This window comes from Zalophus californianus, chromosome 4 (genome assembly GCF_009762305.2).
Source record: "Zalophus californianus isolate mZalCal1 chromosome 4, mZalCal1.pri.v2, whole genome shotgun sequence".
Classification (NCBI taxonomy): domain Eukaryota; kingdom Metazoa; phylum Chordata; class Mammalia; order Carnivora; family Otariidae; genus Zalophus; species Zalophus californianus.
Window position 1 is genome coordinate 98,287,087 of NC_045598.1, and position 288,358 is coordinate 98,575,444.

The 288,358-nt window shown below is 47.7% G+C and overlaps 3 protein-coding genes across 5 annotated transcripts; 1 reads left to right on the forward strand and 2 right to left on the reverse strand.

The window, feature by feature from the left end:
* Positions 1-13,299: 13,299 nt before the first annotated feature.
* On the reverse strand, positions 13,300-58,926 carry CD58 (CD58 molecule). 3 transcript variants are annotated; one of them, XM_027598344.2, is made up of 6 exons: positions 58,761-58,925; positions 43,585-43,878; positions 35,590-35,853; positions 29,451-29,531; positions 26,754-26,790; positions 13,300-13,451 (listed from the first exon to the last, which is right to left on the reverse strand). In XM_027598344.2, exons 1-6 carry the CDS (start codon positions 58,828-58,830, stop codon positions 13,448-13,450), a joined length of 750 nt encoding a protein of 249 aa, XP_027454145.1. In that variant the 5' UTR covers positions 58,831-58,925; the 3' UTR covers positions 13,300-13,447. The 3 variants fall into 3 exon arrangements, with proteins under 3 accessions (XP_027454145.1, XP_027454139.1, XP_027454146.1); XM_027598338.2 differs by lacking the exon at positions 13,300-13,451 and adding an exon at positions 22,063-22,366 and having other exon boundaries at positions 58,761-58,922; XM_027598345.2 differs by lacking the exons at positions 13,300-13,451; positions 26,754-26,790; positions 29,451-29,531 and adding an exon at positions 22,063-22,366 and having other exon boundaries at positions 58,761-58,926.
* A 3,787-nt stretch (positions 58,927-62,713) lies between these two features.
* On the reverse strand, positions 62,714-155,419 carry IGSF3 (immunoglobulin superfamily member 3). The gene is given in 15 exon segments (XM_027626076.2): positions 62,714-65,786; positions 65,788-65,837; positions 65,840-65,983; positions 68,148-68,523; positions 68,525-68,628; positions 72,026-72,433; positions 75,889-76,299; positions 87,615-88,019; positions 91,469-91,870; positions 94,305-94,364; positions 95,787-96,176; positions 100,557-100,967; positions 103,029-103,406; positions 154,179-154,864; positions 155,286-155,419. Coding segments are annotated over 14 exon segments (3,636 nt in total). The 5' UTR covers positions 154,222-154,864; positions 155,286-155,419; the 3' UTR covers positions 62,714-65,732.
* Positions 155,420-219,074: 63,655 nt separating this feature from the next.
* On the forward strand, positions 219,075-231,869 carry CD2 (CD2 molecule). The gene is made up of 5 exons (XM_027584464.1): positions 219,075-219,207; positions 219,328-219,627; positions 223,813-224,061; positions 227,758-227,880; positions 231,094-231,869. Exons 1-5 carry the CDS (start codon positions 219,147-219,149, stop codon positions 231,402-231,404), a joined length of 1,044 nt encoding a protein of 347 aa, XP_027440265.1. The 5' UTR covers positions 219,075-219,146; the 3' UTR covers positions 231,405-231,869.
* The last annotated feature ends 56,489 nt before the right edge of the window (positions 231,870-288,358 follow it).

Sequence of the window (288,358 nt, forward strand, 5' to 3'; positions counted from 1 at the left end):
AAATAAATAAATAAAATCTTAAGAAAAAAAAAGAGAGAGAGAGAAGGAAAACAAAGCTCAAATAGCAAGCCACAGCAATCCCCCGAGGTTGATGAGCCCTGACGGCCGGTAGCCGTGTTCTCCCGCTGCCAGGCTCCGTCTGCAGTAACAGAGGAGCTGCCCCAGGCCGGCCTGCACACTGTGTCTGCTAGGCTGCCTCACGGCCCAGGAAGCCAGAAAGAGGGGCAGGCTGCAGCGGAGTAGGGACGGGGCCCTGCAGCCCCGGTTGCGGGGGCGTGGGGGGGAGGCACTGGGCCAGCAGGTGCTCCTGGGTCGGGTCCGGCTGGAGGTGCAGGTAACTGAGTTATGGGAAAGCCTGGAAGGTTAATATGAAACCAGCCGATGCTGAAAGAGAACAATTAAGAAAGTTAAGGGCCTTAATATTAGATTAATGGTTGCCGGAGGATAAAGTTCACAGCTTCCAGGAAAGCAGTCTGACTCAGAGAAATCTTTTTAGTCGGCGGCTCTTGGTCTGGTTTTGTTGATATTTTTTTTTCTTTCCGGTAATTGTGAGAAAAAGTACCATTCACTCCCAGACGCTTCATTCTCTCCTCCTCCCCCCGGGCACCATCCCCCCCCCCCGCCCCCACCGTGTTTCTCTTTCTCCGGAAATGTCTGATTGTCTTCAGGTCCTGGAGTGGTTTAGGGTCCCACCTGTTCAGCAAGCCTCACCTCATACTTGTTTCTCCTGCAAGGGCTCTCCTTCTGTGGGATCTGTGGGGCTCTGAAAGAACACTCCCCTCCATGTTGGTTCTGTTCTGGGGCTAATATTTCAGGGCACTAAGAGGTGTCACAGAGCTCAGCCCAGCAGAGAGGTTCTGAGACACTCAGGAGTTGACCCAAGCATGGGGTTGGGTGGCTGAGGAGCCTGGGGCCAACTGAGTTAGAGTCTGTGGAGGAGTCTTCTGGGAGCTGGTGTGGCCTCAATCTCTCCAGATGCCCTCAGGCCAGCCCCTGGGCACAGGGAAGAAAGTCAGGGCAAGTCATAGACCCCGACCCCGGTGTTCTTTGGTCATTTGTGTGATGTCTTTTCTCCCATCCCAGCCGGTGAGTCCCTTGGGGCAGATACTTTGTTTTACTCATCTTTCCCATCCTTACAGGGGGCTGGCCATGGTCTGTACGTGGGAGTTGAGGTTCATTTTCAAAATCTCTCCCCTTTCTGGACCCTGAAAACTGCCCAGTTTTCAAGTTGGCATTTTTGGAGGCCCGGATCATGGAAACCAGGTAGGTTCTCACAGAATCAGGTCCAGCCCTCAAACAGCCTGGCAAGCAGGGTCACAAGAGCACTGAAGTGCAGACCCAGAAGGGCCCTCAGAGACCCTCCAGTCCAGTGGTTTTCAAACTGTGCTCCGAGGCACCCTGGGGTTCCAGAGGGGAACCTTAGAGACCACGGAGAGGGAGGAGCAGAAGCCCAAGGGGAGGGGCTTCCGGCCTCCACCAGGGCAGCTCCCTCCACTTCCAGATCTATATTGTTATCGAAGAAGAGCAGAATACATCGCCCCCAGATATGCCACCTCAGCATATTACTTTAATTAAAGGCACTTAAGAAACAGTTGATGCAAGAAAGACGCCTTGACGCTTTTCGTTCCCCTGAAAGCAGGAGGTAAATCTCCCATGTGAAAGGCACCCAAAGGAAGGAAAACATCCTTAGTACCAGTGACAGGGAATTTGGAGGCAAGAAGCCCGTATAAACAAACCTTGTTGCCTCTTCCCCACTTACTACCTGCGGCCCAAACCCTTTATCTTCTCAATTCTTCACAAATGTACTGTTTCTTTGTCTAAAGGGTATCAGAGCTTCCTGCTCTGGTCGCTTCACTGGGTCCTCATTCTTCTGCGAAGGCTTTCATGCCCCTGTAAAAAGTCAGTAAAACCTGCGTGCTTTTCTCGTGTCCATCTGCCTTTGTGAGTTTGATTTTCAGCCCCAGCCAGGGACTCCAGGAGGGTCAGGGAAAACGTTCTTCCCTGCACGATTGCAGTAGCCTAACCTGTTTCCCAGCTCCCACCCATGCCAGCCCCCCGGGCCCCAGCCCCTGTCTTCTTTCCATCCAGCGTCCAGAATGAGTATTTCAAAACCTAAAGCTGGTCAGGTTGCTTTGCTGCTCAAGAGCCTATGTGGGATTTCTGTTTCACCCACTAATAATCTGAGGCCCTCCCCATGGTTGACAGATCCCCACATGTCCTCGGCCCGCTGCCCTTTCTCCTCTCCTTCCGTACCCGCCTCCAAGCCATGCTGGCCTCCTTCACCCCACTGACCATACCGGGCAGGTTCCCGCCACATTTCTGCCCCTTCTGCCTGAAACACTCTTCCCCAGATACCCACCGAGTCGCTTCCTCGTTTCCTGGCCCCCTATCAAAAACGGTACCCTGTTCCATCAGCTTCTAGCCCCTTCCCCTGCTCTATTGACTAGAATAGAAGCTCCGAGAGGGCGGGGACTCTGCTTGTTCCTGTAATATCTCCAGCACCAAGACCAGCACCTGGCAGGGACTAGGTGCTCAATTAAGTCATTGTTTCCTGAATGAGTTGGGTGCTTTTCAGTCTAAAATCACTCTGTACATTTCTTTCTTATACATGTCTATATTTTCCAAATGTTCTGCAGTAACTATGATATTTGGTCAGAAAAAGCAATACAAAAAGACAAAAGGCTTTTTTCCAGGCCCAGTCTTTGGGGAGACTGACAGCTGCCATGAAATTGTTACAGGATCGCAGGGTTCTTGTCTCATGGAGTTGAAGAATGAACCTCGCGGACACAACAGGGTGAAGTGAAGTGAAAGTTGATTAAGTGAAGGTGAGAGCAGAAAGCAAAGAAGCAGCTCTCTAGAGTGAGAGGGGTCCCGAATGGGTTGCCACCCAGGGCTTCTACTGGCAATCTTTCGTGGAGAACTGACTGGGAAGCTTGTGGCCTTGAGTTTCTGGTGCCATCTTGGTTTGAGCACGGACTATTGCCAACATCCTTAATGACTTAATTCTTTGAGGTTTGGCCATTTTCTATGATACATTGTAGCTGCCAAAGAAAAATACTCCCTAACGTCCCAGGCCAGGTGGTCTGTTTCCTTATCTCTTGTTCACTCTGGCTTAAGGCTTCTGCCTGCCAGGAATAGTCTCAGAGCCCAGCCAGGGGCCCCCATCTTTCCCTGCCTATACCTTAACCTTTTCCTTAGTCAAAATGACTTAAGCCTCCCCACCTGCCCAACCCCAGGTCTGAGTGGCACCAGGTCCGTCCTGAGCTCCTCGGAGCCATAACAATACCGGGAAGAGCCACCGGTTTCCTGATGGTAGACAAGAGGATTCAGTGGGGGCCAAGCAGCCTGTTTACCTAACAGCATCTTGGGGTCAGTGAGAGGAAAGTGGGGGGCGGGGGAGAGGAGTAAAACAGACCCATAACAACGGAGCCACGTCCCCTGCTCTCCCTGCCCGACGCACCAACACAGCTCCTGCCTAGGGTCCAGGCTTCCCAGGCCTTCCCCATAGGAGGCGTAGTGGCTGTGTGCCGTGATTTCATGGGCACAAGGTGCTTTCCTCAGTCAGGTTTTCTTTCCCTTTCTATGCAGACTGTTTCTCTGAGCTGCCTCTGCTCATCTGTGTGACTGAATCCAGAACAAAGAAGAAGCGTCTTGGTTCCAGGGCCAGTCTCTGGCCTGACAGCGCCCCTTCTCCCGTCTCTGCATCCGAGCCCCCGGCTCCCTAGGTGGGTGGGAGTCCCGGGCTCTCCCATGACTCAGGGCCCGTGTTCGGAACCACCTTGTACCCTAGAAACAGTTCAGGAAATGAAAGCCCTTTGCACTTGACTATTGGTTCCTTTTCGGATGGAATGCTTTCTGATCCTCTTTCAAAGGGCCCATCCAAAATAGGCATCTGAAAAGAGAACTGGGAAGCCACGTGGTCCCCACTGTCCTGCAGCCTCATGAGCGCGACAGCCCCAGGGGCCATCTGGTTCCTGCCTGCGCCGTCATGACCAGCCAGGTCACCCCACACCCAGGGACCAGCTGCTGTCTCCTGGGCCAAGACGCGCCCAACGTGCTCAAGAGCACGGGGCAGCCAACTTCTAGAAAGAGCCAGCCGGATGGCGAATACTGTAGTCTTTGTGAGCCACGAATAGTCTGGCCTCTGTCACCTCTTCTTTGTTGGTTTCTTGGGACCCTTTCGAAATATAAAAACCATTCTTAGCTCACAAGCTTTCCAAAAACAGGCGGTAAGGGTGGGCAAAGTACAGCCCATAGGCCAAATCCAGCCCCCTGCCTATTTTCGCAAAAATGAAGTTTTATTGAAACTCAGCCGTGCTCGTTTGTTTATGAATTGGTGTGGCTGCCCTTCGGCTACACTAGCAGAACTGAGTAGCTACAACGGAGACTATAAAGCCAGCAAAGCCTGAGATACTTACTCTGTGGCCTTTTTACAGGACACATTTGCCAAGTCCTGCCCTCCAGTAACAATGTGGATGACTCATACCTCTTTCCGTTTTTAAATGTTTCACGTGGGCTCCTTTTTAATACTGGAAACAACTTTTTGAGATTGCTATTAGGCCCATTTTACAGACAAGGACACTCAGGACATATGGCTGATAAGTGGCAGAACCAGAACCCAAACCCAGATCTCTGGCCTCTCAGCTGGGGATTTTTGACCAAATAAAGCTACTCCCAACAGGGCAATCTCTGAAGCCTGGGATTATACTTCTCATTCGGCTCCAGCGGGAAGGAGGCAGCAGGTGCCCTGGTGTCAGCGTCTGAGAGACCCGGGGCAGGGGAAGCCACCCAGCTGACCTTAACAGAAACTCTCAGGATTGTCCTGAGATCCTCCAGGGGCTTTCTGCACACAGGAAAAGACTATTTTGACAGACTGCCCGGCTGGCAGGAGAGCTGCCCTTTAAAGTCCAAGTTTTAAACGTTTAACAGGTAGTCACATCCCCGTGAAGGGCGCGGCAATCCTTCCATGGCGGGGGGGGGGGGGGGGGGGGGGGGGGGCGGGGGGGGGAAGGAGGGGGCTGGGACTGGCCTTGGGACCCGCCGCCTCGCAGGGCGGCCCTTCTGCTCCCTGCCTCCCCACCATCAGTTGTAGGAGAGAGACCCCCAGTGGACATTGGTGGTATTGCAGCCTCCCAGAGCACCTCCTGCACCCACCTCTTGCTCCCAGTTCACTTCTTGGGCTGGAGTCTAAAACGCGGGTATTGTCGTTGAGCCCCAGTACAGGCAGGTAAAGGAGAGTTGTCCTCCTCGAAATCTTCCCTGAGGGACGTTGGGACAGTATGCCTGTTTAACAATGCTGCCCTTTCCCCAACCGTGTCAGGGGCACTTCCTTTGGGCTGCCTTGATGGCCCTTCCTGCGCTTTCAGTCTTATCTGTGGGGCACATCTGCCTCCTGAAGACAGCTGGCCTTTGTGAAGCTTTGTTTTAGCTTCCTCCAGTCCGGCTTTGCTCCAGGACCTTGTTCTGCGTGTGCCATGATGTTGTTAGTTTTGCTTGTTGCTCTTGTTTGCGGGGTTTTTTTTTTTAATTTGAATTGCATACCAAAATCATAAACTGGGATTCCCAGCCTTTCTGAAAAGGTCTGACCACATTTGTTCTGAGTTCTTGGGCAGCATCCAATGGCTGAAGCTGAGGAGCTGCTTCCCCCTTTGGAGAGGCAAGCGTTCTCAGTTTGAAACAGTCCCCACCATCCCCTATTGTCCCTTACTGTCTGCCGTGCTGTTGATTACATTGCCTTTCCGGTCCCGAGAGAAGCTTCACAGCTACATCCCCCATACAGAATAATTGCCATAATATTAGCGGCTGCCACGGGACCAGACATCATGCCGCACATGGTACATGCATTCTCTCGTCCAACCCAGTGGAGTAGGTATCATTAATCCCAACTCATAATGCAGAAACGGATTCACCATCCCCAAGCACTCTCCCTGTGATCAGACAGCAAGTATTTACCCCATGCAATTAACCGCTGTGACCAGGCAGGCAGGTAGATCTGGATGTAATTCCCTGAGATAGTAGAAAAGTTGCAGAGACAGAAAATGTCTTTTATGAGCCACATACTTGAGCTGAGTTTCAGTTATGGACATACGTATTTTTCCTTGTCAGATACCAGGCTCCTCCCATTGGTTTAGAGGGCAGCAGTGGCTCAGTAAGGGCTCCAGACAATCACTAGGTTTTTCTCTTTTTCTACCCATAACGTATTCAGGAATGGCTAGCCTTGATCCTGATTATGAAGTGGCCAAGATGTCTTTGGTCTCCGGTGTGGAAGACACTGGAATACTCTCCCTTCCTTCCTCAGGACCCCAGTCTTCATCCCCTTCTGATGCCATGAGCCCAGTGCCAAGCTCCCTGCTGTGACGCGGCATCTGGGCCTAAACTCTGAGATAGCACCTCACTTTCCAGATTTTCCAGTCCCTTTTGTATGTCGAAATATCCTCCATCCCAAAACATCTTCTGCCGTGTTCCAAATTTTCACGCTCTTGCTAAGTGACTGTTAAGTTAATCTGAGAAATGCCTGGGGAGATGAGGTGCCGATAGACTCGTTCATTCTTCCAACATCCGCCTGTGAAATATCCATCCCCTCCTTTTAAAACTATCTCAGGGCTCTTAGGAGACTGAAGCCCAAATTCTGAGCACTCCAGCCATCCTCCCCACCCAGCATTCCCACGGGACTTCCAGTTTCTCCCACACCTCGGTCCGCTCCAGCTACTGGGTCTTTACAACTGATCTCGTCCTCTGCCTGGAAATCTTTTCCACCGTGTGGTGGCCAGTGACTGCTTCCTTGTGCTTCAATCTGTATTCAGTCACAGCTTCATCAAAAAGCATTCCCTGACCTCTCTGACCAGGTCACGGTCAGACTCCAGCACCATGAACCCCTCCTCAGGGGCAGAATTCTGTGCTTATTTGATGAACACATCTGTGCCCTCATCAGATGACGGATGCCATGATGCTATTCATGGCAGGACTTTGCCTGTATCCCCAGTGCCTCCATGTCCAACTTGTACTTGTTGAATTTGTTTGTGGCCGGCGGGGGCGGGGGGGGAGTAAACGGAGGTATTTCTCGTTGGAATTTTAGTTGAATCTAAAATGAGTAAATTTAGTGAGAACCTAAAAGACTTGCCCAAGGATGCAGCCGAAAGTTAGACCCCAGTTCCCAAGACACATTTCCTTTGCACTCTGTCATTCTTGCCTCTGGAGCTTCTGTGGGCCTCTTGGGGCTGTGCTGAATAATCACGCCCTGGAAATTATGATGGTTTTGGAGGCTTGCCCAGTCTGGCTCCTGACACAGATGGTGCAGTAGAATCAGCCTGTGGGAGGGTGAACTTCGCCACATACAGGGGCTGCAAGCGCCAGGACAGAGCTCTGGGGCACAGAAAGTCATCTCCCACTTGGCACCACCCAGGAGGGCCCCTGGGGCGCTAGGCGTGGTCGTAGCAGGAGCATGAGACCCAGGCTAATCCCTACAAGAAAAGGGACCATCTACTGTGCCCTTACAATGGGCAAAACGCTTTATGGACACTATTTGGTTGATTCTGATGCGAGACCTGCCGGAAACATATTATTCTCCCCATCTGCAGCTGATGAAACAGGACCAGAGACTGAGCTGGCCAAGAATCACACAGGTAGCCAGGGGAAGGATGCGTTTTTAAACCCAATGTGTCAGGTTTCTGAGCAAATTCTTACACCACGATGTAGCATGGCGTCAGACAAAGAGAAAGCTCAAGACTTCATGAAAGTACAGGATATAAGGACCCAATATAAGAAGAATAAGGAGAGAGCCAGAGGGGGCCGGAGTGAGCCCTCGTAGTGGAAGGCTTAGGAGGGGGTTCCTGGCCCTCGGAGCCGGAGAGCCCGGGATCCAAGGAGGAAGAACTGGCTGGTGCGTAGACGTGCGGAATGCAGGGTGCCTGGCCGGCTCAGTCGGCTGAGCATCTGATTTCAGCTCAGGTCATGATCTCAGGGTCCTGGGCTGGGGCTGTGTCGTCAGGCTCCCTGCTCAGCGGGCGTCTGCTTGGCCCTCTGCCTCTCCCCCCACTTGTACTTTCTCACTCTCTTTCTCTCTCAAATAAATAAATAAACTCTTTTAAGAAAAGAAGAAGAAGAAGCGCAGAATGCAGCAGGGCTCTGGCAGGGGAGTGGAAAAGGAGAGGGGCCTGGGCGGAGGAGGTCTCCAACATGCGGGTAGAGGTCAAAGCATTGTCCTGTTTCCCCAGGCCACACCCTTCCTTCCTCCCCGCTATTTTTAGCAAAAGGAATTTTTACTTCCACCTTATATGGAAACATTCATTCAACGGTCCTAGATCTGGAAGAAGAAAATGCAGTCCAGTGGACCAGTCATTTAGTCCAAAGGAAAATGCAGGGAAACGACCCTGTCCTTGATGGTATGTCTCAGATGCCTGCTTCTGAGAAAGGGGCACAGAGGGGGGAAGGGTGGCATTGTGCTTCCCACGGAGGGAAGGGGCTCGCGAAAGAGCACGGCTGACACTCAGCAGCCCAGGCCTCTCCTGGGCGACTCTGGGCACTTGATGTTCCTGACTCATTCTGCCCCCTCCAGTGGGAAAGGCAGAATGGAATGGCCTTGAATGCTTCTTGCACTTAACGGTTTGAAACTTCTCCAACTTGGACCTGGGGGTGCGAGCAGAGCGAGACAAGAAAAAGGAGTCACCGAAGAGGTGATTTAGCAGCGGTCTCATTGACGGTATGAGATTGTGTTTGAGCCTGACCTCAACCGCATGGATTTTGTACCTTGAGATTTTCTTATCATCTGCAAGAAAAATGTAGATTTGAGTCGACTGTGCATGTTGTCTCAGATAAAGGGCACAGATTTTGATGTCAGGCAAGGGTTCAAAGGGTAAACCCTCGAGGAGGCAGCTCACCCTCTCTGAGCACCTGATGCCTCATCTCTAGAAGAAGGATCACAGCACACACCTCGCAGGGTTCGAGGAGTTTCCGCAAAGAGAACACAGAGCACAGATCCTGGCAGGACTCCTGCAAATCATCCATCTTCCCATTGCGGATGGGAATGACAAAAGTGCAAGATGGAGTTAGCTGAGAATTGAAATCCATCCGGTATTTTTCCAGCACCAAACACGCACCTTCATCTTTCATGCACAGGCGCGGCTCCGAAACTCTGCAGACGGAGAACAGAAGCCTAGACGGTGGCTTCCCCTCTTAAGTGAATGAACTGAGATCTGAACCCCCATCTGCTGGATCCAACCCCAAATCGTCTTTTCCCAGATTCCCTGGTGGAGCAATCTGCCGGGAAGGGATTCAGCTTGGGGGTTGCTTCCGGAAGCCCCACTGTTTTCACAGGTCACTTTTAACCTCCCCTTATTCTCGGAACACCCTTCATTCTGGCTCGAATGGAACCAGCCTCCGCAGCGACCTGGGACAAGGGGATCTCGCAGCTGCTTCTTTGGGTCAGTCCAGGCGTTTCTAGCATTACCACCCAACGCATGACAAACGTTGCTATTTATACTGTGCCTCAGTGCTTTCCAAGGAGTTCGCTCACCCCCTGTGAGGTAGGAGGGGAGTATTTTTGCCCTGATGTTGCCGCTGGGAACAGGGGTGGGGAACTTCCTGACTCGTGGGTGGAGGGGAGGCATAGGGGCTCCGGGCCCTGGTTCGTTGCACCTGCTGCTGCACACCCCTGGGGGGCTCTCACTAGCATGACTCCTCCAGCCATTCAGCCTTTTGTCCCAGCGGTTCTTGTCACCTAGAGGCCGAGCCATGGGGAGGGCTGAGCGGCAAAGCACCTGGAAGCTCAGGAGTAACAAGGCTGTTCATTTTCTCCAGGGACTGAAACAGTAAGCTCCTTAAATATGCACTTCCTGGGGTGCCTGGGTGGCTCAGTTGGTTGGGCGACTGCCTTCGGCTCAGGTCATGATCCTGGAGTCCCGGGATCGAGTCCCACGTTGGGCTCCCTGCTCAGCGAGGAGTCTGCTTCTTCCTCTGACCCTCCCCCCTCGGGCTCTCTCTCTCTCTCTCAAATAAATAAATAAAATCTTTTAAAAAATGCATTTCTTCCAACTGGTGGTGAATTTCACTTCACTGTGATTGCAGCCAAGGATGTGGCATGACATCAGGGTGTGTGAGTCACTGCATCCACTGGGGACTTACATCCGGGGTGTGTTCTCTTGTACCCCACAGCACCCCTTGCGCCGGCCCAGGGCCCCCGATCATCTACAGAGCCGAAACCTGCCCCCCACAGGCCCCTCTGACCACACCGGTTTCTCAGGAAACCGACCGCCCAATCTAGGCTGCAGCATTTCTAACTTGTCTCCGCTTGGTCTGTAACCCCTTCTCGGGCCCAGCTTGGAGCCCTGGTCTAGGCCCAAGCCCCCTGATGGCAGCTTGGTCCACACTACTCAGGCCAATCATCTCCCAGCTAAGGGCTTGGGGCAGGCAGACCTAGGTCCCAGTCCCAGTTCTACCCCTTTATGAGCAATGCGGGCTTAACTATGTTACTACACTTCTGTGAGCCTCTGTTTTTCCATCTGTATAATGGGAATAATACTACCATCTACCTTCTAGTGAAGGGTGAGATGCAGCAGGCAATGCACTTAGCACAGTGACCGGCACGTGGCAAAGGTTGAGTGAATGATGTGTGTGTGTGTGAACATGTGTGCACGTGTGTGCGAGCACACTCATGTGAATGTGTATATCCCTCTTGAGTCTTGACTCCTTCACTGTATTCTTTCGCTGTCTACCAATTCGAGCACCACGGGGCTACATCATTTCTACCTTCTCAAGAATCCTGGTTTCCTATTTCGTCCTTCCTCGGGCTTTATGGCTTCCTAACCTCTTTTCCCACACCCATTTCCTAGCGCTTTGTGGCTTTCATTTCTCCTGCTCATTTCAAATGGTTTACAATAGCAACATATCAACATTTACAACATTTTCAGTCCTATCTAACAGGACAGGGAGTGGAAGCTGTTGGACTAGCTGCAGAATTAATTGAAGCAATGAATTATTTTTTTAAAAAAGGAAGGAAAACTTACGAAGGATGCAAATAGGCAATTCACAGAAGAGCAAGTCCAGATGATCAAAAAAAACATAAAAAGCTTTCAGACTCTAGCAATCAGGGAATGTAAATTTAAGTAGCAATGAGATACTTCTTTGCCTCTATCAGAATGACCTACATTTTAAGACTGATGATACCTCTTGCTGGTGGGAATGCGGGGAAAAAGTTACTTTAATCATCACTCTTGGATGGCACAGCAATCTTTGGAAAGCAATCTGGCAACATCTACTAAAAATGAAAATTAAAAATACATATATCTGTTCCACTTCTGGGAATCGACCCCACGGAAATAAAAGGACAGCTGACCCTGGAACAACATGGGTTTGACTGTGTGGGTCCACATATATGCAGATTTTTCCCCATAAACACAGCACAGCACTGTAAGTGTATTTTCTCTTCCTTATGATTTCCTTAGTAACATTTTCTTTTCTCTGGCTCCCTTCATTGTAAGAATACACTATATAATGCATAGGACATACAAAGTGTGTGTTAATTGACTGTTTACATTATCGGCAAGGCTTCTGGTCAACAGTAGGCTACTTAGTAAAATTCTTGGAGAGTCAAAAGTTATACAGGGATTGTGGACGGCGTGGGCGTCAGCGCCCCAACCCTTACGTTGTTCAAGGGTCAACTGTGCCAGAATGTACGACTATATGCACAAGGTTGTATAATAAATTGTTGCTTGTGGTGGAAAACAAAACCTAGAAACAAAGCAAATGTCCTTCAGAGGTGGGGACGGTGAATATATTAGGACATGTGAAGAAATATTCCGCAGCCATTAAAAAGAACAGTTGGAACTAGATCTGATGATTCATAGGGATTACCATGAGTAATTGGTGAGAAAAAGTGAAGTGCGGGAAATTGTACATAAAATTATGCCACTCCTAAGAAGAAATATGCCACCCTTCTCCACCCTCTGGCCCCATTGTGTATGTGAGCCAACACGCAGGAGCACGGAGGAAACATGGCGGAAGCCAGGCCCAGCTGTCATCCTGGTCTTGGAGGCAGATGGGAGAAGGTGAGGGAGGGCCCCATCAGAAGAAAAGGAAAAAAAAGGACTGCATCAAAATTCAAACAACATATATCACATAATCCCATTTCTCTATTAATGTAAAAGCATGTGTGTGGGTATACGTGAGAAGAAAACTTGAATTACATATACGTATCTTGAACATTTTGTTAACCCAAAACATACACGTGTACATTCCTTCACCAGTAGTTTGACATAGAGTCAAGGCCTTTGCATTGAGAATATGTCTATTTTTTTTTTTTTGGGAGTTCTGCCGTACCGTGCCTGTGTACAAAAATCACACCCTGGATGCATTGTCTACAATTTCTGACTTTGGTTTCCACAGAGCGGAGCGTGAACTTAGACACCTGAAAACAAGCTGAGTACAGGAACCTTTTAGATACCATGCTTTGCCTCCGATCCTTCGCGTTGTCTTGCCTCCATCCAATCCAACAATAACCTTATTTTAGGATCTCTCCTTTATTAAGTCTCTGCTGTCAGCTTGGTTCTGGCAGAAACAATAACTCTTTCTTTCACACCCACATTTCCCCAGTTTATGTGACATTCACTGAAGCACTCCAGCATGGAACAGGCTTGGGAGAAAACACATGTCACTGCAGGTGACATTCAGGTCAACAGGGAAGCCACAGTGCCCTGTGGCCCACGCATTCAGTGTGCCCCCCGGGAGGGAAGGGCCGCCGGCGTTTCACGGGGAGGATGCACGGGGTCACCCAGCCCGGCGAGTCAGTCACCAGGGGCGGAAGTCCACGTGCTGTCAATGGGAGAGTGGGGAGCTGCCCTGTTGGGTCATATCCAGCTCTCTATGTGACTCAGTCAGTTATTCTGTGATTGAAATATCTGGGGTTGGGGGTGAGTGTGGGGGTCAGCAGACATGGAGGAGCCCACCCCTTTCACCATACATTGGGTAGCATTTCGCTGCTATGGCAAGAAGTGTGGGGTAAGTGGCTTGACCGGGGGCGGGCCGTCCAAGGGTTTGCAATCCTGTCTTGGGCTGGGTGATGCAGCGTCGGGACAGGACTCTGGCCCAGCTTCACGTCTCCCAACTTGCTAGGTAACTTTGGACATACCATTTTAGGTCACTACACCTGTTGCCCTCTCTGCAAAATGGGGCAACACCATCTCACTCACAGTTTTCCTGAGGTTCAAATGAGATGGGTCTTCACAGAAGTACTTACCACCGCGAGAGGACCGGCCAGGTGTTTTGCAGGTGTGCGCACCTTACATAACATTTGTAGCAACAGGATGGGAGGAGGAATTCCATCTCTTCAACAAGCAGCAAGGTTTACGGCAAGAACTTGCTCTTGGGCCAGAGGGACAGGGTCTGGGTACACTTGTGGCAAGAGCTTGCTGCTCGTCTTTGGGCAAGTTGCTTCATCGCTCTGAGCATCGGCCTGTCACCTGGGAAACGGAAGACAAGAGTGGGAAAAATCACACCTCACTTGAGCAGCTATGGTGAGGATCACATAGAGCTTCTGAGTCCAAAGGCGTCTGGTACACAGGAGAGGCTCAATAGATGCTATTCTTGTGGACGTGATTCCTAGTCTACAAACTAAGACGTGAAGGAAATGGAATGTCCTCTAATGTCCATAACTCCACTTATTTCTGACTCAGCTCTCATTTCTCTTTGTTGGTGGAAAACTTAAACCCCAGCCCTTTTCGGGGAATGCTCCCACTCTGGCACTGTGGGCTGTGACTTCACGTTGTAAAGATGTGGGGGTGGAGGGTTCTTGGCCCCGATGCCCCAGCCACACAGGCTGGGGTGTCCAAAGGAATGTCGTTTGCCCTGTCTATGCGTCCTGTTGTTCTCTACTGCTTCTGGGCATATTTAGAGCACACAATTGTCTCCATGGCTTGGGGCACAGAGCCAAGAAAAAAAATGGATGCAAGACAATAGGGAAGCAGAGAGTCAATGGTGAAACAGAGAGTGGTGTGCATCTAAAGACATCTAAATAAAAAAAAAAAAATTAACACTGTGAAGGCTACACAAAACACACCTATGGGCTGACTCTTTCCCACCCTGTGGACACAGTGGGCCCTCACTCTCTTAGAGCTCTACCTCACCCCTTCTGACGCTCCCCCTGGTTCCGTTTTATTCTTCTCTTAGCCCTTAATACTGTACGTCCCTTATTTAACTGGTTTCACGTCTGTCTTCGCCACTAGAATGCAGGGCCGCGAAGGCAGACTTTTGTCTTTCTTGTTCACTGTTATATCCCAAGTGTCCAGAACAGTGCCTGGCACATAGTAGGCACTCAGTTAACATGTTGGATGATTGGATGGATGGACGGATGGATGGATGGATGGATGGACAAGTGACTTCATTGTCGAAGGAATGAATTGGTTTTCTTTCTTCTCCTATGATACTTCTGCTATCAGAAGATTCTCAGCTGGGCTGGGACTAGGGTGAGGCCAGTGAGACCCTCAGCTAGGGGGCAAAACTTAAGGGGGCACCAAAAGAACTCGGTAATCAAGATAAATAATACTTAATGCAATATACTTAAGATTCAAAATTAGCAAAAAAAAATCTGTGAAGAGCGAAATCTCAACATTTTAAATAAACACGTGATCTGAAGGGCTTTACAGTGAGCTAAAGTCAGTTGGAAAACTAAGATCATCACCTGATCAAGAGAAATTCTTTCCCTCCCCCCGCCCCGGGGAACAGCAGGGGTGATAACGTTTTTAATTCCTGTGGGTGAGGTAAACCTGGGTGCTTGGGCCAGGCTGGTGTTGGCCTCCAAAGCCTGGCCAGGGTTGCATAGTACCAAGGGACACAGCCAGCCCCTTGGGCAGCCCTCAGTAGTCGTCATCAGCCCACCTGGTCAAGAGAAATTCCTAAACATGGCAATGTTATCCATTGAAAATAAGATAAGCAAAGAAGTAGACTTTGAAATTCTTACTGAGTTTTTCATTAAAGCCGGGAAAGTACTATTCTAATAAACACTATTTTAGGGTATAAATAAAATATTTAAACTTAAAATACTGTTGAGTTCTAATACACCTACTTTTCAATTTTTCAATTTGTTGTTGTTGTTGTTACCGTAATGTTCTAGAAAAATCTTGCTCGTTAAGAAAATACATACAGATGTGTATACAGGGGCACACATTTTTTTTCTTTTGCTCCAGTCTCCAAATGATTGGCCAGGAGAGGTGTGGTTATTAAGTGGTTTCATGAGTCATTTTTTTTTTAAGATTTTATTTATTTATTTGACAGAGAGAGACACAGAGAGAGAGGGAACACAAGCAGGGGGAGTGGGAGAGGGAGAAGCAGGCTTCCCGCCGAGCAGGGAGCCGGACGTGGGGCTGGATCCCAGGACCCCGGGATCACGACCTTAGCCGAAGGCAGAGGCTTAATGACTGAGCCACCCAGGTGCCCCTCATGAGTCATTTTTAAACAGGTCTCTAACTGCTCTGGCCTGAACTGATTATTGCATCTGAAGGAGTGAAGGGGGGCAGATTTCAGGAGGCTGGTGAGTGATTGCGGTGGTCTTGATTGGGGTGCTTTTCAATGATTCCCAAATCAACACACATAAGTCTACTACTTTATTTTTGTTTTGTTTTGTTTCTTGTTTTTTTCTTTTTTCTTTCTTTTTTTTAAACAACTCTTTATTTAAATTCAATTTAGTTAACATATAGCATATTATTAGTTTCAGAGGTAGAATTCAGTGATTCATCCGTTGCATAGAACACCCAGTGCTCACTACATCACATGTCCTCCTTAAGGCCCATCACCCAGTTACCACATCCACCCACCCACCTCCGCTCCAACAACCCGCGGTTTGTTTCCTATGATTGTCTCTTATGGTTTCCCTGCCTCTCAATTTTTATCTTACTTTTATTTTTCCTTCCCTTACCCTATGTTCATCGGTTTTGTTTCTTAAATTCCACATATGAGTGAAATCATATGCTATTTGTCTTTCTCTGACTGACTTATTTGACTTAGCATAGTACCCTCTAGTTCCAACCACATCGTTGCAAATGGCAAGATATATAGATATATATATATATACATCTTCTTTATCCCTTCATCCATCGAAGGACATCTGGGCTCTTTCCATATTTGGGCTCTTGTGGGCATTGCTGTTATAAACATTGGGGTACATGTGCCCCTTCAGATCACTGTGTTTGTGTCCTTTGGGTAAATGCCTAGTAGTGCAAACACTGGGTCATAGGGCAGTTCTATTTTTAACTTTTTGAAGAACCTCCATACTGTTTTCCAGAGTGGCTGAACCAGTCTGCATCCCCACCAACAGTGCAGGAGGGTTCCCCTTTGTCTGCATCCCCGCCAACACCTATTGTTTCCTGATTGTTCATTTTAGCCACTCTGACCGGTGTGAGGTGGCATCTCATTGTGCTTTTGATTTCTATTTCCCTGAACAGAGGCCTACTACTTTAATCAATAGTTTTTTTTTGTTTTTTTTTTTTTGCATGAAAGCCTCTTGAAAAATAAATCTTGAAGAAGAAAAAAAGATTAAGAAGAGGAAGAGGGTGGAGAGAGGAAGAACTCTAACTCCCCCGGCTGCCCAGGGAACCCACACATCTGCTCACTTCACTCTCACTTCCGCCACCCCCGGCCACTTCCGCTCGGGCCACACAGGCTCTGGGCTGCTACTAGGCCTCTCACTACATGGCCCAGTGGCCAGGGCTGGGCTTCCTCTGGCTGGTGGACATGCACAGCTGACCTTTTAGTTGAGGGTAGGGGGCATAAAACTGAGGGTTTCAGAGGTCTCCCCACTCTCTGTGGAAGAGTGGCCACGTGCCTCTAACTTCTCTTAGTGTAGCTTGGTGGTGAAGAGCCCTCTGGGGCTGCATTGCCTGGGTTAGAGGCCCAATTCTTTCGCTTATAACCGGCTGACCTTGGACAGGTGCCTGTGGCTTTCCTCATGCATGAATCAGAGAGAGCAGTAGCACCTGCCTGTCCCTTGGTGAGGGCTGCTGATGGAGCCAGAGGCCTCCCGGAGGAGCACCAGGGATGCAGAGATGAGGCCGAGGGTTGGGGGGGGGTTCCAGTGCTGACTGTGGAGGGAGGTTCCACTGGCTCTGCAGGGGGACAGCCCGGAAGGAGGGGCTGGGCAGGGAATGGGAATGCAGAAGAAGATGGATGAGCAGGGCATGTGGATGCGGGGCAGAGCATGGCTGAGGGTGGCCGGGAGGAGACATACAGTGGGACGACTGGTCTCAAGAATCTTTTTTTTTTTTTTAAAGATTTTATTTATCTGAGATAAAGAGTGAGCATGAGTGAGGTGGGGGTTGGTCGTGGGCAGAGGCAGAGGGAGAAGCAGACTCCCCGCTGAACTAGGACCCTGATGCGGGGCTCGATCCCAGGACCCTGGGATCATGACCTGAGCCGAAGGCAGACGCTTAACGACTGAGCCACCCAGGCGCCCCTGTCTTGAGATTCTAAGTTGAACTCTGGTTCATGACACTTTCATAGACTCACTGGCTGGTGTTTGAGGCTAGATGATTGTTCTTGGCTCTGCCTTCCAAATAGAAGGTCGCTTTATCCTCTGGTAATTTTCAGCCCCAGGCGGAGTGGGGAAAACTGTAGTTGGGGTCCTGAGATTAGGGAAGTCACCCACATAGCCCGTCAGCCTCCAGGGCTGAGCCAGGGCTGAAGCAGCTGATGGGGAAGCCTGGCTCCAGGGGTGGGGGAGGGCTGCCTTTCCCAGGGCCAGCCCTCCTCTAATTGCTTAGTTCTTTTTGTTATAATAACGGTTTTATTGGGACATAATTCACACACAGTACAAGCCACTCATTTGAAGTGTACAATTTGATGGTTTTAGTCTAACAGTTATACAATTACTACAATATCAGAACATTGTCATCACCCCAAAAAGAAACCAGGCCCTCATTAACAGTCACTCCTTCCCCTGACCCAACATCCTCCTCCCAGCTCTGGGCCACTAGGAATCCACTTTTTAGCTCTATAGATGTGCCTATTCTGGACATTTTGTATGGATGAAATTATATAGTATGTGGTCTCTTTGGATTGGCTTCTTTCACTGAGCACATTTTCAAGGCTCACCATGTGGTAGCACATATCAGACACTCATTATTATTATTATTTTTAAGTAGGCTCCATACCCAGCAGGGAGCCCAATGTGGGGCTTGAACTCATGACCCCGAGGTCAAGACCTGAGCTGAAATCAAGAGTCAGACACTTGCTTAACCAACTGAGCCTCCCAGGCGCCCTCAGATCCTCATTACTTTCTACACTGACTACTATCCCATTGTCTGGATGTACCACGTTTTATCTTTTCTTCAGTTGACGGACAAATGGATTGTTCCATTTGGCTATTATGAGTAATGATCTATGAACATTCATATGCAAGTTTGTGTGGACATGTTTTTATTTCTCTTGGGGATATACCAAGGAGTGGAACAGCTGGATCATATGGTTATAATTCCTTCGTTCTTTGTCTATACTTCTGTTTTAGGACTTAGTACACTCATCACAAGTGCTCACAGATGTTTGCCCTATCACATTGCAAGCTTTCCTGTGGCAGACCCTGTAGAACCTAGCACCTACAAAGCACTAAGTACGTGGGAACTACTCCACTGAGCCAAATGCTGCTTGCAGACATGGCGAGATGAGGCTGGAGAGCTACCCACCAGATCCCACAGCTGGGGGAGGGGGTCCCTGGTAACCTTGACAAGCCTGACTGAAGTGGGTTCAAGAAAGGAGGAGAGGAGTCAGAAAAAAGAAATTACAGATCATTTCTTTCGAGAAACTTTTCCATTAAAGGTAGTGGAAAAATTAGACAAGAGCTAGATGGGGAAGTAAATCAAGAGTATTTTGGTTTTTTGAAGATGTGGGAAATGACAGTCTGTTTGTATGACGTAGCAGAAAGGTAAATGCTGATGAGGTGGGAGAGAGGTAGACAAAGAGTGATCTCCTAAATAGATGAGGGCAGCTGGGATCCCACACAGAAGCAGTGTCATAGATGGAATATTTTTGTCCTAAGACTCACATGTTGAGACCCTAACGCCCGTGTGACTCTATTTGAAGACAGGACCGTGAGGAGGTGACAAAGGTTACATGAGGCCCTGAGGGTAGAAACCTGCTCTGGTAGAGCCGGTGCCCTCAGAAGAGAAGAGACGCCAGGGCTCTTCCCAGCCATGAGAGGACACAGCAAGAAGGCAGCCGCCTGCAAACCAGGAAGAGAGGCCTCACCAGGAGCCAAACCAGCCAGCACCTTGATCTTGGACTTTCCAGCCTCTAGAACGGTGAGAAAATAAATTTCTGTTTTTTAAGTAACCCAGTCTAATTTCTGTTTTTTAAGCCACTGGTATTTTGTCACGGTGGCCCCGGCAGACTAAGACAAAGGGGGGAGACTGGAGGTTTCAGGAGAAGCAAGGAGGGTTCATGCACAGTGACAGGAGGGGAGGCAAAGGACATGGCTGCCAATGCAGCTGGGTGTGTAGACATGTGGCGGGAGGTTCTTCTGGATGCTTTTGTTTCAGTGACAGAGGAAGTGAGGTGAGCAGCTGAGCATGAGGACACAGGGCTGCAGGTCTAGGAAGAGATGGGAGGAGACAGTGAGCAGACCAGGGCAATGCAGTGAGGCCATCTGAGAGCCACTGGGAGCCCCCTGGAGGTCTACGGTCACTGAGATGACACTCCTCAGCCCAGGGCTGTCTTTGCCTGCAGGGGTGCTTAGCAGCTCAGGTGCAGGGAGGGAACCAGCAGAGGTGACTCTGCCCAGGGTTGGGATTGGGCCAAATGAGGAGGATGAACAGGAGGGTAAAAGAGTGAAGGTAGCAGGTTGCTCTCATGACGAACATGGAGACCCAGCATGGCTCGGGGAATGAGAAGTCGCAGTGGCTGCAGGCCAGTGGGGGGCCGTGGGGTCATTGGCTTGGAGGACCTGGTGGGGCTGCGGGGTCTGTGGAGTGGGGCGCCCAGGGGGAGACGTGTGAGACGGAGAGTGGAGCAGGGATGCTTGTAACAGGGACTGTGAGGGGCTGCAGGCATTGGTGGTAGAAGGTCAGGGGCAAGACCAGGACGGTGGCTGCTGAGGAGGGAGGGAGGCAAGATGCTTGGGGCAGACCATGCCAGGGCACTGGACCTGGGGTTTCTGAGAGCACACTCAGATTCTGAAGGGAGGAGCATTAGGAAAGAGTGATCTGGACCTAGCGCTAAAATCTTCACAGGCTGAGGAACAACAAAGATAACCAGAAAAGGGGACGTGTGGTGGGTGGTGATCTGCTGGTTTGCCCACTGGAACTGAGGAAGGAGGCGTGGGCTGGAAGCAGACAGGAGCCAGGAGGACACTGGCCCTCCCTCTTGCCCGGGGTCCAAGGAGCACAGGAGAGGAAGGAACTGGCCCTTGAGAGGGCCTCAGGAAGCAGCATCGCTTGGGGAGAGTCAGGTTCCGGTGAGAACAGAAAGGTGGAGGGAACATTCACAGCAGAGAATACGAGGAATTTTGCCGTTGATGGAGGGGTCAGAAAGGGCCTTACAGAGCATCTAGAGACAACGGTCTGGAAGGCGAAGGATGTTCTGGGAGTCCCAGCCTCCCCACAGGGCCTGGAATAAAGGGTTTCACAGGATGAGCCAGACACACATTTTGATAGGAAGCTTTGCTGCCCAGAGGTGGAAGGACCAGGGAGAAGTAGGGGTGGGTCTTCCCAGCAGTACTCAGGGCTCCCAGGCCCCCGCCTCATTCTTGCTGATACCTGGGAGGGGCCCAGAGAGAGCTGCCTCATGGGGCTTTCAGCACACTTTGTCTTGGTGTGAAAAAGCAGTATTTCCTCTTTCAGGCTGAAGACTCTCATGTGGCAGGAGCTCCAGGGGTAGTGTGGGTTCAGGAGCTAAGGGCTTGGGATGTTGGTATATATGATGGCCACCTGAGGGACAGCCAGGGCCGGTCTGCTTCCTCATTCAGGAGAGGCTTCTGTTCTGCATTTGTATAGGACTTTACAGTTTTTAAGAGTTCTCTGCTGTTTCCCTGCCCATGTGACAACTAACACCAGACACGGAGTGAGTTAAGAGACCTTCATGAGACAAGTCTCCCTGCGTGTGGATGGCGGCGATCTGGTTTAGCAAAATAAACAGACGACCCGTGTGTTCTCGCCTCCTGTCAAGAGCCACAGACTCAGGACACAGAACGTACTTTGTCCATCTCCTCCCTCACTCTACTACCGATCCTGCAATGAATTCTTTTCCCTCTAAAACAAGAGATGTGGTGATCCACGATCCACTGTTTTCGTATAAGACCCAGTGCTCCATGCAGCACATGCCCTCCTTAATACCCATCACCGGGCTAACCCATCCCCCACCCCCTCCCCTCTAAAACCCTCAGTTTGTTTCTCAGAGTCCATAGTCCCTCATGGTTCGTCTCTCCCTCCGATTTCCCCCCCTTCATTTTTCCCTTCCTTCTCCTAATGTCCTCCATGCTATTCTTTATGTTCCACAAATAAGTGAAACCATGTGATAAATGACTTTCTCGGCTTGACTTATTTCACTTAGCATAATCTCCTCCAGTCCCATCCATGTTGATGTAAAAGTTGGGTATTCATCCTTTCTGATGGCTGAGTAATATTCCATTGTACATATGGACCACATCTTCTTTACCCATTCATCTGTTGAAGGGCATCTCGGCTCTTTCCACAGTTTGGCTATTGTGGACATTGCTGCTATGAACATTGGGGTGCATATGGCCCTTCTTTTCACTATATCTGTGTCTTTGGGGTAAATACTCAGGAGTGCAATTGCTGGGTCATAGGGTAGCTCTATTTTTAAATTTTTGAGGAACCTCCACACTGTTTTCCAAAGTGGCTGTACCAACTTGCATTCCCACCAACAGTGTAAGAGGGTTCCCCTTTCTCCACATAACATAATAAAATTGAAAAAAAATAATTTTTAAAAAAACGAAAAAAAAATAAAACAAAAGAGAAGCAGAGAATAGATTTTAGGAAAAAACTTTCACCTCCTGAGGTGCGTGACTCAGGATATTTTTCTGACCTAAGATAAAAAAAAAAAAAGCCAAACCATCTACCACTTATGTATATATTTACATATTTACAAGTTTATATCTCTGATAGAAAATTTATAGTAAAAAATTGAGACGCAAAATTATCTACAGTTATCTAGTCATAGATCACAGCAGGGATAGGGTAGATACTGGTGCTGGTTTTTAGTTGATATTTCTGCCAAAAAAGAACCTTCTGGTGGAGGGCCACTTCAGATTAGAATTCCAAAATGTCCTCGAAGATGACATAAACTTGAATGGCAAATCAGATGGCTTTTTTTCCATTATTTAAATAAGTTAGTCGCTATACATTTGATTTCACCTTGTAGTACCGGTCAACTGGGACTATTAAAAAAAAAAGAGAGCTCATGTTAGTAACTTGTAAAATGCAGACCAAATTACCCTCCTAGTCTAATGTGAGTAGCCCTTTTACAATAAAGCCATCAAAGCCAAGGGCTCCGGGGAGCAGAGATGGAGGGAGACTGGTCTTGGGCCCTCCTGGGATGGTAGCTGGAGGCCCACAGGAAGTACCACCTTCAGTGTGAGGCACTCGCTAACAGCCCTGTTTCCTCAAACCAACTCAGCCTTTGAGTGGCATCGAACTCTCCAAAGAACAAAGCTGAGACCTTTAAGGACCCTTACGTAAGCTGTTGCTCTTTGTGGCAGTTATCTGCTCCTTGCCACATGAGTCTCCTGGGAATAGTTTCTGCCCCTCCCTCAGCCTCTCTTCCTGGTGAGTCATCTCCACAGTGGTGACAGGACCGGCCTGGGGTTAGCTCAGAGGAAATGAGCCCAGGCACAAAGCTGCAGAATTGCCGGGACACGCCCCTTCAAACTGAGGTCCCCGTTCTTGCCTCGTGCCTTCCCAACAGTCTGTACTTCATAGGTCAGACCAGATCTGACAGGCGCAGCCCAGACCACACCAGGGTTCCCCAAATATCTGTACCCCGTTAGTGGCCAGAGATCATAAAGAGTGAGCGCTGGAGTCACAGGGGTTAGGTAAAACGGAGCAAATTATGAGCTTTCCTTATTAAGAATCTAATAGGCGCCTGGGTGGCTCAGCCAGTTGCGTGTCTGCCTTCAGCTCAGGTCTTGGTCCCGGGGTCCCGGGATCGAGTCCCGCATCGGGCTCCCTGCAGAGGGGAGTCTGCTTCTCCCTCTCCCTCTGCCTCTCCCCTCTGCTTGTGTTCTCTCTCAAATAAATAAATAAAACCTTAAAATAAATAATCTACTAGAACGTGAAAATGGGTGCAGTAAATTTTTGAGGGGGATGAAGTGGGCGCTGCTTCTCAAACGTGTCCCAGCGGGCACAGGACTCCTTAGAGCAGCTCTGCAGGTGCAGGGCTCGGTGCCCTGCTGCTCTCCTGCCCCCCTTGCCCCCCTGGGGGCTCTCCTCACCCACGCCCACACCTGTTGCACCTCCTGCCAATGAATGGGGCCTGCCTCTCCAGCTCCCCTTCAGGCTGAGACATGGCCTACGGACTGCAGATCTTTCTTCCCACAGGAACAGGGTTCTCTGCTCCCTTTTTAACTCGGGTGAATTTGTGACCTGTTTTCTAGGCATTTACACAAAAACGGAGACTACCAGCACTCCCGGAAATTGTTGACATTGACCTATCTGGGTGAAAAGTGTGATATCATGTCCGTTTTTCTCTCAGCTGTCTGAAATCTACTGGCTGTCCTTAGATATTTTCTGATTGGGTCTAGCTCTTTCAGACACGGTCGTCACAGAAATGTGACAATTTGGCCTTTGTTCCTGGTTATGCGTGTCCCCTCCCCCACTACTCTTCCAACTCTTACCCTCTCCACCATATATATAACTCTTTTAATAACTGAGTTTAAGGAAGTCCCACTGCAGCCACAGGGGGCTCTGTAAATTTAAAAATTATTATTAAATAGGTAGTAAATACACAAAGTACAAAATCTGAAGAGTAAACAAAAATACACCAAGAAATGTGAGCTCCCATACCCAGCCCCAAGCTACCCAGGTTTCTCCTCAGGATGTCACCCTCAGATGTCACCTTTTCCTTCCTAGACTCATTATCCCAAAGCAGTGCTTTTCATGCTTTTTGGAACTGTCCTGTTCAAGAGCCTACAATGGCTCCCTATTCCCATACCGCTCCATCTTCATGGCCCTGACTTCACTCTTTTGCCACTTGCTCACCTTGATGCTAAGTAGGCCAATCTCTCCGTCAAATGAACCACGAGGGTTTAGCTCCCCTCCATGTCTTTGCCTCTGCTGCTTCTCCCGGCTGGAAGGCCTTTTCCACTCCACCCCTGCTCTGAAGATCCAGCTCCCATCCTCCCCCACCCCCCCCTTCAGAGTCTTCCTGATGACTCTGGCCTCTTCGCCTCCCCTCGGCTGGCTGCCCAGCCCTGACCAACCCCACCACACATTCTGGCCCATTACCCCGTGCCTCCGCCCTTCTAACTGTTTACATCCTCGTCCTCTCTCTCCAGTGTGCTCACAAGCTGCTCCAGGGTGGGAGCCCTAACGTAGCCCTTCTCTGAATCCCGCGCAGTGTCGGGCCTCCCTGGGAACCGGATCTCAAGCCATCGGCTAACACAGTGCCTGACCTCACTGCAGGAACCTCTGTGAAAGCGAGCCTCCGGCGAGGGCATGAGCTCTGGAAGGCTCCATCACCGCTGGCTCACGGCCCGCCCTGCATGACGTCAGCAGTCACGCCTCCGACGGCGCCCCCCCCCCCCCCCCCCCCCCCCCCCCCCGCCCCGCTCTCACCAGCTGGGTCTCAGCAGAGGCGCACCGGGAATCCCGCCCTGCCCGGGCACTCGTGCTTACTGCCGCCAATCTGTAACAGCCACCGCGCCTCTTTCTCTACCCCCTTCCCTGCTGGCACACCGGTTCCTCACCTCACCTACTGGTGCTCAGCCCCTCTCCAGCCCCCTCCGCATGGCCTCCTGCCATCGCCGGCCTCCCTGGGAACCTGGGTGTGTCCCGGCCAGCAGCTGGGGAGAAAGGGACCCTCTGAGTCCCCGGGCCCCGGGGCACGCAGGTGCTCCCTGTTGCGCAGAGGCCCGTCCTCATTCCCACTCCAACCGCTGACCCTGTGGCTTTCTTGAAAATCAGCAACTCACTCAACAAAGCCAAAGGTCTTGACCACCCGCCCTCCTCCTTAGCCTCTCCTCCCTGAGGGTCTCTAGCAGGGGGCCACCCTGGCTCTCCTCCCGGACTCATCCCACCCCGGCTCCTCCACTCTGCCTGTCACCCGAGGGCCTTGGGCGTGGCTTTCTTGGTGACCTCAGATGCTCAGAGCATCAGTTACTGTACTGATGAAGATGCTGTAGCTCCAGCCACAGCCCCTAAAGCCACTTCTGCAGTTATGCGCCGGACCTAGGACCCAAGTAATGCGGCCACCCCACACTCAGCCCGTCACAGCAGAGACCCAGCTTCCCAAGCCAGAGCCGCGCCCGACTCCTCCGTACGCCTGGCGGGGCCACCCATCTTCCAGGCACCAAGCCTCGGATTTCCTGCCACTTCTGGCTTCTTTCCTGGATAATAATAATATTCAAAACCATAATAGCACAGTAACATTTATTAAGCCCCATTCTGAGCCAGTCACTGTTCAAAGCATTTTATTTTTATTAACTTGTTTATACATGTTGCTATTCCTATACTATTATTACCTACACTATTATTTCTCTTCTCTTGTTATGCCCATTCTCCACAGAAGACAACTGAGGCACAGAGAGTTGAAGTGACTTGTCTGAGGCCCGTGAGAGATGAGCTGGCAGGGAACCCCACCCCCGCCCCCACCCCCGCCCCGGGGAGCCTGCCCTTTCAGCTGGAATGTTCGTTAATATGACCGCCACACTTCCTCCCGCACCTAGCCCTCCACGGCCGCTCTGCCACGACCACCACCATGATTCAGGCCCTCTCTGCTTGGTTGCACTGTTTCATTGTCCACCAACCAGTGTCCCCTTCTCCAGCCTCTTGTCTGTTAATTCCCCCTATGCTTTGTCTAACGCATAGCTCTGCTCAGTAATCCTCAGCGGTTTCCCAGGAAAAAAATGACACAAACCTCCTGGCCACTCTCCCTCATTATCTGCGTGGCCCAGCCTGTCAGTTCAGCCCCAGCTCCCTCTATTCACCGATATCTGCTGCCCCAAAGAGGATGACTCTTCACTCCCTACCCCGCCCTTTACAGCCCTGAGCCTTTACTCTTCCCATCACCCCCTAAAGCCCAGCTCCTGGGCCCTTGCCTCCTGACTGCCAAGGACCTGGCAGAGGGACAGGGGTCCTTCTGGAGCCTCCACAGGGCAGTTTAGTCAGCACTGCTGCTCCTAACTGTGTCTGGATCCTAGTTTTTGTTTGTGATACAGGCCCAGCTCTGACCTTGGCTCCCGAAGTGAATCCAATCCTTGGTCCAATTCTCCCGGGATGGGAGACGGAGGCTAACAGTATAACCCTCGGAGTCTGAAGACCCCGATTTGAATCCCAGCTCGACTGCCTCTTAGCAATGGGACCTGACTTCTCATAGTCGCTGTCTCTAAGCAAGTGGTAATGACACCCCTGTGCAAGGCCCATCGCGAGGCGGTGAGGAGGTGCTACACGGAAAAGTGCCAAGCCCAGCGCTGATGCTACATATTACCATTCAAGACAAGTGACAGATACACAGATGGTCCCCAAGGAAGAGGCGCTCTACATCAGGGCTGTTCTGGTTCTGCTACATGATACGTAACTTACCCACTGTACAGTCTACAGGGTACTTACTCGGTTCTCTCTGTGTTTCTGCCACATTTCAGACAACCTACAAATGAAGGAATTTTCAACTCAGTTAAAGGACTGAAAAGCAAAGCTGAAATCTGCAGTTACAGCCTGCCTGATGGGAGACCTAAATCTGGAACACTCTAAACCACACCTGTCAAGTTGGTCTTCCTGCTCTTCCAAATGCATAAGTTAAACTAACTACAAAGGGGGTCCAAAGAGGTGTTCCAAAACTGCTCATCAGATGACAGAAGAAGAAAACCAAACACTGCTAACAACAATGGCTATTTCTACAGCAGCTCATGCATAAGGCTAAAGATGTAGGGCAGGCTCGGATGGCGTGGGCCAGCACTGCCCAGGAATATATGAGCCACAGGGGTAATTTAACAATTTTAGCAGTCACCTCACAAAGGAAAAAGAACTGGGTGAAATTCATTTTCAAAATGTTTTAATTTTGAAATTAATTTTAATGTTTAATTTTGACACTTTAATAATTTTCAAAATATTTTATTTAGTAAGCCCAATGTGTCAAAAATACTATCATTTTAACATGCAATCAAAATAAACATTACTGGGCGCCTGGGTGGCTCAGTTGGTTGAGCGACTGCCTTTGGCTCAGGTCATGATCCTGGAGTCCCTGGATCGAGTCCTGCATTGGGTTCCCTGCTCGGTGGGGAGTCTGCTTCTCCCTCTGACCCTCCCCCCTCTCAGGTGCTCTCTCTCTCTCTTTCTCGCTCTCTCAAATAAATAAATAAAATATTAACAAAAAAACAAACATTACTAATGAGATATTTTGCAGCCCTTTTCAAGTACTAAGTCTTATAAATCCAGCGTGTAATTTCTATTTCAGCACATCTGTTTGGACCCCCACGTTTCAAGGGTTCAACGGCCGCAGGTGGCTCATGGCTACCATTTTGGACAGCGCCGTTTTGGACATTAAGATATGGCTTCCACACACGTACCCACCAGTGTCCTCCCATAAAAGGTATCGGCCCTTGTCCGGAGCCAGACTAGCGGTCCAGCAGCCTAGTCCGCAGGCTCAACTGAACTTACCCCGGTGTCTGTCAACTACAACTCACCGCCGCAGCTGCTTACGTTCCCCTGTCCCCCTCAGGAGGCTCCGTGCCAAATGCCTCACCCTTTCCCAAGTTACGGCTTTACGATTGTGAAGCTGGCTGAAGTAATTTTTTTCAAGACAATTTTTTTTTCAAGTTATACAGAGCTACCGGTACTGCCCATGGGAGTAACTTTCTCTCCACTGAGTGAACTTCTTTTTTTTAAAACCTAAATCAACCGACTGTTTTGGAATTATATGGGCACTCAGTACCACCTTTTTTTTGGTTCAGGTATTCTGGTGACAGACCCACAAGAACTCTGAGTGGAAAATGATTTTGGTTTCTGGGGACCAATCTGTTAGGGAGACGATTAACAATGATGCTGCTATTTGGGGATTAAAAATAATTTTTTACAAGAACATTTGGGCTCCCCCAATATTTTACTCATTGGTAATGAAGCCTCAAAACTTTCTTCAGCTGATTTTTCTATCTTATTTAGAGGAGAGTCAATGGACTTGTAATCTACTACCTAGGGATCTTTGTGGTCTTTGCAACCTATAATACGGACGCAGTATCCCTGGGACGCCATATTCTAGTGGCAATGCGCAAACAGTAGTCTAGGACAGCAAAGACGGAACTTTCTGCGATGATGGAATTCTTCTCTATCTGGTCCGTCCCATTACGGTAGCCGCTGGCTCTCTGTGGCTACCGAGCACTCCGTATGTGGATAGTTCAAATGAAGAAAGAAATTTTAAATTAAATTTAATGAATTTGATTTTATATTTAAACCACTCCACGTGGCCAGTGCCTACGGTACTGAGCAGTGTAGGTCTAGGGAACCCGAAATCTAAGTTGGTCCAAGACGTGAATGTGAAATGACATGGGTCCTACACAGCATCACGTGGCTGAAAGCTGACTCTTATGCATTCCCTGTGGCAGTGACAAATCAGTCTTGCAAAGAGCCCTCTGGAGAAAGCGGATATGGAGAGTGTCGGGGCTGCAAGAACATCTGGTCTTCACATTTACAGCCTGGATCCTGGTCTGTGTCCCCTGGGGCTTGAGGAGGGGCTTGTTGTTGCCAGGAAAGAACAGGATGGGGGACAGGTTACCTGTTCTCCAGGGCACATGGGCTGCCTTCCAAGGCTGGCCCACATCTCTAAGAAAGCAAGGATGGCTCAGGAAGGCAGTGCAGGTAATACCAGTCATTATGACCCACTCCAAGTCACCAAACCCCAACAACAGCTGCCTTTTCCCCGGGACGTCCTTTTGGGCTAGAAGACATGGAAAGTACGGCTCTGGCAGCCAAGAGCAAGAGGTCTTTTGCAAAATCTAGCTTGGAGACCAGAGATATAATATCTGCTGAAGCAGACCACAAGTAGAAGGAGGCTGGGGAACAGCCGGCTGTGTTTTCACATCTGTAAAGCCCCCTATGGCCTAAGGATTCCTTTCGCCCTCAAGATCATGCAAAATCTTGGCAAACCTGGCAGACCCAGCAACCTCGGACAACAAGGAACACAAAATGAAACAAAAGGCTTGCTTTTCTTCCAAATGCTTAAAATTTCAAACTTTGCTTTAGTCTCTAAACTATTAATTTTCTAGCCTTTGAAAACCCAATTCGAGTTTGAAAACTTATTTTTTTGAAACATACCTTTTCTAAACAGCAAAAAAAATGCCACTCCTGCTACGAGGACTACTGCTGGTATAATCACAAAATTGTGCCTTGACTGACCTGTAAAGAAAAAAAAAAAAAAAAAAGGAAGCCGGTGAGAAAGAAAGAAATAGCCAGACTGATCAAAACAGAGATCCAGGTGACTCTCCTTATTTGCAGATTCCATATCTGCAATCTACCTATTTGCTAAAATGTATGTGTCCTCCCCACATCAATGCTCACAGCACATTCATGGTCCCTGGAGGACATGTGCAGCAGGATGGTGAGAAATCTGATTGCTAGGTGCGCACATCCCCGGCTGAGGCCAAACAAGGCAACGCTCTTGTTCTTGAGTCCTCTCCTCTAATGTAAGCAAGTGTCCTGTTCCTGGTCTGTTTACTGCCACACTTTTGTCCCTTTTTGTGGGCTATTTCGTTGTCTAAAATAGCCCCGAACACAGTGCCAAAATGCTGTGTAGCGTTCCTAAGTGCGAGAAGGCTGGGATGTGCCTTTCAGAGAAAATATATGTGTTAGATATGCTTCATCTAGGCGTAAGCCATGGCGCTGTTGGCCGGGAGTCCAATGTTCATGAATCAACAATACATATATAATAAGGAGTCTTTAAATAGAAACACACACAAAGCAAGGTTATTTATTGATTTCTTGCCAAAATGTGACCAGAAGCTTGCAGGAGCCTACACCCTGCATTTCCCAGAAGCAACATTCAGTATTCACTAATTCCGCATTCACGGTGACTTTATGACACACGACTACCACAAATCAAGAGAACCGACTTTATAAATTTATAAATATTTATAAATATTTATTTATATTTATAAAAATAAATTTTATATTTATAAATATATTTATATATTTATAAATATAAATAAATATATTTATAAATAAATTTATTTATAAATACATTTATATTTATAATTTTATAAATTTATTTATATTTATAATTTTATAAATTTATAAATATAAATATATTTATTTATATTTATAAATATTTATTTATTTATATATATTTATAAACTTATTTATTTATATTTATTTATTTATATTTATAAATAAACTTGCCCGCACAAGGCTGATACATAGCAAGCCCAATGTTATTTATTAAAAGATGCAAATATTACACTAGAAGTGTCGTTCTCAGCTAGCCCACAGTACCTGTGGAAGCTGAACTTAGCAGCATGTGTCTGGTAGGGCAATTTGGCAGTAGCGTAACAAGTGCTCAGTACAAACGTCTGACATAAAGCAGCCAGACACTGTGCTAGGTGATACGCCCACAGTCTCACTGAACCATGACAACACTCAGAGAGTGCTTTAACCTCTTGGTGCCTCAGCTTCCTCAAGGGGTAACTGTAAATGGGATTGATAAATATGCCCATCTCACAGGGCAGTTGTGAGCATCAGTTAACACCCCCTTGAGAACAGCTATTAGCTACCACCATCAAGCTATTGCGGAGATACCATCGGTATCTCTACTAACATCCTTTGACCCCACAAGTCCATTTCTAAGATGTTAACCTACAGAAACCACCAGTGACGTGCCCTTCCCCTCCCTCCAAAAAAGGCACAAAGATATTTACCGCAGCTTTCCTGACAATATCAAAAAAGCTAAAACAACCCACGTGTCCTCAACGGAAAAGTAAGACATGTTTATAAGGTGGACTCCATCCAGCTACTAAAAATACAAAGGCAGAATACTTAAGCATATGGCAAATGATCAAAATGCACTGCTAAGGGAAGGATGGGGTCACCAACGGCAAACACCGAGGGTTAAAAGAAAAGGGAGAGGCTGGGGAGGGGAGAGAGAAAGTGAATGAACAAATGAGAATGAGAATGTGAACACACACCCTTTCCTCTTATTCGGAACACAGGTGGGTTAGGACAAACAGAAAGTCACCCACCTGTATGATCTGAGAAGCCCCTGGCCAGAAACTGCTAGTTAGCTCCCTGTAACGCCCCCTATCCATTCACCCCTCTTTAGCAACAGAATTCAGATTTTCAGCTGGGCATACTGTCACTCCACTCAAAGATTAATTCCTCAGCCTTTCTTGCAGCTAGGTTTGACCACGTGACTAAGTGTTGGGCACTGAGCTGAAGGAAGGGTTGTGTGGGGTTTCTCCAAAGTCTCCCTTTTCTGGATCCTCCTGCCTGAAATAGTGGGGAAGGCGGGAGGAACCGGGCTGCTGCTGGGTCTCTGACAGCTTCATCAAGCAGCAGTACACCTAGCACTGCCTACCTGGGAGATATACAGATAGACAGTTAAGGTGAAAGAAGTCATCTACATTTTTACGCCACCGATATTGAAAAAAAAAGGAAAAAAAATTTTTTTTAAATAGCTGAATCTAACAGTACTTGATCCAGTCCCTTCCAAAAACCTTTCTCCCAGGGACGATGCCAGATGCTGCCACCACTCTGGGAGGGCAGATGGTCAGGGGAGATGACAATGACAGTAATACAAATTCTTCAGTTTACTCCTTTTCTCTTCCCCTGGCTCCTGAGATGCCACCATGCTGGAGTTTTCTTCCTGCCTCCCTGGAGGTCCTTCTCAGTCTCCTCCGCGGGACGCTCATCCTCTCAACAGCCTCTAAATGCTGGAGTTCCCGAGACTCAGGCCCTGTCGTATCTGCTCACTAGGTGATCTCACCTAGTCCCACGGCTCTCAATGCCGACTATATGCTGATTCTGCCCACACTTACTTCTCCCGTGCTAACGACTCACCAGAGACATAGACTCGTAAATCAAAGCGCCTTACCTGACGTCTCCATTTGAAATCTAACGGGCATCTCAAACATGCCCCAAACCAAACTTCTTATATCCTCCACACACCTGCTTCTCTGCTTTCTAGTCTCAGTAAATGGTGACACTGTTCATCCAGTGGCTTGAGCCAGAAATCTGGGGGTCATTTGCACATTTCTTATTAGGGACCCTTCTCCCCCACTCAAACCATCAGGAATTCTTGGGGCTGTATTTTCAACATGTACCCTAACCTGAACCACTTCTCCCAATCTCTGCTGCTATCACGGTCTTCCGAGACACCATAACCTCTGGCTGAGACCCAGAGTTTCTAAATTGGGTGTATAAATCCCAGGGAGTACACGACATGACCAGTGAGGTGCAAAAAAGCAAGAAGCTCTACTTACATTTGCTACTTATATCAGTCTTTAAGTTTTTCCGATTTCCTCTATGTTTTAAAATGGTACAAGTTAGGGGCACTTGGGTGGCTCAGGCAATTAAGCATCCAACTCTTGGTTTTGGCTCAGGTCATCATCTCATGGGTCATGAGATGGAGCCCTGCACTGGGCTCTGCACTCAGTAGGGAGTCTGCTTGAGATGTCCTCTCTCCTTCTCCCTCTGCCCCTCCCCCAACTGGCACATGTCCTCTCGCTCTCTCTCTCAAATAAATAAATAAATCTTTAAAAATAAAATAAAATGGTACAAGTTATATTCATTGTGGTAGAAGCCTCTAGTGGTCCCCATACCCAATCTCCCCATTTTCCTTTGGTAATAGAACCCCTGTGTTTTAAGTAGGTGCATGGCCAGCCAGCTAAGGAGGACATTTCCCAGCCTCCCCCAGGGGCCATGGCCGTGAACTCAGTCTGGCCAAGTTGCTGGCACTGGAAGTGATGCATGCCACACTGGGTGGATCTTTAAAGGGAAGGACTGTGCTCTCTCCTCTCTCTTCCCACTTGCTTTGAGGGAAAAAGAGATATGAACCCCTGTTTGACTCCAGAGAGCACAATTTTTTTTTTAAGATTTTATTTATTTATTTGACAGAGAAAGACACAGCAAGAGCGGGAACACAAGCAGGAGGAGTGGGAGAGGGAGAAGCAGGCTTTCTGCTGAGCAGGGAGCCCGATGCAGGACCCCAGATATAGGTCTCCTATGTCAGCACGACTCTGGGATTTATTAATTTATTTTTAAAGATTTTATTTATTTATCTGACAGACAGAGCACGCACAGGTAGGTGGAGCAGCGGGCAGAGGCAGAAGGAGAAGCAGGCTCCCCGCTGAGTGGGGAGCCCGATGTGGGGCTCGATCCCAGGACCCCGGGATCACGACCTGAGATGAAGTTAAGACACTTAACCCACTGAGCCACCCAGTTGCCCCAGCGTCACTCCAGGATTTAGATGACCTAAGAACTACCTAGCAATGTTTCTCAAACTTTCAAAATCTACAATGCAATGTGAACTATTAGTTTGGGGGGGAAATGTAAAAGAAAGATGAATCACCATTATTGCATAACACAGAGAGTTTGTTTGCAAATTAACAATCTTTTATCATCAATGAGAGGGATGTGATCAAGACAATCTTTTCTCAAGGTATCTACAGGGAAGGGCATCTTATTTGGACACTCAATTCTAATGGTAAAGGTTAAATGAAAACCTATGCAAGGGCAAAATGCTGGAAAATCTCTTAAAATATTCCATATAAATCTATAGAGGATCCTCTTCAGAAATTATTTCCTTCAAACATCTGACTCTTGGGGCACAAGAAGCTTTTCAAGATTTCAACTTGCTCGTGCATTCTGCACACAATACCTTCTTTCTCTTGTTGGTTATGTGAATCACACACAGGCCAAAGCCAAAAAAAGCACACTGCTTTTGTTTCTTGTTCCCATGACAAGGCAACTATCTGCTAGCATGCAAACTGCACTTCCACACCTTGGATATGGTATACACCTTGGATGTTATGCAACACCCACTAAGTGGAATTAATAAAGAAGTGTTTGCTCCAAGCGTAACAATTGTCATTGACTTTGCAGCTGGCTTTCAAATCTTCTGGATAATTGTGTGACTTGCACGAAGGGTGCTGCCCTGAGTGGTACCTCTGTGCGTTTGGTCTTTTTTCTGCCTTTAGGGACCAAAACCATCAGTTAAGAACTGGAACTCATTTTGCACTTCATCTGGAAGTATTCGTTTGTTTTACCCAGAAGTCATACTGCTTAGTCTGAAAATGATAAAATGAACTTAAGGCCTCCATGTCATTATCTGAAAATTTTCAGGGTGACCAGGTGGCTCAGTCGGTTAAGCATCTGACTTTGATCTCAGCTCAGGTCTTGATCTCAGGGTGGTGAGTTCAAACCCCATGCTGGGCTCCACCCTGGGCATGGAACCTACTAAGAAAAGGAGAGAGGAGAGAGCAAAGAGGAAAAAGGAGAGAGGAGAAATGAAAGAAAGGGGACAGGAAAGAAAATTTTCAAAAAGGACAGTACATCGGAGACTCAGGGAGAAGGGCTCACTAACCAAATATAATTCAAGGTTTTTTATATTCATTATATTGACTAATTGCCTTTTTCTGTTTCAGTTGCTTGTTCAGAAAAAAACTGATTCACAGCATCACCCTATCGCTGCCCAAGGAGACTCAGAGTCTGTGTTTACCCTTGAGATCGGTTCACTATTTACAACTAGGACATTGTTCTGCACACTAAGGTGTTCACAATTTTCATCTCTTCTTTTATGTTCTAATGACCCACTTTCAGATTACTGATCCTTTTGTCTGTAAACTGGGAATCTAATCTAAAAAAAAAAACCCGATAATAAAAATCGCAAATTACAAAGGTACAGGATAGTTAAACAAAATAAAAGGACCACAGCCAAGACAGATTGTCAGGCTATTCATGGAATAGCCTATAGACAAATGTACCTAGTGCACGTTCTTGGAGCGCAAGTGCAGCCTTTAAGAACACAATGGTTATTAAGAACATTACAAAGTACTGTTGTGAATAGTTAGGGGCATGGGCTCCGGAGCCCGATGGCCTGACTTCAAAACCAGGCTCTGCCCCTTACTATCTGTTGACCTGAGGCAGTCAATCACACTAAACTCCCTGTGTCCAGGTTTCTCCCCATAATATAAAGATTGTAGTGACTAGTACCCAACTCATACAGTTGCGGGAAGACTGAATTACTTAACAAACGTATGAGAACGGTGCTTGACACAGAAAAGGCTAAGAAATGTTATGTGTATATCTGTAATGCAGTGTCTGTGAAAACCATACCTCATTTTACATTTCAGACTTGTGAAATGCAAGTCAGCATCTCTGGTTTGAAACTCCCGAACCACTCACGGTCTCTGGACCCCACCTATACAGAGTATCCCCGCCATGACACACTGGGCTGTTTACTCACTGTTTGGGACACAGGTTGCTAAAGCAAGCGATGATGTCTGTTTGGACAATGGGTTGCTAACAATACACTGTATTTCCTGTGAGAGATCATTTTTCTTCTTAATCAACACTTCAGACGGATCGGAGCTACTTTCACACGGTGTTGAAAAGCAATTCCATGAGTAGTTTAAAAATTCTGTGTGGTTGTAAGATTCCGGGATCCTGCAATGGACTGTAATGTCTTCAGCAGTCGAGGTGCAATTTAGTGTTGGAGATGGAAGAGGATCTGGATAAAAGAAATGTAGTATTTAGTACAGGAAAGAGTGACATTTAGGCTCATCGTCTACAAAGGTATGAAGAGCTCCCAACTTCCTTATGAGCTGGAAAAGACAAGCAGACCACCTCCTTGAGCACCCAGGGGAGAGAACTCTCTCTTCTTCTGGGTCAGATCTACCTGCTCAAGTTCAGAATATACGCAGGCACCAAATCCCTTATCCTCGATTCAGAAAGCCAAGAGTTTCCACAGGATAGCAACAAAGTCACTTAGCTCCAAATCCTCATCTGAGTTGACATGAGGATTTAACAGTTTTTATTTTTCTCACTTACCTCATTTTTATTTTTATTTCTTTATTTTTTAAGTAAGCTCTACACCCAACGTGGGGCTTGAACTCATGATCAAGAGTTGTGTGCTCGACTGACTGAGCCAGCCAGATGCTCCCTATTTTTCTCACTTACTTAAAATATTCATTATCCTCTTGTACTGAAAATATTCTCGTGCTTGAGTATAAGGTGGTTCCCCCAAAACTAAGTGGGCTGCTTCTTAACATATGTAGAGGAAATAGTTTATACTACCTTTCTGAAATCTAAAAATGTTGAATTCCAGAAGATATCTGACTTACAATGTTGGCAAAGGATGCGACAGAACCATGCCGAGAGCGGGTTCTGCTAATAGGCAGAGGAGGGGATGGCAGCTGTCACAGACCTGTCAGTCTAGAGGCCTCAGGCCCAGTCTTTCTCTCGCAAGTGCCCCCTATTGGCTACAGCAGCCTGAACCTGCAAGGACGGGTTAAGAACCACAATGCTAGTTTATCCCATTAGACATTCGTGCATTCGTTCACTCATATGCCTTTCTTGCATCTCTACTTTGCGTCAACAACTAACCATAAGACATTTGAGAAAACATGTACACATCTAGGGACTCTCCAGAAAATGGTCATGGTAGCATTTGGGTAATAAAATTTCAATGCTTTATGAACATCTACAAAAAAGCAAATTAAAGCAAAGTAACGTTCATCGAGATGCTATAATACTATGCTGCTATTTAAAACAATATTTCCTAAGGCAAAGGAATGCTTATAATCTAATTATTAATCTAAAATAATCTAAAAACTGAAAACATTCAACTCTTTCCCCCCATCTTCTCTAGACTTCTTTCGCACTCAGTTAAGTAACACACCTGGTTAGAGACCTGAGTCACCCATGACTTCCTTTTCTGCTTGGGACTTCTTCAGCTGTTAGGTTTAATCTAGTTCACATAACTTGTTACATGTTGCCTGAAAGCAAGCAATGGAAACCTGTCTCCAAATTAACTTGTAAGCAACAGACCAATAGCTTTCAAAAGAGTAAGGAGTTGCTCCTCTTGACTCAAAGTTAGCAAGCCCGGAACCCTCCTCTCTAAGCCTCCTCAGGTCCATCCTGCCTACCACACACCCACAGCAGCCCCAGGAAGCACCTCCCAGCAGCCCCGAGTTGCTCTGTGCACTTGAGAAATGGAATTGATGGTTCTAGATTCTGCCCGTACCTATGCCTGCCTCTGCAACTAAGCTGGGTGTTTCTCAGGGGCCTGAAACTGAGCTTTCTAGGTCCTTGGAGATGTTCCACAGAAGCATTTCTCAAATATCAATGGGCACGAGAAATCACCAAGGGTGTGTATTAAAAATACAGATTCCTGGGCCCCACCACCCCAGATGATTCTGATGTGGATGCTCCATGTGTTCTGTCACAGATTCTAGTTTAGTGATCTAGTTTGGCCAACGTCTAGCATTTCGTTCAACACTTTCTGAACTCAACAGAGCTGCCTCATGAGACCCCTCGGACTGTACATCTTTGGAGGGTAAGACTAGATACTCCTCACCTCTTACCCACGGCGCCTGACCCAACACAAGGCGCACAGGTGGCTCCTCAGTAAGGAGAATGTATGTTGGACAGAGGGAGGGATGGGTGGATAGATGGATAAATTCAGGGAGACGGTTTCAAATTATTCTCTCCACTGTATAAAAGGCAAACTCTTCAATCGGCTCCCCTCTGAAAAGGAAGGGTGAGGTGGCCAGGAGCCTGGACTCAGGAGCCTGACTGCCTGGGTTCACACCGCAGCGTTACCAGGAAGAGCCACGTGCCCTCGGCCAAGTTACTGAATCCCTCTGTGGCTAGGTTTCCTCTCCTGTACAATAGGGCAACAAACAGTGCCTCCCCTCCACGGTGGAGGTGAGGATGAAAGGAGGTGATATGGGTAATAACTGTCATAGGGATTAACACGCACTGCCTGGCACAGTCACTTCAGCTGCAACAGAGCACATGGCAAGAAGGCAAGGCCCCCCACAAGCGTGCGTTACACAACCAGGAGTTGGGAGGTGTGGGCTTCCGCTCTATGTAACCTTGGCCCACAGCTCTTGCGGTAGATTAAGAAATCATCCAGCCCGGGCCTCTTGTTCTACAGATGGAGAGACCCATTGCTAAATCTGTCTCGTTTTCACCTGTCAGATGGAATGTAATACTCTACAAGACTGGAAAGGTCTAGTGGAGGATGAACATGATTTGAAAGGGCCTACGTGGAAGAGCTAGTATAATTTTCCGTGTTTTTGGAGCTCATTTAACTATCCAAAAGCTCTTTCTGGGGGTCTCACTACCGCACGGTTGCCAGAGAGTCAATCTGGAAGAGCCTGTCCCGCTCACAGGAAAGTATGCAAACCTTCCTGCAGCATCTGGCTCAGAGCTTCTACAACTCAGATCTTTGTGTCTAGAATCCTCATATTCTCTCACTGCCCATGGGACTTCCCACAGCGATGTAACAAGTCTTAGTTACATCTCTACCTTAAGCAGCATGAAACTGGCAGGAAATGTACTTACTTCATCCTTAAGACAACTTAGTCAATTTACAATGAATGAATTCAGCACACTACTCTGTAAGATTGAGAACTGCTTACATAGATCTGACGATATTTGTGTATTTCTCTTACTTTAATAAAAAGTCATACCACTTCAGACCATTTAAGGATAGAGTAGTTAATTCTACTTATATGAACATCAACATCTTCAATGCAACTAACAAGAGAAAGAACTAAAAAACATCGATGGTGGAAATTTGAAGGGGATTTTGAGGGAAGAAGGAAACCAAATACCAATTTACACACAGAAGGAAGTAGATGGCCTAAAACTGAGGGGGTGCCAGGAAATCCCCCTGTCTAAAATATCCTTTCTGAAAATCTCCCATTAGGCCTGGGGTCTCCGGAAGATCACCAAGTCACTTAGGTATTAACATACCCCGAAGGAAGTAGGCCTTCCTCATTTCAAAAAAAAAAAAAGAAGTATGACCAATCATTTTGTCATTCAGGTGTGAAATCCTGAGTCATCTTATGTCTTTTTATAACCAAAATCTAAATCGCTTGACTCTTTCTTAGAAGTATCTTCTTTCTTTCCTTTCCCAACATCTACTAGCAACACCTGTCCCCCTAGAAGATCACAGTAGCTTCCAACCTGGTGTCCCCTCTGTCTAATCCACCATCACTACTGATTAATCGTCTGAAAAATAGAGTTCATCAAGTTACTTCTTTGCTCCAGTATCGGATCCAGTGGCTCCCCACCGTCACAGGCTAAAATCCAGACTCTCAAGCCAGGACTTGAGGTCCCACATTTAATGCTGCCCAGATCAGTGCCTCCTGATCAAAATTCACTTCCTCTGGACTCTGCTGCTCGGCGGGCCTTTGCTAACTAGGCTTCCTAAGGGCTGTTCAGTTGGTCTGACTCCTGAAATCAAGCACCTTGGTTGAGCGACCATGCAATTTTAAAAATCAAATTACTCTTAAACATTTCATCAAGTTTGAAAAAGATAAACGTATTCAAAAGTTTGAACTCAGTTTTACAAACTCTACAAAAGGGCTCTTAAAATGTATTCCATTGTTATCTAAATTTGAAATCAATCGTTTCAGTTGCTGGCTCTATAAACAGCCAGATCCCCAACCTGCACGTTTTAAAAAGTCTGCCTCTCCAAAGGCAACCACTGGTTCTTCTAATGGGATGCCTGCACACCTTAACAAGCCTCACTCTTCTAAATGGAGTTGATCATCTTCTGGACAAACCAGCCACCCAGTCTGAGAGCCCCCATTTCTGTCAACTGCACCTCTGACCTCCCAGTCACCTGGTTCAATTGCTTTCATTGCTATAATAAATATTTATTGAATGCCTAGTACCTACTGAAGTCCCTTGCTGGGCTCTGGGGCTACAATGATGAACAAGAGAGAAATTCCCTCTTCTTTCCAATGTCTCCAGCAGACCAGGCAGGTGAACTGGTGAATAACAGCTATTCATCCAGCTCCTCACCCCATCTTGTGCCACTGAGACTGCCTTGAATGGGACTTAGAGCTCAGACCTGAATTTCTACACTGGACTTTCTGCCTCTTCTCCATTCCCTGCAAATGATCGTACACACTTTGCTACAAGTTGGATCTTTCTAGAACACCTCTGGCATAGGGTAGGGAGGGCTAGAATGACACCCTCTTCTAGGAGAAAACAGTGAACCTGGGACCCCACAGAGGTGTGACATGGGTACAGGTTCAGCTGGGAATGCTGGTGGGTAGCACAGAAAAGGCAGCCAAAGTCAAGGGCAACACTAGGATGCCTGAGAACAGAAAGAGGTGATCATGGATGCCAGCTTTCATACAGCCTTGCGCTATCAATCTTAGCTTTAACTCAGAGAGATGGGGCCACTAGAAGGTTCTAAGCTGATGAATGACTTGCTCCAACCCCTGTTTTAAGATCACTCTGGCTGCTTCTGTTTAAAAATAAACTGTGGTCATAAAATATGTAAGTCAAACCTTTACGCTGTACACCTCAAACTTATACAGTGATACAGGTCAATTATGCCTCAATAAAACTGGAAAAAAATGAAATGTAATTAAATTTGTAAACAACACAAAATGCCTCCTGTAAGGGGCAATGGTAGAAGCTGGGTGCCCAACTAGGCGGCTGCTGCAGTCCTCCAGATGAGGATAAAGGAGCCTTGGATCAGCCCCAGAGGAAGTGGTGAGAAGTGGTCAGATGCTGTAAAACCAGCAAAATTTCCTGGTGGGATAAACACAGTGTTCGACAGAAAGAGGAAGAGAAACATGGTGTCAGGATGACATCAAGGTTTTAGCCTGAGCAACCAAAAAGAAGGCCCTGCCATTAACCAAGCTAGGGGAAAGATTTGGGGAGGAACGGGATTTAAGGGAAAGTTGATGAGCTCACTTTGGAACCTGTGATTTGAGAGGCCCATCAGATAGATATCCAAGTGAAATACAGAGGAAGCGGTCAGAAACACACATAAGGAGCTCAGTGGGGCTCCAGGTGAGAGCTCTCAATCTGTGCATTATCAGCATCAAAACAATATTTAAAACCCGAACCCAGAACGAGCTCACCCAGCTGGGTGTGAATGTACACAGAGAAGGGTGGCTCAAGCCTTCAAGTCTCCAATGCTTGCAGGTTGGCAAGATGAGGGAACCAGCCAAGGAAGCTGAGAAGGAAGAGTTAGTGAGCTAAAAGAAAACCGGAATAGGGTGGTGTCCTGGATGCCAAGAGAAGGTTGTGTTTCAGAGGAGAGAGTGATCAGCTATGTCAGATGCTGCTGAGTGGCCAAGAAAGATGTGGTGGAGAGAGCATGAATGGATCACTGCCTTCATTAATGAGGAGATCAAGAGTTCTGGTACAGTGATGGGATGAAAGCCTGTTTGGGGTGGGTTAAAAGTAAACAGGAGAAAAGGAGTTAGAAAGCAAACATGGACAACCCTTCAGGGAGATTTTCTACAAACTCAAGATGGCAAGTGGTAGCTGGAGGGGTGGAGGGGGCATCAGAGGGCTCCCGGTGCTGGCATGAATGTCTGACAGCATACTGCGTGCTGGTAGGGTCGGGCTGGCAGCCCACGGAGGACACCGCTGCTGGAACAGAGCAAGGGCACCGACTAGAGCGATGTCCCCAAGGGCAGTGGCAGGGAGGCCGGGCTCGGGGCACAGCAGAGGGCTTGGTCCTCCGTGAGCAGGGTATCCATGCTCAAGGGCAGGTAGGCAGAAAGGCTAAGGGTGACAGCCTGTGGAAATTCTCCTCCGAGTGCTTCTCTTCCTCAGTGAAACAAGAAGCGAAGCTTTCAGCTGAGGAGTGGCTTTGGAGAAGAGGGTCTTCAAGGCTTGAGGAGAGGAAGGATAATTGCTAGGACACTGGGGGACATGTTGGACTTGACTGAGGCAAGCGACCAGAAGCTTCACGTGTGGGGCTCTGTGGGGTGATGAGTTTCTCGGCAGCCACAGTGTGTGAGCGCAGAACAGGCAGCACAATGGACTGGACCTGGTTGCACAGGCCAGAGGAGTATGGCCCATTTAAAAAGGAGCAAGGATGGCGCACCTGGGTGGCTCAGGTCATGATCCTGGGGTCCTGGGATCGAGCCCTATGTCAAGCTCCAGGGAGCCTGCTTCTCCCTCTCCCTCTGCCCCTGCTTGTGCTCTCTCTCTCTCTCGCTCTTTCTCTCACATAAATAAATAAAATCGTTAAAAAGTAATTTAAAAAATGAAATTAAAAAAATTAAAAGGAGCAAGGAAACTAAGCAAGTCTTCCAATGTGTGAGCCGTGAGTGAGCATATTCGGGGCTGCCTAAGGAGGACAGGGGGCCATGCAAGGTGAAGGGGTGGCAGATTTGGCAGAGCAGGGGACATCTGGCATGACATAGTGGAGGGCTTAGAATGAGTGGTAATAGACATGTACCTCTGAAACAAATAATACATTATATGTTTAAAAAAAAAGAAGAAGCTAGTAGGAAGGGAAGAATGAAGGGGAGTAAGTCAGAGGGGGAGACGAACCATGAGAGACTATGGACTCTGAAAAACAAACTGAGGGTTCTAGAGGGGAGGGGGTGGGGGGATGGGTTAGCCTGGTGATGGGTATTAAGGAGGGCACGTACTGCATGGATCACTGGGTGTTATACGCAAACAATGAATCATGGATCACTTCATCAAAAACTAATCATGTAATGTACGGTGACTAACATAACATAATAAAATAAAATTTAAAAAAAATAAATAGAATGAATGGTAATGACAACTTCTAGGTTCTATCCATGGGGAAAGGTGGGGGAGGTGGATGGAAGACAAGACCATCACAGGTGAGATCAGGGACTCAGAAGCCAGGATATTAGAATTATATATTTAAATATTGTAATCACTAAGAATTATAACAGCAGGAACATCAGAAACAGCAAAAGTGAGCCAGGCATTCCAGTGATCCAGAAACGTTGGGATATATCCACAGGCCTATAGATGACAAGGAGAATGACCTGGAAGTATCGATGGGAAGTGTGGAGGAACCTGGACTCTATCTCCAGTTTCTGTGTAAAGTGATACAGGGGAGAAAAAAATCCACCTGCTGGGGTGCGGTGCAGGTGCAAGCAGGCACTCTAATTTCTAGAGCATCATCTCTCAGTGGAGCTCAAAGAGTTTTGAGTTCACTGCTGCCCCTATATCCCTTTCCAGAATATTCCTAGCAAGACAAGAGATGCCGCTGGCAGCAGCTCAGCCCAGCTGGGGTCGCTCCCTCCACCTCGGTCACATCCTCTCCTCACTCAGAGGATGACGAGGGGATGGACACTTGCTCCTCCTATGTGCCTGACAGCCTAAGAGATCGAATTCTCTTATTGCTCAGAAACCGTTCATTTGTGTTCATCTCTGAAAATAGTTGGAAAGTTGCCATTTTAAACAAACCCATTTATGGGATACTCACCAATCACATTCAGAGTAAACAAGATGTCACCAAAGCTCGGAGATTCAAATCTATACTCAGCTTCATCCGATGATGTCAGATTGAAGATGGTAAGGCTTCCTGACGTGGTGTCTAAATGAACTCTATCTACAAAAGGTGGGAAAACGTGGATGGAGGAGCCTGCTTCCCATTCGATGACTTTATCCTTACTTTTTGTCCACATGATCTCTGTAACGTGTTCGGAACTTGCTACATAGAAAGTTACGCTCTTGTTCACAATTCCAAACATCCTCTGGGGATCACAGCTGATGGAGTCTAGGAGGGAAAAAGAAATTGGTTAGGAAAACCAACACGACTTTATTGAAAATAGAAAACCATCCTCCAAGATGCTCTTTGGGGGCGAGAAAAGTGAAATTTAGCAGTAAAAATGATTCATTGACTAACTTTTCTCACTAAGCAGATAAACCGCTGATGGCAAACACAGCAAGCAGGACATGTTTGACCGTGCGGAGTTTACTCTCTAATGGGGGCACTGGGGCCCACATAAATGCAAGAAGCGGATTCAACTTCGATGGAGCACCAAGTCCCTGCTAGGGGCTGTGGGCATGGCTGCCAACATGACAGCCAACCAGACAGGTGTCCCTCCGGGCCGTCAAGAAGCCCCACTGTGTAGGGAAGACAAAGCAGGCCCAGGGAGCCACCTCCGTGAGGGCCTTCCCCAGGAAGTCACGCTGACGCACCACAGGAGGCATCACCCAAGGGCTGGGGGAGTGGGGGTGGAGAGGTAATTGTACTGATAGAGGAAGCGGAGCCTCCTCCCCCCAAAAAAAATAAATAAAATAAAGGAAGCCCTGAGTCGAGAAGGAGCTGGGTGTGTTTGAGGAAATAATAAAAGCAGCTCCCCATGGCTAGAGGAAGCGAGCAAGCAGGTCACAGGTGGGGGGTGAGGCTGGAGGGGCAGGTGGGGCCAGATCACAGTGTATGTGAGGGTACTTGGGGGTGTCAGGTAAGACATGCTAAGGGTTTGGGATGGATCCTAATGGCAAGGCAAAGCCACAGGACGGCTTTCAACACAAGACCGGCACGACGTCATTTAAGCGTGGACAGCGGTGGCTGGGGCCAGGCATGCAGGCAGGGAAACCAGCAACGAGAGGGTGGCAGACTGCGCAGACCAGAGCGGGGTGTGGGTGGAGGGGACAGACAAAAGGGCAGACTTAGAGAGCAGCTTGGGAGAGAAAGCACCGGGGGTTAGTGACTGGAGGTGGCGGGTGAGGGAGAGGGGGTAGTTAACGGTGTCGGTCAGGCATCCTTCTTGGCTGACTGACAGAGGCTATTAGCTGAGATCAGAAACAATGACTGGGAAGCAAGCCAGGTGGGGTGAGACGCAGACTAAGGGCACAGGACTAGGTTCAGTGGCATGGGGAGCGTGGGAGAGCTGGCTCCAATCGTCCCCCCCTCGTGAGTCAACCGTTAGCATCTCACCTGGACCCCATTCAGCCAAGCCTGGCTGATCACCTGAAACCCACGTGGTGGGAGTATTTACAGCAAAGGAACTAATGCTTCAGAGAGAGACTCCTGCCTACTCTGCACCAATCCGGTTGTTAAATATTTACTACCACCCCTAGACTGGGATAGTCTCGATACCCCAAAATGGGTTTAAATGCATCTGGTTCCAGACTTGACTTTCTTGTTAAGAGAGAAGAGCAGCTGTTAAGGGAAAGACATTAAAGATAAATTAAAACTTGATGGAAGTTTATGCCTAGCAGCAATCAGGGTAATTGAAAGAGCATGGGGGAAAATCAAAACTATTAAATAGACCAATTGTAGGCAACTGTGTTCAGTAATTTCAAATAAGAAGTAAATATGTCCCATTTGTCTATTGCGAGGATTTCTAGAACCCATCTCCCTTAATTAAGGGGGACTGCCCACAGGAATACACCAGCAGCCCTCGTTGCGGTGCTGATCACGCCCTCTCTTCTCTCACACCTGACCAGAGCACGTGGGAAGGTGGATGAGAGGGGGCAGGATTTGAGGAGTGAGGGTCTATCCACAGCCACTAGCGGAGGCTCGAAATGTCTTGTGAGTGAATGAATGAGTGAATGCATGCATGAACGGCAGTGGGTAGGGTGGTGGGGGAAGAGAAGTAGTAGGAGGTGAACCTTGGCTGCATAAAGATGGATGGCTGCCATCTTCCCAGGGAGAGGTGATGTTTCCTGGGCTTGAGAACAGGAGGACAAAAGAAGTCGGGAATGGAGCTAGTGCTGGTAAGAAGCACGGGAGGGGAAGGGAGAGACCAGTTCCAAAAAATTCAGTTTTGAGCTGGAAGAAACTGTCAAAACCATTTAGGTCGAACAACCCCCCATTTCATAGGTGAAGTGACAGGGCACCAAGAAAACTGAAGGGCAAGGTCACTGGATGCCTCCTCGGTGCCAGCAGTGTATTCACGCACCCTCTTCAACGCCTGTCACACACACTGCAGTAGTGGTGCTCACCGCATCACACAGAGTCCCTCGGCAGGCTTACGGCGGCAGAGGGACCAGAACACAGATTTCCTGACTCTGTGCAGCCCCCCGCTCCCTTCAGAGCAGCCTGGTCCTGGTACTCACTCTGGAAATACTCACTGGGCAGTCTGGAAATACTCACTGGGCAGCTCTACGATGTGGGGACTTCCCCCACCCCAGAACAAGACACAGCCCCTGCCCTCTCAGAGCTTACTTTTTGTTAGGGAAGTCAGACTTGGTCCAAATAATTGGGACCAGGGGCGCCTGAGTGGCTCAATCGGTTAAACATCCGCCCTCAGCTCAGGTCGTGATTCCCAGGGTCCTGGGATCGAGCCCCACATTGGGCTCCTTGCTCAGCCGGGAGCCTGCTTCTCCCTCTGCCTCTGCCTGCTCCCCCTGCTTATGCGCGCTATCAAATTAATTAATTAAAACAAATAATTGGACCAACACCCCACTGCAACCGCGCTCAGGGCCACCAGGTAGAACCACAGGGTATCACTATAGAGCACCCACTCGGGGAGCGGATGAGGGGTTAGAGACAGCTTGTGAAGAATGAGGAGCAGTGAGCCCCACTGTCGTTCCCTAAGACAGGGGACGTGGAGGAGAGCCAGGCTGGGGCTGGAAGATCATACTTTCAGTTTGGGACACTGTGTGGGGTCTGTAAGACTGCCAAGTGGAGATGTCCAGTAGGCTGCTGGGTACACAGGTCCGGGGCTCACAGGAGAGGATCCAGACTTGGGGATCATCACATTTGTAGTGGCTACTGTCTAGCATTCCCTTCTCACAGTGAAGTCTTTTCCATTGCACTTCCAAGACTAACCCTGAATGAAGTAAGCTGCTGATAGGATAATCGCCAATGAAAAAGAGGAACAGCAGAAAGGGGAGTGAGTTGTTTCTCAAAGGTCACAAACCGTGAATGAATGAATGAGTGAATGAATGAATTTGCACACAAACAGCAGCAAGGAAAGGAGTCAGCAGTGAGCTGGTTGCTTTGCTGCTATCGGAGTGGTCAGAGAGGATGCCAATTGCCCATGCTAGGGGGCGGAAGGGTAAGTGCCCAGATTCTCAGGCAGATGGGTCCAGGGGAACTCTCAAAAGCCTCCCACACAAGGCTCCCTCAGCTGTAAAATGTAAATCATAACGCCCACCACAAACGATTGTTTTGAGGTTTGAATAAGACTGAGAGTCTTTACACAATGGCCATTTAGGAAGTTGGCTTTCAACAGGGCTTTCCCTCTTTTTCTTGCAGTGAGTCAGGCCACATCAACACCTTGGTTGTATGTGATCCTGCTTCTGTGACCACCGAGTGTGGTGTGAGCTTGCATCATTTACAAACAAATAGAGGGAAAGAAAAAAATGAATTAGTGATTGCCTAAACAGACATTCCATGCTAGCCAGCATTTTTTTTAAATTGTTTTGAAGAATATTGAATGATCTTTTGAAGATAGGAGGGTACCTAATACCAATAGACAGAGAAATCATGTATCTAAGAACAGCTCCAACTCCAAATATTTTGTTGCAGTGTCCTTGCAAAACATTTTCATCACACCCAATTTTGATAATTCTTCTATGGTTTGAAGTCAGAATTGCAACTCACATATTTTGCAGATGAAGTGTCCTGATTTTTTGACTTAGAAAATATGGTCACCATAACTACTGAGTTAAGGAGGAGGAATTCCCACTCCCAGCCACAAATTCCTCTGCATGTTTTCAGCTGGCTCCTGGGACTGACGTGGACTGCTATTTTTAGTAAGCAAACACTTGTATAGTACTTACTATCTGTGAGGCACCATTGGAAGAGTTCTACAAATATGCACCCATTGAACCCTCTTAAAAGCCACACGAGGCAGGCGTTATTTTTGACCTTATTTTTTGCAGATGAGGAAACTGAGGCGCACAAAGATTAAGCGACTTGCTAGTGAAGTGGTAAAACTGGATTTGAACTTAGACTGGTCTGACTCCAGAATGCTCATAACCACTATTTCTTATTTGGCCTGCTATGCGGCATATGGCTATTAAAGACATGACATGATACAGGATTTCTACAGATGTGGTTTCTAGAATGTACTGGGACTACTCTAGTTGAGACTCAAGCATGCCTCTGAAAACTGCAGGTAAGGTACCAAGCTCAGTGGTCCTCAAATCACGGAATGTCAGGGCCTGAGAGGGCCTGAGAGAGCAAGAGTCTGTGGCCCTCATGCCCCTGACTTCATACATGAGGAACTGATGTTTGACTGAGCAAGAAAGTGATAAACCCAAATCCCCAAAATGTGACAACCTGAGTTTTGTGATGGTGGTGTTGCAGTTTGCAACGACTTCAGATGTGACAAAGGGACCTGGGGCAGGGCTTCATAATCAGAGGCCATGAGAAACAAAGTTGAAGAGAGGGCCTAAGAGTCTGCACTCCTCATGGGTGATGGCAGGTACCATGCGAGATGCGGAAAAGGGACAAGAGAGGCTTGAATGCGGGGACGAAGAAAAGCTGGAGCCAAAAAAAGAAAGAAAAGGGAAAGAAAACAGGAACAAAGGGAAGAAGTAACAAGGGAAACCAAACCACAGGAGACACTGCGAAGCCTGAGAGAATGGGGAGATGAAGCATGAACAGAGACCCGCAGTGCAGCCAGCAGAAGCACTGGGAGAGGGCCGGGGAGCTGAGGCGCGGGGGCACTGGCGCGCATGCGCTCCTCTGGAGCAGCGCTCCTCACCTCCCACCCGCGTGAGCGCAGGCAATTTGCAGAACTTCTGATTTTCCAGGAAATGCTGGATGTTCAAATTTTGTGTGAAAACTTCTCATTCTTAAAAGGCGGCAACTGATTCCAATCTGAGTTCAGGCCCCGCCCCCCCGCCCGGCCCGGCTAACCCCATGAGGACAAAGACAGGGTGGTGCTTGGTCTCTGCTGTATTCCCGCTGCCTGGCACAGGAAGGGCACTCGATATCAATATTTGGGTGAATTAAGTAACCTAAATACAGCTGGACTATAGTCTGAAAGGCAGGGCTTCCTGACAGAACCACAAAATTTGGCAGTTCCTCCAAACCCTGAGCTTTGCAAGGTCCTAAGCTGCTGTGGAAACTGGTTGATGAATCACCATCACTCAGCGAGGGGACGTGGAAACGTTCAACTGGCACCAAAGAATAAGTGGCCTGGGGACCCCCTGCCCGCCGGTGTGCAGGCGAAACGGTCCCCCTCCCCCAAAGCCGGCCACCAGCACCACAGCCAGACTGGAGGGGCTGCTGGATTCCCACTCCCGTGTCTCCCCCACTGCTGTTCCTTTCAAGACGCTCCCCTTTGTCTCCTGCTTCCCCTTCAGGTTTAACTAGGCGGCGCCTACTACCTGCACCAGGTAAGCCTGGACCCATGCAGGATGTCAGCGCCACATCAAAGGTAATAGGCCGTGTCAGGTCTGAGGAGATGCAATTTGTTTATAGATGTCATTTCTTAGATATGAACAATGTGATTTTAAAGTCTTTTTCTCTGTCTAAAATATCTTCTAAGGATGGCCTGCAGATCTTAGCAGTTAAGATCAAAGTTCATTTGATGAAAAAAATCCCCTAAAAGTTTCAGTACCTGAATATATAAATCTTGGTATTTCCCCCCTATGTTCAACATTCTAACGGTGTTTCAGTTAAAGACTCCTTCAAGCGTGAAGACAGCAGGATCTGGGGGCATTCTGAACCCAAGTGAGCAGATGAGTCTCTTCTCCAGACAGGGGGTTGTGACCACAACCTTTCTCCTCTGTATCATGGCACACCCTCTGTTGACATCTACCTGGAGTGTGAAAGGGGTGGCATTTTGGGAGACAAAGTCTCTCTCTACACACAGACACACATTTACAACACAGAGAAGTGGCCACTCTCCTAAAATGTCTGTTATCAGATAATCTGTCCTGTTAGGTTCACAGATATTGTCAGATTAGTCAGGCCCCATGACCCAGTTTGGGGGTAGGAAATCTGCTCACCAGGTATGTAGATAATAAGGAGGAAATGCAGTCTTTTTACTCAAGGAAGTACAATGCAGCTTGTTTCTTTAACCTAGCTCTTCATAAATCCACTCCAAATGAGCCCTAGGCCAACTCAGCCCAGAAAAAGTCAGGGCGTGGGGTCTGAGAATATGGAGAAGAACATTCCAAAGAACGGGAGCCACCAGGTTACAAAGGTTCAGAAGTTGACCGAGGTCACGCAGAAGACACAGAGCTGGTGTCTGGACACAGGCAGCCAGCTCCGGAGCCTGCACTCTTAGCCAGGAAGTGAGAGGCCTTGGTCTTCCCTTGTCCATTCCATCCTTGCCCAGACTGAGTCAGGTACTTGCGCTGCCATGATTTGCTAAAAACAGGAATCTCCTGCTCTCAGCTACGCCACCACTGCTTCCCTGTCTCTTTGACTTCAGCCTGAAATGGCAGCCACCTGAGTCTTGGCAAGTTGTAAACCCCCTGGCCCCCCAGTCCCTGAAACCCCCCAGAACTTGCCCCACAGGTGCTCTCAGTTGTCAAGCTACTCCTTGCCTCCTGGATGAGCTCATCTGGAATGGAGATATTGGAACTGACCAAATCAATTTCCTTTTGAGCTTTTCTGTCTTCTGTCAGGCTAAAACATTCCCCAAAGCATTACTCCTTGGGCTGACACTTAAAAGCCCTTTTCCTTTCCCTCTCAATCTGTACAGTGAGCCTCAGTAACCACTACCCACACACGACTCCGGAGCACATGAAATGTGGTCTGTCCGAATGGAGGTATGTTCGGACACTGAAGACGGAATGTAAAATCCCGCATTAATATTTTCTATATCAACTCCATGTTGAGATGAAAATATTGTGGCTCTATTAGGTTAAGTAAAATAGATTATCAAAATCATTCTTGCTGGTTTCATACTGTTTCTAATTGTCAGCACTCCTGCAGCCTGTCCTTTCAAGATACCCACACACCATCTTGGTCAAAAGCCCCATTTGTGAGCTCATTAGGCTCAAAAGCCACATGTTCTTGTTGGAGGATATATCTGAGATCTACAGCACGCTTTAGGGAATTGGGTCTTCACTAGAGCTATTTAAGACTGTGAGTCTTTTAAAATCTATTCTCCAACTTCTGATTCAAGGTATTTCTATACACTATTGATCATTCCATTAAGAATTTCTTTATAATCCCTACTATTTCAGGTTTTTCGGCTCATAGTTAAGAAACTAATTTATGATGACAACAGTCTTATTAGTTTCCTGTGAATCTGAGTTTATTATTTTCTGAATGTGTATATAAAATGGCATTTTTTTTTCTAGTTTTTAACTGTTACAGGGGAAAAATGTTCAAGAAACGACACAGCAGTGAGCCTGGTGGAAATTCAGACACTAATCACAACAGACATTTTGGGGAATATTATGAAAAGGAAGTGAAGTCCCCTAGGACCTGAAACGGGTCTTGAGAACAAGCCTATCAAAGTAATTTGTTTCCCTCAGATAGATACTTGGTCAAGGTCACAAAGGGTAGACCTATGAACTAGGGGTTCCTGGTTGGGGGCATAGAGCAGACGTGAACTTATTGCAGGGATTCTGAGCAAGAGGTCTCCTTAATTCCACTGGTTTCCATCGGAGCCCCAGAGTCCTTGGGCTAAGAGGTCACTGGCATAGGCGCCAGCAGCAGCTGAGAAGGAAAAGAAAGACCAAAGGGCACAAGGGCAAGAAGATTTTTAAAAAGAAAAAGGAAAAAAGGTCAAAGGAGAAGATCCTGTGTCTCTAAGTAAATGGAAGACGTTTTCTTTTGACGCTCATGGACAGACACTGAAAGCTACCTCCAAAGAAATGCTAAGATATTTCCCAGCACTTTCCTGGGAACAGTCTCAGTATTTTACACTTCCTAGTCAGACCTCAACTCGTCGGAACAAATGGAAAAGGTAGTATCATGGTTTCACTTTCAATCCTGAGACAGAAGCTTTGATTTGTGACTGCAGAGTCTAAGGGCCTGTGTGGTAGCAAAGCTCAATTAGAACTGTTGTATTAGCTCTTTTTAGCAGAGCCTGCCTTATTCTACTGCTGCTTTGTGTAGTTCCTTTTTCTTGCCAGCTATCTCCACAGCTAGATTTTCTTTCCTTCTATGCAGAAACAAAGCCATATACTACTTTAAAAAGCCTTCTGCACTTGAGAAGAAATGTAAGAGGAAATCAAAAGACAGAAAACTTCTGCAAACAAACACTCATGCCTCATGCATGCAGGCAAACTTTCTGCTTTCAAACACAGGAACCTATACCTACCCTGAAAGCCTGTTTTCATTCAAGAAACCTTTCAGTGCCCCAAAGGCAATAAAACAAATTTTTAGATTGAGTTCTCAAAAGGTGGTTCTAAGTCTCTTTAAAAATTTTTTAAAGATACCCATCAAAATTAAACCAAAAACCTAGTCACAAATGCAATGCGGGATACTTGATTAGATCCTGGTGTTTTAAAAAAAAGGCACTCTTGTGACAATTGGGGAAATCTGAACAGTGGTAGAAGTTAGGTGATATGATGAGATTACTGTTAATTTTCATAAATATAATGTTATCAGGATTATGCAAAAGTACTAGGGAGTAAAGTATGGATGTACAGAGAGAGTGTAACTATAACAAAATGTTCATAAATACGTAAATAAATCCCCATCCTGAATTCTACAGCCCAAGTAAGGTTTCCCCAACCCCCTTCTGCAGATGATGATACTGAAAGCCATCTTATATGACTGGTAACTGTGCTGTCCTATATAACTTCACATGTCTCAGCAAAATTACACTGGATAATGCATACATGTCACATATAAGAGATCACCCATGGGGGCTCCTGGCTGGCTCAGCCAGAAAAGCATGTGACTCTTGATCTTAGGATTGTGAGTTTGAGCCCCATGTTGGGTGTAGAGATTACTAAAAAAGTAAATAAACCTAAAAAAAGAGAGAGAGGTCACGATGGCTCTTCATATCGTCATAAAATTTGCTCATCTAATTTTGGGTTGGGAATGCATGGATTTTGAGTCAGATGACTTCTGTCGCGTTTTCACTTCTTTCCTGTGTGAACTTGGACAAGGTTCAACCTTTGTTGACCTTTGTTCTCTTCCTTAATAGTCTCTACCTTAAAAAACTGGTGTGACAGAGCACGGGGTGTTATGCACAAACAATGAATCATGGAACACTACATCAAAAACTAATGATGTAATGTATGGTGATTAATATAACAATAAAAAATTTAAAGATTATAAAAAAAAACTGGTGTGACAATTAAATGAAAACAAAAATCCAAAATACTAAGCATAGAACCTGGCACAGGGCATGTACTCAATTCATGACAGCTATTATTATTATAACAATGGGTCTAGTTTTCTCATAGGAATACACCACACTATTTTGACTTAGAGTATCTTTTTCCTAAATAAAAACACACAGACTCTGAATCTTGACTGCAACAACAACAACAAAAAAAAAACAACCCCAAAACAAAAACAAACAAAAAAACATGAACAGGTCTCACATAATAATGTAAGATAATAACTTAAAAAGGAGAAATGCTAGACAAACACTGTCTCATCTAATGTCCAGATTTAACACGCTGTAATGTTAAAAAAAAAAACATGAAAACAAATCAGTGAAAGGAACTTTTAAGAAGTAGTATATGGCTTTGTTTCTGCATACAAGGAAAGAAAATCTAGCTGTGGAGATAGCTGACAAGAAAAAGGAACTATACAAAGCAGCAGAATAAGGCAGGCTCTGCTAAAAAGAGCTAATACAACAGTTCTTTTTTTTTTTAAGATCTTATTTATTTATTTGAAAGAGAGAGAGAATGAGAGAGAGCACATGAGAGGGGGGAGGGTCAGAGGGAGAAGCAGACTCCCTGCGGAGCAGGGAGCCCGATGCGGGACTCGATCCCAGGACTCCGGGATCATGACCTGAGCCGGAGGCAGTCGCTTAACCAACTGAGCCACCCAGGCACCCAATACAACAGTTCTTATTGAGCTTTGCTACCTGCCTGGCACTACCTCAGCTCTGTCCATGTGGTATCTTGACGATGCACCCCAGCACCCAATCCTGCTGGCTCTACCTTCCAACCATACCCCCCTACCTCCCATTCAATCCCCCTCTCTTGCAGTCATTTCTTATCTGCATTGTTCCTATGGCCTCCCCAGCTGGTCCCCCTGCTTCTCCGTTGCCCACTCTACAGACTGTTCACAAAGCCGCCAGAATAATTCATTTACACATTCCACTCATTGTAATTTCACTCCTGTTCAAAATCCTCCAAAACATCCATTTGACTGGAGTAAAAAAGTCGCAGTCTTTAAAGGGGACCACAAAACTTTATCTCTTAAGTCCTAGCCCTGTGTTTACAACTTCATTTCCTACTACTTTCTGGTACAATGGTCTACTTGAAATCCCTTAAATGTCAGAAGCCTGGCTTAGGGTTTTTGCTGCTAGCCCCCTGCCCGGAATACTACTCCCCCAGACAGTTGCCTGGCCCACTCAAGGCTACACTCAACTGTCATCCTTTTAAAAGAGACCCTCCCCTGACTACACAGTATTGAACCCTAACCTGAAGAGTAGGGTAGCTGAATGCAACATCATACATTCAGCCCATGGAGGACTATGTTGCTATAAAAAAGGAATGAGGATGATCTCTATGAACTGATACGGAATGATGAACCAGACATATGGTTAAGAGACAAAAACAAGGTACAAAAGAGTACACAGAGTATGACACTATTGTTACCGTTGTTGCATTATCTATTTATATCTACAAAAAGAAACAAAGATAAAACAGAAACAAATAGTACCTATTATGACAGAGGGAGAGGGTGGGAATAGGGTTTCCCTGAGCATCTCTCTATATGGCTTGACTGGCACCATATTAATATTTAAAAATTAAATCAAGGGGGGAAACCCTAAAACTGAATAGAAACAAAACAAATCAATGCAAGCATATATTGAGTTGATAGCATTACCACTCAGAAGAAAAAAAATTAATCCAAGTAATTTTAAAAGAGTCTTCTGTACATATACAACAGGATATATGGAAGAATAAAAAAAGCTGTGAAGAACCTGTGAACTGTATTTAGTAAGGTTTGTGCTTGGTAGTGGTCTCGGTATAGCAATTACGAAATTATTTTGTGTTTAATGTATATTAGGAAAACATACGGATTCTATGAGGAATAGAGTTCTCACTGTGGCAAAAGGAGATACAAATAGGGAATGGAGGAAGAGAAAGATGAACCAAATTGTTAGATTAGGCTTGCGGTAACAGGATAAACTTACGACTTTGCGAACACTCTATTTCCCAGCTCTGAGAACTGACAGCCTAGAAACCATGACTCCAGTAGCCTTGAGCACACCTAGCACCCAGATATTGATTTCTAAGTCCTATCTCCCACTAAAAGGAATGAGAGAATCTAATGATTACAGGCGGAGGCAGAAAAGGTACAAATGAGTCCAAGACATCCTTCTGTGCCAGAAAGTAGGAAGTTCTCAAAAACTGATGGAAACATGGCAAAGAACACAGAAGCACGGAGGGGTTTCCATTTGCCAAAGTCTGGATCACCGAGCATCAAAATAGATGACAAAAATGCCATCTTAAGAAATACCCCTGGGTCCATACTTATACTAAAAAAATAAAATTAAAAAGGAGGTGCAAAAGTTCTTCATTACTGAAGAATGTCAATGATATATAAGGAAAAATGGGGATAGAGAACTGCCGTCTACCAATATTTTAGTGGACTTGGGAAAGAATCACCACTGGATGCCAAAACAGCTAAAACACTGGATGAAAGATTGTTGTGGAACAGGATAGTCACACAATCTCAAAGTGTCACTTGATACGTCATGTATTAATACAAAGGGGAACAGGTACCTCTGTGATGGAGAAATCTGGTGGATCACCTTAACCAAATAACCAAAGTTAAGGGCTCCAATAACGGGACAAATGGACTGCATGTGCTCTCTAATGAGATGCACAGAGAAGGGCACAACACACCTATGGAACATTCCTGAAAGTTTTAACCAGAATCTAATCATAAGGAAACAGACCATCCAAATCTAGGGACATTCTATAAAACTGGTCCAGACCTTTCAAAAATGGGTGATATCATAAAGTACCAAAAAAAAAAAAAAAAAAAAGAGTTGGCAAGTTTTAGATTAAAGGGGGATTAAAGAGGCAAGACTACCAAATGCAGTGTGTGATCCAGGATCAGCTTCTGGACTCTATCAGAAAACAGTATTATATTGATGGTGTATTTCCGGACTTTGATCATGGTTTCACAGATTCCTGGAGACATACTGTTCTTAGAAGACATATGATAAAATATTTACGGGTAAGCTATCATAAGATCTACAACTCTCAAATGTTTAGACAAAAAAAAATTAAGTGTGTGTGTAAATAGAAGTAAACCAAATGTGTTCAAAATGTTAATAACTGGGGATTCCAGGAGCAAAGTGTGTACGTGTTCATCATACTATTTTTTGCAACTATTCTAAAGATTTCCAATGTCCCAAAGTTTTAAAGAAATATTAACGATGCCCACTCCCCTTTCCTCTGCATTACTAATCTCTGTATTAGTGTTTATTTTACCACCACCCAACATCTAGATATTTACTCATTAATTCACTTTCTGTCTCTCTCCCCCGACTATAATGTAAGCTTCAAAGAGGCAGGGAAGTCTGCTTCTTGTTGTAACCCTGGTCCCTTGTACAGTGCCCAACACAGGGTGGACCCCCAGTAAAACTGTGTTCAGTGACTCATGTTCACAGTCTAGGCAGTACATGTTATCATTACCCTCCCTCACCAGTGAGGGGTGCTCTCTCTCTCTCTCTTCCAAGACAAAGATAGTGAGGCTCACAGAAGTTAGGTAACTTATGGAAATTATAATTCCATATAAGGAGCAGGGCCAGGGTGGGAAGCCAAGCACTGACTGGAGAGCTGATGCTCTTTATCACTGGTGGGCTGCTTCTCATTGGGTCAGGCTCGGCCTGAACCTGCATCTCCCCGTTTCCCACAGTCACCAGCATAGAAAAGTCTCAGGGGGTCCTGTGATGGCATCCGCCCTGTGATGGCATCCCCGCCTCCAATGACTCCCAGCTGCAATCCTTTCTCCATACTGCTGCCAGACTATTCCTCCTACACGCATGGTTCCGATTCTGTGAGGCCCCTAAAGAATTCTCCAAACTCCCATCCGGGATGTGCAGGGCTCTGTCCTGGGGCCTCCAGCTCCCACCAGCACACTTATGCTCCAGGGACACTGAATGACTCTCAACTGCCAGGTTCACCCTGTACACTGTGCTCCCGTCTTTTTCACCTCTCGGAATCTTTTCCCACGTCATGACTCGTCCATACACCATCTAGCCTTCGAGGTCAGGTTCAAAAACCCTCCCCTTCCAGGAAGTTTTTGTGTCACAAGAGATACTTGATTCACAAAAGACGTTGCTCCCTTCCCTGTGCACGCCCACAGCACTTTATGCTCAGCCTGTCTTAACGACATTTACTTCTGTGCCTCAAACTGTAGGCCCCACTAGGCGGGCCTCCATAGACACATACCCCATAGGCACTCAGTGGAAGCTGAGCGCAGAATGAGGATTGCAAGATTGATCTGTAGTATGTGCAAAGGGGCCCCCAACCGGAAACCCTCAAGGAAAGAAGAACTAGTTAAGCGTTTGTTACTATGCTCCAGGGGGTTGGCTATGACTGTGTGTGTAGGGGTTTATAAAGGTGGGGAGGTAAAAATGGAGACATACTTATTTCATGGGGCTGTTAATTTGGCTGAAGAAGTGGGAAAGGGATGAAAGCAGTTCTAGACGCACAGAGTTCTTTGACGTTTTCAAGGGAGGGGAAAGGAGCACCAGCCGCCCTGCTTCGAAATCCTGGAGCGATTCAGACATTTCTCTTGGCCGGTCCCTGTCCCAAGCCCGGTACCCTTTCCTCAGGAGCGCAACTCAAACGCGGCGCGGCGTCGGAAGCGGGGACGGGGGAACCAATCGGCTGTCGCGGCTCCTGCGCCCCACTCCGCGCGCCGCGGATAAACCGCGTTCTTTGGGTAGGCGGAACCCGCTGCCGGGAGCCGTCCTGGGAGAGCTCACTAATGAGCTCGGCGACCATACCCCGCGGGTGATGGTGGGGGCGACGAGTGGCTCAGCAGTCCCTGGAACCTCAGCAAAGGCACCCCCTTCCGGAGGGTGTGGGGTGGTGGAGAGGTGAAAGGCCTTGAGTTGGGGGTTAAGGATTCTTTGGTTTTTTTTTTTTTTTTTAAGATTTATTTGACAGAGAGAGACACAACGAGAGAGGGAACACAAGCAGGGGGAGTGGGAAGAGGGCGAAGCAAGCTTCCCGCTGAGCAGGGAGCCCGACGTGGGGCTCGATCCCAGGACCCTGGGACCATGACCTGAGCCGAAGGCAGACATGTAACGACCGAGCCACCCAGGCGCCCCGGGGTTTAAGGATTCTTAAGAGAAGAAACCACCGGAGAAGTGAGCGAGCCGGAGTCCCGTTCCTATTCCAAACGCGGATTCCGGTGCCTAAAGTCAAGGCTGCTTCCTGACTACCCACGGGAGACTTGTTAAAGTGACAACTCGGCCGGACCAGGTCCCGCTCGCTGCGTTTCTTCTCCCCCACCCAGTTGTGGCCACCTCGAGCCCCGCCCGTCCACCCAGCCCCGGAGCCCTGAAGCCACCGACACCCGCAGCGCTGCCCAGTCCCCGCCAGGGCCCGAGGAAGGCCTCCACTCACCGAACTGGAGCACCAGGCAGACCACGCCGAGGACCCCCGCGGCCCAGCCCCAGGCTCTCCCGGCGGTCATGGCGCGTCCGGCGGGCCTCTAGGGCCGGCCTGCGCAGGGGTGTACTAGTTCTCGAGCAGCTTCCCGCGGTCCTTAACCACTCCGGCGCCTGCCCCGTCCCCGGCACCGCCCTGGCGCCGCCCTGGCCCCGCCCCCCCACGCCGCCCTGGCCGGGTCCCGCCCGCCCCGCCCTCTTCCTCTCCGGGCAAGTCCCCAGAGCCGTCCGGCGGCCTCCCGTCTGCTCTGCGGAGCTCTTCCTTCAGAGTGGCTTGCGTTTTAAAAACCAGGCTTATTTTCGTTCCTCCCGCTCCTCCAGCACTTTTCCTGGACGTCTGGGACGTGACGGAGGCAACTCCGTAACTGGGGGTGTCGGGGAGGGGGGAGGGGAAACTGTGCCCCCCCCCCCCCGGGCAAAGCTTTATCCCACTCGGCTGGACCCTACGGTGACAGGAGAACTCTGCCGAAGGACTGGGAGGCTCTGAAGCCCTTCCTTCAGCGTTTTCGAGCAGCAGCAACATGCTGAACAAAAGGAAGCGGGACATTGTGGGCAACTGCTAGACGGTGCGGGGTACCTGGTGCAGCCGGTCCCGCCGGTCTTACTCAAGTTCAGACCAGATTTTCCTTAAGCCTGCCCCCCCGCCCCCAACCTTCTCTTTCCCCGGAGCTGGGACTTCTAGCCTTGGGTTTCTCCCTTCTCAGTTTCCTCTTTGTTTTCCTCTTCCTCCATCTCAGCTGTGGACTTTCCTTAGGCTAAGGAGTCAGGTCTGGTCGCCCCCTCACTGTTCGGCCTCCTACGAAACCTCCCGCCCCAGCTGCGAAAGTCACCTGGAACACTCCATGCTAGTGGTTAGTCTTTTTTTTAAAGATTTATTTATTTATTTATTTTATTCATTCGTTCGTTCGTTCATTCATTTATTTATTTGAGAGAGAGAACGAGCCGGGGGGAGGGGCAGAGGGAGAAGCAGACTCCCCGCTGAGCAGGGAGCCGGACTTGGGCCTCCATCCCAGGACCGGAGCCAAAGGCCGCGGTTTCACTGACCGCGCCACCCAGGCGCCCCCTAGTGGTTAGTCTTCTCGATGGGCTTGTCCTCCCTCAAATCTGACTCCAGACCAAGTAACTCCCAGAACCAGCTCCTCACGTGGCTTCCCTGTCTGACCCCTTTCAAAGAGAAGCACATGAATTGACCCTGCTGTGGGAGCTGTGGGAGCTGTGGGAGCTAAGGGAACTCTGAAGCTCTTCAGGTGAACAGGACACCTTGCTGTCCTTATAAACATCAACGTGTCAGTTGTGAAACTGAGTGGAAATGTGCTTTATTGTTGCTGTCATCTCCATCATCCTCAAGTGAGGATCACAAAACCACTCAAGACAGTTGAACTGTACTGTAAGAATTCATTAGTTCTTAAGTCAGGCATAAGGTCTTAAAAGGTATCTAGGGGCGCCTTGGGTGGCTCAGTCAGTTAAGCACCTGACTCTTGATCTCAGCTCAGGTCTTGATCTCAGGGTTGTGAGTTCAAGCCCTGTGTTGGGCTCTACGCTGGGTGGGGAGCGTACTTTAAAAAAAAAAAAATACCTTAAATCTTAAAAGGTATTTCTGTCAGTGAAATTTCTGGGACCAATGTCATGTACCAGGAAGCCTCTTACCTTAAAACATTCCCTACCATCTGTAGATATTGAGAACCGGAGGCAGGTGCAGTGTATAGCACAAAATGTGAGAAAATCAAGTTTCTGCTCTGTTCGGAGCTGGTGGGAACTCAGGCCAACTGAGAAAGGTCGGATGGGGTCAAACTTTTAGACACTGGAGAGCCTCTGAACGTTTTTGAACTGAGAAGTGATATAACAGCAAACATCTGCTGAGCACTTAACCAAGCCAGGCCTTGTGTTAAAGTGCATTACCCGAATTAATTTAATCTTCTTGCTCTCCCTATTTTCAAAGATGAGGAAACGGAGACTCAGAGAAGGTAATGACTTGCCAAGGACACACAGTAAGGGGCAGACCTGGGAGTCCAACTGAAGTTAAATCTAAAGTGCCACTCTTACCCTCTCATACATGAACAGGATGCAACTTTTGGATAGGCGGCCATGCTATTGATTGGATTAGCCAGCAGGCACTGTCAACCCAGCATGGCTGGGGAAAGTTCTGCCCAGTCATGTGGGGCTGGGAAGTATGCCTCAGGTCATGGTCTCCAGCCTTTGGGTGAGGAATGATTTGTTAGGTCTTCCTTGGTTAGATGCTCCTCTGACCAAGACCAACGAGCAGTGGCCAGCTTTTTCAGTAAGAGAAATGCTAGGCTTCTGTCAAGCTATTTTTTGGAAATATTTACATCATACCCAACGTGGGGCTCAAACCCCAAACCCCAAGATTAAGAGTCACACGCCCTACTGACTGAGCCAGCCAGGTACTCCCTTCTACCAAGCATTTTTACAGGAGCTTCTGTGCATGGTCCAGCAGACTTCATGAGTCAAAAGTGGCTCGGAAAGGTGGACCTGAGTTAGGCAATGGGCCAAAAAGGCTCTATTCGTATACTGAAGACTTGCCCCCAAAAGGAGAGTGGATGTATTATTCATCCTGTGGCCAGTATTGAGGTCCAGTCTTATCTGCTTGTCACTATAGATAAATCATGAGCTAGAGGTAAGAAAGGAGGGCTCATCCAACCTGCTCACGTGGCCTGAGGTTGCTACTCTTCCTAGCATGTCCCTCTCTGGTACTCTGGCTCTAGTTCTTGCCAACCTTGGAACTACCCCCAGGAAGCTTAGAAATCCCAGGATGAGCTGAGCAAAACACTGCTCCTAATCTTGCATACATGGAAATTGTCCCTGCCTCTCATAGAAATGTACATTCCCTTCCCTTATATAAACACTGGGCAAATTTGCACCAAAGGCGTAGATGGGTAATCTTCTTCCACAGTACTCCATTTCCCTTTTTAAAATGTTCCCTGGCAGAAAGAGAGCATTGGGGAGAAAAATTAGGCAAAAGTAGAACATAAGACATAACATGGAAGCATTCTGGGTACCCAGGGGATAAACAATCCCCATTTCAACTCCTGGCCCCGCCAGCAGCTGCAAGAAGTTGATAAGGATGCAGCAGATGCGGCTGCAGAACAGAGGAAAGCACAGATTAAAACCTCTGAAGGGTTTGGATTTTTAAAGAGAAAAGGAAGCGCCTCCCTCTGCTTTTTACCTGCATTTTTCTTTTGCATATTCTGTACAATGTAAAGAATTACAGATCATGTATCACTGCTGTGGTTTTAATCATTCTATCATTCTCATTTTGCAGAGGTGGCGAACTCCTCCGTACCACACCAGCATTCCAGGGACGTGGGGAACATGGACTGGCGTGCTGTGCAGGAAGGCACCCTGAGCAGGAAGACACAGCTCCTGTGCAGTTCCTGTATCCTGGAAAATGCCTGCTGACAAGTTCAGGTCGGGGACAGCACTCCATCGTTTGGCAAAGGTGGTGTGGTCTTGCTGTGGAGGCCCTCCGTAGGCAAGGGGAAGGTTATTCCCCGTTCCTGCGCTCCTTCTCCATCAGTCTCCTCCCACCCCTTCCTGTCCCATCCCCCTAAAAAGGAAAGCTGGTTAAGCTCTGCCTTCTGAACCTGCCTGTCAGGCCTCCAGGTGTGTGGTGTGTGCACAGACCTGGGGGCAGTATGGCCTTGACAGGGTAGTTGTGTACATTCACTATGATTCATCTTCAGCAGATGGCAGTAAAGCGTCTTGGGAAAGGCTTTTTTGTCTTGTTTTGTTGCCCCCATCATTTGTACAAAGGCACTCTTTAGGCTGGGGGCAGGGCGGGGTAATAAAGGCTGCAGTTCTTGACCCTTGAGCCTAGCAGGCCAACACAACGCCAGGGGCAGAACTCCATGCTCCCAGGGCACAGTTTCACGGAGGAGAGAGGCCGGTTATGAGAAAGAAGGACACTGGGCTCCAGTAACTGTAAACAGCCATATTTTCAACATAATTTACTACAGGTCTCTGAAGTGTATATAAAACATTTTAGTGCAACATTTTACAAATAGTTCTCCTTTAAAAAAAAAAAAACCAAAAAACAAAACAAAACAAACAAACCAAAAACAAATCAACAGCTCTCTACATCATGCATGGGTAGTTTTCTTACCCTACCTGTTTTTTCAACAATAAACGCAGAGAAACCATTGTTTGAAAAGAATATGAAAACCTGCTACAGAGACACCCTGGTGAAGGAGGGTGTGGTCATATCCATGTCCTGGGATGGGCCTAGCACCGCGTAGTTTTTCATGAATGCAACATTGTAGCTGTAGATAAGTCAAAAGAGTACAGCTGGTAGTTTTCCTCTCCTGGTCCATGGCCTAGAACTCCCAGAGGCTGTGTACAATGAGGTCTCCAGCCACTGGAGGGCACCATTACCACTCATCTGACACCACATTTCCATAGAAATGGCCAAACAAGGTCCTGGGGATTTTCACAGAAAGCTGAAAAGCTCACCCTTTGATGGTATTCCCCAGCCCAATAGAAAATACACCGGGGGGGGGGGGGGGGGGGGGGGCGGGGGGGGAACCAATTATTAAAACACTGGCTTCGGTTTCTTTTCTTCCTTTCACATTTCCTGCAACTGCTTCACATATTTAATTCCGTGCATTACCTACTTTTCTACAGCTGTGAACCAATGCAAAATCAAGTCTTCTTAGTCCTTACACGCCCAGTCCCGGCCAGCCCTCTGGCATCTTCCCCTTCTCACAGAGGAAAGTAAGTCATCTTCCCTCATTGACTCAGGCTACCAATTAGGGGCCAATTTTCCACAGAAAACCCCGGCGCAGGAAAGGAAGAAATGGGGCAAAGGACTGCCTTCTTCCCTCACGGCTGAGCAGGTGGACTCTGTACCTCTGAGGCGTTGATGCAGTATTCGTAATAAATGGGAATGAGCACATCAGCAACAGAGGAATGAAGGTGGTGGTACCTGCACACGGTCTCATAGGAGAGTACTGGTGCGGGGGGGAAGAAAGGGAGGCAGCTCTCCACAAGCCTGTTGGTGGTCTTGCTACCCCTCAACTGCGCAACAGCAGAGCGTCCGCTGAGCACCCACGCCGCCAGCATCCCCACGGACCCCGATACGGATTGGCACCCACCTGGCCTCCCAGGGAGTCTGTTCAGCCTCAGGACAGACAATCATCTCTCTGGTTAGGCTTAGCTCCAGAATCCCTGGTGGCTTTTTCTAAACTGGGAATTCCCTGGGGATTCAAGATGCAAGTTCAAGAGGAAAGGAGATGGCGCTCTTGACCAGCAAAATAGAGAAAGAAACGCCAGGGCATAAGCACTCCTCCCATGGAGTGAGCAAAAGGCAACACTTGTAACCCATGACGGCGTGCCAGGGGAGCCAAGCACATTGCCCCATAGTGTAAAGGAACAGGGTGACACTGGCTTTGCTGGGCTTCAGTGGGCATTCAAATGAAAAGCCACCATAACAATGAACAACCAAATCGCCTAAAACCACAAACAAGATCTAAGAAAGGGAAAGGCAAAGACCCACACAGCCATGTGATGACTTCCCGCAGAGACTAGGTCGTCTGACTGGGTCACAAAAGGGCTGTGTCCGGACCTCTCCGGGGCAGATTTTCTCATGGCAGTAAGACCCACGCGGACAGAAATGGTGAACAAGAAAGACACCGTCTCTTTGAGGAAAATCTACCTGGAGGGAAGAAGAAAAACCCAGTCTTCATACCTCCAGCGTGGCAGTTATACCTCCCCTGGTCTCCAAGGTCAGGCTCTGGAAACCACCCCTTCCCACCACTGACCTCTGCAGGAGCTTAGCTGTCAGCCCACCCCATGCCCTCCAGGTATGTGGTGTCCTGTGGGCAGCTGCTTGGGCCCCTTGTGGTCAGCTCAGCACTGTCCCCTTTTCAGGCTCCCTGGCCACTTTCCTTAAGAGTTTGGCAAAGCACCTTAAAATAGAAGCCCACCCACTCAAGTTATCAGTTAAGAGACGTCTGGTGCAGAACAGATCAAGCCAACAACTAGCCTTTTGTCCCTCCTTCCCTGATCACTGGCTCTGATCAATCTGAAAGTCAGTGGCTGCTAAAAGCAGCCCGTTGCCCACTTTAGCTGGCAAAGTGTGTGCTGTTTGGGGCTTTTGACTTATTCTCCAACAAAGCGGGTTTTTTGTTTTTGTGGGGTTTTTTTTTGGCAAGCTTGAGATGAAGCCTATTCTTTGCCTCCCTGACAGGCTGGTCAGGCACCATCTACTCCTAATGGGGTTATGCAGGATTTCTGTTGTACGTACACAGTTCTTTGAAGCAAAATTCAATGCTTTCATCTTGACTACAAAGTGGTTCCAACCACTCCAGCAGAGGGAGAAGATAAGATACAAATTGGGCCCACACTACACATAATTTTCGAGTCTCGTTAAGAAAGTAGAAAACGTTTGGGTGTGTTCTGATCCGTGGGTAGCATTTTCAAGTATGCAAAAACAGTTAAGTCTTGGAAGAGATTCCTTTGCGCCATAAAGTTCATCCCTCCTTTTGCCATCAGTGGTACCTTAAAGAGAAATTCGTCCGTCACATTACGGAATCCAAAAAGGGTAAACCAAAGGGATTTAAAAAGAGTCCATTACAAAGAATAAGAACCCCTGTCACATCTATATGAGAATACTATATAAATCAGTGAGTAGACATGGCACCTGGAGCTACTCACTACATTACCGGAAACAGAAACAAGGAGCCTAATTCTGCAGGGTAAGGACATCTGCTCCAAAACAGCTAACCAACCAGGACTGCCACTGAGAGGCAAGTCTGTCTTCTGTGACTGATCGGGGACTTTGAACACTTCTCAAGTCTGACGGTTTTCGGGCGAGAGCACTCCAGAGGTTGGGTGCCGTCTGCTGAGTGATCACAGAGCAAGAGGCAGGAAGGGAGAGTCTCAGCTCCTCTGTGCTGAGGTCCGCTGGGCTCCCTTAGTCTATGGCTCCTGGGTGGATACTGAGCACGGGGGGCTCCAGGCAAGTGGGGGGAGTAGTTGAGGTGTGGCTCTTTGATCCACAACAGGGGCACCCCGTTCTTCCATCCGGGTTCTTGCTGGAGTTCCGGCTCTTGAAGCGCACCAACAGGATGGTGATGATGAGAATGCCGAAGATGGGGAAAGGGTAGAAGAAGACAAAGTAGAAGAGCGCATCATTGGAGCAGATGATGGACTGCAGGGTGGAACCTGGAACAGAGGCAAGACCGTGAGGGCTGGGAGCCTGGACCGCCAGCCCTTGTTCCCCAAGCCCTCGCCCAGCCCAACCCAACCCAACTCCTGCCCCCCACGCTGTCTTCCCCGCTGCTGCTAAGGGAGGGGGGACCACCCCCCTAGCCTTGTTCACACAGCAGCGCCCCTTCCGATTCCCAGCTGAAGTTCATTCAGAGCAATGCTTCCATCTCCCACGGGGAGCCAGTACTGTGCTTGGAGAGCCATAGAACCAAATACAGTTTATTGACTGTGAACCCAACTGCATCTAGATGGTGGAGCAGCTGACTCCACCCTAGTCCGCGCTGCCTGCCCGGTGATACTTCACGTTGTCCCTATGCACTCAGCTCTGCTCCACACGTCCTTCTTTGGGAGGGGACCCCGTTCTCTTCCCCCGCCAGCTTCTGAGAGCAGTTTTACCAGAAATGATGCTTACTTGCTTAACACTATCAATTGAAATGCCATTACGGACCATTTACAAATGTCCACAGTGAATTCAGTGCTAGTTATTCCTGGATATGGAAGGGAATGACACCCGCTTCCCCCACGCCCCAGACCCAGCTGAGGTCTGCTCTGGCGTAGGAGACCTCAGCAGGAGACCTTCCATTTTCTCTGGAAAACAAGGCTGCTGGATGACCTCTATGTACTACGAACTTAATAAATAGGGACATCCACAATGGACAGATAAAATGTGGTCTAAACACCTTCGCTTGTACTTTTGGGTTATTCAGTAGATTGTTAGGGTGTCTGAGTATGATTTAGGCTTTTCTCTGGTTTCCTTTCTACTGCATAGCTGTTGCTCAGTATTATTAAGAAAATTCAACATGCACTTACACTTATTAGATTTCCAAAGTATATGAAATTGCTGATAGTCACCCACTTTTGACCTACAAAACTTCAATTTCATACGGTTCCATCTCCTAAACAGGAGGTAGTCAAAGAAAAAAAAGCTGACAAAACGAGAAACCTCAAATCAATTTACCCGGTAAAATGTTTTGGCTGAAATGGAAAAGAGGTTACAGTTTCCAGCAGATTTTTTATTGCTGCATTGCAGGCCAAGTTTACGGTGACAAACGCCACCTTCAGTCTGCTCTATGCCACACTTTGATAGGAGGGCAACTTAAAAGACTGCCTTGTGAGAAAAAATCATTCACGTCAGCAATTATTTCTTCCAGCCTCTGGCCATGGAGTCCCTTGATCTGATGAGAATTCTGAGCTCTAGACCTTTCTGGAGTAGCCGCTGATGGTGAGCAGGGCTCTGCAGTATCACTGGTCATCCCAGCCAATCATGCAGAATCCAGCTCAACCTCCAAGTCACCCTCCAAAATACACACGAGCCAGGAACTTGAGAAAAACAGAGCAGCGACACACTCGGGCTTCATTTTTTGTCCTCCTTCTGAGTCTGAAACGCGCTAACTGGCTAAAGGGGGACTAGGCTGGATATTCTTTTTTTTTTTTTTATAATTTTTTATTGTTATGTTAATCACCATACATTACATCATTAGTTTTTGATGTAGTGTTCCATGATTCATTGTTTGTGCATAACACCCAGTGCTCCACGCAGAATGTGCCCTCTTTAATACCCATCACCAGGCTAACCCATCCCCCCACCCCCCTCCCCTCTAGAACCCTCAGTCTGTTTTTCAGAGTCCATCGTCTCTCATGGTCCGTCTCCCCCTCCGACTTACTCCCCTTCATTCTTCCCCTCCTGCTATCTTCTTTTTTTTTTTTCTTAACATATATTGCATTATTTGTTTCAGAGGTACAGATCCGTGATTCATCAGTCTTGCACAATTCACAGTGCTCACCGTAGCACATACCCTCCCCAGTGTCTATCACCCTAGGCTGGATATTCTAAAGAGCGACACGGTTAACATCTCACAAGATACTTGGATAATGAAATCTTACTAAAATAGAATCTGGTGGAACATCGCGTTGATTAGGAAGATTACTGGATGGTATGTTCTCACTTTAACTCCTAGCCTCAACTGAGGGTCAACTAGACGAACTGGCATGGCAAAGCCGAAATGCCTATGACAGGTGGGAAAACTGCTTATTAACCCATAATCGAGCTCTGACTTTATTCTTCCAGACCGTTGGAGCCAACAGAGACATCCTTCCCCTGCAACCTGGGCAAACTCACTTGTGTCCAGAACCCGGATGCCGATGGGGGCCGACTCCTCTTCGGTCAGCCGGTACCATTCCTTCTGAGGGCTGGGCAGCCACTCCTCCACTCGGCAGGAGTAGTTCCCCGTGTCCTGGGGGCTTGCCTGCAGCACGGTGAGCCGATAAAGCAACGGGGAGAGCCTCTGGAAGCGAAGCCTGCCCTCCCAGGGGCTGCCTTCCGGGCCAAAGACGGCGTCTGGGCCCACGCTCAGCAGGGCCGTCCGCTCCGTTGGGTCCTCCCCCTCCTCCCCCTCCTCCTCGTCGTCCCCTTCCTCCTCCCGTTCGCCCAGGCCGGGGCCGTCCCTTTCCCCTCCAGCTTTAGTCCTCAGGGAGTACCAGGCCACGGCAAAGCGGGGAGTCCTGACTCGACCGAGAAACAATGCTGCAGTCCAGCTGGAAAGCTGCCTTCTCGGACACTGTGGCATTGGGGACCACCGTGTCCACCTGCAGGGCAGCATCTGGGGGAGGAGAGGGGCAAGAAAGGAAGACGAAGCTGTTTTAACTTCTTTGCTCACAACAACCTGCACGCCCATCACCAAATACACTCTAGTAACATAGTAATATACAACACACACCTAGTGAAAGGAGCAAGATGGAAGGAGAGTCTCCAGAAAGGTTGCTAGGCTATAGAACACTGGGTACCCTACCAGTCACTGTGTGCAGAAGAAAATATGTTTTATTCCGACACATGTATCTGTTTATATTTGCATCGAATATCCACAGAAGAATTCACAAGAAGCTGGTAGCATGGCTGCTTATGGGAATCTGGGGAGGAAGGGACACTTATTTTCACTGTAACCTCTTGCAGGGGCTGAAGGGTCCCCCTAAAAATTCATGTTTATCTAGGCCCTCAGAATGTGACCTTGATTGGAAATAGGGTCTTTGCAGAGGTAATGAACTCACCCTGGGACTTAGGGTGGGCCCTAATCCAATGACTGGTGTCCTGATAAGAAGACAAGGAGACACACAGAAAGGACACAGAGGCAGAGACTGAAGCAATGCAGCCACAAGCCAAGGGGACACTTGGGGCCACGAGACGTCAGAAGAGGCAAGGAAGGATTCTTCCCTAGAAGCTTCAGGGGGAGCCTGGCTCTGCTGACAACTTGCTTCTAGACTTCTAGCCTCCAGAACTGTCAGAGAATAAACTGTTGTTGTTTTAAGCTATGAAGTTTGTACTAATTTGTTATGGCAGCCCTGGGAAATTCATTCACCCCTCAGCTTCTGAGTTTAAACTGTGCATGTGGACCGTTATCTATGCCACAGTGAACCCGAGGAGGTAAGTAATCTCCAAGGACTCAAGCCCGAGACCTGAAAGGGCTCCTCGCCCTGAGCATAGAGCCCCCAGAAGGATGACACGGACAGCATCCTCCCGACGGAGACGGGAGACACAAAACAGCCAGGGAGAGGTACCCAAGCAGGTGAGTCACACATCAGACAGCACTAGGCAGCCATAATCTGTTTCTTTATTTTGCTGTGCGCCCCCTTTTTTTTTCTGGCTCACCGGGGTAGGTACTAAACAAATAATCCATTCCCTACCTCCTAAATGGCCTGTTTGGCTCTGTTTATGAAATGCTCATATAAGATGCCAACATAATGGTAACAAAAGTAAAGATACCAAATCGGATTCTGCTTGGATGAAGACCAAATAGGAGCATTTCCCAAGTACTATACTGGGCTTTCAATGAATTGGCTTAATGTTGCTCACAGGTGAACACAAAGCTGGGGGTTCTCCCATCTTTGTGGGGCTCTGCCAAGCCCCTCCACACCCCCCATGGCCCATCTAGAATCTTGGTTTGCATCACTGGCATAGAAAGCCTCGGGAACCGGCTACAGGTGGCGGGAACAGCGCCTCAGTCCAGCTCCCACGGGGGAGAACACGCTGGAGGGCAACGTGGCAGGGCGCAGAATATCCATTCACAGGCAACTCACGCTCCTTGGCTCATCAGCTGATCCCTCCAGAGAGCATGGCTAACTGTAACCCCAAAGCCATCAGAGAGAAATACTGCAGATCAAGGAGCAGTCTAGGGCACCTCTGCTCTGCAGAGTCTACCACACTGGTATCCCAAAGCTCCTGGTGGCTGGCCAACAAGATGCAATACACCCAAAACGGCAAGACGATCAGAGACCACTGGACATTTAGTTCCTCGGAAGGGCTTCTTCCCCATCTACTCTCCCTTTGTTTTCTTCTTGTCTGAATACTTACAATCTAAAGATTTATTTATTTATTTGAGAGAGAGAGAGAGAGCACAAGCAGGAGGAGCAGAGGGAGAGAAAGAATCTCCAGCAGACTCTGCGCTGAGCGTGGAGCCCGATGCAGGGCTTGATCTCACAACACTGAGCTGAAACCAAGAGTCGGTGCTTAACTGACGGCACCACCCAGGCGCCCCTGAATGCTTGCTATTTAAGCATTTGAGTTTTAATTTAGATTTCCTGGCTTCTTCCAGTGCCTCACCTGCAGTAATGACTCAATGCAAGTTTTTTGAATGAAACTAATGTCCACCTGTCCACACCCCACCCCCTTTAACATATCTCTATACTAATTTGGTTGCCCATGTCTGTTCCCTTCTAGAATAGGCCAAACCACCTCCCTGTGCAGACTTTTGCGCTCTTTCCTGTTTCAGGTATAAGCCCCAAGAAAGTCCGCTTCTGCCTCCTCTCTGTATGTTAGGCAGGAATGCCGCCGGTGCTCCCTAAATGTCTGCCCCCCACCCCGCCCCAGTCTCCCTGCAGCCCTAGTGTGGGGACGCGCACATGGGTGGGTGTTGGGGGAGAAGAGTGCTCAGCTGCCACCTCTCTACAATTTCACGTTTGGGAGAAGACACGCAGCAGTTTCTAGGCACAGTAAAAAGAAGAAAAAAAAAAACAAAAGCTCATGGGAACTATGAGTAACTCAAAGCAGAGGTGATTTCCTGTCCAGTGTAGGCAAGACACAGAGCAGTGAGATAATGCCCCTTTCCCGGAACAAAGGGCACATTCACTCCTGAAGTGTGTTCTGTGACACACGGGGCGGGCACAGCTGCGAGGCTCCACCCACGAAAAGAGCCGCTCTCGTGAGACGTGCAAACGTGATGGATGCTTCCAAGAGACCACAGATCGGAATGCGGGGATGCGCGGGAAACGGACAAGACAGAGCGCTCACACCGACGCAGGCCACCAGTTCCTTTCTGCTCCATGTCCTCTGGGGGACCACTGACTTTTTGCTGGGACTCGGATGGATGTGATGGCGGATGGATGAGGATGTGAAGTCGCAGGGGACCCAGGAATCGGCCTACCTCTGCTTTCGTTACGGGTTGAAGTGGGTAATCATAATTATACCATGGAATTATGTGCATTTAGCAACTTTAGAAATGACAACAAAGACAAGAAAGGCCACACGGAGCAGTCACTGGTACCAACAAAATTATTAGGAAATGAGATTGAATTTCATCTTTTCCTACTTAAAGCATGCTATTTCTATTTAAAGCATGTGAATCAATTCTTTTCCACTGAAAATCTACAGGCTTAATTTTTTTTAAACCACATGGCTACTGTTTCAAGATTTTTGCATATCCAACCACCTTCTGAGTCGGAATGTACTCTTAAAAAGAAACTACTCTATGTTCTGCAACAATTAATCGAAAAATGCTATTCTGGTTAAGAAATAGAATCACTTTAGGCCAAAGCCAGATGTGCCATTTTCCATTCACTAGGGGAAAAAAAATGTGAGACAATCCTGAATGTAAATGCAAAATGTAAACGCTCATAAATTTAACTGCAAACAATGTATTAATACACTCATTTTGTGCAGTGCACAAAGTATGACACTTGGAGGGGAAATACCCAGAGCAGTGAGGGCCTGGGGACATTAACCCTCACCTGGCCGCATGATGGTCACAGCCATCTGCCCGGCAGTATCCTCTGCCCGCTTATACCACACGCCGCTGGGGCTGGGCAGCCACTCCTCCACGCGGCAGCTGTAGGTCCCGCTGTCCTGCACTGCCACGTTCTGGATGAAGAGCCGGTACACGCCCGGGGAAGGGCTCTCCAAATGCAGCCGCCCCTTCAGGTTGTTTTTGGCCGCCTGTTCCCCGTAGTGGAAGGTAGCCTCGCGGCTCAGGCGGGCCACGGTCTCCCGCTCCGGGTGGTTGGGCTTCCACACAAACCACTCCACCACAAGCTGGGAGGCCGCGCTGGTGCGGTTCAGCACCACACACTCCAGCTGCACCTGCTGTGTCTCCAGGACCGACAGATTCCCCTGCGCTTGGCTGAGCCTCAGGCGGCTATCTAGAAAGGCGAGAAAAGACATATTAGCCTCGCAGAATGACAGGCCACCTGCATGCACCCTTTCCACGCACATTCTGAGTCCCCTGATCACGCGTCTGAGGGCATGGATTGCAAGCAGTTCATGGTAACAGCTGTCCCCCCATTTCTATCTCATTGGTTCAGATGCATAGGAGGGGACAAGCATGAGGTATAGATGACTCCGCATCCAAATGAGAGCAGCCCATGAGCCTATGGTTGACCAGAAGGCCTGGCTGGGAAGGGCCAGGTAGGAAAGGACAAGGTGAGACCCCCTTTCGAACCAAGAGCGAATTTTGAAAACTGACCACATGATGACTAGAATATGTTGGACTGTCCACCACAAAAAGAACTGCAGATGAGACAGTTAAATATGTTCCCGAGTTGGCCTTACGAATTGCAATTCTTACTTTCTCGGGTTCCCTCTCAAAGTGGGAACAGAACAGATCTCACCTTAGTAAAGAGAAGCCTGGTATTAATAGAACCGGTGACTTGAAAACTCAGCCAACCAGATTCTCCTCCAGAGAAAAAAGTGTCCCTAATGATGGTATGCCCTGACGACATGCGTGTAATTTCATAAAAGGTCCTGATGAGCTTATCTGGACCAGGGGGGTCAAAAACCTACAAAACTGTAAAAGCACAGAAGCACCTAGTGAAGGACACTTCCTGAGTGATACCCGAGGAGGGGGGAGGGCCATGCACAGAGCACTTTTTACATTTTTACACTTCAAAACTGTTGGAATATTTTACCATGCAATGCAGTAACTTCTGTAATTAAAAGGTCAAAAAATTAAAATAACAGAAAAAACGGGTGCCTGGGTGGCTCATTTGGTAAAGTGGCCAACTCTTGGTTTTGGCTCAGGTCATGATCTCAGGGTCATGAGACCGAGCCCCGAGTTGGGCTCCACATTCAGCGCAGTCTGCTTGAGATTCTCTCTCTCCCTCTGGCCCTCCCCTTGCTTACCCTCTCTCTCTAATAAATAAAATCTTTAAAAAAAATTTTAAGTAACCAGTCTCCCGAAAACATACATATACATATATGTGCATGTGCGTGTGCATGTGCATGTATGAAGATATTAACTCTGGTTGTCTTTGGGTTGAAAGAGTATTTTCTTCTCTTTTTGTGTATTTTCCAAAAGCTCTATAAGCATATTCTTTCTCATCAGGAAAAGAAAGAGAGGGGTGGTGTGTAGAGAAAAAGAACTGGAAGCAGGGGGAGGAAAAAAAACGAAACAAAAAAAAAAATCACTGAAAAGGAGGGATGTGTTGTTTTAATCAGTGTCCTGTGAGTTTGCTGTTTATAGTGTTAGTATTCCCACAAACAGAGATCTCACTAAATGTGTTTTGACAAACATCCGTGCAGCCCTGTGCGTTGGCCCACTTAGCTCGCTTTAAGTCTGTAGTCTCAGATGGGGAAATTCCCTTGATAAATTTAGGATCCACTGAGAATCTCTTAGTTTCTGCACAAATGAGCAAAGGCAAAGGATGAATGGTGACTAAGGGGGAACTCGAGGTGGGTGGGGGATCATGTCCGCCCAGCAGAGAAAGTGACCAAAACTGAAAATATATAGAAAGAACAGAAACTTAAAAGAACATCTGTGGGCGAAATGACAACTGTCAGTTTTCAAAAGCCCCAAGGACTGGCCTGAGGTCTCTGGAAAAACCAAGAGGGATAATGCAGATGAGAGCTTCCTTGGCAATGCACCCGCAGAACGGTTCACGTGTCACCGCGAGGTGCTGAGAAGCCTGCACTGGTGCAGTCTTAGCAATACAACGTCCCAAGGGGAAAGAGGGGGAACGGCCCCACTGCATTCACGTCCTGGCCTCTGCATCTGGTTCCATGTGCTGTGTGAACAAATGTCTACCAAGGCCTCCTGGGAGACAAGCCATGGGAACAGAACAGTGAACAATATACACACACGTGCGCGCGAGCGCGCATACGCACATTTACTTCTATATGTAATATATAGTATCTGATAATAAATGCATTTCCTTAAATGTAAATATGAATAAGCAGTTCATAATTACTCACATGTGAATAGGTAAATAAACAGAATGCCAGGTGGTGATGTATGCCATGCAGGGGATAGGGAGAGGGGTACAGGGTGACTGGGATGCTATTTTAGTTAAAATGAGCTAGGAACACCTCTTTGAGAAAGTAGGAGATCAATGAATATCTATGGTCAACATGTTCCAGGCTAAGAGAAGGTAAATGCAAAGGCCCTAGGGTGTTCGAGGGAAGCAGCCATCCGTTCCATATTCAGTCGGTACTTATTAAGGGTGCCAGACTAGTGGCTGAAAACACAAAGACACAGCTGTGTCCTCAAAGTAAAGTAGAGTGGAAAAGAAATGCAAACAAATAATTATTACACGAGGTGTTTTATAAGGAAAAGGGAACCTCTGGTGATACGGGAGAAAGCAGGGAAGGCTTCCTGGAGGTGGTGCTGAGGGAAGTCTTGAGGATGGAGTGAAGACAGGGGAGAAGCAGCAGGAGAGGGGCGTTCCAGGCAGAGAGGACAAGATAAATGAAGGCATGGAGCCAGGACCTGGGGCACAACGGGGCACCCCAGCCCATCAGGAAGGACAGGGCAGCAACAGATCGTGGCCATGCAGGAATGAGGGATGGAGAGGGAGCTAAAGGCCACATCGTGTGGGGAGCTCAAGAACTAGAGCTCTTTAACAAGGAGAAGGGGAGACTGACAGGGGCCCCCTTCATGCATGAAAAGATGTGACCCAAACTTATTCTGGGTTGTTCCAGGGGCAGAGCTAAAACCTGGAGGGGAATTACGTGGAGGAGGGTTTTTCAATGAGTAGGGCTGCCCTGTCGTGGATGGAAGGGAGTCCTGCGGAGGTAGGAAGCGCTCCCTCTCTGGAAGCGTGCTTACAGAGGTCAGGTGCCACCCCTGGTCTGTCAGGAAGCAGAATGAGGCCTGCACCCACAGGCTCTGAGACAGGACCGAGGGGTGGTCCGCTCTGCAGATGGGAAGGGCTCTCGCCCCGGGGGGCTGAAATGGATGGTAAGGAAGAAAGGGGAGCAGACGAGGGAGACCAGAAAATGCCTTCCAGGCGAGAATGCTGGGTATGGAGCTGGCACCGGCCTGAGATCCAGGGTGCAACCTGCAAACCCAGGAGGAGATGCAGGAGCCCTCAGGGACCCTGCCTTGCGGCCTCTTGCTCAGCACAGCCGCCCCTTGGGGCACTACCTGGTGAGGAAGATGCTGTCCCTAACAGCAGAGTGGAGGGTTCTTTCCTGAGTTGGCCCTACAGCACCAGGACGCGCCCGAGGCAAAGCCAGCAGTCCGCACGGCACTAGGGTGAGGGTCTGCATGCCTGCACCCACCCCCAGCATGGGCCCTGCAGAGCCCTGCCGCCCCACGCCCCTAGGCACTCTGTCGGCACTAAAGCCACTAGCCCAGGACGGCCGCGCCCTGGGTCCTTACCTGGCTGCTTCACGGTGACCTCCGTGCGCCCTGAAACCTCCTCGGCCAGCTTGTACCAGGCGTAGTTGGGGCTCAGCAACCACTCCTCCACGTGGCAGTAGTAGCTGCCACTGTCGCTGACCTCGGCTCTCTGCACCGTGAGGCTGAACAAGCCCCCGGACACGTGCCTCTCGAACTGGAGCCTGGCTCGCAGGCCCTCCTCCTCGGCGTAGGTGCCGTACTCAAAGGCCGAGCTGTGGGTGGTCTTCAGGATGAGCTTGCCGTCGGCATCCGAGGGCTTGTGGACGTACCACAGCACGGCAAAGTGCGAGTTCTGGCTAGTCTGAGACTTGACGGAGCAGCTCAGCTGGATGGGCCTGTTTTCCACTAGGGTGAGGGTCCTCTTCGACTTGCTCACCTGCAACTTGGTCACTGCAGAGGAAGGGGGTGGGGCAGTTCAGCAGCGGCGCCCCACACAGCTCCCCGGGGGACTGAACGCGACCGGGCTTCGCATGAGGGAGGCAGCACGGAGCTGGCTTCACCCCAACATCCCTCCACCTGCCTCCTCCCTGCCTCCCCTCCTATCACGCAGCCTCCAGGGGACTCCGCGAAAACTCAGATCTGCCCAATCACTTCCCTGCTTAGAAAGTTTAATGGCTCCCAACTGCTTATAGCTTATAAGGAAAAAAATAATTCCTTTTCACAGTACAAAGTCCCCCCAGGATCTGGCTCTCGCCCAACTGTCCTGGCTCATCTCCACGACTCACCCCTCCAGCTCCCCCCTCATCTCGCCCCCAGTCCCCCTGCACCTCCTCCCTGAGCTCTGGTCTCTGCTCAGCTGACCTCTCTGCCTGTCTCCTTCCACCATCTCCCCTCTGGCCCTTCTGTGCACTCGTCTTTCCACCCCCCCTTCTTCCTTCCCACCCTGGGCCGGCAGCCCCTCTCAGCGCTGGCATCAGCACCCTCTACATATCTTCCGACTCTTTTTCCTTAGTCTCTCTTCCACCCTAGTGTGTGGGCGCCCTGAGGGCAGAGATCAACCTTTTCTCTGGAAGTCTGCAAATATTTCGAGTGTGCCCCTCCCGATGCTAAGTGCCAGGGATACCCCGAAGAACACCACCATCGTGCCTAGTGGACGTTCTCATCGCGGCACCCCCCAGAGCCTGGCACAGTGCCTGGGCTTCAGAAAGTACTCGAATGTCTGCTGGGATATGTGGGGGAGAGCGTGCCAGAGAAATATGGTAGCAGGTATTGAAAGGATTGCTAGGGGTGATCTTCCTCGGGGCAGAGAGAGGGAGGAGGCTGAGAAGAAAGTCGTGAGCAATGGGACAGAACAGAGCTAACTCCAGTGTCCTTCCCCTTGCCGCCCTGCTCCAAAGCCAGAGGGAGGGCAGACTCCAGAGTGCCACCCTACCTGCTAATTAATGACTGGGCTCACCTTGAAGGTGGCAAGAAGCCAAGGTCTAAGGAAATATATCTTATGAAGGTAACCTGGGATCGTACCCACTCCATCCGTCTTATACCTGGCTCTGCTTCTTCCCTACCCACTATTGTCCCCCTACTGAAAAAGTTTTTTAAAAAAGGAAAAAGACGCAGCTCCAAGTTCCTCCTAGGGAGCTAACAGTGAAAACAACTTTTCACACCACAACTGAAATTTCTGAAAGCCCCAGACAGTCATTTGGGACACCTTGGTCACACACAGATAAACATTCTGGATGGCAGAGAGGATTCAGCAAGCCAAGGGACGGGGGGATCTGATACCCAATGCCATTACTGCAAAAGCAACTCTAAGAACAAGTAACTCAGTGGTGAATCAGGAGACACTCCTCCCAAATGACTGCTGAATTCACATTCCCACAGACCTTCCCAAGCCATCAAGAACACACCAATATGAGGGGCGCCTGGGTGGCTCAGTGGGTCGAGTGTCTGACTCTTGATTTTGGCTCAGGTCATGATCTCAGGGTCACGAGATCAAGCCCAGCAAAGGGCTCCTTGCTGGGCTTGGAGTCTGCTTAAGATTCTCTCTCTTCCTCTCCCTCTGCCCCTCTTTCCCCCACCCCCTCTTCCCCTCTCTGTAAAAAAAAAAAAAAAAGAAGAAGAACACACCAACATGAGAGAGAAATCCTACGTCCCACACCCCACCCTTCTTTTCATGTTTCTTGTGAACAAGCCCAGTCCCCTGCCTTCTCCCTTCTTCAAACACACAAAGTCCTCCAGGGCACACAGGAATCCAGGGCAGGGTTTACCAGTAAGCTTCCCAGCTCCGCAAACTAGATGCACTTAGCTTGCCAGTCGATTTTTCAGATCTGATTCCTACAATACTTGAAACAACGAGCTCCCTTTTCATTCCCTTCCAACCCAATTCACCACATGCAAATGATATCTATATCAGCACAAATGATACCACCTGAATTATCTGGTTCTTGTCCAAAAAACTGGGTTGTTCAGTGTGGAGTAGAAAGAGCTTTAAAATGTATTATTAATTGGGGCCGGATTATTTTTGCAACTGTTACTAAGGAAACCTCAATTGCTATAGTAACTGCATATGTTAAACTGAAATCCTATGACTAAGCCTCAATTCAGTCACGTGGTCTAAGAACAAGAATCCAAGGAAGAAAGATGTTTTAAAGCATTTCCATTTTTTCTTTCCTTCCCATGTCAAAATATTGTGAAGTGTTGAAAAGCTTGAAAGAGAGGCAGTTTTGAAATTTGGTGCCTGCCCGACAGGTGGGCAAGGGGTCAGCTATTCTGCGCTCAGAATTTCCTCCCCCATCTCAAGGGCAGGGAGGGCCTTGCCTGAAGCCCAGGAGAGCCGGCAGCCCCCCTGCCTAATTAGGAAGATCTCATGAGTCCTGACCAGTACTGCCCTGGGCGTTGTGAAGCCTGCTTCCACCATCCTCCTCCGTGGAGGCGGAGGTGGGCGGGGGGCAACCACGCCGACAAACGGGACACAGCCCACTTTAGGACTGGAGGAATTTTCATCTACATGATGACAACACCTCATAGCAGTGTTGTGTCGGCGAAACGCAACAGTCTATAGAAAGAGTTTAGTACAGAGCCTGGTATAACATAAACGTGTAATACGTTTTTACTATTTCCATTTCATTTTGGTCTCTGGGTTCGGTGCCACATGCAAAGCACACCATGAGACCCAGAACTGTCAAACTAAGTGACCAACTTGCTACTAAATGTGCAGCCCCTGGCCCAGGCCTGGCGTCACCTGGGAACCTGTTAAAAAGGCAGACTCCCGGACCCACCCCCCACCGACTCAGAATCTGCCTCTAACAACAAGATCCCTGGGTGATTCCTGAGCACCTTAGAGCCTGAGAACCCCTGGACGGGGCCCCTGTGAAGGAATGGTTATAGGGAGGGCAACCGCACACAGGTCATAGGAAAGCCAGGAGCAGAGGCTGGTTTAATACCCAACAAGTGAGTCAGCGGGAGGAAGGGGCAGGAAGAGAGGCTGCGGGGCAAGGCCCCACCTGCTAGCACAGGCTCAGGCTCAGGCTCAGGCTCACGCTCGTGCTGCCTCCAGGGGGCGCCTGAGGCTCCTGGAGCCAGGTTGTGCCCCGTTTGAGGGACAGGCCCTTTCTGCATCTGGAGAGTTCCCTTCCTAGGCCTCTTATTGGGTGGGATCATGGGTTTGGCATTCTGGGAGAGGCTGCTGTGTTACAGCAAAGACAGCGTATAGCAGGTGGTGAGAGGCATCTGGAGGGACTCAGCAGCAGGGGGGAGCCGTGGCTTCACCGGCCAACTTCACCCCCCATCCTGCGGACCCTGCTTTGTGTGCACCACCCCCCCAGAACTCCTTTCTTCCATCAGTAACGATTCTCTTACACCCTGCGAGAGCTCTTACAGGCTGCCTCACATTGAGGTTCATTTTTTAAAGGCCTCTTCTTTCCTACGAAATTATAAGCATCTGAAGGGCAGAGACTGTGACCCAACCATTTGCTAAACAAATTAAGAAATGGATGATTGAATAAAGAGGCGATTGATCTTTTGGAGGTATGGGAAGATAAAGGAGAGGCGTTTAATCCTGACTGCGACGGGAGGGACTGCACATTTCACAAAGTGTGTGACGTCGGAGCTCAGCCCTTGAAAAACAAGTGAGTAGGTGTTAGCCAGGCACAGGAGGGGAGCGAGAGGACACCCATGAGAGAGGGGACAGGGGAGCAAAGGTGGGAACTGCTCTGTGCACCACATTCGGGGAGAGCAAATGGTCAGTCCTGCAGATGAAGTCAGAAAGGTACGCCTCCGCCGGGCTGCAAGGGGCCTGGAGCGCGTACCAGCCGCTGACCATCCGCGGTTCTCAGAGCGCCATGTGGGGCATCAGCATCCCCTGGGGACCGGCTGAGACCACTAAATCACAAAGCTGCGGCGGGGGGGGGGGGCAGCGAGGGGCAGTTTCCCTAGCCCTCCAGCGAAGTCAGAGGCACACAGAGTTTGAGAAGCCACAGGTGTGGTGCTGAGGCGGCTGCTGGTGACGCAGGATGGAGCAGTTTCTGTGCGGGGGGGGGGGGGGGGGGGGGCGCAGAGCCAGAGGACAAGTGAGGAGACGCAGGCAGTGAAGGAGTAGAGGAGAGAGAAGGAACACTGTGCTTTATTAAAGACATGTGACAGTGATCAGAAGAGTGAGGCATAGAGGGGGGCCAGTGGCTGGACAGCAGACGTCTGTCAAGTTGAGGGAAGCAAGTCTGCCAAGAAGGGAAAGCTAGGGGGGGAGGAATGAATGGTGTGTGTGTGTGTGTGTGTGTGTGTGTGTGTGTGTGTGTGTGTGTGTTTGTGTGTGTGTGTGTGTGTCCGTCCCACCCTCAGAGATGGGAACGGCAAAGACACCTGCCAGTCAAGCAGCTACTACACCCTACAGTCCCTACATCTTAAGCCCCTGCTCTTCTCTCTCCCCATGGTCATGCCCTAGTTGAGTCCCTAGAAGCTCTGCCCAGCCTTACACTCAGCCTGCACGGGAGCTCTCCAGCCCCCGCCCGCACCAGGGAGAGCTTCCTTTTTTTTTTTTTAATAATTTTTATTGTTATGTTAATCACCATACATCATTAGTTTTTGATGTAGTGTTCCATGATTCATTGTTTGTGCATAACACCCAGCGCTCCACGCAGAATGTGCCCTCTTTAACACCCATCACCAGGCTAACCCATCCCCCCACCCCCTCCCCTCTAGAACCCTCAGTTTGTTTTTCAGAGTCCATCGTCTCTAATGGTCCGTCTCCACCTCCGACTTACTCCCCTTCATTCTTCCACCAGGGGGAGCTTCCTAAGCTGCAAACGGGAGCTTCCTAAGCTGCAAACGGGAGCTCGCTGCTCCCAGCTTAGGGCCTGCTTGTGGCTCCTCAGGACAGCAGTTTTCAGCAGGGCAGCGATGCCCCCAGGGACATCAGGGAAATCTGTGGGCAGGTCTTTCCTTGTCGCATTGATTGGAAGTGGGGGAGGGGGGTGTTCAGTGGATGAGAGCCAGCGATAGATGTAAACCCAGGTCTGGGATGGCTCCATGCAACAAACCTCTGCCTCGGGTCCTGCATGACTTTCAAATGACATTCATGTGGGGGGAAAACTCTGTCCCTGAGCTCAGAACCTACTTGCATTTTACTATCACAATACTTTTTTTTTTTAATTTTGCGTGGTTTTAATATATGCCAGGGAAATGAAGGGAGGGTTTTCCTTTGTTTTGTTTGGCATTGCTGCAAGAGGTGCTCAGGATTTCAGAAAGCGTGTAGGGGACAGAAGCACCTCCTGGGCAGACGGGCCTGACACCCAGTCGGTATTTCTAGGGACAGGGCAGCAGGTGGCCGCCCAGATAGCTGTCCCTGAGCACGGACGTGTTACAACGCATCACTGTGTTATGAACTACTTCTAAAAAAAAATCATCCTTTATTCCACAATGAGGGCACTGTAACAATTTTTAAAGATTATGTGAGTAGGAATGTTATACAGTCTAGGAATTTCATTTTAATAGTAGTAAAGGGACTATTCTAAATTGTTACAAAAAGGATTATATGATCTGAGCATGAGCAGAACTCCTGATTGCTCAGTTTAGAAAAAAATGTCTTATTTAACAAATTATAGATGCCTTTCTATGTGCTGAGCACTGCTGTAAGCACTTCATAAATACTGACTACTTGCTTCCCACCAGATCTATGAAATAAGTATCATTATCCCCAGTTTTAGAGATACTGGCCAAGGTCAGACTGCTGATAAATGGTAGAGCCCAGATTCAAACCCAGGCTGCCTGGTCTGTCCTTGCTTTTAACCATCACATATGATGACCCTCCATGCTCTGGTGTCTAAAAGGGGCTCCCCTGAACTGAGGGTTCTAGAGGGGAGGGGGGTGGGGGGATGGGTTAGCCTGGTGATGGGTATTAAAGAGGGCACGTTCTGCATGGAGCACTGGGTGTTATACGCAAACAATGAGTCATGGAACACTACATCAAAAACTAATGATGTAATGTATGGTGATTAACATAACATCATAATAAAAAAATAAATAAAAGGGGCTCCCCTGCCCTCACCAACATACCTGGGGCCAGAGCCCTCCCTGACCCCATGCTTCAGTCATATCAAAACATGCGTGCTGCTTCCTCCCTCCATGATGTTCTCCGTACACTCTGTTCCAAGCCTGAACTGTCCCACTGCCCGCGCCCACGCCAGCCGATTCCCTCCTTGGGCACATCCCCCAAGCCAGCTCTCCCACCACCCTTGTGACTCTTCCCCGAGCTTCCGCCTTCCCAGGCCGCAGGACAGCCTGCCAGGCAGGAACGGGGACACACCCCTGTCTGCAGCTGCAGCACCCAGCATGGAAACTGGCACACAGTAGGTGCTCAAATATGCTTGCAGAAGGCAGTGGGAGGGAGGAGGGAGGAGAAAGCAGCAAAAGTTTGGAAGTGGAAACAGCTAATTAGGAGTAACCCAGACATGCCCTGCCTTAACTGTCTGCAGACAGAGCAATGACCCTTCTGCGCTGACTGCAAACAGGTGCACCTGGCGTCACCATGACAACGGGGCCTGAGGAGGTGAGGGAGGACTGGGGGCTCCCCTAGGGCTCTGGCACTCCTGCTCACTGTCTCTGAGCACTCAGCAGGCAGAAGCCACATGTACTCGGCATGCGAGGAGAATGAACCCCAGGTTCTCCTAAAAGAAAGTAGGGGCCAATCCCACTTGGGATGAGGCGGGCTGTCACTCACCAGACTATGACAAGGACAGCCACCGTTCACACGTCCTGGACCCATGCAAGTCAAAAAAAAGAAAAAAAAAAAAAGAAAAAAAAAGCGCTCAGCCCTCCCAATCTGCCAGGTCAGCAGTAAGAAATTGGAGAAAACGGATTTGGCAGCACCCACAGGGTATTAAATATTCATCCCGACTACCCATCAGTAAAATCCCAGCAGAATACACCCACTGACAAGTCGGCTTTCTACACCGGAGGCTCTCCTCCTGGAAGCTTGTTTATTGCTTTGTCAATTTGAATGTGCAATATTTAATAGCCAGACCAAGAGAGGGTCATAAACATTTGGAAAATGAGTGCTGACATTTCCCTTATTGTTCCTGTATTTAGGGATATGTAATTGGAGAGTGTTTTTTGGTGCTAAAGAAAATCAGAAGGAAGCAAAGTGATGCTTGGAAATTAAGAGAGAAAAGAAATGATTAAGAGTGAAGAATCGAATATGTTGAACCGGCTTAAAGTCTTGCCTAAAGGCCCCTTGGGGGTCACCCCCTGTGATCGATGGGAGTCAGGCTAAGCTAAATCAACAAAATGGGAGTGATGGCATTCCTTGAAGATTTCCTTGGGGATGTGCAGATGGAGCAGGAAGTAGGTAAAAAGAATGGTCAATAATAGATCCACAATCGATCGTGCCATCCAGCCAGAGATTTCAATGAATCAAACACCTGTGATGTGGTCAGGTCAGCAGGGGGCCCCGGCAAGGGCTGGTCGGGGGCACAGATCACACAGAGCCCTTTGGGAGCAGGTGACATGAGCAGTGAAAGGCTGACACATGGACCAGCACGAGAGAGCCAACGGTCCCTGGGTTTCTCTATGATTCTATTGGAATAAGAATATTTGACAAAATATTCTTAAAAGGGGGTGGGGGCAGGTGGTGGGGGACGCTCCTAGGGAAAACACCAGAGCAGGGATAAGAAGCCCTGTTTTGAGGGGCAAGGAATGGAGGGAGAACAGAAAGAAGAGAAGCCAGCACTGGTTCTGAGCTCTAGTATCCCCAAGTCTTAGGAGCCATCTTGTGGCAGAAGTCTGAAGAAACGGGAGTTAGAGGAGGCATAAATTAAACTCCTACACCATCAGGAGACCGGAACCTCTACAGGTACCTCGTGACCCCAACTTGAAAAAAACAAATTTAAGCATTTGCTAATGGGTGTCAGGAAATCAAGGATGGTACACCAGAGAGAAGAGAGGTCAAATAAAAGTACCTGGTACCAAAGAGGATTCCTGAGAAGAAAAAGAAAAAAAGTACATATATATATATATATTTTTTTTTTTTCCTCGAAAACACGCAATATAATAAAATTAAGAGCTTGGGTTCTGGAGCCAGACTGTCTGGATTTGAATCTTGCTTCTGCCTCTTATTATGGATCATTGGATAATTTATTTAAGGTCTGTGTCAGTGTCCTCGTCTATAAAATGGGTAAAACCTGGTATTTTAAGAACCAAGTAAGCTATTGCGTATAAAGCTTTCAGGATGGTGACAGACACACAAGAAATGTTCCATAAAGATTAGCTGCCGTGTCGTTGTTACTGTTCTTACTACTACAACCACCCGTGCTGAGACTCCTCCATGCCAGCAAGCTCCAAAGCGAAACTTCTTCCATTAATAAGGCTGTTAACTGAATGCAGAAAGCATAATCTCCGACCGTATGGCCTTAAAGAAAGTCAAAGTCCCCCTTTCGTCATCCAACGCCACTGCTTTTTAACAAGGCACACGTGGGTTCAAATCCCAACCCTCACCCCCCACCCGCCACTTACTTGACTTGGGCAAGTCAGAACTTCTCTGAGCCTCAGTTACTTCATTGATAAAGTGGGACAGCAAGAGCCTCCTCCCAGGTTAGCGGGTGAAGACAACATGAGATCACACACGCCAAGTGTCTGACACAGTCAGCCCTCTGGTATTTTCCACTTCTACTTCCCCCCATGAAGGCGCAGCACCAACCGGGAGTGTGTGGGGGGAAAAAAGGAAAAACGAACATGAAGCTCTTTGGGAAAGACGAAGTGCTAACTGCATAAATATTTAACAGAGGAGAAATGGTAACATTAAGAGGGATGCACTCTCCCTGGTGCATCAGCCACCCCCTGGGCGGTGGCGTGAGGCCCCAGCACCCACCCAGGCTCTCTGCAGCCTCCAGAGGGCCTCCGGGGTACATTCCTGCTCACTGCGGAGCACCAGCCACGTGACCAACAGCCCCTCCCAAGGCTCCTGCACCAGTACAGCTCCTTCTCCCTCAACAGTGAAAGCACAAACCAATCCAGCGCAAGCCACAAGACCCGAGACGGTCCTCAGAGCAGATCCTCACCCCCTAGCTCTCCAGCTACATTTTCCACCCAGGAGGAATGAGATGGTGTGACAGAAAATGGAGAGAACTCTGGAAGTGGAGGAGACCAAGGCCCACCGGCAGCTGCAATCTCGGTTTTCCACTTGACAAGCTGGTTTGCCGCCATCGTGCCTCCTAAGCAATGGGAGCCTGGGTTTCTTCGCAGAGAAACCACATGGGGATACAAACATCTACCTTGTTTCACTGCTGGATGAATTTTTAAGAAAAACATAGGTGCTAGTAAGCACAAAGCCTAGCACCCAAGAGGTACTTAATACACTATATCCCTTATTCTCTCTAGTAACCCCACAAATTAATCAGAATCCAAATAACTTGGGCGCCCGGGTGGCTCAGTCGTTAAGCGTCTGCCTTCGGCTCAGGTCATGATCCCAGGGTCCTGGGATCGAGTCCCACATCGGGCTCCCTGCTCTGCGGGAAGCCTGCTTCTCCCTCTCCCCCTCCCCCTGCTTGTGTTCCTGCTCTCGCTGTCTCTCTCTCTGTCAAATAAATAAATAAAATCTTTAAAAAAAAAAAAAAGAATCCAAATAACTTGAACTTTGATGAGCTGATTCCTAAGCCTTCCCTTATGTGCTCCAGCCTTAGATTCCAGATAGGGATGGAAGCAAGCAAGTATGAGGAACTGATTCAAAAAGGCAATGTCAGGCAAGGTTCTGGGGTCAGCGCTAAGCCTACCTTCTACAGCTGCAGAACCATGTGACAGGCACCGTGGCTCACAACCCGACCTTGAGGGCCAGAGGAGACCACAAAATGTGCAATTACAATCAGAACGTCCTAGTCAGTGAGGCAGGCGAGTGTGTCCCTCGGCATTTCCACAACAAGAGGTCACACAAAATGGGGTCTCTGCTTAACCCTCCATTAACCCAAAAATCCACTTATGCAGCACAGCGTCTTCTCTGAGCTTCTCGTTGCCCAGGCTTAGGCTGTAATTGACCAAGGAACCCCTTCCCATCATTTATACAACTTGCTCGTCCCAAACACTGGTGCAGAACAGGGCTTTTATGGGGTGAGAAGAGTAAAGGTAAGGGTAAAAGTTCAGGCAACACCACTGTGACCATATGATGCGGCGGAGCAGACCAGCTGGACACAAACCACGGCTGTGAGTGGGCAGAAAAATCCTCTTTGCCAGGTGTTCGAACCATCTTGGCAAAGTGGGCAGGTCACAAACTCAGAAAAACGTCTTTGCAGAGTCACTTCTCATCCCCACCTCCCTTCACCGAGTGGGTGCCTGCGCTCTCCTGTTCGGGGGTCTGGCGGCGGCGGCAGCTAAACAGGACCTGCAGCCTAGGCTCCACCCTCCACCAGCTTCCAACCAAGCAACACCGGGCACACCACAAAAGCACATATACTTAGGAGAAGGGTCCAGTGAAGGAGCGGTTGCGGAGCGTCCTGCTCCTCTCTTGTTCCCACAGGAAAGGGCATGGGAGAAAGGCACACAAGGGTTCAAACCCTCCCTCCACCCTTTACCAGCTAGGTGACCCTGGGCTAGTCATGGAATCTTTCCTGGGCTTGTTGTGAAATTCTCATAAAACCAGGGGCCCTAAGCACCTGCCACGAGGGAGAAAACTCAGTAAGTGCCTCTCATGTTCCTTCTCACGTTCAACACTCCTTATCGGCCAGCGGGGGACAACGGTCCCTCCTCCACGCTACAGTCACAAGGATTATAGGAGATGAGTCTAAAAAGACATGACGACTAAAAGTGGTTTGTAATCCCTGATTGGATCCTGGTTCAGAAGAAAAATAAAAAAGCAGAAGAGAAACTACAAAGGACATTATAGGGACAATGGGGGAAATGCTGGTAACGTCCCGCAATGGTGGTGAGTTCCCCAGGCCCGACAGCGGTGTCCTGGTTGGACAGGAGAGGGTCCTTGTTCTTAGGAGGCACCCGCTGAAGGACTGAGAAGCAGGAGACCCGACCGCTGCCACTGATCCTCGAATGGTTCAAAAACAATGACACCGACCAACCAGAGGGAGAAAACAAATGCAGTAGTCAGCCACTGACCAGCCAGACCAGTGAATGGCAATCTTGCAGCCACATACAGATTTGAAATTTCTCCAGCCGGAGAAAGCAGGCCGGCCAAGAGCTCGATGTGCGCCCCCCTCCATCCCTGCATGCCTGGCACCCAGGGCAAGCGCCCGCGACCCAGCACCCCCCCCGCCCCACCCCCGTGCCGAGCCCCTGACCTGGCTGCAGCACCCTGATCTCCAGCAGGTTGGAGGTCCGCTCAGCCAGCCGCGTCCAGGTGTTGTTGTAATTCCTCCGCCACAGCTCGGCCACACACTGGTACTTGCCCGCCTCCGTGTCACTGGCTCGGCTGATGCTCAGACGCACGTTGTTGCTCGACTCGGCCTTCTCGATGGCCGTTCGGGTTCGGAAGCTGGAGGACCTGTCCCCCCACTGGACCCCTCCGTCCCGGGTGAAGGTCACCAGGTCATGGAACTCGAGGGTGCCTACCAGCTGGAACCGCCACGTCACCGACACGGGGACTCGGGCCGGGTAATGGGGTTTGATGATGCACTGCAGGTCAAAGGAGTCGCTGTAGGTCACGCCTGGCGTGCGGGAGATGGCTGTGACCGCAAAGCCTGTTTCTGGAGGGAGAGCAGAGAGACTCCAGCTAGGGGAGACACCTGGCTTTCTCAGGGCGGCGTGCTGTAGTGATGGGGCTACTGGTAAAGCTAGCGGAGCAGAGCCAAGGCTCTGGGTCTCTCTTGATGCCCAGGCCAGTGTTACTATAGCTCTCACATGGAAACACGAGCCCAAAAGATCACAAGACCCCAAAGACAGAGGCCAGAGGCAATTCTCCTTGAGCAGCACTAAGCAAATCCTTCCCAATGAAACCTTCATGTCGATCTGCCTCCCAACAGCCCCCTCCCAGGGACTGAGGTTTGTAGGAAGAGCCATTCCCAGAAATCTTGGGATCCCATGCTAAAATACGAGAAAAAAGCCCCCAAGCCAACTTCATTCATTGCCTGCAAGGTGGACACAGCCCCCAGCCCTGACGCCTCCTCTGTCTGGTCCGCAGCGCACTGGGGCTGGAGAAAGGGGAGGCAGATGGGAGGACGTGTCCCATGTTCCCAGGGCCGGGCAGTGGAGGCTTGCTCACCCATCCTTTTTCCACTTTCCTTGTGAAATCCAGGGGAGATGGGCAGTGAGGAAGCCACAGCAGGTGGCCTGATCTTGAGCAGGTGGGGACCTGGGGTGAGGCGGGCTTCTGCCGTCACGGTACTCCTTATGGACAGGCAGCTGACTAATCCCTGATACCAACTCCTCGGTGGGGGTTATCTGAGTTCCTTCATCTTGAAACACGACTTAATATTAATACAATGGTTCTGCTCATAAAACTGGGACTTACTGAGCGCCGTGTGCCAGGCGTGGTGCCAACTGCCGTGCTCATGCCACACTTCACCAGGTCCTCAAAATGACCTTGTAGGACGAGAAGGAGCACCATCCGTTTCTTATGGACGAGGCAGAGGCACGGAGAGGTTATAGAAATTGACCACGGTCAAGCTGCTAGTTGATGGCAGTCAGGGCTCTTATCAGGTGGCGTTACCCATGGGAAGTGGTTAAAGGCACAGACCCTTGAGCCTGATGCCCAACTGTGACACTTTCTAGCTGTGTGACAGTGAGCAAGTTACTTTACTTCTCTCTGCCTCTATTTCCCCATCCGTAAAATGGGTCCTGGTGGGGATGAAATGAGTTAATATTTGCAACATACTTGGCATGGAATAGTACCCGGCCCATGCCATATTTTGTTAAATATGTCGTTAGCTGAAGAAACAAAATACACATAAAGGAAAGTACTTTAAATTCTGTGGGTAAAAGACCAGGCACAGAATGAATCTTCTGGCTTTGTGTGGGGAGGTTAAGTCAGCAAACAGGTTGGCATAAGTTGCTGAAAACTCTGGATCTTTAATTTGGATTTCATAAGCTATCTTTATGTATCCTTAAAATAAAAAAAGTTAAGCCCCAGAGACCCATCCTTGAGCCTGAAGTGGTTGTGATGGTCCCTTGGACCCCTGCATGAAGTATACGTTGCCCCGAGGGTGGCAGAACATAGGACCTCGGGGAGAGGACACGCACCAAGGGTTCCTGGCCTCAACACCCGTAGGGGAGAGAGCTTCTCCAAGCAAGGGACTCTGTCCAGACTTGACAGAGCACACGCCATGATCATGGTGCACGGAGCAGCTGGCTTCCTCTAACTGAATGATCATAATGGCCCAGGGGTAGCTGGAGGATGTACCCACCTGTTATCTCCCCGGGGTGCCTGCTGAGAGTGAGCCATATGTTGACTGCACCAATTTGAAAACTCGTGTGGGTCAGAGGCAACCTGAACCCACAGTGCCCTCCGCTCTCCCTGCCATATCCCCTTGGGCCGCCCTGATTATGGCTTTGGCCAGAGGCGCCCCAGGGGTAGAGAACAGGGAAGCAGAACCAAGCCCCAGAATCCTGGGTCAGAGCCCCTGGTGACCCTGACTGTGGAAACCACAGACATACGGTGAGGAGGAAAAATCTCAGGGGATTAGCGGATTCTGTGAGGTGACCTCTAGAGAAGCGCTCCTGATGAATGCTAACCACTCCTTGGACGTCCCTAACCTCACAGTATGGGAAAAATGCCCGTGACCGGATAGCCAGACGCTTCCTCACAGGTGCCATCCCCACAGGTCCACACTGGTGCTGACTGAGCCGAGCGGCAAACTCAACCAGTGGATGAAGCTTCCACAGACAGAAATCTGAGCAATACGATGACTGCAAGAAGCAGGACCAATCTTGGGGATTAAGCTTTTAGAAAAAAAAAAAGTGTGGAGGGGAGGACAGAGTACTCCGTTGAGGGCAAAAGCAGCGGGGGCTGCCATCTTTACGGGGCTGTGTTTAAAAGCGCCACCAGCTCTACCTATGAGAGTGGGCAACACGGTCCCAGCGACACAAAGCCACTAAGGACAACTGATGTCACAGCTGTCCTGATAAACAGGAAGACCTAACAAGACAACAAGCAGCAGACTGGCCTTTTACAATTTAATATACTGATTATATTAGGCAGATAAATGTTGATAGAAGCCTCCTTAACTGCCCGGTGAGAAGCAAATCTAATTCTCTGGTTTTAGCAAATCTCGAGGTATCTTTTTAATTTCATGCTAATGAGGAAGTGGCTTTCCTAAGGAGGTGCCTTATGGAGGACGAGACAAAAGCATAGGCTTTGAAAAAAAAAAAATTGAGAGACTCCTGGCTTCCGTGGTCCGGATTCTGGGTGTGTCATTTAAAAGCCGTAGTCCTGGGCAAATGAGTTAAGCCATCTCACTCAGTTTCCTTGTAAAATCGGGTTTAGCTCTTGGCTAGGTGAAAATTCCTAGGGACAAATTAAGCTTAAGTGCTTAGACTCAGCCAGGAACATAGTAAATGCTAAATAAATGGTGAATGGGGGATTTTCCACCCTTGCCTGCCCTGGACCGCAGGGCAGGAGGGCCTGGGGGTAGGCGAGAGAGGATCTGCTCTGGGGGGCCAGTTTTGGCAGTGACCATTCCTCCACCTGGGGCCACCACTGCTGGGGGTGGCCTCGCTCCCCTGACCAGAATTCTTCTAACTTCATGCCTACCACGCGGACGCAGAAATAGTGAGCGCCCCGCAGCTGCCACCAGTCCCCAGGGGCCCCACCGTGCACCCCTGGCCCCGTCAACCCTACCTGCACTTCGGTAACGGCCCCTTCAATTAAATCTTTCGGAAGGTGCCATCCGTTTCCTGCCAGGACTCTGATAAAAGTCGGGGTAAGGTTCTTGACCGGGAAGCAGTCTCCGCACAGCCCTACAGAAAGACTGCCAGATGCTGGGGGCGCCTGGGTGGCTCAGTCGGTTAAGCGTCTGCCTTCGGCTCGGGTCATGATCTTGGGGTCCTGGGATCGAGCCCCGCATCGGGCTCCCTGCTCGGTGGGGAGTCTGCTTCTCTCTCTCCCTCTGTGCTCTCTCTCTCTCTCTTTCTCTCTCTCTCTCAAATAATAAATAAAATCTTAAAAAAAGAAAAGAAAGACTGCCAGACGCTTCCTTACCGAGAGCCGTGATGGAGATGGGGGTGCTGGCCCGGCGCTCCCCGACGATCTGCCACTCGCCGTCCACGGCCCGCACCCATTCGGTCACGTGGCATTCGTACTGGCCCTCGTCCTCCTTCCTGCTGTTGAAGATGCCCAGGCTGAATGAGTTGGGCTGCACCTGCTCCATCTGGACGCCCCCAAAGCTGCTGCGCTCCCAGTAGGACGCGCCAGGCTGGACGGTGCCGTCCCGGTCTAGCCACATGATATTGCTACGGCGGTTCTGCCGGTCCACGAGCTGCCAGACGACTGAGAAGCGGCCCTGTGGCCGGCCCGCCGTGCGGATGCTGCAGGAGAAGTGCAGGTTCTCACCCTCCAGGATGACGCTGGCGTTGCTGGTCACCTCCACGGAGATGCTGCTCTCTGGGAAGAGGGACAGAGAGCCACACTGCGGCTTTCTGGCCCCTCCTGCACCCTCCCCGCAGACGTAAAAAGGAGGACGGGTGCAGAGGTCATGCTATGCAGGTGCCGTTCCCCTGGAGGATAAAAGCCCTCTGACACTCGCTGCCGCAAGCCTGGCTGGTTCTGGGCACTGCTCCCCAGGATCTTAAGATTCATAACCTTGGAGGCCCTTTGCTGCGTACCAGAATAACGTGTGGGATAAGGCGGGTCTAAAGACCTGAGACTGAATCAGAACCTAAGAAACACAACACGATGACCTTACCCTTGGGGCATAAAGGCATTTATCAGAGAATCTGTTCAGCTGGGGTTCAAGGATTTTTCAGCTCAGGAGTTTCAGTAAGCTGAGTGACTCGGGAATTCTACTTCACCTCAATCTTCCCACCGTTCGGTGCTACGGCAGACAAATAAATGCTGAACGTCCATAATATGCCATTAGAGCCCTTCAGGGCAATATTAGCAAGCAGCCCAAAAATGATGGGAAGTACTTGGAAGAGAAACATGAGCTTGCTTGGGTGTGGGTAATAATGGCACAGGCATCTCGTTTCACAAAGGGGTGGGGAATAAGCACTCATCCTTTTCATTAAGCAGAGGAACATACCAAGGCCACCGGCTCTCCATCCTGCTGCCCACATTCAGCCCTGGTTCCACTGCTTCGATCTTAAAACCTCCTGCCAGTCAAACTCTGGGCTAAGGATCCACTCACTCCCTTGGCTCCTTTGCTACTCACTTAGCTCCATGACGTCACTCAATCGAATCATTTCAACTCTACGTGCCTTCTTCTATAAGATAGGGACGGTGGTATTCATGTTGTGCAGTTTTTTAAAGATTAAAAAGGAAACAAGACAATGTTTGGAGGTTTCCAAAAGGTGGTCACCGTGATCATGATTAACTTTACTACTGCCAATAACTTTTGTTTTGATAAATACCCTGGATGTTCGAATCTGCCTTAATTATGCATACATTATTTTGTGTAATTATCTATACTGAGTTTTAAAAAACCCAAAAGAATACAAAGCACCATAACTAATTCGGCTTCAATTTTCTGGGTACCACCCACATGAAACACAACAATTTAAAATCAATCAATTAAATCAAATCCCAGATTCAGAGGCATACCCAATCACGGAGGGGGGACCCGCAGACACCCATAACCATGCATTTGAATCGCTCTCTTCTCCCCTGTATTTCTCCCACAGGCAGAAACAGACAAAGATGAGCACCGAGCCCCAGCAGGTAGTTTGTGCTATGGTGAGAATGCCTGCTATCCATTCTGCGCTGGCTTGTTCCACGTGAAAAATCCGTCTGGACAGGGTGGGAAAGAGGAATTTTCTCAGGAGGGCAACCCCCAGGAGCCATACCAAGATGATTTCTGGAGGTGAGGAGTCTCCCACTTAGCCACCATCTACAGCACTAAGAGGCTAAAAGCATGGATTTGGAGGCAGGCAGACCTGCGCTCTAGGCCCAGGTTTTACTGCTTCCTACTTCTGTAATCTTGGGGTTCTTCCTTAACCACCCCCCACGCTCTCATTTCTCATGTGCAAAACGGAGGGGCTAAGAGTTCCTATTTCTTGGGGTCCCGACGGTGACAGTCCTGGAGGAGATAATTACGTCTCATTACCATCCTCGTTACGAATAATTCCTCTTTAGGTTACGGACTCATCCCCAGTATGATCATTCCATGTGAGGAACAGAAAGGGCAACTCCACATCGAGGGCTAAAAAAAAAAAAAAAATCCCTTCGATTGCCTCCGGCAGAAGAATAACGTGCAGGGTGTCCCTGCCATTCCCAGACTGTCACCCCAGTGAACTCTTCCAGAAGCCCTGGCTGGGTAATGATGGGGGCTGCTGCCTGGGGCTCTGCTGCTCAAGCCAGCCTGGAAGAACTGCAGGGGGAGACGTGGACCCCCGAGAAGAAAAACCAGGCCGGCGGACCGGGCAAAGGCAGATACAGACCCAATGTAGCACTGCCTGTTAAGACTAGATCCGCGCATCCCCGGGCCTGAGAAAAAGGCAGCCGACAACTTAAAAACTCTCTGGATTAAACGAAAACTAGGACAGATGAATGAGAATCTGACTGCATGGGCGCCAGGGAAATTTCCAACCAGGAGGCGGACAATGTAGCACAGGCTAAGCGCAGAGCAGTGGATCTGGAGTGAGGAGCAAATATTCCTAACGCCACGCACGCCCAACCGCTAACGGAACTGGCTGGGCCGCTTCTCTGCAAGGTGCTCTCGCTTCTTCACTCGTGGGATGGGTATGTTTTGGGCCTCAGGGGTGGGAGCGGAGAAAGAAGTGATCTATGCAGAAGTACTTGGGCTCTTGGAAGGAAAAGCGCCATGAAAATCCAAGGTATCATCACCATTCCCGATGTGATCATTGTACTTTGGTAGACTTACCCAAGTGGCCTTGGGGCAGGATCTGGTGGTGCTGAGGGACTTTAACTACCCAGTTATCTGCTGGAAAAGCAATATAGCAGGCCACAGATCATCAAACAAGTTCTTGGAAGGGGTGGGGGGGAAATCTCTTAAGTACAAAAGATCTAGGGGAGTAAAACAGCGTGGCTGCCCTTCACTGGATCCTTACAAAACAACGAAGAATTAGTTGCAGATTTAAAAGGAGAGAGTCCGTGGTTAGGGCAAGCACAAACCGACAGAAAACAGTCAAGAGAGTGGGCATTCAAGTCAACAATTTCAACTCTACAAATACTCAGCAAGCACCTACCCTACGCAAAGCACCATGCTAGGCATTGCAAGGAAAATTAAAAAAAAAAAAAAAAGTCTAAGAAACAAAATAATTTCGAGATAATTAGGTGGGTGTGAGAGATTTCAAAAAATAAATAAATAAGTGCAAAAGAAAGGAATCCTGTTGGTGAGAAAAGAAAAAAGTGGCAGAAGACCCCTATGTCTACTTTTTCCTTCTCGCTTGAGGAGAACTATATCAAAAATGTAAAAGTGTAAATCAAAACGTAGAGGTAACCTTTACAGGCTAAGGGAAAGAACAGTTTGAGCAGCTGAGAAAAGGTTAAAGGTTAGTTTAAAAAACTTCACTGTCTTGTTTAAAATCAGGGCATGGTACGCTTTAATTCTCTTTTTACTAAAAACAGAACTATGAGAGAACTGAGATGTTAATAACATCCTGAATCTAGGGGATGAGTAAACACAGTAGGAGCAAACTCAGGTAGTGCCCCGAGTCCCCAGCCACAACCGCTCCCCACCCAGACAAGGCCATCTTCCGTGGAGACAGGAGCCCAGCCATAGCCTCGGAAACCGGCTAAGTTTTAAAAGGAAGGCTATGCTCCAGGAAGACAGGAGGGGTCCCACCCACTGACCTTTGAAAACACAACTTCAGTAGGGAAGAGACCCTTAGGGAAATGGCAACCCTTATGCCCCAAAACCCCAGACAGCAAATCCTTTTAAATAACGTGCTTTATGATCGAACATCCTCCCATAAAAGACCAACCCTCGTAAGTGAGATTTCAAGGTAGGCATCTGCCCACTTCTTCTGGGCATTTAATTCCCACGTGGGAGCAAACAGCCATTCCTGGATTCCTTGATTTTCCTCCAAGCTGAGCTGGCGCGGCTGGCGTTTACAGAGGGCTGTTAACGCTCAGCTCTGGGATGCCCCTTCCAGCCTGCAAACACACTCCAATGCTCTGCATAACGGGGGCGGGGGGGTTTGCTAAGTGCGGGCAGGCGAGCCGGAGAAGGGAGAGAGATCAACAGGTTTCTCTGCCAGCACTGACTGAACCCTTGAGTTCCACGAGCCCTGCCCTCCCCTCTGCCCACACCGCTCATCTGTCCCCCCAACTTCTCTTCAATGACGCCAGCTACAGACCAGCCCAGGGGGAGGAGAAGGCGGCAGCACGTCTCTCTACTTACTGATGGGGAGGACCATGATGGGGATGTTCTTGGGCCGCTTGCTCTCCTTGTCGATGAACTCCCCGGTGACCGTTTTCTCTCTCTCTGTCACACGACAGTTGTATTTCCCACTGTCTTCCTGGCGGAGGTGGTAGATCTTCAGCACAAAGACACCGTCGCTCTCTTTAGCCACTTTCAGCTGGCCCCTGGCTTCCCGATGGGCGAATTCACTGTTGAGGACCGGCACGGCGTTAGGCCCCATGCTGGCAATGAGTGAGCTGTTGAAGGCCCAGGAGACCGCAAAGTAACGGTCAGGAACGTTCTGAGCCTCCAGGATGCATCTGAACTCCACCTGCTCACCCACCGTGTACAGCCGCTTCTCTGTTTCCAGCCGAACAGTGAACTCTTTGTCTAAGAAAACAAATAACAAAACGGATGCATTCTGGGTGAATGCGGGCCCCACCCCCCACCCCCCCGGCTATCCCAACTGTATCAGCAAATTCCCACTACCCGTGCCTTCTGTGTAGTGCTAACCACAGGGAAGGCACCTCCCCACTTGTCTTGGGAGAAAAATCCAACCCATGCTCAGGGGATCTGAGGACCAGAGAAACTCCTGAATGTCACAGAGCGAACTCAAAGGTAGCTAGCTAGACCCAGGCAGTCTAAGGGGCTTGCCATCCCAGTTGAGACAGAGGGGGCTCTGTTTGCAGCCTGTGATGCCCTGGATTAGACCCCCAGAGGTCAATAAGGAATATCATTCCTGACATCACTTACCCAGGTCTAGCCCTGACCTATACTCCCAGAACTCCATTTAAGCAACAGGACTACAAACATTTTCTGCAGATGTGGTAGGACCCACCCTCACTGAGACGGGAGAGACAAAGTTACACGGTGGCCTAGGCGCTGACCCCAATGCTAAGAAATACTCAAAAGTGTACCTATAATTGAGACATGTTCTCCAGCCCCATGTGCACACTGGAAATAAGACACAGGTAAGACAATCCCTAACAAAATTCCGCAGGCAAAGTGAAAACAAATGTCTCTCCACCAGTCACCACCTGTCAGATCAAATCTCGAGAAGGAAGGGGACAGCTGCTGCCTCAGTTTCCCGTTCCCCAAAGGCCAGTCCTACGAGGCAGGAGTTGAAAGGAGCGGGTTTCGCTCTGCCACCCTAGCCTAGAGGAACACACCCACAGGGAACTGTGCCTGTATTATCTGTAAGACAGTGGCTCTGCGGTAAACCCAATTACAGTCACTTGACATCAGTGGTTAAAAAAAAAAAAAAAAAAAAAGCACCCCTTCCACATAAATGGCACAGAAGACATGCAAACGGGTGCCTGAGATCTCAGAACTTTCCATTTCCTCAAAATTAGGCTGGCTACCAGAGACTCTTCCACATAAATGGCACAGAAGACATGCAAACGGGTGCTTGAGATCTCAGAACTTTCCATTTCCTCAGAATTAGGCTGGCAGCCAGAGACTCTTCTACTCTCCTGGGACAATCCCCAGTGGCTTGGTGAAGCCTTCCCATGCCCAGGTTGAAGACCCAAGACTTACAGCGAACCACCTCCTTCCTGTACAGCAATTGGTCCTTGGTGATGATACCCAATTAAACCTCTAGAAATTGATTTATGCTTTTTCCAATGCCCCCTCACTCTTCAGCACCCTGAAGTTTGGCTTCTGGCCCTTCTCCCACACTTCACTGACTTACCAAATGTCACCAATGATCCGCCCACCCCCACCTCCGCCATCACACCAAAGGCTTCTCTCAAGCAGGTTTCAGTCTGGACCCGTTCTCTGCCCTTGGGTTCCATGACGCCTTCCTTCCTGTTTCTCTCCTCTTGCTTGACTGACCACTAGGTTTCTCTCTGTTTCTCACTGAGACCTGCTGTTCTCCGGGACCCTCTGCAATGACTACCCCATGGGCTTCCCCCTGGCCCTCATCCCTCCCGGGTTCAGCACGGACAGTGCTTTATCTACCGAGCATCTCTGTAAGATTCTGCATGAAGGATGGACTCCTTGACTAAAATTGACAAAAACAGTAGAAAAGACAACCAGGGTTGCCACCACCGGGGAAGCAGAGGCTTTGAAGCAGGACTCGGCACGCTCTTGATACCTTTCCTCCCCCCTCTCTCCCTACCCCAATGCAAGGAATTGCCCAGAGCCCTGGCCTCAGGGCACCCGGGAGGTGGATTCCCGTTCCGTGGTGGTGCTCCCCGTTCTTCCATCTCTAACACCCACTGGCCTGCTTTCCAGGCACTGCCGCCAACCCGCCCTGGCCTTATAGCTCTCTCCTACCTGGTCTCGCCACGGCAGGATCAACCTGCTTCATCAACCTCCCACTGGCTTCCGTGGTGTTCCCCTTCTAGAACCCAGATCTCATTGTGTCACTCCTTGCTTTAAAATCTCTATTTCCCCCTCCCAGTGTCAGCAGCAGTGATTTTCAAACATTCCTTGGAGGGGGCAGGGGAAAGGGCAGTTTCTCCATGCAAAATCTTTTGTTGCCCAATATAGAAAACATTTGGTTGAGGCAAGCGAGGGAACGCTGTGGCCCTCAGCATGCCTTCCTCCGGGACCTCCTGGCAGGCGCCTCTAAAGGGCTCCTAAGATCCCAAGAAGGACAGCTTGCAAACACTGGGTCTATGGAGTCAAGGCCGAACTCCGTACTCCAGCACGTGGGGCCTCAGGCCTCCTTCCTCCTCTCATCACTCATTTCTGGGACTCAACCTCTACCCATGCCGACTCCTCTCTGCTAGCCAAACAGGGGACACGTTTTTGTGCCCTTATGCTTGTCCCTCTGCTGTCTCCTCAAGCTTCAGACTCGGCTCCACTTAGTAAATTTGCTGCTTTTCCTGGATTTGCCTTCACTCTCCCATCCAGGGAAAACTTCAGGTTGCAAGAACACTTCCGAGTCACTGTGTCCCAGGGCACCGTCCAGACAGCAGCATCATAAACCTCAGCACGCCCCACTTAGCCATCGGCCTTCACAGCTGCCCCTTCCCTGAACGTAGGCCCCAAGAGTTGTTCATCTGGGAATCCCCAGTGGCTCTCACCAGACCTTCACTGTGGCAGAGACTTACTGAGTGTTTACCGAAAGGAACTAAGGGAAGGGCCAAGATGGGGCTGCAACTGTCGAACCTGAAAAGCTCAGGGGCACAGAGTAAAGTCATCCACTTTTTTTTTTTTTTTTTTATATCTAGTTTTCCCCTTGCTGGCTTAGTCTGAATACATTTGCTGAGCAAATGCAGAAAGTCCTAATCCCAAATTGGTAAGATTAAAATAAAGAAGATTAACTGATGCTACCTAATTTGAAAGCATTAAGATTCAAAATTTGGTCCAGACTTCTGAAGCTGATCCTAAAGCCATCCAGAAAGGGAAAGGATAAAGATGGAATGAAGTGCCTTCCCCAGATGTCTTAGTACTGGAAGATCCAGAAGCTGCTAACTGATCTGGGCCCGACAGAGCAGATCAAGTGCTCTCTTTCCTGGAGCCGCCCCTTCTCATAAAAGCCCATCAGATGTCCAGAGAATCCCTTCTGCCCTATTACCTGTAGAGCTGTGCTGGACAATGTGGGCAGTGGGACAATCACCTGGGACGTGTACTGGAAATCCAGCTTCCCAGGCCCCCCAGCCCCACCCCAGGAGCCTGATTCAGGAATCTGTACCATTAGGTAAGTTGGAAGCACTGCTCTAGAAGGACACAAGAGGAAGCGGGAGAAGACCAGGACCCCGGACTGGATGTAGCAAAAGGGACAGTGAGGTCAAGGTCAGGTCCTGAAGAGGAGACCCCACCTGTACTGCAGCTCAGCTCCGACAAACCCCACCTCCAACTGTAGCCCCTCACCAGAGGTGAGGAACAACACAGGAAGGTTCTTGGGCCACTTACTGCACCTCGATGATGACACAACGAACAAAGCCAGGGCACTGAAGGCTCGTGGAGAGCCCGCCCCTGACCAGCCGAGGCAGCCAGCGACAGGGGTCAGCTCCGATCTGGAGCCTGGCTGCACTCGGGGGCATGGGGCAGTCGGAGATTGTGGGGGAATAATACAAGGAGTCAGGGAAGATCCCAGCCCACGGTACCACCATCTTCTCACCCCAGCTATAAACATGTCACTCAGCCTCCTCAGGGAACCCCTTTTCCAGGTCTTTCACCAGAGAAAGCCGATACTCACCAGGCTGGCTTCGACAACCCGCCCTGTGACTTCTCCCAGGGCCCCACCATAAAGCAACTGCCCTCAGCATCTGCCCCACCGCCGACTTACCTTGCAGACCTTCTGAGGGACCCTGAAGTAATATGTGATAAAGTATTTTGGAAATTATAAAACACCACATATATTAAGACATAGTGTTAATATAAAAAATAATAATTTAAGCCAAAATGTCCCTAGATCATAATTTCATACCTCTGATGGAAGGCTCATAATCTCAAATGTCTTCTACAAATGAAACAGGACTGGTCCCCGAAACAGGTAATGTCATCAAAGGGGGCAGCCACTGCAAACCCAGTTCATCAGATACAAATGGTTTATGTGAAATCTCCTAATTTTTTTAAAATGAATTTGTAATTCAAGAAAAAATATAAAATTCCACGTGGGTCCAAGAAACCATGTCTGTAAGCCAGATTCAGTCTGGCCTGCTCCTCTCCAAGACTCACTAGAAGGTCAGATCTTAGTTAGGCTCCCTCTACATTCCTAGTACTTTCAGAGGTCACCAGAGAAGAAGTCTGCACACCCTCCCGGCAACGGACAACCCTCACCACCAGGTAGAGAGTGGGGACAAGAGAGAGACTGACCCGTGGGCTGGACGTTGACCACTGTTCCCTCGGAACGCTTTCGGGTCATGGCGTACCACGAGCCGTCCGGGTCCTGGATCCACTCGGCAGCCTCACAGTAGAACTCGCCCTGGTCGGAGGGCTGCAGGTGGAAGACGGTGAGGCGGAAGGTGGTGCTCCCCAGCTTGTCCAGCCGCACCTCCCCCAGGCTCTGCCTCTGGGCGTACTCGCTGCTGGAGTGCAGCACGAAGTCTCGACTCAGGGAAATGACCTCCGCGGGCTTCTCGCCCCCTCGCTGCCGGAGCCAGGCCACAGACAGGTGGCTGTGCTGGAGCGTCTCCGTGGCCACCTCACACATGAGCTCCAGGGGGTCCTGCTCCACTTTGTGCAGAGTCTGGGGCACGGCCGTGGTCTGCAGGGTGTCGGGGATCACTGCAACACAGAAATGTCCCGGGAACCCAGTCACAAAGCCACAGAACCTCACCCTCGCGGCGGGGAGGGGGTTAGCCACCCACCCCCCACAGCCTTCAACAGTCACCGTGAGGCCACGGGTGACCCCGGATGGCACAGAAACAGAAGGATTTGCCCGCTTGGATATGGACTGCAATTTTTTGGCACTTACACTTACCTGTTTGGTATTTTAATAACACTTGGATAACAGGTAGGATGTATTTTGTTCCCCATAGTAAATGAACTCCCTGAAAATACCATGTGAAAAAGAATTCTCTTTTAGGCCAAATGAGATTTTGTTGTTCATTTTGGTACTGCTTCAAGATACTTTCACTTGGCTTCTGACCGATCTTCAAAAAGAAATCATTCCTAGAAGTTGCAGTTTTATGTGTCTGTGCACCTTGCTGACTTCCTCCCCTTTCGCGGCCCCACCCCCACGTGTCCCCCCACCCCCATCCCGCCAACTCACTTCAGCAATGCAATCCTCTAGCAAGGCTATGTTGTACAAAAAAAAAAAGAAAAATATCTTTGGTAGAGGAAAGCAACAACATCCTCAATTGTCTGGCAGGTTGAATTTTCCTACAATGCATGTGTCAGAGTGGTCGGCGCTGGAAGGAAGCCTAGGTTCGGGCATTGCCCCATGGCATCTTGGTCAGAAATGTACTCTGGAGACTAAACACCCCCCTTCTGGGACTGACGGGCTGTGATGGGGACACCCCAGTCACAGTGTTGTCTTTTCTCAATGCATGATCTCAGGCCTGGGTCTCACAGGCCTTCTGATGGGATGCAGACTGAGAGAAAGGAAAAGCAAGTTTGGCGTAGGGTGGGGAGGGGGAGATTTCAGTGTGGACAGCACTGGGCTGCTATGTTCACCCACGCGGAGAGTCAACAATATCAAGGCTGTTCTGTTTTTCTGCTCACGTCATAATTTCCAAGCATAATTGTGATAATAAAAACTGGAAATTAAGACGTGGGCAGAAAAACAGATGTGGGAAAATTAAGATGTGGGCAGAAAACAGAACAGCCTTGATATCACTGACGCTTCACGTCAGCAAGCGTGGTGGCCCACGGCTGTCCACACTGAAATCTGTCCCCTCCCCTCCTGCCAACTCCCTCCATCACTCAGGGAGCACGAGGGCCAAGGGAGAGGGCTGGTACATAATTCCTTACTCGCATAGCCAAAGGACCTAGGGCCAGGCTCCGGGTGTGAGCAAGGAAGGACCTGCAGGTGCCTTTGCTTCCTGACTCAGCAGTGCCCCAGGGGTCTCAGAGCCCCTCCACTGCCCAGCGGTTTCACTTCTCTGCTAGCTGATGTCATATGCTCCATCTTCGTCCTTTCTTCAGACAGATCATCAACCACAAATATCCCTGCCTTCTACTTTCATATCCCCTTTCACCAGCTACAGGGTTAGTTAACCTTCTCTGAATTCTTGACATCTGCACTCAATCTTTCCTAAGTTTTAGCCTCAGCCTTCTATTATTTACAAATGAACCCACAACCTTTGTTCGCTCATGCTACCGGTTAACCACTAAGATATCTGGGGAGCTTTGGATTTTTTTGTTGTTGTTGTTTGTTTTTGTTTTTTAAGTGAAATAAAGTTGCACTAAAAAAGAAGTGACTCAGTGATCTGGACTCAGTGTTTATTTCCTCCCCTCCCCCACAATCCATATGGTAGATCCTAATCTTTCCTCCCCCACCCCCCCCAGTGGTGTTTGAAGGTGAGGCCTCTGGGAGGTGATGAGGTCATGGAGGGGGAGCCCTCCTGAATGGGATTAGTGCCCTTAGAAAGGGACCTCAGTGAGTTCTCTCATTCCCTTTCTGCCATGGGAGGGCACAATGAGAAATCAAAAGTTGGCAACCCAGAAGTGGGCCCTCACCAGAACCAACTGTGCCTGCCACCTTGACCTTGGGCTTCCAGCCTCCAGAACTGTAAGAAATAAACACTTGCGGTTTCAGCCAGCCAGGCTGCAGTATTTGGGTATAACAGCCCGAGCGGACTTACTGGGGCGGGACACTGGCCATGGGAAACGTCATCTCCTTACCCACTAGGTTCATCTTGGCACTGTAACTCCCAAAGTACCGCTCATCCGTGTTGGGCGTGTGGCACTCATACTCCCCCGCATCCCGGGCCTGGAGGTCGGTGATGTGCAGCAAGGCTGAGTTCCCCTGCACTCTCTCCACATAGATCTTCCCCCCGCGGACTCGCTGGGTGTAGATGGCGTAAGGGAAGGAAGAGTCCACCGTGCTGACGATTTGGACCTCGCGCTCCGGGGCAGATGGCAGGTAAATGGACCACTGGAAATTCTGCTCAGACGGCCCCTGGTAGCCACTCACGTTGCACCAGATGGTGATGTGGGAGCCCTCCGTGCGGTACAGGGGTCCTTCCTGGACGGCGACATGTCGCTGTGCCGACACTACACCTGTGGGGGACACACGGACATGCTCGCTTACTTCTCAGACCAAAATGCAGAGTAGGCAGTGATCTTCGAAAGTGTTTGTGATTTGTATGACCTGATCATATAAATAGCTTGCTGGCCCCTTCTGAGGTGCTCTGTGATTAGTAAATATTAGTTAAAACACTCTGCGGTTAAGCTCTGTCCCTAATTTGCATGTATGGAAATCTGACCATGCAAAGCCGCGGTTCTGTTACTTATTCAACGGCTGAACCCTAGGAAATTTCATTTAGTCTCTCTGCTTGTCATTTGTGTGGCAGTTTTATATCTATCTATTAATGCCATTTATAAAGTTTTTAATAAAAGGAGCACAAAACGTTGAATCCTCGACACCCATTCCGATGAAAAGAAATAAACAGTCTGGGCCTGTAGGTCGGAGGTAAGCCTGGGGCCCTCGCTTTGGTGCTGCACCATCCGTACTGGGGCAGTGGGGTGGGCAGAGCCGAGCTCCTGCAGGCGACTGCAGCTTTAAGCTGAGTGCACACGAATGTGGAAGTACGTGCAGGGCCGAAGTATAGCCCTGCTGCCCAGATGCCCGCACACTGGCAGTGGCGGGGGGGGGGGGGGGGGGTAGGGGACTGACAGTGTAGACCCGCCCTTTGGTATGGTGGCTCTGATTCTCCACCAGTCCCCCTGCCTTCTGACCGGGCTATGCTGCTCTGGGGTCACCTCTGCTCGCCTTCTCCGTGTTCTTCTTAACACGGTCTCCCCCACAGACTCGGGAGCGAGGAAATATGGTGAGTTTCATTTCTCATTCCATGCCTACAGCCTGAGCCCTGGAGCAGGGAGAAGGGGGCACACCCCCGTGGCCTTCCTTCCCCTCAGCAGCAGCTGGGCACGCCAATGAGGCGCAAGGGGCACGTGAGTTCCAGCCACGGCTCTGCCAGCAACTGGGACTGGCTGTGTCATCTTGGACAGGTTGCTTTTCCTTTCCGGACCTTGATCCCTTCATCTGTAAAATGATTTCTAAGAAGGCTTGGGAGTGGACCAGCACATACGTCAGGGCTGGCTTTGTCACTTACTAGCTGTGATCTTGGCTAAGTTACTTAACCCTCTCAAAGCCTCAGTTTCCTCATCTGTAAGACGGGGATAATAATAATGTGTGCCTCACAGAATTATCAAAAAGACTCCGTAAGATAACATCTGCAAAGCCCCTGCCACAGGGTCTAGCCCACAATTACTCTTCAATATAGGGCTGCTAGCTAAAAACCCCTCCTGGCTGGAACATTCTACAGCTCTGGATCCACAGCTCTGGCCAGGCATCACCCCAGGACATTCCAAGGGCCTCTGGATAATGACATCATCTCTGGGCCACCCACCTCCACCCACAGCTGCAGCCCACCTCCACCGTCCATGAAAGCTTCCCCTCTCCCTCTCCAAAAAGGAATCGCAGCTGCCCCAACGTAAACCTGTCTGTCGGAGATCCAGCTGGTGAACAGCCGGGACAGCTCAAGGACTGAGATGCAGCTCTAGGGCCAGTCCGGGGCCGCAGCTTGGGGGAGGGGGGGCAGTGTTCGGGCCTCATCTACCAGATGATAGACTTCACCACAGACCCTACAAGGAAAGGCCTGTAATTCATGGAGAACCTTTTCTCCCAATCAAAATCTTACCTGGAACCCCATCCTGGCTTCATGAGCAGAAACCGGGAACTGAACAAATTAACGGTGGGAACCAAATCAACAAATCAAAGTGGTATGTGAATTTAATTGATCCATCCTGGTTGACAGTATTCATTACTACATTGAGAGTCACTGAGAAGACAGCTCATTACTTATTTTCAGTCTGTGAAAATTTGGTGTATAACGTTTTGACTATGTGTACTCTGTCTATGACAACTTAAAATATCTATATGGTGACATTCTGAATCAATTGTTTGCACTACTCTAGAAACACAGAACTCTGAAAACAATTTAACTACATTCATAACATTTAGGTCTCTTCGTATTTCCGTGTTTTGTGACACAAAAGCCACAACCGCTCGTCCCCCGCCTCCAGGAAGGCTGCTAGAGGCAAGTCAGGAGCCAGCTTCTTCAAGGCACTACCTCTCCACCTTGGATCCATACTGGAATCACCCGGGGAGCTTTACAACATAGCAGGGCCTGGCCCCCACCTGCTGTAACTGGTCTGGGGTGCAGCCTGGGCGTTAGCATTTCTAAAAATTCAAACGCATGGCAGGGTCGACAACTGCTGCTTTCATGGGTCTCTACATACTGGCAACCAGGTGTCCAAATTTTAGAGAACGTCTCCTAACTTAAAGCTCTCAGTAGCTTTAAGCTCCTTCCTTCTGCAAAGATTCTCCATGAATTTGGGTCAAGAGAGTTTCACTCTTCTCTAGTGAATGGGCGCAGTGGAGGCCCTGTCAGATCCTGGCTCTTGTGAGGCAACCAGGGGCTTAGCCAGCCTGCATTCTCCTCACAGACTTTACCAAAGCGTTTGATTGTCAGATCACACACATCACCCCCTGAAAAGTAAACAGTGTTAAGTGGCCTCAATGAGCCAGGGCATCAGGGTCAAAATGACTTGTCCAAGCCAGAAGCAGGTTATAAACAGCCCTGTCAAACAAATAAATAAATAAACACCAGACTGGACCTGAACCACACACATTCAGCCGCACCTGTTCATTCGATATCTCCTTCATTTCTTTCCTGCCCCACAAAGGGCCTTTGACCCCTGAAAACAATGCCATTCTTAGGGAATGGACCCTAACACAGAGGTAAAAATTACCTTTTTCTTCTCAGTTCAATTCCCTTTCTACATCCCACCCTCCATATTTCCTATTCCTGGCACTGCCCCTCATTTTCCGAGATAGTGCTATGTATTCAAAGAGACCCAGGTCCCCTTCCTGGCCAAGGCATCCCCTGGCCTCACGGCCCCTTCCATCTCCCTTCTCAGCCTACAACAGAAGCCTCCTCCCAGGCAGGGATTACTTTATTATTATTATTATTACTTTTTTTCAGTTTAGACATTCCTATACTTTTTGAATTACTTTGCAACAAGTACATATCACTTCTGTAATTTAAAAAGAAAAAAACAAATATACACAGGATCATATATAACTGTATAAAAAGGACTGGACACAAAAGGCAGAAAAAGAGTGGAAGACAAAAATAAGAGCAAAGAGCAAGGGCAACAAATACAAAATAGTAAGGTGTATGGTAGATACTAATCCAACCATATCAGTAATCCCTCTGAATGTCAGTCAAGGATCTAAACATGCCAATTAAAGGACAGATTTTTAGAGTGGATCAAAACATATGACCCAACTCTATCATATCTACAAGAAATCCACTCTAAATATAAAGAATGCATATAGATTAAAGGTAAATGGATGGAGAAAAATATACCATGTAAACACTAATCAAAGGAAAGCAGGAGTAGTTCAATTAATCTCAGATAGAGTAGATTTCAAAGTAAAAAAAGCTATCACTGATGATGAAAGACATTACATAATTCTCCACAAAGACATAACAATTCTTAACGTGTATGCACGTAACAACAGAGCACCGTACTAGATGAGGCAAAAACTGATAGAACTGCAAGGAGGAACAGATGAATCCACTAGCAGAGCTGGTGACTTCAATACCCTTCTATCAGAAATGGACTGCTCCATCAAGCAGAAAATCAGTAAGGACACAGTTGAACTCAACAACACCATCAATCAACTGAACATAACGGACATCTGTTGACCACTTCCTCCAACAGCAGCAGAGTACACATTCCTGTCAAGCTCGCATGGAACATTCACCAAAACAGACCACATTCTGGGCCATAACGCACACCTTAGCAAATTTAAAAGACTAGAAATCGCACAATGTCTGCTCGCAGACTACAGTGGAATTAACCTAGAAATCTATAACAGAAAAATAACTGGAAAATCCCCAAACATGTGGGTATTAAACAACACACTTCTAAAGAACACCTGGATCACAGAAGAAATCTCAAGAAATATTTAAAAATATTTTGAATTAAATGAAAATGAAAGCACAACTTACCAAAATGTGTGATATGCAGGCAAAACAGTGCTTAGAGGAAAATTCATAAAGTCAAAAGCATGTATTAGAAAAGAAGAAAGATCTCAAATCAGTAATCTAAGTTTCCACCTTAGGAAAATAGAAAAGGAAAAGCAAATTAAATCCAAAGTAAACAGAAGAAATCACAAGAATCAGAGCAGAAATCATTGAAATTGAAAATAGGAAATCAATAGAGAAAATCATCAAAATCAAAAGCCATTCTTTGAATAGATCAATAAAATCAATAAGCCCCTAGCCAGGATGACTAAGAAAAAAGAGAAAGGACGGGGCGCCTGGGTGGCTCAGTCATTAAGCGTCTGCCTTCGGCTCAGGTCGTGATCCCAGGTTCCTGGGATCGAGCCCCGCGTCGGGCTCCCTGCTCAGCGGGAAGCCTGCTTCTCCCCCTCCCACTCCCCCTGCTTGTGTTCCCTCTCTCCTGTCTCTCTCTCTGTCAAATAAATAAATAAAATCTTTAAAAAAATTTTGAATAAATAAAATTTAAAAAAAGAGAAAGGACACAAATTATCTAATATCAAAAATGAAAGAGAAGACATCACCATAGGGCCCACGAAAATTAAAAGGATAATAAAGGAATCCTATGAACAACTCTGTGCCTACAAATTTGATAACCTAGGTGAAATGGATCAATTCCTTGAAAGACACAATCTGTGAAAACTCACACAACAAATAGATGATTTCAATAGACCTACACTTATAAAAGAAATTGAGTCAATAATTCATAATCTTCCAAAGCAGAAAGCACCAGGCCCAGATGAACAAATTCTATTGAACATTTAAGGAGAAAAGTATCCCAACTCTCTACAATCTCTTTTAGAAAACAAAAGGAAATGGAACACTTCCTAACTCATTCTGTGAGTCGAGTCCAGCACAAACCTACTACTCAAACTAGACAAAGACATTATAAGAAAAAAACAGACCAATATCCCTTATGAGCACAGATGCAAAACTCCTCAACAAAGTATTAGCAAATCAAATCCAACAATTTACAGAAAGAATTATATACCAAGACTATGTAGGGTTTATCCCAGGTATGCAAGGCTTGTTCAATATTTAAAAATCAATTCATATAATATATCACTTCAATGGGCTAAAAAAGAAAAATTACATGATCATATCAAGAGAAACAGGAAAAGCGTTAGACAAAATCCAACAACTATTCATCATAGAAAGTCTCGGTAAACTAGAAACAGAGGGGAATTTTTCCAACTTGATAAAGAGTATCTACAAAAAACCTACAGCTAACATCAGACTTAATGGTCAAAAACTCAAAGCTTTCCCACTAAGACCAGGTACAATGCAAGGATCTTCCCTCTTACTACTCCTTTTCAATATCATATTTGGAAGTCCTTGCTAATGCAATAAGGCAAGAAAAGGAAAATAAAAGGTATACAGATTGGAAAGGAAAACTGTCTTTGTTCACAGATGACATGATTGTCTATATAAAAAAGCTAAGGGGATTGACTAAAAAAACAAACCAACCCTGGAACAAATGGAATTTGAAATTTTGAAAACACAAAACCATTTACATTAGTACTACCCAAAATGAAATAGTAGAGATGTAACAAAATATACAGAAGGTATATAGGGAGGAAAGCTACAAAACTCTGATGAACAAATTCAAAGAACTAAACAAATGGAGAAAAATTCAATGTTCTTGGATAAAAGGACTCAATATTGTCCAGATACCAGTTCTTCCCAACTTTATCTATAGATTGAATGCAATTCCAATCAAAATCACAGTAAGTTACTTGTATATATCAACAAACTGATTCTGAAGTTTATCAGAGAGGCAAAAGACCCAGAATAGCCAACACTATATTGAAAGAGGAGAACAAAGTTGAAGGGCTAAAGCTACCCAACTTCAAGACTTACTATAAAGTAATGAAAACAGCATGGTATCGGAGAAAGAAAGGACAAATAGATCAATGGAACAAAAAGGAGTCCCCAGAAATAGACCCCCATAAATACAGTTAACTGATCTTTGACAAAGGGGCAAAGCCAATCCAATGCAACAGAGACAGTCTCTTCAACAAATAATGCTCACATAACTGTACAATCACATGCAAAAAAAATAAATAAATAAGCAAAAACCCGAATCTAGACACAGACCTTATTCCCTTCACAGAAACTAACTCAAAATGGATCACAGACCTAAATGTAATATGCAAAACTATAAAACTCCTAGAATATAACATAGGAGGAAGCCTAGGTGAGCTTCGGTATAGTGATGCCCTGTCAGATACAACACTAAAGGTATGATCCATGAAAGAAATAATGGATAAGTTTCGTTAAAATTAAACTTCTGCTCTGTGAAAGACAAAATCAAGAGAATTAGACAAGCCACTGACTGGGAGAAAATATTTGCAAAAGACACATCTGATAAAGGACTGTTACTCAAAATATACAATGAACTTTTAAAACTCAAACATAAGAAAAAAACCTGATTAAAAAATGGGCCAAAGATCTTAAGAGACACCTCACCAAAGAAGATATCAGATGGCAAGTAAGCATATGAAAGGCTGCTCCACATTACGTCACCAGGAAAACAACAAAAAGATACCACTACACGCCTGTAAGAGCGGCCAAAATCTGGAACACTGACACCACCAACTGCTGGCGAGGATGTAGAGCAAGAACTCTCATTCATTGCTAGTGGGATGCAAAACAGTATAGCCACTCTGGAAGACAGTTGGGGGTTTCTAACAAAACTAAGCACACCCATACCATATGATCCAGCAACTGTACTCCTTGGTATTACCCAAAGGTGTTGAAAACTTTTGTTTCTACAAAAATCAGCACATAAATGTTGCCATCAGCTTTATTCATAATTGTCAAAAGTTGGAAGCAATCAAGACGGCCTTCAGTAGAGATCAACATACTGTGGTACATCCAGACCACAGAACAGTATTCAGCACTAAAAAGAAATAAGCTTTCAAACCATGAGAAGACATGAAGGAACTTTAAATACATACTATTAAGTGAAAGAAGCCAATCAAAAAAGGCTACACATTATATGCTTCCAACCATGAGACATTCCAGAAAAGGCCAAACTACGGAGACAACAGAAAGATCAGCAGTTGCAGCGGGTGGGGAGATGAATAGGCAGAGCACGGAGGATTTTCAGGGCAGTGAAAATACTCTGTACGATACTGTAATGATGAACACATTTTATTATACATTTATCCTGTGTACCACAGGAAGAGTGCACCCTAGGGTGAACTATGGACTTCAGGTGACACATGTGTCAGGTGACAAATGCGTCCACGCAGGTTCATCCCAGGTAACCAATGTACGACTATGATGAGTGGTACGGATAATGCATGAGGCTATTTCTGAGTGGAGGCAGAGATGTACAGGAAATTTCTGTATCTTCCTCTCGATTTTGTTGTAAACCTAAAGTACAGAGAGAAAATACTGGGTAATAGGATGGCAAGTGATTTTTATGTTCTTCTTTATATTTTACTCCTCCCCACCCTTGTCCTCTGCAAAGAGTATGTACGAGTCATAGAAGTAGGAAAAAAATTTAACCAAAAATAAAAATAATGTATGACTGCTGTATAAAATGTCTTCTGTATTGACTAATATGGTAGAATTAAAAAAAAAAAATACGTATTTGGTCCTTATCCCTGGTTCCTGGCCCAGAGCTGGTAAAACCCTGGGAATTTCCTAAGGGATGGCAATGTCTTTTATCATTCATAAAGAGCCCCTGTGGCCCCAAAGGAGTTATGCTAATGATTTAAGGCAGGCCTTTAGACAGTTTCAAGACATCAGCTGGCCCAGCTTAGAGGGTTGAAATTTTCAACCCCACCCCACACACACTCCAGGGAGGAGAGAGGGGCAAGAGATTGAGTTCAATCACCAATGGCCAATGATTTAATGAGCCATGCCTATGTAATAAAACCCCCATATAAAAACCCTAAATGACAGGGTTAGGAAAAGCCCCGGGTCAATGTGCAGGGAGGGTGGTATGCCTGGAGAGGACAAGGAAGTTACCCTCCATACCTTGCCCTCCGCACTGACTGGAAATGCAGAAATGCTGAAGTAGGACTTCCAAGGCTAGGCCATAAAAAGACACCAGGGCTTCTGCCTTGCTCTCTGGGACCACATACACCATGTCAGGAGGACATCAAAGCAGCCCTCTGGGCAGGTCTACCTGAGGCCTCCCGCCAACAGCAGCATGTAACTGGGCCACACTGGAAGTGGGTCCTCCAGGCCCAGCCAAGATGACTGCACCCCGTCGGGAGCCACAGCCTCAGAGCCACCAGAGGTCAGATGCTCCTGGATTCCCGAGGCATGGAAACTGTATGAGATAATGTTTGCTGTTATTTTGTGTGTTTTTTGACTTTTTGTATCATTTTAAGAATTTTATTGACAACTGCAGTAATTACTGCTTTCGCAGAGCTCACACAGCTTCTCCAATCAAAATCTTTAAGACTATGGTTTTTTTTAGAACAATTTTTGGTTTACAATAAAATCGAGACGAATTTATTGCTGTTTTCAGCCTGAAGTTTGGGGGTACTTTGTTTTGCACCAGTATCTGAACACCTGTGAGTCCTAAGATTTAATGAAAAACTGTGTTCCCTGCCCATGTTACGTGTCTTCTAGAAAAGGGGTCCATAAATTTTAAAAGATTCTGAAAGCAATTCAAGGCCCAGAAAAAGAATTAAGAATATTGCTTTAGACACAGTACATGATCATTAGGACTGGCCAGGTCCTTTTAGATTTAGTTGTGACAGTTTCCAGTCACATAAACTAACACAACAGTATCTATCACTTAACTAGTTTTTCAAGACAGTGCATGTCCAAGGACGCTCTTTTTCCTTTGTTCCCAGATGAAACTGACTAGGGGTAGTATGATTCAGGAGTTAGTGAGCAGGAGGGGTCACTGTGCCTGTGAAAACTAGCTTCTTATGCATTTTTTTTGGAATACGCCTGGGCTCAGGGAACCCACATCTCTAGGCAAAGGATCCAACTGCTATGTTCAAGATGCATGACTGAGCACGTCAAAGTGTCAAAGGACCTAGCTCACCACCCCTCCACTTCTCCTGTTCCGGTTGTGGCCTCTACGATCATCAAAGCTCCCTCCGCACCCAGCTGGTACAAATTCTACATCCAAATCCGCCATGCTGGCATATTTCTTTATCCATACAATGGGAATAATGTAACGCACCATATCTTGATCTCACAGGTAACGCCAGAGATCAAATAGTATTGTGAAAGCCACCCAATGAACATTTCAAGATTTCATTTTATTTCTGCCCACATGAAATAATCTAAAATCAGGAAAAAAAAATCTTTGTAAGCACAAGAGCGTAAAAGGAACATCGACGTTTAACTTTTGGCTAAAAATGCAAAACTGCATAGGTAGTAAAATTATGTTTAAAAAAATACTATACCTAGAAAACTGACGCCAGAAAACAACGATCCTGGCCTGACCCTCTGAGTGGTGAGAATACGGGTGACTCTCGCCTCCTCTTTTCTTTTTATTCTCCCATTATTTTAAATAGGCGTACATCATCTCATTTAATCCTCACACAATGAAAGGGAAGTTGATGTCATTAGAGCCACACGGACCAGACACGGCGATGCCCTTCGGGGTTAAGCCACTTTCTCCAGAACAAAGAACGTGACTAATACTTTTCCTAGTCTGTGGTGCATGCTGAATGTGCTAGAGGAACATCAGCGCTAAGTGAGGATAAACCACAGACTGGCTTTTCTTGCCAAGCTGGTCTCGACGACTATCGTGGGGAATCTACATGGCCTCAAGTTTAAAATGCCAAACAGACCCTCTGCGGGGTGGAGACTGGGCCAAACCAAAGCTCCCCAGAACATAAGTTCCCGAGAGAGAGCAGTCAGGGAGGCGACTCCAGGGACAGTGTCTGAAGATCCCCACTTTTTAGCCTTCAGCCAAGGGAGGACAAGAGTGGCATGAGCTAAAAGAACCTCCATGTGATCTCCTTCTGGACCAGGGGACAGACAGACAGACACAGAGCTTGGCCCTTGCCAACAACAGCCAGCACTTGCGGGATCCCGATCAGGTACCAGGCACCATTCAAGGGCTTTATGTGGATTAACGAATGTCAATGCTCACAGCAACCCCAGGAGGTATATTCTCTTAGTGTCCTCACTTTACAGAAGCAGAACACGAAGCAAAGGGTGGGGGAAGCCAGTCAATGAAGCCAGGCTGGAGACACCCGCACACCCAAAGCACCTTCACAGAGGTCCCACTAGGTCAGTGCCACTGCCCCCTAGAGGCAGCCTAACGAAGCTGCGTGCGCGCGCGCACACGAAATCTACAGAGCCAGGACAGCGGTCTGCTCTGCTTCCCAAGACCATGGGCACAAAGGCCTATATCTCGGTCCTTATTTCCATTAAAAATATCCCCTGAAACAGCTTCTGACTCCCATGAGATTCGTGCAGTGCCACAACCCAGCAGCAGATCTGAAGGGTGCAGCTAATTCCAGAATTTTCTCCCTCCTTGACCTTACACAGCACAGGCGGTGTCGTGAGACCTCAGCTGGTAATACGGAACCTCTCTGTGCCTCAGCATCCTCATCTGTAAAGTGATTTAATCTTCACCTGGTTGTTGAAGGATTAAATGAGTTCTTCCTTTAAGACTCTTAGCACGTGGCCCATCCTAAGTGCTTAACAGGCACAAAGCCACCAACTGCAGGAGGACCTGCAGTAGGAAGTGGTATTAGCTCTAGCGGTGAAACCAATATCTCCCCCACACCATGACAAGGTGTATTTTCCAAACACAGCTCAACAACATCTCCTGTCCCGGGTGCTCTTCCTCAGTGTAACCTTGCCATCGGGGGGTGGGCTTTAATCCCCCTCCCTTGGGACCTGGGCGGGCTTGTGACACTGTGGACGTCAGGGTCAGATCATAACACAAGTGATGCAGCATCTGCTCTAATACCGTGGAAGAATTCCGAGTGCCCTGAGGCTGCCGTGCTATGAGGAAGCCCAAGGCACATGGAGGGGTCCTGGGGAGGCGGCCATCATAGCACCGCTCCCAGCCTTGAATCTTCCCAGCTGAGACCCCAAACACTGGGGAACAGAGAGAAGCCATCCCTGCCACACCCGCTCCAATTCTGGACCCACAGTTTCCACGAGCATAATAAAATGGTTGTTCTAAGCAACTCAGTTTTGGAGTAATTGGTTACAGGGCAAAGATAACTGGGACATATGCTACGCTTGCAACCAAAGGTTTCTGAGTACCTATTATATGAAGAAGGGACCTTCACAAACTGAGGGAGAGATTAATAAGACATAGTTGTATGCTAAGCAGACAACCCCAAAGGAAATGCACATAACTGATCATTATTATATAACAGAAGGTGACGGCAGTGAGGTGCAAAGTGCAAAGATTAAGATCCCTCAGAAGGAGAAAGGTAGGGCGCCTGGGTGGCTCAGTCAGTTGAGCGTCTGCCTTTGGCTCAGGTCATGATCCCAGGGTCCTGGGATCGAGGCCCGCATCTGGCTCCTTGCTCGGCGGGGAGCCTGCTTCTCCCTCTGTCTCTGCTCTCTCTCTCAAACAGATAAATAAAATCTTAAAAAAAAAAAAAAAAAAGGAGAAAGGTACAAACAGGCTTCACAGAAGTAGGGGCATTTGAATTGGGTCTTGAAGGATGGGTGGGGAAGTAAGTGCCACACAAAAACATGATAGTGTCGTTCCAGGACCAGCAAGAAGGTTGCCATGGGCTCTGGTCACATGACTGGAGGGTACAGGACTGCCAGGTGGGAAAGGGCACCGAAAAGCAGATGGATACAGTCAAACCTCTCCTCTGGGACAGGGGGAGCTGAGAAAGAGGCTAGCAAAGGAAAAGTGAGGACACAGATCGGATTTGTGTTTTTGAGTCCTCATTCTGGAGGTGCGTGGAGGACAGAGCAGAGGGCGAGAACGGAAGCACGGAGACTGAATTAATAGTCAAGTGAGACAAGATGAGGGCCTGGCCTGGTTTTAAGTTCAAGGACAAAAATATCACTCATTCCTTCTCCTCTCTCTCTCTTTTTTTTTTTTTGGTTTAATTCCCCAGTGGTACCTAAAATAGAGCTTGTCTAAAGATGATGATTAGTTAATGTTAAATTATTGATGCCACTTCTAAGGAGGTGTGACTACCCGCTACAGAACCAGCAAACAAGATGGCAAACACAATGATTCACTTCACCCCAAACCGACTTTGATCTCCATGACATGTGTCCTGCTGAGTCATGACGAGGCTTCCTCGCTGTCTGCCCAGGGTAGGACTCCCAGGGAGCGAGCCCCTGGGCTGGGTCCCTGCGCCCCAGCTGCGGCCTCATTTACTCAGTCCTAAATGCTGAAGCCGCCACCTTAGAACGCTGCTGAACTATGACTTCAAAAATACTTTAAACATTCTAATATTTACTTCAATCAGAATATTTAAAACAAATGTTAATGAAAATATTATAAGCCTTCAATCTCTTCCAACTACCAGCCATCATCCTGCTTCCCCTCCTCAACTCCCCAGAGACTGGCACTGCTATGATTTAGGGATATATCACTCCAGACTTTTCTTAAAAATCCACATACATACAGATACACACACACACACACTGTGTGTGTGTGTGTGTGTGTGTGTGTGTGTATAATCATTGAAAGTATCAGTCCCCACTTTTTTACATAAACACTTTGGGGTTCCACACAGACACGTTCCTTGGTTTTGCTCCTCGATGTTTTTGAGATTAAATGTCATTCTAGTTCTCTCCTTTTATACAGCTATATGGTATCCCCTCCTGGGATTACACCGCACTTTATTTGTTCCCCTATAGATGGATATTTACATGATTTCTAAATGTTTTGCTATAACCAACATGTCCTTCTCTTTGCAGATGCCTACCACCAGAACAGCACTCCAACGGGTCCCAAGGGATAACCTGCTTCCAGCTTATGCACTCCTCGCTTGCTGACCTAAGTCCCTGGGTCTAGAGCAGAACTAACCTACTTTCCTTGAGATCTGCAGACCAGCAGCCTTGAGGAGTGAAGGACCAGACTCTCCCAGAAGATAAGGTCTGACTACATGAAAACAGCGGCCCCAGATGCCAGCAAGTCTGTTCAGGGTCACGTCCACCTCGGACGAACCGCCAGGGCATCTGCTTCTCCTGCTCGCTCGCTCCCCTCCCTTCCCCTTTAAACCCTTCCAGCCTCACCTAGATGGGGAAGATGGTCTTCGAGACGTTAGCCCACCACCTTCCCAGGCTGCCGGCTTCCTGAAGAAAGCAAGCTTTCCTTTACCATTCTTTGTCTATCAAGCATTGGTTTTTGAGCAGTGAGCAGCTGAACCTGAATTTGGCACCTGTTCTCTGTCCGGGAACAGTACATCTTGGTCCTCTCCTCGTCCAAATTTGTACAGTCCCCTAGCTTCTCTCTCCTTAACCATTTAACCCACAGGGGAGACCTGAGCACTTCCAGGATGTCCAGGGCTCTTCCACTCATGACATGCTTGCACTAGGACCAGCCCCCAAGACCGTATCTCCCTGCTCCTCTTCCTCAGTGCCCCCTCTCCTGTCACTCACCCCTCGCCATGGCCCTCCACTCCCTTTCCAGAAAAGGCAGGGCTAACGCCCCAGAGTCCCCCCTACCTTCTCATACTCACCTGGGACCCCGTCACCCCCATCTTAATGTTGGCACAGCGTGGAAGCATCTGGAAAGGCACATGGGGGTGCCCCGTAGCCTGCCCTGACCCAACCGTGCTCATGGCTAAGGTGACAGACCCTTTTCCCAATTCCACCAGGACCAAAGGCAGCATATCCAGTGGAAAATGCCTATAATTGAACAGAACTACCAGTATTTGCCTTCTATTTTCTGGAGGAGAAAAAAAATTAAAAGACGGAATCAGATTACCTGCCTGTAAATGCTCTCCCTGTAATTACCCTAGATCTACTGACCACTGTTTCCTTCCATCCAGTTTCAAAGATAACAGAAATGGACTGTCAGGCAGATTGTTTTTAATAAGAGGGCAACCTCATGGCACAGTTCCCCTGCCAAGTCTGGTGGCCTAGGAACCACAAGCTTTGCGTGAGTTCCAGTAAAAGGACCCGCGCTCAGAACCAGCAAAGGTCTGCTCCTCCTCACCAGCATGCATTTCGTAACTGTTGCAGCTGACACCCTTGAAGGGGGCACTTCTGGACCCGGGATGCCCCAGTTTCACCAAGTTCTCAGACCGGTTGAAAGCATCTGCTGGATCTCCAGTCTTTTTACTGGCCGTCACCACCATCGCCCATGTGAGGCAAGGTAACACCTCCTTGGTTCCCCCATCACACGCTGTCCTCTGGTTCATCCTCCTAGAAGCTGGCAGGCTTCCTGTCTGTGTCTCCCTTGATGTTCTCGTGGCCCCAGGAACAGGATGCTAAGCCCAGGTCCTTCCCAGAAAATGCCAGAAGGGCTCCTGCGGGTGGCATTAGGATGTCAGCTCGCTGGGGCAGCAAGGAACGCAGAAGACCTTGAGGGCCTTCTCCAGTGCACCAGGAATAAGACCATGACCTGGGTGGGAACCGGAGGCCATGGCTTCAGAAAGCTCATGAGAGGTCTGCCGTGGCCCTCGACACAATGTCCCACCCCCTCCCCGTTCTGTCTTCCAATGCCAAGGCCACAGACACATATAGACATGCATAAGAAATGGGGGCTGCCCAGCTGCCAAGGGACACACAGGTTTTGAGTGGGTGGTCTTCAGACGGGCCTCAGAGCAGTTTCCTACTCCTGGTGCAGCCCCTCCAGCTCCCCCTCAGCGAGCACTCCTTGTACAAACCACTCATGCTCTTCTCCCAGCTCCGCCCAAGACCAGAGCCTTCTCCTTGTGCTCTCTCGGCCTCATGGAGGCCACGCTGTGACTCCCAGCAGGAATCTCTAGACACTGAGGAACTCTGTTACTATCTGTGCATGCCCTGAGCTCAGTGCTTGGGGCTTGTCAGACACTTCAGTAAACGTTATCGATGGATGAGCCAATGAGCTAACGAGCGCAGCAGGCTCCAAGGGCCCACTTCTCCAAAGTTAGGAAAAGCCCAGAACACCCACCTTTGGTTCCAGAGGTGCTCAGGCACCTTCCTCTGGGAGCCAGGCTGGCTTTGCAGGACAGTAGGGGAAGCAGATGGGCTGGCAGCAGAGATGACCATCCTCCTGACCATGACCATCCCCTTACACATGTGGGCCATCCTCTTGGACGTTAGCCAGATAATCACAAGGATTTGAGCTCAGGGGCCCATTCGACCAGCTCAAGAGTGTATGTGTGTGGGGTGGAGGATGTACGACAAGTGACACTGTGGAAGTTCAAAGCAACCCAAGAGTATGGGTCATAGACCTTGGAAGTCCCAGAACTGGAAACCCACGTGACCTAGATGACTTCCTCAGGTAGGCTGCACTCCTCTCTTCAAGGATGGGCTTCCTTTACTTGGCCAAAGTTTCTGTGCTCCAACAACTCAGCTCACATATGCCTACTGTTACCTGTGCATTCACCTGCAACTCCCCACTATGGCTCTCGGTACAAGTGCCCCAGACAGTAACCTCAAAGCCTCAGTTGTGGATTTGGGGGGTCGTTTAGGATACACACTTCACCCCAACCAGATGGGCTTCTGCATCCCATTATCTGGCACACAACCACTGTCCCCTTGGTCCCTGCTGCAGACAAGGCGGCAGGGACCATGGGGGAGGGGGCCACCCCCTGCTTCAAGTGTGAGTGGCCAGGCACCCTGAAATATGTCCAGCACACTAATAAAGAGCCAACATCCACACTCAACTAAAAATTAATAGTCAAGTGCATGGACACCACCTCTGAGGATTTTCCCAAGCCCCTGTCACCTCTATCATAATAATTCATGGCCATTCCTTCTCTCTCAGCTTTGACTTTCAGTGTTGGTGGTTCAGTCTCCTGCACTGTGCCCTCCTCTGTGGGCAGCCCTGGGGTTGCGTTATTTTCCAATTTAATTTAAGGAACACACTTTGAGCATGACTGTCACCAGGTAGTAAGCAGCAGGTCCCCTGCTTGTTCTTACTGGGGGGCAGGAACACATAAAACACAACTCTGCAGCAGCCCAGAGATGAGAACTGGGGAGTTTGGAACACAGCCCTGGGATGTATGCAAGGCTGCGCTGGGGGAGAGCAGAGGGGCCTTCCAAAGGGTGGCAGCACCAGGAGCAGAACACGGCGGTGGGGATGGGGGTTCGTAGAAGCAGGGAGAGGTCCACCCAGCAAGGCTCTACGGCGGAAATGACAGCCCTTCTCCAAGGTGGGGAAATATTACACAGCCATCGAAAATCACAGAGCTAAATATTATGAACACCTAAAAATGTTGGAAGCCTCTTAGTAAGTTAAAGAAGAAAAAGGCTCTAAAGGGGTTTGCAAGTATTTTTGTCAAGAACCACTCACCCCACTACAATATGTGTGGGGAAAGTACCAGGCTAACATGCAGGAAATGCTGAAGGACAGGAGGGTAATAAGTGACTGGTTTTCTTTGTGTGAAGTGTTTTCTAAGCGTTCTGCACTCTGCACAGATTACTCTTGAAAGGAGGACAAGTGGTTACAAAGTATTTCTCAGACCACCTTCCTCTGCACCCCCCAGAAAAGGAGTCAGAGAGGGGTGAATGTTTTTGTGCAGATGAGTCCGAGGTTGTGTGAGCAGGGGAGGCGGGGGGGGGGGGGGGGAGGTGTCTAAGTGGCCTATGTGAGGTGGGGGAGGGGGAAGGGAAGGGCTGAGAGAGACTAGATGGCAAAATCGGCCAGGGCCAAGCTGGCCAGGTGACCTGGCAGGTGTGACATGTCACATGGTTAATCAGTTGCCCTCTATTTGAGCTTGGTACTTGCTCAAGGGCCTGGTTGAACAGGTTCGACCTCATCATCTTCTTTTTTTTTTTTTCAATCTATTTAGTCACTTTGCTAAAACTCCTTATTTTCCCAGGTATTAAACTTTCAATTCCATGTTGATCCGTTCCAAGTATGCATCTCTTCTCGTTTCTTCCAACCGGATGCCCCCTGCAGCACGAATGGAGACCGTGAGCCCTGGTGACAACCGTCCCTCTGGGGTACAGAGAAGGCCCCTGAGTGACAGCTGGCTGGGGGGAGTCCTGAGAAGGCGGAAGTTCAGGCATTACCATGTAGGCTGCATCTGACTTACCCAGGGCCAAGGACGCGCCCCATGGCCCACGGCTGTCCGCAATTCCCCACTGAGAGCAAGGGCGGCCGCACCAGCAAGGGCCCTGGAGAAGCCCTGAGGAACAGAGATTTCAGGACTGGGATTCTGAACATTGGCTGAATGGTCCCACAAGGCACAGGGAGGGTTCAAAAGCCTCTGCCCCCTGGAGGCAAACTCCGGCCCAGATGCTGAAGGTGCTCCCCAGACACACCCTCCCAACTAGAGGGGCGAGGAGAAGCCCTCTGGGAAAGGAGACAAAAGACACGAGGCAGTCATGAGATGCCTCATCTGACACTGATGCTTCTCCTCAGCTGCCATCCGAAAAGGGCCACGAGGACTGGGTACCTGCGAAATCCCTGGTACTGGTCAAATCTGCCCCATACTAGCGGGTTCCACTAAGTGTCCTGTCATCTGAACTTCACAATCACTTTGCAAGAGAAGTATGCTGTCCCCATTGTACAGATGGCATAAGCAAACGGAGGGTCAGAGAAATTAAGTGCCACGGTGAATGCGGAGCCAGGACCCCACGCTCCTTTTTCATCCACTCCACAACAATGGACGGTGCTTCTCCTTCACCGGGCCCCGTGTCAGGCTGATGAGCTACAAGACCCCCATCCTCGCCGTGGAGGAGGGGGAGACAGACATGTAAACAAAGGCAGAAGGGCTAGCAGCGAGGCCAAGGACACGTGGGGGGCACGGGGCAAGCGGTCCCTGCTAACCGTGGGGAGTCGGGAGCGCTTTGGAGAAGAGAGCTTCCTGGTGCCAGTTTTAATTAGGACGAGCGGACATTCCTGCTTGGTGAGGCTGGAAGGACACAACCAGGCCCTCAGCCCAGAGCAGCCTGCGTCCACAGAGCTACTGGGGGGAGCTGCAGGGCCCACGGGTGCGGGCACGCAGAGGGGTCAGACGGAGACGAAGCAGCTGCAGGGCAGATCCGGTGGGGCTCAGGCGCCATGCTAAAGAGGCTTTGCTCCAAGGGCAGTGAGGAGCCACTGAGGGGTGTACACAAGAGAACGTATATTCCGAATCATGTCTTGGGAAGGTGGTTCTGGCAGGAATGATGGGGAAGGGGTCCTAGCAGAAGATCCTTGCAATGATCCAGAAGAGCGCCACTGAGAACCCAAATAGAGCAGATCCCAGGAGGTGAAGGGAGGTTGTCTGGAAGAAGAGATGCTAAGCAAATGTGGTCAAGAGCCCAAAGGAGTGTCCAGGGAGCCGTCCAGAGTAACTCCCAGATCTGGGCGACAGGGTGGCTGTGCAAAAAACAAAGACAGAGGAGGCAGGTTTGGGAAAAAGTTGATGAGGTCATCATCGGACTGAGAGTCCATTCCCCTGCGCCCGTCCAACTCCCCAGACCACCCTGCCACTTGCAGCTAGAAATCACCTCCTCCAATAACCCTCTGCAGGACAGAGGAAGCAGAGAACAGTCACACAGCTGATGGATGGCAAACACTCAGATGGGAGGTGCCTCAAAGGCCAAAATAAGCCATCGATCAATTTGAGAAAGTTGCCAGGAGATAGTTAATTCAAGACTGCTCCCAAATACCTGGCACTCAGTCCTCCTCAAAACCTCCGTCAGCTGCAGACCCCGCAGCTCCCAAATGGGCATCATTACCACAAAGGTCCAGACACAGCAGAAGTCACCAAGAGCAGAGCCTGTTCCTGGAAGGCAGTCAAGGATTCCAGACGTGCACAACTCAATCAATGCAGGCTTGATTGAGAAAAGAGAGGAGAGAGACAACCGACGTTCAGAATAGAAAATGATCCCATTAATAAGAGCCCTGATGACATGGCTGTGAAGGTTATCACTTTGCTAGGGCTGCACATTTAAAATAGTTACATGGTAATCAAAACCAGAAAACGCGGACCATCCCCAAAGGTCTCCAACGCACCCAGTGCTGATAAGAGGAGTTATCAGTTACCGTTTGTGTATACGGCCAGATGAGACATGGATCCGTTTGTGGCGTGGGGGGGGGGGGGGGTGCGGGGCGCTGCCAGTGCCCCTCGGTACAGCAGACTGCCATCGAAAGGCAACAACCTCGCCAGGATTTAAACAGCATCTCGGAAACCACTTTCAAGATAACTGTGGAGTAACTAAGCATGCAACACACTCAATGAGGGGCCCTCAGAGGCAGGGAAGAAAGCAAACCCAGAAGGTGCAAGTAGGGACGTGAATGCTGAAGGATTCATGTTTAATCCTGCCCAGCGATCCCTTTTCAGCCATATCTTTCTGTCTCCCCAAACTCACAAGAATTGTAAAGTAAATCTATGCTCTAAGAGGGAGAAGAAAGATGGTACTCATTAACTTAGAGCTCCCCTTGCCTGGCCAGATGAACACACCATACCTGTGGAGCCAGGACCCAGTGCATGGGGTGCTTTTCAGGGGGAAAGGAGCTGCTGTTTAAACCCTTTTTACGGGGGTGCCCGGTGGCTCAGTCGGTTAAGCGTCCAGCTCTTGGTTTCGGCTCAGGTCATGATCTCAGGGTCGTGGGATCGAGCCCCGGCCCCATGTGTGTTGGGCTCTGCCCTCAGCACAGAGTCAGCTTGAGATTCTCTCTCCCTCTCCCTCTGCCCCTCCCCCTGCTCGCACCCACGTGCTCTCTCTCTAAAGTAAATAAATAAAATCTTTTTTAAAAACCCCAAAAAACCTTTTCACAAAACCTCCAGCCAAATCCAGAAAAGTAAAGGGCTGCAGCCAGGCACAAGTGAGGCAACAGATATAAAGGGGCTCTGAAAAAGTTTTAAATCCCCATGTGTGGGGATGGTGACATTAGTGTGTTTACAGAGCATTTGATTTACTTGCTAAGGCAAAATTCCAGAAGGATGAGACATGGGGACCTGAGTGGAGAGTTTCTTCACTACAGCTCTCCCTGACAGGCTTATTGTAAAGTAATGAATTTTGTGGACACTCAGAAAAAATAGCTTCTAATGCTATGGATCGATGCTGCGCCCTGCAGAGATACAGCCTTTGGTGTCGACGAGCTGTGTTCAGGTACTGCACAGAGTTCAGCTGCAATACGTCCCTTTGAAGGCCAGCTAAGAAGTCCCTCCGGGCCTGGGCACAGTGCCAAGGTCTCACGCTCAAACCATTTGGAATCTCCTGGGTTCAAGCATTCCTGTCCAGAGCTGGATCAGGTACTTTCCCACCACCTGCTCCAGGGACTCAGGGTCTCTGTGGGTCAGCATCCATCCCAGGAAGTAAAGCAGAGCTGGTTTTGTGGGAGGTTTGTGGGTTTTTTGGCACAGGGAGGACTTTAGACAATCTCTCAGTTTTCTCTCTAGGGCTGAATTCCCTACATACCAAAAAAAAAAAAAAAAAATTAAACCAAAACAAACAAAAAAGGGAAAACACCTAGACAATCCATAAAGTCCCTTTTCAGCTCCAAGTTTGCGTGATTCTGTGATACCAAAATTCAAAGCCCCTGGGCTCCCCCCACCTGTATATATTTCCCTCTGCCAGGGAAACGTACTTGTAACTGACAGAACAACAACAACAAAAATATCAGAAATCATGATCTTGGGAGTAAAAGAACACTTAGAAACGACACAAAGCAGAAATGAAGAACCAATGTGGAATGAATCTGACTTGAATTAGAAGCAACATCTAAAATGATGGGCTCAGAAAAGCCTGAACACAGCCCCAGGCTGAGGCTGACCCTGCGTTCACAGGCCAGGCCTTCTGGTGAAGGTGGGTGGGTCCATCAGGAGGGGGGGAACCAGCTGGGGAAGAGCCTCAGCGCCAGACCAGAGAGCAGGAGCCCTCAGTCAGCATTACCGCGGCCCCAGGCGGGGAGAATACTCCGTGCACTGCAACAGCGGTGGTCTCTGGGGGGACGGGGTGAGGAGCAGACTTAATTTCCACTGTCTACATCCTTTTGTATCTTCTTAAATTAGACACGTGCATCTATTCGCTTATTCAAAAGTAAATGAATAAAAATGCATGCTATGCCAAAGTAAAATCTGGAGACAATAAAAAAGACTAAGATTACTTAAAATTTCTCCTAATTAAGTGTCGTTCAGAAAGCTGAGGGGAAGGTGGGGGGAGGGCTCAAGACAGTGAAGAAAACAACTCATCAACTAGAGCCGCACGCTTCTGGCCAAACGCACGTCCCTCTGGTCCTCCCTCCCGCCCTGCCCCCACAGCAGCTTCAGGCCCAGAACAGCTCTGGCGTTCCTCCTCCATTGCCTCAATCACCCGCTGCCTCCTCTCCTGTGTGCCCAGTATCATGGGCTGCCCGCCAGACCACAGGTGCGCCCCCAGCACCACCACTGGCCTCTAACAGTGCTATGGCGCTATTGGGGAGTTCAATTGTTCTTGCCATTTCCCCACCTGAACAAAGTGTTTCCTAAAGTTGGATGCGAAGCCCCCTTCCATCCCACGTGCTCTGCTCGCCTGACTCTGGCACGCCTCCCATGGAGAGACGCGATCCCGTCCTCCCCTTGAGTCTGGGTGGGCTTCTGACTACCCTAGCGACACAAGTGACTTCGAGGTTAGGTCATGAAAGGTTTCCGCCTGCCTCTTCCAGGACACTCACTGGGAGCCCTGGGAGCCAAGGAAGCAGCCTGACCGCACTGAACCCGCCATACTCTGAGGAAGCCACGCCAGCCCCCAGCGTGCTGGCCCCCAACCCCTGCTCCACCTCCTGGGGCCCCAGCCAGCAGCCGCAGGGACACGAGGCCAGAATCATGGGCCAAACCCTTCCTGAAGTCCCCGCCTACAGGATTCCCGAGAGAGAATAAAAGGATTATTCTTGTAAGCCACTAAGATTAGGGTGGTTGGTTGAAAAGCTCTAGATAACGGATAACCCGCCTCTAAACAACAGAAGCCCCAAGGTCTAGACCCCATCTCAAATTCACTTCAGGTTCCCACTTACTGGTTTTAAGGCACAGAGCTTGGCTAAGCCCTTGAGTCAAGCCGTCAATTCCAGAAACTTGTTTATTTTTATTTATTTTTTTTAAAGATTTTATTTATTTATTTGAGAGAGAGAGAATGAGAGACAGCACAAGAGGGAAGAGGGTCAGAGGGAGAAGCAGACTCCCCGCCGAGCAGGGAGCCCGATGCGGAACTTGATCCCGGGACTCCAGGATCATGACCTGAGCCGAAGGCAGTCGCTTAACCAACTGAGCCACCCAGGCGCCCCAGAAACTTGTTTAAATAAATTCATTGTGTCTCCTCATATTTGACTATTCCTCCCAAACAATCCCCACTGATGTCTGCCTTCCTCAGCTCTCTTCCTGGCAGACAGTGGTCCTTGCTCTTCTCTGCTCCCTCGACTATGGACGGCGGTGGATGGCACACGGACCGCCCCTAAATCCCGTATACTCCCAGTCACTGTCAGCCCCTCCCGGCCCCGTCCTGCAGCTACACCTCCATCCACCTGCCACCCTCTGCACCTGGCCCGCCAGCCGCCTCCCAGCCCTCAGCCCTCTGACTCCCCACACACAGAGCAGGAAGGACTATTTTTTGTTTTCCACCCACAGTGTTCCAGAAAAGACTTGTGGCAGCTTAAGCACAAAGAATTCTCAGCCTTGAACACTGTAATGGCCACCCTCTTTTTGGGGCACTGAAGCATATATCCCCCATCGTTCCAAGAATCAAATGACCAACGCCTGGTGATGGGGTCTCTTTCTGCCTCCACACACAACATGAAGGCAAACTCCAAAGACTCCAAAGCCCTTCCCTGGAATGGCTCTTCCTCTGCCGCATACCCAGCCCACTCCAAGTCCCTCCTGAAAGCCCAGCCCATTTGTCATCTCTGCTGGGAGGCCCTCCTCGCCCTCTGGGGCAGCTACTCCCACACTCTTGTGTGGTGTGCCCCCGCTGCACCGTGGAGGGACATTTCCACACTCGTCTGCCTCGCTGGCTTCCAGGCAGCCGAAGTCAGAGCCCCACCGTAACCCAGCTCTGTGGGCCCCTCTGCGTTCAGCGGCAGGTGCCCAGGACATGCGTGGCATGAATCGATCGCTCATTCTCCTGGAACCACCTTTCCCAGGGCACCTCCACTCCAAAGAACAACCCTCCCCACGGGTGCCCCACTCCCCCTACCCCAGCTGAAGCCCCCTCAGCCTCCTCCAGCAAAGCAGGTCCCTGCCCCGCAGACAGCCCCGCCCCATAACCACCTTTCTGGTTCCTTCCACACTCAGAGGTGCTTTCAGGGGCATCTGTTCAGCTCTCCAAATCTCCACAGCCTGATTTCCATGCACTTCTGAGTTGGCCCTTGTTGCCCCCTCTCAGGCCTCAAGCACACCAGGAGGAAGCCTGCTGATGACTTTTCCCGAGCTCATAAAGGTCTGCATGCACGTGGTTCTTAGGCCTGGAAGAAACGTTGCTCTCTGGTATGGAGGATGACGTTCTTCGCATCCTAGGTCTTAAAACTAGGAAAGTATTGGCACCGCTGGATTCCCGGCTCCTAGAATGGTGCCTGGTTACCCAAGAGGAACTCAAAGTATCGGCTGAATGAATGAAAGAAGGAAAGCTCGCTAACCTGGAGGAGGTGCGGTCTGCCGGGGCTCCTCTCCACCAGGCACGGGGAGCTGAGAGAGGCTGCATGACTCAGCCAAGATCACCAGCAAGCCAGTGAGGGCAAGTGGAACCCTGTCCCTTGCCTTGCCGCACCTGGCCCTCCCTCTGCCCCACCCCAGCTTTCTCACCACCCACCCTTTCCATGTTCCAAAGACAGCGTCTCCACAAGGAGTTCTGGACAGCAGCCAGGAGTATTTTTCTTCCTGGCTTTAAAACAAACTGTGACAAATGGCTCTGCAGATCTGGGCCATGGAGCTGAGCAAATGGGACTGCGATTCACACTATTAACTTAAATTCTACTCGATGTTATTTCAAATTAGGGCATTTTAACCAGAAATTATAAAAAGCATTGTCTGGGGGAGGGGGTGCGTTTCTAAGTTGCCAATAGATTCATTTACAAACCTACTTGTTCCTGGCCACCCTCAGCCATCCCAGATTCTTACCCACTCCTTTTCCTTCCCTCCACAAAAAGTCCTGACTCAGGGATGTAAAGAATGACTCTTGGGGCCCACTAGCTACTGACTCCCCATACCTGCGGCTCATCTCCATGGATGCCAGCTCGGGTCGGGAAGCTCTGTTAGAAAGCTCTTCTTTACTTGGAACTGAAATTGGGCTCAGGGGTCCTAAACATAGGATGAGCCCAGTCTCTTACTTACCCCTTTGGTGGGTAATAACTGAGCACATTCTAGGCACCAAACACTGAAACAGGCACGAAAGCTGCAGAGAGATGCACAGCGACCATCCTGACGCTCAAGGAGCTTGCCATCTAGAAGTTTTGCAGCTTCTTCTCTGCCAGCTGGACAGCCTGAGACCTTTCATGGCTGCACGCATGACACAGATTCAGTTCTTTTCCCTATTTCTCACAAACAGGCTCCAGGTCGCCTCTGTCCCTCCAGATGTGTTGCCCAGAATGCCACACCATCCCCTGCCTGTGGTCTGACCAGCACCCTGGTTCTAGACACCAAATTTCTTTCAGTGCAGACAAGACAGCTTTGTCTGGTGGCCACATCACATGGTTGGCGCCTGCCCAACTACAACCTGCCATCCTGCCCAGTCTCCCCCTCTTGCCCTTGTACAGCTGGATTCCAAACCTTGCCTTTACCCCAGTTCCGTTCTAGCAGAAGGCAGACCATCAGCCTGCCTCGTTTTTCGTCTTCCTTACCAACCAACATACATGCTGTCTCCTCTTGTTTTAAAGTCCTTTCAGTGACTTTAAATGAGTACGACCTTCACCTTCATCAAAACTCACTAGAAGAATGCAGAAAGGTCAAGCACAGACTCCCACAACACCCTAAGGCAGCCAGAGAACTCTGAACTCGGTGCTTGGGCAAAAGACTTCCGTGCTCCTGTCCTGCCTGTAAGTGCATCATGTCACCATGCCTCTTGCTGGCACCCACAGTAGGCATTCTCAACAAATGCAATTTGATGGCAAATCCTAAGCCATTCCACACATATTAAAGATACAAATAAATTTTAAGAAAATGTGTTATTTCCAGTGGCTCCACTCTGCCAGTCCCTTCTCATCTAAACACCTCCTCTTGGTCGTCAAGGTGTCCAAATCCCAGGCCCACTCCCGCATCCATCCAATCTCCCCCTCGTCCTTCCAGAATTCGCCTCCCCCACAAGCCTGCCATTCGTCACTCACACCAAGAGGCTCTGCTTACGATGTCTCCCATCTCGCCGTGTTGGTGGGCGAACAACAGTGAGCACAAAGGAAGAGGAAGGAGGGAAGGTAGAAGGAAGAAAGGAGGAGGGAGGAACAGGAAAAGTAACAATGGTAGCACCAGCAATTCTTGGCACTGGGTCTTGCCAGGCCCCGCTCTGAATGCCTCACGTGTGGCACATGTAACCCTCACAGCAACAATGTGAGGTGGGTGCCTTTCTCACCCCTGTCTGCAGATGAATGCCGGGCCAAGAGATCAAGGCATCTGCCCAGGACCACACAGGGAGTTTGTGCTCTGAACCATTCCGCCTGCATCACTGTCCAGGAAAGGCATGGAATGAAGCACCAGCCAGCCAAGGAGCTACCTGCACAAGGACCCCAGGAGGGTGGAGGCAGCCTGGGGAGTCAGGGAGGGCGTCTCATGGAGGTCCCCTTGATCTGAGTCTTGGGAGGTAAGCAGGAGCTGGGCAGGCAGCCCAGGGACCGGTCTGGGGAGGCACTCATCCACACGTGAGGACAGGGCACAGGCAAGGCCAGAGGACAAAGTGGGAGTTCACCGGGAGGACCGCTGTGGGCCCTGGCTAGAAGGATAGTATGAACTCAGGTGTGGCTGGACAAGTAGGGACCAGGTCTGCATGGTTTGTGTTTTGGGAAAGATGGGCCCTTCATCCTGCGTACATCTAGTCACCTAGGCCTCGTTACACAAATCCCACCTCCCCCGAGCCCATCTGTCCTGCCCCGGTGCAAGCCTCAGGTGTGGAGACAGGTGTGAACCAACCACAGATAAGAGGGAGGAAACCACATCTAGGACCAGACTACACATAGGGAAGGACGAGGTCCCCTGCACCCCTCTCTCCATGCTGTTCCTACCTTCACCAGAAGGAGAAAGAAAGTACAATGTAATTGCTTCTTCTATAGCTTGTTAAGTCAAATCATTAAGGTTTCATTACTTGGCTTTTTCTGTCAATATAAGTATCTGGAAAATACATGGAAATCTATTAAATTTAAGGGGCTCCATGACCTACTGTCATCAGATGACAAAATACACATTTTCTCAGGACTTGAAGAGTGTCTTAGCTTCAGTCTGGACGCTAACGACATCATGTGACACCAGTGGCCATCTCAAGCTCAGAAGATGAAAAATAATTACACGTTTCTTAAATTTAATTTTTGAATGAGGAAGCATTGGAAACATACAGAAGAGTATACAGAATAATAAACAGCCGTGCCTATCCAGGACTGTCAAATCTTACTATTTTGTCACACTTGCTTAAAATTCTTTTTTCCAAGAAAATAAGCCTCACAGACGCTGCCCAAGTCCAAATTTCCCTGTTCCCCATCCCAAGGCCCCACCCGCCCCCAAAACACCACCACCCTGCACTCAGTATTCACCACTCCTGTGCGTTTTTATGCTTCCACTGCGTATGTATAACAATATAGAGTTTTTGCACGTTTCCAAATTGTTTAAAATGGCATCACTGTCTGCACTTTGCATCAAGTTTACTTGACCATTTTTGAGAGTTGACATTGAGAGTTGACCATCTCTGTTGACATCTGTCACTCCAGTGCATTCATTTTGACTGTTGCACATCACAGTCCTTTGTATGAATGTTTACTACCTATATATATATATATATATATATATCACAATTTATTCATTTTTCTGTTGACGAACTTTTAAGTGGTTTCCAACTCTTCACTACAATAAATATTCTTGTAATTGTTCATCTAAGGGTATCTCCAGTCATGCTACACATTGCCCAAATCACTCTGCAACACTGGGACACCAATTTATATTCCCAAGGTCAGGGTTTACGTATTCCCTCTGTTCCAGGTCCTTGTCAGCTCCCTGGCATTGTCTGGCTATTACATTTTCACCAATCTGATGGGGACAAAATGTTACCTCCTTGTTATTCTGAAGATGAATTTTAAATGCAAACTCAAATTACTAATAAATGCAGCCTGACGGACAAGAGTTTTCCACAACACGTGGGCAAATAGTAAGTGTTCCTGGGGTTTTCTGGAAAATAATACAGGAAGGGTAGGAAAGGGAATGAGGGTGCAGATAAAACAAGACTGGTGATGGGGCGCCTGGGTGGCTCAGTTGGTTAAGCGACTGCCTTCGGCTCAGGTCATGATCCTGGAGTCCCGGGATTGAGTCCCACATCCGGCTCCCTGCTCGGCGGGGAGTCTGCTTCTCCCTCCGACCCTCTTCCCTCTCGTGCTCTCTATCGCTCATTCTCTCTCTTTCAAATAAATAAATAAATAAAATTTAAAAAAAAAAAACAAGACTGGTGATGAGCTGATAACGGCTGGAACTGGGTGATGGGTGCGTGGGGGTTCGTGACCCTGTTCTCTCCACTTGGGGATATATCTGCAGTTTCCCACAATACAGAATTAAGCTAAGGAAAAGCAGTAGCAATATCCAGAGCAAAGGATGCCCACAGAGGAAGAGCAAGGGATCACGGCAGAGGGTAGCCTTCAGAGCGGGCAGAGCATAGAGCTGGAAGGGCAGCAGAGGGCAAAAGGAAGCCGGGAGAAGGCCTTTTGAACTGTGTTGTTATGATTTAAGACAGAAAAATTAGGAACAGTATTCCTGCAGTCAGCATTCCTGATGACCCTGCACAACCTGACAGAAGGCTACCAGGCTTGGAAAGGACTATGGATACAACAGTCACCATTAGAAACCATTCAAGATGTTGTTCCATCAAATTTTCCTTTGAAATACAGGCCATTTCATTTGTTTTCATACCCCCAAATGCGTTTTTAATATGTGCAAGAATTATCTAGGACAAGGAAAACTTTAGAATGACAAGAAATTGGTCCTCAGGCTTCTGTTTTTGACGTCTGGGGTGACTTCTGTAAGAATAAGCGCTCGTATTGCACACTTCTGAGTGAAAGTGTAGTCGTGATGACGAATCTTAGAATTCTGGATGCTTCCAAGCAGCTAGGGCTGGGAAGACCTGAATCCCCCTGCTTAAGGGGCAAGGGGTCCAGGTCTGGGATGTGAAAGATAAACCTCAAAGAAACAGAGAGTGGGATTTGGGACAGAGCAAAACTTGACCAGGGAGAAGGCTAAAAAAACTCCTGTCCCATGGGGAGGAAGAAGCACATTCACTCAAGTGGGTAAGAAAATGTGGAAAAGGGCGCCTGGGTGGCTCAGTCGGTTAGGCGTCTGCCTTCGGCTCAGGTCATGATCCCAGGGTCCTGGGATCGAGTCCCATGTCGGGCTCCCTGCTTGGCAGGGAGTCTGCCTCTCTGCCCTTCCCCTGGCTCATAATCTCTCTCTCATTCTCTCTCTTTCAAATAAATAAATTTTTAAAATGTGGCAAAGGAAAAGCCTCAACCAGAATCAGAGCCAGTGGTTTAGAGCTGGAGCTCCGGGGCTGTCAGGGAAGAGGTGTCCCGAGCCCAAGGGCGTGGGGGCAGCAGGCAGAGCCCCTCGGGGGGCAGAGGCTCCGCTGCACCATCATCAATCACCGCACGCTGGGCCGCGGGAGCTCGGGGTGGCAGATGTCAGCAGGGGGCCACCAGAGCCACCTGCCGACAAGCCCTTGGCAAAAACTGCTTAGCGAAGTCATTTTCAGGTTCCTCTGCATACTGCTGCCTGAAATCAACCCGCCTCTGGAACCCGCGTCCCCCCAACCTTCACCAGCAGCCTCCACTCCCCCACCCACCTCTGCCCCTAAAGCGGTTCTTCATTAGCCACAGGGATTTACCACCCAGTAACAACAGAAGCTGCCAGCACGTCTTGGTCCAAAAAGCACAGTGTGAACCACGAGCAGCACAGGGGCTGTGGGGCCTCATTCGCCGAATGCTATGTGAAAACACCGGAGCGGGGTCATGCCGTCCTGCCTGCTTGGTCACAGAAAAGGAAATGGAGGTCACCCCGTGCAAGGTCACGTGGCTAGCCACTGACAAAGGGGCTTAGAGACCTCAGGTCTCCAAATTCCCGTATCAGTGCTCTTGTCTCTCCCACAAGGCCGCCCCCTCCTAAATTCTAACCCATTCTCCTCGGGGTTAGAATCCAGCTACTTTTGCATTCACACCCCTGAATCACCGAGAAATCCCATTTGGGATGGACACTCGTCATGTCACCTTCAGGGGCCTTGACTCACTCCCCTGACAGTCCTTTGTGTCATCGACTCCTGGCTGCTCCTCAGCGGCTCCGTCCTCTTTTGTGCATTTATTACTGTCAATCTGTGGGAGCAAGCAGGAACTTTCCATGCCCCGTGCTCAGAGGCCAGCCCTTCTCAGCTGACACCACCCCGGGCCAGCCTGCCCTAGTCACACCCATCCATGCCTGGTCCTCCAGGGGCTCCAGGCACAGCGATCCTGGAGGGCAGGAGGTGGAGGTGGCTTCCCAGTGTTAGCTTGGCCTCTCTCGGGGCAGTGGCCAAGGCCAAGGCCAAGTCTCATGATGCCATGTGTGTACACAAGAAGCTTTCCCATTGACGGTGCGGCCGACCAACCAACCCCCTGCACAAAGCAGACCATTGTTCCTACTCCTCAGTGAGAAAGCTGAAGTCCAGGAAGGTCTGATGATTCACCCAAGGTTATCAAGTTAGCAGGAGTCAGGGAAAGGGCAGGAAACCAAGGTTTCCCATTCCAAGTGCAGGACTTTCTTCAGCCCAGCAGGCAGGTTCCCCAGCTGATCTCTGCCCTCCCCAAACCTGGGGCCAGATTCGGTGAGGTAGCTCGGCCGCCAGTGTGTTGCAGGGCACACTCCTGGGCTCAGGGCTCCACCCTGTGACACCATGCCTTAGAGCAGAGGACCCGTGCTTCCTTCATCCGGACCCCTGCCAAAGAACACCTGTCAGTGGTCCTCACATAGGAAATGCCATCACAAATAAAGAGAAAAGTGAACCCAACCACATGCTCCTCAAACTCCTTCTCTCATTACCAGGACCAACTGTAATCTGACGGCGCCCATGTCCATTTGGGGCTGTCAAAACATCAGGGATCTACCTGGCAAGTACTAGAAACCACAGTTACTAGGCACCTGTTAAGGACCGACTTCAAATCACAAACAGAGGCAATGGCAGAGAAGAAAGCCAGCAAAGGAGGCTGCCCTGAGTCCCCAGGGGCCATCTGGAGAAAACCTCTCTACTTTTCTAGAACCTCAACTGGCTCCAAACGTGAAGACTTTTCTAGAAGTCCTGTATTAAAAGGGCGGGCTCTCAGTAACTGGTTACTATAACCTAGCCACCACAGCGACCAGTTATTGAACCAAACACATCTATGATCCGTTGACTTTAGAGGATCTTACCCTTGAAAACATGGGTGGGTCTCAGCTACTCGGCTGAAATCTGCAAGAGGAGAAATGAAAGTTATTCTAGTGAAGAAGAAATCAAGCCTCAGACCACAGGGTAAAATCCTGTTGAGTTTCCAGTACGTGGGCCTGCCCTAGAGACTTCAAACTTGCCAACACCACAACCACAAGAACAATTTCAAAATTCAAATCTCTTTATGTGTGTCTCTGGGTGAATACATACACACATTCATACATATGTGTACATATACATATCCACGTACACATGCATACACACATATATGTTCATGCTATAAATATTTATGTTCTTTTTCTCAGGAGACCCTATCTGATACTGATTTTTGTACCTAGGATGGTTCTAGAAGAACAGAATCTTAAATATGTGTTTTCTAAAATGGTTCTGGGGTTTCTGGAATTGGCTCTCTAATCTGAATAAATTTAAAGGCAAACAACTCTTGGGCGCCTGGGTGGCTCAGCTGGTTAAGCGACTGCCTTCGGCTCAGGTCATGATCCTGGAGTCCCGGGATCAAGTCCCACATCAGGCTCCCTGCTGAGCAGGGAGTCTGCTTCTCCCTCTGGCCCTCCCCCGCCTCATGCTCTCTCCATCTCATTCTCTCTCTCAAATAAATAAATAAATAAAATATTTAAAGGCAAACAACTCTTTAAAAAGAAAAAAGAGAAAGTATAATAAGCTCAGACCGCACTACTGTGATTATGCGTCACTAATGCCACGGCAGCTACTGACCCTATGCGGTAGGTGGCCAGAAAGGCCCCAGACTAGAAGTCAACGGTGTCAGGTCCCCCTTGTACGCTGCTGGTGGGAACATGGGGTAGCAGAGTCACTCGGGAAGACAATCTGGCAGTTTCCTATAAAGTTACACATACACTCGCTATGACCCAGCAGTCCCATTCCTGGTGTTTACCCAAGACAAATGAAAGCCTATATCCACACAGAGACTTACACACGAAACAGCAGCTTTATTTATAATGGCCCCAAACTGGAAACAACCCAAATGTCCATCCATGGGACATTCTGTCCATCACAAACTGTGATATATCCATACCACGGAATACTGCTCAGCAAAAAACTAAACGAAATCCACACAACCACATGAATGAACTGGGAAAGCGTTATGTGGAGGGAGACAAGCCAAATTCCAAAGGCTTCACCCTGTAGGATTCCATGTGGCCCACGCTCCAGTCGGGGCAACGCTGTAGTAACGGAAACCAGGGCCAGGGCCGGGCGCCTGGAGGTGTGAGGAGGGAACCTTCTAGGCTGATAGGAGGGTCCTCTACTTGGTTGTGACAGTGGTTTACACAAACGTTTACGTCTGTCAGCACTCAGAGAACAGCATACTCAACGTTTAGTGCCACTGTACATTAATGATACCACAATAACGCAGATGACAACAATGCTCGGGTCCTGCTCCTTAGCAGGAAGTGGCCCGTGCAGGCCGTGACTTGGAGAAGTCCCATGAACCCTGCTGTGCCCCGACAGTCCTCAGACCTGAAACTGCAGGGATGAAGTCAGAGAACGCGAGAGAACGCACAGAGCCTGGACTGACGTGGGAGTTCAATTAACGTCTGCTTCTGCTTGCCAACTCAGTGCAAAGGAGGCACGCTCCGGATCCCTAAACCTTGCAGCCAGTCTGGGTCAGGGATGCGCCGGAGGACTCAGGGAAGTACTGAACCCCTGGGGAGAGCCAGGGATGAAGGCTGGGCCCGGCCAGACAAGGAGGGGGGCTGTAGCCCCAGTGGGGCACCGCGGGTGGAGGGAAGCTCGCGGCTGCGGCCGCTGTGGGGCTGGAGGGAGGACCAAGGCCAGCACGGAGGGGGTGGCGAGGGCCAGACTGCTGGTGACCGTCTTGTGCAAGGCCAGCCTGGCTGGGGCCTCCAGGCCTCTCATTTCCTCTACCTTAATGAGAGGTCGTGCAGCAAGAGCCTGCCCACAACTGCATCATCTCCCGTCACCGGCTTAAACACAGAGCCGAGCCAGAGCAGGACAAAGTCTCCTTTATAACCCGCTGTGGCTTGTTCCCACTGCTGTTTGAACCCTGGGGCTCTGCGACACGGAACACCAGCTTCAGCCACTTCCCGGCACTTCCCACGGGCGCCAGGACAGAGCTTTCCTCTGCCTGGCTTCTGGGTAAATGCCATCATTTATTGTTATCTTCAGGAGGAGCTAGAAACTTCTAGCAGGTGGAGTCAGAGAGAAGACGGATCTGTAAGACTTCGAGGAACTGTAAGAGGCTTGGAAGCAAATGGTGCCCGTTCCTCGGTGTGTCTCATTTTACTTCAAAAGTTCCTCCCGGCACAATACACTTGCCAGCCAAGACGGGGTTGGTTTTTGGCTCATAAAGAGCGAAGGCGAGACTTTCCTCAAGTCACCGGGGGGGAGAGCAGGAAGAGGGCAGGAAGGGGCCACTGAAGAGTATTTACAGGACACCAAAGGTGCCAGAGGCAGAAGCAAGTGAGTTGTCAGTAGAGAAAGACAGAGAAGGGCGACACCTAAGTTGGGACGACAGAGGAAGGTAGGGGAGCAAACGGTGGGTCCCGCAGGTCACAAGCTGTTGCCACCAGCAGGAAAGCCTGGTAGCCAACCAGCATGTCCCTCCTCCAGGTAACTCAGGTGTCTCCCCCTCCAGCGACAAACGACTCACTTCCCCAGGACCCTCTACCGTTCCCTTCACTCAAATGCCAACGCAGGTTCTTTCCAGAAAACCCAGCAATGCTGCATGAGATGACATCAACACTGCTCCCCAAAAGTCCTGGGAAAGGCGGCAAAATGAAGGGAAGCCTGAAGGACAGGCAAGAGAACAGCGGCCCCGACAGAAACAGGAGCTTGAGCAGATGGAGAAGGCTGGAGGTAAAAATGGCTCACATATCCTATGAAGGCAACATTTAGAGGCAGCGGTGGGGCAGGTGGCAGAAAAAAAGGTGGGGCAGATGGGCCAGCGAGACCCGGGCAGTGCCACCCCACCAACGGGGTGAGGAACCCCCTCGGAGCGGCCGAGACGTGCTCAACCTCAAAGGGCACCAAGGCCGGTCAACACTCTGAGGCCAACGTACGTGGTCAACATTCGGAGACTTCTGGAGCCAGGCGACCGTGGCCCCGCCAAGATTAAGACAAGAACAGCAAGATATCCCGAGGAATGCGACAATGTGGTCCAAAGGTCCTGCATTTATGGCTCAGCCACTGCGTACTGTGGCCTAAATCCAATCTCCAAAGGGCCACCCATGTCCAAGGCAACCTGCAGCCGGGCAGCTGACCAGGGAGGTACCCAGGCCCGGAGCGCCAACTACCGTTTCCTGAGCATGTACCAGGCCCCATGTGCCCCAGGCACATGGCCGGGGCTCTCCTCCCGTGGCCCCATTCCATTCTGACACTAACCCCCAGGAGTGGCTCCTATTGTTTTACAGATGAGGAAATAAATGGGAGCTTTGAAGAGTTGAGTAGCTTGCCCCAAATCCTACTGCTGGCTCAGTAACAAATGCTTATCCAATGTTGGCTGGGTGGACAGATGGAAGGGTGACTGGAAGGACAGATGGACAAGGGAAAGGCCAGGCTGACAGATGGCTTCAGTGTCATCCTCCCCCTGGGATGACACTTGGACCTTCTAGGCCTGTCAGAGGAAGCAGGGAGAACAACGGGTAAAGCAAGAGCGGCTGCCCTTGAACAGAATGGCACTGACAAATATTTATGACACCTCTGTGTTGTTGGAAGAGGAGGAAAAAATTACAAAAAAATATTGGGCAGAGAAATGCACCCCCTGCCCCCGGTGCCTTTAAGTTTTCAAATTGAGGAGGAGCTGGGAACTTCAAGGGCGTGGGGTTCCGAGGGGCCCATGGTGGCTCTCCCCGCTGCCTCAAGGGTTTTCCTCTGGGTATTTGTGAGCTCAAAGTTTTCAGTTAGACAAGAAACAGGACACACCAGAGATCACACCCAGAGCAGGAGAGGCGCCTCACAAAAGCCTTTCCCCTGCAACTAACTCTGCTTTGTTTAAAGCAAGATCAGATTCGGCATCTGCACTTTTACTCGCTGCCTGATGAAAAACAGATGCCAAATGCCTCCCGGCACCGCATCCCGGCCCCTGCCCTGAGGAAAATAATGTGAGTCAGCCAGGCCAAATGAGCCCGCTGCTGTAACAAAGAGTGGCCTTGTCCAGGGGCCTAGCTCCACACTCCTGAGCCTTGAAGAAAAGGCACATTTTCAGTCTTTTGAGAACAGGAAAGATAAAAAGGCACCTTGCACTTAGTCTAATCTGGAGGTCTGGACCTTCTTCCTAAGGCTCCACGTTTAGCCCCACTGATGACTGAGACACTCAAGCCGGTCAACCAGTGGGTACCAGCTGCTTGACATTTCTGGTACCTGTGGGGCGAGCAGCCTTCTCCCCACCACAGCTCCTGAGCAGGGAGCCCCTACCCTGGAAAGCTAAACGGCCTTGGGGGACAGGAGCACGAAGTAAACTCGCCCTCCAAGAACACTAAGAGCCCCAGAGGCGGAAGGACAGACAGCCAGCAAGCTGTAGCCCGTTCACCGCAGACCCCTGAGCAAACCATGTCAGAAAGTGGTGTTAAAATGGAACCTGAAGGGGCGCCTGGTGGCTCAGTCAGCTAAGCATCTGCCTTAGGCTTAGGTCGTGATCTCAGGGTCCTGCTCAGCAGGGAGCCTGACTCTCCCTCGGCCCCTCCCCCTGCCTGTGTTCTCGCACTCTCTCTGTCACATAAATAAATGAATCTTAAAAAGAATTGTAACGTGAAGGCCAAACCCTACACAAACAGCAGTCAGCAATGCCACCGTTACAAGTGCAGATCTGGCTTCCACGACTATCTCCCAGGCAAAGGTGGAGCAAGCGAAGTCTGATGCTGGGTGGAGGCCCTCCTCCCCTTGTGGCCACATCCACCGCCCCTGCCCCTTGGCCCCAAGCATGCTCGTGGCTGGGGGGGGGAGGGGGATGCAGGAATACCAGCTCTTAGCTGCCTTCACCAGGAGATGACGCCTGTTACTTCCTCACCGGTCTTATTGGCTAAGATAGTCACACGACCCCACAACCCTGCAAATCTGGAGGAGTATGTGCAGGTCTGTGTTGTCCGGGCCACATCATCTTAAGCCCTGGCCTTTCATTCTCAAGGCCTAACCCGTATTTTCAGAAGAATTCAAGGTCCCATTACTTAGATCGTCCACATTACCTCAAAAACCCAGTGACAGAGACCAGACAGCATCGTCCTAAAATCGATCCCCTCTTTCAAATTTCCATTTTATGTCATTTCCCAAGCCATCACACTCGAACACTTAGAGGCAGCTTCTAGACTTCCCCTCTTCTCCACATTCAAGCAACCCTTCTCTTGGCAATTATTTTATTCCTTTCCAATTTTCCTTTGACATCTCCCTCCATTGCCTACTGCTTTCACCTCGAATCTCACTGCCTGGAACTGAATTATTCCACTCGACTTTCCCTGTCTTCCTTCCCTTCTGACTGACCTGGTACATGGATGCCTCCCCGTGCCCCTCAGGGTCCCCTTTCCAGCGTCCCCCCTGCTCACAACCCTTTCCGCTGCATGCCTGCGGCTGGCCATGCTCTAGGATCCGCCTGTGGAATTAGTCAGGACGTAATCTCACTGTTCTCTGACAGCGCCATGCCCACTCCTGTCTCGGCAGGCCTGTTCATGCCGTCCGCCTCTCAGAATGCCCTCCCTGCTGCTCTTCCCACACAAATCCTAATCTGACCTCAGGATCCATTCCAAACACAATTGCCTCGCTCCGGCTTTGCCCACCAATGCACTGAGTTCTCTCCTTTCTGGCTTACCCCAGGGCTCAGCACTGGCTCTGAAGAGTGTGCCTTTTGATGATCAGCTGAATTGTACTGTTTTATAAGAATAAATCCTTTGAGGGAGTGTCTAATACAGGTTGCCCTCAACTATAAGTAGCAGAAAACACCAAGTCAACTGGCTGAAACAGTGAAGACAGGAAGTATGGAGGTCAACCTGCTCAGTGTTCAGTGGCTCTGGTTCCACCCTTCTGAGGGCTCAACAGCTTTACTTTCCTCATGGTGACAGAATGGCTGCCTCATATCTAAGAATCCAGTGGAAGGAGCTGTCCTCCTTCTGTGCTTCTAAGAGAAGACATTTTTCCCAGAATTGCCACAGCAGACTTCCCCTCATACCTCACTGGCCACAACTCTGTCACTCACTCATGTCTACACTATGGGCCTCCATGACTGGCTTAGACTGGTCAGCTTTTACTCAAGCCAGAAGTGGGGTCACTTTTCCTTGAGCAGTACCAGGAGAGAGACACGGCCTTTGAACCAAATCAGGGCTCTCTGCCATCTAGAAAAGAACAGCTGTTGTGGAGGCAACCAAGTGTCTGCCATAGCCTGGGACCAACGTCACACATTTGTGTTTCCCGAACTTGCCGCCCTATCCTGTGCTGGCACATAAGATGCTCAACAACGAGCCGTGGAATTGAGCTGAACTAGAAATTATCCTGTGGGTGTGAGAAAATAGTGAGCATTATACTAGAGTGGCACAATTGGACATTTGTGCAGAGAAACTGGAAAGAAGGCCAATAAATCCAAACAGATGCAAAAAAAAGTACTCAGCAGAGGAGGTTTGGGAAGCTCTGGTCCCAGCCCTCGTCTGGGCCCAACTCCCAGTTCCACAGATAGGGAGTAGGCCTCGGGCCAGAGCCCTGGGCTTCTCCCAGCAGGGTCCAGCTGGGCCCTCTCCTCAGTTCAACCCTTGCCTCCAACGGGCCAGTGATCTAGGAGATCAGCCCACACTCTGGCAGGCACAAAGGAGGCTCACAGTGAAGGCTGTCAGTGCCTAGCAAGCAACCAGCACTTCGTGGGCATCCACCAATCTGTTGACTATGAGAACACGTGAGGTCTGCGCTGTAAAAGCAAGTGCTCCCTTCCCTCTGGACTAAAGAGACAGCCCCTTTGTTTGCCCCAACGGGTCTCTCGTCCCTCATTCCTCTTGGGCCACCCCACTCAGATCTTTGTCTTCATCTCAGCTTTCCAGCACCCTCTCCCGGAGTCTCTGGGCAACGGACGGCACTCCAGGCCCCAAAGACACATGCCTCCATCTGAGGCTGGGAAAGGTGCCAAGAACTACACAGAAAATATACAGACCACAGGGCTCTGAAGTCCCACTGACGCACCATCTCTACCTGACATCACAGGTCCACGAGTTTTGGCTCTTTGAAATTTTACAGCTCCTCCTCAAGTACTGTAGTGGGTGTTTCCTTGGCTGAAGAGAACTGTGTTAATGCAGCGTACTCTAAAAGCTCACGGATTATAATATGTATTCAATACTCAATATGTATTGACAGAACAACTCTTACCTTGAACCCTATGGCACTGCTGATATTCAACTGTTGCTGACCTACAAATGTGGCAGTGTCATACACTCAATCTAATATCTCCTCCGTGCCAGGCAATGGGCTAAGGAGGGGCTTGGGACACCACGGCCAACAACACTGACAGAATTCTTGTCCTCACGGAGCTTACAGTCTAATGCATTAGATCATGGATTAAAAAGTAATATACCATCTAGCTTTTTGCCCTTGTAATTAATTATATGTGTACTTATTCATGTACTGCTTGACTTCTTTGCTAGCCTATTAGCTACACAAGGATGATGACTGTTATCTTTTCTAACACGCTGCCAAGCACGTGGCAGAACATATTAGATATTTCTAAACTTATTAATTCATGTTAAAATAGGTAAGTGCAGGTGCTGTGGCAGCACTGGGCAGGGGGTAAGATCAGGGACTTGACTGACTTGGGAGTTCTGATATTGCTAATAGGGTTGAATTAGGTCTTTGCGAAACAGGTCTTTACACCACACAGAATCTACCGGCAGCGTACATACACAGGGTTTCATAGGGACTACTTAAAATACTTAAGAGAACAAACTGTTTTCACGCACAATCCAGTTTTTCAGAAACTCCATTTACATAAACAATTGGTGTGCTAATTGCAAATCATTCTTATTTCTCTCCTAAAGCAGGATCCCCTAAGGATCTTTATTAGGCGCTCTATTAGCCTCATTTGAGTTACAGTATTTACTTAAAAGTAGTAACAGTGAAGTTCTTGAAAAATATTTGGTAATTCAAACATTTCACTAATTTAAACCAATCCTCCTCATTAGTCGACGTTTTTAGGGATTCTACCATCATATGAAGAGATAGTACCAAAGTCTGCACCTGCAGGAATATTCGCCAAATTCCTTTGCAGGAGGACACTTCTGATGGCAAGAACCTGAGCTAACCTCCGAAAGGGTTTGAAAACAGCAATCAAGAAAGGACAATTTGAAGAGCGACTGTAATCCAATTTAGTCTAATAAATGACACACACATGAAGTCACATTCCAATTCTAAGCAAAGCACATGGAAATTTTAGAAGCAGGACCCCTGATGTTTTGATTGATCTGCTATAACAGAATGACAAATGTCAGTGAACAGCACTGACCAACGGACCTCTTATCCATTCTGCAGCCTCTCTGTGAGAGCCAGGGCCGGACGCACTACACAGACATCAATGAGCTTGGACGGTATCTTCGTGCGTGTTTGGCCTCTCGTCCTCTGCACCGGCTCTGAGATTTACTAACACACTGGTAACACTCACGGAGCATCTCGAACTCTCTTGACATGGCAAATGATCAGCAGGCCCTGTCCCCACGCCAAAAGCAAACAAAAATCTGTTGCCAGCAAGGAGGACGCCCGGTCTCTCCGAAGGATGCCAAAGTCCCCCATCCTGTCTCCTTTGCAGAGCCTCGCAAATCTCTCGGATGCAGGCAGGATGATCAAGGGTTGAAGGAGATTATGCTCTGAATGTCTTAAGAGATTAGTTACTTAAAATCCTCCACATGACTTCAGTCTTCCCCTTTACAGATGACAGAGTAAAAGCCTACTTGATTAAAGCTGAATGCCTATACATTTGCAAAAGGGAAAATATGCAGAAGAAAACAAGAGTCAGATTACTGATGGGCACAGCACCAGCTTCAGGACATCGGGGGCTGCTGAATAAATTATGACAAGGAGGTACATGCAGTAATCACAGATTCACCATAAATACCACAGCCCTCAAGGCTCTCGTATTTACTTACTTTCCCCCAAAGCATAGATTGAATCTGGCCTTGTCCTCAAATGAGGCCTGGCTCTCCCCAAATTCCAAATATGGGAAATTACAGCTCTTCTGTGGCGGTGGGGGGGTGAAAGTGGAAAGACAAGTGTTTGTATTACATCATGTTTTCATTTTAAAACAAAGACCTCGTACACCAGGGTCCCTTTCTCTTCTGTGAGGGGCGTTCTCCAGTCCCTCCACTCTCCCCCAAGCCAACCCAGGCCTATGGCAGCCCTTTCCTCACCTCTGGAATACCTCCCCTTTAAGAGAAGAGGATTACACATGAGATCCCTAAGGATTCTCTTCAAATACATTCAAGCCTAGAGGCACATGAGTTCTCAATCTACTTCCTCCCTTCCGGAAGTCCACCGCAGGCGGGGAGCTGCTCAGAAGAGTTGGATTCATATGTGTGAGAAAGGAGTTACAGACGCTGTTCCTCCAGCCAGAAAGGGGCCGGGACAGCCAGCTGGGGGCCACAGCCCCTTCTGACAGAGGGACAGAGAAAGGGCTGGGCAGGGCACTCAGATGCGATCTTGCTTCTTGGTAATGAAAGACTAGAAGACAGATGGCAAAACTGTCCAGCATGCTTTCTTGGGTACTAAAACATCAGAAGACCTTAAGAAACTGTTCAGCAAATCATCTCTAACCAGCGTCCTAAAGGGTGGTTTAGATTCAGGATGAGCCTAGAATGACTCCCCCTGACAGTCTCTGATAAACTAACAGACGTGTCCATCTGGGAAGCAGAATCCCCAACAGACCAGCCAACTCCCAACCAACACAAAACCACCACAGAACAAAGCCGATGAGGAACACCAGAAAGGCCTCTGAGACGTGCTGCTTGAAGGGAGAAGGATGGCTCTGTCCAGACACTCTGAGGAGCAGCAACTACCAGCTGAAGTGACTCCCACCCGGCACAGCTTTCAACCTACCTGGAATCTGAGACCTGGGGGACTGGTGGAGAAAGGGGAAGCACCGATCGGATGAGCGCTTAGGGGTAGCAGCCCTGGGTCTGGGGACGGCACTTGGCAAGGTATGGGCCTGGAAGAGCCTGGACCCCACTGAGTGGACACAACAGCTTCTAGAACCCAGGCCCAACACTGGAGGAGGTCCTGAGCTGTCCCCACAGGCTCCCCTCCCAAGGCTCCCTGAGGGGAGCCACTCTGTAGGGAAGTAGGGATGTGTAATATAAGGTAGGAGACAAGTCATCCTTAAGGCCCCCACAGCCCCCACATAAAGGGTCCTGAGGAGAAAGCCTGGTGTGGATGCCACCTCCAGTCTGATGGGAAGTATGTGACTGCTCTACTTCTCTTTTGTTTTGGCTTCCAAGAAATTCAGAGCTAAGGACAAAATTCCCAATTCCCAGAGACAGACAATATCCGCAGCAGTTAATAAGGACATTTCACATATCCAGGACTTGGGAAATTTGTGTATTTTCAAAAGAAAAAATTTGTACTCACCAGGCCACCCACCCCAATCTCCCCCAATCAGTGGTATTCATCATGTCTTACTCCTTCAAAGGCCCTTCGTCAGGGCTGAGGGGGTATGTGTAATTCACAGAGGCTAAAGAAGAGTTGAGAACAAACCAGGAGGAAAAGATGTTAAGTAACAGTAACAGAAAAGATATACCTCAGGGACAGAAAACAGTTCCCCCACGTCAGAGTGTTTTTAATTAATCTTTCTATTTATTAAGATTAAAAATATAGATCCGGTGACTTCTTAAAATGTTTCTCACGACTTTACCTTTCAATTCTTGGTTACGTGAGCTAACCGAACGAGGAGCGGCCTGGAGCCGGCACTCGAATATTTCCTGAATGAACAGACAAAAAGTCTTCTTAGGAAAGTATCGTAAGTGGTTTCTAGCAGAACAGTGGTCTTGGGATGGGGAGGAGCAGGTCAAACCCTGATGTTGAAGAAGGTTCAACTATGATACGTGAATCCAACCACCATCCCTCCAAAATGGTAACTATTTTAAAAATCAGGTCTAAAGGTGACCGATCCAAGAAACCTGCATTTGCTCCCAGGGATTTAAAGAAAGTCATACCAGTGAACCTGAGAGGTAACCCAACACTTTGAAATGATCATCTTTTTTACAGAAATAGCTGCTTCTGCAGGGCTAGAGGAAAAAAAAGGCTCTTTTGGGTTAAGCTCTTAAATGTCTGGTAGCCGGCAACCTCAGCGGTTACTCTAGTCCAGTTCATTCTAAATGGAAGAATCATTTGGGAATTGAAAATGCAGGCAAACTTCTTTTTTTTCCCCTAGTCTATGAACAAATACGAAACTTGACTGAATTAGACCCCAAACCCAATATTTATGCTTATCCTCTTAACAAGTTTTAAACAGGCTTCATTTGAATTCAACATAATTTCGAAATTACAACTAAAACAGTCAATAAAATATGTGTGTACCTAATTTGTTAAGTTTATATGTTTGGGGAGAAAATACTCAGAATAAACAAGTCAATTATTTTCATTAAGTACATTAATATTTAAGGCTAGTGTTTTTATTATGACTCTTGCTCTTGATATGGCAAGACAAAATTATTCCATGATATAGCTATTGAATGAGGCTCACTACTCCCCAAATATTTCACAAATTACAGTTTTGACTAGCTATAAAATAACTAAATCAGTTCTGATATGGCCATAAAATTAAGCCTGAAAAAATAGTGAGGTAAATTACCCCTTTAAAATCAAGTTGTTGAACAATATGTTCTGTATGATTCTATTTATGTCAGAAAAAAAAATCTATATTGGTGTGAATATATGCACAGAAATTATAGAAAAAGATCTGGAAGAGTATATATCAAACCGTGAAGAATATGTATCAGACTCAGTAAGGGACATGGGGCAGAGAGGGAAGCTTTCACATTTTACTCTCCATCTGCCCTGTCTGGATTTTTTACAACACAACTATATTCCCCTGTTACCTCTGTCAGTGACTTAAAATCCAAAAAAACAAAGCAAACAAATACAAGCTACCATCTGAAATTGAAACCAATCTCTCATGATCTTACTTTTATACAACACTTTACTGTGAAGTACTTTGTTGTTTTAAATTATGAGTTAATTCCAATCAAGTCTTCAGTGAAATTTAAGATTGATGGGATTGATAACATCTAAGAGGTTGTGAAACTTCTCTGGAAGTCTTTAAAAAAAACAAAAGAGGAGGAGGTTGTCCCTGGACAAGGGCAGGTGTGGTCTGACCTGCAGCACTGGCTGGTTACTCAGGTCCAGGCTCCTATCGCTCTTCCTACTGAAAGTCCTTCCTAGCAAAGTCAACCAAGGTCACCCGACACAATCAACGAATGGGCAAACACCAGCTGGGTTATCCAAGTGCCCTGAGGCTCTTAAAGTAACACGTGGGGTAGAAAAGCTGGCCGCCTCAGACATTTCAAAACACCGAACAACAGCACCACTTCCCCTACACTGCAGATACAGGGCTAAGGTACCTAACAGGTAAAGCCGTGCATGTCCTTTGGGTCATGGGCAATGCAGAGTGCCACATTAATTTTGCTTTAGAGCTGAACCAGATCACTAGAGCAAGCGCGAGCAATCATACTGGTTACCACGTAGTAAAAATAGATTAATTACTACTTAATGCTGAGAGACAGAAGATTTCAAATGGATGGGGCTCCTGAGGGAAGGTAAGTTAATAAAAGGGGTCCGTGAGAAGGAGGTCAACAAACAGCCTGCCTCATGACACGTCTCTGTCACCAGCACGCCACAGGCCGGGATCCAGTGCCCTGAGGCCAAAGAGGGTATTCTCAGAAGGTCACCTGGAGAAAGGAGGCATGGACTGCACTGGAGAATGGGAAAACAAAAACACTATTAAATACACAAAAATAAGGCCAACTGAAGGCAATCCTGAACATGCTCGCATACATCAAAGAATCAGGTTTGGGGAAAGAACACACAACGGGTAGCAGATTCTCCAGCCCCTCCCCCACCACCACCGTTTTAATAAAGGGAAAGCCTAGGGACCTGAAAGTCAAGGGGAAGAAGCCACCCATTTCTTTGAGTTCACAATTTTGTTAGAATGTCTTTGCCCTGACGATGTTTTGATGGATCCACGAAAGCTCTTTCCTTGCTACAGAAACAGGTCCCCTTCACTTCCACCCTAGACCCCCCCCCCACCTCCAGGAATGCCTCCTACCCTCCCTGGCCACTTCTCCAGGGGTCCTCCAGGACACCCGCTTGCAGCTCTCTGGTATCTTCCTTCTGTCTCGGGCCCAAATACCCAGACCTCATGCCAACTGACTGCTCCTTCAGGCCCCGGCCACTGACCCTCAGGCTTTTCCACTCCTTGAGAAGCCTTCTCAAAGCAGCCCCAAGGTGCCCGGGGTAGCCTCCAGCCCCACAGTTCTGCCAGGACCTCACTCTCCTATTACTTAAGAAATGCCCACCATTGCAGCTCTACCACAAAGCCTTTCCAGACTGACCACTCACAAGCTACTCCAGTCTCATCCCTCTCCTGCTCAGAGAGTTCCCTCCCTACTCCTGCTGAGCTGAAAACAAGAACAGACTTGCCCAGACCCTCCTTCCCCCTCTGGAGAGCACATAATATCACTGTCCTCCTGTCCATGTGCAAAGTGATTTACCGTCTGCTTTACTGCTGGCCTTAGAGGATCATCGCCTAGAAGACAGGGACATTCAGCAAAGCCTGGGTCACTTGGATGACGGGGAACAGGGTACTCAGGTGAATTTAATTAAAGGGGTAATCGAGGATTAGACAGAAACTTTGCTTCAACTCTCGTTATTACAAAGCCTGTTATAAAGGTTTTTAAAATATATCTGACCACTTTCCAGCCTGAGTAGAGTTAATATAATTTAATCTTTGATTTAGGATCTTGCAGTGCCCTGAGGCTCATCATTCTCTTCTGCTACTATAATTATAGATGCGGAAGACGTACAGACTGGAAGGATGGTGGCCTGGAAGCTAATTTCTAGAATAAATCCTTGCTACCACATCTCGTGATTTTTGCCTTTCGGGAAGTGGAGTTCAAAAATAAAAACAAAATCCCACTTAATTGAAGGTTCCAGTTAAGGGAGGTTCATTGCCATGGTCTTTGTTAAGTGCCCACCACTGTGGCCCACAATTAGTCACTTAATAAAGCGTTCTTGATGAGGGAATTTGGCAACATGTGATTTTCTACAAATGCAAGCTTGATTTTGACGCAACCACTCATTTCTTTGAAAATCAGGGGGCATTCACACACAGGTGTCCTAAATTTCCTTAAATTAAAAACCAACCCTTTACGAGGAGTTAGCTGTGCTCACTTTCAAGCAGCAAAGAAACAGGTGTCCAATCATGGCAAATGAAGAGCTCCCGAAGGAACCTAAAAATATTAATCAAGGAGCCATAATGGAGGATGCACGAGGCTAGGGACCATGGGAGGTCAGCAACGGAGCCACTTTATTCAGTTTCCAGGCCAGGGCTCAGCAGAAGTGGTCTGCCTGGGCTCTTGGGGACCTGGTCTAAGCCCAAATCCCAAACTCATTACAATCTAAGCTGGTTCTTTGCGTCATCATCCCAGGTGAACTGGGCCCTAAAACCACTGACAGTCATTTCTCCAGACCCTACAGGGCCACTCTCCCACCATTATGACTGCTGTCTCCTCTGCACTATCAGGATTCTACTGGGAATAGAATGCCTCCCCACACGGAAACCCTGCCCATTTCTGAAAGCTAATGAAGTCCTCTCACACAGTGGCTTCCCAGCAACCACCGCCTACTCTGAACTTTACTTTGCACTTCACAGGGGTCCCTGAACGGAATTCAGGAGCTGTGTGAACTTGAATGGGGGAAAAAAAATTTCGCCTTTATTTTCAACTAACCTCTCTGTGAATGCGGACTGTTTCATTATGAATGCAGGCTGCCATCACGACGATGTCTCCAGGACCTGTGACTCTGTCACAACAGAAATCACACACACTTTCATATCACATCACAGTTGACACAGATACCTCAACATACCGTTTTCGTGCCTCACTATGCCATAATTACAATAATGGTTAGACCTGCTGCTAGAGCTTGTTATTTAATGCATTACTAAAGAAGCATATTGCTATAATCATAAATTTGTTTAATATTTTGATCGCTATATTTCAATATAATTGATTCCCTTTGTTAGTCGATGTATTTTTATTTGTGCATTTCAAAACGTTCTCCAAAGAAAGGGCCAAGCTTCACCAGACTGCCCAAAGGATCCAGGGCCCAAAAGAGGTTATGAACCCCTGTTTGGTGACATAAAGGGACAAGCTCTAGAGTCCAACCTGGATTCAAATCCAGGCTCTGCCAATCTCTAGGGCTTGTCCTTTGAGCAAAATGATTCAAACTCCCTGAGCCTTGAGTTTCCTTGCTTTGGTCGAGGGAGCCAATATAGAAACCATTTAGTCGTCAAAAAATTAACCGAATACCTACTTACTTTGTGCCAGGCGTGAGGCTGAGCTGTGGGGCTACAGCAGTGAACACGACAGAGAGGGTCCTTCATACAGAAGGGCTTTGCTCTGCAAAGTGCCTAGCAGTGACTGGCACATAAGCATTCTGAAAATACTACGGCCACTATTGCTAAGACCCCAACGCTGCCTGTGTAATTGTATGCGGATTTATGTTGCTCCCCACTGTAACAACTGCTGGCTCATCTGGCTCATGCCCTCCCTATCAGGGAGGGGCTGGGCCGCGCACTCGCAGAGGGGCCGCTGGTGAGATGGAAGAACACAGGATTTGAACCAAATGACCTTGGCTTCAAAACCCTGTGCTGCCACTTACTAGCTCTGTCACTCGGCCAGCAACCCGTTGCTGTTCCTCCAAAATCTGTTCTCTCCTCAGAACCCTCAGTTTTTAGCGGGACACTCAGAATTAAGGATGATATTTCTCAGCCTGCCTTGCAGCCAAGTATGTTCATACACTCAAGTTGTAGCCAACGGAAATATAAGCAGAAGAGACGCGTGCAACCTTCAGGAAATGTCTTTAAATTGCGAGGTCTTGCCCTTCGCCAATCCTTTACCTCCTTCGTGATGGCCGGGGCTAGCATAGCCATCTTGGACCATGCCATGACCTTGGGAATGGAGGCAGGCACGTGGGGCAAGACAGAAGCAGCCTGGATCCCTACCACTGTGGAGCACCATATCCAGCAGGTACAGTAGTCTACCTGAGGCAAGTTCCTTAAACTCCCTGGTCCTCGATATCTCCATCTACAGAAAGGTGATGATGGGAGTCCTCTATCCAGTGAGTATATCTGGAGGACTTAATGAGACAGGGCTCGCTTCACAGCAAAAGCCACAGCTAGAAGAGGTGGTATCGTTACTGTTGTCTTATTACGATGCAAAATGCAGAGGACTGGGGCGTCCTAACACAGCCCTGGGTGCACAGTGGTGGCTCAATAATTCACACAGTTGGAGGGCATCCTAGACAGTCTAGTACTCCTGACAAGAATTCCCTTCTCCGGCACCCCGGTCAAATGGTCCCCAGATAAGGGAAAGTGTACCACCTCTGCGACAACTGGTGGGGACGGTGTTTGTTCACCCCTAAATCACGATCTTCAGAACTCTTCCCCCGACTGCCCCAAGCTGCTTCGCTTCTGTCTTCTGCCTTTGAGCATGAGTCCTGCCTCTGCGCTCACTCTCATCAGAACATCAAAGTTCCCTCCAATCTCTTTTGGAAGAAGAACCCTCTGGCCTCTTCCCTGACTGAGAGGTAAGTGATCACTGCCTCAGTTCCATCCTATTTAAGCAAGAGGCTTCTCAAACTCTACACGTGAAATTCTCTGCCGCTGGGGGGGGCACACAAATGCTCACGAGCCAGCTACAGGTTCTAAGCGGTGCTGATCCAGAGATGTCCCAGTCTCCTACATCGTCCCTGGCTAACACTTTTAAAGCTATTTCGTCTCGTTTGCAACATCAGCACTGGCCTAGGAGGCACAACTATTCATGGCTATACGCAAAACTGAAATGCGCTCTACAGGCCTGAAGTTTATATTCCTCCTTCCCCGACTGTCCCCTTCCTGTGCTTGCAGACACAAATCCTATGCTGTCTCTCCCACAGTGCTGTCACCTTTTCACGTCACTGTCACTCATGCAGGCTGCTGCCAGGCACAGCCCCGGCCACCTCTCCCTCTCTCCTCATTCCCTCCTTTTTCATAAGCATGCCACATTCATGCCACGGTCACACCAGCCCCGGCTCTCTCTCTCTCTCTCTCTCATCTTCTGCCTCTCTGGCTCCACCCATTCTCAGCTGTGGAGACTTCACTAACCCTCGTGGCTCAACCGGGGCCGGGCTTCAGATGGCTCTGGAATTGGAACAAGGGTGGCTGTGGCCGCTGAGGGCTCCCAAGTCGGGTGGGGCACCCAGCGCTGCAAGAGGAAGAGACAAGGCACAGTGGTCACTGTGGCTTCGGGTAGGACATAGACAAGGGCAGGAGTCAGCACCCAACAGGCAGAAGAGGAGGAACCTGATCCAAATCCCAGACGCTGCTGGCAAAGGAAGGGAGCAGAAAGCACGGGTCCACCGACGTGGAGGGCGTTGCTGGCATGTGGGAGATCTACCCTGGATACACCCTCGTGTACTGTAGGGTTTTCTGACTCAAATTTGCCATTTCTGGAGGCTGGCAGCACCTGCATCAGCACCACTTTGCAGAGTACTTCGCCTCATCCTACTTTGTACAAACAAAATTTGATTCTAGGTGTGTGACCCACATGAGCATAAAACCTCGGGGTTCTTTGCTCTTTGAAATTCCCATTACACAATAATTTACATTACACAGCAAGAATGCTGACACATGAATCAGCCCACACCAGACTGCAAGCAGGAAATAAGACCCCCAACCTGGGTTTTGTTCCCTCCCCAGATACCCCCAGCTCTCCAAGGTTACCAGCGGAGTAGCAAGAGCCCCTCCCTGCCCTGCTGACAGTCACCAGGTGATGGGAGCAGATAAGATTGGGGGGGGTGCAAAAAAACAGGCACACCGCACTTCTAAACCTTCCCACCCTCACTCATGTCCGGCGGGCTGCCAGGACCCCCCTGCACCGTCGCCTTGATGCCCCTTTCCTCCCTGTTTATAAGGGGGGCTGGGAGTGGAGGGAGGAGAACAGAGTCAGGGCCCAAGCTCCATTCCACAGGGTGGCCCAGAGGGCGAACAGCAGGGGGACCTGCAGGTGGCCTCCCATTTCTAGAGCAGCCAGAAGAAACAAAAGGCACAATGTCCCCATTCCCTTGTTTTGCCATCGGTGGCTCCTTCTCCTGCCCTGGGCCCCACCCTTCCACCCAGCCCTCTAGCCGGCCTTAGCCATACCACCCTCCTCCGACTCCCCAGGGCCTTCCTTGTTTGTCCTCTTGAATCCACATGAATCACTAATTACTGATTTAAACCCAGACACTAAGTGAATGACAAATACAGTATGAACAAATATCAACGCGATATTCAGGACTGGCACACGGAGAGCTATCTGCCTTCTTAACTCTGCCTGAACAGACGGGAGACATGGGGACACCGTATCCTCACCCACACCTGGGCACAACACTGACTAACCTGCCCCAGGACCCGGTGTCTACGTGTGTGCTGGGGCGGGGAGGGCTGGCACTAATGAACTCACACACTGGTTCTTTCACTTGGAATTACCTGGGAGAGCAGAAAGACCGATGCCTGGGTCACCCTCCCAGAGAATCTGGTTTAATTGGTCTGGCTGGGGTTGCTGCCTGGAGATCGGGACTTTTAGAAGCTTCCCCCAGTGATTCCAACATGCACCCAAGTTTGAGAACCACCGACTGGACACGTTTACTACATGTTCCAGACATTTTTTCAAAGCAGTCAAGATATTTAGGACACCTTATATAGCCTTTCACTGTCAAGACGGCCCTTGGAGGTAGCATCCCTTTTTTGCTGAGGTTCATACGGCGATCATGATGAGGCTGAGATTCGAATCAGGCTCTCGAACTCCAAAACCCGTTCTTTCCACCCAACTGTGAACTCCTACAAGGGTACAGACAATGCATGAGAGCAATCTCCACTGCCAGCAGGTCATGAATAAACTCCGTAAATGCAAAATATCTAGACTCAGAAATGCAGACACTATAGGCAACTGTGATGACCTCTTCATGCAGGAAGAAACCACGACAGAACCATACAGAGAGGTCAGAGGGCGTGCCCCTATGCGAGGTCTGAGGAGACGGACAGAGAGGATGCATCAGATCCCGGCTAGGAAGGTTATCCTAGAGCCAAGATGTGTCCTCAGATACTACACATAAGATGGTGCTCAATGGCATAGAAAGTATGGGCAAAAGGGAAGGGGGCAGGGGTTCTGCAATGGGGAGAGAATCCCTAGAACAGGTGTCAAGGGTTTACCTCTTGGGACAATAGCTCTTCATCCTGCTCTAAGCATTCTGGCCTTCTGTAGGGGCACCAAAACCAATCCTAACACATCCCCTCGCAAGCAGCTTCCCCTCCTCCAGTCCCTCTTCCTCCAGAACTATGCTCTGAGTTTAGTCTCCAGACCACTCAGGTAGGTCCCTTCACCACCCTATTCCACTCATGCCTACTTCCTCCCCTGCCCAAAAACAAAACAAGACAAAAAATGATCATCATTACCACTAAACCAACTTTCCCCACAGTAAGAATAACGTTGCCACTTCGAGTTAGGAATTAAGGTGGACCAACACAGAGGCGAAGACACTGAAGTTTATAAGCCACATGGAGCCCCTAAACCACCGACATACAGATGGGGGGATCTCACTGCGAGGCAAGGCCGGGGGCAGACACTTCAAGGACAGCAGATGCTCCTTCTTAAAGACACCAAACAATAGCTCACCATTCCTCCTGGGTCAGAAATGGGCCTCTTGGTACCCCATTCCAACCCGTGATACCCATTGGCGGTGTCCTGGTGTCCCCCAAAGCCAAGTGTTGATGGGAAAGAACCACAAGGAATTACAGGAACCAACATCAGGTTAAACTTGCCCATCGATCGCACTGATAAGCAGATCCACTTACCCAGCACAGCCAGACAACTCAGCACTGGGAAAAAGCACTTCATGTCGGCAGCAGAGAAGAGACACAACACAGGACGCTCCCTCTTCTCTTGCACTTAATCTCTCATTTCTGGCAATCCACTTATAGCTCCAGAGGACAGTTTTGGAAACAGAACTTAACTCAAAAAATGAGAACAGGTTAAAGAGAAGAGATCAGGAGATTGGGGGGAGGGGGGCGGCGCAGCGAGGGCGGCCGGTGGCTTGTGTTGAACTCCCCTATGCTAAAAGAAGGGTCCAGAACAATTCTGAAGGCCCTCTAGGCTTCTGCCACATCGTATGCCTTGCGGTTTCCACTGGAATTGTAGATTGCAGTGAATTAATCCTCGAGGAGAAGGGAAAAAAGAGTCTGAGAAAATCCTTTCATCCACTGATTATACAGAAATGTCCTTGGCTTCCCAGTGAAGGTGTCTGTAAGCTCCCTCATTCGGACTCCCCAAAGGGAACAGGGCAGGTTTTGTCAAAACCTCTGACAGCTAAATCGCCCCGGAATGGCACCGACTGTCTGGGTTTCTTCGTCAAAAAGTCCGTCTCCATCCATGTCGGTAGGTCACGGAGCTGCCACCTGCCCCACACCTACCCAGAACACACGAAGCAAGTTGGCGTTCAGCGGCCCCGAAGCGAAGCCGGTCCCACAATGCCAGCAGATTTCTAAAACAAACACAACAGAGATGTATCAAAGGCGAACACCAGCGCCGCAAAACCGAGAGGGGCTGCGCGCTGGGCTGCGCTGGACGCCTGGGTCCCGTTCCCGGACCAGGACAGTCAACCCGTGCGTTCTGACCTTGGGCAAGTCGCTACACTGGCCTCGGCCTCAGTTTCCCTGCCCGCAACAGGGCAACTGCGGGAAGCCCGATTGTTCCTGCAATACTTTGCCCACACGCCCCACTCCAGGGAATTCCCTTCGCCTCCTGCCGAGCCCGGCGCCGCGGGTAGCCCCACCCTCCTCGGGGGGCACAGCGGGAGGGGGCTCAGCCGTGGGGCCGCCACTCCCGGTTCCACCTCCGGCCCCCGCCCCAAACGTGGGAGCTCCGCGCGCGCCGCGTCCCAGGTGGCCCCGCTATTGTTTTACCTTCCCGAGTGTTTATTTTTCGCTGATTGGAAAGAAAAGAGACCGAGGGAGAAGCGAGCGGGGGCTGCGCTTTCCGCTGCCGGGGCGCGCTCGCCGCGCGCCACACCGGCCAGGGGAGGGTCTCGGGCCCGACCCCAGAGCGGAGCCGGCCCCGCGCCCGCCGCCGCCCTCCCCGCCCCCTGCCCCGGGTTCCCGGCTGCCCGCGCCGCCGCCCCTCGGCGCGCCGCCCGCGCTCCCACCGGATACTGACCTCGCCCCCCGCCCTCTCCCTCCGTGCGTCGGTCCGGCGGCCGGCGGTCTGGACGCACGCCTCTGGGGACGCGCCGCCTTCTCCTTCTCCCCCCGCAGCCTCACCGGCAGCCGCGCTGCGGCCCCTCCCGAGGCCCCGCCCCTCCAGCTCTGCCCGCGGCACCCGGTGGAGCCGCGAGCCGGGCGAGGGCGGTGGCCTGGGCGAGAGGGCCCGCCCCTTTCCCCGCCCCCGGAGACGCGCGGTCGGGCCCAGAGGGCTGGGGGGGGGGGGGCGGGAGGCACGCGGGGGCCGCTGTTCTCTCCCGGGCGCACCTGCCGAGGGCAAGAGCCACCCCAGGGCCTGGGCACAGGGGGCGTGTGGCCGGGCAGCCCTGAAAGTTAAGTAAGGCGTTGTACGCAGGCTGCCGGGCTGTGGGCAAGAAGCCCAAGGCCCTTCCCAAAGCCCAGCAAAGGACCCAGGAGCCTTGAAGAGGGCGGCAAGGGAGCGTGTCCTCTCTCCGGAAAACAAAAACAAAGCCCTAGCAGGAGATTTGGATCTGTTCATGTAGTGGAACCCCATATTGTGCTTCATTCTAGAGCAGAACTTCCTAGAAGTTGTGGCCGAGTTGGACTCTGGACACAGCCTGGGTTCTAACCCTGGTTCTTCCACGTCCTTGCTGCTGATCTTGGTGGAGTTATTTCCCCTCTCTGTACCTTAGTTTCCCCACCTGTTGTATGCGGAAATAGCCCGCCCCTACTAAGTAGGGTTATGGGAGATGTCCATGGCACACTTGCAAAGCACGTAGAGTGGAGCCTGCCCCATCTTAAGCACTCCGTAAATGTAAGATACAATTATTTTATGAGGAGCAGCCCTACCCAAACAAGTGCATTTTCATCCATTAAATACTTAATGAATACACTCGCCTTCTGGGTAGGAACGGTCAAAAGGTAACCAAGGTAGAATAAGACAGTCCTGCCCTCCTGGAGTTTGCAGTCTAGTGGGGAGACTATAAAACAGGTACGGCAAGAAAAGAACAAAGTGTTGAAGCAGGTGCTAGGACCCGGACCCTGTGTTTCGGGGTTGGGACATGAGGAGGAGGGATTTGGTCAGATCAGGTCAGGTGTCAGGAAGGCTTCGTAGAGGAAATGAAAACTAGGTAGAATCAAAAGAGCAGAAGGACGCTCCAGAGGAAGGAGAGGAGGGAGGCAAGGAGTAACTGAGTCCAGACCCTGAAACAGTATCCTCCAAGACCTAGTGGGAAGAGAGAGTCTGTCAGTTGGAGGACCAGAAATCTCTGTTGGGCACAAATTAGGCGGTAGGAAAGTAACAAGAAAGAGCAGAGAAGAAATCTGGTGCCAGAACCTAGAGGGCTTTGTATGGTGTGTTAAGGGCTTTGGACTTTAGGGACCTCCTGGGTGGCTCAGTTGGTTGGGCGTCTGCCCGCGACTAAGGTCATGATCCCAGGGTCCTGGGATCGAGTCCTGCATGGGACTCCTTGCTCAGCAGGGAGCCTGCTTTTCCCTCTGCCTGCTGTTCTCCCTGCTTGTGCTCTCTATTTCTAACAAATACATAAATAAAATCTCTCCAAAAAGGGGGAGGAGGGATGGACTTTAGCCCAGGGCCATAGTGAAGCCCCTGAAGGTTCCAAGCAAGGCAGTACTGTTCTCAGATGTACATTTTAGAAAGACCACTCTGGCCTAGATGTGGAAAATGGGTGGGAGGGGAGTTCCACAGGAGGTTAGTGGGTATTGCTGAAAATCTAGATAAGAGATCCTGGTGACCAGGACCGCAGAAGTAGCAACAGGGAGGGAGAGAAATGAGCAGGTCCCCAGGTGTCAGGAGGTAGACTCCATGGAATGCCAGGTTGATGGTGAGGAATGGGGCGGAAAAACCAGCTCCACCTCAAAAACTGAGATCAAGAAACATAGGATAAGATTGGATGTATTGAGTTAGAGATGCCCAAGAGTCACAGAAGTAAAGACGTTCAAAAAACAATTGGGGGGGCAGGGTGTGGAGTTCAGAACTCAGAAAGGGACTGTGGGTTTGTAAGATGTTTTTCACTCTATTGGACAGTATGGTGATGAAAGGATTTCGTGAAGGAGTATACTGATAATTAACTTTAAAAAAAAAAGTTAGTTACCCACTCCCCCAGTGGGCAAGGCAATGAAGAACATGCTATGGGGGATAAAAAAAAAAATTACTAAGGGGTCTTACTTGCCCTCGCCCCTCTTCTTTGCCTATAAATTCCTTGTAGGCAGGACCCGTACTTTAATTATCCTTTATCCCAAACGTCTCTTGGCATTGCAGTCTGCATATTGCACTATAAATACCTCAACTGAATTGAATTGAATTAAATATTTATTACGCATACCAAGTGTTATATGGAAAATCTCTTCTTGTGTGTTAAATATTACCTGTTTTCCCCAAGACAACCCTGATTCTGGCATCTCTCACTTCTCCTTATCTGCTAGACTCCTTCATTTATTTATTAAGCATATACTATGTGCTAAGAAAAGTCTCTGCTCTCGCTCGTGGCACTTATTCTGGTGGAAAACACCAACAATGAAATGAATAAATATAGAACATAACATGGCATGTGTTCTTAGGAAAAGTGGGAGAAGGGAATCGTGTGCATGTGTGTGGGGTGGGGAGGAGTATTCTGTTCTAGGTGGGTGACCAGGGAAGACGACACCTGATTAGAAGGAGTGAGTAAGCCTTGGAGATTTCTGGAAGTAGAGCGTTCCAAGCTTAGGGAACAGCAGGTGCAAAGTCCCTTAACATGCTCAGAAACTCTAAGGTGTGTTGGCATACCTGAAGGGACATGAGAGCAAAGGAGGAGGAAAACTGTGATCAGAGAGGTTACAGAGGCCAAATCCTGTGGGACCTCACGGGCTAGCAGGCAATTTGGGTCCCTCTGGCTGCAGAAGAAGGATAGAGTGTTGGGAGGTACCAGTGGAAGAGGAGCACTGAAAAGGAGGCTCTTGTAGTTGTGCGGGTGAGAGATGACGGTGGCTAGGACTAGGGTGATAATGATAATGATACAGGTTGTGAGATATGGGTGGAGTCTAGAAGCATTTTGAAAGTATGCTCAATAGAATGTTCTGGAGAATTGGTTAGGGAGAGGGAGAGAAAGAGGAGAGTCAAGGGATCTGCAAGAAGAGCTACCTCAGCCTGTGTCAGAGCTCTCTGACCCCACCACATTGCCCGACCCCTTATCCAAGACCACACTTCCTAAGTGTTTAGTCCCCAGGCCTCTGCCTGGGCCACTTCCTCCATCCTTGAACCCTGTACTCAATATCCCTTCTCCTTTTAAACTTCTCCACCTACCCCCCCCTCCTACCACCTAGACCCCTTGCAGCTTTTTGGATGGTCTATCAACCCTTGACCCCATCACCACCCCAGATATGCTATGGCTGGTTCCCAGGATAGCATCTTTCTAATTTTCACATGGATGGACCATCTAAGATCTTCAAAGGGCTGTGCTAACTGCAGGGGGGGGAGAGTAGAGTAGAGGAATACCTCCTTTTATTGCGATTCACTCTATTGTGTTTCGCAGCTACTGCAGTTTTTACTGCAGTAGGTCTGTGGCGACCCTGCTCAGAGCAAGTCTTTTGGTGCCATTTTACCAATAGCCTTTGTTCACTTTGTGTCTCTGTGTCACTCCCGTTTTGGTAATTCTCGCGATATTTCAAACTTTTTCATTATTATTATATTTGTTATGGTGATCTGTGATCAGTGATTATGACTGGCTAAAAGCTCACATGATGGTTAGAATGTTTTAGCAATAAAGTATTTTTTAATTAAGGTGAGTACATTATTTTCTAGACATCACGCAATTGCATACTTAATAGACTACAGTAATACAATAGACTACAACAATACAATAGACTACAATAGACACTGGGAAACCAAAAAATTCATTTGACTCATTTTTTTTAGCAATATGCACTTTATCGCAGTGGTCTGGAACCTAAGTCTCAATATCTCTGGGGCACACCTGTACAGTGAAAAGAATGTCTCTGTCCTCCAGACATAGAAACCATTAAATGAAGTGCTGAACAATGGCATGACGGTGGCCCTTTCAGGAGACCATCTACAGACATTGAGTCTTAAGGGAAGGAGACGCGTCAAACGAGAAGAGGGGACAGAAGTCCCCAGTCAGCAAACGCATCTGGTGTCTGGGCTGAACATTAGCCACTTGCTTCAAAAACAACTTACGTTGGAATGTTGAAACCTCTCCTGGACTGGCCAGGGATCACGTGGATATTTTGGACATTTTGGAAGACTCCTTAATCTTTTCCCCCTGGAGAGTTAAATTCAGAAGCCTACAAAGCCAGACTGAAGCACACCTTCAGCAAAGAGTTGTAGTCAGGAACGAAGATCCAGGGTTGCCTGATTTTCTAACTTTTCAAGAAAAGCCAGAGATCCAGATTTTCATTCAATTTTCCCTAATTTTATCCATTAGAAGCTAGTGTTTAAAAATAAACACCGTAGAGGGAACAATACCGCAAAATTTGTAGGTAAGATATGGCCAAGTGGTTCTATCAGTTTGAGCTGATTACAGCTCTACCGGAGCTGTAATCAAAAGGCTAATATAAAACCACAAGGGACATAAAGTTACGGTTTTTAAAAATTAGGGGGAAAAAAGGCATTAGCCAAGTTCTCTTTTGTCAACCAAAAGCAAGTTGAGGGCAAGGCATTTTGTCTAAAGATAGCCCGACACCTTGTGCTCACAAGGACCAGTGTTAATTGCCCTAATGTACTCAAAATGCCAAGTGGAAAGAGCAAAGCCTCCCTATCCCACAGAACAGCCACGTCAGAGCTAAACGTGCCGCTAGACAATTCAGATAGCAAGCTTTCTTCTTGGTGATTAGCCTCCTACACGGGCGAGGATCCCCAGAGCTGAAGACTAGAAATAGCTTACACAGGATACCATCTGTCTTTAAAAAAAAAAAAAAAATAGAGTTGACTCTTACACCTCAAGATCAAGGTGGCAAGGGAGTATAGGAGGCCCCTCAGGCTTCCCCCCCAGGTGGGTGCTCAGAATCTGAGGTGCGCCATCTGGCATCAGCAAAGGATCTGGAGTTGCCCCCCTGGAACTCTGAAGACTGGTTTATCCCAGGGGGGAAGTAAGATCCTACTGAGCTAACATTCTTCCTCCTCCACAAAGCCCCAGGGCTGTGCTTGCTGATCCTCCTGTTCTCCGGCTGACAGAGAACGGTGGCATCTGGAGAAGGATGTCATATCTGAGCCCCTGACAATTAACTCTGGTCAAGGTACTACGCTTGTCACCTGGGTTCCTCATTTATAACAGGGGATAACGATAGCACGTGCCCTCATAGGGAGCTTGCAAGGATTAAATGAGCTGAAATATCGGAAGAACTTAGCAAGATGCCTGGGACTAGTTCTCGGTACTCACTGGCTATTGTTTGGGCCGATTATGAACTTCTCATAGTATAAGAAGCAAGGAACTAGGAGCCTGAAATTCTAGCTCTCCGTCTGGGCTCTGCTGCTCATGGTGTCTTTTGGCGTCTCTGGACCCAAGTTTCTTAGTCTGTAAAGCGAGGTTGGTGGGAGTAGTCAGAAGGTCCCAAAGTGGCTGTGCAGGAATTACTCCGGAAGCATGAAACGTAGATTCCCCTGGCCCCATCTGGAAGATTTGGTTTCTGAACGTTGGAGTGAGACTGAACCAGAGGACTATTTAAAACAATTTCCCCCACCCTCCTGGTTCTCCTCCTCCTCCTTCTTGGAACCATGCAGGTAATGGCTGTGGGAGGGGGGGCGGGGGTGGAGCGCACACCCAGAGACTCACAACAACATGGCTGCCACGCCACCTCCCCTCCCCTGCTAGATGACTTTTAAGGGCTCTTCCAGCTCAAAATCTTGGGATAGATTTTTCACAAATTCATGATCCCATATGCTTGCTCCAAAACCACTTCTGATGGGTCCCTCAAGTATATAGTTTGTCACCCACTTCAAAAGAATCAGAAGAGCTCATTTCTCCACCAATATTCCCTTCTGAACTTAGTCCTGACCGCACTCAAGGGCTCCCCATCCTTCGCAGCCCAAACCTTGGGCATTTTGTTACTCTCCATTTTCTTTCCCCAAATCTCAGCAAATCCTGATTTGGTTGTTTTTTGGTTTTTGGTTTTTTTTAACCCAACGACAGCCTCAGATTTGATTCTTCCTACACTCAGCTCTGGCTCGCCGCCTGTGCTCCTCCTCCATGGGCTGCCTCCCCTTGCTAATGAATGGAACAACCTAGAGCAGGTGCATAGGCAAAGATTTCAAGCTCAGGCTGAATGCCATGACACTGTCATTTCGGAGCGACTTCTCTGAGTTGGATTGGCTGACCCCCCCCAATCCCTCACTCTCTCTCAGTGTCCCAGGATGGCGGGACTGGCTGCCAGGGCTGGCTGCCACTTTCAACCATGCTGTTGCCCACGTAGAGGACTCTCAAGAATTGAGCTTGGCCTCTCTGGTGAAAAAAAATGTGAGTTCGATCACAGAGCTTCTGTCCCTGCACGGTGGAAGGTGCGTCACCATGGATCTGAGATTCTAAGAATCCCAACAACCATGAGCTCATAACAGAAGAGAGCCTTCTGGATGTGAGGGCACTCTTTCTGAGACATCTGTTATCCCACTCATCGCCAGGGCTGTCTAGCTTGATCTGGCTGGCGTGTTGCCTCTTTCTATAAAAGAGTGCAAAGACATTGGCAAATCTCACCCAAATATATATGAGCCCAGCTGACAGTTTCCAAAAGTTCACTTGGAAGTTAATTATTTGGAACTCAGAACATATTTCCCCATAACAGTAATATAGTAGATGATGATTCTATTTCGAGGCTGACACACAAGTCTTTTTAATCCTTTAAGAGAAAAGGCAGCAAGCCAACAATACAGTTGAAACACTAGGGATTAAACAATACAGAAAAATAACATTGGGACAAGGATTTTTTTTTCCTTTAAAAAAAAACCACACAAATATTCAGTCAGCATAAAGCACTGTTCTACACCCCGAGGTGCTAAAGAAAGCAGGCAAGCTTCCTATCCTCATAGAGTTTACTTTCCGTGTTTATTTTCCTGTTTATTGTTTGTCTTCCCCATGAGAACGTAGGCCCCCTGTGGGCTGGTATCTGATCGGCCTTGTTCTCTAGCGCAAGCCCAATGTCTAGAATAATGCCTAGCACGTAGGTGCGTGCAATAAATGTTTGATGCATGAATGAGTAAATAACTTCTAGCTGGGGAGACAGACAATAAACAAGTAAGCAGATAAATATGCAACCAAATATCCGATGGTGATTAAGCCCTATAAAGAACAATAAAGCAGAGAATGCAGGAATAGAGGTGGCTATTTTCGATGGAATAGGCATGAAAGGCTTCTCTGAAGAAATGATATTTGCACACAGATCTGAATGAGGAATTGAATCGTGGAGGAAATGGGGCAAGTGGGACTGCGTTTGTTAACACATCAGACCTGGAAATTTGGACCAATATTCCCGATGCCAACGAAAATACATGGACAAAATTTAAATAATGCCAAAGGTAGTTATTAAAGTGGTGCAGAATGACTGGGCAGAAGCTAGGAGGAGGACCATCACATAGAGCCACTGTTGCCCTGAAGACATCTATGGATATGCAATAAATATCTGCAAAATGGAGCTGAGTTTTGGCAGCCTCAGAGGGTGAGGGGACAGACATCAGAGCCTGAGAAGAAGGTGGAGGGCTCTGAACCTAAAGCTGGGATCCTCCAAGAGCTATGTCCTTGGGGTAACTGTGAACCAGAATTAGCTCTTACTCAGACATGCAACCTGGCTTCAGGTCATCTGAAGACCTTGAGCCTAGAACTTGGCTTAAAGTGGGTTCAGACTGGGAGTAGCACTAGGAACCTTCCAGAAGTAAATGAAAATCCTTTCAGGAGAAAAAGCCTATCACCCTGGGCCTCAAATTATTCCAGAATGAAAATTTCCAGCATACAGCCAGAGATAACCAGGAAATAAGACAAGGTGAGTGAGAGCCAGCAGAAACACCAGAAAACTGGAACAGGTCCACAAAATCTTGAGATATTGGAGTTATCTGACACAGTCCATGGAGCACCTACGCTTACTCTGTTCAAAGAAATACAAACTTGAATTCAAACTTGAAAATTTTGTCGGAGAAATCGAATCTGTAGAAAGATCCAGGGGAAGAGCATTACAGGCAGGTGCAAAGGCCCTGGGGCAGGAACAAGCTTGGCAAGTTTGAGAGCTAGAAAGTCAGTGTGGCAGGAACAGAGGGAGTGAGGGAGAGGGAGGTGGAAGGTGAATTCAGAGAGGAAGGCAAAGGCCAGATCTTGAGTCTTGTGGGAATTTGGGGTTTATTTCATGTGTCAGGGGAAACCACTGGGTGGTTTAGAAGATTAAAGTGACATGACTTAATTTACATTTTAAAAGGGCCCATCTGGCTGTTGTATAGGAAATAGTCTATAGGGAAGCAAAAATGGATGCAAGATGACCAATTTGTAGATTATTACATAGCCCAGGTGAGAGATGATGGAAGCTTTGCCTGAGGAGGTGGTGATGGAGGTGGCGAGAAGTGGATTCAAGATGTACGGTGAAGGGTGAGCTGACCAATCTTCCTGTTGATTTAGACATAGGGTATAAGACAAAGGCCAGAATAGCTGCCCACCCCAATATACTCTCTGTATGACCCCATTTCCCCCCAACACCACACGGTGTCTATTTCTCTCAGTGGACACCTCTTACTGGAACTTTCAGCCCAGTCCTTCCTTACTTTACACCTATAGAGCCAACTGCTTTTTGAAATGTTCTACCTGGATGTCACCAGACCTTAGAATGAACATGCCCCAAACGCAGCTCATTATTTTTCCCTCAAATCTATTTTTTCCTCCTCAATTCCCTATCTCCATTAATGATACCACTTTTCACTCAATCATATAAGCCGGAACCTTCAGAGTAACTTGAGACTTCTCACTCTCCATGGCCAGCTGGTAACTGGAGCTGCCAATTCTATCTCCTTCACATCTTTTGAAGCTGTTGGTTCCTTTCTGTTTCTCTGGCCTCTGCCCTAGCTCAGGCTTCAGTACCTCTCTCTAGACTATTGTCCTGGTTGCCCAGCTGCTCTCCCAGGTGATGATATCACTCTCTGCCCATCCGTCCTTCTAAAGGGCACAACCTCCTAAAGTGTAGATGTGACCCCTCCGGGGCTGCCGATTGCTTACGAAAGATTCAGACTCCTTAGAATAGGTTACAAGCATGCCTTTGACTACCCTTGATCTTGCTCCAGCTTTTCTCAGCTCTTGATTCTTCCCATTACGATCTGGTCTTAGCTGGTTACCTATGGTTTTCCAGTTGGGGCTTTATATATGCTGTTATTCTGCCTGGTATGCTTTGTCTCCTTCCATGACCCATCAAACTGGCAAAATTCCAGCCTTCTTGTAGGAGCAACTGAAGCACCAGCTTCTCTATGAAGTACCCCTCCTCACCTCCCCCGTGCTTTCCTCCTCCCTGCATTGAGTTAATCATCCATGAAAGCTCTCTGCTTAGCATAGTCCTCTAGGGTAGTGCTTTCTTACTGATTTCGGTTGTTTGCTTACATGTATGTTTACCTAGTGGGTTTCTTGGGGCCAGAAACTGCCCGATGTAACAGTGTCCTCTGCTCCCTGCACTATGCCTGGTGCCTAGTGGGCATTCAACTAAAGCTTTATGGAATGAAGGAAGGTGAGGCTAAGTGAACACCCTGGACTCTACCCTCAAGCCCAAGGAGTGAACCTCCAGGCCCTGGACTCCAGGGAGCTCGAGCAGCCAGGGGATGGGGTATTTCATGACTTCCCCTGGGCGATTTAGTCCCCGGTGTAGCAGACACCAAGCTGCTTTGGATAGATGGTTCGTATAAGCAAGTAGGAGGGCAGGTTTTTTTGTTTCTACTTGCACCCAAGAGCCTTCATTAGTGATCGTACTCTAGTTCCCTCTCCAAACGTCCTTGGCAAGGAACTTCCGCCCTCTACAATGCAGCCCATCTCCCTGGGATCCCTGAGTCTCACCCCAGGCCAGACCTCAGAGCCCTGGGGACTTCATCAGAGAGAGCATCTCCCCGGATGCTTTGGACGAAGCTGACAAGGTGTAGGCCACACGTGTGCCTTAAGTTCACAGCACAGAATATAATACAAGGATGTCAACAGGCTTCTTTCACTTGTAATTTCTACAACCCTTCTGTGACCCCCTCATCCTTCCCTCCTTTTCCTCATGGATAATTTCCTATCCACGGAAGAGGAGCAGAAAGGGGAGAAAAGAGAGGATGAACCAACGGAGGACAATTGGGAAAGAGGAAGGAATGGAGGAAGGAGAGGGGAAAGAAAAGAAAAAAGAAAGAAGGGGGAGAGAGAGGGAAAGAAAGAAAGAAAGAAGAAAGAAAAATAAGAAAGAAAGAAAGAAAGAAAGAAAGAAAGAAAGAAGAAAGAAAGATAAGAAAGAAAGAAAAAGAAAGAAAGAAAGAAAAAGAAAGAAAGAAAGAGAAGAAAGAAAGAAAGGAAAGAAAGAGAAAGAAGAAAGAAGAAAGATAGAAAGAAAGAAAGAAGAAAGAATAGAAGAAAGAAAGAAAGAAAAAGAAAGAAAGAAATAGAAAGAAAGAAGAAAGAAAAATAAGAAAGAAAGAAAGAAAGAAAGAAAGAAAGAAGAAAGAAAAATAAGAAAGAAAGAAAGAAAGAAAGAAAAATAAGAAAGAAAGAAAGAAAGAAAGAAAGAAAGAAAGAAAGAAAGAAAGAAAGAAAGAAAGAAAGAAAGAAAAGAAAGAAAGAAAGAAAGAAAACAGGGAAGGGAGGGAGGGAGGGAGGGAGGGAGGAAGGAAAAAAGAAAGGAAAAGAGACGGACCTTACATTAAGTAAGCAGGCATGTGGCTGCCAAATATATCTGAAGTACCTCTACTTAAACAGCAGGGACCTCATGGCAGATATTAAACGTTTAATTGACTAGAGAAACCAATCATAGAACAAAGGCCTTTTCTTTGTGAGCTATCATATGATAACCCAAACACAGTAGTTGCTATTTTTCTCCAGACACTATCAACCACAGCTGTCTGTCTTGGTCCTAGACTGTTTAAGAAAACAACAACAAAAAAAACAACCCTTTTAAAAAAAAAAACTAGGTATATGCGTCTGTCAGTCACAAGACCAAAGTAGTCTCTGTTGCAACAACGGCCGACCTGTGGCGGGTAGCCCTGACCCTCCCAGCCCGCTCCTGGCCGCCCGATGTCAGCCAGGGGCCCCAGTTCCTCCTCACCCACCGCAGAGCCATCTTGGCCCGGGTAGTGCTCGGGGTCCTGGCCACTGCTGAGCCGGGGCCCCAGGTCTGACGGAGGTGAAGCCAGCTGGTGGGGGGGGGAGGGCAATGAGCAAAGCCTGCTGGGGGCGGACAGCAGATGAGGTTATCTGTAACGGCTACTTCTTTTCAGCCTGGGCATCCAGTTGTCAGCATGAGGGAGAAACAGGACGGACTTCCCAGCAGTTTTGAAAGGAGCACCCATGAGCTGGGGGACGTGGTGGGGAACACACCCTAGTCCTCATCCCAGGGGTGTCTTCGGGGGGGTCCTGCAGCGCACGGTAGCCCCAGGAGGCAGCTGGACGGTTCCAGACCTCACCATCTCCACCGCTGGCCCTTCCCTCACTGTCTTCTCTTCCTGCTCTTCCTGCTCCTCCTTCTCCTTCACAAGCAGGAATTTGGATCAGCAACGCATCTCCAGCGAGGCGGTTCGAAATCACACCACGCGAAGATGCTGACCGGAGGGCCCCCGAGCTGCCCGCCCCTCGGCCACGGGAGAACTCAAGGAAGGCGATGACAGTTTAGCTTGCTGGTCAAGAGCTCGAAACCACACTTCCCCTTTCCCTGGCTACGGGACCTCAGATCATTTATTTAAGCAACCAGCCTCAGTCTCCTCCCCTGCAAAATGGTGACAATTGCACCTGCTTCATAGGAGGACCTATTGCAAGGCTTTTTGCGTAGGGCTAGTGTGGGGAATCCACGGGGAATAAACTAGGTGAGGTCTGGAGCACACAGTCAGTGCTCAATGAATTCAGTCACTTCACAAATATAATTAAACACCTCCTAAATGCCAGGCTCTATTCCAGGCGCTGGGTGAACAAAACAGGCAAAAAGGAAATCCTGCTTGCAGGGAGTTCACATTCTAGGAGGGGGAGACAGACAATAAACAAGTGAATAAGTGAAGGGCATAGTACATCGGGTGACGGAAAGCACCAAAAGAAAAAGAAATCCTGGATGGGGGCAAAGCTGCACCACAGAAGGAGGGATTGTGATTTTAAATAAAGCAGTCAGAACCCCTCTGTGATGTTTCTTTTTTTTTTTTATTAAGATTTTGTATTTATTTATTTGAGATAGAGCACAGGCAGGGAGAGTGGCAGGCAGAGGGAGAGGGAGAAGCAGATCCCCACTGAGCAGGGAGCCTAACACGGGGCTCAATCCCAGGACCACACGGGGCTCGATCCCAGGACCCCAGGATCATGACCGGAACCGAAGGCAGACGCTTAACAGACTGAGCCACCCAGGTACCTCCCCGCCGCCCCGTGGTGTTTGAATAAAGACCCAGAGAAGGTAAAGGAGCCAGGTCCCAGATGTTTGAAGGAAGAACATTCTGGGCAGAGGGAACTGCAAGTACCAAGGCCCTGAGCCAGCAGTGCACCAGGTACAAGTGAGAAGCATCGAGGAGGCAGGCGAGGTGAGGAGCTGAGGGAGGGAGGAAGGGAGAGTAGCTGGAAGTGAGGTCGGAGAGGTAATGGTGTATGTGTGCAGGAGGGGAGGGGAGGAGCAGGGAGAACAATCGTGTAGGAACTTGTTGGCCATTGTAAAAGACTTGGAGATTTTTAAGGAGAGGAGTGATATAATCCGATTAATGTTTTAACATAATACTCAGGCTGATGTGTTGAAAACAGATTGCCGGGGTCAAGAGTGGCCGTAGGGAAACCAGCTAAGGGCCATTGCAATCATCCAGGTGAGAGATTGTGGTAGAAAGTGGGGTGGTGAGAAGTGTCTGGGTTCAGGATATGCTTTTTAAAGAATTGCTAACAGGGTGTGATGATGGATTCAAGGGGGAGTGTGACAAGAAAGGAGTTCCAGGGTGCCTCTAAGGCTTTTCGCCTGAGCAATCAAAAGGATGGAATGGCTGTTTACTGAGATGGCAAAGACTATAGTTGGAGCAGATCGGGGGTCGGGGGAGTAGATGCTATGAATTCTGTTCCGGTCATTGTGAGAAATTGTTACCTTCACAACACCCAGTAAGTCATGCATTGGCACTTGTGTATGGGGGCTTGCCCTCTTAGAACATTGCCTCAGCCATGTAAGGATCCCCGGCTGTCCTCTGTAGCTATCAATGGAGGACAACCAGAGTGTCCTGGTCAATAGCTCCAGCTAATGGCCAGATGTGTATGAGGACGTCTTAAACCATCCTGTCACAGTAAAGCCTCCAGAGGACATTAGTCACATGAGTGACACCAGGCGAAGCCAGGCGACTCCTCCAGCTGAGCCCAGCCCAAATTGCCCCAAAGCTTTAGGGTTTATTCTGCAGCGATAGATAACTGTTACAATCATGTTACATTTGACGATGCCTTCTGGACATTCAGATTAGGATGTCAAGTAGGCAGTTGAATGTCTGAGTCTAGCATCCAGCTGATATGTCCAGGTTGAAAACGCGTCTCGGGAGTCATCAGCATATAGATGATGGTTAAAGCCATGGTACTGGTACCAGAGAGTTGAGTAGAGGCAGGGAAGTCCAAGGACTGAGCTCCCAGACACTACAACATTTAGAAAGGAAGAGGAATTACAAAGGTGGCCGAGAAGTCCCAGCGAGAGCAACAGGAGAAAAACCAGCCACGTGAGACATCCTGGGAACCAAGTCACTGAGCGTGTTACTGGTACAAAGAAGAAACCCATTATGTCAAATACTGCTAATGGAGGCAATAAAATGAGGACTGAGAACTAAACACTGGAGTTAGGCAGTGAACATCCTTGATTACCTTGAATGGGTTTAGTCACAGCTCTGGGTAACCCTTTTGAGGGATTCTGTTACAAAGGAAAATAGAGAACTAGATCCATAGTGGTAGAAGGATGTGAAGTCATGAGGGGATGTTTTAAGATGGGGAGCATGCTGTTTATGGATGGGAATGATCTAGAAGACAGAGGCAAATCAAGTGGTGCAGGAAACAGAAAGATTTGCTGGATGATGCCCTCGAGTAGGTGAGAGGAAATGGGAAGTGGGGTATAAGTGGAGGCAGTGGTCTTCCCTGGGAGCAAGGATGGGGCACACTTAATGTGGGAGGAGAGGCAGAATATGTGGGCACTGACCTAAGTTGGTGGGTAGGTGTAGGTAGAAGAATACAGAATGTCTTTGCTTAGGTTTTCTCAGCAGGATCATTGGCTGAGTTGAGGATGGGTGGGGGGGCTAGTATTGGAAGGTGCGCGAGAAAGGGAATAGAAATGAATGGTAGCTAGCATTACTCATTATTATCTCCCTGTAGGAAGTGAAGGTTCCCATCCTACCCATTACTACCCAAGAGCTCAGGACTCCTGTTCCGGCCCATCCCGGCTTTACAACAGCCTATAATATAGAACGACTTTAACTGGAGCTATTGTGCATAGACAAAGACACCTCTTACTTCCACCTTGACATGGAACCCAAGTCTGTGTGGAGACGTGGCGGCCACGTGCTTAGGAGGGTCTGAACTTTTTCCCGGGCCAAGGCTGTGAATTTTGGTTAACCTGAGCCGATCAAGGTAATTCTGTTCTCTTCGTCAGCACTTGTTTTAGGCATGTGCATATGTTGCAATTCCGATCAATAATGTGTAGAAGAGGTCTGCTGGCAGTCTCTGGGAAAAGATTTTCCCTTATGATAAAAAGAGGATCGTAGAAGGAATGATGTCTTTTCTTTGCTCCCCAGTGTTGTATCTGTGTGTAGAATCCAGATCTGAGCAGCCACATTGTGACCGGGTCTAAGTGGGCGGGGTGGGGGGGGCTACACACTGGAGAAGGCAGGCCTTTGATGACATCACTGAATCACTGATCCCAACCCCAGAGCTTCCTCTTTACCTCCAGATTTCTTAGTATTTGTGACATTATTATGTATTTTCCTTGTTGACTATGTCCCTTGTTTGTTGGTTCATCTGTGATTTGCAACTAGAAGAATTCTGATACACAGATTATCAGCAAAATGCATGACGAATTCAGCTTGGCCTTATTGAGGACACAAATTCAATTCAATGCAATATAGATAAAATGAGAACAATGTAGCAGGCATGGTATTATACCCCGATGAATAAAACTCCTTTACTGTGAATGTCTTATAACAAATCTGTGTGTGTCTGGATTGTGGACTGGAGATAATAAAATACAAAAATTACTATTCTAGAGAGCAGAACATAAGTGCCTTGAAAAAAGATACAGGAGGTTAGAAAATAGTGATAACATCCATTTCGGGAAATGAAAGTAGTCTCATCAAGGAATTAGAATGTAAGCTGGGTCTTGAAAAGTAGGTGGGAAGTGGGGGGATGGAGATGGAGTGGGGGACTGCCCAGGTGTAGGAAGTAGGGAACTGTGATAACAAAGGTAGAGGCCAGAAGGTAGACTGTTCTGGAAAACCACATGGTAAGTTCACTTCAGCTGGCTTGCAGAGCATGCCTAGAGGATGGTGGGCTTAATGGTGGGAGTTACATCGGGTTAGGATTTGAGAGGCCAATAAATTAGGGTTCACTCAGCTTGGAAACGGCAGCCCTGAGAGAGTTTCTTAATAGGCCAGTAACACTATCAGAGCTGAGCATGGGAAGATTCAGCTTTAGCAGAGGGACGAAAGGCGTTTCTTCTTTTGCCCAACAATAACTGTTTTAGTTATTTGCCATACCCTCAATATGCACACACACTCATATAGACCCACCTAACGCTTCAGCGAGAATAAGCAAGAGAGAATTACATTCTCAGGCCCAAGCGATGGGCGGGAGGAACAGGGACCAGTGATTAGCCTTGGCCTCCTACAAATTTCTCCACCCCTACTTCCTGCATCCCTCCCCCTTGCTTTAGGCTCCCTGTAACCACTGAGAGCCCCCATTCCACTTAAAACCTGCCTCCAGAGCCCAAATTTGCACCAGGACAGCGGTTCTCTATCCTCTGGTCTCTATTTTTTTCAGACAACAGGGTTCCTATCAGTCATAGTACCCTTTGCAGATCACCATGAAATATTGATATATTTAAGTCCATATATAGTCTCTGATTTAGCACAAAATTACGTATTTAGCTATTGTATGCTTAAGTTGCTTAGAAATGTTAAATTTAATTAAATTTACAGGCACTAACACACAATATAAAACCACAACCATAAGCCCAAACACCTGTCCACAGAAAAAACAAGCTGTCAAACTAAGTGCTGGCAGCTATGTGTCTGGGTCCATTAATATTCATTTGCTACTTGCTAATTCTTTCAGTCATCTGCTAGCACTGGCCAGTGGACAAGCAAAACAGGTGCCAAAGATTTAATAAAAATGTAGACAGAGGAAAAAAAAACTAAAAGCTGGAGAAATTCTATCCATTCACTTAATTTTTTCTGGGAATTGGTATATTTCTTCATTCATCCAACAAAGATTGATTGAGCAGTTACCAGGTGCCAGGTGCCCTGCCAAGCGGAGGAGACACAAGGAAGTAAGGCGCAGTCCTGCCTTCCGGAAGGAAGATGGCTAGTAGAGGGGGGGCAGACGAGAAAATGCTAACAGGACAGGGGGAAGTGAGTGTGATGGGCCCTATGGAGAGGAGCGGAGTGTAGAGCCTGGGGCCAGAGGGGGCTTCATAGAGCAGGAGCCATGAGACGTCAGTCTGGAAGAAAGATCAACTCAAGTTTTCTAAGCCAGGACTTGTCAGAGCGTGGGGTTTCACAGCCAGGGCAATGTTCACAGGAGTGGGGATCGAGGCTGGACCAGCAGATGGTCACCGACTTCTACAACTTGTGACATATCTGCCATTCAAAATATCATCTGCCATTACCGCAATTTTATAGGTGGAAGGACATTTTAGTACCAAAAGGAAAAGAAAGGAGTATATCATTTTAGAGAAAAAAAAAAAAAAGAATGGTCCTCTCATTGGTATAAATTCAGTTTTGGGAAGAGCTCCTTACATTGAATTGTCCTGTTTGGCTGCAGATTCCAGAAAACGTGAACCGTAGAGCCACAGTGGGGAGAGAGGCTGGGGAAGGTGCCACAAACAGAGAAAAAGAACAGGGAGGGAGGTCCTGAGGCATCTGGGTACCCTGGGTTTGGGGCAAGGGAGGGGCAGAGCCGACCAGACCCCAGGGCTTCATCGTGGCCTCCCACAGCCTCAGCACATTTCCTCAGGGCAAGGGGGAGGGGGGACTCCTCTATAAAACAAATTACAAATTACATTTTATGATTGTCTTGGCATAAAAAAGAATATAATCTTTATCCCTAATAGTTCCTTTTACCCCCCTTCTGATGTTAAAAGAACTTAACACATTTTTGTGGGCCCCTAAAAGTATTGGGGACCTAAGGTGCTTTGCCTGTGATGCCTAGTGAGTAAGGCAGGCCAGACTGTCTGAAGATGTGGGCAGCACCCAGTGAGGTGAGGTCCCACAGGACCTCCTGTCACCGTAACTGCCTCACTGGTTCTGCCTATGGAGAAGTCTGGCCCTGTTGGGAGAGCAAGGCATGTATTAGAGGAAGCGAAGCAATAAAGTCACACGTTGGCCAAAGACTGTAGAGGTGTGTGTCTCTGGTAAGCGAGCACAGCCAGGACTGGATGCTCAGGTGGGCAAAGGGCCCCTTGCCAATGGTCAATGGGACAGGCTGGCCTTTCTGGCTTCGGGGACAGTAAGCAGCAGGAACCTGCCCTCTCTAGAAACTCTGCCAGATGGTCTTCCATCCTGGGCTTGGCCTGATCTACATTTTGGCGGCCAGGGCCAGACCCAGCCTTCCACAACTCTGAGCCCCTCCTCCACCAAGACCCTGCCCCAAATGCCACCTCTATTATGGACTGGATAAACTAAAGCTAGATTTTAATCCTGCTGTCCTTTTTTGTCAAAGTCTCAGGTGTGTGCTTATGGGAGGTAGGGGTTGGGGCTGTGACCGATGCTCTTTTCTTTGCTTCGGCTCAAAGGAAGTCTTAGCTAGGGTATGCGAGGCCGAAGGGCGAGGACCAAGGTCACCTAAATGCATGGAGCATTTGAGATCACTGGTGGGGAGACAAGGGATGGGGTGGGGGGGTAGGAGAGAGACAGAGACAGAGAGAGAGAAAGGGGCACAGTAGGAATACATAGCAGGAGCCCAAATAATGCTTTTGAAAACACGATGCATCCTTACAGGTGTGTGGACTCATATGCTACCCTGATTCTTCTAATTTAGCCTGAGTAAGAGAAGTCGGAAGGCAAGTGCATAATAGTAAAAACTGAGAGAGTCAAAATGGACAAAATGTAAACGTCTAATTGGAATAGTGTCTAAGTGAGTAAATAGGATATTCATGCTGTCTGTCAATGTCTTCTCCCCCAGGATTTTATAGGGAAAACGCTCAAAACTACAGAAAACTTGAAAGAATAGTGTAATGAATACTTATGTGCTCCTCCCCTAGATTCACTAGTTAGCATTTTGCTACATTTGCTTTTTCTATGTATCTCTGTCTCTGTATGTGTCTGTATATACACTCTTCTAGGGTAGGCGGCAAGGAGAGCCAGCCCCTTGAACCTGAGCCTGGGTGTACTCTTTACTCCCCTCCTCTGCACCCAAGCAGACATGGCTAGACAGAAGAAAAATGCCCAGGGGCAGTTACTCAGGTGACATAAGTGTTGGTCGTTTCCTTCAAAAGCCCGCTGAGTGATGGGCATCTCAGAATCGGGAGCGATTTCAAGTCCAGCACTGTTCACACAGACAGATAGGGGGTGTGCACGGTTAATCAGCCCAAACAGATGAACAGACTGTCTCAAGGCCACAAAGTGCTCCATGAATAATTCCTGTAAATCCGGATCCATGCCCACGTTTCGGAGGGACTGACTCTGTAAAAAACAGAAGGGCCTGAGGAACAAGGAGTTAATGGAGGGGAAGAATCTATAGGGGCTGAGGCCAGAGTAGCTCAGCGGAGCAAAGAGCAAGGCTCACCAGCCTGCTGTGAATTTGAAGTATGGGAGCAATTAGGCAAAAGCTATTTGCAGACAGAAGGAGAAAAGGTGAGCTCCGTGGCCCCATTCCACGTGCAGGCTTGACGCTGAGACTGTCACCCTCGCTAAAGGCTGTGAAGTGATGCAGAGGGTCATCCTTCTGGAGGGCAGGGCCGACAGCCGGCCACATTTAGAATACCCCTTCGGAGCTCTCAAAGAGGCATCGAATATATATAAACACGAAGGTGAAGAATTCAAAAAGCTTGGCTGCTAATTGTCCCACTTCACCTGAAATAATTTCATTAGAGAATGCTGATGCACCTGTATTTGTGGTGTGGTGTGGTGTGGTGTGGTGTGGTGTGGTGTGGTGTGTGTGTGTGTGTGTGTGTGTGTGTGTGTGTGTGTAGAGGAGGTAGTGGTGGTGGGGGAAGATGTGGTGTTTTTTTTTTTTTTTGCCAGTATTTGCCTTTTTGTTTTGTTTTGTTTTGTTTTTCCCTGCTGTTCTCCACCCCTACAATAAGCTGAGGCAGTGTAAGTTACGATTTATTAGCTGGTTGCTATGGGTTACACCAGTGCTCCACAGATATTCCCTTCAGAAATAGTAACATTTAATGTAATGTAAAACAGAACCACTGTATCACCACTCGGGTGGCTTCTGCTGGCTTGCAATATTATATCCTTCCCTGCTGAGATAGAAGCCTGGGGAAATTAGCTTGTGCCGTTATTTTATTATGGTGATGGGTGTCTGCCATACCCCTGGTTTTGTGAAAAAGAGAGCTTGCAAACCAAAGGCATCTGTGGGATCTGGGGTGCCAACTTGCAGTGCCACACGGTGCCCAGAGACCCAACACTTGTTTCATCTTCTTGTTCATTATTTAAGGCCGACTTCTCAAAGCCGAGTTCCTGGGAGCCCGAGGCCAGTTACCATTTCGGGGAGGCCAGTCGTAACTACTGATGGGTTTTATTTATTTTGCCATCTGTATAACATTTCTAGCAGGCTGGTTAACAAAAATTTGTGGGCTGATAAATTTTTAGGATAATATTTAGCTGGAAGGGTCTCGCAAAAGGAAATGGGTAAGAGATGGCAGTCATTCCATTTAAAATAAACACGGTGCAAGAGAGATTGGTGTTTTCGGGCCACCTATAGCCTCTCTCGTCTGCCCCTGTCTCCATCACCCACGCAGCTCCCCACCATGTCACCCAGGGCACACGCTGTCCTGACTCTCTGCTCGCACGCATCTCTCTCCTGCTCATGGAGCTCTGCTGTCTTCCACACGTAGGACACTGGGTCAGTTTACAGGTGTCTTCTTCCCAAACAGGGCCTACTTCTATATGAGGACTGGAGTGGTAGGTAAATTGTGGGCTCTGGAGCCAGATGGTCTGTAGTCAAAGCCTGGCTCTGCCACTCTCCGGCTATATGACCTTGGGCAAGTCACAGCTCTTTGGAACCTCGGTTTCCATGTTTAAAAAAATGGGATAACAGTATTTACCTGCTTGCATATCCTAAGGATTAGAGGTTGGGGGGACGTATGTTAAATCACTTAGCACAGTGCCTGGTGCATCATAGGTGCTTATAAGCAGGTGATCCTGCTTATTCTTTTACTTCTCTGGAACATGAGATGTTGTTGTTTCCTCTGTCTAAGAGAATCTTGGCCAGTGTGTCTATCTGGACAACTCCTGCTTTCTGTTTAAGACTCAGCTCAGGTCCCATCTCTTTTGTGAAACTTCTCAATTACCCTCCTAGCTCCCTGCTTTTAGGCACTCCTTCCTCCTACCTTCTGCTCTGCCGTAGCACCCTCTGTACCCCTCTGTTGTGGCTGGTGTGCTCTGGATTGTCAGTCTCTCTCTGTCAGTCTTAGTCATAGTGGCAGCTGCTAGACCGAGGGACAGCAAATGCAGTAGTCTTGATGTTTCAGATGTCTTTGGCTGCAAGTAACAAATGATACAGCTCACAATGGCTTAATAATGAGGAAACTTCTTGAGCCTGGTAACAAGAAGTATTGTTCCTCAGTAATGTCATCAATGACCCAGTTTCTTCAACTGTACTAGGCATTGTATCCAGATCAAAAGGCAATGTCTGTTCCTCTTTTTATGAAGGGAAAAACTCTTTAAGAACCCCCTTCCCTGACCCAGTGGACTTCTGCTGATGGTTCTGGCTAGAATTATGCCGTGTGTCCTTTCTGAAACCAATTACGAGCACAGGGAAAGGGGATACTATGAATGGCTCAGTAAAACACACGGTCATGAGTAGGACAGGTTGTCAAACAAAATTTGGGGCTCTGTTACAAAGGGAAAAGCATGGGGGTAAGGTTATCTTGAATAAGCAACCACACAGCTTGCTCATTTGTTCATTCAGTAGATAGTTACTAAGTACATAGCCTGCATTAGGCTTTGTGCTAAAAGCCCTGCACAAGAAACAGACCCTACCCCTAAAGGAACTAACATTTCCGGGGGGAAAGAGACAGTGAACGTGGAAACAGATAAACAGGATACCTATAGACTTTTTTTTTTTTAAAGATTTTATTTATTTATTTGAGAGAGAGAGAATGAGAGACAGAGAGCATGAGAGGGAGGAGAGTCAGAGGGAGAAGCAGACTCCCCGCTGAGCAGGGAGCCCGATGTGGGACTCGATCCCGGGACTCCAGGATCATGATCTGAGCCAAAGGCAGTTGCTTAACCAACTGAGCCACCCAGGCGCCCCCTATAGATTGTTTTAAGTGTCAAAAAGGAAATAAGTAGAGAGCGAACAGGGGTGACACTAACCTGGGTGTTCAGGGAAGGCCTCTCTGAGAAGGTGACATTTGGTGGAGCATGGAGAACAAGTCAAGCGAAGATTAGGAGGAAGAGTATTTCAGGTAGAAGGACCAGCAAGTGCAAAGGCCCTGAGGTGGGAAGGAGGTGGCTGTGTGACTAGAGCAAAGTCTGTGCTTAATGACTGATCAAAAGTTGCTCCTGGAACCTAGCCCAGCTCCAGCCTCAGGCTGGGAACAGATCACTGGCAGCAACTCTAGATTCCCGGAGCCTCTCCTGCCCAGACTTGCAGCCCCACCCCAGGTCAGAGGCACAGCTGCCGAGTCCACAGGACAATGGGCTCGGTCATGGGCTCAACTCTGTGAAGAGAGGAAAAGCCACCACGGTTTTGATGAAGAACACACTAATGGGGTCAAAGGCTTCTTTGGGCACTGCCTAGTTTAGGTAGCAGCCATTTCTTCTGCCACATCTACCCGGGAGTATAGAAAGACAGGGGCAAGGTAACCGTGGAACTTTCTCTGTGTGTCTTTATGTGTTTTCCCCTGGTAGCTCCCCCATTATGGCAGGCTGGGCCAGCTGCTTCGCTTTCATGTGGGGGCAGGGCAGGGCAGCTCTGCCAAGCTCTGAGAAGGCTGGGGGCTGATTGTTCTGGGCTGTTGGTTATAGTAATCTCCGGCCCCTCCCACCCCTGACCACTAACCCCGTTCTATAACCTAGCTGCTGGGTGGACATAAGGATTGACTGATGAATGGAGTCCCCAAATCTTCTTCCATTTTTGATACTCGTCATTCCCCTTTTGTCCTCCCCTTATCTACAGCAAACACCTCTCCCAAGTTCAAGCCAGCCCTGCGCATCCCAGCCTGACCAGGCCAGCACAGAGAGCAGTGAGGTCTTCCTCCTTCCTTCCTTCCTCCCGCTGTCAGCAGGGACACCTGGCATGCTCATCAGGCTTCCTCTGAAGGCGGGTCTCCTTCCCTCCTGTTTCTAGGCAGCCATTTTCCCGGAATGCGGTCGGCAGACCTAGCTCAAATCTTGGTTTCCTTTGAAGCTTTGGTGAAAGGAGAGTAAGTTCATAGGGGGCCCAGGTGAGGTCAGATGCACATCGCCCCTGGCTCACTACCCCACCCATGACACCTGTTCAGTGTTTCTCAGTCCCACAGCCTCTCTGCAAGTCCCTGGGGATGTCTCACCCATGTCTGCAAATTGCATGGCTTCCCTGGACCTTTGGTTCCTGGCACCCTGCTGGGGAGTCGAAGAAGGAGAACAGCTTCCTGCCCCCCATGTGACGATACCACAGGGCCTTAGATCACAGTCGCTCAGCATCCGGGGGACTGGGAGTTTGCTGAGATGCCCCAGCAGTCTGCTGGCCTCTAGGTGGCTGGTTGTGGTAGGGGGTCACCACACTAGCCAGGACCCCTGCTTCCTTCTAACTTGGGGCTTTGCTTCCAAGTCCTTTCTCTCTAAGGGTGAGCCGTGTCCTGGGAGCTCCATGTTTGACTTTTGCCACCAATCTCCCCACCTCCCTCCTCTCTCTGTCCTGAGTCTGCAAGCAACTCCAGTTGCGGACACAGTGAGGTTCTTCCTCCGGAGCTCCAGAAATCCAGGTGGGAGCGGGTAGGAGGAGAGGTCACGCCACCATCCCATGTATCGAAATCCGAGCTCTTTCCCCAGCCTGCGGTAGAATAGTAGTGCCAAAGGGAGTGTGGAGGTCAAGGCCAACTAGCTTATTTTGCACATGTGAAAACAAAGGTCCAGAGAGGCAAAACCGTTGAGCCCAGGACATGGGCCATAGAACTCATAGCAAAGCAGGGCTCCCCGTGTCTCCCGATTCTCAGTCTGGGTCTCTGTTCACTGGATCTTCTGCCCTCCCAGGTTCAGAGTTTTATGAAAGGTCTTTTTAGATTGGAACACCTCCTCCTTCAGTCCCCTTACAGCCCCCCCCCCCCCACAACTTGTACGACCTCTGATAAGGAGCCTCAGCCATGAGTGGCCTTCCTGGTCTGTCTTGAGGATGAAGACCACCTTTGGTGCTCTCCCTTCTAGCACATAGAGGGGGATCAACATGTATTTATGGGATCAGATTATGGCACCATTTCCCATTTTCTCCTTATTCTATAGTGTGTTAATGGGAGTACCATGAAAAATAAATGTGTATTTTCTGCCCAATTAGGAGAAGCAAACTTAGATTGTTGTTTTTGCTGCAAAACTTAGAGCTTCTAATAGGCTAAAGGGTGCTGTGAAATTGGCCACCTGATATGAGCCTATAACAACTCCAGAATGCGCACTCAGTGCCACATTTGAGGAAATGCTGTGTGGGGTGGGTACATGGAAAATCGGAGGCTTCCTTGCTCCCCCACTGGGACCTTCTGGATTCCTGGGACTGCTAAAGCTCTGGCTAGCTTCTGAGATGGTGTTCCTACAACCTCCATGGCCTCAGGGCTGCTGTGGGGCGGGACAGAGCCCAGATATCACTCCGTGTATACAGGTGGGGCTTCTGGAGTGCCTGAGACATTTTTGCTCCCTGCTTCCCACTTCCTGGAACAGAGTTTAAGGAAGCCAGCTGGGCTTTTGGCCCAGGAGACAAGACATGAAATGAAGCCTGTCTTCCGACAGGCATTCTTCTGGCTTTCCTTCAAGTGGGATTTTGACTGTAGGACTGGGTTTAAACACTGAATTTCAATTTTGTACACACACACACCGAGAGGCCCTGGGGCAATGGGGGCGTTTGAAATGAACACCAGCCCAAGTCCTCTACCTGCCAAGTGTTCGATTAAGCTGCTTAGGTCTGTTTCCACCATCCTGTCTTTCAAATATTTATGTGGCAGATTATAGGCAAGCTTCAAAGGCAAGGAAATGCAAATCTGTTCTATAAATCATAGAATAACACAGCTGCTGTCTTCCTCAGAGTGACAGCTTACGAATGCCGGCATTTCTGCCTGCAGAAGGGGTGGTGGGAGGTGGGCTTTTTGCTCTCAGCCAGGACCGGTGTGCGTGAGTGCGTGTGTGTGCGCGCGAGCACGTGTGTGTGTGTGTGCACGCGCGCGCGCATGTATTAGAGGTACAGCAGAGAATGGGAAGTTCTAACCATATTTGCCTGTTTGCAAAAGCAGATTTTATTTGTACTTTTTCCCGCTAATTTCCAAGTAGTTAAGGAGTTAACTAATGTAAAGTAAGGAGTTAACTAATCCTAACAAACTGTGGAGGGATAGGACCTCTCCAGGAGTCTGAGGCAGCCAGGGAGCTCAAGATGGGAGTAGCTTTCAGTTCTGGGGAAACGTACCTAGAACGTAAAGTAAGGCGGAGAGATGTCACTAAGCGAGAACTTGGAGAATTCCAAAACGAATTTAATTTAGACTAAATGTGTAAAAAAGGAAATTGTACATTGCAAATAGGTATGCACATCAAGCTCTGCCCCCAGGGTCTTCACAATCTGCCAGTGGAGGCCCCAGTACACTGAAGATTAGGCTTTTGTGGGCTCTGTTCAGCTGTTGCCCGGACACATGGATCTGGTACAATGGTGTTCAGTGACACATTAACATCCACCAAGACCAATGCTGGGGTTTATGGTCTTTGTCCAGCAGCTGGGTCTGGCCTGATGTCATCCCGTACCAGTACCTAGGCAAGGCCATACTCAGCAGTGTGCAGGCCCGGGGGAAGGGGTGTACAAGAGGAAATGTGTTGGGAAATGGTTTGCCGGGTATTAGTCGGGATTCTGCTGCAAGTGACTCAAACCCACTTAGGCAAGAGGTGAATTTTCTGGGTCAGACAAAGGAGTACTGAACAAACAAATCATGGGCAATGAAGGGATGGGGGTAGCTAGGCTTGGGAGCAGCTGGAACCAACTGGAACACTGCCAGGGCTCGCTGCCATCACCCGTCTTTAATTTTTCTCTGCGTTGTTTTCTAACATGGCTGGCAACCACTGGCGGATTTTGTACCTAATGCCGTTTGCCACTGTCAAGCCCTATTTTGAACAGTCCCAGGGAAGAACTATGATTGGCTCAAACGGGATCGGGTGCCCATGCCTGGACCAATCAACTCTAGGGAGGGCGTGTGGGATCATATAAAAACATGGCAGCTCTTACAGTTATGATACTAACGAGGGGAGGTCTTCCTAGCCAAAGGGGTAAGGAAGCTTTGGGCAGACAATCCCATAACCACCTACTATAGCCAAGAGAGGGCTGGAAAAAATAGAACAAAGCTGTGAAAGGAGGCCATGGAAGATGGTGGGATAAATTAATTACATGTTAGAATTCTTCTTCCTTGAAACTCTGTTGCATAGGGTTCTTTTTTTTTTTTTTTTTTAGTATAAGTGCATAGGATTCCTTAATAACACTACATTCTCCTGGTTCTCTTTTTATTTCTTCTTCTTGATGGCCCTGGATCCTCCTCTTCTCTGCATTGAGGATTCCCTCAAGATTGAGGTCCTTCTGCTCCCTTGTCTCTAGAGAAGACCAGTAGACTGCTTCCTTCCAAAGACATGAAAAGCCCTTCTTGTCAGGACCCTCCCCGTATCTTTCAAAAGAAATCTATCCTCGAAAATTGATTTGTCACTTTTAATGCCTTGCTACTCAAAGTGTGGTCCCTGAATCTGTTGTGTCAGAATCCCTGGGAACTTACTGGAACTGCAGGATCTTGGGACTTGCCCCAAACTGCTGAATCTATCTATATTCTAACAAGATGACCAAGTAAGTTCATTAAGATACATCACTTTAACCAGTTGCAAATTAAATTCATAACCTTTCCGCTCTCAATGCTCAAATAAATATTTCTCCACAATTTTCCCATCAGGTCAAAAGCAACCACTTTCATAATGTTTGTTTGTTTGTTTGTTTGTTTTTAAAGATTGGTTTATTGGGGCGCCTGGGTGGCTCAGTCATTAAGTGTCTGCCTTCGGCTCAGGTCATGATCCCAGGTTCCTGGGATCGAGCCCCGCATCGGGCTCCCTGCTCGGCGGGAAGCTTGCTTCTCCCTCTCCCACTCCCCCTGCTTGCTGTGTCTCTCTCTGTCAAATAAATAAATAAAATCTTTTAAAAAAATTAAAAAAATAAAGATTGGTTTATTTATTTGAGACAGAGGGAGAGAGCACATGTGTATGTGCACATGCAAGTGGGGCGAGGGGCAGACGGAGAGAATCCTCAGGCATATTGCGCTGAGCTTGGAACCCAACTCTGGGCTCCGTCCCATGACCCATGAGATCATGACCTGAGCAGAAACCAAGAGTCAGATGCTCAACCCACTGAGCCACCCAGGCGCCCCCGAAAGCAACCACTTTCAAAAACCCAGACTCACAATAACCCTCAAAATTATTTTTTTAATACTTTGTCTTCCTTACCTATAACCAACCCATCACTAATTTGTACCTATTAATCCCATTGTCTCGTTGGTCTGCTTTTCTCAACCATGCACTCATCACCTATCGCAGACTCTAATAGATGCATTTGCCAGGCAGCCTCCTCATTTATAAATTTTTTAAATGGGTCTAATAATACTAGGCCTCATTTACGTATTTTCATATTATACAATTTTATTGTGTAATTATTTTCATCCTTGTAGGTGTCGTTTTCAACCACGGTTTTGTGAACAGTTGTAGGGAATATTGCAAACAATATATGAATTAGAAAGCGCCATAATTTATGACTGTTTCGCTGATGATTATAAGCAGGAGCTTTATTCCCTTTGTTGCAAACCCACCTACGCCAATTTGGTTGTTCCCAATCAGTTAAATGTTGGTAGCCCTCTGTAGTTAGAGTTTGGTGCAGAGGCAATATACCACAAAACAAATGAGGTTAAACATGCGAACTCTTCTTTTGATGGCCCTCTTCCGTGGTCCTCGGAGGGCCCCTAGCCATCTGTTTACATGGTGGATGTTTTTACAAAATTTGCAGAGGACAGATATTTGAACCACAATCAGTTAAGTCACCCTCTCTTTCCTTCATGAATTTCTTTCAGCCAAACCCCTTTTTGCAGGTGGTGTTGGGTGCTATGGGCGTTTTGGGGAACTAGCTAAGGAAAGTTCAGTTGGTAATATATTTAGTTTGGGTTGAGTGGGATGTGTTTGTCCAGTTTGCAGACATTTCCACATACAGCTAACTTACTCTTATCTGTCCTGGGCAGGAATGGTCTTACCACCCACTGGGCAAACTCACCCGGTGACATGATAGGCAAATACAGTACCAGAGGGCCTACTGTGAAATGAATCTATTCTGTGGCGCCAGCACTGGCTATATATAGGGAGAGGAAGAAGAGCGCGGTTTTATGTGCAAAGCTAGAAGCTAAGTTGTGGAGAGTTTTTCCAATTAAGCACATAAAATGATAATTGGAAGGTTCGGGTCTCATCAATTCTTAGTAAGGGATATTCTGTTAGGAATACACATTCTATGTAGATGTGTGTCTACAATCATAAACATTCCCTGATATTTTTTTCTTTTTTGAAGACAATGTGCAAAATCAAATTTATCAGTATTCCTCTATTTATAGGGCACGAGTCTTATGGAAGAACTACACTGAACATGTCCATTAAAGTTGCATATTTTATGAATTTTAAAAATTAATGACTCACAAAAAAATTTGATCAACCAAGTTAGAGGAAGAATAGAATTATTTTATTTCTATGGAAAATATTACATAATAGTTGTAGCTATAAGATATAGACCATATACATCTATATATTATATTATGGCTATTTTACACATCAGCTTTTATTTGTATTATATACCTATCATTACACATCAGCCATTAATAAAAAAATTATGCTGTTTTCTGGATCTTTGTGCATTTATTAACTGTTTAAAATTTGGAATTTGCTATTTCTTTTCTCATTCTATATAAATATTCGCTTTTGAGCCTAATTTTGTTTTTGTTATTTTTTAATACTTTTTTCTCCAAGAAGGCCCCCAAATATTGGCTCTAACCTCAGCTGGAGGAAGATACCTTGCTATCAGATCACAACAAATGCCGGTGTCAGGCTAAATTTTGCTTCACGTAACAAACACGTATGATCAAGCCGGTAGAAGGGCCATCACAAAACCTGTTTGATCATCTCAGGAAAGACCCAGCTCTGTGTCCTCGTAGGTGCTCTGGCAGAACATGTCACGGAATGCTTACATGCAGCAAATAATACTATTCTAAAGACAGAACTCTGCTACCATCCACTTGGAGTCAGGAGAACAAGGCTCCTCTGAATCAGCAACTGCACTCAGGATTGTTTAGGGCTGGAGCCCAGGTGAGAGGTGAGCACTTGCTGGATTCTCATACCCTGTCCCTGCAAGGTGGGAAGCATCTCTATAATATTTTATTCAATCCTCTTCTCTTAACCATCACTCACGGCACCAATAAAAAGCATTTCTAACATCCAGTATGCTTATGATGATGATAGTTGAGGAGAGAAAGACTTCGGGGCTGGAAGACCCTCCACCTTGGGGAAGAGGACTCAGAGGGGAACAGATGTGGGATGCTGAGAGCCATCTGACCTTGTATTTAACCTTGGCCAGTTTTGCCCTTGGTCTCCGGGATGACGTAATCATCCAAGATGACAACCTGGTGCTTCCAGGGGCTTTTGACCCAAGAAGCAAGGCCCGCCCTGTCTGATAGCAAAGCTGGGAGCATGTGAGGCTGGGTGGCTGGCAGCCTTGCTTCCGTCCTTGAGAGGAAAGCCACTTGAGGAGCACAAAGGTACCACGCAGCAAGCAGGAAAGAGGGATGAGAAGCGCCCTGAGAGCCTCCAGGTTCCAGTTCTACCCATCACTGATGCCCCACCGTCTTCCTGCCCCTCTTGCTTGGATTACGACTCCACAGATTCTCTGTATTGCTTGAGCTGGTCAAAGTTAAATTTCTCTCATTTTTTAAACCAAAAATGTTTTAGACAAAGCACTAAATAAGGCAGCAGAATTATAGAGCTCCATAAAACAAAAGATGCAGAAGCAACAAGAAACATGAAGGAGATGTTGAAATTCCCAGGGACAAAATAACCCGGGGAAGGAATCAAATCTGGAGTCTCGGAAGTCCACGTACACTTCAGGGTATGGGGTATAGATCTGAAAAAAGGAACCATGGAATTTTAGCTCGGGAAGACAAATGTGACTGTTGGTGTGGCGAGTCTTGGAAGACAGGATGGGACGGCCGCAAGGGAAGAGCTCCTTTCTCCTGGTAGGAAGGGGAGTACAGGGGGACCACGTGTGAAGGTGAGGACCCCTGCCCAGGAGCGCTCAAAATGAGGGTAGAGACAGCTGTGGAGAAGACGGACGAGGAGAGACAGGGAAACGAGACTGTGGCACGTGCTCCCGGTCGTAGCACCAGAGATAAGGAAGGGGTGCCGGGTTTCCGAGCAGCATCACAGCCTGCGTGCGGGGCTCACTCCTGGGGAGCAAGGGGCGGGGCGTGAAAGCACAGCAAGCCGCTCCAGGAAGCTGCGAGCACGCGCATTCTGGAGCACAAACCACCCTAGATGCCGAATGGATCAACTCCCGGGCAGATGAATACGGGTTCAAGGCCAATCTCAGGGCAGAAGCCAGGTGACACGAGTAAGATCTAGAAAGAGAGCATAAGAGTCAGATGCGGGGAGAGGGAGGAGCCCAGGAGCAGGATCCTGGCAAGGTCCCGGGGTGTGTTTGTGGTCGACGCAAGTGGGCACTGGGCTGCACACAAGGGCTAGTGTGCAATTCCAGCACATGGCTGTCTGTGCCCAAGCCTTGCTTTTATGCCTGCTCATCCACAGGCGCGTGGCTCTGCCGTGGGGCTCAGGGGCTGAGCGGGCCTTCCGATGGCACATATGACCTCCTTGGCTGGCTGCGGGCAAGATCCAGTGGAGATGGCTGGAAATCTCATCTTACTAGACACAGGGTTGTCTGATCAATTCTCCTCGTGCCGCTGACTGTTCCATTTTTTGTAATTTAAAGAAAGAAACAAGAAGTGCTCCCCTGAACCTGAACTCTGGGCATCCTGCTCTGTAGACGCCTGTGACAGAGACCCTGAGGGGAGCCAGCCTTTGAAAAAGCTGGTGACATCCAGGGCCCAACCGGTGAGGGCCCTGAACCCACCGGGAAAACAGGTTTAGAAATGTCCAGATAAAGGTTAGAGATATCCGGAGTAGGTCTCCTCAAGCAGAGACTCTCGGTGAGCAGGCAGCTCCTGAGGAAAGGGAGGCTACCTAGGGCTAATTGGGACTAATTGTATTTTGTTAACCAATGAGAGCAAGAAAGCAGAACCCAAATAGTATTTTACTTCCAAATTCTCGGTCAGGAAGCTGGATCTTCAGACTGGAAAAGGCAGAATTAATGCTGGTGAGAGGGAAAGAAGCCACATACAACTGCCATGAGCCGACTTCTTGCACTCACTAAATATCTAAAGGCCCGGCAGGATTTAGCCCCCTCCAAGTGTTCCTCAGATAGGATGCCCAGGGTGCAGGCTCCAAAGGCTTGTCCATTGCTTCAAATCCACCCCCAGCTGCCAATGATACTGAAGAGCCTAGCCCTCCGCAGGCCCCAGGCAGCCAGATCTACCGCCGCTACCAGTACACAAGCCTCAGGATGAGGGGTGCTGACAGCCTTCCCTCAGCTCCTCAGAGCACAGCTGAGACCAATGACCCTTCTTCTAGAACACAAGCTGCACAAGAGCAGGGAGTCTGTGGATCCCGCTCCACCCTCTCTATGTACCCCCAGGGTCTAGAACAGTTCCTGGCAGATAGCAGGAGCTCAGGAAATCATAACTCTTAACCAGTCTTTACTAAGCATTCCAAAATTAAAGATGAGACAGAGAATAAGTAACAACCCTTAAAAGATGTTGCTAATTTTGGGGTTCTCAGGCCCAAATTTAGGAATGCTTTTGTACAAATTATAAAAAAAAACCCTGAGGAGACGAACCATGAGAGACGATGGACTCTGAGAAACAAACTGAGGGTTCTACAGGGAGGGGGCTGGGGGGGATGGGTTAGCCTGGTGATGGGTATTAAAGAGGGGCGCGTTCTGCGTGGAGCACTGGTGTTATGCACAACAATGAATCATGGAACACTGCATCAAAAACTAATGATGTAATGTATGGGGATTAATATAACAATAAAAAAATTTAAAGAAGAAAAAAAAATACCCCCCCCCAGCTTTGAGCAGGCCCATGGCTGTGCATGAGAAAATACCTCTGTGGAAAGTAAAGGGTTCGCTGGGCTGACAAAATAGAAAACAACGCTTCCCCTCTGCCTGCCCACCAGGTGGGCAGGTACATTAGAAGGAGACCTCACTTGGTGGGCATGGCTGCAGGCAGAGGCTTGCTTGGTTGGTAGGTGGTAACTTTGTGTAAAGAATAAGGCTTGCCTCAGGCGCCTGGGTGTCTCAGTTGGTGTCTGCCTTTGGCTCAGGTCATGATCCCGGAGTCCCTGATGAGTCCCACATCTGGCTCCCTGCTCAGTGGGAGTCCTGCTTCTCTCCCTCTGACCCTCTCTCTTCTCGTGCTCTCTCTCACTCTCTCTCTCTCTCAAATAAATAAATAAAATCTTTTTAAAAAAAGAATAAGTCTTGCCTAAAAGATGAAAGGAACAGAGAAGAACTACAGAAACAACTTAAAATGAGTAACAAAATGGCAATAAATACATACCTATCAATAATTACTTCGAATGTAAATGGACTAAACGCTCAAATCAAAAGACATAGGTTGATGAAATGGATAAAAAAGCAAGACCTATCTATATGCTGCCTATAAGAGACTCATTTTAGGCCTAATGACACCTGCAGATTGAAAGTGAAGGAATGGTGAAACATTTATCATACAAATGGATGTGAAAGGAAAGCCAGGGTAGCAATACTTATATTGGACAAAACAGACTTTATTTTCTAAAAGATTTTTTTATTATTTATTTGAAAGAGAGAGAGTGAGATAGAGAGAGCATGAGCTGGGGGTTGGGGGGAGAGGTAGACGGAGAGGGAGAAGCAGACTCCCCACTGAGCAGGAAGACTGATGTGGGCCTAGATCCCAGGACCCTGAGATCATGACCTGAGCTGAAGGCAGATGCTTAACCGACTGAGCCACCCAGGCGCCCTAAACAAAATATACTTTAAAACCAAGACTGTAACAAAGAAGGACACTATATAATCATAAAGGGAGCAATCCAAGAAGAAGATATAACAATTGTAAATTTTTATGCACCAATATGGGAGCACCCAAATAAAGCAGTTAATAACAAACACAAAGGAAGTAATCAAGAGTAATACAATAATAGTAGGGGACTTTAACACCCCACTTTCATCAATGGATAATTCATTCAAACAGAAAATCAATAAGGCAACAGTGGCTTTGAATGACACATTGGCCAGATGGATCTAACAGATATATTCAGAACATTGCGCCCTAAAACAGAATATATGTTTTTTTTTTTTTAAGTAGACTCCACACCCAGCATGGAGCCCAACATGGGGGCTTGAACTTACCACCCTGAGATCAAGACCTGAGCTGTGATCAAGAGTCAGAAGCTGAACCAACTGAGCCACCCAGGCACCCTTACACATTATTTTCATGGAATATTCTCCACAATAGAACACATATTAGGCCACAAAGCAAGTCTCAACAAATTCAAAGACTGAAGTCATACTATGCATCTTTTCTGAACACAATGCCATGAAACTAGAAATCAACCACAAGGAAAAATCTGAGAGGAACATAAATACATGGAGGTTAAATAACATGCTATGGAACAATGAATGGGTCAACCAAGGAATCAAAAAGGAAATAAAAAAATACATGGAGACAAATGAAAATGAAAAGGCAAAAGTTGGAATCTTTGGGATGCAGCAAAACTGTTCTAAGAAGGAAGTTTATAGCAATACAAGCCTACCTCAAGAAGCAAGAAACATCCCACAAACGACCTAACCTTGTACCTAAAGGAGCTGGAAAACGAAGAACAAACAAAACCCAAAACCAGTAGAGGAAGGAAATAATAAAAATTAGAGCAGAAATAAGTGAAACAGGGGCTCCTGTGTGGCTCCGTTGGCTAAATGTCTGCCTTCAGCTCAGGTCATGATTCCAGGGTCCTGGGATCGAGTCCCGCCTGCATCGGGCTCCCTGCTCAGCAAGGAGCCTGTTTCTCCCTCTGCCCGCTACTCCCCCTGCTTGTGCTCTTTCTCTCTGACAAATAAATAAAGTCTTTTGAAAAAGAAATAAATAAATGAAATAGAAACCAAAAAAACAAGAGGACAGTTCAATGAAATCAGGAGCTGGTTCTTGGAAAAGATCAACAAAATTGATAAACCTTTAGCCAGACTTATCAAAAAAGAGAGAAAGGACTCAAACAAAATCAGAAATGAAAGAGGAGAAATAACAACCGACATCACAAAAATATAAACAATTATAAGACAATATTATGAAAAAATTATATGCCAACAAATTGGACAACCTAGAAGAAATGGATGAGTTCCTAGAAATATATAACATCCCAAAACTGAATCAGGAAGAAATAGAAAATTTGAACAGACCAACTATCAGCAATGAAATTGAATCAGTAACCGAAAAACTCCCAATAAACAAAAGACCAGGAGCAGACAGCTTCACAGATGAATTCTACCAAACATTTAAAGAAGAGTTAATGCCTGTTCTTCTCAAACTATGCCAAAAATTAGAGGAAGAAAAGCTTCCAATTTCATTCTATGAGGCCAGCATTACCCTGATACCAAAACCAGATAAAGACACTACAAAAAAGAGGACTACTGGCCAACATCTCTCATGAATATAGATACAAAAATCCTCAACAAAATATTAGTAAACAAAATCCAAAAATACATTTAAATAATCATTTACCATATTCAAGTGGGATTTATTCTTGGGATGCAAGTGCAGTTCAATATTTGCAAATCAATCAACAGGAGATAGCACATCAACAAGAGGAAGGATAAGAACCCTATGATCATTTCAACAGATGCAGAAAAAGCATTTGACACTGTACAACATCAATTCATGATAAAAGCCTTCAACAAAGTAGGTTTAAAGGGAATATACCTCAACATAATAAAGACCATATATGAAAAACCCACAGTTAGCATCATGCTCATTGGTGAAAAACTGAGAGACTTTCCCCTAAGGTCAGGAACAAGACAAGGAGGTCCACTTTCATCACTATTACTCAAAAGAGTACTGGAAGTCCTAGCCACAGCAATCAAACAAAAAGAAATAAAGTGTATCCAAATTGATCAGGAAGAAGTAAAACTTTCACTATTGGCAGATGACATGATACTATATATAGAAAACCCTAAAGACTCCACCAGAAAACTGAATTCAGTAAGGTCACAGGATACAGAACCAATATAAAGAAATCCATTGCATTTCTATACACTAATAATGAAGCAGCAGAAAGAGAATTTAAGAAGACAGTCCCATTTACAATTGCACCAAAAATAATAAAATACCTAGAAATAAACTGAACCAAGGAGGTGATACTCTGAAAACTATGAAACACTGATGAGAGAAATTGAAGACAACACAAACAAATGGAAAGACATTCCATGCTTATGGATTGGAAGAACAAATATTGTTAAAATGTGCATATTACCCAAAGCAATCTACACATTTAATGCAATCCCTATCAAAATACCAATAGCATTTTTCACAGAACTGGAACAAACAATCCTAAAATTTGTATGGACCCACAAAAGACCTTGGATAGCTAAAGCAATCTTGTAAAACAAAAACAAAAACCTGGAGGCATCACAATTCCAGACTTCAAGTTATACTACAAAGCTGTAGTCATCAGAAGAATATGGTACAGGCACCAAAATAGACACATAGATCATTGGAACAGAAAAGAAAACCCAGACGTGAACTCACAACTATATGGTCAATCTTTGACAAAGCAGGAAAGAACATCTACTGGGAAAAGGACAGTCTCTTCAACAAACGGTGTTGGGAAAACTGGACAGCCACATGCAGAAGAATGAAACTGGACCACTTTCTTACACCATACACAAAAGTAAACTCAAAATGCATTAAGGATCTAAATGTGAGACCTGAAATCATAAAAATCCTAGAGAAAAAAACACAGGCAGTAATTTCTCTGACATTGGCCATAGCAATGTTTTTCTAGATAGGTCTCCTGAGGCAAGGGAAACAAAAGCAAAAACAAACTATTGGGATTATGTAAAAATGAAAACCTTCTGCACAGCAAAGGAAAGAATCAACAAAACTAGAAGACAACCTACTGCATGGGAGAAGGTATTTACAAATGACATATCTGAGAAAGGGCTGGTCTCCAAAGTATATAAAGAGTTTATATAACTCAACACCAAAACCCCTCAAATAATCCAATTAAAAAATGGGCAGAAGATATGAACATGTATTTCTCCAAAGAAGAATACAGATGGCCAACTGACACATGAAAAGATGCTCAACATCACTCATCATCAGGGAAATGCAAATCAAAACCACAATGAGCTATCACCTCACACTGGTCAGAACGGCTAAAATAAAAAATTAAAGAAACAACAAGTGTTGGCAAGGATGTGGAGAAAAAGGAACCCCTTGTGCACTGTTGGTGAGAATGCAAACTGGTGCAACCACTCTGGAAAACAGTATGGAGGCTCCTCAGAAAATTAAAAATAGAACAACCATATGATCCAGTAATTCCAGTATTAGGTATTTACCCAAAGAATATAAAAACATTAATTCAAAAAGATATATGCTCCCCTATATTTATTGCAGCATTATTTACAATAGCCAAATTATGGAATAGCCCAAGTGTCCATCGACTGATGAATGGATAAAGAAGTTGTGTTATACAAGGGAATATTACTTAGCCATAAAAAAGAATGAAATCTTGCCATTTGCAATGACATGGATGGATCTAGAGAATAGAATGCTAAGCAAAATCAGTTAGAGAAAGACAAATACCATGTGATTTCACTCATGTATAATTTAAGAAACAAAACAAATGAATATAGGGTGAAACAAAAGAGGAAAACTCTTAACTCTAGAGAACACACTGATGGTTACCAGAGGAGAGGTGGGTGGGGGATGGGTGAAACAGGTGATGGGGATTAAGGAGGGCACCTGTGATGAGCCCCGGGTGATTGCATGGAAGTGCTGAATCACTCTATTGTACACCTGAAACTAATATATAACACTCTTAACTATACCGAATTTAAAATTTTATAAAGATAAAAAAATATATAAAGTGAAATATGTGCTAACAATGCGAAAAATTAAGAAAAAAAAAGTGTCCTGGGCGCCTGGGTGGCTCAGTCGGTTAAGCGACTGCCTTCGCTCAGGTCATGATCCTGGAGTCCCGGGATCGAGTCCCGCATCGGGCTCCCTGCTCAGTGGGGAGTCTGCTTCTCCCTCTGACCCTCTTCCCTCTCGTGCTCTCTATCTCTCATTCTCTCTCTCTCAAATAAATAAAATCTTTAAAAAAAAAAAGAAAAAAAAGAAAAAAAGTGTCCTGAAGCTGCCAATTACCTTTTAAGAAAGTGCTGAGTGACACAGTTGCTTAAGCAGCCGACTCTTGATTTCAGCTCATGTCATGCTCTCAAGGTCATGAGATGGAGCCCCTGTCCGGCTCCATGCTGAGCATGGAGCTCGCAAGATTCTTTCCCTCCCTCGCCCTCTGCCCTTCCCCCCTTCCACTCATGTGCTCGCTCTCTTTCTCTCTAAAAAAAAAAAAAAAGAGAGCGAGCGAGAAGAAGAAAGAAAGTGCTGAGTGACAGCTAAACCAAAACATGGAACGATTAGGGTGGAACTGCCTCTTAAAACAATGGCGAATTTTTCCCTCTGAGCGGTGTAGTGAATTACATTTGACACACCTTCTCCAGATGGGTGAAGAAATAGACATATGTTGAGGCCCCAGAAACTTGACTTGGCTTTTCTCCTTGTTATATGTAATATTCTTATGAAAATGATAGGATGTTCATGCTGCTGATGAAACGATTTTGATAATCCTGTAAAACGTATCACACGTTTTTACATATTGAGAAGGATAAATAAAAAGAGGTGAAATAACCAAAAAAAAAAAAAAAGAAAGAAAGAGAAGGCCTGCCTTTCTCCCAGCAGGGGCAGCCCCACCCTAGAGTGGACACAGCCCTGTTCTTGGACACGTGGCTTGGTGTTGCCCCTTGGCCAGGTGCCTGTGTTCCGTGGACAAGCCGCAGTCTTCTGACAGGACTCTTGTCGCGCCGATGCGTGGCAGGAGCCAACACCGCCGCCTGTTTGCAAGCCTTCGGGAGTCAGGCCAGCTCTGCCTAGAATCCCAGCCCCACCCCACCCAAGGTGGGGAAAGGGCAAGGGGTTCTCGGTCCTGCCTTCCGGCGCTCAATCCTGTCCCGACATCTGTTCTTTGGTGACTAGTGATGGGCATCCATTCACCCCAGGAAACCAGCCCTCATCCCAGGTCTTTGATCTTGTCCTGCAGTGACCAGGAGAACAGTCCAGAACACAGTAGTCCAGAGGGCTTTCCATCTGATGGTTTATCAGACAGGAACCATCTGCCGCAATTATGCTGTTCTGAGGGTCCTTCATTTTCTTTATAGTCTCTCTTCCAGAAGAGGTTAACACTGCCTGGATGTTCCTGACAGTCTTCTGGGCCCTCAGCTCCCGCCAACAATTGCTCAGACAAAAAATACTCTCCACTCTGCAAGCATAAGCATACACTCTAATTCCCAGCATTTGCACAAAGCTAAGAAATATTTCTCCCCTTCTCTGAAAGCAAGATCACAGAGACTGAACTCAGACTTCAGTGTGTACAAAAACAGACACCACCAAAACAAAACATTTATCGTCCAAACCTTAAATCACCATCCAGACTAATAATGACTTTAATTGTTCCAAAGAGCACACACGAGGCACTTGCTTCGTGTGTGTGTGTGTGTGTGTGTGTGTGTGTGTGTGTGTGTGTGTGTGTGTACGTAACAAAATGACTCACAAAGTGCGACCGAAGGGTTGATTGTCCGGATGGATTTAACCCACTGTCTTCTTTCTGGACAAAGACAGACACAGGTGTGAATGGCGATTTCCTCAGATGCTATCCATACACATGATTCTCAAAGAACATGGCAGGTGTCAGCCTCATCCAGGACACGCCCATCACAGAGAAATAACAAAGGGAATTTAAAAGAGCTTCTTACTATTGGAAATGGTGTCAAGTTTCTTGGCCTGAAACTATTTTAACCCTTGGATGCAGAGACATCTTGCAAATGTCACTGCTGAGTTCTGCCAATAATAATCTTCAATGGTCTTTAGGAATGAAACTGGTGCCATAAGACTAGACCCAGGTAAAGGTCCTGAGTGCGAACAATGGAAGAAGGTGAACTCTGAAAATCACAGAACGACAAGCAACCTAGCTTCCGGGTAAAATTCATGAATAAGCTGTTGAAAGGGAATTTATGAGCACTTATAAAAGGAAGTCGTGATTTCTAGGAGCCCATATAGACTCACCCATAATGTTAAGGCCTGGTAACCATTTTTTGCTTTTTGAGAGGACTATTGAGCTCAGGGAATTCTGAGACGGGGGTCTGCGTTTCGGGAAGAGAGCAAGATTATTCACTCCATCCCTGACCCTATAAATTACAGGTTGTAAATTGGCAGCCCATGGTGCCCTGTGTTTTGTTTGGCTCTGCCCAGCATTTCTGATGTTTTTGATTCCGTTGCCAACATTTAAAAAGAGGGAGTGTGGCAGGTCATATTCTTGCCCCCGTTGTCCCCTGCCCACCCCCAGCCCCCTGCCCGCCGGCGGCCACGTGAGCGGCAGTGTCTCCCAGTGAAAGTTGGAGGAGCAGGCCTTTGGGCTCCTCTCCTCGCTCGGGCTTGGCCAGGGCACCTGCTTTGGCTGACGGAGTGCGGGCACCAGTGACCCGTGCCACCTGGGAGCCGTGGCTTGAAGAGGCACCGCGTGGGGGCCTGCTCTTCAGCCTGGACCCTGGGAAGGGACAACCAACCATTCAGAGCAGAGCCATCCCTGCCAAGATGCAACAGGAACAGAAACGAACTCTTACAGGTATAAGCCCCTGATACTTGGGGCTGTTTGTTTCTACAGCCCTAACCTGGAAAAATGGACGGATAGCGGAGATATCCCATAAGAATCTGGCTCTTTCAGGGCGCCTGGGTGGCTCAGTTGGTTAAGCGACTGCCTTCGGCTCAGGTCATGATCCCGGAGTCCTGGGATCGAGTCCCACGTTGGGCTCCCTGCTCAGCGGGGAGCCTGCTTCTCCCTCTGACCCTCTCCCCTCTCATGCTGTTTCTCTCTCTCTCTCTCAAATAAATAGATAAAATTAAAAAAAAAAAGAATCTGGCTCTTTCACTGTCCTTGAAGAGTCAGAAAATCGATGACCCAGGCCCCCACCCCCATGGCAACAAATGGCTGGAGGTGAAGGATGTCTCCCCTCTTTGTGGAGACAGATCACCATCTGCCCACTTTATTTTTTTTTAATTTTTATTTTTGGCAGTTTTCTTTTTTTTTACAGTTTTCTCTTTTTTTTTTAGTTTAAATTCAATTTAATTAACATAGAGTGTATTATTAGTTTGAGAGGGAGAGTCCAGTGATTCATCAGTCGCCTATAACACCCAGGTCTCCTTCCACCACGCGCCTTCCTTCATGCCCATCCCCCCACCCTTATTCACTTGCCCCTCCTCCCATTCCTGGAATCCTCAGCAAGTGCTCCATGGGTGGGGGGGAGCTTGGGGCATGATGGAAATGAAAGGGTCGCGAGTTCTGCTGCTGTGGGGACGCCGCCACATGGAAGCTACTAAGGGTCTGGGAAGGCCCACTGCTGACATTTCAGTGGCTACGGCTACCCATCCCCGACACCTCCTGTCTTCCTTGGGCCTCGCCTAATCGGAGAATGTCAACCCCACTCATCTGAAATGCAGCAGCATTGCCTATACACCCTACATGTCCCCTCTCTGGATACCCATCGGGTGCCAGGACCCTGAACACGTAAGTTACAACATGACGGACCCGATGCCTGGGCCTCCCAAACATCCTCCCTTCAGTGGCGGCCCCAGGCCCCTGGTGCCTTCATAGGCACTGGTTTGTGATGCATCGGGGTTCCCTGTCCCTGCAGGGTCCCTGCTGGACAGTGAGAGAAGGTGAAGGCAGAGCTCAATAAGGATTCAGAGATCCACTTTTTTTTTTTTTTTTTAAGTAGGCTCCACACCCAGCATGGAGCCCAACGTGGGGCTTGAACTCACCACCCTGAGATCAAGACCTGAGCTGAGATCAAGAGCTGGATGCTTAGCCGACAGAGCCACCCAAGTGCCGCTTGGAGATCTGCTTTTTGAAACCACTGCCTTCTCCCGGAGCCCATGGTTTTATGAAAGGAGTACCCAGCCTTCACCCACCTCCTCACCTGGCCCAGGGAGGAAAGAAGTGGGAAGGGCGTCCCGGGCCCCCCGTGGCTAGAGTTAGGCTCCGCGGGTTGTGCTGTTTTCCAATGGTGAGGCGCTGGGGTCCTGGACTACCCCCAGGACATCTCGATATATTTGCCTCCCCTGGCCACTCATCTCACGCCCGTGCCAGCCCCATCTGCTGCCAGGAAGAGCCTCATAAAACGCACCCCTGATCATGCCATTCCCTTGCTCCCCCCTCTCCCGCCTGGTTCCCATCGCTTTCAGGATACAGTTCAAGCGGCTTAGCACACCAAGCAAGTCTGTTCACGATCTGGCCCCGCGGGCCTTTCTGCCCTCCCCTACCCCACTTCGCATCTGCCCCTGAGTTCACACCGTGTCAAGCGGCTCAGGGTTCTGCAAACCCACCAGGCTGTGGCATGTCTCCTGGTCTCCCCTAGGCCAAGAGCACACCTCTCCTGGTTTCTTCTCACAGCCAGACCCTCCTGGGTATTGCCTCCTTTGGCAAGCTTCCCCTCAGGTGAATTCTGAGATCCGGCCCCTGGGATTCTGAGCAGCCTGGGCTCCCTGCAACAGAGCAGAGCGGTTCTCACGGTGTGCTGATGCCTGTGGCCCACCCCCCCCCCCAGGAGAGCAGGGGCTCCATGCGCCTGGTGTCCACAGTGCCTCTGCTATCAAATGATACTTTACTTAAAGACCCTTGGGATTGTTCATCTGTTCATTCATTCATTCGTTCATTCACTCATCAAACATTTACACTTGGCAGACGCTGTGCTGAGTGTATGGGAACTTCCATTCCAGGGCAGTAAGAAAGATGGCAGACAACTCAGGCACTGAACAATAAACTAGTAAATAAAGACCACGTCAGGGGACGGTGTGTGTTATGAAGAAAACTGAAACAGTCCAGGGCAGGTGGAGCTGGGGTAGCAGGTGATCTGGTCACTTACTCAGGGATGTCTAAGAAAGCCTTCCAGATGAGAAAGCATTTCAAGAGGGAGCTGAAGGAAGTGAAAACTCATGCAGATATTCGGGGAAGAGCATTCCGGGCAGAGGGAACGGCAAGTGCAAAAGCCCTCCGTTTCGGTAGTACTAACTGTGCCTGTGAACAAATCCTAAAACTTCATGGTAAAAATCTGGCCCGATAAATATTTATCTCTTGCTCATATTCCAGCCCAGTGTTGTGCTGCTGGCTGATGGGTCCTTCCTTTGGGTACAGAGACTCCCATGCTTTCTATCCTGTGGTTTTCCCATTTCCAAGGGCCTCGGAGACCTCCCGATGAAGTGGGCAGAGGGTGAGTACAGTAGGCACAAGCGGTCCCTCAGATGTGCGCCCCCCAGTGGAAGTGACAAGCCCTGCTTCCTGTTATTCCATAGGTGGGAGCCCGGCCAGGGGCCGGGCTGGGCCGCTGCGAACCAGCAGCGAGGCCACACTGCGGATGGGCATACTGGGGGGCCAGCTAGCCACCTCTGCCCATGAGGGGGGACAGTGCCTGGCAGTTCGAGGCGAAGTAAGGAGGCTGATGTGACTGGGGCAGAGGGAGCCCAGTAAAGCGCACAGGTCAAGGAGGTAATAGGATGGGCAGTGAGCAGATGATGTAGGGCCCTGCAGGTCACTTAAAGGACTTTTGGGTTTTATTCTCTATGAAATGGAAGCCCTCGGAGGGTTTGGAGCAAGGCAGTGGCATGGAATGTCTTATATTCCAAAGGGGCGCTCTGGCCGCAGTGTGGAGACTGGACCGCCGAGGACCAGATGGGGGGTGGGGGCAGGGCAGGCAGAAGTGTCTAGAAGTGTTTAGAGCGCTCCTGCAGGGGCGAGATGATGCTGTCCTGGACCAGGTGGGAGGGCAGGGGGAGTACAGACCCTCCTAGAGAGAGCTCCAAACGGGATAGGACTACGGCCTCTCACGGACGCCCACTCCTGCCTTCTAAGCCAGGGTCAGAGAGCATTTTCCGCTTTACGGGCCACGTGGTGCCTGCTACAGCCCCTCAGCCCTGCTGCGGTTGGGTGAACCAGCCACCAACAGTACGTAAGTGAACGAGCACGGCCATGTGCCCGTACAGCTTGATTTACGAAAACGGGCCGTCGGCTGGCCACGATTGCGGACCCCGACGCACCAGTCACGCGGCCCCGGGCGGCCCTGTCCTCCGTCCCTGGTCGAGACAGCGGTGGCGGGTGCAGAACGTGACTGAGGGCTCTGTCACCGCCGAAAGTCTGGGCGACAGCCACTCCCCACAACCTGAATTTCTCGGAGTAACGCTTGTGGTGTAAGAATGAATCACGGCTTCCCACCACCTCTGAGCAAGTTCTCTCTTGACAGAGGAAATGGCTTTTGGCAAGCCCTTTTTTTTTTTATTATTATAGTTCAGGCTCATCAGCTATTCTTCTATAACTAAATACCTTTATTATGTGTAATTAAGGCAGCAACTGAGAAAAGATGCAAATGTGCTCTGAAAAACTGACTTTGCAGCAGCCGAAGCTCTGCCACCTTTTTTAAAAAGTTGAAACCGACATTCGTTGGGGTGTGCCAAGACGGGAGGAGGAGGGAATAGAAGCTGAAGAGAGAAATGGAAAGACAAGGGGGCTGCAGCGTGGTGCTCAGGCATTCCTACCAGCCGCGCGGGCACCCCGGGAGCTGAGCCCGCTTGGGACTCCAGGGAGTGACCTCCGTGCCAGGCTCCCAAAGTCACAGGCCAGAAGCCGCAGGAACGTCGCAAGCTACCACTTTTCCAACTTCCAAGGTATTCTCTTTCTCAGAATTCCTTCCACTTCTTCGAGTTGTGTGGGGTGACAAGACAGAGCAACTGCGGAACACAAAAGGAGGCTGGAGGAAGGAAGAGAACATCTCCTTGCCTCATTTATGATGAGGAATGGAAGCCAGAAGCAATCCATTCCTGTGGCACGGGCTTGTCCAACAGAGCTTTCCGCGCAGAGTTGTAAATGTCGGGTATCTTCACGATTCAGTAGGATGGCCACTAGCGCTTACCTGTGGCTACTGAGCACTTGACATGCAGTTAGTGCGACCAGGCCATCAAAGCACATTCTAGGGGGCGCCTGGGGGGCTCAGTTGGTTGAGCGTCTGCCTTCCACTCAGGTCATGATCCCAGGGTTCTGGGATCAAGTCCTGCCTTGGGCTCCCTGAGCAATGGGGAGTCTGCTTAGGTTTCTCCCTCTCCCTCTGCCCCTCCCCCCTGCTCATGCTCTCTCTCTCTCTCAAATAAATAAATAAGATCTCTTAAAAAAAAAAAAAACCCACACTCTATTCTAATGACCCTGTTTCTAAATGTACATAGCTACCAGTGGCCAGTGGGCACTGTACGGGACAGCAAGCTTCAGTGTGTTGGTTAGGAACATAGGTCCAGGGGTCAGACCCAGGTTTCAATGCTGGCTCCCCACTTTCTAACTGTGACCAGGCCAGATACTCACTGCCCCTTATCCTTGGCTTCCTCATTTGCAGGCTGGCTACGATTGTGTCTGTTCGTGGAGTAGCTCTGAGAACGAGGTGAGGGAGTGGAGATAAAGCACTTCGCACAGGCCTGCCAGAAGGTAAACACTCAGTACCTGCTTACTCAGAACCTCATAGGACCCACACCCACCTTCTAGATATTTCAGAAAGGTCGCTCCTAAGTCACCTGTGCTGGTTTCACATGATTCCACATAAATTTGACTAGGGAGAGAGATAAAGGGGGGCAAAAGGAGAGCCAGAGGTCACAGACCAGAACTTTGACTCCCTCTGGTCATCTTCGAGGAGGCAAAGACTGCTAGTTGCTCACTCAGTCTTTGGGGGCCAGTGTGACCAGCTAAAAGACCTGTTTCCCAGGCTGTCCTGCAGTTAGGGGTAGTCAATAAGATGTAAGCAGACACATTAGCTGTGACTTTCAGGAAGTCTTTAGAGGCATTAGACGGTTTGTATGTGCCCTTTTGCCTTTTGTCCGTTCACCATTCTTCCTACCTCCCATCTGGAATGCAGACATGATGGCTGGAGCTCCAGCAGCCTTAAGGAGCTGTCCTTGTGGATGAAAACCCTGAAGTACTGCAGAGGGAAGAACAGGAACAGAAGAGGCCTGGGTTCATGTACATTAAAAAAACCACCATACCAACCACTCACCTCCAGATTTCTCTTATATACAAGAAAACTTTGTACCATGTTTATGCCATTATTCCTTTTATTTTCTTATATGTGGCAGAACCTAATATAAGCTATGACTAATTATTCCTGAGCAGTACTTAATTCTACAAGTGTAGGTTTCTGTGGCATGTATTTGATGAAAGAAAGACCTTGAGATCAATTCCATCCTTGTTTCCTAATTCCGCCTGCAGGGGGCACCTAAACCCCCTGCAACATTACATATCATCTATTCTGGCCAACCTTTTTTTTTTTTTTTTTAATCATCAAGTCTGTTTGCTACTTTTTTCTTCTATCAGTCTTATGTTTCAAAATAAGCCCCCCCCATCGATTCAGTCATAATTGGTTTACTCATCATGACATTTAACAACCGTAGTGGACATTTGTCTTTTGGGGGGCTGTCCAGCAGCTGATCCTCTTTCTCTATTTGGGGAATTCTCCTGACACAATAGAGTTTCTGAGGACCTGACACTTGCTGTCCCTGTCATGAGCTGGACATGAGCACAGAAAGCTGAAGATGAGCCAACTGGATGGTCTGACCCGGGACTTTGCATCCGGAGTGAGGGGCCCAGAGCACCAGGCGTGGTTTGGGATTCATTCCATCCTGTGCCCTAGAGTGCTGGTTCCAGGGGCTCGGGGTCTAGTGTCTGGTGGCACTCCCACCCGGCCGCTGCTGTGGGGTGACCCCGGCTGAGCACCCCACTGCTCAGCTTTCTCTGCTTACTGTCCATTCCCAGAGCCTAGCTGGCCCTCCTGCTTTTCTCTTTCTTCTGGAGCCAGCTAACACTGTTCCAGTGCACTTGTTTTTTGCTCAAGTCAATCAGACTTCGTTTCTATTCTTTGCAACCAAGAATCCTGACCGATGCACATGCTGAGCAACATGATTTTACCTGTGATACCACACAGAACTGCCATCGTTCCAGCCGGATGAGGACACACTGTTTACATTAGCCTCTGCAGCCTCAACTGTATACTTTCTTTTGAGCTTTTAAAAACACTGAGTCTTGTTTACTCTACTTCTCCATTTTTCCCACTGTGAATCTTTAAGGACTGGGAACTCAAGCCTGGAAACTACTGATACCACTGTATTTCCTTATTTTACAGATGACAAATGGAATCCCAAAGAACTTCTCAGTGACGGTCGCCAGCCATTCGCTCTTGCATTTGCTTGGCTCAAAGTCAGGACACGCTCTCTCAAGGAGCTCAAAGTCAGGTAGGAGGGAGGGTGATTCGAGTGCATGCAGAATTCTGCCCTTCTGGAGAAGAGCTCTGGGAGAACCACAAAGACCCAGATACCATGGAAAAGGGCAGGTGAAGATGTTCAGAAGAGACGTGTAAGTGAGAAAGGCAGGAATGTGACCCAAGTTTCAAGAACCCACGCACAGTGGATGAAAGCAGGAACGTGGCCAGGTAGCTGGAAGCACCATAGATGTGAACCTCTGTTCTGGACCAGATGAGGAGGTGTGCCCAGAATAAGAGGGGCCGCAAGCGTGGGGAACCCAAGAAGACATTTAGTAGAAAGCTTCCAAAGTCAGAGAGTGAAATCGATATGTGCTTGAGTCCTGCTTGAAGAATAAGTGCTCAGAAACATCTGGAGGTGCAAAATAAACTTTTGGAAGATTATTCACTTTATTTTAAAATTTTTATTATTTTTTAAAGAATTTATTTATTATTTGAGAGAGAGAGAACACATGAGAGAGGTGAAGGGCAGAGGGAGAAGCAGACTCCCCACTGAGGAGAGCCCGATGCGGGACTCAGTGGGGGGCTTGATGTGGGGCTCGATGAAGGGCTCAATCCAGGGACTCGATCCCGGGACTCAGTCCTGGGACTCCGGGATCATGACCGGAGCCAAAGGCAGATGCTTAGCAGACTGAGCCACCCAGGCACCCCAAGATTATTCACTTTAAAAATGGATTCTTCACTTTAAAGAGAGGAAGACACATCTGTTTCCGAGGGTTCCAGGAATTTTGCTTTGCTGATTTCTTTTCTACAACATTTTAAGGCGGGATGATTATGCCCATCTCACAGATTAGAAACCAAGGCTCAGACAGGTGACGCATCCAGTCCAGGTGGCGGTTTGTAAGGGGTGGACCGAGATATCTGGCTCCAAAGGCCCCGGGTTTCCCTGTCCTGCCTGGCCCCCTCCCACAGAGCTCGTTCCCACAGAGCTCCTTGAAACAACGGAGCACTCGAAATGCATTTGGAAGGCACTTCTCAACCGAAGAGACTCAATTTGCAAAGATTAGATTTGCACACCATTCTGAGAACACATCCGTCACCCAAAGCATTATGCAACAATATAAGGATAAATAGCATGGGTCCCATACAAAAAAGAGGAAAATAATAGAGGAAGTGTGGTTGATTAATGCAGTAGAAAGTGTAACACACAGGGGCAGAAGCACACGCCCCTGCAATGTGATACAATAAAGCGGCTTCATTAGGAAGACAATTTATGTGGTAGGAGAGATAATAGCAAGAGAGAGGAAAAACGTAAAAACAAATTAGTCTCCCAGAAAACACCGATTTGAAAATATTTTATAATGATGGACTGGTAAGAAATCCCTCCGTAGTAAACAGCCACGGAACTCTTGCTTTTAGAGATCTCAAAAAATAGGTCAGCTTCTCCGGGTCGGGCAGCTTTATGTGTGATCTTTTTCCTCTTCCTTTTCGGGTGAGGGGGCCAGATGGGAATTTTCAAAGGCTCCCTTTCGTTTAGGATTCTAAGGTTCCACTCACGGGCCTTTCTATGACTGTCACTTTTTAAAGCTGGTTAACTCGGTGGCTCTATTTTTTTCGCCCCTCTAAATTCCCCCACAGGGTTTGAACTGAATCAGACCACATTTGGAGTCTCGTGTCGCTTTCTGGGCACCACATTTTAAAAGAGACGTTGACCTGCTCCCTGCCTCCAGAGAATGGCACCAAGACAGATGGGTGGAAGTTGCTCAAAGATCAATTCTGACTCAATACGAGAAAAGCCTATCTCCTGCTATCAGAACCCTCTGACAATGGAACCGGCTGCTTTTTGAGACAGTTTGCTCCCAGGGATTGGAAACACTGAAGCAGGGGGTGTTTTAACAGCTGTCAAAGTTGCTTTGGAAGAGATTTTCTTTCTTTCTTTTTTCTTTTCTTTTTTTTTTTTTACTAAGTTTCCTTTCAATTCCAACGCTGTATGATTGATTGATCCTATAACTCTTCAGTATGTTTTACCAAGTCAATAGCTCCTTTTTAGGTCTTTTGTCTTCATCATTAGCCTCTTCCCTTTCCATCAGAGAGAGGGGGAAAAAAGGCAGTTGGCAAAAACAATGTAGAATGACAGAAACCATTGCATCGTCAAGGTCTTATTGTCATCTCACAATGCTGCGTTTCCTCCACTGGGGAGGCAGGAGGCGATGTGGCCTGTTGAAGATCAAAGTAGACGTCTGGAGCCCAGTCAGGGTGATGGGGACAGTGCTAGGGCCTCCAAATGGTCCCTGGGCAGGTCCACGTGCAACAGCAAGGGCAGCCCAGGCTGAGTGAGGCCATGCCAACTCCTCAAGCGTCCCCATCTTGGTTAATGGCCCCTCTCCCCATCCAGATACGTGACCCTCCCTGTACCCCTACCTCACCCCACTATACTCAGTCCATCACCATGTCCTGCCCACTTCCATCCATCTTCACGACCTCTGTGCTCTCCAAGCACCTCCCCCATCTGTCATCCGAACCTGCACCCAGGCCACGTGGGCTCCCTCCAATATGTTGACGCAAATCCGAGCCCCTGTGTCTCCCGACTGCTCGCACCGCTGCTGGGATGAAGAACCTTGGCCTCAGCCCCACCTGTCCAGGCACCCGTCCGCTTCCCCAGTTCTGTCTGACTTCACGCCCCTTATCCCAGCCCTTGCCCTCTCAACCCGCTCACACCGACCTTCTTTCATGCATGGGTCCTCCCCACATGGGGCCTTGGACCCTGTTCTTGTCTCTGCCTGGGGCAAATGCTCTTCCGCCCTCTTGGCCTAGTAAAGGCTCACCAGTCCCTCCCACCCCGGGTCAGTAGTGCTTCCTCAGGAGGTCTCCCTCACCCTCCTGACCAGACCATGTCCCCTGGGGTCCAAGGGCACAGTGCCCACACCCCTCCTCCCCAGAACTTCTCCCATTTACAAGTATCCCTCTCTTTCTGTGATGATTTTGTCTCTGGGATGGTGGGAGCCATGCCCGTGTGCTTGGCATGGAACCCCCTGAATGAATGAATGAACAGAAGCTGTGTGAGGTACTCTGTGCTTCCAGTGGCTCTAGAGGCTTAAGAACCACCTAGACACAGGAGGTGGTCATCAATATGGCACTCCAGGCCTTGGATGTCCTCCCCCACCACCCCCAATCCTCTGTAACTAGCAAGTCGGAAAGTCTATTGCTTGGTTAAGCCTTGTCCTCACAGTTCAGTCTTCTTCCTAAGGCAAGTAAGGGAGGTGAGAGTGTCCCTAACTTGAGTTTAACCAACAGTTCCATCTATTCCTAAAATTCTCTCTCCAGCAAGAAATATCTGACTTACAAAAGAATATCAGGCTACAGAGTATGGAGACACTGGAAAGATTTAGAAAGGAAAAGGAATGACTATGTACTGGATGCCACACGCTGGTGGGGCCTCTTGGCCTTTGCCCATGGGGTTCTGCTGTCTGAAATATGCTCCTCTGCCTCTTGTCAAAACCCTAGTCATTCAGCAGAAGCAAGCACAGGAGACTTCTGGAAGCCTTCACTGGCTTCCCCCAGCAGAGTGGCTTCCTCGTCCTCCGAGCTATTGGGCACCTTGTCCGTACGTCCCCCGTTACGGGATTTATCACGTCATCTTGCAAATGTCTGTTTATATGATGTTGCCCTTACTGGGCTGTGAGCTGTCTGAGAGTGACACCCTTATCCTCACCTTTGTCCCCAGGGCCCGTCCCAGTACCTGGCTGTATCCGTCAGGACTTGTGGTAGCAAGCCAGACAAATCAACTTAATCTCCTCACGTAAGCAGATAAGGAAGAGCCACTCCTGTTTGCTTAGCACATGCTCCAGCCCCTCTGCAGTTCCTCCAGTCTCTCAAAAACATGACAGCCTTGTGGGCGAGCCCTTCACAGGGAAAATAAGCCAATAGCTGTGTACTGAGCACCAAAAGAAGAGACAGCTCTGAAGAAGAGGGAGAGAGGGCGATAGGGGAGGATGGCAGGGAGGGCCATGCTGAAGACCAGGTGAGCTCCCTGTGGTTTACTTGGGGGCCATGCCGATGGTTCTAAACTCACCGTGGCCAAGGGGTGCCTTGCCTGGGTCTGTCCTTCCATCTCCCCCTCCTGCCTCTGCTTTCTTTGCTCAGCTCTGTCAATTCATGAAACTCGGGGAACAGGGCGTCCCGCTGGGCAGCCGGGTGCGAGCACAGGGCTGGACAGCTCCCCGAGCCCGGAGCAGCGGGCCCCAGGGAGGTGCCGGTGAAGTTTCAGAAGCAGGGGGCTAGACCCCTCCTCCCTGCCAGCATCTAACCCACTCTTCCTTCAAGTTGTCCTCACTTTGTAATCGCTCCATTTCTTTTCTTTGTTTTCCTAGTTAAAGGCTAACAAAGAATGAATTGGGTATTTCAGCCGTTTGTGGTCATCATTAATTTCATGGTCCTCTGCATTTATTAAGTCTTATTTCCTCTCCATAATCTCCTTTCCCCTGATATTTGTAAAAGCACATCTTATTCTCCTTAATTGCTTTGGCGGGTGTGATCCAATTCTGATTTGTTTTCCGCCACTCTTCTCTTTTCCCGGGAAGCTTTAACTGATGCATCATATTCTTGTTTAATTCTTTCTTTTTCTCCGCAGACAGGAGAGTATTTCTTTCTCCAGAGCTCTCCAACAGTCTTTGGGGAAAGTTGCACTGATTGCATTTTGCTTCTCCTTTAGAAGAAGTCCTGGGCTGGGCTTTGATTATGGGGGTGAGGGGACCCCCCCCTTCGTCACATGCTTCTTCCCTGAAAACCATCCGGCTTTCTCCAGTCCTCCCTTCGCAGCCAAACCAAGTGCTCTTGGCCCCTCAATGGCAGGTAATTCTTCCCCAGGCTGTTTCCCTGCTGGAACAGAAGGTTGTGCCTGGGGCAAGAAGGAAGAGGAAATGGGCGCAGTCAGACGGGCTACCTATTAGCAGCTCCAGTACACAAACTGATGGTGATGCTCCATACCTCCCAGAGTCATGGCCGAGGATAATTAAGTGCTCATTATCAATGACAGTGAGCTCCACTCCTGGGCTGCCAAGAGCCAGATCTAAATGTCTACCTGTCTATTGTCCGTCTCTCCATCTCTGACCCTCAGGCATCACAATTAGAGCTTCCCCTGGGTATTGTGCTTATTCTTCTTATTTAACATCGATTTCATTCTGCCTTGACTTGTGGTTAGCCATTTATGTGTCTCTCTCTCCCATCTCTCTTTAACTCAAGTCACCTCACCCCTTTGCAACGGAAACATGCTTCGGATCCCATGGTCCCCATTTCTAGTGGAATCATTGCCTAAACTATTCTAGAAATATCTCCCGCCTCCGTTCTTCCTCAGCCTCCATCCGTGATAGTTCACCGACTTGCATCGTTGATGTGTACCCCTTTCCTTTCGCACTGGATGCCCTTGTTAAATGCTCCCTGGCAGCAGTGGACCCTGGCAGTCAGCCACATCCAGTCCCCTTCTCTCAGTGATCACTCTTGGTTTTCTTTCCATTCTCCACAACTCCCCAGGTGCTGAAGGGAAGCCAACGCTACCCAGCACTCTGGGAATAGAACATGTGGCTCAGGCCCAGCCCAGCCAATGTAGCTCCATCCCCTGGCTATTCTCCTTGGTTCAGCCGTGAGGACATGACACTGTTCAGACCAATGAGCCAAGAGAGGGACACTTCTTGAAGACTTCTGGAACGAAAAGCTTCCTTGCTCTTCGGAGAGAGGGTCCACTAGTGGGCCACGAGGTGCTGGTGGCCATCTTTACCAACATATGGAAAAGCCCACCTGGAAAGGAAGACAATACAGAAGAAAGCAGAGCCAGGAGATACAGAAAGACAGAGTCCTAATTTTGTTATTTGAGCTCATGGACCCAGCTGTGCCTGAACTGCTCCTAGACCTTTATCATACACCTATACTACATCCGACCCGGAAGCAAATCCCACCAGCACGGCCTTTGGGGCGAGTCCCTAATGCAACCCCTTCTCGTGTGTCTGCTGATGTTTTCTTGGTCCTCTGGCTCAGACTGTTACCACAGCCCTCACAGGGCCTCCACTCCTATCCCTCATGTAGCCAGAGACCCTATTAAAACCATAAGTCAGATAATACCCCTGCTCTCCTCAGAACCCCCTAAAACTCTCCATTCAATCCCAAGGTCCTTAGCTTGACTCTCAGGCCCTTCCTGCCCTGCCTATTCCCCTCTGACCTACCTCATCTCTTACCACCCTCACCCCAGCTCAGTGCAGCCCATCCTCACTAGCCCTTTAACTCCTACCTCAGGGCCTTTGCACTTGCTGTCATGATGTACTCCTTTCCTTCAGGGCTCTGCTCAGCTGTTGCCTCTTCAGTTAGGCCATCCCTGACCCTCTGCCCTAAAATGGCACTTCCTCATCACTCTGCATCCCTTGGTCTTGCTTTATTTTTCTTTATAGCACTTACCACTGCCTGAAAATGTATATATTCATTGTGGCTATTATTACCTGTATCTCCCCCATTAGAATATACATCCTATGAGAAACTGGGGCTGTTTTGATTGCTGCTGCATATGCAGTTCTTAGAACGGCAACCAGCACATAGCAGATACTCAATAAAGTACTGTCAACTTACCGGCTGACTGACTGAGCTAATCACCTCGCTGCTTTGAGTAAGGTCTTTTCTTTTTTTAGGGAAAGTGCTCAATCTTCCACCGCTAAGTACGACATTAACTATTTTTGTGTGGACACATGTTTTCAATTCTTTAAGGTAAATACCTAAGAGTGGAATTCCTAGATCATATGGTAACTTTATGCCTAGCCTTTTTAAAAACATTTTTATTGAGGTATAATTGACATATAACATTATATTAGCTTCAGGTGCACAACATGATTCAATAGTTATACATTGTGCAAAATGGTCACCACCATAAGTCTGATTACATTCATCGTTCTACATGGTTACACACAGTTTTATTTTTTTTCTTGTGATGAGGATTTTGAAGATCTAGTTTTTGCATCTTTCAAATATGCAATACAGTATTATTAATTATGGTCACCATGCTGTATATTACATCTCCATGACTTATTTATTTTATCCCTTACTTTGACCCCCTTCAAATATTTTGAGTAAGGTATTTTCATTTGGCTTTGTGCCGCTTGCAGACAAAGTATTCTAACACAGGGTTTAAATAGGATTTGCTTCAAAAGTGGACAAATGAATACCTTAGCATTGGTCAGATTGTAAGTTACATCTCCTATAATAACGATTCCTGGTCCCTGATGGCCCCTTTGGGGTCCCAAGGCTCATACCGTGCTCCCTTAGATACTCACATTGGTTTTGCCAGATAAACGGGGCAAATCTTGCCCTTGCCCCATATTCCAGGGCAAGTGGGGCTTGGAGGGTTCAGCAGCAGAGCAGAGACCAGATCTCACGCTTCCTGTTTCCTTGCACATCTCAGTTTTGTACCTCTGTCCACAGATCTGCAACTTGGTAGCACACACCCACCCACAGCCTTGGGGGAGTACTGTGAAATTCTGGGCCATGTGGTCTCTATTTATCTAACATTTCCAATTCCCTCTTCTCTGAAAGCCAATAAAACTGAATTTTTCCCACATGAGATTGTGGACTTTTGGGGAAAAAGAAAAGCAAGCATATGGCTCTCAGGAAATCAAATCTGCTTTGTGAGATTAAAAAAAAAAAAAAAATCCCCCTGTAAGTCAGCCCATGGCATCACATTCTTTGCAGCTGCTTTTGACATGTTGGGGGTATGGACAACACACATGTTCTCCTGCCTTGACTGGCCATAATACATGGCAAAATCTCACTCTGCAATCCTCTTCCAGAGTCGTTTTCCCCTTCCCCAGCTATTCCCCGAGGACGACATTAGCTCCCTTTTTAATTCCTTTCCCCTCGCTGCACACTCTGATGTTACTTGCCAACCCCCAGTGGACATGTGGAGACTTATTCAGTTTCACATGTAATAGATAAAACAGCAGGGGCTTCTCATCAGAAAATGTTTTCCAGGCTGCAAAAGGCTGCAGCAAACCACAAAGCTGCCAATATGGTTCAGAGTTTATTAATACACACTTGGCACGCGTTGGCACCTGCCCCTGCCCTGGCCCCCGTGGGGAGGGAGGAGGGATTAGTTGTAAGTTTACAGACAAAACCCATAGGGGCGGAGGCCTTGGAGGCAGCCCTCTTTCCAGGGACCTTCTGGAGAGCTCCTTTGTTGTTGTTGTTGTTTAAAAAAAAAATTATAATGTATAATTGGCATACAAAGAATGGTGTGTATTTAATGTACACAATTTGTTGAGTTTGGACACATACAAACACCCATGATACCATCCCCATGATCAAGGGAACAGACGTATCCAGCACCTTCTAAAGTATTCTTGTGTCCCTTTGTTTTTTGCCATAAGAACTCTTGACATGATGGCACAGCCATTCTAGAAAACGGCGTGGAGTTTCCTCAAAAAATTAAAAATAGAACTACCATGTGATTCAGTAATCCTGCTTCTGGGAATTTATGTGAAGGAAATGAAATCACTGTCTCGAAGAGATATAGGCACACCATGTTCATCACAGCATTATTTACACTAGCCAGACACAGAAGCAACCATTCATCGCTGGATGACTGGATAAAGAAAATGTGGTAGATATACACCATGGAGTATTACTCAGCCATAAAAAAGAAGGAAATCCTGCCATTTGCGACAGGATGGATGAATCTTGAGGACATGATGCTAGGAGAAATAAACCCAGCAAAGACAAATACCATATAATCGTACTTAATGTGGTGCTATGGGACTCCTGAGGCTAAGTCACAAAAAGCCTAGGCAGGTGTGCTGGCTCCTTTTGGAAAGCTGGCTCTCGGCTGGCATCCTCCCTGGACCCTCCTTCTCAGAAGGAGCCGCCCACACTGTGAGGAGTCCAGGCCCAGGCAGAGGCCATGCGGGGTGCTGCGGTCCACGATCCCCCAGCTTTCCCAGTGCAGGCATCGAGCCTACCAAAAGAGTCACAGTGTCACTCCAGTACATTGGGTCTCCGGTGGGGCTGCAGATACCGCAGGGCAAGGAAGAGCCACACCCACGGGTTCTGCGAGCATCATACTGAGGTGATGATTTTATTCCACAATGGTTGTGGGGGCTTGCTGGTGCGTCCCAGGCCCCCCAGCCACCTCCCCATCGTCAGTCAAATCTGGAGTAGACTGCAAAGAAACCTCCTTTCCCATTGCTTTCCAACTCTGCAGAAAGAACCAGACTGCAGGGCAGGCCCCACTGAGTTGCTCCAGCTCTGAACAAAGCCCCCTGTGACTTTCCATCCGGCCGGGCTGCCTGCTCTCCCCACTTACTCCTCCCTGTCCCCCCACATGCACCAGGCCACCAGGCATTGTCCCGCCACAGGACCCTGCCCACAGGCTTGGGAGGACTCTCCACCCCCTACCCCATAACCCTACTTGACTGTCTCTCAGCTCCTTTCCGTCTTCACTCACCACCACTCCCCTTCCCTACCTCGTTCCCCTCCCGAGTCGTCATGGCCTAAGTACTTCAATGTTACTTGTCCATGTTGTTGATTATCTGCGCCCCCTCGAGAGGGTGAGTTCTGCGGTGGGGGCGGGGGGGGATGCATCCCCAGGGCCTGGGAGGGCCTGGCACAAGGACAGCAACCAGTCAATAAACACCATTGAATAAATCCATGAATACTGTGGAACAAAGTGTCGGTTTTGCTGTTATCCTTAGAAACAAACAAATATGTGCCTGTTGCAGTCCGTAGTTCTCAAATGAGTAAGTGAAAGACGTGAAGGACGGACAGCCTTTACAAAACAGTATGAGTTTCACCCACCTCCTCCACCTCCCTTTGTGGCTGCACTGCCTGCCCCTTTCCTCTTACACACTGAAGGGACCCCGTTCCCCCAGGAGGCTCCCTGGTGTCTTTGCTGCCTGCCTGCTGAGCCCTGAGCCTCCTTGTCTTTCATTGGCCTCTTTATGAACTTGCACCCTGCTGGTCTCTCAAGGTCCAGCTCAGGCACCACCTCTCCCAGCTGGAGTGCCTTTGACCTGGGAATTCGCCCTGAACCAGTCCGTGGCGCTTCTCAAGGGTACCCAGGTTCCTGGGAGCCTGTCTCCTCCCTCCGCTATCCGAGGTCCCCAGGAGGAAGGGGGCTGCTTGTTCCACCCCTGCCCCCGGGGCAGCCTCAGATACAGATAGGGTATGGGGAGTTGGGGGCCACGGTGGAGGGAAAGGGTGGGAGAGGAGGTCGGGAGAACACCATGCTCGGACTCAGAATGGCCGGAGTAGTGGCTGAGCTAACTGACACAACCCTGGTGACAGTAGAAAGAACACAGGTCTTGGAGTCAGAGACTCTGGGCTCATCTCCTGGCTAAGTCTCCTCAGATATTCATTTAGCTTCCCCAAGCTTTGGTTTGTTCATCTACAAAAATGCTTATACTGCAGAGATATTTTGCAAAAACGACAGAATGTCATTTTTGAGGGAGGAAATGCGTTTAACCTGAAAACACTACGCAAATACAAACTGTTGGCAAAGGTTAGGTGTTCTAACCGTCGGCAGACATTAGCAAAGGTGCAGTTCAGACTCTGGCCAGAGGGTGGCAGAAACAGGCAGGGACTTTGCCTCAAGGTCCTTAGAAATGCAGCAGCCCTAGAAGCTGCGGAAGGGGATGGATTTACTGGGTTGCCCTGAGGTAATGGTTTTCTCTCTCTCTCTCTCTCTCTCTAAGATTTTATTTATTTATTTGACATCGAGAGACACAGTGAGAGAGGGAACACAAGCAGGGGGAGTGGGAGAGGGGTAAGCAGGCTTACCGCAGAGCGGGGAGCCCGATGCGGGGCTCGATTCCAGGACCCTGGGATCATGACCTGAGCCGAAGGCAGACGCTCAACGACTGAGCCACCCAGGTGTCCCCGTGATGGTTCTCTTTTCTGCAGCTGACCCTGAAGCAATTAGCTTCTCTCCCGGTGTGGGATCTGGCCACGGCTCAACTGAATTCCAGAAACCTGCCCTGGACGGTCTCCCCACGCATTTCTCACGGCCACTCCCACCTTTCTGGCACTGTCCAAACCCTTCCGGTGTGCAGTGTAGGATTCTCATCAGTGACTGGCCCTCACCACGACCTTTTGATCTAAGCTGAGCAGGCAGAGGGATGCCACCTCCCGCCCCTCACCATTTGAGACGGGGACCCAGGCTCACACTCTGGAGCTCCCACAGCGGGCAAGTGGGAAAAGTTCCAAACCAAACCTTACCCACGGGGTCTTCCAGCTGGAATTCCATCACACCAACACTTCCTTCACCTTCTCTGTTCAGCTGTTCTTACAACCAGCATGTATTGGGCTCTTGCTGTTTGTTGGAGCGCTGCATGGACTTCTGGCCACTTAGGCGGCTCTGGAACCGCCCCACCCCCACCCCACCCCCACCCCCGCCCCAGCTCCATGCTGCTCCCACCAGGTGCAGGAGGCCTCAATCTATTATCTCTACTCCTCCTTGTGTCCTGGGCTTGTTTTCCCAACCTAGCAGCCCAGAAGTGCTCTGTTCCCGTGTCCCCTGCCTCGTAGCTCCTTCGATCACAAGCTCCCAGGTCCAGCTGGCCTTCTAGCTAAACGACCCCAAGGAAGAAATAGAGGGAGGAAGGTTACAAAAGTCAAAAGCGAAACCTTCTCAAGTTTCCTCGTTCCTGCTGGTCTAAAATCCCCGACTTGCTTGCTGGCGAGTATTCAGAGGCCCTGAGAGCCTCAAGCTTTTCCTGGCTTATTTCTGAAGATGAAGCTTCTCGAGTTTGTCCCCTGGCTTCTTTACTTAAGTAGGCCCCTCTATAAGGAACGTGGTGGCAAACAGGAAAGAAAGCTGATGTTTGTTGAGGGTCTCTTTGGGGCCAGGCACCGCCCTGGATGCCGAACACGTCACCTCATTTGACTCTCAAAATGAGCTGGAGAATGAAACATTTGTCCTCTTTTACAAACGTGGAAACCGAGGTTCGGTGACATGAGCTGCACGCTTGGATCCATGTGTCTGGTAGGTGGTGGGGCTGGGTCCGCTTGGCTCAGAGTGCGCTTCTCCACAATCACGTGATTACACGGTTGGTGACCGACCATCAGTACCCCGGCTCTCAGAAGCCCTTACCCCCTGGGGGACTTCCAAGCTGGTGATGCTCATCTCAGGAACCCAGACTTCACACAGAAACTGTTTCCGTGGGCTGGTTCTGTCCTCCCTGCTGTGTGGGCGGGAGACACAAAAAGATAAGAAAATTCAGTTTTCACCCCGGAGGAGATAATACCTAGCAGAGGATCAGGAGGCTCTCAGAGACGGGGGGGGGGGGTTCCCCCACCACGAATATGCCTCAGGGCCACCTTTATGAGAACGCCCCACTCAGTCCCTGTGACACTGACGCTGGTTCTGAGGTGACTGTCCAGATATGACCAAGCTGACATGGACGGGTCCGGGCTGCCAACGGACTCGGGGTGTGGCCTTTCGGATCACCCCTGAAGCCATGGCATCCTGGGGTTTTAGCAGAAAATGTTACACGCGGCCTCCTTTTTCATGCTTCTCATGTGAGCTTGCGGGAAGGTATGAAGAGGGGCCAGTGGGAAGCGCCAAAGGGAAGAGATGGAGGTCTCATAGGAAGGCAGGACCAAACTTAGTGATTCCTAAGTCAAGGGAGGCCAGGGTGACCCTGAGGGCTCAATAGGGAGCAGACAGTGTCCCAGAGGCTGGGGATTCGGCTGTTGACCTGGACCTCCGGGGCTCAGGCCCCTCCGCTGAAATGTGGAGGCCCGATCCCTCACTGAGTTTCTTTCTGCTCTAAAATCTGACAACTGACGACATTCAGCTGGGTGTGAGCTGCCACAGAATCACCACGGCCTGGATCTTGCAGTGTGTTACCTTGACCCGGAGTGAGGGCCGTGGGGGTCAGGGCTGGAGGCATGTCCCTGGTCAGGGATAAGTGTTGGTCCTAAAGCAACCTCTGAGAATGTTTTCTTCTTTCTCCTTCTGCTCTGCTTCTTACTGCCTTCCCTTTAGTCGATTTCCTCAGGGGTATTAGTTGGGTAAGAAGAAGGGTCCGTGAAGACAGAACAAGAGAAACCCCAGACGTCTGCGAGGATGGTAAAGGAGAAACCGGGATGAGCCATTGGCCAGGTTTTCCCGGAACCTCTCACTCGAAGACAGGGACTGCGCCCACCCACAGGGCTTGAACTCTTACCCAAGTAGGAGTTCCACTGAGAATCAAAGTAAAAAGCAATTTCACTTGAAAAGCAATATCTGTTCAAGTTAGAAATATTAGAAGCACAGCAACAACCAAGTTCAACAGAACAATAGCTATGATCCCGCCACGCAGGGACCAACCCCTGGTGGATAGCCTTCCAAAACACAAACCCAACACACTTTTTGAGAAGTGGAAATAGGATCATGTTGTTTATTGTCACCTTTTCTCCCCCCATATTCAGTTTGTCCACATCATGATTTGCTCTTGCATGTTTAAATTGCTTCCACTTTTGACTTGTAAAAAAAATACTACAGTGTACAAACTTATAGGCAAGGCTTGTAAGTCCTTCATTACTTCCAGAGGATAAAATCATTGTTGAGGACTTATTTGGTCAAAATACCAATATTTTTGATGTTTCTGAATCACACTGGCAAATTTTCCACCGGATATTCTATACCTGTCTGCATTTCTTCTGGCCATACACAAGGGGGTCTGTTTTCACCATCATCAACACTGTACATTTCAATTTTTTTAAAATGAGAGATGAAAATCTAAGTTAAAATTGTACCTTTTTTGGTTTATTATTAAATTGACTACTTTTTCATGGCCTTATTGTTCACTTGTATTTCTTCTTTTGTGAATTATCCCTTTTATGACCTTGACCCATTTTTAACATCAAGGTGTCCATTTTTTCTTTCTACATCTACACAAAAAAATTAATTTTAAGGATATCAACCTGTGTCATACATCTTGCAACTCATTTGCCCCTTTTAGTTGTCTTTTAATGTTTCTTATGGGTTTTTATGTACAAAAGTTTTAAACTTTACATAGATCCATCAATCCCTTCCTTTTTCACGGTTTTTGCCCTTGAAGCCATGCTCATTACCCAGAATTAATGAGATGGGAGAGAAAATTATTGTTTCAAAAAGAAGAACGGAAAGCTGCTGTCCATTTGCTCCATGAAAACATAGGAAAAATGATCAGAAAAATGGGAGAAAGGAGGGGAGGGAACTGCCTTTAAAAGCTGAGGCAAGTTACACAATGGCCACCACCACGTGGTCCAGACCATACCCGTCCGAGGTTGGACAGCTCGCTAGTGGGTGGGTCACTTGCAAGTGGGAAGCTATACGTTAATGGTTTCTCAGATCCTGCATACACTTTTGAAAACACATGTGTGTCTAAAACATCCTTTATTTAAAAAAAATAAAAACTTTTCATTACAAAAATAATGTGTTCGTTACCAGAATTTCTGACTTCACAGAAGTTGGTAAAGTAAAAAGTGCAAATTTCGAATCGGCCTCCTTGAAATCTAAGTTTTGAAAGAGGAGCACTGTTAAAAGTTCAGCATGAATCCTTCCAGACTTTTTTCCATGTATACACTAGTTATAATATATAAGGTGATGTGATACAGTATAATTGTCACTTTTCGGCCTACTTTATTCTATTTTAACCGTTATACAGTATTTCATAATATGAGTCTACCATCATTTAAGTTGTTTGCAATTTTCTATTACAAAAAAATGCTACAACAGACATCCTTGAGCAGAAATTTTGCACATTTATGCAAATATCTGTGTAGAATAGATTTCTCAAATTAAAATTGCTAGGTAAAAAAATATATTCTTTGAAATTTGGCATAAGTGGCCAAATTTCATCCCTCACGAGGTGTAGATTTATACTCCCTTCAATATTGTATGAAGGTACATGTTTCTCCCTATGTTCTTATCAATATTATTTTCTTTTCTAGTTTTGCCAATCTGGTAGTGATAATGGTATTTCATGGCTATATTAGATGTCCTTTCAAAAGTTTATTGGTATTTCTTCTATTAAGCATTTCTTCTACAAACTGTTCATTTGTATCTTTGCCCATTTAAAAAACTGAGTTTTTGGGTGCCTGGGTGCCTCAGTTGGTTAAGTGACTGCCTTCAGTTCAGGTCATGATCCTGGAGTCCCGGGATCGAGTCCCCCATTGGCTCCCTGCTCAGGTGGGAGTCTGCTTCTCCCTCTGACCCTCCCCCCTCTCGTGGTTCTCTCTCAAATAAATAAATAAAATCTTAAAAAAAATAAACTGAGTTTTCTTTTCTTAATAGGAATAATTTACATTCTTGGATATTAATAATTTCTCATATATACTGCAAATATTTGCCATCATGTCTTTTCATTTTGTCCATTTCTTTGCCTATACATAAATGTCACATTTTTATGTGGTCAATTGTGTCCATTTTTTCTTTATTACTTTGGGATCATATAGCATATGTAGGTAGGCCTTCCATACTCAAAGATATGAAGATATATTTCCGTGTTATTTTTTAGCACTTAAGAATTTAACGCAACTAGAGTTTATTTTTGCGGCTGATATGCATTAGGAATTTGTCACACAATCAGGAAGTAAATATTCTATGTAGGTTTCCCTTTACCCAGGGGTTGAGATCCAGGGCTCTGTCTTCATTTCACTCCCTGGGCAACGTGCTGAGAGATAATATCCATATTTGTGCCTAAATTAAAAAAAAAGAAAACAAACATAATTTTTAAGATTTTTACTCACTCTCCTCAGGAAGCACAAAACTGGACATTTACTTTGGAAATCTGTCATTGGCTGGCTTCTCAGTGCATTTTTTTCTGAGTGCATCCAATACATCACTTTATTTCTCTCCCTGAATCACAAATTTCTCTCCTCTTCCCCTCTGAGTCCTCCCTCACTTCTCCTTTTCTCTTTATCTCTTCCTTTCCTTAACCATCTGTAGCATTAACCATCGTAAATGCTCCGAATGATTCAGTCTGGTTGTTTGATAGTATCCCACAGACTCTACGAATTTTTGTTTGTTTGGGAACAAGTTTTTATTTACCTAATTGAATTTCAACAGAGTTGTAAAATGTATGCTGAACTTAAGATCTGGGAATTTCAAGCACCTACAGTTGAGACTCAACTTATACGTCTTTTTATTTATTTATTTTTAATTTTTTAAAGATTTTATTTATTTGTTTATTTGAGAGAGAATGAGAGACAGCACATGTGGGGGAGGATCAGAGGGAGAAGCAGACTCCCCGCTGAGCAGGGAACCCGACGCGGGACTCGATCCCAGGACTCCAGGATCATGACCTGAGCCGAAGGCAGTGGCCCAACCAACTGAGCCACCCAGGTGCCCCTGTCCTTTTAGATTTTATTTATTTATTTATTTTGCGAGAGTGAGAATGAGAGAGAGAGAGAGAGCACATGAGAGGGGGCAGGGCCAGAGGGAGAAGCAGGCTCCTTGCTGAGCAGGAAGCCTGATGCAGGACTCGATCCCAGGACTCCAGGATCATGACCTGAGCCGAAGGCAGTCACTTAACCAACTGAGCCACCCAGGCGCCCGCCCTGTCTTTTTAATCACAAAGAATTTTAGAACCTAGAAAACACCTGTTGGGGAAGAGAAAAGAAATCTATTTTCATAATTCTTTCACGTGTATACATTCTCCGATACTTGTACTCACAGGATAAATATTTGTATGCTGTTATCCACTTATGAACATTTACCTATATTTTGATGTGGTCTTCTTAGAGGCAGCATGGCAGAATGGATAGAAGCAGGCTGTATGGTTAAATTTGGCTCCTTGTTAACCAAAGGGGGCTCTGGAGTGAGTTACTTAGCCCCTCGGTTCCTTTTCTCTTTGATGGGGGTAATAAAACCCACCCAAGGTTGTTGTGAGGATTAAAATGTGATAAGAAGACACCTACGCAGGATAAACACACCTGCTTTGGTAAAGGAGCCCATCAGCAGGGTTGGTTTGCTGAGGGTGTATGTGTGCGCCTGTGCGTGTGCGTGTGTTTTATGCTAACTGTAAAAGAAGTAAAAAAAAGAGGCACGTGGTTCAGCTCTCGGAGGGTGGATTCCTCTGGTCTTACTTCAGTTCCTTTTGCAGGAAGAGCTCAAATCATAACAAGGAAACTAACCCTAAAGATGAGCCTCGCATGTCAAATCTTAGCCAGCTTCCTTCTGATTTTCATCGTTTCTACCAAAGGTAAGTCAGTGTGGGTCTCCACTGGAGACCCTAACGTGAGCATAAGAGTCAAAGAGGTCATAGCCCAACTTTCTCCAGCAGTGAGTCTCAAGATCTCAGGAACTGTCTTGCTTTTTATAGGTGCAGCCCCTGAAAACAATGTTGTCTGGGGTACCCTGGGTCAAGACTTCAACCTGAACATTACTGGTTTTCAAATGAATGATGATATAGATGATATACGATGGGAAAAGGGCAAAATCAAGGTTGCACGACTCAAAATGGGCAAGCTTAAAGAGACAGATGGAAGATACAATGTATCAACAAATGGAGCTCTGAAAATTAAACATCTGAAGATAGAGGACGGTGATTCCTACAGGGTGGTTATATATGCTACAAATGGAAAGAACATATTGGACAAAACATTTCTACTGAAGATTCAAGGTAAGTCTTGGTTCCCTAAATTCTTCCATTTCAGTCTGGGTGCTATTTAGCAAGGTGGGGAATAGCATGTATGGAATGGCCCCAGCCTGACCTCGGCCTTGGGGGAGCCCTAAAGGAGATCTAATGCATCTCTCCAACCTCAGTGAGGGCTCCGTCCTGCGGAAGAGATGGAATCTCCACGTAGGGAAATACATGGCTGATAGAACCTCAACTCTCTTTGCCTAAAATGCTCTCTTCAGTGGTTAATGGCGATATGCAGTTGCGTGTAGAACCTCGATTAAGGTGGCATCAGTCAGGAGGAGAGGAACAGGTAGGCAGAAGAGAAAAGTGGCCATTTCAGGTGGACGATGAAGGAGTGAGCTGGGTGTGGGGCAGACTAACTGGAGAGCAGTGGGTCTTCCATCCACAGAGATATTTCAAGCCAGGATGCCCTGAAAGAGTAGCTATAAGGCAGGAAATGGCTGGAAGTCATGAATTTAAAGATGAACAGCCCTTGTTTCAGATCTGTTCAACATCAGAGTGATCAAAAGTGGAAGATAATTTTTGCTATAGCTGTAGAAAAGACACCAGGCGTGGCCGTATGTATGTGATGCCCTGGGAGGGTGGGAGTGCATCCTGAAGATGAGCCAGGGAGCTGTTGTTACAGTCCAGTCCGAAGGAGGTGGGTGGGGGTGGGGAGCTGCTTGGGGATTCTGAATTCAGGCCGCATGTTAGAGTCAATGGGAGACCCTAGGAAAGGTTACCGGGGCCAAGGTCCCAGCCCAGACCAATCAAATCAGAATTTCATGGCAGGGGCCCTGGGCATCAGTAGGTGCCAAAGCTCCCCAGCTGACCCTAACAGGCAGACAGAACCGAGGGCCCCTGGAGTAGATAAGAGGTGCCTGTAAAATGAGGAAGTAGAGTACGTGGAGAGTCCTGGGTGGAGAAAGGATGGGCAAGGTGGCTTGGGTGCAGGACACTAGGAAGAGAAAGCGAAATTGAAATGACACTGAAGTTGAAAGTCTGGGGATACTTGGGAGGTGGTGATAAGAAGTGAGAAGAGGAAGAAGCACTCGGCTTGGAAAGGAAGACAGGCGCACAAACCAGGGATTCCGCGGGCAAATAAACCAGTATTTCTGTGCTTCACACAGGAAATGCGCTGGAGGCAGGGCCCCTCCCCCCTCGCTAGGCTCACCTCCAGCCCAGCTCTCAGCAACCCCACATGTGCCGGCTCCCTGCAAATGACAACTCTCCGTACCCTGGTCCCCTGCAACCTTGAATGGAGAGCACATTCCAGAAATGGGGCAGGACTGAGAATGGAGCTGGAAGGGGGCTCTGCTTACGGGCTCTGGGAACCCAGTTCTCATGACTCCTGTCCACATGGGCTCAAGTGTTCCCTTCTGAACACGAGCCTCACGTTTGTGCCTCATCTAGTAATGCAGTGGTAATGGCTAACCAGCTCGGTGTCGGGTGCTTTGTTCCATGATCTTACTTAAGGTTCCTGACAATCCCGAGAGCTCATTGTTATTATCCTCGTATTATCTACAGGGACGTAGAAGCGACTTCTCCAAAGTCGCACGGCTTGACAGGAGCAGAGTCAGGGTGCAAGTCCAGGGCTTCTCTTAACAAGGATGGTGACATTTGTTTCCCCCAAACAGCTTTATTGAGATAGAATTCACATACCAGAAGTTCACCCACTTAAAGTGTACAATTCAACGGCTTCTGGTATATTCACAGAGTTGTACAACTAGCACACAATTGACTTTAGAGCATTTTCTTTATTCCCCAGATAAACCCCGCATTCCTTGGCCAAAAGACAGAGATCTTTCTGTGACACAACAGCCACCGGCTGAGTGTGTGTGTCTGTGTGTGTGTCATTGTCACACAGCATCTTAATTCAGTGTGTGGTCTTGTCCCCATTACTTGCCACGTGGCTTTGGGCAAATTCTCTGTCTGCTCTGAGTCTGATCTTTGTAATAATAACTCCATGGGATATTCAATGAGACAGCTAAACAAAGGTGCCCTGCAGGACCTGGGACCCAATACCCATTTGTGCAGTGCTAACGCCCTCCCCCATCCGTTCCTTCGCGCTTCTCGCAGCTTCGGCCTCTGTACTCAGATCTCCTTAATGAGGGGGCTACTTCCTCTGGCCAAAGAGGCACTGGAAGCCCTCTTAAAAGGATGTGTTGGGGGAGAATGAATAAATCCTAGTGACCTAGAACTAAGGAGTTCTCATGTATGTGATGTACCCCCACTTGATCCAGCCATGCCTCTTCCGGAAGCTACCTTACAGAGAGGGCATGTCCAAAGACATGGCGTCAAGAGCCTGCTCATCACTGTGTGGTTTATATTAATGAAATATTGGAAAGGATTGCAAAGTCCCCAGCAGTTATAAACTTATTCATTAAATTAAGAATACATCATTTAAAAAGATGGTAGAGATGAATATTTATCGATGTTTATAAAGGAAAGAATTTCATAATAGATCATTGGTAAGGAGGAATAAGGCAGACTACAAAATCATATGATCCAGTTTTAGTTTTTAAAACATGATTTATATGGATATTATGTATAGAAATCACCTGGTAAGGATATACATAAAAATATTAATTATTGACTCTGGGTAGTAGAATTGCATGTGATTTTTTTTAAAGATTTTATTTATTTGAGAGAGAGAGAGAGCACACATGAGTAGGGAGAGGGGCAGAGGGAGCAGCAGGCTTCCTGCGGAGCAGGGAGCCTGATGCGGGGCTCAATCCCAGAACCCCGAGATCATGACCTGAGCCAAAGGCAGACGCATAACCGACTGAGCCACCCAGGCACCCTTGCATGTGATTTTTAATCTTGAAACATTTTGTTGCATCTGATCAATTTTTACAGTGATTGGATGTCACTGTTATAAATAGAAAAAAAGATTGTTTCCATTTTGAAGAGGCAAGTAAACACCTTGATTTGACCCCTAGACTCTGCACTGGTTGCCTTGTAGACCCTCCATCTTCTTCATTCTGGATCACACAGAATCTTGAGAGGGGAAGGAAGGTGAATTTCCACATGCGGACCTACTAGGGCAAAAATGAAATCTGATGGGAAAGTTCATGGAGAAGATACGTTGTCTGGGAGGCAAGGAGGGAGGGAGTCATTGAAAAAGAAGCCATCTGGCTGCATAAGGAATGGAGAGAGATTGAGAGAGAAAGGTGGTAAACCTGGGGAAAGAGAGTCAGGGTGAGATTGAGAACAGAAGAGAAGAAGGAGGAGGTCACGCTAGCTAAGAAGTGGTGGAGTTAGGATTTCCACCGGCCCCATCTGAAGCCAAGGGCTTTGTCTTTCATGCCACAGCCTTGGCATATTATGGTGTCAGAAAAAGAAAGGCAGGGAGTTTACGATTATGAACGTAACAATGGCCACCAATAACGTCAGTACCTAACGATGTGCCCAGGGCCCTGTCACAGGTTGTCCCTGTTACGACAGGTGGGGCATGTCTTTCTTATCCGTCTCTTACAGATGAGGTCCAGTGAGGCACAGTGAGGGGCTGAGCAGCTTTGGGTGAGGAAAGGGGTTGGTGCCCACTCACCCCAGAGCTTGAGTTGCACACCCGGCCCTCTGCTCCCAGGACCTGGTGGATGGGTGGGGGTGGGGTTTGTTTGTGACCAAGGTCCCAGGCCACACATGGAACGATGCCTCCAGGGCAGCGTTCCTGGCTGCTTTGAAGCACTGCTCCCCCCCTCAGGCTTGTGGGGATCAGGACATGTTAACCGCCTTACCATGCTACTGAACTTGGACTTGGAAGAGTGGGCTCCTCCCCTGATCTATCATTTATTAGTGGATGCCCTTAGTCCACCATTTAACCTCAGGTCTTGGGTATGTCCTCTGTAAATGGTAAGAAAACATCAACCTCTTCCGTGTGTTAGGATTAAATGATATCATGTATGTGAAAACATTTTAAGGTACAAAATAGCACATAAACTCTTGAGATATATATATATATATATATATATTTTACTCCTGTAATGTAGCTATGAACTTCACAGAAAAATTTGTGCTGAATGTGCTGTATAAAAAAAAGAAAATAAAAAAAAGATTTTCAAAAATAGCTAGTGGTCTTGGAAATTGTTCCCTGGTCCCAAACTAACTCCATTCCCCCCTCTATTAATGTCTATTAAAATCAGAAAATTGGCTAATATGAATTGGATTTTTTTTTTTTTCCAGAGGAGGTTTCACTACCTGTGATGTTCTGGAGTTGTACCAACAGAAACCTGACCTGTGAGATAAGGAGTGGAACTGACCCTGAATTAATGCTGTATCTAGATAATACATTATTAGCTAATGGTGCATCTAAAACTATTTCTCGGAGGATTGCCCCAAACAAGTGGACGACCAAACGGAGTATGTCATTCAACTGCACGGCGAAGAACAAAGTCAGTAAGCAAAACGGAGGGGTGACCATCGATTGTTCAGGTGCGTGGCAAGCACTGGTCAGACGTCCCGGGCTTACTTCTCAAACACAGCCTGCCAGGTCCAGGGCAGAGACTCACTCCAGCACCTGGGTTCCCGGGCTAGGAGGCAGCCTTGGCTCAGGGTGAGAACTGAAAACACACCTCTTCCTCCTGGAAACCTCCAAGGGAATCCTTGGAGGAGAGAGAAGGTGGTGTTCTATGGTTACCCATCGTGTGTGTCCTTCCATGGAGCACAGTGTAACGTCAGGCAATTACAAAGATCCTCTTCTGGGAGAAAGAATTGCCCAGTTGAAGAGGTAGAAGGAACTGTAGAGGTTATCTCATGCAAACCCCCATTTCCCAGAGAGGTCAGCTGATTTGCCTGAGGTCCCTCAGCTAGTCAGTGACCAGGATTGTGACTCCCAGGCTAACAATGGAGAAGGAAACAAAAAAGATTACTTTCTGGAAGGGAGATGGGCAGTACCTCCTATCAGGAGCCAAGGTAAAAATCCAGAAGTTAGGGGCATGGAGAGACGATGAGCTCAAGGCCAGGGAGGATGGTGGACCCAGTGAGGAAATGTCCCTCCTGCCATAGAGCTGACAGCCCCGCATCAGGAAGTCCTGAAACCCCAGGCGTGTAAGCTCTTCCCCCAGAGTTCCTGCTTCACACGACTCCTGGAAGTAATATTGGGGAGGCAGCCTGCTGTTGGGGGCGCTCTGGGAACCAGAGGCCTGGACTTGAGTTCGCATCTGTCCAAATTCAGTGGGATTAACTTGTCAGAGTTCCTTCCCCTTTCTGGGCTTCAGCCTCCTGGTCCACAAAGAGAATGAGCCCCATGATCCCTCAGTTTCCTCATCTCGTACTCTGTCTGCTGAACCCTTCTGAAGGGAGACTGAACACAGAAAAGTAGTTTCTGAGATTCTACAGGGACTATGGCTGGTGAGTTACCTCAGGGAACAGCCCTGAGCTGGTATGAAGTCAGACGTGAGGCTTTCTTATATACGCGTTGAAGGAGTTATCTGCCGCTGCATAACAAATTACCTTTGTTGGTGGCTTAAAACACCGGTGACTCGCTCACAGTTTCTGTGAGTCACAAGTCTGGGAGTGTCTTAGCAGCTGGGTGGTTGTGGCTCTTACATGCGGCTGCGGTCAGGACACCGGCCGGGACCACAGTCATGTGGGCCGGGTCCAGGCTCTGCTTGTCAGGGCTCGCTCACGGGGCCTGTTGGGCCGCCTCACAATATGGCTACTAGCTGCCCTCAGCCAGGCTAAGAGAGAGCCTGAGTGAGTGTCTGAGGCAAACGCCATGGTCTATTTGTAACTTAGTCTCAGGGGTACTATCCCATCACTTCTACCATATTCTGTTCTTCAGAAGCGACACAGTAAGCCCAGCCCACGTGCATAGGAGGGAATACCAGGGGGCTGGGGGCTTTGGGGAGGCATCTTAGAGGCTGCCAACCACACGCTGAGACGGGCATCACTTCACCCTCATGTCGGTCCACCAGCCATGACCCCACAACCCCCCATCATGAAGGCGCAGTGCGCGAAGCTGCCCCTTCTTGACTTCACAACCTCTTTTCCCCCTTCTGGGAAAGACATACTTCTACTAAAAATTATTCATTGTTTATCTGAAATTCAAATGTAATTGCATGTCCTGTGGTTTATCTGGCAACCATGTTCTTCATGTTTATTCTAACCAGATCCCACCAGCATAGAAATGTGTGTGCATCGGGGATGGAGGGAGTCAGGAAGGGCCTCGGGAGAAGCCAAGGTTCAAAGGTAGAACATTCACATCCCTTACCCTCTGGGGCAGGTCTGGAAAAGGGCCACTGAAGAGATGGGAAGGATTCCCCTGGGGGAAGTGGGGGAGGGGCAGGCGCTCTTGAAGACCCTCAAAGGGATCACCTTCAAGGTCCAAGCCAGAGAGGGGCAAGGAAAAGACTATCCATTTGGCTCAGCAAAAAGCAAGCATATCCTTGAAACCAAAACACTGAGGGAGGAGCACATTTGGATGCTGAAGGACCGCCTCACATGAACTTAAGGGGGCGTCATGTGGGAAGCGGTATGCTTGGATTTCGAGATGGTGAGGACATGGTTTTGAATGATGGAGCCCCAGCTGCCTCTGAGACAAGCTGGAATGTTCCCTGCCAAGAGCACCCCAGGTCTCGGAGGGTCCTGCTGGACAGACCTGTGAATGGACAGTGTGAGGCGTGCCTCCGTTTCCATGAGTGCCCCAGACAGAGGTGTGGCCACCCCGTGTGAGGACTCAAAAGCTTAGCAGTGGCTGCACGGCTCAGCCCCTGCTCCCCGACCTGTTCCCACTGGGTCAGACCCTGGGAAGTTCAGCCTGAGAGAGACTCCAGCAGCCCCCGGCTCCAGCCGCCAGAGCCTTCAAGGACCCCAGTGCTTTCTTGGTCTTATGGAACGTTCCAATGGAAGCACCGCTGTCCACAGAGCAGGGGAGGTTGTGTGACTGGCAGGCCAAGAGTGGGGCAGAGAGGGAAAACAGTGAGAATTAACAGACTGTTGCCGTCAGAAAATCTTTCAGTTTGGTTTCTGGGCCTCTGGCTTACTCCCAGGGCTCATCCCGGGCTTCACGTGTAACGGGGTCTTCCTAGGGATGTTTGGCTGGAAAAGGGTCTCCTTGTGATGCTGGCTGAGCTCCGGTTTGTCCTCCAGATGCGTGAGTCCCCTGACACCTGGCCTCAGCTACGGCCTCTCTAACTGCCTTTGACTCACCAAGGGGAGGTGGCCCAGTCCCTCTCCTGGGGACACAGCTCCCAGAAACGCCAGTGCACAGAGCTCTGCTAAGAGCCAGACCTCGCCTCTGTGTGTCGTTTTACAGTTTACAAAGCACTTTCACATCCATTATCTGATTGACCTCCAACAGCCAGCCTGTGATATAAGTTTCATTTTCTCCTTTTTATGCTGAATGGAACAGGCTCAGAGAGGTGGAGTAGCTTGCCAAAGGTCACACAGCTCTTGCCCAGAAGAGCCTGGATTCAAACCCATTTCTCTGAACACTGAGTGGTTATCCTTATTGTGTTGCGGCAACTGAAGGTCTGCGACCTCAAGATCAAATTCACTGCCGCTGCTAAGCTAACTCACTGCGTGTCTGAGTTTCTCTCATAGGCCAGGGAAAATCTGGGAGGGGGAGCTGACCAGCGGGCTGGACAAGTGAAACATTTACCCTGAGTCTTCGGAAACTGCCTGGTCAAAACAAAAAAATGCCACCTGGTGTCGGAGGGCAGCCAGAGATGAAGGTGGATACATAGTGCAGAAACATGGAAGCAAGGGGCTGCTTAACGGCACCACTCGGGAACAAATACTTTGTGGTCTCAGGCAACCCATCCTCCCTCTCTCAGCCTATGAAACTAGAAGTGACCCTAGATTGTCTCTAAACTCCTTCCCAGAGCTAAACTGACATGCTCCTTGTTGGGGTGGTGGGGCGGGCAGGGAGAGGGGCAATGTCCGGCACCCGAAGAATTTGGCATGTCTGGCACAGAGCAGCCGTCTGGGGGGCTTCGGCCAGACCCCCGCGCTTTCAGAGATCAACAAGACTGACGGCCTCCGTGCGCTCAGCTTTTCTGAGGGCGAAAAGCCCCATGAGGCTCTTTCACCTGCTTCATGCGGGAGGCAGGAGTCCTTGGCCAGAGCCATGAAATGGCACCTCAGCCCAGGACCCCTCACCTCCATGCATTTCTGTTCCTCTTGCAGAGAAGGGTCTGGACTTGTATCTCATTGTTGGTATCTGCGGAGGAGGCACCATCTTCGTCATCTTTATGACACTACTCATTTTCTACATCAACAAGAGAAAAAAGCAGAACAGTAGGAGAAATGGTAAGCTCCCCCGCTTCTGTCCCACCGCAGGCCAGGGCAAAATCCCCGTGGAAACAACTCATGGGGATGACACTGTGAGTCTGGAAGGAAAATAATGGAGATGGGGATTTTCAGAATGTCAGGGTTATAACCGGTGGTTACAGGTTTTTCCATTCTCTGTTTAGCTTGATCTTTGAAAAATAAATTCTCAGTGGTGACAGTAGGAGAGCATTGAGAAGCTGAATCCTGGTTGGCCCCTTGGAATGCACCACCGAGGCTGACTCGGTCGAAGCCCTGTGTGGACATATTTTGAATGAGCCACACATCTCTACGTGGGTAGAATGACTAGCTTCGAAATAGCATCTCCATGAACAAACATCTCGTCCTCTCTGGAGGCGGGGTGGGTGGGTGGGGGTGGAGGCAGGCAAGGTGTGTTCAGAACCACACTCTTGGAAACACAGGTAAAATTTCAGGGACCCGCAGGACACATGTGGTCTAAAACCAGGGAGTTACACCCCCTTTTCCAATTTGTTGTTCAGAGGGGGTATGTGTGCTGGGACTGTTTCTTCCTCAAATCAGGCCTGTCCAACAACCCAGCAAGAATGAAAATGTTGTGCTTATAAGTGGGGAGCTGGCTCAAGGAACACAGGCCTCCCAAGGCAGTGAGTTCAGATAATGGCACATCAGGTGTCTCTGCGGGCTCTGGGGGTGCTGGGACCCCATGCTGCAGGTGGGTCCGGCGGGGCACATCGAGCCACAGCCAGACATGCAGCCAGCAAGCAGGCCCCTCAGGTTCTGTGTAATCTGACATTCACAGTAGGACTGGGTCCTCTCACTCTGGGTCTCTCCCTAGAGGGGGCATGTGATGCCCACGCCAGTGGCCTGCAGCACCACACAAACAAGGACCTGGGCTTAACCTGCGCAGGCAGGCGTGGTCTTGGGCCACCTTTGGACTTGGCTTCCTTACTCCAGACTTCTCACCTTGGGTCCCCTTCAGGCCACGGCTCCCAGGGCAACACCGTGTTTCCACCGCCATCTCTCCAGCCTCTCTGCCCACCTGGAGCAGAATTGCTTGCTAGTCCCATGGGCACCCATGGTTCCCTCATGTCTGTGCCCTGCTCAGGCTGTTTTCTGTCCATGTCCCCCTGCAAAGACCCTTTCTCCATTGCCTGATGGTCAAAGATCACATAGTCCTCCAAGCCCATGACAAGGCAATCCCTGCTTTCAACATGATAATTAGCTCATGTTGACAAAGCAGTGAGTCACTTGGGCCAGGGACTAACCTCTGTAATATAATGCTTTGCATTCATTATTGTATCCAACTTCCCGAGTGATCTTGTGAGATAGATAATATTCATACAGATGAGAAAATTTAAGCTCAGTGAGGTTAAATGATTTCCCCCCAAATCCTATGGCCAGTGGGCTAAGTCAGGACTAGGGTGATACAAGCAAGGAGTTCTGTACAATTTAGGTAGACCATCACCCTCAGGGTCTACCCTGCCTTGCACAACCCTGAGAGTGAGGGACCCCTTCCATTCTGTGCCCTGGTGAGATGAGGACACTGAGCCTGGAGGAATTCTGGGGAGCAGGCATTTGGGCAGTGGCTGCAGGGACGGGGGGGGTGGCACGCCGGAACCCCCCAGTCCTGCTCTGCCAGGCAGGCTGCTCAGAGCCACAGTTCACCTGTTTGTTGTGCAAGGCAGCCCCGGGGGCTTGGCCACTTGGCCGCACTCGCTTCCTCCCCGCAGAGCTCATGGGACTCTGTCTGCACCTCTCTGGTGGCTCTGGGCTCTTCCCAGAGTCTGACATTGTGGTTTGCAGTCCTGCTTCGGGTCCCTTGATTTTAGGCTTCTTGAGGGCAAGTATTGTCCTGTCACCGTCTTGTATCTGAGCCATCGCTTCTACTTGGCAATGGCACTTAAATTGAGAAGATGGGGAACAAATGTTTGAAGGACAAATGTACAAAACAAAACAGTGGGTGAACAGACTGCTAGGCAAATGGGCAGCCCAAGCTTGCCTTAGAGGGGATGAGAGAGGCCTCTCTAAAGCCGCACGGCCGGGACTTGGGCCCGCCCCTCAAGTCCTCTCCACAGCTTCCTGGCACGCCCTCAGCTACCTCAGGGCACCAAAGACGGCATAGAGGATGTGTTTTTCTCTTTCCGTGCCCTTTACCTTTTGTGCTTAGAGCACTCTGGCCCCTCGTGTGTCACAACCACGTCATCGGACTCTGAGTCTTCACATTCAAAGCTGCCTGAGGCCTGGATTTCCAGCCCTCAGGGGAGACTGTTCTCCCAACATCCTCACCGGAAGTTACAGGGCCATGCTCAGAGGGTACCGGGGCTTCCTAAGCTGGATATGCCCATGTCAATGTGAGGGGCCATTCACTGGCCCTAGAAGAACGTTCTCTTCCTAGCTCCCTTGGGAGCCCTGCAAGGATGGCTTTGGACAGAGGCACTGGGACACCTCCCTTGCAGCCCAGGGGAGGCGGAGGGCCAGAGGGGCCCTTCAGGCCTAGAGCAGGTGAGCCTCCTCACGGATTTCCTGTGTGGTTTTGAAACAACAAAGGAACAACCACATTATTGGGAGCTGCGGGCCTGTCTTCACGACTGCTGTCACATATCGCAGAAAATCCCAGAGGGGTGATAGGACGAGAAATTCTTGTCCTTCCTAGCCCAAGAGCATGGGGCTTGCTTATGAATTTCTGAGAAACTAGTAAGTTTCTGAGGACTGAGAGGCCCCTTGCATATATTCCAACCCCTCACCAGAATGTGGGTTGCCTTAGAGCAAGAACTGGATGAAAGGCAGCCCTAACAGGGAAACCCACCAGAAGTCAGATGGTTACTAACGTCCCCTCTGACTACGGAGCTCCTATCCAAAGTGCTCCAACCACAAGGTGCTCTCAGGGCATGGTCTCTAGGGTAACCCAGAGGCAGGGCTCTGAGGTCTGAGCGCCCTCTCCATGCCTGGGACACCCCGGCACAAGCCCTCTACCTGCGTCTTTTCCTCTGGCTCCCTGAGTTCCCAAAAGCCCTGGGCTCTCACTCTACCCTGCTGGTGGGCGTTTCTGTCTCCCCTACAGGACCTGGAAATTTTAGAGGGTAGAGGTGGCATCTGCTTTCTCACCACATCCCCCAAACAGCTAGCACGACATCCCACACATAGGCGATACGCTCAATAAATATTTACATTGATCCTATCTTACCAAGAGAACGCTCAAAGGTTTTATTATTGCAGACGAGGAGCTGGAGATAAGAACACGCAGAGTAACCACCAAGGAGAGGCGCCAGAAGCCCCGCCAGGTTCCAGGATCAGCTCCTCAAAATCCAGCTGTGTCCCAAGCTCCTCCACCACCTAGTCATCGGCCCCAGGTCCCTTGTCATCGGTCCCCGCCTCCGAGCCACCGTGTCCAGCATCACCCGCAGAAGAAGGCTCCTCCTCCGTCAGCCACCCACGTTCACCAGCAGAAAGGTCCTCCCCTCCCTAGGCCTCGAGTTCAACCAAAACCTCCCCATGGGGCACAGAAAACTCATAACTCTGTCTCCTGACATGGTTGTCCCCTTCTTCTAACTAAAAGAGATAGAAATTGTTCTTTCCCATAAGGGCACAGTGGAGTTTCTCCACGGTGGGGGTCCGCACCTGCGCTTTCATCAAGTGCATTCTGCAAGTTAGGATTACCACCTCCTAGGCATGTGGGCCATGGCCATGTCTGCATCTCCTAGCTCATCCACGTGCCCTAACACCTGGAGCCTCTGGCTTCCTCCCAAATCCTCATCATGCCAGGAAGGGCTAGCAATTCAAATGCCAGCATCGGGATGATGGGCCACCGAGCACAAAGTTCTAGAGCTCTCCTCGCTTCCCCTTCAGATCACGTGCAGACATGAGCTGTCTCGCCGCACCTGTGCCTCGCTGCAAGCAGCTACCTGCCCGAGTGACCCTGGGGTTTCTTATGTGCCTGGTGGACACTTGCTTACCATCTTGAGGGGAGAAGTGAAATAAAAGCTTTGATTTGACCAGTGTCTGCTCATTGTAGAAAGAAGCCCAGCAGCAAGCTGCTGGATGAGAAAGAGGCTGGGTGGTGTGACAGCAGGATCAAATTTGGTCACCCCAATTCACCTGGGCCACCAAATCCCCCCCCAGAACAACCAGAACATGTTCCCCAGGTCTCAGCTGCAAGGCTGGCCCAACAAGCTATTTGATTTGTCTGTTGAATTGAAACCTCTATGCGCAAACTGCGACAAAGAGGCACCAGCAAACGGAATTTGGGTCTCACTTCCTTGACTGTTCAGACATGGTCACAATGATCTGTAGAATCATCCTTGAAAAGAAGGGAATCTGTGAATCCTGGAGGTGCCGTGAGACGATCAAACACCACCAAAGGGCAGCTGGGCTGGGAGCCACCTTGGTGGCATCAAATCCCCAGTGTCTTAAATGGCCACTGGGCAAAGATCATCCCCCATCCCCAGCCAGCAACCATGCTAGCTATACAGGGGGAAGTGGAAAAAAAAAAAAAAAAAAAGAACAGTTTTCAGTTAAGGTTTTAAACAATAGGCAGTGAGCAGGCACCTGCTTTGAAATGTTTGGTGCCATGTTTGTGGTCTTGTCCTCCCTCCTTCTCCTGGCTTTGTGCACTTGCTAAACCTTGTCAAGATCTGGCAGGAAGCTCTGAGGTCTAAACCACAAAGTCTCTGTATACTTAGGACTTCCTGTAAGAGCTCACTGAGGGTGGAACCATGCCTGCCTCTTAACCCCAGTGTTTACTGTGTTAGTACCCCGAGTTAATTATTAAGGATGAGGATGAATGAGCGCCCACGGCCTCCTGAAATCCAGCCCAGTAACAGTCATCCCAGGACCTACCTGGTGGGAGAGATGAAGGTCTTAGCACTGCCCCCTTCTCCTTCCTCGCGGCAGTCCTGAAGGATTCCATCAGCCATCCTGCCATCATGGCTCATTCCCATCCCTTTCACGAAGCCTTCCCTGGCCTCTCCAGCCCAAGCCCGGCCTTTCTTCTGAAATCCTGGGTTGCGATCACATATATTGCCTGTAACTGCTCCTCAGTTCATCGTTCAGTCACTCAGCATTCACTGAACGTCTATGTGCCAGACTCTCTCCTAGGTAGAGGTGTTCACCAGCGTCTTTGCCTAGACTCAGCTTACAGTCTGGTTACAGAGCGGAGGACCAATAACCAGACAAATGAAACACAGCCTGGGAAGTAGAGGTCAGATGCAAGTACAGGAGCCCAGAGGAAGGACTTTGAATCTACATGGAATCGGGGGGCTGGGGCGACCTGGAGGAGGCATTTGAATCGAGTCAAACTAAATCAGTAGCGTTGGTGAAGTCGCTGGGCAGAATCACCCATGCAGAGGCAACAGCCTGAGCAAGGTTCATGTCAGCTCCCTGTGTCCACAGGTGTGTGATTCCTTTTTCAACTACTGGGTTTCATCAACTTGAAGGTACCATTGATACGAAGGGGCACTGGTATTTTATATGCTGTAAGAGAGAAAAAAACACCCTTTGTTGCGTTATAACAAATACTAAGATACAGTTTTTAGGCATGATCCCATTTCTGAGATGTTAAAATGTAAAAAAAAAAAAATGCTTTTTAGAATCAGTGAAAGCTTCCTGAGGACAATGACTATTTCTCAGTGTCGTGTACTGAAAATGTCACTAGTAACTTGACTGAATGGGTGAGGATAGCCCTGTCAAAGGAAGGGCATTGGACATGTGTAGCATCTACTGATGTAAGACACATTCCCTCCCTGCTACAGTCTCCACTGTGAGGCGGAAAACATGGGCTTTGCTCAAGATTTGTGCTGCAGTCACCCCACATGTCCGGTGTTGGGTGACCTGCCACTGACCCTGTCTGTAGCATAGACTTTCTGAGAAATGATCAGGTCAGCTGCATAAGAATAAACTGTGGATAAAAAAAACTTGAAAAACAAATGGGGCCCCTGTCTGGGTCAGTCAGAGGAGCTTGAGACTCTTGATCTTGGGGTCATGAGTTTGAGCTCCATGTTGTGTGTAGAAAATCTTTAAATAAATAAAAAAAAATGTTTCAAAAAAAAGAAGAATAGACTGTGGAGCTTGTCAAAGAAATAATGATTCAGGAGGTTAGGTTGGGGCCCAAGCCCCTGGGTTTTTAACGGCCTCTCTAGGTGATTCCGACAGCCATTCAAGTTGGGGAACCACAGGTCTTTGGGTTCTCAAATTATTACTCATCAGTGGCTGGCCAAACATGAGGACTTATAAATAATACAACATTGGAAGAAAAACAGCAACAGCCCAGTTAAATAAGCCTCTGAGGGGAATTTCCAATACAAGAAAGTCTGCCAAATTGGAAAAAAATATCTAGGTAGTTCAAGGGACAGGAATACCCTAGAGTGTCAGATGAAGATAAGAAAGTTTGATTTTTCTGATAGCTCCCCACCCCTCGCCCTCCCTGAAGAGCAGTCTAACCCTAGCAGCTGGGCCAGCCTAGCTCCAAGGGGGCCCCGGTGGTGGACTCAGCCTCCCTCTCTGCACCCTCCTACCTGGGCCCCTCGGGGCTGGCCATGTTTGCCAGGCTGCAGCCGCACGGCTCCTCCAGTGTGGTCATGTGTCCTACACATCAGGGCCACCGCCCACACGGTTCCCCTGGCTCCTTGCCTGCTTGCCAGTCCACAGTCTTCTTTCAGGACTCAGACCCCAGGTCATTAGAGGGGCCTTTCATTATCCTGAACTCTGCCGTGAGCTTGTGAGACCATTTCATCTCTGTGACTTGCTCTGTGGTCATCCAGCTCAGAGTGGAAGAAGGCCCAAGGCTACCAGAGCCAGAGTAATTTACTCGGCCTCATCGGATATTGGTTTCCTTATCTGTCAAATGAGGAGAACAGCTCACTGGGTCAGAGTGAGGATTCACTCTGGAAATAATGTATGTAAATGTAACTGGTGTGACCTACTGGGCAGAAGACATCTGACAACTAAGCTTTCCACCTGGCTTGATGCCTGAATAAGAATACCCCGGATAGCAGGTACAAATGGCCCACTTATTGGAAAGAGACGCAGTGGATTATAAATTAATAAATAAGTACGCAGTAAGGTGACTTGTGCTGTGAGTTTGATTCACCTGACTTAGTTTCCTGATGTCAGGCCCCATGGGACAATTGGATAAAATCCTATATCAGATGTATTAAAAGCTACAGATCAGATCTGTGAGACCACCCCACAAAGCCTGGACTGAGCCACCAACCTGGCTGTCACGTCCTTGGCCCCCAAGCAGGACCACCCTGATGACACACCTGGACTCCATAAGACAGCTTGGCGGCTCATTCACAGCAATTCAAAGCAGGGGAAATTCTGGTCTTTCTGATAGCCTACCTGTCCACGTGAGATCTACCCACTGGTCAGGGCCAGCATAGGGGAGGTGCTTACAACAAATGTTTGTGTTGGGCAATCAACCTTCATGGATTCAAGCAGTCAGTCAGTCCTGGAGGTCCAAAAGGAACTGGTGCAGCAGAGCCCAGCCACATGCACTGGGGAAGCAATAGCTAGATTACAGGGAGCTGCCCTCAAGGAGGGGACAGAGCAGGGGAGTTTCTAGTTAAGGGTAACAGCTTCACTCATGCATCAGCCTTTACTGCCTTCTGAAACTCAACAAAAGTAATATTACACTTCACAAAGATAAAAGACATAAACCACAAAAACAGGGGCACCTAGGGGGCTCAGTCAGTGAAGCATGCGACTCGTGATCTTGGGGTCTTGAGTTTGAGCCTCACGTTGGGCATAGAGCTTACTTTAAAAAAAAAAAGACATAACCACAAAAATAAGTAGAACAGAGAAAAAAATCCATTGGCATCATTTGGGGAGTTGGAAAAAGCCAAGGGAAGGGCAGTGGTTGACTGAGAAGACTTCAAGAGTTACAACAATCTGGGCACCTGGGTGGCTCAGTTGGTTAAGCGACTGCCTTCGGCTCAGGTCATGATCCTGGAGTCCCGGGATCGAGTCCCGCATTGGGCTCCCTGCTCGGCAGGGAGTCTGCTTCGCCCTCTGACCCTCCCCCTTCTCATGTTCTCTCTCTCTCTCTCATTCTCTCTCTCAAATAAATAAATAAAATCTTTAAAAAAAAGTTTATAAAAAAAAAGTTACAACAATCTGAAGGCAGCAATGGGGAAAAAGCCATGGTGCAAACTGATTCACTGCATTCAATATTCAAAAGGCATATGAGTCGGTGGCACGAGGTATCTCCAGAAGTAGGAATGATGGGTGAGGCTAAAACAGAAAGATTGATTAAAAATTTACATAAGAAGCAGTTAGATCCCGGATTCCATGCCCTACACCATGCAGATCAGTTACTGCCCAGCAGAGGCCCGCAGATTTGTTCTCTGGATGAGGGGAATGCCAGGCACAGTTCATTGAAGGGGACTCTATTAAAAACAGGGGGATTAAATAAAAGTTTTCCACTGAATGTTGGGATTGAGCTCCTATCCCACCCAGCTTACAGAAACTAGGCAGAATATTTATGATTTCAGGCAGGATATTAGAAAAGATTTATCAGCTCAAAAAAAACTCATCAAAAAGATCTTACTGAAAAAAGACCTAATGACACTAACATCCAGGGTTTCCCAATGAAACCACCCAGCTAAATGACCCTAGAGTCTGCAGTCACTAAGCCCCTCAGACCCATACAGAGTTGTCTTTACATTTCTTCTCTTAAACACGAGCAGACAGTCAAGCACCCCATGGAAATGAGGAAAACCTCCAATATGAAAGACAAGGACTTAAAAAAAAACAAACATAAATGTGCTCAAAGGGATGAGAAAATACTGCATCCCTGAAAAAAGAACAGAGTGCTAACTAAAAGAATAATCAGAGAGTGTTCTTGGAAATTACAAATATAGTAGCAGAAATGAAAAACTCAACAAAGGTGCTGGAAGATAATGTTGAAAAATCTTCTCAGACAATAGAGCAAAAGGACAAAGAAGGAAAAATGGTAATAAAAAGATTTTAAATTGGGGAACAGATCTAGTAGGTCCAAAATCTAAGTAATGGGCATCCAGAAAGAAAACAATGGAAGCAGAGGGAGTTTACTGTCCACGAAATAATTCCAGAACATTTCTGGAATGGAAGGATATAAGTTCCCATTTGAAAAGGGCTCACTAAGGACCTAGCACCATGAAAGGAAATGAATCCACAATAAGATATAGCATTATAAAACTCCAGAACACCAGGACCAAAAAAAGCAGGTAGGGGAAGGGAGGGAGGGAGGAAGGGAGGGAAGAAGGGAGGAAGGAAGGAAGGAAGGAAGGAAGGAAGGAAGGAAGGAAGGAAACGCTGACAGAATAGAGAAAGGGACTAGGGGAGAATTATTCAAGAAGATGAAATTAATAAAACATCTGATATATTTAAGCATAATGAGAAAAGATTTACATTTCGGAGGGAGAGTTTGAGAATAAATTAGGGATAAGTACAGAGCACACTACTCAACAAACAAAAGACAATAATTAACCATAGGAAAAATAATAACTTGCACAGAAAAGCAAATCACTGCATCCCATATCACTTGGCAGTGCATATCACTTACATGACCGCTAATAATATAAACACTGAATGTTGATCTATCCCAAATTATAATGTTGCTTTACTGGTAGGATTAGGGGTGGAGAGTCCATATATAATGCCTAAAGCGGAAAAAAGTCAAGAAGCAACTATATAATCATATTTAGAGACAAGGATGTAAATACCAAAAGAATCAGTTTTAAAACGTGAGGGTGGTTCTCTGTGGAGAGCGGGTATTGTAGGGAGGGGGTATCAGGAGGCTACTATTAATGTTCATGTTGTTTTTGGTAATAAGTTTTGTGGGACTACTTGACTCAAACCTATATGCATATTAAATCTTGATCCAAATAAAAATGAAATCTACCCAAAGAAGAAGAAGAAAGAGTTAAAGCAGATTTTTTTTAAGCATAGAAAGATGACAGGATATATAAAGGAAACCCAAGAAGACCTCAGGCTGGAGAAATCGGACCGTATCAGGAAAGAAACACAGTTGTATGGGGATTTAAGTCAAGAAGCAACACAAGATTCCAGAAATCAATCCCAGGATACCACATCCTGAAACAGAGTAGTGGCAAAAGCAAGATGCTGTAAGAGTATAAAAGGTGTGGGAGCTCTGGTGGGCATGGGGCATGGGTTTCCCAGATGAGCCAAATCAGGGTGGTGAAATTTGTCTCCATTCCCTCTCTTTGATTTTTCTTTTGTGCTTCTTGTTGGTGATTTCATAATTTAAAATGGCCCGCAAAACTCATTGTTGTTATTAGTCAGCTTGGGGAAGCCATAACAAGCCTGGGTGGCCAAAACACCAGAAATGTATTTTCTCACAGTTCTGGGGGCTGGAAGTCCACGATTAAGGCACCAGCAAGGCTGATTCCTGGTGAGAGCGCTCTTCCTGCCTCGCAGATGGCCACCTTCTCACTGTGAGTGGTGTCTCTTATTATTATTATTATTATTATTATTATTATTATTATTATTAGAACACCAGTCTTATTGAATTAAGCTTATTGGATTAGCCTTTTAACTTTATTTAACTTAAACTGCCTCCTTTAAAGGACCTATGTCTGAATACGGTCACACTGGGGATGCAGCCTTCCAGGTATGGATTTTGGAGGACAAAACAGTCCGTAACAGTGCTGAAGTACTATCTAGAATTTCTAAAGACGAGAAGTCTCTGATGTGCCTTATGGAGAAAATGCATGTGTTAGATAAGTGTCACTGAGGCGTGAATTATAGTGCTGTTGGCCATGAGTTCTAGTTAATGCATCGACAATATATCTTAAAGAAGGTGCCTTTAAACAGAAACACACATAAAATAAGGTCATGTGTTGGAGCACCTGGGTGGCTCAGTGGGTTAAGCGTCTGCCTTCGGCTCAGGTCATGATCCCAGGGTCCTGGGATCAAGCCCCACATCGGGCTCCCTGCTCATCGGGGAGCCTGCTTCTCCCTCTGCCCCTCCCCCCCCCTCACAGTTTCTCTCCCCCCTTCTCTCTCTCTCATAAATAAATAAATAAAATCTTAAAAAAAAAAAAAAAAAACAAGGAAACACCCAAAGGTTATTGTGTTGGTCAGTTTTTGAAAATGTTGTGACCAGAGGCTCACAGGAACCTAACCCTGTATCTCCCCTGGGAGTGATGGCTTGGTATTTGCCAATTCAGTGTCATGGTGACTTTATAGAGCATAACTATTATGAGTAATGAAAACTGATTGTACAAGGGTTTATTTTTTCTCTTTGCATTGCTTTCGGACTAGCTGCCCTCCCCCTCTCCACCACAAGCTGACGGGACTGTTGCCAGGGGTTGCAGAGGTGACATGACAAGGCAGACCACTGCCCCGGGTAGAAGCCCTTCTTTTGAAACCCTTCAACCCGATTTCTGCCTGCTTCTCAACTATCTCTCATGCTCACGCCCATCACTAAGTTCTAGGCATTTTGAGCCCTATTCAGTTGTTTAAACATATTTAAACTCTCACTCGTAGCCCTTTGTACAGGCCTGCCCTACCATCTTACTTGGCCACCTTCTATGTGTTCCATATTAAACATCATTCTTCCTACCGAAAACCCCGCACATCCCCCCTAACTCTTAGAGCCCTAGGCTCCCCTTCCCAAATTCCTCATGGCATCCTGACTGTCCCCTCCTACAACCTTCCTAACATTTTAGAGCAGTCCCTTGCTTGATGCCTGCCTTAATGCCGGGCTATGTGTCCTGGGTCTGTGTGGTTGGCCTCAGCATCACCCGTACTTAGCATGGTGTCTGAAACATAACTGGTGTTCCCTAAATATTTTTAAACAAATTCATCCACTTATTCATTAAAACACATTTTTATGGCATGACTGGTTCAGGAGCCAGAGGTCTCTCTCATGTCACTGAGTGAAATCTCACATGATCTGTGTGGTAGGTGCTTCTTGAGTCGGCGCCAGGTGGCACAGGCTGTGTCTCTCGGTGAGGAGATGAGTGGCACCATCTGGGAGAGACAAGCAGGTGTCATCGAGCGAGGAGCCCAGGGACCTGCAGCAGTTTCCCCATTCATGCTGCATGGTCCCCTCAGGGACTGAACTTGAGAAAATAGGGAAAACATTCCTGGAAAACAAGGACATCAGTGTGAATATTTTTATCCTTCCACCCTCAGTGCCAGCAGACTGAACATCAACCTTTGGAAAGCTTTGGAAGAAGGCAGGTAGTCTCAGGAGGCAGGTTTTCTGCCAGTAAGTGGCCCGCAAAGACTCTAGCTGCTTTGGTTTGCTCCCATCTCAAAGCTGACTTGAAAAGATGCTGTTGTGGCAAAGCTGGCCACATGGGTCTTCACTTGCTAACACCAGCAACAGCCTAACGAGGCCAGAGTGACCTAAGCAAGACCACTAGATAAATGTTCCAATGAATAGGTCCTACATCAACATGTTCATCATGTGAGGCAAACCTTGACAGGAAGAAACAAGGTGTCTGTGACCCAGATTGGTCAGTGTATTAATACCGGCCTTCGAAGAGCTGATAAAGGGATGCAAGTGGAACTGTTGCTTATACCTTAGAGACATGTTTCTCTGTGAATGCAAGAGGAAACAAGTAGCCATAGAAATTCCTGTCCTAAGTAAGCATACCACTCACCTCTTGGGGGCAGGGGTCTTCTGTGAAGCTTCAAGAACATTCTTCATTGCATCACAGAGATCCGTGTCTTAGGGACAGGGCAAGGAGAGCCCACTGGTGGGATTTCTGAGGGGCCAGAAAGGCTCACTGCTCCCCTAGATGTCTCCCATACCACTGGCTGATAACTGAAATTTCACTATAAAAGCTCTGTGTGTAAGGACTGAGACTCACGTGTGAGAACCATCAGACTGGCCAATGAATTCAGCATGAATGTCCAGATACTAACCTTTTAGTGAGTAAAGAGCCTTGCTGGTTTCCTCCCTGACAATCTTTTCTTCAGTAAAGTAGGTATTCTAGATCTTGAGATCATTGCTTTTCTGTTTGGGGTTTTTGCTTTGTTTGCTTTTATAGTTTCATTTCAATGGGAAGCAAATGGGCTGGGGCCCTGCGCATTTCATTTTTCCTGAGAGCAAGGAAGGTTTCTCAGCTGTGGCAAAGGGGTTCAAACCCTGTGAGAATGCAAGTCCTCCCAGAAAAGAGCAGCCTTTTTGTGTGGGAAGAAGAGCCTGTTGACTGGGTGCTGAAGGGGTGAAAATGGTAAGATAAGTTCGGGGGAAGAGAAAAGGAATGTGGGGAGGGTGTTGGGGCAATTTTTCTCCCCTCAGAACTCTGCCTAAAGCCAGCCCTGCTCAGAGCACTGTGGGCCTGAGAGCCCCAGAGCTGAGGGACAGAGGCGGTAGAGCAGGGCAGCTTGCTCCATGGTAGCCTCCAAGAGCTTCCAGGAAGATGAAAGAGAAATCTGTCCTCTGCTAAGCCCGAAAGTCCTCGGTTCTAGGGGAGTCTTTTCTCAACCCAGAGCTTAGGGGAGAATCTGTGAGAAAGAGACCAAAAGAGCCTCCCTCAGGGGCATCTCCTCAGTGGGCATGCAGTTCAGGGGTAGCACCCCTGGGGGGAGGGTCCTCAGGGGGGACACTGCTCAGGGGGAGCATCCCTCAGGGGGATCTCCTCAGTGGGCGTGCATTTCATGGGGGGAGGACTCCTCCAGGGGGACGTCCTCAGGGGGAATACTTCTCAGGGGGATCACCTCAGTGGGCATGCATTGTAGGGGGAGCATTTATGGGGGGCGGGAATTCTCAGGGGGAGAACATCCCTTAGGAGAAGTCCTCAGGGGAAGCCTATTTCGGTGGAGCAGTCCTCAGGGGACACTCTCCTCAAGGGTAGCTCTCCTCAGTGGAGCTTTCTTTCCCTTCTACCCTTCCCCCTCAGTGTGGGTTCTGGCATTTTCTCAGAGCCAGATCAGTTCCTGCTTCCTAACAAGACAGGATCAGACACTATCATTTACACCCTCACTGAAAAGCAGTTACACACATTCACAACAATGCTTTCCCTCACCAAGCCATGTGCAATTAATGGAGAAACCTGGTGTCCTCTAGGAATTTCAGCAAGTGTGTGAGGAACACAGCAAGAATGTCTGAGAGCCCTTCTCTTTGTTCTTCAAACCATACTGTGTTTGTGGCTGGTCCCGGATGTAACATCCATTTAGGGCTCCTGGAGAGAGAGACTGGGAACAGATAATCAACCTTCTCTTCTGCCTGCTGCCCTGGGTGTGAGAGCACCTGGCTTGGAGCCCTGCACCATGGAGCTACTCTAACTTTGCCCAGGGAGCTGAACTCTCCCCGCCACCCCTAGCCCACAGGAGCATTCAAGAACATCCACCATAAACCATGTGTGTCATATGCTGATGTCAGTACTTGTGCAGCAGTGAAAAGACCTCATGAAAACAGGTTGGGCAGGAAGGTATTGAAAAGTCAGAAATCTCTTTTGAATAATAAAAAAACAAGTACAATGTAAGAACTTGTTTTTAGTGGAAAATTACTCTTTACGTGCCTTCGACACGTTCTTCTCTGTACCAGTCAGGGCACTGGCAGGAAGTAGAATTCCATTCAGAAGGCTCAACTGAAGTGACTCCAAGGAAGGGACTACTCACCATGTGTGGGCAAGGTCGAGAGAGCCAGTAGGGGCACTGAGGTACGCAGAGGTTAGGAACTGTAAGGAGCTGTTAGCCCCTAGACTGGAAAGGACAAGGAAGTCCATGAAAGCTAGAGCTGCAGGGGAGGGGTCACCAGGAGGGAGCAGTAGTCCTGGGAGGACAGAGCTGTAGTCAGAGACACAGCACTCAAGCAGGGAAGGAATGGGGAAGAAACCCCAACCTCTCTTCCCTTTTTGTGGTTGCTCATTGGCCAACCCCTCCAGCAGCCAAGTGGTAAAAGGGAGACCAGGTGACACAACCCATAGTGGTCAACCTCCTGAAGCACCGATGGATGGAAGATGATGGAGAATGAATTCTGGGAAGCGAGGCCAGATGGAGAAGTAGTACATTCATTGTTATATGGGGTGTGTATATTCTTTAAGCACAGTGTCATCATCAAATATATTACAGAGGAGAGTCCCTTGTGTTTTCACTCTTTATGCACACCCCTAGTCTCACAAATGCTTGTAAGAACCACACTTGTCTTCATGAATCATGAGGACTACCTTGGACCCGCCATATATGTAAGAGACTACTGGCTCTTTGAGTGACTCTTGTTTTCTTCCTGCCCGCAGAAGTTGGTCTGTAAATGTATAATGGATGAAGGGCTGCGAGGGAGTTAGAGAGAGTATGTGTCCATCTCTCCCTAAGACCTGTTCCCAGCCCCCCTTCCACTGGATACAGCTTCCTGGTGGGCACACAAAACTGGTGGAAGAGGCAGCACATGAATACGACCAGAGCTTGAACTGTGGGGTAGAAGGGGGACAGGAGGCAGTTCTGAATTTCCATTGGTATTCACGAACACATAAAACCTCTTAGAAAGTTCAGGAAATTGCCCAGCCTCCTTCAGAAGCTATCTTGCCTCCTTCCTCTTCAATTTCATTTTCTATTTATTTTTCAGTTCAGAGGACCCGGAAAACGTTAAGACGCGCTGTTCCTTTGGTTGTTCATCCATCCATCCATCCATCCATCCATCCCTCCAGTAATTTTTTACAGCGAACATCTATCATGCCAGGCTCCGTATTAGGCACTGGCATTAGAAGATGCAAAAATACTACAGTTAGCCTGGAAAACCCACCATCTGGCTGAGGTGTCCAAACACTTATTTGCCAAGTCTCAGCAGCCCGGGGGATAAACAGAGCAGAAGTGACCAGTGCCATGGTATTTGACTCAGAGGGACCCTACAAGCAGAGCCCCCACTCTGAGTCCCAGAGGCAAACCCTCCCTGGAGCTACAGTGGGTGCCGGCATCATTCCCTCCGTCCCAGACAGAGCCCCGCCACCCCACCCTGCTCCTGCTGCTGCTTGGGAGCTTGGCCTGGGCTCTTACAGCCCTGGTTCCCATCCAACCTCCTGTGTCCATCGAGATTCCCAGGCTCTGAGATCAAGTCCTGCTGCTCCCGCACCTCCTTTTACCTGGGCTCTCACTCTTTAGTGTTACAGTGAGGACCACATCTACAACCTTGGGGATCATCTACTTATCTCACCTGAAGCAATTTCTGTCAAATTAGCTGTGATACTAGACCCTTCCTGGTTTTGAGAAGTAGGAAGGCACTGACTGGGCGTGGAGGGGGCAGAGAGATTCCTGGGGGTTGGGGGACCCAAAAGAAGGGCAGGAGTATCAAAAGGAATGAGATCTTGCCATTTGCAACGACGTGGATGGAACTGGAGGGTGTTATGCTGAGTGAAATAAGTCAATCAGAGAAAGACATGTATCACATGACCTCACTGATATGAGGAATTCTTAATCTCAGGAAAGAAACTGAGTGTTACTGGAGTGGTGGGGGGTGGGAGGGATGGGGTGGCTGGGTGATAGACAATGGGGAGGGTATGTGCTAGGGTGAGCGCTGTGAATTGTGCAAGACTGTTGAATCACAGTTCTGTACTTCTGAAACAAATAACGCAACATATTTTAAGAAAAAAGAAAAAGAAGAAGATAACAGGAGAGGAAGAAAAGGGGAGTATGTCAGAGGGGGAGACGAACCATGAGAGATGATGGACTCTGAAAAACAAACTGAGGGTTCTAGAGGGGAGGGGGGTAGGGGGATGGGTTAGCCTGGTGATGGGCACTGAGGAGGGCACGTTCTGCGTGGAGCACTGGGTGTTATGCACAAACAATGAATCATGGAACACTGCACCAAAAACTAATGATGTAATGTATGGTGATTAACATAACAATAAAAAATTTAAAAAAAAGAAGGGCAGGAGTGCCAAGAGCAAACTTCCCCGCTTCAGCCCCTGACCCTGGCCAACCCCGCCGGGCTGTGCAGACAAATAAAGATTGTGTAGTCCATGTCTTATTAGAGGAAGGCATAAAGGTCTTGACAGAGTAAGTCAGGTACCATCGAGCATCAGAACATGACATTTTCTCTGCTAGATTACGCCCATCCATCCCTTAAACAAATATGTGTTGATCTCTTCAGTGCGAGGACTGAGAAATGTGTGGGAAGTGGCTCAGTCTCTCAAAATGCTAAATTTCTAGCCCAGGGAGGTGATAGATGGAAGGATGAGTTTTTCTTTCTATTTCCTCACCATCTCCTCCCCGTTTTCCTACTTCAGCATCCAGAATTTCCCTTCTCCCCCCACACCGGGAGTAGGAGATGAAGAGAGAGTAACCGACAGGGTATCCAGAAGCTCAGACGCGAGGACAGGCAGGACTTGGGGTGGTGCTGGGCAGGGAAAGGGTTAAAACAACTGCCTGGGAAGGAAGGGGGCGGCAGCAGGAAGATGCAGTGGGGGTGGGGGGGCAGCTGGCCACCCACAGAGGCTGCTGTACAGGCAGGCAGGCCCAGGGGCTAAACAGAGAGGCTGTGACCTCAAGCGTAGACAAATTAGATGAAGTAAACTAGGGTTAGGGTTAGGGTTAGGGTTAGGGGTTAGGGGTTAAGCATTAGGGTTAGGGATTAGGGTTAGGAGTTAAAGGTTAGGGTTAGGGGTTAAGGTTAGGACCAGGGGTTACAGGTTAGGATTAGGGGTTAAGGGTTAGGGGTTAGGGTTAAGGTTAATGTTAGGGGTGGGACAGTGCATGCTTTGGAGCATAAGGCTTGAGACTGTAAGAAAGAGTTGGTTTAAATCCTAAGCGATTCTATTTGTTAGTTCTGTCCAGATGATGCTTGTTCAAATCACCTATCCATTGCACCCCATCTCCCCGTCTTTTTTGGCCTGCACACTCCGGGGAGACTGGTGTCTGTGGGACCTGAAGATGACCATTCCTGAATCCGACTGACCAACATCTCTACGGCCATTCTTTGTGGCTCTACCACCTTCCACAGAAGACTTTTGTGCCCAGGTTACTGACATATACAGAAATAGAAAGTATTTCTCACAGAGTGCTTTCCAGTTCAGGGACAGGAGATGTTCATGCCTTCTGCTGCATTTGAAGGAAGATCTGACAGAGGGATGGATATTAAAAAGGAGCCTTAAAGGACATCTATAATCTAGGTCTGTGGATACAGAAGGGGAAGAAGTTCCAAGCAGAGAGAGCAGAGGTGAAATAGGAATGGAAATGAGATGTGTAGTCTATTTATCAGGAATGTCATGGGATATCATGTTGAAAATCAGTGTGATTATTTATCTCCATGATGTTGACCCTTTTGCCTCTTTGTAATAATAACCTTGGCAGGAACTTACATAAAATCCCAACTGGAACCAAATATTCATTTCTTATTTTTAACTAAACCGTAGACCAAACCAAACTTGAAATGCACACATGCGTGCGTGCCACATATACCTCTAATTTTGAACCAGACGATAGAATTCTATATATTTTCAATAGCCATCGAACACATACTGGGGGTAAGAAAGGTGTATTTTTATATTCTAAATTATATTTCTCTTCTAAATATAATATCAAATTTATCCCGGTAATCTCAGTGTATCAGACTTCCCTTTATTAGTACACAGAATTCAATGGGGCAGGGCTATACATAATATCGATTTCTGCATGTAGCTTGCAGAATTATTCTTCATAATTAGCCTCTGTTCATTGCTCTATCCACAGGCTATCAGTCAAGGTTCTTAACTGCAACCACTGTCCCCCGATTAGCTGGTTTAAGCAGCGAGAGAATTTATTATAGGCTAGCAGGTGTCACGCAGACTCCCTGAGAAGGTGGGGGGTTGGGCTTGGGAGCTCCACGGCCAAGCGTATGACCCCAGGACTGTATGGCAGAGAGCACACAGACAGTACCGTGGTGCCCGCTGGGGACACCGACTCTGCGCATCAGACGCATGGAGAAGTGACGTTCTGCTGCTCTTCCGGCCCAAAGATACTCGCAGGTGTTCTGCTCTTCACATTGCTCCTTTCCAAATTCAAGTCTTGTACTGTGCATGAGACAAGCAGAGTCAAGGGAGTGTGCCTACCCCCTACACCTGCATGAGAAGCTGGGGCAATGAGTTCTGGGTTCCACCTTGGGAGGTATAAGTCCACAATGTGGGAGGTTCCCCAAATGCAGGAAGCCATTCAGATAATGCAGGCGTGGCCCCAAAGCGTGGCAGAAGTCCGCTCCACACGGATCTGGTGCCATGTGCCATGGTGTTCTTTCAGTCAATTTTATTGACATAAAATGCTGTTTCATTTGTCTTGCATCCTGGAGGTTTCCGTTTCTGGCAATATTGCAAACAACACAGCCTGAGAAAATACCCCACTGTAAGACATCTACAAATTCTGGAAAAAAATCTATCAACTCTCCTCTGAAAGGCGTCACTGATCTTGACAAATAAGATACTGAAATATCTACAGAATGAAGCTGAAGCTTGAAAACGTGGAGATGAGCTGACTTTAAAGCTGTAGGTGCCCTTTGGAGACTTGCTGATCCCAGGGTTCTGGGCTTGATGGTTGCATAAGGACTAAGATTAAAGTTTTGGGCCCATGTCCAGGCAAGAGTTGGACCAGAGACCCCCATGTAATCTTGGCATAGTCAAAGAGGCTCAGTGAAAGGTGTCTACAGAAAAGCTCCTCAAAAGCGAAGTGAGTCATCAGGGTTTTTTTCAGCCTGTGCTGAAGCTGGCTAGGGAAAAAAAAAAAAAGTCTCTCCTAAAACTCTGAGTTTGGCACTTGATGGTATACTGCCTGTGTTGGCCAAGAAGGCACAAGCTGAGAAATTTAGTGACATGCCTCCACGTTTGTAGAGTACGCGGTGGCAGGTAGAAACAAACACTAGTTGCTTCTAGAAGGCATAGCCTCAACCCAGGTCTCTCAGGATCCCCACAAATACAATTCGGCCAAACATGAGATTGTATCCTGAAATTATAAAAGGTGTAAGGAAACAGGCCACGACAAGCAAGAATCAGTGAAAATAGCCAACAGTCTAATTAGATCATCTAGGACTTCAGCTACTAGAATTACAGTACAGTTTAAAATGCTAAGAGAAATTAGAAATGTGAACCAGGAAAAAGGTATCGTCAAAAAAAGCATGGGTCACACAAGAGAGTATACACAGTGGAAGACACAATTGCTGAACGAAAAATATTACCCAGAATAAAAAGAGTAAGACACAAAGATGGAAAATATACAAGGGAAGTGAAGAAGCACGGGAAATAGAATGGGTCGAATGTGTGATTAACAAGAACTCCAGGGGCGCCTGGCTGGCCCAATCAGATGACCATGAAACATTTTTTTTTTTTTTTTTTTTTACCCTGCAACTCTTGATCATGGGATTGTGAGTTCGAGCCCCATGTTGGGTGTAGAGATTACTTAAAAATAAAAACCACATGCACAAAAAACACAAAAAAGCAAAAATTCCAGAATAAGAGAGTAGGATTAAGGGATACTGGAGTTTAAGGAGAAGGCCAATTAATGACACTCCATTCTCTACTGTGTTTAAAACCAGTTGAAAAAGGTACATTGGATTCAGGTAGATGGATATAAAAATGCCAGATTTATTACTGACGGAACTTTTGAATAAATATGCATTAGACCCCTTCCTCACACTGTATCTCAGAATTAAGCAAACTTACCCACCCCATCATAGGCAGTGGTGGACCACTGAAGCCCTGTTCCCTTCCCCCATCCTTCACAAGATCTGCCCTGAAAAACTTTAGCTCTGAGGAACAGAAAAGAACATGTACTCCCCGTAGTCAGCTCCCAAAGAGAAAGACAAAACAGGCGTGGCTGAGCATACTCAGACATGAGCCCAACCTCACCTCCTGGATAAGTCATCTTCCCACCCAGGACGGGATAGAATGAGTGGACAGAAAGAGTCCAGGAGTGTTACTTTCAAAGGCTCTCCTCTATTATTTGAAAAGATAATTCGTATTTTTCTGAACTGATGACTACTTTAACCCTTGGATCAATGAAGCATAATGAATGTTGAAGAGGATAAATAAAAAATAATCTACCCTTAGACACACCATAGTAAAACTGTGGAATATCAAAAACGAAGGGAACTTAAAAGCAATTAGAAGATAAAGATAGATTATCTACTAAGGACCGTCAGAAGACTTGTCAACAGTGAGAAGTAAGCCAGAAAACAGTGAAGCAAGATCTTCAAATTGCTAAAACAATGACAACAAAAACTGTCAAAGCAGGGAGCCTGCTTCTCCCTCTGCCTGCCGCTCCCCCTGCTTGTGCTCTCTCTCTGACAAATAAATACATAAAATACTTTTAAAATAATAAAATAAAATAGGATCTCTACTCAATCAAGTATACATTTCAGGGAAATTGAAATTCATCTATTTTGATAATCCCATCATTTCCACAAGTATCCTAATGAGAAGTCCTATACTTGATTTTTCTTGACGTTCAAATAGTCAGAAGAGTTGAAATCGGCTTAGGAAAAACAGATTGTTTTTTGAGATGAAAAGGACTTTAGGGTTTCCCCAAAATAAGTTTTTAGGAGGATTGGCAGAAATCTACGTTGTCAAAATAAGAGATGGATTTTCATGTCAGTCAGTACTGCTGTGGCCTTTCTGTCGCTATCATCACGCTGCCCTTTTCCCGGCCTCACCCTCCCGTGGCTTCATCACCTCTTCCTGTTATTTGCCTGTTGATGGTCTCCTTCCGCCGGAGACCCCATCCAACCCATGTCCCACGCCAAGGCCACAGGTTGCTCTTGACATTCATCTATATTCAGAATATGGTTTTAACTCTCATACACTGTCTCTAGAATTTTCTCATTACTCCCGAAGTGTGCATTGCCTCTCCATCAATACCGAAAGCTCCCGAGGATCAGGAGCCATTTCATATATCGTGGCATATTTTTTCCCATCCCTGTTTGCTGCTTTTTCCAGCACCTGGCCCCGAACACTACGCATTCACAGTACACTCAGTAAATACTAGTTGAATTGACTTCTCTCTAAACCGTACTAATTATTCATTCAGCTCAAGTCCCCGCGTCTATGTAGAATGATGGATTTCCAGACACCAGGACTGAGGGTCAATTCAAATTTCTTGAGAGCCTATTGGATTTACACTTGGACAGCACCTTCCCCTCTCCCCGCTGGTAAATAGAGGGCAGAGGATTGTGTCGCCCGGGCTTTCTAGACAGCTGCCCTGCATTTCATGCTCTCCCTAGAATTCCTGCTAGTGGCAGCCATGAAAATAAAACCACTTTTTTTTTCTAAATTCTGTCAACAAAAGGGCCAATGACTGTCAAATTAATGACTCATTGAAAGTCCACTGCATCCTGTTTCTCTGACTTCTTGGAGGAAGTTGACCCCAAGATTTCCGAGAACGCACTCAGCAACTTCTCTACTAAGCGCTCCTTTCAGATGTTTGCAAGAGTGACAATATCTCCCTTATGATAAGTCTGAGACTCTCGAAGACATTCCGCTGTGTGATATTTGAACACGGTCACAGTTTGTTTCTACTTGGAGGCGAAAATGGTGGCTAGTTAGGAGGAATGCAGTGGGTCTCACTTTTTCGCTTGTTCTTATGTAATGTGATCGTGCAGGCACAACACGCAAGATTTCCTACGTAACAGGAGAAGACACTTCTAATTGCTGGGATCGGTTTTGATACTCCACCAAATAAACTGGCCAAACAGCAGCGCCATGTGTGCCGAGCACAAAAGCAATAGAGAAACTGCACAAGTCATAACACATAGAAATGTCGCCACTGAAATGTGCTCGATGAGTCACTATGTGCCATGGCGACACGCAGCCCCTTCTAAGATGCCAGAATCTTCCCAGTGTTGGCTAATTCCACACAAATGGTCTGACCCGATTAAGGCAAATTCCTTACACTATGGATTTTCCATCATTGTTTATAATGCTATGGGCTGTGAGTACGAAATTTTAGGTTTTTATCATGAAGCTTGAGACAGGAAGTTTGTACAAATTATTCGAATGAGTCAAGAAACCACTTCGGGGGAAACTTATAAAGAGATCCTTTAGCTTTATATGTCCTTTAGCTAAATATCTCCTCAATATAACATGGTTGGACAAGCTTGCCTGTCTCACTAATATTTTCAGTAAATTCAGTAAAGTCATTGTGGCAATGTACAGTAATAATGTCGCTGGGCTTCTAGCTGCAGAAAGTGTCAGAGATAAACCGAAACAAGCGTGGAGTCACTATGAAAAATAAATTAGATTTGCTGTTTTTAAGCTGCATGCACGTCTATCAGAGACAAGAACTGAGTTATATAAAACTTTGGAAAAGGTCATAGATTAAAATATCCTAATATCGGAAATGACCATACAATTAAAATGTATTTTCTTCCAAATAGTAGAGACTTCTATTATCTGAGGAGTCCACTCATTCATGCTCTCCACATAAAATAATAACCAATTAAAGATGACAGCAGTTATTAGATACTGTTAATGATTCAATTCTGAGACAGTCATAAGACACTCTATTCCCTTTTCAAGCTTCTCGAACAGTTAATTAAAGAGCATGTTAGATTTCAGGCAAGCTATTTTTTTTAAACTTATGTTTTGTGATTTCTATTCTGTGTAATTAGGGTTTTCTCAATGTTATGCTTTCAAAACAAAACACAGGGGTCAGTTGGCTAATGTGAGATTCAAACTGTTATCCATAATCTCTGACTTAAAGTTATTGTGTTCATCAAAACGGCCTCATTTTTGAGGGACTGATTTGATACTACATAACTGGCATGCGCTTGCAGTAAAAACTTAACCCAATAAAATATGAGGGATTCAGACCAAGAATTTAAATTTAAAAAGAATTTATTGCTAATAAAAATATTTGTTAAAGATTTTATTTATTTATTCGACAGAGAGAACCACAGCGAGAGAGGGAACACAAGCAGGGGGAGTGGCAGAGGGAGAAGCAGGCTCCCCGCCGAGCAGGGAGCCCGATGCGGGGCTCGATCCCAGGACCCTGGGACCATGACCTGAGCCGAAGGCAGACGCTTAACGACTGAGCCACCCAGGTGCCCCGCTAATAAAAACATTCTTAAACAGTGGAATAAACTTCGATCATAGAGTCTTTGAGGTTCTGGGACCCTAACTATGTCATCTGGGGGCACTTTATGTGTCAATCGTGGTCATTTAACAAGTAGATCTGCAGAACACTCATACTGCATGATAAAATGACATTCATAACTCACACAACATTTTACGCTTGCTAGGACGCTTTCATATTCCTTGTGTCATGTAATCTTCAGAACGATCCTACGATACAGAAAATCGCCTTCTAGGGCTAGATGGACGGTGGACCAAAGATGTGGGTGGTGTTACGTCAGTGCAGGTGGTCAGAAATCAGCGGACCCAGGGAGGCGAAACAGGAATGAAGGGAGAGGATTCAGTCATAATTGATCAACGGGCTCCCTGACTTTTGTACAGACACATTCCTTGAGGGCTGCATGGGGCACACAGTGAGGGATGGTGAAACCAGGGGAATCTTCCTTCGTCCTTCAGCCCTGGGGGGGCATTGCTGTGAATGAAAGCAAACCAGAGACACACGGAAGAAAGCCGCTGGAGTCTTCACTGCGGAACCCACTCAAAGCTGGTTACACTGATGTGGTTTCTCTCGGTAAGGGACCCATCAAAGGGCTTCACCCAGAGCCGGGGAAGCTGCACAGCCTCTCGCCGGTAAGCACACCAGAAGAGTAGCAGGAATTTCTGTGTAGCGAAGACAAACTATGTGAAGGAAATGTGGAAGAACTTCTTGGGGGTAGGACACCCCTATTTTAATGCAAAAAGCCTGCAGAGAAGGCTGAATGAGAAGGCTGAAGTGTAAAAGGGAGAAAACTCAGGCAAAGTCACAAAACTGTACACAATCAACATTTCTTGGGCACCTGTTTTTACGTATAATATCCTTCGAACTTTCCATTAACGCTATGGAAAAAGTAAGCCTCAAATAGTCTCAGTTCCTCTCTCGACCTCTTATGACAATTTGAGGCCCCGCATGAGATTTGAACTGGGATCTTATGACTGACTGCAGGCAGGAGTCTTTCCAGTTCACTCAGCACTTTTCTGATATGTCATAAGAAAATCTGTAATGACTTGTAATGCCTGAGCAGAAGAGTTAAAGCTGAAGAAAGCGATCCTTGGAAACACCTGCTTTGCAAGGTTGGCCGTTGGCTGGCATCTGGGAATTAAATGCTAAACCCTTCCCTAGACTGATATAAAGTTTTTCCTAAATGATAACAGTGGTTCGCTGTCCCCAAACTGTGTGAACAATGGGGCTTGTGTGGGACACGCATTTTCCTTCTGGAAGTCTGGAATTTTGTCTCCTGTGCTAGGCTGAGGGTGTCTATGCGACCAGTCCCCAATAAAAACCTTGAACATGGAGTCTCTTGTGAGCTCCCCTGGTAGACAGTATTTCACTTGTGTTATCTTAAGGCACTGCTGGAAGAACGAACATGTTTTGTGTGACCACACTGGGAGAGAAGTCTCGGAAGCTTGTGCTTGGCCTCCTCTGGTCTATGCCCCCTGCTCCTTTTCTCTTTGCTGACTTGACTTGGCTCCTTCAGCTGTAACAAGCATCGCCATGAGTACAACGGTCGGCATGCTCACTCCCATGAGTCCCTCCTAGCAAATCACTGGACCTAGAGGTGGCCCCGGAGACCCCCAAGTTAATCCCGCAAAAATAATAGTGATGGACTTCAAGTCACTGAAATTCTGTGTTTCATATTTAATTATTGATTCCCAGAATACTTGTGCCGAGAGTCAAAACACAGCAAGTGCTAGGAGGTTTACAATACGGAAGGGCAGTGTCTTACTTACCTCCTGCCTATACCTCGGTTTTACTCCCTATAGGGAGCCATCTCCAACTCCTTCAGACATTTCTCCTGATATTTATATCCGTATTGATACATGTGCTTATGCTTAAAATTTCTTGATTTTTTTCAAGTTCAGTTATTATCTATTGCCCTCCTACTATGGAAAATGAGGATTTAACTATCTTATGACCACCTCCCCTCCAACACACCCACACAAATTTCTCTTCTTCCATCCTTCTAGCATGTTTTTTTGTGGGGGGGAGGGATGATTTTCGATTTAAAAAATCAATATGCAGTGTTTATATTATTATGACTGTACTATGATTCATCTCCTTTCTTCTACAACTTTTTCAAAAACATCCTGGAGATAAGTCCTGTATATTTTTATTTGTGCTATCACTAACTCTTCCTCTAAACTCTCTGTCGAAATTTTAAAACTCCTCCCAGTGAGGCAAATACATAAGGTAATTTGTCCTTTTCATTTATTTTTTTTTTTTTGATATATCCCTTTGGGGTTCTCTGTACCCTCCTGCTGTGGATGTGTCGCCTGGGAATTCTCTTCGCTTCTCTTGTACGTCGGATGCCCTGTTTCATGCTCTCATATTTTCCTGTTTCTTGGTTTGATGAAGCACATTCTCTAGAAGCCTCTTTGAAGTGGCACAAGGGAGTGAAATGTTTGAGAGGTGCATGTCTGGAAATGTGTTTATTCTACCCTCAGGCTTGATTGTTAGTTTGGGTAGAGAATTCCAAGTTGGTCATCATTTCTCCTCAGAATTGTGAAGGCATCCTTCCCCTGTATTCTAGTTTCTTGGGTCACTGACTAGGATTGCGAGAAGTCTAACTGATTTTCAGATTCTAGGATCTTATCTTTTCCCTAGTTGTCTAAAATTTCACAATGACGTGTCTCTGCATTACTTTTCCGGGAACTCAGAGGGCCTTTTCAATAGGGAAACTCATGACCCAAGAGCTTTTCTTGTACTTTTTTTTTTTTAATTTCTTATTCAACTTTCTCTGTTATCTTTCTCCAGAATGCTTTTTTAAAAATAGTTTTATTTCTTGAATCGATGGTCTAACTTTTGTATTTTCCTAGATCTTTGTCTTTTTGGTTAATTTTGATAGGATTTCTTCCACTTTGTCTTCCCATCTACTGTTGAGCTTTTAAGCTCATTATTGTAATTTTGATTTTCCATTTTCTGATTGTCCATTTAATCATTTTTTTTCCCCTTTACGGATGCAATGTCTCATGCCTCAGGTGGTAAGTCCAGGATGTTTTTTTTTCTTCCAATTAGTTTTTTTCTGTCTCGTTGTTATTAAAATTTTTAGTTACTAAACCTGTCTTTTAGGGAGAAAACTTTCCTCAGGTGCCTGGTGATTTCAGTTATCTATTTGTATTTATGAGCAAGGAACAAAAAGCTGGTCACAGGCATAGTTGGAGCTTGCTGACCAATCAGCTTCACCGAAGGACTATCAGGAGAGGCCTGGCCATTAGTTATAGAATCTCAGTGTCATAAGTCTTTTCCCCTGGATCAGTCTCTTTCTTTTGTTTTCTTTCTTTGTCAGAGACAGAGGGAGAGAGAACACAACCAGGCAGAACGGCAGGCAGAAGGAGAAGCAGGCTCTCTGCTGAGCAGGGAGCCCGATGCAGGGCTCGATTCCAGGACCCTGGGATCATGACCTGAGCCGAAGGCAGACGCTTAACCAACTGAGCCACCCAGGTGTCCCGGGTCAGTCAGCTTCTTGATGGGGGAATCCTGTTGCCTGAGGGATGTAATCCTGGATGCTAGTGTTCGGGGCATCAAGGAAGGAAGGAAACTGGGGACTCTCACCTTCAAATATGAGGATTTTCACTTACTCCTTTTCCAACCCTTGCACTATATCAAAAGACAGAAAGTACATTAATAATTCAAGCAGAGGAAAATCAGTATAAAGAAACGTTAACTAGTAAAAAGTGATTAGCTACTAAAAAGGGGAGGGGGAATCTTTAAAAGCTCCAGAAGTAGCCAAAAAAAAAAAAAAAAGCAATTATTACCTTCAGACTGTTTAGGCTAAGGGAGAGTGAGCCATAAAGGAAATGAGACTAGGAATTAGGAGAGGCACTCCATGCCCCAGCCCCACCACACACACACTGCGATTAGATCCCCTCAAAGAGGGCACAGCCCACCACTAGCAAAGAGACTGCCAAAGGACACCCACCAGCGATGATGTGTAGAAGTGCGGATGGGTTGAGCTGCTGTGGAAATGGCCATCAGGTGAGGAGACAGTTACCTGAGGGCCCAACTAGAGCTGCCATGGAAGGAAGTGGCTCCCGGGCAGACAGAGCATGAGCTGAGTGTGACTGGAGCTGGTCACAAGGAGGCACTGAGGCCAGCACCACCAGGCCTCCCTCACCAATCCACTGGCTCCCCCCACTGAATAAAATGACAGCGGAAACTGAACCAGAAGGAAAGCCGGCACCTTCCTGCTACTGTTACCTTGTGGTGTCACTCTAGAAACTTCTGTTGACAGACAAAGCCTCATATTGATCCTGCCAGCAAAAAATAAATGCTCACAGGATTCAATTCCAGTATCACAAATCAGGGCAAGGAAAGGTGGATATGGAAGTGAGAGACAATAAATGGGTCACAGGCACACCTGCCCGGCTCTGGCTTGGTGTCTGAATTTAACGCCCCCTTTTCAATTTCTAGAGCATGAATCTTCTGTCCCCCGCGGTGGGGTACGGAAGGGGACCCGTGAGCTGACTGCTTCTTATAGAGACTGTGAATCGATGCTCTTTTCAACTACATTCCTCATCCCTAAGCTTAGAGGTTCCTGGTACCTCTGTTCTCCAAGCCTCTGAGACTCACTTGAGCAAACTGTCTTCTCATTATCGCTTCTCCCGTTGCACAGGAAGATTTCTGCTTCCTCCACCACGCCACATCATTTCCCACTTGTCTGTCCACTTTATGACCCCCAAGATCCTGTTGACATCTCTCTTCTAGTATCATATCTTCTCCCATTTTTCTCTGTTCCTGTAGATTTATGACTTTTACAAAAATCCATTTACTGTCATTTTATTGGAATGTAAGGGGAGATAAAGAGAACTATGCCTTTCAATTCCCCATATTTAAGACACCAGCCTTTTATTGAAAATATAAATATTTATTTATGAATTTAAAAAACTAGCCGGACTAAGTAGTGATTAATAACAAATAGTTTTTAGTTTGGGAGGTATTTAAATTACACCCACGGGTATATGCTTCCAAGCTTACTCTGTAACTACCAAAGATTGGTTTCAGAAACACAAGTATCAAGATCAAATTATGGTATTTGTTGAAAATGCACATTCTTATATCCATCCTAGATTGTATGCATCAGGCTCTTTGCGGGTTGAGCCAACTAATCTGCATCTTAAACGCGTTTCTCAGATAATCAACAGGTTTAAAGTTTGAGAAGCACTGTTCTATGTTGTATTATTAATGTGTGACAGAATATTTTGATTTAGCCTTTTGGTGAAAAGCTACATTTTATTAGGAAGAAGACCATAAAAAAAGTGACTCTCAAATAAGGAATATCTTGTTTGTTTGCTTGCTTTTTCACCATACCTGGGTGAGTCCGGCTGGTTGGTGTACACAGCCGTCAACGGAAGGGCCATCATTCATCTGTTGTTTGCTACCTGAGGTGGAAGGAAAATGGTCTAAAATTCTTCATAGCATCCTAAGGGCCAGCTTCAGATTCAGCCACATGGCAGTGACAATAAATGACAGCAACTGCCTCCATTAGACTGTGGATAAAAATGAATGTGTGTTCCAAGGCCTTGATGAGCGAAATCAATTATGCAAAGTGAAACCCCACATTACTCTTTTGTTCCATTCCAAATCTTGAGCTGACTGTAAAGTGGGAAGTCAGCCTTCAGCGGTTCCAGGAAAGCCAGAAGCAGATAACGAGCCACCTCCTCCCTCCATCCTCCAGGACTTAGCTGTGCAGTGATGGGTTTTGCTCTTTAGTAAGACATTTTGTACTCATGATATTTTGTATCTCCTTTTCTTTTAAAATGATAGCACTAGGGACGCCTGAGTGGCTCAGTCGGTTAAGCATCTGCCTTCAGGTCAGGTCATGATCCTGGGGTCCTGGGATCGAATCCCGCACTGGGCTCCTTGTTCAGCGGAGGGCCTGCTTCTCCCTCTGCCTCTGCCACTCCCCCTGCTTGTACTCTCTCTCTCTGTCAAATACATAAATAAAATCTTTTTAAAAATGATAACACTAATTCTCTTTCTATGAAAGCAATATATACTAATTGAAGACAAATTAGAAAACTGAGGAAAATTGAGGAGAAAATAAAATGTACCCAGAGATAAGCGGTGTTAATGTTTTGTGTACCCCCATCCAGTCTTCCTTCTGTGTATTTTACAGGGTTGAAATAAGGCCTTTTATCTAGTTGTGTACCTTGGTTTTTTCCACTTAACATTTGTAAGCATGTCTCCACGTGATTAAAGTTCTTCATAAACACTTTTAAAGATTGTAGAACATCAATTTTATAGCTATACATTCACTTAGCCACTCCTCAATTGCTGGATATTTACATCGTTTCTGACTTTTTGCTGTTACAAATAACACAATATGAGGCTTTGTTTATTAATTTTGGCCCATGTTCCCAGCTTCTTCCTAAGGATGCATTCCTAGAGATGGTGAATACTTTAAGGCTCTTGATAGTTATCACATTATTTTCCAGAAAACTTGTCCCATTACATACTCCCACAAGCAAGGAAGGAGAATGCCCCCCTCACTACTGTTTCAACAGGTCTGAAGATTATAAATACTCTCTTTCTCCAACCCAGGGACAACTTACTCTTCACATTTTTAGCTATTGTTTTAGATGCTTACCTCTAGTAATATGTTTGTTCCACAATCTCAAAGTTGTAGACATTATCTAGTCACTTCCGCAACAGATTAGGATTTAGCTCATTTACGCTCCTGCCTGCCTACCCCACTTTTCATCCCTGCCTCGCCCTGATAAACTTATATCACTGCTCCGCTTAACCAACCATAGGTCAATAATTAATCATTAAGTAATATAATGATAATATTATCTCATTGTGATTGTCATTAATATATTAATAGTTGTTACAATTATGATATTAAATTATTATTATAAATACTATCCAAGAGACCCACGTTTTATGTTAATATCACATTTACTTTCCGACCCCTGTGTGCTTGGGCTGATATTTCTTTTTTTTTTTTTTTGACTTATTTCTTTCAACATAACACCCTCCAGTTCTATCCACGTCATTGCAAATGGCAAGATCTCATTCCCTTTGATGGCTGCATAATATTCCATTGTATATATATACCACCTCTTCTTTTTTTTTCATTTGCTTATTTTTATTTTTATTTTTTTAAATTTTTATATTGTTATGTTAATCACCATATATTACATCATTAGTTTTTGATGTAGTGTTCCATGATTCATTGTTTGTGCAGAACACCCAGTGCTCCATGCAGAATGTGCCCTCTTTAATACCCATCACCAGGCTAACCCATCCCCCTACCCTGGGCTGATATTTCTAATTGCTCTTTTCTTCTTGCATTGTCTTCCTTTGGCATCGTTCTCATTTTTCTAAATGTACCGTTCCATCAGGGATTCTGTTGAGTCTCCCTTATTTTCCTGGAGATCTTCCCACCAAAGTTCTTCATATTCCCACTCCAAGATGGGTCAGGAATGAAACTGTTCTCTAATGAGCCCTCTGGTTTTTAATTCTCCACATCTCTTCTTTCCTTTTTAGTGCCTGGAGTTTTTGAGCCAGGCTGTTGCAGGGCCAGCCAGCAATCACCTGTTCTGCATCATACGGTGGCCCTGTGGGCACATTAAGCATTGGCTTCCTCCCGCCTGCTCCATCAAACATTACTTTTCAAGAATTCTGTTGAGATTTCCCAGCCTCAGATAGCCCTTATCCCAGTGGTTCTCAACTGGGGGTGAATTTGACCCCAGGGGGATGTTTGGCAATGTCTGCAGACATTTTTTTTTTAATGTTCAGTTAGCCAGCATAGAGTACATCATTAGTTTTTGATGTAGTGTTCAACGATTCATTAGTGGCGTATAACACCCAGTGCTCATCACAACACGTGCCCTCCTGAATACCCATCACCTGCTCTGCAGACATTTTTTATGGTCACAACTAGAGAGGGGGATTGCTACTGGCTTTGAGTGGATAGAGACCAGAGATGTTGTTCAACATCCTACAATGCACAGGATGGCTGCTACAACATAGAATTATTTATCATTTTAGTGGCATAGGGAGGACGTTCATATATATATTCAAATTGATATCTTTATGTCACTCAATCTCTCGGAGATTCAGTGTTTTCATTCATGAAATGGGATTGATGCTTGGGACTATTTTAGGATTAGCAGGGCTAAATGAGATGATTTATGAAAAAGGCCCAAAGCATAAAAATTATTTTAAACTATCAGAAGTTTAGGGGCACCAGTCTGGCTCAGTTGGTGGAGCATGCAACTCTTCATCTCGGGGTTGTGAGTTCAAGCTGCACGTTAGGTGTCGAGATTACTTAAAAATAAAATTTTTTAAAAAGATATCAAAATTATAGTTTGAAATTTTTTGATAGTTTGATAGATTTAAAAATGTTATCTTGCTTACATTACTTTGCACTGACAATGCTAAATGGTTCCATAAGCTTATTTTGCAATTTGCAGTCATTCTGGTGTGATTTATCTGTTTAACTCCTTTAGTAAAATTTATTAACATTCAATGTTCTTTATAACTCAAGTACTCTGGCCCCACCAGCTTGTGACTGCAAAATAAAGTCACATTAACTTTAATCCCCAAAGTATCACTCTGAATCGCTATATCTCAAATTAATAAGAAATTCACTATGGGGGCACCTTGATGGCTAGTTGGTTAAGCTTCAGCTCAGGGTCCTGGGATCAAGCCCCGCACTGGGCCTGCTTCTCCCTCTCCCTCTGCCTGCCGCTCCCCCCACATGTGCTCCCTCTGTCAAATAAATAAATTTTAAAAATCTTAAAAAAAAAAAAAAAAGAAATTCACTATGTTCCAGGGTTACTCTTCCCAAGTATCACTGAGTGAATCCGGAGTTATTTATTTTTTATCTATTTTTTAAATTTTATTTATTTATTTAAGATTTTATTTATTTATTTGACACAGAGAGAGAGAGACAGCGAGAGAGGGAACACAAGCAGGGGGAGTGGGAGAGGGAGAAGCAGGCCTCCCGCGGAGCAGGGAGCCCGATGTGGGGCTCGATCCCAGGACCCTGGGATCATGACCCGAGCCGAAGGCAGATGCTTAACGACTGAGCCACCCAGGCGCCACTTAATTTTTTTAAAGATTTATTTATTAGAGAGAGAGCACGAGAGAGTGGGAGGAGAGGCAGTGGGAGAAAATCTCAGACTCCCTCCTAGGGTGGAGCCTGACGGGGGGCTCGATCCCACGACCCCAAGATCATGACCTGAGCCAAAACCAAGAGTCAGATGCTCCACCCACTGAGCCACCCAGGTGCCCCCTGCCTGCCAGAGATACTCAAATGCCTGTCCTTGGCACTTGCTGCCCCCTGCTGGGAGAGCAGGAACTTGCATTCCCCCCCCCCCACACACACACACACTCGATGGGCTGCGCTCTGTGGCTGTCCCCTCTGCGTTCCCTCCTCACAGCTCCTCCTCCTGGTTTCACATGCCTCCCACGTCACCATTCAGCCCCTGATGGTGGTCATGGGAATGCAGCATTAACAGGACAAACCCCTGCAGGCCTACAGAGATAGAGCTTTACATCTGACCCAGGACTCTTGTTTCCACTCACTCTGGTGCAGGAATTGGCTCACCCCTCGTAGGTGGAGATGGATCATCAAGATATGATGAAGACCTCAGTATTCAGGTCAATGAGGATTGTTCCACAGTGAAACTGCCAAAAGTCCGAGTGAGTCAGCTCTTTAAAGAGTTGTGTACACTTAGTGGTTTTCTACGTAACATGTACTGAGCGTTTGCTCTGTGCAAATCAAGGCCTGGAACGCCACTGTTTGAGGGCGGAGGCTCTGGCCTGCACTTACTAGCTCAAGCCCAGGTCTGGGCAAGTTACCTAACGCACCGTCACGGGGATTGGTAATAACACCTGTCCCACGGCGCTGTCATGAGGTTTGATGACGGCAGTGCATGTGGCGGGCTTAGAACAGGACCCAGCAATCAAACAGTGCTGCCTTCCTTACTCTTGCGTACCCAGGGTCGGCTGCAGAGCCCGGCCCCAGCAGGTCACCATCATCCACTAATGTCGCTAATGTCACCATCATCCACTCACTGAGTCACATGTCGTGAGGCGCCTGGGAACAATCTCCAGGTCTGGGGCCTGTGTCTGCCCTCCCAGAAAAGTACCAAAAAGCCAAATCTCCATCAGTTGTCTCCACGTTTCAATCTAAGTTTGACCCAGGCGAGAAAAAGCTCTGTAAGTTGGAGCCTTACGTAATAATAGAACTTCATGCGCTTACAAAAATTCATACCGTTTTAAAGTTCGTATCTAAGTTCTTGACTTAATTAGGTCTTGTATCTTTTTTTTTTTTCTTAAAAACAAAAACACAGAACCGGAGGACGGGGTGTTTGTAAGAGACTCCCTCCAACGTGAGAGGGCAGTCCCGTGGGTGCCTGCGGAAAATCATTGCGCGAATATCGAAGCCATCCCAACACTCTGGCCACTGGGCACCTTGCTGCACTCCGGATTAAGTTGCCTTGGGCCAGAATGGGGTCTATTTCTATTGCACTCTGACCTCAGGGTGAACCGATGTTCTGCATTTGATTTATAATTCTTACTCTAAGCCACCGTTAGGAACGTATTCCTTGCCTCTGAAGAAAGAAGGAGCAGGCTTTTTGTGCCGGTAAGGGTGACTTGCCAATTTTAAACATGGGAAGAGGTCTATCTAATTGTAAGTCACTGCAGACGGTGACAATGTTTGTCACATCTTTGTACCCCCATGGCTCCTACCGCCTGAGGTCGGGTCCATAACAAGCACTCACTACATTTAATATTTCATCCTTGACTCTCTCTTTTGCTTTTAAAAACAATAGGAAGTATGAAGGAACCTAAATAAATGTTGGATGTTTAAAGTGATGTCATAAAAGTGACACTGAGCCCAATTTTTACTGTTAATGAAATGGAGGTGTGTCACACACATAAAAAAAACATAGAAGATACCATATAAGATTTAAAATGAACAAAAGACTAATTTTAGCCTCCTTCATGTATTCTATCAGCTGCTTTTGAGCCCCTGTCTTCTGCTTAACACGAAGGAAACTCCCTCAACCCCATACTCTTGAAGAGGTTCCAACCTAATTAGGAGACAGCCTCTCTTTTTGTCCTGTCCACATGCAGTTGTACTAAGATCTCGAAGCCTCGAGCCGAGGCATAGGGGGGCCCGAAACGGGTGAGAGCAGTGGGTGGGTTTGGCAGAAGGCCGTGGCGCGAGGACTTCGAGGGACCGCACGGGGATCCGTGCGGTGCGGGGGGCCTTCACAGAGATTTCTGGGGCATCTTTCATGTTGCAGCCACAGAAGATCTCATCCTGAAGACTGGAGTGTTTGAGTTCCCGTCTTGCCTTCCTCATTAGACACTGAGATTCTTAAGTCAGAGATGGTCCTTAAGTGCCTTCTGTCAGCTGCGCCCAACCTACACCTTGCGGGGAGTAGATGCTTAATAAAGCCATGTTCCTCGGGTATCTTAAAGGGTGGATAAAAAAAAGTGACCGCCTCCCAAAAGGAGAAGCGAGAACTCACTGCCTCCTCCCTCTGCCTCCGCCCTCCCTAGGTCCTCACAGGTGCGTGCGCCCACGCTGTCCCCCGCCAGCCCATTGTGCCCAGAGCCAGTACCCAGCTGAGATTCCCATGTGTCAGAGACCTCAGCACTCTGTCTGCTTCCTGGGCAAGGCGTCAGGGGACCTCACACTGCATCTCGGAAGCAGGCACTAGCTCCTGTGTTCTTCTCCACCTTCTTCCCTGAGTTCCCTTCTTGGTCCCATGTTAGCGGCAAGGGTCCAGCTTCCCCTGCTCCACACTGAGCCAGGCCCGAGCTTTCACTGCCCCTAGGAGAAAATCTCCCCCCACACCTGCCACCTCCCCACAGCTCCACTCCGTGACAGTGGAGGGAACAGGATCAGTCTCGGGACCTGGTTCTTCGATCTGGCTGGTTATACCTCCTGGTGCCCAGATCCCATCCAGAAGCAAAACAGGAGCTGGGGGTCTTTGGGGCCCTCTTCGACTGTCGCCATCTGGACCCGGGCCTCTGTCCTGTTGCCCCTGCATGCTCAGACCTCTGGATGTCACCTGCCTATCTACCTGACCCTGAGGATTGACAGCTGCGGCATTTCTAGTCCAGTGCCCATTCTTCGTGAATTCACCTCACCTTTCGGGCATTGTGACCTCCTTATTTACCGACTTACTCATCCCTGCAGCCAGGGACCAGGTCCTCCTCCTGCTGCTCTGTCCCAGCCTCCTCTAGTCGCCCTTCCTGAGTGGGCCTCAAGTGCTGATGTGGACAACAGTTCAGTTAAGGAGGTTCTGATGGACCCGAATAACCAGGCCCAGACCGTGGGCATCAGTGGATTAACATGTGACTCCTTTTTTTTTTAATTATATTTTAAAGATTTTATGTATTCATTTGAGAGAGAGAATGAGAGAGAGAGAGAGAGAGAGCACATGAGAGGGGGGAGGGTCAGGGGGAGAAGCCGACTCCCCGCCGAGCAGGGAGCCCGATGTGGGACTCGATCCCGGGACTCCAGGATCATGACCTGAGCCGAAGGCGGTCGCCCAACCGACTGAGCCACCCATAACATGTGACCTCTAGACTGGGATGGAGGGAACGGGTCTTCTTCAGTTGTGCAACCTGCATCTTTCATGCTCTCACTGGATACAGTCGTATGTATTTGGTGAGTGGATGTGCAAACAAATGAACAAGCAAACCGGAGGGGCTCCCCCGTGGAAGTTCACCAGCCTCTCTCTCCTTGCCCTGTCTGGTTCGTCATTTCCAGCAGCAGGCTGCCTCTTGTGAACACCTAATAAATGGTGCTATGGAGAATAGGATTACCAAATCGCAAATGACAGGATGGGAGTTTACTAAGAGCCTATTTCACTAACTCTAAGATGCACATTTGAACGCGTCTAAAATCAGATGCAGCGCACAACTGATGGCAAGTCATAATTCAATTGGCAGCACTTCTTCCTCCTTCATAGGAAATGTTCCTTAATGGTGCATTTTGCAATCAAAAGAGCCTTATACTTGACGAAATACGGTATATGGGTTGATGTCCTCCAAATCAAAGAGGATCAACGGGATAGAAAAAAATGGAATGTCTCTCACAAGACGGTAATTTGTAGCGATAAACAATACTGTCCTGCACTTAAGTTCAAAAAATCAATGGCACAAGTAAAAGATGAAGACAACTTGGCTGAAATTCAGTTCCTGTCACAGTGGCAGGAATGGGCTCGAGCAGACTGTTAACTAAGAGTCAATAACAATGTCGCTGCCCGAGAAGCTAATGCAAATGTAGGCTGCATTAATAGAAATATTCGTCCCCAAACAGGCGGAAATATCTCATTGCAATTTTCTCAGGTCACGTGGATTCTGAGATAGTCTACTGGCATATTTTGAGAGGCACGTTAACAAGCCAGAGTGTATACTTTCTCTGAAATTGTGCTTTCGAGTTAAAACCTACGTCCATACTGAGAGATGACTTTATAAGAAACAGCTCGAGTAAGTGTGTTATTGAATTTATCTTAAGAGAATTGTTAGGTGTGTTCTTCTTCAGGAGGACTTGGAAAATTTTCTTTCACTTCCAGATCCAGGAGTAGCTGTGTTTCCTGTTTGCTCTTTTGAATCGTGTAAGCCCTCATGTTTCTCTTTGGCCTTGGTTGCCAGTAAGCTCAAAAGGCAAACATAGGGCCTGCATCCAGCCAAGGTCAGAGAACTGTATGGCATACGTCTGTGTCCTACCTTGACCTTGCGTCAACATTTCCTGCGTTGATTTCCCCTTCACCCACATTTCCTTCATCACTTTTATAATGCTGTCATATCATTTAGGCTCCGCAAGCTACTCCAAGTCTCTTATGGAATAAATCGGGGATATGAATGAATAAACACCACAATAAGTATGTGGAAAAAAGGTGCCTATTCAGAGGAGAGCAACTGGGAAGGCAAATGGTGAGGACACTGTTCCTGAGAGATAGGGGTGAGGGAGCCAGAATTATCTGGAAAGCTACTACCTACCAGGAAGTGAGAGCAATCCTAAAGGTGTTGACAGGACTGCCATACTGGAAAGTGATTAAATTTATTCTGTGAGACTCTAAGATAGTAAAATCAGTGGAAGTTAGAGGGAGATAGATTTTTTTTTCCCCCTTGACATAAAAGAAAAACTTGCTAAAAATGAGCCAAAATTAGGGGCACCTAGCTGGTTCAGTCAGAAGACCATGCAACTCTTGATCTCAGGGTCTTGAGTTTGAGCCCATGTTGGGGGTAGAGATTACTTAAATTATTAAACAAACAGACTTAAAAAAAAAAGCTAAGGGGTGCCTGGTGGCTCAGTGGGTTAAGCGTCTGCCTGTGGTCCATGATCTCAGGATCCTGCAATCAAGCCCCACGTCAGGCTCCCTGCTCAGTGGGGAGTCTGCTTCTTCCTCTCCCACTCCCCACCTGTTCATGCTCTCTCTCTCTGTCTCTCAAACAAATAAATAAAATCTTTTTTTAAGCTAAAATTAGAATGGCTACATTGTGAGGTATGTGCTCCCTGTTTTGGGAAGTGCTCAAAGGGAGGCTGGACAGCCACCTGTCAAGGATGTGAAGGATGGGATCCCTGAAGAAGCTTGGAATTCCCACTTGCCAGTGACTAAGTGCTTCGGGAAATGGAAGCCACCTGCTGAAGGATGAGGGATGGGGCTCAGCTGAGAACCTTGCCTTTGTGGGATGGGATTCAGGGAGGAAAGGGCCTGTAGGGAGAGAGGCTGCCTCGCAGGGAGGACTGTCCCCTGCCCTATGGGGACATCCTTCCAAGCACACTGAAGAGCACACAAAGGGAAATCAGGAACACTGGATTAACACCCAGCAGCACAGGGGCCTCCAGCTGGCCCTCCCGCTCCCATTCTCAGCCGTCCCCTCACAGAGTCCAGGGTGGGGGGCGCGGGGGGGCAAGAATGTGGCACGGTCCGTTCCCCAGGGGACCTTTCAAATGCCATCCTTCACTCTGATTGACCAACAATTACCTCATTGTTCCCTCACTTGTTAGAAAATCACTTCTGCCCTCTCCTCTCCTTCCTCCTCTCCCGTTCTTGTTCCAAAATGACAGAGGATTTCCCTGGCTGTATCTTCCCCCCCTCAAGTTCAAAACTCCCATTGTCCTCGACCCCAAGTCCCCGGGCTCTGCTGGCTCATCCTGACTCTGTTAGCCCCGCAGACTCACGCCGGGCTCCGCTCAGTCCTATCTCCCCCGCTCTGCTCATGTTCATGTTCGCGTTCAGTGTTTCCCCTCTCTCCGCTCTGCCGGTAGCCGCCCTCGTGGCCAAAAAAACCCCGCCCCAGACCCTCTCTCCCAGCCTGGTGAGCGCAGGACAGGCCTGGGGATGGGCGGAGCTGCCCAGAGTGGCAGCCAAGAGTGGGGGCGGAAGAAGGAGCTAGGCACCCCCCACCCTCAGCTGAGGCTAAAAACTGACTCCCCCCCCAACCCACCCCACCCCCGCAGCAGGTTCCAGGAATCAGGACCCTCTTCCTCCTGCTCCATTCCTGCTATCTCTCCATAAGAGGAAGCCACAAATCACACAGCCCCATGTGGCTTCTCCCCCCTCCCCCGCCCCGAGGCCCCCCAGGATGTTCGTCTTCATTTGATTGTGATGGTGATCTGTCCTCCTCCCCTCGCCCCCCTGGAAGCAGCCTGGGCTTTGGGATGAGTTACAGCCCGAGACCTCGGAAGGCTGGAACCCGGCCAAGGCCAGGCCATAAACTTGGTTCAGAGCGCCGTTCGATCGTTTCTGGTGAAGGACAGACACCACTTCCTGGCCGTGGGCCTGCCCCTTGAGTACAGCGCATCCCCGGTGGCTGCTCTTCTCAGGATGTTCACAGGCGTGTGGTGCGGAACCACAACTGGTGAGCGGACACGGTTCCCGGGCCCTGGGTTTTCACACGCCCACCCGGGCCATCTTGCACCAGGATGCTCGTTCGGCCGGGTCCTTGCACGCCCAGACGTGGGCACAAGCGCAGGTCAGGGTCAGAGTGGGTACCTGAAGCCGCATCAGGGGCAGCCATCCGGAAGGGTAAGAGGGGCCTTGCCTGACGCCCTGTTTCGTCTCCTGGGGAAGGGATATGCAAATGGACTCCAAGACCAGCCTTGTGGGAAAAAGACCACAAAAGAAGAGGGCTGGGGAGGGAGGGGGCAGGCGTTTATGGTGCTGGCTGGACTCATTGTATGCCAGGGTAAGGAAAATGGAAGTGCTTTAACAGCAGTGTCTAAACAAAAAGGTCACATTTCTACTTAAAAGCAAGTTGTGGAGGGGCGCCTGGGTGGCTCAGTGGGTTGGGCGTCTGCCTTCCGCTGGCGTCATGATCTTGGGGTCCTGGGATCAAGTCCTGTGTCAGGCTCTCTGCTCTGCGGAGAGTCTATTTCTCCCTCTCCCTCTCCTTCTGTGCTCTCTCTCTCTCAAATAAATAAATAAAATCTTAAAAAAAAAAAGTTGTGGAACCTAACCTAATCACCTCTGACTCCAGGAAACTTGTTCCCCCCCACCCTCGTCTCCCCGCAGGTATTCCTGAGAACCCCCCCACTCCCCCACCCCACCCCCCACCCCCCGCCGCCCTGGGAATTCTTCCCTGGTTCACACAGCTGCCTTGGCGAATGTGGGAAACAGAGGCAGAAAAAAAATTATTACATTTCCTTACTGCCTAAAACCCATTGACAAGTCCTTGAAACAGGCAGAGGGACGTTCCTCTAGGGACTCAACTGCCTCAATGTTGACACTTTGCTAAAGGCGAAAGGCAGTCCTAGCGCGACCCCCAGGATCCTGTAAGTCCACTTTAACATGTAAAAATTCTTTCGGAAACTTCCTTTATCCCCAAACCACCCAAGATACATGTTAGCACTCCCCCGCCCCCCTCCCCGCGCCCCAAGCATATGGCCCACGGATATATGTCTGAAGGGTGTCATGACTAGGGTTTTATTAAATGGTAATAAATGACCTTTTCCCAACAACAGCTAGCCCCCTCAAGGTCCTGGAAACCTTGCTTCCAACTTGAAAATATATAACGGGCCACCCCTCATGACCCCAGTGCCGTTCTTTCTGCCCACGGGTCCTGTCCCTGGGCTTTAATAAAATCACCTTTTTGCACCAAAGACGTCTCAAGAATTCTTTCTTGACCGTTGGTTTCAAACCCTACTGTCTTTCCTATGTCATTGGTCAGCCTGACCCTGTCCCCCAAGCTGCGTACAGGCCCTTCCCTCAATTCCCCACCGTGATGGCAAAATAGAGACTGTAATGCTTCACAAGATTCCTGCCTAAAGCTGGGGCTAAGGGCACTGCATACATCCACCAAACTAACATAAACCTCCACATTAGGTGCGGGGGTTCACAGAACCCACGAGTATCCTTACTGGATGCCACCCCACCCCCCTTTCAGCCTGCTTCCCTCAGGGAGAAGCCAATCTTTCTCTCCCCACACCTGAGCTTGAAATTGCTTACAGCCCACCTGGAGCCCATCACCCCCTCACCCTCACAAAGCCTTGGGCTCCTGTTTTTCAGGCCCTGGGAAAAGAGACTACAGCACTGCTGGTCCCATCCAGGCATTGCCTCTTCCCAGGGCGATTGACAGCGGGGTGATGCACCCTCTCAGGACCTCCTCGACACTTCACCCAACTTCCTGGCCTTTGGGGTCTGCATTTGTTCTCCAGCAACCCCTCCCTCCACTCAACTTCAGCCACTGATTCCTGGAGCTAGCTGGACCAAGAAGTGCCCCAGCTCTGAAGTTTCCCCCTCAAAAATCCCACCTCTGTCACCAAAAGACTTGGAACCACCTTAAGCACATATTACTAAGTGAAAGAAGCCCATCTGAACAGGCTGCATACTGCATGATCCCAATGATGTGACAGTCTTAGAAAGGCAAAGCTGGGGACGCTGTACAAGCTTAATGATTGGTGAGGGGTTGGGGGGAGGAAGGAAACAGATGAATGAGCAGAGCACTGAGGATTTGTTTTTGTTTTTTTTTTAAGATTTTATTTATTTACTTGAGAGAGAGAGAGAGAGAGCATGAGCAGGGGGGAGGGGCAGAGGGAGACACGGACTCCCAGCTAAGCAGGGAGCCCAACATGGGACTCGATCCCAGGACCCTGAGATCATGACTTGAGCTGGAAGGCAGACGCTTAACCGAATGAACCCCCCAGGTGCCCCAGTACTGAGGATTTTTAGGGCTGTGGAAATACTCTGTATGATACTATAATGATGGATACGTGTCATTGGACAATAGTCCAAACCCATAGAATGTACCAAGAGTGGACCATAATGTAAACTATGGACTTTGTGTGGTTATGATGTATCAGTGTGGGTTCAGCAATTGCAACACATGGACCACTCTGGAGGGGAGATATTAGTAGTGGGGGACACCATGCATGTTTGGGGGCAGGTGGCATATGGAAATCTCCGTCCTTTCACCCAAGTTAGCTGTGGACCTAACACTGCTCTAAAAAATATATTTAACAACAAATTCCAACTAACTTCCTGTCCGTCCAGTCCACATGTTCTAGTACCTTCTTGGCTACGATTCTTTGACTACATTGAGAAACGTATCTCACTCTTCCGCAGCCCTTCTCACCTCCGTTTCCCTCCTCATCCAACTTAGATCCCAGGGCCCATCCGGATAAACACTCCCTTGCAAATCCCCTCCACTCCCTTACTCCTTTCTCCCAGGACAAAACCCTCGTTCTGACCAAACCTCCGTGACTGCTTTCTCCCCACCTGTGCCCAAGCCACTAAACGTGCCTAGAGAAACCTTACACCAGGCTGACTCGGGCACTTTAAATTCATGACCACAAGCCTGACCCCTGGCACTCAGAGCTGCCCAGCATGCCTACTGCTTCCCACTGGGTAACTGCTTCACATCTAGTCCTTGCTTCGGACTGTCCCCACCTTCTGCCACTTGTACCATCCTCAGCAAAGGTGCTCATCTGGTACTTCATCAAGGAAATATAAGCCTTCAGTAGGAACCCACTGACCTTGCATCTCCAAATCTAGAATCCTATGTGCCTTTCCACCAGCCTCCTCTTCTCCAGGCCAGCTAAGGTGGTTGAAGTACTCTTCCTCTAACCAAAGCCAGTCCGTTGGCTTGAGGTCTAAACACCACCCCTCTCTCTCCTCTTCCATGGGCTTCGCTCCCGCAGAGACCCCAGCATCTCCTCTATCATCAGGTTTCCCCTTCACTAGGTCATCACTTCATAAACATGCTTTTGTTTCGCTTATCTCTAAAAAGACACATTCTAAGATGCTTAATATTGTTAGTCATGGGGGAAATGCTAATCAAAATCACAATGGATACTTCACACCTACTCAGAAGAGAAAGAGTGTTGGAGAAGATGTGAGAAATCGGATCCCTCCCACAGGACTGGGGGGGAATGGAAAATGGTACAGCCACTTTGGAAAACAGTCTGGCAGTTCCCTGAAAAAGTTAACCAGAGAGTTACCATGTGACCCAGAAATTCCACTCCTAAGTATGTCCGCCAACAAAATGAAAACAAATGTCCACACAGAAATCTGTACATGGATTTCATAGCGGCATTATTCATAGTAGCCCAAAAAGGGGAAACAACCCAGATGTCCGTGAACTGATGAATGGATAAATAAAATGTGGTGTATTCGCTCAATGAATACAATTTGGCAATAAAAGAAATAAATCTACTAACACGTGCTACAACATGGATGAAACTTGAAAATTATGCTGAGTGAAAAAGACCAGATACAAAAGGCCACATAGGATTCCATTCGTATGAAATGTCTAAACAGGCCAATCTGTAGAGAAAGAAAGATGATTCATGGTTGCCTAGGGATAAAGGGGTTGGGAAAATGGGCAGTGACTGCTAATGGGAATGGAGTTTATTTTGGGGTCAAGAGAATGTTCTAAAACTGACTGTGGACATGGTCGCACACTCTGTGAAACTACTAAAAACCACCGAGCTGTATACTTTGGGCTAGTGAACTGTCTGATGCATGAATTATATCTCAATAAAGCTGTTATTTAAGCACAGATAAAGAAAATCTCCTTTGAACTCGCATTCCCCTCCCCCCATCTGCTGTCCAATTCTCTGTTCCCCCCTCACAGAAAAACCTTTGGGAAGAACGGTTGTTACCCACTACCTCTACTTTCTCACCTTCATCCATCGTTTATCATCTTCATCACGGTTATTATTTATTATTATTATTATTTATTGTTCTAAAATTGCTACTTATTTGGGGGCCACGGTACAAGGAGCTGGGCCGCTCCCACTCCTCAACTTATTACTGTCATCTTTTTTTTTTTTTAAGATTTTATTTATTTCTTTGAGAGAGAGAGAGAGAGCACAAGCAGGGAAGAGGCAGAGGGAGAAGCAGACCCCCCGCTGAGCAAGGAGCCCGACACGGGGCTCGATCCCAGGACCCTGAGATCATGACCCGAGCTGAAGTCAGACGCCTAACTGACTGAGCCACCCAGGTGCCCCAGCTTGTGACTGTCATCTTTAGTGTGAACAAGTCCCCTCTGTGTTACCTTTTGTTTTCTTCCCTCAACCACCCAGCCTGACTCTCCTTTCCCGTCCCACCTCATATACACACACACACTCAAATATGGTTTTGCCTGAGTTCTTGAATTTGCACTGCTTTCTAAAAACAGTGGTACTGTTTTGCGTGTGTGTGTGTTTAATGTGCGCAAAGAGGGCAATGCCCTGCCCTTCTCACTCAGACAGTGAGCACACTGGGAAGAGCGTGGTCTTAAATCCCAGCTCTGCCACTTAATCACCAGGTGACTTGACACAAATGATTTAATCCTCGCTGCTTCCACCCCAATGACTGTAAAATAAGGACTCGTTCAACAAACACTCACAAAGACTTATTGAGGGACTTCTATGTGCCAGGCACTGTTCCAGGCACAAACCCCCACCCTCGGGAAGCTTATCTCTACGATTGCTGTGAAGATGAAATCAATCAGAGCGTGGGAGATCCTCTTTGTGTGTTTTCTTTTTTGTTTACTTAATGCCATATATTAAAATATCTGTGTATGGGGGCGCCTGGGTGGCTCAGTCGTTAAGCGTCTGCCTTTGGCTTAGGTCGTGATCCCAGGGTCCTGGGATCGAGCCCCACACAGAGCTCCCTGCTCGGCGGGAAGCCTGCTTCTGCCTCTCCCTCTCCCCCTGCTGTGTTCCCTCTCTCGTTGAGTCTCTGTCAAATGAATAAATAAAATCTTTAAAAAAAATTAAAAAATAAAATAAAATACTTGTGTATCATTGCACATGTAGCTCCACCTTTCCTATAACGGCTGGCAGTGTCCCAGGGTTGCAACCTCCACATCTTACTTGTTCATTGTCCAGTAAGAGAAATGTGGGTTGTATGAGAAGACTCAGAGAGGTGTTCTTAGAGCAGAAGTTACCATGCAAAGAAGGGCAAAGGAGTCAGCCTTTAGAAGAGGGGTTTTTCAAATAAAAACCACAACAGATACTTAAAGGAAAACGTTTAGGGGCGCCTGGGTGGCTCTGAGCTTATTTCTTTTTTTTTTATAATTTTTTATTGTTATGTTAATCACCATACATTACATCATTAGTTCTTGATGTAGTGTTCCATGATTCATTGTTTGTGCATAACACCCAGTGCTCCATGCAGAACATGCCCTCTTTAATACCCATCACCAGGCTAACCCAACCCCCCACCCCCCTCCCCTCTAGAACCCTCAGTCTGTTTTTCAGAGTCCATTGTCTCTAATGGTTGGTCTTCCCCTCCGACTTACTCCCCTTCATTCTTCCCCTCCTGCTATCTCCTTCTTCTTTTTTTTTTTCTTAACATATATTGCATTATTTGTTTCAGAAGTACAGATCTGTGATTCATCAGTCTTGTACAATTCACAGCGCTCACCATAACACATACCCTCCCCAATGTCTATCACCCAGCCACCCCATCCCTCCCACCCCCCACCACTCCAGCAACCCTCAGTTTGTTTCCTGAGATTAAGAATTCCTCATATCAGTGAGATCATATGATACATGTCTTTCTCTGATTGACTTGTTTCACTCAGCATAACACCCTTCAGTTCCATCCACGTCGTTGCAAATGACAAGATCTCATTCCTTTTGATGGCTGCATAATATTCCATTGTGTAAATATACCACATCTTCTTTATCCATTCATCTGTCGATGGACATCTTGGCTCTTTCCACAGTTTGGCTATTGTGGACATTGCTGCTATAAACACTGGGGTGCATGTACCCCTTCGGATCCCTACATTTGTATCTTTGGGGTAAATACCCAGTAGTGCAATTGCTGGATCATATGGTAGCTCTATTTTCATCTGTTTGAAGAACCTCCATACTCTTTTCCAGAGGGGTTGCACCAGCTTGCATTCCCACCAACAGTGTAGGAGGGTTCCCCTTTCTCCACATCCCCGCCAACACCTGTTGTTTCCTGACTTGTTCATTTTAGCCATTGTGACTGGTGTGAGGTGGTATCTCATTGAGGTTTTGATCTGGATTTCCCTGATGCCGAGCGATATTGAGCACTTTTTCATGTGTCTGTTGGCCATTTGAATGTCTTCTTTGGAAAAATGTCCGTTCATGTCTTCTGCCCATTTCTGGATTGGATTATTTGTTCTTTGGGTGTTGAGTTTGATAAGTTCTTTATAGATTTTGGATACTAGCCCTTTATCTGATATGTCATTTGCAAATATCTTCTCCCATTCTGTCGGTTGTCTTTTGCTTTTGTGGACGGTTTCTTTTGCTGTGCAAAAGCCTTTTATCTTGATGAAATCCCAATAGTTCATTTTTGCCCTTGCTTCCCTTGCCTTTGGTGATGTTTCTAGGAAGAAGTTGCTGCGGCTGAGATCGAAGAGGTTGTTGCCTGTGTTCTCCTTTAGGATTTTGATGGACTCCTGTCTCACGTTTAGGTCTTTCAACCATTTGGAGTCTATTTTTGTGTGTGGTGTAAGGAAATGGTCCAGTTTCATTCTTCTGCATGTGGCTGTCCAATTTTCCCAACACCATTTGTTGAAGAGACCGTCTTTATTCCATTGGACATTCTTTCCTGCTTTGTCAAAGATAAGTTGACCATAGAGTTGAGGGTCCATTTCTGGACTCTCGATTCTGTTCCATTGATCGATGTGTCTGTTTTTGTGCCAGTACCACACTGTCTTGATGGTGACAGCTTTGTAATAGAGCTGGAAGTTCGGAATTGTGATGCCGCCAGCTTTGCTTTTCTTTTTCAATATTCCTCTAGCTATTGGGGGTCTCTTCTGGTTCCATACAAATTTTAGGATTATTTGTTCCATTTCTTTGAAAAAAAGTGGGTGGTATTTTGATGGGGATTGCATTGAATGTGCAGATTGCTCTAGGTAGCATTGACATCTTCACAATGTTGGTTCTCCCAATCCATGAGCATGGAACGTTTTTCCATTTCTTTGTGTCTTCTTCAGTTTCTTTCATGAGTATTTTATAGTTTTCTGAGTACAGATCCTTTGCCTCTTTGGTGAAATTTATTCCTAGGTATCTTATGGTTTTGGGTGCAATTGTAAATGGGATCGACTCCTTGATTTGTCTCTCTTCTGTCTTGTTTTTGGTGTATAGGAATGCCACTGATTTCTGTGCATCGATTTTATATCCTGCCACTTTACTGAATTCCTGTACGAGTTCTAGCAGTTTTTGGGGTGGAGTCTTTTGGGTTTTCCACATACAGTATCATATCATCTGCAAAGAGTGAGAGTTTGACTTCCTCTTTGCCGATTTGGACGCCTTTGATTTCTTTTTGTTGTCTGATTGCTAGGACTTCTAATACTATGTTGAATAGCGGTGGTGAGAGTGGACATCCCTGCCGCGTTCCTGACCTTAGGGGAAAAGCTCTCAGCTTTTCCCCATTGACAATGATATTCGCTGTAGGTTTTTCATAGATGGCTTTTATGATATTGAGGTATGTACCCTCTATCCCTATACTCTGAAGAGTTTTGATCAAGAAAGGATGCTGTACTTTGTCAAATGCTTTTTCTGCATCTATTGAGAGGATCATAGGATTCTTGTTCTTTCTTTTGTTAATGTATTATATCACGTTGATTGATTTGCGGATGTTGAACCAACCTTGCAGCCCAGGGATAAATCCCACTTGGTCGTGGTGAATAATCCTTTTAATGTACTGTTGGATCCTATTGGCTAGTATTTTGGTGAGAATTTTTGCATCCATGTTCAGCAAGGATATTGGTCTGTAATTCTCCTTTTTGATGGGGTCTTTGTCTGGTTTGGGGATCAAGGTAATGGTGGCCTCATAAAATGAGTTTGGAAGTTTTCCTTCCATTTCTATTTTTTGGAACAGTTTCAGGAGAATAGGTATTAATTCTTCTTTAAATGGCTGATAGAATTCCCCTGGAAGCCATCTGGCCCTGGGCTTTTGTTTCTTGGGAAATTTTTGATGACTGCTTCAATTTCCTTAGTGGTTCTAGGTCTGTTCAGGTTTTCTATTTCTTCCTGGTTCAGTTTTGGTAGTTGATACATCTCTAGGAATGCACCCATTTCTTCCAGGTTATCTAATTTGCTGGCATAGAGAGGCTCATAATATGTTCTCATAATTGTTTATATTTCTTTGGTGTTGGTTGTGATCTCTCCTCTTTCATTCATGATTTTGTTGATTTGGGTCCTTTCTCTTTTCTTTTTGATGAGTCTGGCCAGGGGTTTATCAATCTTGTTAATTCTTTCAAAGAACCAGCTCCTAGTTTCGTTGATCTGTTCTACTGTTCTTTTGGTTTCTATTTCATTGATTTCTGCTCTGATCTTTATGATTTCTCTTCTCCTGCTGGGTTTAGGCTTTATTTGCTGTTTTTCCTCTAGCTCCTTTAGGTGTACGGTTAGGTTGTATATTTGAGACCTTTCTTGTTTCTTGAGAAAGGCTTGTATTGCTATATACTTTCCTCTCAGGACTGCCTTTGCTGTATCCCAAAGATTTTGGACAGTTGTGTTTTCATTTTCATTGGTTTCCATGAATTTTTTAAATTCTTCTTTAATTTCCTGGTTGACCCAGGCGTTCTTTAGTAGGATGCTCTTCAGCCTCCATGTATTTGAGTTCTTTCTGACTTTCCTCTTGTGATTGAGTTCTAGTTTCAAAGCATTGTGGTCTGAAAATATGCACGGAATGATCCCAATCTTTTGGTACCGGTTGAGACCTGATTTGTGACCGAGGATGTGATCAATTCTGGAGGATGTTCCATGGGCACTAGAGAAGAATGTGTATTCTGCTGCTTTGGGATGGAATGTTCTGAATATGTCTGTAAAGTCCATGTGGTCCAGTGTTTCATTTAAAGTCTTTATTTCCTTGTTGATCTTTTGCTTAGATGATCTGTCCATTTCAGTTAGGGGGGTGTTAAAGTCCCCCAGGCTCTGAGCTTATTTCATTTGCTTTACTTTCTTTGGGTTCCATTTGCTGACCTTTTTCTGCTTTCTTGGGATGAGTGATAAACTTTCTTCTTTTCTACTGTGTGTGTTAAGACTTATGAATGTCTTGGGGCACCTGGGTGGCTCAGCTGGTTGAGCGTCTGACTCTTAATTTCAGCTCAGGTCATGATCTCAGGGTCCTCGCATGGAGCCCCTCATCAGGCTCTGTGCTCAGCAGGGAGCCTGCTTGAGATTCTCTCTCTCCTTCTCCCTCTGCCCCTCCTCCACCCCCGCTCTCGCTCCCTCTCTAAAATAAATAAATAAATCTTTAAAAATAATAAAAATAAAGGAAAACCTACCAATGTTACAAAGTTACCAATGTTAACCACGCTTTCCACGCTCATGTTGGGAAAAGAACATTTACTATTTTCTTACGATTTTCCTATCCACGAAGGTGATCGCCAGTCTTCAGACATCTGCATTGCCAAAGTCAAGGATAGGGTTGTTATCTTTAGTCAGTAACACATGGGATACACTTAAGGCTTTCATTTAGTTTGGGGAACAGAAGTAGACAGGTAAACATAGCATTTGCTACTGTGGTTGTTAGTGATGTTTATCTCCGCATACATAACATCCTGTTTTGAGATGCTGCAATCTGGTGTCCACGTAATTGCATGAGGACAAAGAAGCAGTTTTGCAAGTAAATAAACGAAAAGGAAAAGTAGGTAAATAAATAAGTAAATAAATGCCATCACAGATGTCCTTGTAAGAAAGAGGCAGAGAGAGATTTGATACATAGACTGAAGAGGAGAAGACAATGTGACCACAGGGGCAGACACTGGTGAAGGCAGACCCAGAATGTCTATTATCCCTCAAGAAGGAATTCTCAAAGGAGAGAGAAATTATAAAACAAATAATAAGAAGAAGAACCAAATCTCCTACAGCTGAAGAAAGAGAAATATCTTAAACTGAATGAGCCCTTGAACATCAAGCAAGATAAAAACAAATAATAATAAAATAAAAGACTCTCCCCATACACATGATGGTGAAATTTCAGAACAAAAGACAAAAATATAATAATATGAAAATATGCCATCGAGCTAAAACACTTCCCCTAAAAAGATTAAAATTCTGATTGTCCTTAGTTTTCACTGGCAACATTGTAGACGAGAAGACAGGATTTGGTGTTCCATGCCTGAGTTCAAATTCTACGGATACCACCCTCAAGCTGGTGGGCAGCATAGCACTGAATCGAGAACATCAGAGCCCGTTCAGGTCAGGGTTTGACGCTCAGTCTGCTCAGAGGTGGGTGGTTCAAAAACAGGCAGGATAATCAACTTCCTAAGTAAGGCTCCTTACTGTTAGTCATGGCCCGCCACATCTCTGCAGCCTCCTTCATGGCCGTCCTCCCTGACAGCACGGAAGGACAGCATAGCAAACACAAGAAGCCCCAAGATGTCCTGGTAAACCATGAGTTACGACCTAGAGAACCTGGATCTGATCTGGTGCAAAGACCAGTATTTTGTTGCTCAGGGGGTTGAAAAGAAATTAAAAATCAAAATGTCCATAATAACCCAGATTTCCTACTTCTCTTAAGGCAATCTGTCATTACTGGGACCATGTTCCAACAGAACAACAGCAACAACAGTGAAAAGAAGCAGTTCTGCTTCCAAATTGTTGCCACAACACTATGACGACCATCTTCATGGGCCTCTCTTGGACCCATGCGTGAGCTTCTCTGTTATTCCAGAGGGGGAATGCTGGGGCACAGAATAAATTACACAGTAAGCTATACAATTAAGATAGTGCTCCAACATATCCACTATCTAATAATACATTTAAAAGGAATATAGAGGGAACAGGACAAATATACCAGAATATATTAGAAGATTAAACAGAATAAATGTTCCAGTGAAAAACAAAGACTGTCAGGTTTAATAAAATAGTTTGGATAGGCTGCCTAAACATTAGACTACAGAAAGTTCAAAAGGAACAAAACAAAAATATGCCATCTGAAAACTAAGCAAAAGAGAGTCCATATTACAATATTAAAATCACACAAAGTAGATGTCACAGCAAAAAGCATGCCTAGCTACACAGATGCACTCTTTACAGTGGTAAAACATGCAATCTACCAGGAAGAAACAGAATTTTAAGTTTGCATGCAGCTATAAAATAGCCTCAAAAATGTAGAGGTAAAAACTGACAAATATACAAGAAGAAATAGACAAACTGCCCAATGTTAGAGATTTTAATACATCCTATCACAGTATTGACAGAACAAGCAGATTAAAAAGATAGAAAGGGTTTAGAATATATGAAAAAAACAGTATCAGCAAAACTGACCTAATTAACAGAGAGCACTGCACCTAACATCTGCAGGATACACATTCTTTCTAATTGCCCATGAAATATTTAGAAAAATTGACCATATGTTTAGCCATAAGACAAGTCTCAACAACAAGTTTCAATGAACTGAAATCTTATGGAAAGCATTCTTAAGCCACAATGAAATTTAGCTAAAAGTCAATAACAAAAATATAGCTAAATATATATATTTATACATATAAATATATATATTATATTTAAAAATATAGCTCTCTCTCTATGTGTGTGTGTGTGTGTGTATGTATGTATATCTGCAAAAATTCCCCAAATGTTTGAAAATTAAACAATTTACTTCTAACTAACCTATGGATAAAATATGATGTCACAATAGAAAATATAAAATACTTAGAACTAAGCAATAACGGAAATAGCACACATCAGAATTTGTGGGATGAAGCTAATGCCATTCTTGGAAAGACACTCATAATTCTTTCTTTTTTTTAGAGAGAGAGAGAGAGAGTGAGCAAGTGGTGGGGGAGGAGCAGAGGGAGAGAAAGAATCCCCAGCAGGCTTCACACTCAGCACGGAGCCTGATGCGGGGCTTGATCCCACGACTCTGAGATCATGACCTGAGCCAAAACCAAGAGTCAGGTGCTCAACCAACCAAGCCACCCAGGTGCCCCAAGACATTCATAATTCTTAATGCACACATTAGAAAAGAAGAAAGCTTATCACTTAACCCAAGAAAGCAGAAAAAGTTCAGCAAATGGAACCCAAAGGAAGTAAAGCAAATGAAATAATAAAGACAAGAGCAGAAATGTTTGAAATATAAGACAAACATACAATAGAGATAATCAATATAGTCATAGGTCAGTTGTTTGAAAAGATCAATAAAAGTGTTAAATCATTGGCAAGACTGATTAAAAAAAATAAGATGTAAGTAACCAATGTCAGGAATGAAAAAGGTGACATGACCACAGGCAGGGAACCAAGCATAAATACCTTGACCTCAGGCTCCTCTTTTCTCCAATCTCCAGTAGGGCTTATCTTTTTAATGCAAACATTACAAAGACAATAGGAAGATATCAGGAACAACTTTATGCCCATAAATTTGAAAATTTTGATGAAACAAACAAATTCCAAAAAAATACAATTTACCAAACAGAAAAAAAGGAAAGAAATTCTAATAATCACAAACTATTACAGAAATGGAAGCCATAATGAAAAATCTTCCTTCAAAAAAAGAAATTCCAGGGGTGCCTGGCTGGCTCAGTCAGAGAAGCATGCAACTCTTGATCTTCGGGTCCATGAGCTCAAGCCCTGCACTGGGTGGAGAGATTCCATCCATCCTTACACACATATATAAAAAAAACCCTCCAGGCCCAGATGACTTCACCAACAAATTTTACCAAGCACTTAAAGAAAAAAATACAATGTCAATATTGTACAAACTCTTTCAGAGAATAGAAAATCAGGGAACATTTCCCCAACTCATTTTGTGAGGCAGAAATAACCTTGACTTTAAGGTTGTTTGACTAGTTCATAGCAAGAATGGAAAATATCAAGCTGATCTCACTTATGAACACAGGGGTAAAAGTCTTAAACAAAATATTAGCAAGCTAAATCCAGCAGTGTATAAAATGGATACCACATCATGACCAAGTTGGGTTCATTAGGGAATGCAAATTAGTTAACTTTCAAAAAAATGTAATCAACACAGAAAATAGAAAAAGTCATATGAATACCTTGTTTGATTAAATTAAACACAGATCTGTAATTAAAAAAAAAAACCAAAACTCTTAGTCTTGTACATGAGATGGAGAATTGGGGAAAAATTTGAAAGGATTGGAAAAAATAAATAAAACTACCATTATTCACAGATGATATGATTGTATGCAGAGAGAATCCCAAAGAAGATAAATTATTAGAATTTTTAGGAAAGGTTAGCAAGGTTGCTAATAAAAGTTCAACATCCAAAAGTATTTTGCTTTTCTATATTTCAGCAACAGAATTAGAACATGAAAAATTGTAAAGATATCACTTAACATCAAAATATACAAAATTTCTAGTTATAAATCTGAAAGTGATGTGTGGGTGCCTGGGGGGCTCAGTCAGTTAAGCATCTGCCTTTGGCTCAGGTCCATGATCCCAGGGTCCTGGGATTTGAGTCCTGGTTCTGGCTCCCTGCTCAGTGCGGAGTCTGCTTCTCCCTCTGCCCCTCCCCTCCACCCCCCTTTTGCACTTATGCTCTCTCTCTCTCACAAAAATAAATAAATAAAAATCTTAAAAAAATAAATAAAAGTGATGTGTAAGATTTGCATGAAAAAAAACCACAAAGCATTTTTTTTTTAAATAAAATGCCTAAACAAACAGAGTGGAGTATATCCATGAATATGGATAGGAAGACTTGACACTAAAAATGTATATCTCCCCCCAAGCTGATCTATAAATTCAATTTAATTTCAGTAAAAATTCCAAGTGTATGTTGGAGATTTCTTGGTGGAATTTGACAAATTCATCGTAAAATTTATATGGGAATGCAAAGACCCAAAGATAACATAAACTCTCTTGAAGAACAAAGTATAAAGACTTGCTCTTGAAATCTAGATTTATTACAATACTACAGTACTTAAGATGTCGTGATATTGGTGCAAAAACAGACTATGAGACCAATGATAGAAAAGAGAGCCCAGGAACAGGTGTGTACGTATATGGACACTTGATATGACAAAGGTGGAGATCCCAGGTAGATCAACTCTGCCTCTAAATGTGAAATGTAAATAATAAATCTCCTAGAAATAAAGGAGAATATCTTCATGACTTCAAAGGAGTAAAATATCTACATATATATTTTAAAGTAGGCTCCACGCCCAATATGGAGCTCAAAGTCATGACTCCAAGATCAAGACTCGCATGTTCCACCGACTGAGCCAGCCAAGTGCCCCCAAGGGAGTAAATATTTTTAAAATAAGACACAAAAAGCAGGAACCACAAAATATTTTGACGAGACTACAGTAAAATTAAGAATTTGTTTATCAAAAGACATCATTAAATGAGCAAAAAGCAAGCCACCCAGTGAGAAAAGACATTGGCAACACAAATAATTGGCAAAGGGCATATATTCAGAATATTTAAATGCCTATGAGTCAACAAGAAAAAAGTGGCAGAAAAAAGCATTGAATAAGCATTTCGCACACCCCCCAGAAAAGAAAGCCAAATGGCTAAAACCATACCAAAAAAAAAAAAAATGTTTTTATTAGACTAGATTATCTTCAGTTTATGGTTCCAGATTCAGCAAACGTCTCCTCTCCTCCCTGTGGGGAGTCCCACAGGAGTTCAGAAAAAGGAGGATAGTGAGATCAGCGTTCCCTGGTTCCCTCCCTCTCTTCCTGAGAGCAGTTGCCTTGAACTAGCTCTATCCTTCACAGGTCAGTGCTCCTCTGACTCAATGGGACTCTTTGGGACTCTTAGATCCATCTTTTCGGCCTTAGGGTAGTGACAGATTCACAGCTGCTAGCCTTGAGTTTCTGCATTATCTCCACAATTCCTCTACACCAGCCCACATCTATATTAAACTACTCCTTGTGAGCGCACGCGCGCGTGCACATGCACACACACATGACATTATCCTAAATTGAGTATATTGAGTATGCCATCCTTTTCCTGTTGGGGCTCTGTCTTAAACATTGCTCAATCTCATTACTGAAAAGTGAAATTAAAACCACTAGAAAGTACCACTTTATACCCACCAGAATAGCTAAAGTAAAAAGACTGACAAAACTAAGTGTCGACAAGGGTATGGAAAAACAGGACCCTCATACATTGCTGTTAACGTGTAAATTAGCATAATCACTTTGGAAAACAGACTGATTTTATCTAGCAAACTTGCAATGAGTCTGGCAATTTCACTCCTAGACATACACCCTAGAGTGCGGTTCTCAGACTTTACTCTGCCATTAGCACACCTGGAGGGCTTGTTAAAACAGATTGCTAGAGGCACCTGCTGGCTCAGTCCACAGAGCACGCAATTCTTGATCTCGGCATAGTAACAAGCCCCATGTTGGGTGTAGAGGTTACTTAAAAATAAAATCTTAAAAACAAAACCCACAGATTGCTAGACCCCACTTCCAGCATTTCTGATTCAGGAGGTCTGGAGACGGAGTCCAGATTTTGCATTTCTGACAAGTTTCCAGGAGATCCAGTGCTGGAACCACATTCTGAGAACCCCTGCCCTAGAGAAATTCTTGCACACGTGCCGCAGGAAACATGTACAAGAAAGTCCATAGCATCATTGTCTTCATAACCAAAAAATAAATAAATAAATAACCCAAACGCCCATCAGCTGTAGATTAGACAAATAAATTGCAGTATGTGGAATATTAATGAGCATTACCAAGAAATGAAACACCAACACACATCAACAGATGATTCATGAATAAAAATAGCCAATCAAAGACGGATACATAGAATATGATTCCATTTAATTAAATTCTGAAAACAGGCAAAACTAAGAAATGGTCTTTAGGGATACATAGATGCTAAAGCTATAAAGACAAACAACGGAATAAAGGAGCTGTGATTGGAAGGCATCTAGGGTACTTGATCTGGAAATCAGTGTTCTATTCTGACTGGTGATTGATGACACAGAAATTTATTTTGCAATTATCCTTTAAACTGAATGCATCCATCCTTGCCCCACCTCTGAGGAACACCGCCCTAGAGCCTCATAAGGGATCTATCAAAGCCACGCATTCTACACCGGCACTTTCTCCCAACTCTGGTTCACCCATTCCTGGGAAGTGAGTGTGACATAGCACAAGTCTGCACCTGTGTCCAAGCTCAGGGTGAAGGCCTACTGGCTTGGCCCTCCCACCACCTTCTGGGTCTGTCGTGAGCAACCGCTGAGGCGAGAACACACATTCTCACCTCCACAAGGACAAGTCATAATATAGCAACAGTACGTGTAGTCCAAACCACATCTGAGAAAGCAACATTTTTCTCCCCGAAGCACAATCAGTAGAGATGTGACTTTTCCCACAAAAAATGAAAAATATTTTTCATTATTATGTGACACAGTTTAGCACCTGAGAGCCAGGCTCTCAAACCTGTCCTTCCAGAGAAAGATCTCTGTCTTATATTTTCATAACAAAAGTTTCTTTAGGAGTGGGGTTTTTTTTTCCCCCCCAGAATAATGAAGTAGCCTGCCTCAAAGTTAACCCAGAGCACAAAACTCTTAACCTTCAAATGAAACCCCACTATGTTGTTACCTCTGTAAAGAAGCCTGTTTTCTTTCTTCTCTCCCTCCCCTCTCCACCTTTAAATCAGTAACTTCCTTCTTCACACCAGTCACCTAACATTTGTGGATATTCTTGCCCTGTTAGAAACTTCTTTCTTTATTGAAATATTTCTCACAAGGAGCTTTTAGCCAGTTGGTTCTGTTTCACCCCTTGGGGCCAGAGTATAAATCTAATCCCTCTTCAGCATGACAGGCTTTCAAATAGGTTAAGGCAGTTATCACGTCTTCCTGGTGTTTTCTGTTTCTCTCAGTCCCTCAGCCATTCCCCATCAGGCAGGTTTGAAACCCTTCTCCATCCTGGTTAATGTGTTCTTGGGTTCCACTTTGTCTCTCCCCAACAGACAGAGGGGAGCCCAACCTTAAGGTAAGTTCTGGTTGTAGAGCAAGAAAAACAGGTTTCCCCCTACTTGTCTTATATTCATTGGTGGGCCCTGCAAATTACACTAACAAAAGACACATCAGTGGCCCCTGGGTGGCTCGGTCAGTTAAGCATCTGCTTTTGGCTCAGGTCATGATCCCAGGGTCCTGGGATAGAGCCCAGCAGGGAGTCTGCTTCTCCCTCTTTCTCTGCCTCTGCCTCCCCCCACACTCTTGCATCCTTTCTCTCTCTCTTTCTCTCAAATAAATGAATACAAATCTTTAAAAAAAAAAAAAAGACACATTAATGAAAGCAAAACAAACAGGAGTTTATTAGCCATGTGCATCACGGTACAAATGGTAGTGCTCCATGATGAGTAACTCAGAAAGGTGGTCAGAACTTGGGCTGGTATAGAATTTTAACAGAAGAATGATACATTTGTAGAGAAGTGACAAGACAAAGGAAACACTGAGTTTCTAGGGAGGCAAATATATGGGGAAAAAAAATCTAGGGCTAGTTTTAGCAAAATTTGTTACCTAGGTTCCTTTAGTGCTGTCTCTGGGCTGAAAAAGGCCTCTGTTATCGCTGGTGATTAACTTCTCTCTTTCCAAGTAGAGAGGGGAGGAGGGGGACACCTTTACAAATTTACTTTCTGCTTTTAGGCAGATGAGGAGGGCAGAGAGCTTTCCTGTATCTGCTTCTTCTCAACTACTTCCAGCCCCAAATAATCCTTGTGCCAAAGTGGCATCTTTTCGGGTGACATGTTCTGCTTACTCTTCACAGTTCTCAGATGACCAGACTGGACTGCAACAGGATTATCCACCAGCCTGTTCTAGATATCATATGCCTATGAATGCCACGGTTTTAATGATGACAATGTGCAGAGTATCAGAAGCAATTATCCACTGATGCGAAGTGTAGGTACTGGAGGAGAAAAAGGGGAGGAAATTAGTTTGTCTTTTCAAAAGCAAAAGCTATTATGACCATTTTTGTGAAATGTTTATTATTGATGCCTAGTTGTCATGCGGCACAATAACGGCTGATGTCAAAATCTGAAGGGCTGCCAAATAAATGAGGGATTTGTCAGATTACATTTGCCATGCATTGAATTTGACAATAGCAGTTAACTCTAGATAAGTGGCCTCAGTCTTCATGGTGTGAAACTCATTGTATTAGTAACAGATAAACCCTGAAGGCTCAGTGATTTAACACAATAAAAGTTTATTTCTTGTCTCTTTCTTGCAGCTTCTCTATAGGTGGCTCTTTCCTAAGCAGGGATTCTGAGATCCAGCCTCCTTTTCTGCCATTGTCAACAGGCTGCCCCCCGAGACTGTCCTGTGCTGGGGGATGGGAGAAGGGAGGCCCAATTCATTCCAACCAGCCAGAGGGGAGACCACGGATGGTTGCCCACAGGAGGCCTTTGGGCCACGTGTGGGAGTGGAAGACATCACTCCTGCCGAGAGGCCATTGGCTAAAACTCGATCACAGGGCCAACCTAAGCACAGGGAAGCTGGATAATGCAGTCTAGGTATGTCCCTAAGGAGCAGGATTAGTCTCTTGTCTCTTACCAGTCCAATGTGGGGGCTTTCGTATGGGTGGCAAATAATGTCTTGAGTTACTGTGAAAATCATTTGACCTCATGAGCCTCTGAAAGGGTCTCTGGGACCTCCAGGGGACTCTGGACCACACTTTGAGACCACCATCTTAGAACATCAGATGATCCTTCGATAGGCTAGTTTTGCAACACTACAGGAAGATATTAAAAGGGCATGAGGTAATCTTTGCCTTCTTAAACATTTCACATTCAGAATTAAAATGTCCTTCTCTGCCTTCCCTGGGCTCTCTTCTAGGGGACTTGGCTAACTGCCTCCCCTCTGTGTTAGAGGCCCCTGCAAGTCATCCTGACTTCTCAGTCCTTGATTGTCAGTGATCTGCTCACGTCTGTGGCTAGCGACCTCTTTCCATATGTTGCTCTAGGCTCAGACAGTGTATAGCCCTCCCTGGGGGGCAGATCTCGGCAGCTGTCCCTGCTGACTCAGTTCCCATCCTTGCTCCTTGGAAGTGACCAACACAGGAGCATCCACCCTCCCCTCTGACTCCCAAAACAACCTTATACCAGCATCCCTTCTCCTGGGCCTTCCTGACAGGCATCTGCCCTCCCACTCAGCCCCAACAAATTGGACTGGAGCCCTCCCTCACCACTCAGGAGCCTTCAGGGTCCCATGCCTCAGCGGCCCATGCGACAGACACTCTGTACCCTCCCCATGCCCATGCAGGAAGCTCCCCAGGCTCCAACGCAACTCTATTTTAGATCCTGCCTTCCATCACCTTCTGGTTGGGGATAAAGATGGGGCAGACCTTCCCGTTCCTGCACTCTCTTAGAACTTCCAGAGCTCTCCCCCTCTCCTCTCCCGTCACTGCTCTTTCTCCGGATGTGTGTCTAGAGTGGGGAGGGGACCCTGGGCAGAAACCTGTTCTGTCTCTTTGTACTTCATGTCTGTCAGTCTCGCAAGAGATGGGGATTTTGATCCCCGAAATGAGGAATCAGGCACCTTTCGTAGGTCTGTTCCTTGCCTGATCAGGCCCTCTTGGGGCAGGCAGCAACCTCACACCCCCACAGACAAACGCCAGTGGCAGGGAAGAGAACAGCCAAACACTGTGCTTAATGGCTCAAGTTATTAGTCGGCCACGGACTAACATAAGCACAAATGGGTTAAGCGGTTTCTGGGCAAGAATTATCCTTAAAGGCACTTTTGAGAGAAAGAGGACTGATTCCAAAGGCACGGCTTTGAAGTGGGCCCTTTGGGGTTGTTCACACCAGTCTGCCAGCAGCCTGTGGGGTCAGGGTCCTGGGTGTTTGGGGAAGACGAGAGGAGAAGTAAGTACTAACTCTGAAGTGCCCTGTGGAGGGAGATGAGAAGAGCTAAGGGCCCCTCCAGGCCATTTACATCCGGAAAGTTCTCTTCTTCCAACCCTGGCTCCTGCCCTCAGTTCCTGTTGTGCTGAAGCCCAGGCAGGCCCTTCTTCCTCCAGCCCTCTGCTTCCTCAATCTTGACAGGGCCATGGCCACTTAGGAGAGGAAACCCGGGTGGTAGGAAACACTGAGAATGACTTAAGCAGCACCCTATCTGTCCCCCCGGGGTCCCAGGCCCAAGAGGTGCCAGGC

Excerpts from the sequence above, each read along its gene's own strand:
- CD58 (XM_027598338.2), bottom strand. The coding sequence starts at position 58,830 with ATGACCGCCGGGAGAGCCTGGGGCTGGGCCGCGGGGGTCCTCGGCGTG. Across the intron at positions 35,854-43,584 it reads GTTTACTCTGAATGTGATTG|ATCCTCTTCCATCTCCAACA; the intron begins GTGAGTATCCCA and ends TCTTTTATCCAG. Across the intron at positions 26,791-29,450 it reads TTTTTTGCTGTTTAGAAAAG|GTTGTCTGAAATGTGGCAGA; the intron begins GTATGTTTCAAA and ends CTTCATTTGTAG.
- CD2 (XM_027584464.1), top strand. The coding sequence starts at position 219,147 with ATGAGCCTCGCATGTCAAATCTTAGCCAGCTTCCTTCTGATTTTCATC. Across the intron at positions 219,628-223,812 it reads ATTTCTACTGAAGATTCAAG|AGGAGGTTTCACTACCTGTG; the intron begins GTAAGTCTTGGT and ends TTTTTTTTCCAG. Across the intron at positions 224,062-227,757 it reads GGTGACCATCGATTGTTCAG|AGAAGGGTCTGGACTTGTAT; the intron begins GTGCGTGGCAAG and ends TTCCTCTTGCAG.